The sequence below is a fragment of the Solea senegalensis genome, linkage group LG6 (genome assembly GCF_019176455.1).
Source record: "Solea senegalensis isolate Sse05_10M linkage group LG6, IFAPA_SoseM_1, whole genome shotgun sequence".
Classification (NCBI taxonomy): Eukaryota; Metazoa; Chordata; class Actinopteri; order Pleuronectiformes; family Soleidae; genus Solea; species Solea senegalensis.
This window is the reverse complement of record NC_058026.1, coordinates 18,065,443-18,309,235: the sequence shown is the minus strand read 5'-3', so window position 1 is coordinate 18,309,235 and position 243,793 is coordinate 18,065,443. Positions and strand designations below refer to the sequence as shown.

The window sequence follows — 243,793 nt, the reverse complement described above, 5'->3', positions numbered from 1 at the left end:
AGAAAGCTGACTGTCCAAATGTGGTTCTGCAGTGGAATATTTTACAGTTGTTGTTGCTTCAAGGTTTGGCGTGTTGAGCATTCAGTATCAACAAGGCCTTTTTTGAATACAGAACTGCTGCTCATTGGATATTTTCTCTTTTTGACAATTCTCTATTAAGACTGCAGATCAGTGGTTCTCAAACTTTTATACCAAACTGAAAATATTGAGCTGTCAAAGTAACACAATTATCAACAATACGTTAAAATACAGTGACGCAGTTAGGTCTCCCAAAGCCAGCTACAGACTTTTCATAGGAGGAAGGTTTATTATCCATATAAGATCATTTGCTCTCTCATCATCCTCCACCTCCTCCTTACATATACTTCACATGCTGGTAAAGTAGATTAAAACGGAGGAAGAGATAAGGTCTCTAATTAATATAACTGAATGTATTATTATTTAGTTTCATTTTCTATGCACTCTTGTGAAAATTCCCCAGCTTAACTCCAATCACAGTAGAACACTATTTCTGATGTGTGTATGCGTGTGTGCTCAGTTTGAACTTGAGCAGATCGTCTCGGCCATGTCTACGTACCTCAATGCATTGAGTTGATGGTTGCAATTGAACTGATGTGTTTTTCTTATCTGATATATTACTATTATTTGCTTCAATGTTCTATTTAGTTTTTGTGCCGTTAAGTCACTCATCTGAACATGTTTTGATAAGTGCTGTATGAATAATAAAGCAGTGTTCATTTGTACTCCACCTTTCTTTCCCGAGCACTTTACCTTATACATGACCTCTACACAGCCACAGAAAACCTGCACGGTAACAGTAAAGCCTCAACCTTGCATCCCTGATTTTATCGCTTATTATTTCAGCCACAGAGCAACTGAGGCTCACTCGACTACTCCATCCAGACTAATTCACTCTGAATAAGAGTGACAGCAAAATGCATCAAGTGTAAAATGGAAGCAAGCTGCTTGCAGACAGGAAAAGGCTGGTGGGCGGCGAGGTGGTCAAATACAGTGTTCAGCTGTATTAATGAGAGAACTCAGCCCAAGTCTCCATGGTGAGCAAGCAATTGACTCGGACTTGTCAGTGACCTGGAAAACTATTCAAGGCTTGGAAGGTGGGATCATAAATTTAAATATCAACTAACTGATGGCATTCGTTATAGCGATCAACAACAGGCATGAGTGACAGTGTTGTCATGGCCTAAAATAGGACCATAAATAAATCCAGCCACGGCATTGAAGCTTTTATTTATTATTCATAATTTTTCAGAGTAATCAATTAATCATTTTATCCGTAGAATGCCATTGAAGTGGGCTATTGTCCAGCTTTAAAGTGATGTTTCCTACCAGGTGTGTTAGGAACTCTCACAAAGCTTGGACCCAAATGCACAAGACCAGAAACAGGAGAAGGTTTTAAAGAGCATTATTGACTCAGCAAACAAAGGGTGTGCTGGAACAGCGCTGAAGAAAGGCTAAACGCTAAGCTAAGCTAGACCTAAAACTGAGAAACAAACAAACAAAGTTTGACTAGGACAACAAAAATATCTTTCTTTGTTCGTAACCTGAAGTGGAACGGACGCTGACAACATACGTAAGACGCTATATAGGGAGTGATGAAAACTTAGATAAAGTTGAGATCATTTCATCAACCACCAAACAACAAGTCAAATTTTTCCATGCAACCATTTAAATCCAACCATCAAAATGCACCATGGGCGGCTTTCAAAGTAGGCTCCCTCTTGGTATCATGGAAGTCAGTCAATGAAATCGACCGCATTCAACTGCTTTCATTATAACTCTGTACAGGAACAAGAGAAGAGATGATGTTTTTCTGTTCTTTTACAGTCTCCGAAAGCTTTGACTTTTGTCTGGTGACAAATTAGCCTCTGGGCGGCGACAGCCAATATTTTGGGACTTATTTCGAGACTAATTTTAGGTTAGACAGCAGATATCGAGGTCAATACCTCAGTTTTCATCAGCATACAAACAGCTAAATGAAGGCATATCTATTACCTCTTTTTTTTTCTCCATGTGGAACTATACGTACATTAACAACGCCTGCTCAACATGGTTGCTCAAACTCTTTTTCCCTCACCTTCAGATTGTTGTTGGAAAGTGATTCTAGATTGTAGAATTGTTTAATGGCAGCCCATGGCTAAGTGGAAAGGGAACTTAGCTTGGTTCGAGTCCCAATCAGGTCAGAGCTGGGGTACCCATGAGCAAGGTACCCAAACCCCATTGTTCCCTGGGCACTGGTTCTAGTAGAGGATGGGTTAAATGCAGAGAAGGAATTTCTATAATAAAAGTACAAATATATAAATAAATACACAAATTGTGCGCTGAATTATTCAAACAAAGCTGATTTTTCCTTTTCTGCTATTTATTCAGTAATACATTTTTCAGCCACTTGAGGGCAGAGAAGTAGAACACTAACAGGTGACATTTTAAGTTGATATGGAGAACAGCCAGCGTCTCTTTGAAGTAATATTAGTTTAAATTTGGACACATGCCTCTGGCTCCTAGTTAAAGTCCATTATTGTCAGTCTTTCAGCTGTTAGGTGGCCAGAAATTCGTCATTAACAGTTCATAAACGCTCCATTATGTTCTCTGGGCAGTTGTTAACTTTATCTGCTGTTTGGTGATTGGCAGGCAGTGCAGTGGAGCTAAACAATCATGTGAAACAAAGAGCTAATAAACCTTTACTGCATTAAGGGAAAAGTGCAGGAGATAATTCTCTCTCGGGATTCATCGCTGTTAATTACAGCCGGTTTAAATTGGTGTGTAATATTAAAGCAAATCATGTCCAAAACTGTGAAATTCAGACCCAAGGTGCATTTAACCAAAATGTCCTTTAACAATGAAATTTAATTTAAACACCCACACACACACACAGTTGCAGATGCTTTTTAAAGACTGCCCGTTAGTCCACCAAGTCTCATCCCTCTGACATCGGGCAGTAAAAGCCACTCTGCCATTAGAGAGATGACAAGCATGTCGTGCTGACTGGAGTGCCAGCCTGTCCGTCATTGCTAACAGATGCATTTGGCATTTCAGTCATGTACAAAAGGTGTGTTTGTTGCCAGAGTACCTCAAGTCAGACAGGCATCCAGACGGTGTAGCTGAATAACAATATTTCATCAGACAAAGTAAAGCGGATGGGAGAGGTAAACAAAGTAAGAGATGGAGTCATGTCTTTTTTTCAGGGTTTTTAACGGAAAAATGACATAAAGACATCGTCAGTCACACACACACACACTCACACAGGTGTGCGTGGCTGTTCTTCTCATGGCATTGCACTGACTTAACAGCCTAACATCCCTATCCGGATCATGCCTAACCCTTAACCTAACCACAGTTCAGATATTAGCCGTAAACTTAAACTAAAAACATAAAAACGAGAAAACACAAATAGTTTATCTTCTTGTAATTTATAACAAACTGAGATCAACGTTTTATACCAACGGTTGTACCTCATTAGGACCAGGGTTTTGGTCTCAATTGAGACTTCTTGTCCTGACAAGGTCAGACCCTTTACCTTAAAGCTGCAGTGCATATGATGATGTTCAATTCCGTTTGTCTTCCGCTTATCTAGCGCTAGCCCCTTCTGCCAGCTCCTCCGGGGGGGATCCAAAGGTGTTCCCAGGCCAGCCGAGAGATATAATCCCTCCAGCATGTCCTGGGTCACCTCTGATGTCTCCTCCCAGACCTTAATTTACATTAGTAATGCACAAAATAAATTCTGCCCACCGTATCTTCAACCCAATTGCATCCAAAAACCACACCTTAACCCTTAACCCTTAACCCTTCTGTTACCAATCCTGTCGTCGCCAGTCAAGTAACTACTAGACCGTTTGTGATATCGAGAAAATTGAAAAGCTATGGACTGGTGATCTGTCTAGGGTATGACCCCACCTTTCGCCCTTTTGTCAGCTGAGATTGGCACAGCAGCGCGCGTGACCCTCATGAGGAGGATAAAGCGGTAGAAGATGGATGGATGGATACCGGAAAGCAGAGAAATAGACCTTTGTGCCCATATACAGTACTTGTAATTACGGTAGCACTCAGGACTTCTGCGAAACAACCAATCACAGACAAGATTTACCAGCACGTCACAGCTTCTTAGTACTGTAATTCCTGAACGGTTGAATAACTGGCAGATATTGAAATTGAACATTATCGTGGAAAAAGGGGCAGAAGAACTCACTCATTGAACATCTCACAGATATGTAGAAGAACTAATAAAACTATACACTCTAACTTTGTCACATTCACTGAGAAATTAGTGTCAAAACACAGATGCATTTAGGATTGTGTCAAGAGGTGAATGTGGATTATTAACAGGTATAAAAGACTCCAGTGGTGCCCATTAGTCAACACGTGTGCCTGTGTTTGTGAGCGAGAGTTGTGCCCAGCTTGATGAAAAGGCTTTTAGGCTAATTACATGAAAAGAGTGTGTTGCCATCTTGATTAGTTTTAATCTTGCACTGGCATCACTCTCTCCCACGTACACACCAGTAATATATGCAGACTCACAGTGCACTGGTTTGACAGACTGCTGCTGCTGATGTTTTAAATTAGAATTATTTTAACAGAGTAACTTGTGTGTGCGTGTGTGTGTGTGCTGTCACATCTTCCACAACACTAAACTTAATGATTGAGTCAATAAAGAACATGATGTTCTGAGCGTGGCTTACACACACTCCCTTCTTGGTTCAGTGCTGATACTTCTGTTGCTGACGGTGCGTTTCATTCATCTTCTCACTTCCATCTCTGTTTTAATTGAAGGGTAAAAAAAAAGAGGAGGAAGAGGGGAGAATTTTAAATTTTAAAGAGTGTTTTCTCTTGTTTTCAAATGTTAGCTAACAGCGCCCTCTGTCCACAGACACAACGAACTGCAGGATCATGTTTTTTTTTTTTTTTTAATCTCTAAAGGAAAGATGATCTCAGTGTTGAAATTAGATTTTGTTTTCCCCCTCTTGGATGTGTCTCAGGGAATTTCTGTATCAGTGAATTCCAATTCCAGTAAATGTTATGGAAGATATTATTGACTTCTGACTATTGATTTTAAATAATAATCATATTTACTATATTTACATTTTAATAAATATGGTATATATGTATACATTTATATATATATATATATATATATATATATATATAGATATAGATAGATAGATAGATAGATAGATAGATGTATACATATATCTATATATAACAATATTTGTATTAATTTGCAATCGTTTTGTATAACACCAAATCACAACACACTATATCTCAAGGCACTTTATATAATATTCTTGGGTAAAAACTAGAGATGGCACCATACCAGTTCTTCTTGTCTGATACTGATCAGATACAGCCATTTTAGACCTTTTAAACTACAAAGCTATTTCAAGATATTTCAAGAACATAATTCTCCAGGGGTTTAACGAATATTCTTCTCCCATAAAGAAGAAATAAAAAGCCCACAACATGACTCAGCTCAAATGCTGTAGCTGATTTTTAATTACATGTTTACAGGCTGTGTACAGCTATAGTGCAGCATGTGATTTCTATAGATATTCTATATATCTATCTGATATCTGATCCTGTGATTTTGACCAACTACAGACTGATACTGAGCACTGGTACTTGTAAACAACATAGAATATTATAGAAAAACTATGAGCAGATGCTTGGCAACAGTGGGGAGAAAAATACCCTTCACTTTTCCACTTCACAGTTCCAGCACTACTCAGCACGGCTCAACACTACTGGTTTTAGTTTTTTTTTTGCTTTTCCATTAGTGATAGTACCTGCTGCTTTTTTTAGTACCTGCTCTGTTAAGGTGTTGTCAGAGTGCTATGTCCAACACAAGAATCAAAGTGAACAATCATGCCCTCTGGTGGTGAGCTCACTCTCACCCCCCTGCCGGCCTATCCTCTCTCTCTCTCTCTCTCTCTCCCTCTCTCCGTGTGCGTGTGTGTGAGAGAGAGAGTGAGTGAGTTACAGTGTATCCTAGGTCGTTGTCGTAAATCGCTGGATGAACTCGCAGAACTCACATTAACGAACTTTCCTTCATATTTTCTGGACAAAACTCAAACTTTTAAAACTTATATATGTATATGTATAGATATATATAAAAAGAGAACTCCCGGAAGATTCTCTGTTTTTGTTTTTTCATGTGTTCACGGTGATTGTTGTTGATGGCGCGGTCTAACTAAGATGGACACGGATTGTCTGCCGGCTGGAGACTAGAGAACTGCCTCAGCCTCTCAATCTAAATGTAGACTTTATTTTGTTGTTTGACTTTTTTTAATTTATTCTGTCATCTGTCCGCGCGGGGACGTGTTCTACTCATCAGGTGGATGTAGGAGGACCGGGTCATTTCCATCCCAGGAGGTCACACATCCGATGATGAACAGTTCCCCACTGAGGTTGCGGTGAACTTTTCCCACCAGTGGACTCGTCATGTCGGGAGTGGTCCGAACCCTGAGCCGCTGCCTGCTCCCGGCCGACGCCAGCCGGGACTCGGGCGGCAGCAAGGAGAGGAGCCGGGAGCGGGACGCGGCACAGGAGCGGGAGGCGCGACGCAGGAGCCGGGAGATAGACGCGATGCTCGCCCGGGAGAGGAGAGCCGTGCGCCGGCTGGTGAAGATCCTCCTGCTCGGGGCCGGAGAGAGCGGAAAGTCCACTTTCCTCAAACAGATGCGCATCATCAACGGACAAGAGTTTGATCGGAAAGCGTTGCTGGATTTCCGAGACACTATCTATGAGAATATACTGAAGGTAAGAACAAGGTTTCATGGAAAAAAAAACAGAGGCAAACTTTACAATTGTGTTCAGAGCAGGGCCGTTTGTAGAGAATCTGGGGCCCCAGTCAACAAGGTCCTGGGGGACCTACATCAAACTAGACCAGGGGTGTCAAACTCATTTTTGTTCAGGGGCCACATACAGCACAATTTGATCTCAAGGGGGCCGGACCAGTAAAAATAGTAAAATAATAGCATAATAACCTATGAAGAACAAGAACCCCTTTGTTTTTTTCTCCTTTGTTTTACATTTACTGAAGGATAATTTTAGAAAACATGAAATTTCTTGAGAAATATAAGTGCAATTTCAACAATATCATGCCTAAATTTACTATTTACACAGCACACTGGATCTATAAAGGCACAAACATTTAGTCACAGGTATCTGGAGCATTTGACATTACGTTTAGATTAGTGTGAAATTTTAACAAATTCTACCTGTGGGCCGATTGGACCCTCTGGCGGGCCGGTTCTGGCCCCTGGGCTGCATGTTTGACACCCCTGAACTAGACCAAATCATTGTAATACCTTTACATTCGAGTCAGTCAGCGCATTTACATGCATGTTAAAAGTCCGATTTTAGTCAGACTAAGACAATCGTTTTTTTAAGGTCATGTAAACATGTCAGTCCGACTAAAATCGAACTAGTCTTAATCAGAATAACATACCTTGATAATGCAGTTACACCGTAACCACATGAGCCATGCTCCATCTAATTTTGTATTATAATTAACATGTACAGCAGATATGAAACATTCAGAACCACTGCACGATCCATCTCATCGTCCATCTTGCTGTTCACGGTTTGTTTTTCTGTGACGTAAAGGTTAACAGGAAACTGATTCAATATGCACTGGCTTATAGAAAGATACAGCGCCACCTACAGAGGCAGAGTACATGAATCGATTTTCTCCTTTGTATGTACAGTATACTTGGACTCTGCCAGTTGTCTGATTGCCTGTCTTAGTCAGACTATGGCTTTAGCTCGATTAAACGGTCCATGTAAACACACTGAGTGAATTGCTGGTCATCCCACTACATAATTGTGATCAAATGAGCAGTGATGGTGTCACACACACTACATGATCTTTCACCAGTAGAAGATAAGTGTTAGGAACGGTGGATACACTGCTTAGACCCAAATGCACGAGACACAAGGAATGACTCAAGAGTCTTTATTTCCTCTTGAGATGGCAGGCAAAAACAAAATCACTTCTTCACAGAAGGAGAATAAACAAGACTTGACACTTGAGCTATGGCAAAACAAACTTGGAACCTGTGATGTGAACTCTCCGAGCATAAATAACACACTGGGAACACTATATAGGGGAGAGGGAATCAAGGGCAGGTGTGAGTGATTACTAAAGGATCACCAGGTGAAGTGCATGAGGGAATTAGGGAAGATGTGTCAAAACAACTGAAGAAACTACGCTACAGGAAGACATGACATTCACCAAAATATAAGGGGAAGTGAAAATGAAACCCACACCAAAAGTGACATGAACGTAACGTGACTTTAAACCTAAACTAACACAATAACTGAACTAAACAAGACAAAAACACTAACAGAGCTGACGCTTCGTGACAATAAGTCTTCTCATTTTCATCTGTATCATGTGCTTTTATTTCTTAGACTCCTTCCTTTCCCTCTTTTCTCTCCTGGTCTCTGATTGGTTGGAGTGGCTTGAGTTGTCTGCTAAATGAGGGCAGCATCAGTGTGTCTCCACTGACTGTGTCCCCAATCAATTTAATGCCCCCACTTGACCGGCCCCCGGACATTTAACAAATACAGAGCGAGAGTTTTCTGGTCAGACATGGTCACAACAGCAGAACAAAGTCCAAAATCCAGAAATCTGACTAGAGTGCAAGCAAGAGAAGTCTAGCATTTAAGGAAATATCTAGACCTTAGTCTGAATGCAGCTTAAGGTACCATTTTCAGGTGCCCCCCTCTGAGCTTTGCGGCCCCAGGCAACTGCTTATAGTTTATCTACCATATATTTATGTGTTGCTGCTGCCAACACATGTTTAAGTTTAATTTTCTTTTCAAATTAGGTTTTAGTTGTTAGAGCTTTCCCCTAAGACACAGGTTTGTTGACATAGTACATATTTTTATCCTGACATGCATGAATGTGTGTGTGTGTGTGTCCCTTTGTTTGCTGTCGTGGCTGTCCCTCCTTCACCAGCTAACAATACCAGACTATTCCTAAGGGATGATCACATCCGCCCTGAGTGCCACACAGCCCAGACAGCCATGATAAGAGCCTGCACTTGTGCACAGCCAAGGCTGCATGCACTGGTCTGCCCTGAATACCAGCATACAGTGGTGCTCCTGTTATGGGCCATTATCAGACCAGGATCCACCCCCACACATCCCATAATACACCCACACTGCAGAAAAACACAGTGTGAAAGAGCAGATGGAGAAAAATCAGATATTATTCGTACTAAGGTTAATGTACATGTTTGTAATACCTTTTCTCAGCTTGTCTTTGTTAAGAGTCCTGAAACTTAGATGAAATACAACAAAATAATACTAGTATAGGTATTTTCATTCCAATGAATCTCTGACGTCCTGTTTCACAGAGTGTATAATGTCAGAAAATTTAAAACTAGTCTTGCCTTTTCTGTACAATGCACAATATTTCTGTTTACATTTAAAATTTTAGAGGCAGAAGCACCAAACAACTACCTGTCACTAGTGTTTTTGGTCCAGACCTCAACCTGTCATATTTGGTATCTTTGTAAACATTGGTTTAAATAATTGTTCTGTATGTTTAGGTTCAGGTGAGTCTCAGAGTTCAGGCGAGTCACAGTAATTACTGCTTCATGCTCCAAAGTACAACAGTAAAACAAACACTGGTCCTTGCGTTGGCTTAAAAACGGCCACCTTGGGATTACTACGTTGCCAAGATGTCTTTAGATGTCACAGTCAGGTGTTATTTCACAGGTTCATCAAGACTGTAATAATGAGTGTTTTTGAGGGTCTGTTGTACAATAGTCTTTTAAGCAGAGAAGGCAACATTAATGCAGGATAATTACAAATACGTGATATACAATGTGTTATAATGGTTCTTGTTACGCAGATGACTTCTGATATAGAGCTCAAATCCTTTTCTTGCACACAAGACATTTTGATGCGGAACTGCAGTTTTTAAATGATAATGTAGTATCAGATTCACATTATGGAAATAACATGAAGAATCTTTTGCATAACGCTGCGATTGGCGTGAGGGAGAGTTTGGTTTCAAATGTGAAACAGTCCCTGTTTTGTGGTGTTTCAGGTTGTTATCAGGTAGATACGCCTACAGACAGACAGGCAGTCACGTCACAGAGAGGAAGTTCACAGAGAGTTCAGAGGCTGCTCCTTGTGAAATGACTCATTCCACATGCACTCTCTTCGTCCTCCTCGTCCTCACATATACTTCACACACTGGTATAGTGAAATTAGTCTAATGGCGTGTTTCCACCGGCTCAACTTGCCTCACCTTGGCACGGCACGGTTAAGCATTAAGCGTTTCCACTAGCATAGTACATGGTGGTTTTTTTAGTACCTGATCTGGCGAGGTTCCAAGCGAGCTTAGGCGATACTATGCGTGACGTCGCCAGACTGCCGGCCACTGATTGGTCACGGGAAGAGACGTCCAACACAAGAATCAAGCCGAACAATACCGAACTGTAGATCAGTTAAAAAGAGTAACAATCTTAAGAATATGGGTTAATTTCCAACAATTACCAGGGAAATGTCTAAAATCTCAATATTTAACAGTGGAGTCTGGTGTAGAGGCATCACAAACCCTGCCGCTGTATCAGTCCAGTCATGGAGGAAGAACTGAACAAATAGTTACACTGAAAACAGTTAAAAGTCACTCGTTTGTGTGTGTGTCTTGCATGTAGCAGTGATGACTCCGCTCACGTTGAGTAGTTACTATTTTTGTAGTGGAAAACCAACCTAAACCATGCCGTACCGCAGCGAGGTGAGCTGGGACTATAGTGGAAAAGGGCCATAAGATGGAGCGCCAGATAAGATGACTCTTATTACTATTATTTTAATTTATTATCATTTGTTGTTGTTTCTTTCATTTTCTACATACTCCGGTCAAACTTCCTCATCTTCACTTTGATCAAATACCCTGGTATATGCAGTAAAACAGTATTCCTGATTTTTCTTCCACCAGAGTACCACCAGAGGAAGCTTGCGTACCACAGCTTGAGAACCCTGGCTCTTAGCCATTCAAAATGAATGAGATAGTTGCAGAGGAACCCGCGATAAAATAATGGAAATGCTGGCATTTTGCGACATTGATACATTACACGACAGTCATGTAACGATTCATTATGACATCTGTGTCACTGAGTAATACAAAATCCAGCGAATTTAAAGCTGCAGTGCGTAACTTGTTCTGTGATGTTTGTTGATGTTATGATTGTGCTTCTGTTTGGGCCTCATGAACAGATATGATGCTTTCATCCGAAAGCCTTTGTTTGAAGCAATACTTTATATTAGTGCAGTGTTTTTTATTGTCTTCTGTCAGTGGTTACATGAATCACAGAAACACAGTGTGGACCTTGTAGACTTAATCAGCATTGTGTGAACAATGGTTTAAATTTCATGGACATTTGCTGTTACTCACTTCAGCTTTAAGCCTGCGATTAGTGCCAATACGTGTCACCAGCATATCAATTGAAATAAACATCTGAATACGCCGACAAAAATGTCCAACCCCTGTTCGAGAATGTGAAAGAGAGACTGTAATGGCACTGACCTGGTCAACTTGCTATGGCTTTGCCGTATTTGGTGTAGAAATGTAAACTCCAGACGCACACTCACTGAGCGGGGATGTGTTCTGGGCAGAGGAGAAAGCAGCACAAACACGCAGGCTTACAGGAAGAAAGGCAGACGAGAATGAAGTGGATTATGCAACAAATACACAGATGGGTAAATTGATGGTTTTCATGTTGGTTCATGGACTGACTGAATGATTACACAGAGCGTGGTCATGACTGGTTATGACACAAGACTCTCTGTGAGTGATTTCACCTCCAACACGCTGCTGCTAAATCAGCATCTGTGTGTGTGTGTGTGTGTGGGTGGGTGTGTGTGTAGCATCCGACTTAAAAACACACACCACGGAACAGAGTCACACAGGGGAATCCCAGACACCACACACACACACACGCTCATGTGCCACAAATTTACACAGTCGAAATTCTTGTGTTAGTCGTCTCACTTGCGTGCCTCAATGTCTGGCGAAAGCCAGTGGTTTATAGGGTTATATTTTCAGATTGTACACACCTCGGCATTGGCCTATTATTATTTATTAATCGACTAATTATTTTTAATTACACATTTCTTTGCATTTCCCAAGTTAGAAAAAATGTTTTTCTTCATCTAAAGGTTGTTGTTTTTTATTTGTTTGGTGTTTAATCTTTATTTTGTACAATAATGAAAATACTGTATATAGTTGCTCTGCAATGTAGATTGGAGAGACACAACATTATTGTTGTTTAATAACTGGTGACTGGTTAAGCATTTGTTTGTTTGTTTTCCTCATTTTTCATCAGATGGTGGAACAAAAAGTAATACACTGTAAGGATACAAATGCTCATTTTGGCTCATGGATGAACTGAGTAGAATCTGGTCATCAAAAACTCAAAGTTTACAGTTTGTGTATGATCTTGGGATGGGAAAATTATCAAATTGTGACATATTATGGATTCTGTATACAATTTTGGTAAGAGAATTGTGATATTTCTGCTAAGGTAATGAACAGAAACAGAACAGAAAGTAGCAGTTAAAGTAGAAGCTCCTTTTTGTCACTGGTTATTTCTAATCCAGGCCTTTTAAGAAGACATTTTTCTGTTTATTTTTGAAGCTTGTTTAAAGGCTCACATTTTTGCTCTGGTCTGTTTTCAGAGCCTCTATTTATTTTGGCTTAGCATTTCATTTTATTTTATTACAGCACCAGCTCAATGTACACTGATCCGCAAAAGCTAAGAAACACTTTATTTTCTCCTTGTTCTGATTGTATTTAGTTTGATAACATGTTATATACCACTGTCCCATTCACTTTAGATCAATGTGACTGTTATGGACATAGATTTTATTTTTTTATTGTTTCAAAGGAAAATAGCAATGATCCATACCGTTGAATCACAATAAATCAGAATCACAAATCTCAGTCAAAACAATAACAAAAGACCTAGTTTGTTGACATGAAGAAGCAGTGTGGAATCATGGGAATTGTTGTCTTGTTATCTCATTTTGTTCCTCTGTGAATGTGCGTGCTGTGGGGGGAGCCTCTGCAGCAAAACACAGTAGAATAAAAAATACACACAGTAAAATAAAACATACAGTAGTAGAAGTACTGAATGTTTACGTCCTCACTCTGAAGTTTCATGGGTGGTTTTGCCCCAGACGTTATAGCAGAGACGGTAAAGAGGATCACTTACTTTGAATAGATATTTCTATGGAGTTAAAGAGTGTTGTGGTTAATAAAATCTGATTTGAGACATATTGTATCATTTGTTACAGTCAATCTTGCATTTAAAAGAAATATAAAAGAAAAAGCAAGCACATGGAAGTAATAAGTAACAAATAAGACTAATAAAAAACAGAACATGTCTGGAGCTGTGGAGATGAAAAAGTGTCAATAAAAACAATGTTAAAAGAGAAACAGATCCAAATGACTAGATGTCAGAGTGTGTGTGTGTGTGTTTTGGTCACTTAGATTCTGGAGGAGACCTCCCACAAAGATCAGATTCAGAAAAGCACCTCACATGCATGTGTCTGTCTGACTGTGTGTGTGAGACATGTGCTTCCCTGGCAAAGCCGCACCATGTTTACTAGTGACTCCAGTCTCAGTGTTGATGTGTTTACTTTTTTATATCTGTGTCATGTGCAGTTGTCAAACCGCATCTTCACTGCATCCAGGCTCAGACATAATGTGTGACATGTGTGTGTCTGTGCAGGGCATGCGCGTGCTGGTGGACGCCCGCGACAAGCTGGGCATCAGCTGGCAGAGCTGTGAGAACGAGAAGCAGGGCATGCTGGTGATGTCGTGGGAGGGACGTGTGGGCGCCTCGGGCGTCGAGCCCGGCGAGTTTCAGCTGTACGTGATGGCACTGTGTGCGCTGTGGGCCGACGCCGGAATACAAGAGGCCTACGCGCGACGGGCTGAGTTCCAACTGGTGAGTACATTCAACAGGTGGATACCAGTCACATCTCTCATGGACCTGCACAGCTAAGCAACACGCTAGTTATTGCTAATAACAGAAAACAAAAAACATACTTACATTATGTTATGATATTTTATGAAAACCTTGAGGGAATTTCTTCAAATGTGGTGCAAGGGTTCACTTGGACTCAAAGATGAACGGCATAAACTTTGGTTTTTGTACATCTGATGTCAAGATTAGGGCTGCAACTAAGGATTATTTTCATAATCGCATAATCTGTTGATTATTCTCTCAATTAATCGTTCATAAAAAATGTCATAAATTGCTCAAACATGTTGATTGGTGTTCACCAAAACTGGAAATGATGTTTCTAAACGTCTTGTTTTGTCCACAAAGAATTCTGTTTTAATGATTTCTTTGTCATATGGAGCAAAGAAAACCAGATAATATTCACATTTTAAGAAGATGAAAAATCAGAACGCTTGTTTTAATTATTGAAAAAACACTCAAACCTATTAATCAATTATCAAAATAGTTGACAATTAATTGAGTAATTGATGAATAATCAATTACTAATAATCGATTGTTGCTGCCCCAGTTGTTCCCTCATGTTTTCATGAATGTGAAAGAGGAAGAGAGACAAAAGAGGAAGAGTCTGTGTCCCCAGCAGTTCAACTACTGTTACTATCAACAACAAGAATAATAATAATAATGATACCAATATAATTAAATGGTATTATTCTATTGTGTAATCAGCTTTAATGTCATAGTGACAAGCTTAAGCCCGGTTTAAGTGTCTAGTTGATCTTTAAGAAACCCCTTACAAAATGTCAGCACATGCGGCACAGTCGTTTTTCAATCGACTTCCTTCGGTCGGGTCATGACCGACAAGGTTGTGATAATAAGCCATTTCCACTAATCCTCCCATAAACGTCAGTTTGAAGAGTCATGTTTACTCATAGATTAGTCACCGGCTGACACGCTGCCTCGCATTTACTGCGTCACAGACGTCACAGATTATCCAAGTGAGTGATGTAGGACGAAGCAGAACAACTATATTTAAAAGTAAGGCGTCCTCGTTTTACTCTGCTTTTAGTTTAGTAACGCCATAAAATACACTAATAATAATTAATATACGGTTTTACCCTAAAAACTCAGGGTTCCAATGGGTCCTTGAATTCCTGAATAGACATGGGTCATTGAAAGTGCAGATGCAGAGCGTGCTGCAAATCAATAAGCTGTGTCAGCACATTCGGTCCTTGAATTTGTGGGAATTGGTCCTGGACAGTCCTTGAACCAAGGTGTGGGAACCCTGGAAGCTGTGTCTTTCCATTTCCATGAACCTTGACATGATTTTGCCACCCGTTTCATAAATATTTCCTCAGAATTGCAGTGACGTCAGCAGTAGAGAGCAGCAGTGAATTTGTGGCAGGCTGTGAACCTCAGATGAAGTGACAGGTTAATATGAGAAATGCTCTATATGTCAACTCAGTGAAGGAGCACTGCACCGAGTGAAGCCTCGGGAAGTATTTATTGTTCTTCACAGTAACTTACCTCTCTCCTTTTAGTGTTTGGCCACTTTCCAAAGGTCTAATTATTTTTCTCTTGACTGGAAAAGGATCTGGCGAAGTGGAGCCCAGCAGAGTTTCATCTGCCACGCAACACTGCACCACACGTCATTTGAAAGGGCTTCAGTGTAATTGCTTTTCTTTTAAGCCTAATATTTTGATGGTGCACTGATCAAACCGGTGATTTTCACACTTCACTTTCATTATTTCATTCTTTTATTATGGAATATACTCAGTATTACATGGCTTTGATAAAATGACATCACATTTTAAATCTCATAAAATGCATTTTTTATTAATTTACTTTGGAGCGCTGACTTTGTCACCTGCCACCCACACTGATCCATATTTGGCTCATGAACAATTGCATGAATTACCAAGAGAGCTTTGACTATTTGTCAAAGTTTTCAGTTTGCTGTTGGATATACCAACATCTGTGGCATGAAATGACACAATACCAGCCTGATTTGAGCCGACCTGAAGGTGTAGAGTATACTGGTGGGTTCAGAAACAACCAAAGGGAATGAGGATTAAGTTTAATGTCACCTTGTCCACTGGATAAAAATCCCACAAACACATAGACACACACACATTAACGTTTCGCTTTTGTCTTCAATGGAAATCAATACAGTATTAGATACCGGATACGGCTCCTGGTCCCTTTGGCAGTGATGTAAACACGGCATCCGGCTGAACGCGGTGACTTCACCATCTACTACTTTATTGTGGCCGTCTCTTTTACAGCGCGGTGTTATGATGCACAGTGTATAAGCAGCGGTCTAAAATGGCCCAGTTGCTGCTGTGATTGAAAGAGTGAAAGATGTGTGTAACCACCGTGACTCTGTCTGTATTCTCCACGCTGCTTTCTTCTGTTGTTGTGTGTGTGTCACATGCTGGTGGTTTACAGCACGTTTGAACACAACTCCCTGGAGGAAAAAAAACAGACAGACTCAAAACCCCTCTTCTGGTAATGGGAAAGGAGGTAATTGCCTTTTTCAGCCAGGTTTAACCCCCTTTTTTAAAAAAACAAAAAATAAAACACATACCCACTCATTTTTGTGTAAAAGAGGAATCACTATCATCAAGTCTCCAATTAACCCCAATCTGCATGATTTTAGACTGTGGGAGGAAGCTGGAGTATTCACAGAAAATCCAAGCACACATGGGTAAAATATGCAATTTCTACACAGAAAGGCCCAGATTGAACCAGGATTTGAACTAAGAGCCGTCTTGCTGTGAGGCACCAGTGCTTACCACTGCACCAGTATGTCACAAAGCTGCTAAATGAAAAATCATTTCTCTCTCTCAATTAAGAAAACACAGTTAAAAGATGAATAATAGTTATGATATAACGATTATTGATATATCTATCTGAACGGTTACAACGACACAAACAGAACTATCGCACATATCAAATGAATTAAACACAACATCCAACCAATAAAATACAGGATCAGGAACCAAAGCAGTTATGATGCAGGTACAGTTTCTAAAATGGTTTAGAAGCAGTCACATCCACCAAGGAAGTTTTGCTCCTAACTCTCCCACAGAGAGTTTTAAATGAGTCTGTTAGTTATTCCATTCTTGAGTATAAATCTGGCTCCTAAACCAGGTATCTGCTCACTCTGACGGCCAGTAATTACAGCATATAATTATACTATGACTGGTATGCTTTAAGATTCAATGAGTGACATAATGAGCCACGCAGAACATCTGGCAGCTCTTTAATTAAATTCATCTTGAATTAAATCATCTTTTTTCTGCCCTCCTGTCTGTGTGTCTGCAGTGAACCAAAGAAACGTAGACTGCTTGACATCGGCTACTTACTGTAATTTAAATGTATGAGCAGCAGAATGCTGGCGAACCATTTGCTACTACAAGTGTCCACAAATGTGCTGCGAGGGCCAGGCAGACTTTTAATGACTCTAAAATGCATGAGCAGAATGTCATGAATAATGACTTAACCACATTGTCAACATCGGGAATGCCTCACAGCGTCGGCATCACCAGCTGCTCTCGCTGCCACTGTGCGCACGATGCTTTGGCTCAGGCAGCGACTTTGTTTGTTGCAGTCTGCTCGGAGCTGTGCTTTTGAACTTTGACCTTGTTACACATTTATCGGTGACAAAACAATCTGGAGTCAGACAGAAGCCACTTCCGTCCACATCCCACTTAACATACTGTATCTGTAAGTGTGTGTGTGTGTGTGTGTGTGAGGCAGAGACATGTCAATGCTCAGCTTTGGGTCAGACTGCCTTGTCTTATCTGGAGCCACAGTGTGATAAAACTAGTATGTCACAGCAGCACAGACCTGCACACATCAGTCTGGCTCTAAAGGACACGTACGGCTTGTGTTGTTCTTTATTTGTTTCTCATATAATTAAAACCAAGCGAACTGAACAAGTTTGGCCTGCGTAAGCCTGATAATCCTCTTCATTGTTGTACAAAATCTATACAAAACATATCAGTGGGCCACAGAGTCAGCCCCACATACATCCTCCTGCAGCTGTAGCTATGACAACTTGTACAATAAAGAGAAGTGTTTGTCTGTGTGGAGTTTATTGAGTGTAGACATTATCAGTGCGATTGTTGATGTGTGAATCTTGACACATTTCTTTTCACCAACATCACAGTTGTTCAGAAAAGGTGACTTGGGTTAAAAGACAATTAAAAATCAATGGGAAAGGCGACTACTACCACCTAGTAGTCGCCTTTCCTATTGCCCGTGGTTGGTCTTCAGCTACTTCAATCGTTTTCCTCAATCGATCCGAATGTTGAAATTAAAAATTATTAAGTGCTGTCCCAAGCTGTAAAAGTTAAGGTTTGCTCCAAACATTTATGGATAATGGGCGTCTTGGTGTTGTGCAGGAAATGATGCAGGAATTTGCACTGCTGCCAAAAATAAAACAGACGAAGAAGAAAGGATATTGTTTTCCCACCATTGTCCGATACAAACCGGCGTGCATTGCAGAGTCATTTCACTGAGGAGTGAGTGCTGATTAAACACATTTAAACTGGATTTTTGATCAGTGAAAATGGGGAATAATGAAGCAACCTCCCGTCTTAAAACTGTAACTGGCAGGATCAAATGAAAATAGTTCATTCTTGAGTCAATCCTGAACTTTTTGGAGACAGTTACTTGATATAATGTAGGTGCTTGACATTTTTGTCGTGGGTTTCTCTATGAGAGCCTTTTTCTTTTATAGATTGCATTTCAGTTATTACCAATGTTGTAATAGTGACTGTTCCAGGTGTATGTGTGACTGCCCTCTCTCCACATTCCCACAGTAAAGAAAAATCTTCTGTTGTCTGCTATTAGCAACTCACAGTCCCATGTTTGTAAACAAGCAGCGATCATGAACTGAGATGTAGCTGCTGCTTAGTTTGCTGGCACGCTGCCCAGGAATTATAATTTCTCAGTTAATGAACATAATAGCTTTAACCTCACGGGTGAAGCTCTGTGTTTACTTTTGATTTGAGTTGTATCAAAGTTTGACTTTATTTAGAAAACCTAAGAATATGCACCCTTCTTGCAAAATAACAGTATTTCCAAACGTCCAGAAAGACGTTAAGCATGACCTGTTGTCCAGATCAGCACAATTATGAGAAATCGAGCTAAAATAATATGGTCATTTCCTTGTGGCTGAAAATAACACATGAAAAAAAACAACACACTGTGTTCTTGCTTTGTTCCTGTTTGCTGAAAACCACAGAGTCCGACTTTTATAGGAAATTAAGCCTGTTTAAAACTGAAGTGTACGCTTGTAACACGAGTGTCACGTACCGGTTCGAAAGAAAACTCGGCAAATGTTGACATAGGCCAGTACACTTTTAGTTTGGTTGTTTTCATGGGAGAAAATAGAGTTTCACCATCCGTATTCCTACAAAACAAGAAAAACAAAAATGTCCACTGTGGAGTAAATGTGCTGAGTTAGATTTTCTCCGCACTTCCCCTTTCCCTCTCTCCACTCTCGGAGAGGTTTTCCGGGGATACCACAGACAGCTTTTCCCAGGAACAGCTGGAGCCAGGCCACAGAGAGAGAGAATCTGGCAAGAGGAAGAAAGACAGCAAGAAAGAAAGGGAGTGGAAAGTTAGACGAGAGCAGGGGGATGGGGAAGAGTGAGAGTAAGAGACAGAGAGAAAAAAATGGAATGAAGATACTGACAGAGAAAAAAAGAAACCCAAACCAGAATGAGCACATGTGAGGATTTTGTTTACTGGCAGGTTTCCCTGTGTTCCCACCACACCCAGATAACACACAGTTTCATTTAGGATCCAAACAACTCAACCTCCTTTACAAAAACAAGGCTGTACATCGTGCTGTGATGGTAAACTGTGGCCGTTGTCTTCGGCTGCACACACTTCCTGCGTAAAGACGGTACATGTTTAGACTGCAGTGTACGGGAGGGGGTCAGGACTTGGAAGTTCAACAAAGGCTGCGGCACTGATTTTCTCATTTAAAAAAGCTTTTCAGCTCTGTATCAGAAGAGATCTGTGTCGGGGCCCAACAGTTCATTGACATTTTTATCAAATGACCATTTTAGATTAAATATTGTCCTGACCTATACACATTGTATTCTACAGCATCGTTGTTGTTCCTTACAGATGTGAGTAATTGTTTTAAATAAGGTATTCAAATGAAACGTAGATTAATTATGTGAAAATTACCATTCCCTCTCATATGGCGAATCACATCGCCATTTTTTTTATATATTTATATAGAATCTTTCAGCCCTGATCTGTATGTAAAACATACGTCACATGACCATTCGGGTGCACTGAGCATTTGTTTAGTCAGTTTTAGAAAGAACTGCTGACAAAAAAGACGTTGATGAGAGTGAAAGGGAGCTTTTCGTTCACAGCTTAGAGTCGTTGTTGCCAATAAGGAGGGAAGGTGCGGAATTCTCTGTTTCTGTTCCAGACTAAAACAACTGTTTTCAAGTGAAAACTGAGCTAGCAGCATTTTCAGACGTCTAAGATTTCGGGCTTTCAGGGTCTGGCTGTACTGTATGTCTTATTATTATTATTATTGTTGTTATTATTGTGTTTACACTATACTATGTTGAAGTAGTTTTGTGGTACTTTGTTTGTTTGATTGCGTAATTCTAGTTTATGATCAGATTCTTATTAAATATACAACTTTCATTTTTATTAACCACCGCTCGATCTTTGAGGGTCAGAGCTGGATTACCTGGAATACTGATTACGAGTTTTTGACACTTGTATTCTCACATACTGTCTACTGGACAATTACAGGCAAATATCTGGACTTCAGTGCATGTCTGAAAGCAGCTTTACAAAATTGATTAATTGTGCTCTGGAAATGCCTTTGCATTCAAGAGCTGTGTCAAAAAGCTGCTGTATCTAAATGTGACAAACTAGAGAAGGGAGAGAACAGCATCAATTAACTGATGTATTTAAAAAAAGACACATGACTATAAACTGTCCCATTATGTATGGAGTGTAGTTGTAGCTGTCTGTGTGTGAAGATGAAGTTAGAGTGTATGTGGTCGTGTTGTACGCAGTAAAAATGTCCAAACAAACCAAAGCTGCCGTTGACGAGCCTCATGCTTACTCTCAGTGAGTCCTACACAACCAGGTGCAACCACTTTCCACTAACGAGCCTCACTGACTGCCAGCTTCTGTGGGAAAACCTGTCAATAATATTACTAGTTTTTTACTAGTTACACTTTAAAGAAGTCACCTTTGACATTCTGAAATGACCCACCCATTGTACCACTAGTATCAACCAAGTAAAGCCTTTTATACTTAGTTAAACGATGAGTTATTGTACTTGATATTGTACCTCTTCTTATGACAGAACATGTTCAGGCCTAACCCCAACCTAACCTCAATTCAAATCTTAGCCCCAAACTTAAAGGCGACATCGAATGCTTGTATCACACATATATGTTAGTTATGGAGGTCTACTTACATATATTAACTTGTTTTCATGATTAAAAACCTCCTAATCGCTGCAAACGAGCCGATCAAAATATCTCCTCACTGACGCTCTCGTCAGCCGTGCTGTTTCAGACCAAAACCACACCCCCAGAACGTGGACTGTCCTGTGATTGGCCAGGTACCTGGAAGTGACGTAATAGATAGGCCAGCTCTCAGATACACAGCTCCCCCTCTGGCACGGTGGATGCTCTGCATCTCAGCAGCTACAACGAGAGTAGTTCTTCTTCTTCTGCGGTTGAATGTACACAACCGGATGTGCCCGGACTAGTGCTAGGACTAGGAGTGGTGAGGATTTCTGATGACGACATCAAATTAAGGAAGTGCCGATCCGCTTCACAGAGCCCAGGAAAACAATACAACACTATTTTCTCAGCAGTGGCTGAACTGTTTGTTCTGAAACTTTAGGGTTTCATAAACGAGGTAATGACGCAGATACACACACACAAACGCAGCGTTAATTGGAGCTTCCGGTCTATGTCGCCTTTAAGTAGTTCCTCGGAAAGAAGGTTGTGCATCATTTGGTCTCCATGAGTGTCGGTGTTTATACACGATAAGGTCCTACAATGGTAACAAATACAAGTACACACACATATTAGCACAGAATGTGAGCTTGTTCAGTTCTGTGCTGTAATAAAGCCCCTAATCTGCCCATACAAGCCATGAATGGAGACATTCCTCCTGTCTCATTCAGACACACACACACACACACACACACAATATAGCTTCCATTACATTACAAGGCACTAAAACTCATTGTTGGCCTAATAAAATGCATTTATTTTGAAATTTGTTTTGATACGTCCACTGCATGAATGATCCGGCTGTTTCGTTTGTGCTGATGGCAGATAGAATGTCTGTGAAATGATGTGTGTGTGAAATGATATACGTGTGTGTGTGTGTGTGTGTGTGTGTGTGTGTGTGTCCATCCAACTGTGGGAATTCCCCTCTCCCTGCTCTTCCCTCCTCCTGTTCACGTCCAGCTGAACCAATCAAAGTGTCTGCCTTTGTTTCCTATTGCAGGGACACTGTAGGTCAGTGACAGGGTCGTGAGGTCACGTTTCCTGGTTGTTAGTGTCAGGAACGACAGAGATTAATTTGACAGCCACATCAGAAGTTTTTCTTTTATTGATTCGCTTTGGTGAGTGTCACAGAAGTGAAAAATCTGCAGGCTAGAAAAAACTGACGAACAATGCTTTGTTGTAGTCGAGCCCCAAGTGAGTGTGTGTGTGTGTGTGCGTGTGTGTGTGTGTAACAGTGGTGCTAAAAGGACTTTGTAACTCGGTTCTGTCTGACTCACTAATCCCTCCCTCCCCCATGTTTCTCGCCACTGTTTTCACACACACAGCTGTTTCCTGTTGAATGAGTGCATGTGTCAGTACGTTTCCGTGCACAGGCAAGTCGAGTTACGGTTGTCGTGACCGTTTTCTGTTTTGTTCTTTATGGTCCTTACCGTCATTTTTTCTGCTGCTGTGACCAAAACAGGAACTTCTGTAGGAACTTCCTACATGAGAGTTGTTGAGAGTTGGGAACCTGAACACTGTATGCACCTAATTTTTCAGCTAAAAAACACGTGTTAAGTTATGTTAAGTTATGTATTGTGTATTTTTTTTTTCTTCTGTTCCATGCACCCATTGTTTTGCTGGAACAATTATCAGCCACTTTAAAACTGTGAGATCCATTACAGTGGCCATCAGCCTGCACTTAGACCACATTACTGCTCAACAACAACAACAATAGTGTAGAACTGACAAGACTGAAGGCAGACTTTGTGTTTCTCCGTAATGGATGACAGCTCAAGTTCCCAGAGCAGGATCACTTATTTTCCTACTGTATGTCAGTGAAATTAAGTCAACTGGTGCCTTTTAATGGCTTCTAATTAATATTTATAATAACGGTGATTCAATAGTCAGTGTCAGTGTGGATTGGGTGGAGAAGCTGCAGAGAATGATCACCTCTCCCTTCAGCTGCACAAGAGTTTTACAGCCACTGTCAGCTCATTGTTTGGCGTTTGTCTAATTTTAATTCACTCTGGCTCACTTTCTATAATGTTTCAGTCTGCTGTTTTCACTAAAAATGCTTTTAAAAACACACTGTGCACTACATGGTCATCAGCAGTGCCGATACTCCCCTTATACATATACACATGAGTGTTAAACACTGAACTATGACGTTGTTCAGTAAATAAAAGATACCAGAGCAAATCTTCCGAGAATAAAGTCGTAATCTTTCGAGAATAAAGTCATAATATTATGAGAATGAAGTCGTAATATTGTGACAATAAAGTTGTAATCTTCTCGTAAAATTACGACATTATTCTTGTGATATTACGACTTTATTCTCGTAATATTATGACTTTTTCAATATTACTTTATTCTTGTAATATTTTGACTTATTACGACTTCATTCTCATAATACCATGACTTTATTCTTGAAAGATTAAATATTTGTTTCCTCCTTGTTTGAATATGCATTGAATTAAATAGATTATCGTTCAACATCACATGAGGTGGTACCGGAATTCTTTGTGGATTTTTAACCATAAGTAACCCTGTTCAATAACATGGGCTATATGAACACACACAGATCCAGTTATGGTTAATTTATTTAAGCCATAACTCATATTCTAAACATACTTGATACTGAACACACTTGTGTATGAAAGCAGCAGTTGTGTATGTTACAAATAAGATGATGGCGTTGATATAATTATGTCTGGTAACGTTCAAGTTATGTATTTATCCAATCACCAACCAACAATATAACATCTTTGAAAATGAAATGATCCAGTTAAATGCTTTCAGTGTGTGTGTGTAATATGATGACTCAGTCGTATGGTTTTTTTTTCTCTTTCTCTCTGCAGAGTGAGTCAGTGAAATACTTCCTGGATAACTTGGATCGTATTGGACAACTGGTGAGTCACAGTAACTCAGTCCTCGCTGTTCTCGCTGCAGAAGAGTTTGATTGATGTGGAAGTTGTTGGAGCCAGTGATGCTGACATTAGGGAGTGTAATACTCATGATTCATGTTATTTATCATATTTATGTTCATGTTCATGCCACTGTTTGTTCTCTGCACCCATGTTACGTCGCCTTGTATTCATTTACATATTTTACATAAACACTTTGTTGCTGATTATTAACTTGCTTATTTTTAGATTTTATGTATTAGAAGCCCTCTTGCTTGTGTCCAGGACAAACCAGACCCCCCCGACCCGAACCCTTGTCCAGGGCACGCACACAAAAAAGAATAAAGTAAAAAGTTCATATGCAAAAATAAACAGCAGTTGTAGGTTTTTCTTCCTATTGTCACAGTGTGTATAGATAAAAACTGTCCTTTTATTTGGGTGATACTGACTTCTAATTATCCAGTAGAGTGTCTGATTGGGATGCACAAATATAATTACATTAACCTCACAAACTCAGAGCAGTCAAAGCTCTGCGGCCCCCCCATGTGATCTCTGGCGCCCCCCTAAGGGGGGCTTGGACCCCAGGTTGGTAACCATGGTCTTAGACATATGTTTACTTGAGTATGACACTTTCTCAATTTTGTTAATGACATTTTCAGTTCTTAAATGTCCCATACAAATATCCATACATAAAGTATATATACATATAGATTAATATAAGCAGGTAGATGTTGTTATCATATCCTAATGACAAAGAAATGTGATGGTTTTATGGGTTAGGGTTAGTATTTTTATTAGTATAACCAGTTATATATGGCCTGTACATGAAATCAGGAAAACAAACAATTATTTAACCCTCATAGAATTAAATAAAAGTTTAAAACACTCATACTGTAATATATAATATGTCTGTGAAAGGCTTAAATTAGTCGTTAAAAGGCCCAGCAGCGAAAGGCTTCGCTCAGCATTACTCAACCTCTGTCGGCCTAACACAAATGTCAATGTCCCATTTTCAGAACTATATCCCAAACAAACAGGACATATTGTTTGCGAGGAAGGCAACTAAAGGAATCGTCGAGCATGACTTTGTCATCAAGAAGATTCCTTTCAAGATGGTGGACGTCGGAGGGCAGAGGTCCCAGAGGCAGAAGTGGTTTCAGTGTTTCGACGGGATCACGTCAATTCTCTTCATGGTGTCGTCTTCTGAGTACGACCAGGTACCAGTTATAAGATATAGTGATTAAATTTCTATGCATTCAAGTATTTAGACATGACAAGACGTTTTTGTTATTTTATTTTGTTGAGAAGTGTACTCAGATTATAGCTCTTTAAATCCTTAGAAACACAGATTTATATTCACATACTTAACCCATCTCTGCTATAACTATTTTATTTTGAGATTGACCAATATGGATCTTTCTATGGTCGATGCTGACTTTTAGAAATCAGGGCAGCCAATGGCTGATAACTGATGCTGATTTTTATGGCAAGTATATTTCACCAATTTTCGATGTTTAAATGTTTCATCTACCTGATAAAATATAATGGTTAGATGATAACAAAATAACACAAAAATTGCTTATTTTTAGACACTAAAGACTTTCTCTCCCGTCTATATACGTTACGTTGGCAATTGCAATGCAATTTTATCCAGTATTTTCAATTAAAATTATGCATAAACTGAATATTAAATAGATCAAACAGATTATCAAACAAAAAATAAATAAATGGCAAATATTGGCCCGATTGGTCACTGGTTTCCATGACATTGCATTGACTTACATTCATTTCTTACTCTTGACTTACTCTGACCTTAACCATGATTATTACTGACCTAATCCTATAACCTCAGCCTAACTTTAAACTTGATTTTTGTCCCCATAAGGAAGACAAGCCCCCACAACATAAGGAGTACACACACACACATCCTCCTTTGATTATGTAACACTAAATTGGAGATTAGTTACACAGGTTAGTTACACAGACTGTGGTCATGATACTGTTGAATTTTAGAATTACGAAATGGACAAGAACCATCAGAGACAGAACATCAGGCATTTACACAAAGCTCTCTTTGTGGCAGCCTGAGGAAGCTCGATTGGAGCTCCTTTTTACATAAACAGTCATATGATGACGACCGAATCCTTTAATCTGTGTACAAACAAAACAAAGGTGCGCTTGTGTGTGATTCCAGGTCTTGATGGAGGACCGAAGGACAAACCGTTTGGTGGAAAGCATGAACATCTTCGAGACCATCGTCAACAACAAGCTCTTCCTCAATGTGTCCATCATCCTCTTCCTCAACAAAACAGACCTGCTGGTGGAAAAAATACGCACGGTTGACATCCGCAAATACTTCCCTGAGTTCAGGGGAGATCCTCGCCGACTAGAGGATGTACAGGTATGTTGTCATGGGGTCCTGTGTTACCCAGTTAGCAACATCTTGTGTTCCTCATTGTCCCACGTTTCTCACAATATACTATATGCTGCAAGTGTCTTATTTTCCTCATTTCTAAGTGTACTCTCTTGGGGTCCTATGTTCCCAAAAATGATGTATGTGGGCCATATGTTCCCCAAAATGTATGCTCCCAGGGTCCCATGTTATCCAGTTCCACATATGTGCTCTTTCAGGCTCCCATGTTCCCACAAAATGTGTATTCCCAATCTGACCCTTGGACCAAAGTTTATGGTCCAAGAGTTCTCTGTTTCCCAGATATATAGCACACTATGGGAACCTGAAAACGGTGTTTCCCACCTTTGTATTTGTAGCATTTCATATGGGTTTTGTGTTCCCCAACACTGCTGTTTGACTCAGCATAACTGGTCAACACTTTAAAGTACTTTTAATCTGATTGGGATTAGGTTTAGGAGGAGGGGTTTGGGTTCAGGGTCACTGTTCCAGTAACACTATTCACATTTAGGAAACATTTTAACCTCAAATGGATGCATTTTGAAAAGTAGGGAAATGCAGCACACATAGTATCACTGATCGCCGTTATTAGAAACCCTTTGATGTGAGGGGGAACATGGTGGATCAACAAGGCTTCAGCTTTCCTCAGACATGAACTCCAGAGAATTGTCTCGAGATTTGGGTCTGCACATTCTCTGCAGTTTGCTGTTCACGTATGACCAGCGTTCAGGGAGAGTGTCAGGGTGAGACGTGTTCACAACAGCAGCAGAATCTCTGGAGGATCCCTGCGAGGGGGCGGAGCCAGGCTGGAGCATGCAGGAAGGAGACTCCTTTGATTATCCCAAGTTTCTCTAGCACAAACTCACATTTGGACATACAGTATTCTGGATATTGGACTAGACAGCTGGCAGGAGAATGTCCAATATTAACAAAATACAAACATTAACTGTCTGGTCATATATAGACAATATCGTGCTGACAAAAAGGTACTAGACATTTGCATTTAAGCATTGTGAACAAGGTATGAAACGACCGCTGTGTGTTAACCTATTTTTAAATACCTTAAATAGTACTTAAATAGTTTTGAAATATTCTGAGAAACATTTACCATACATTTTAAAATGCCTCAAACTGTCTTGAGGAGTTTGTCACATAAACGTTTTTTTACTCATAAAAAGTATATTAGAAACCTTGTTACGTGTATGCATGTCCAGGAGACATCAAGTGTCTCTCACACATTTACATTTATGTAGTACTGTGACTGCAGAAGGCTGACCATAACTTCAGTGTCCTTGTTCTGCTTCTTCCAGGCATTCTTGGTGCAGTCGTTCAGTCGTAAAAGAAGAAACAGGGGGAAGCCGCTTTTCCACCACTTTACTACAGCAGTAGACACAGAAAATATCCGCTTTGTCTTCCACGCCGTCAAGGACACCATCCTGCAGGAAAACCTCAAAGATATCATGCTGCAGTGACCTTCAGGCGGCAGACGGACAGCAAACTGTGAAACTGGACATGAATTCAGACCTGAAGGTCTGCTTCTCGCCGACACGTTTTAACACTGCCCTGTGGAGCGGTCAGTTTGACCCGCAGTATGGATCTAACCGAACTTTAATCCTGTGGAAATATAAAAGTGACTGTGGAGCCTTTGGTCTACTGCGGCCCCTGTGGAAACCGAGACCCTGCGTGTGTGTAACCTGTGAACATGTGTGTTTGCTGGAAAGACGGCGGTCGCCGTCTCCTGTGTGTAGCACTCGGCTGTTCTTTCTTTGATATACATGCACTGAAAGTGCTTTTGTTTTCTCTCACATGTAAATGACTAATGACAACCATGTCACTAAACCCAGTCAGACTGACGTCAGTTGAAACGTGGGAAATGCTGCGCGAGCTACAAGTAGCGGGTGAAAAGACAAGAAAAAGGATGTTTAGAGCAAGTTCCTAATAGACATGTGACAGAGGGAAAGCAGCGAGCGTCTGTGCCCACACTGGTCACATGCTGCGTTATGTGATAAGGTTGCACAAGAGTTCCTGTCGACGACGATGATGATGATGGTGTCTCTCTTTTCTCTCCTGACAAACAGCTGCAGATAAGAAGTTGCTTCACTCTTTTCCCAGCTCTCTCCTCTACTTTAGAGATTGTCCATCTCCTCCCTCTGCAGCTGAAACAGTAGACGATTAAATTAAAGACTCCTCTTGGTTTTTAGAAACATGTAGTTCCTGATCTTCCCTGAGTTATGGTAGACTCGTCCCCAGGCATATTGTAAATATCCCCTTTACGAGGCGATTTTTGGATTCGGTTATGTGGCTTGTTCCCAGTATTTGTCTTGTTAACATGGAGGAAACAACAGGAAATTATAGTATTGACTTTAATGACATGTTTCTGATAATACACACAGGAAAAGTGATTTTTTTTAAGTCAACTTTAACCCTTGGCTTAGTGTAAATAGCTACGTCTAATAATTAGTTAAGTTATTGAAGTGAAATGAAACAAAAATGATCCCACATCAATCATAGGTGAGTTCGAAAGACGCCATCCTTAGCTGCATGAATCAGTATTCAGCGTGTAAAGATTGTGGGGCGTTTTAGAATCTTTTAGCTCTTTGTTTTGGTTTGACAGCCTGTAACTGTTTCCATCTTCTGCCAGCAGCTGACTTTTTGTCCTTTAAACAGAAGGAACTAAACCTGGTAAACTCTGTGGAGAGAAGGTGTAACACGATTTATGATTGGCTCTTTCCCCCGAAGATGCCCCATCCCATCCCATGCCACCAGCTTTCTAATCATCAAGGTATGAGGAAGGAAGTGCACTTATGTTTAAGAGAGTTTCAAAAAAAGAAAAGAGAGAAAAAAAGGAGTTAGTGGTTTAATGTAGGGACCCCTAGGCCTCAAAGTCTCTTTAAAGGTGCCGTATTTGAGCAGTAGTCAAAGAGCCTCATATTTCCCTCAGGATTTGGAGACCAAAACAGACCTTAAAGAGACTTAGTATTAGATTTATATTTGTCCTCTGTTCAGCAGGGACTGTTCAGGGCTTAAATAAGGTTTGTCATATCACTTTGTTACAAAACCCGTAGAGTGTCCAAAAATGTAGCTTTTAACTACAAGTTATTTAATAAGGTAACCAAAATAATCATTATTGAATGAAATAATCGCCACTTGCTGCATTATTAAGGCCCGAGTTAGGTGGTACTGTTGCTATGGTTACTTGCAGTTTGACACACCTTGTGCACTGATTATAGATTGGTGGTAAAACTGTTTCCAGGTTGCCCTCGTTACATGATTCTGCATTTTCAAAACAACGTTTCAACCACGACCTTCCTTTGAGTGTAATATGTGAAAATTCCGTGTGAAAAATTAGTGAAAATAAGTGAAAATTTTCATGATTTGGATTTTGGTACGCAGCCGTATGTGAAGCAGCTGAATATTAATATTATAATCCAGCCGGAATATTAAATCCAAATAGCCTGCAGGGGAATGAGGCTACTCATGAGCACTTCCACATGTCTTATTATTATTCTGTATTCAACTGTGTACTTCATTTTTGTGTGTGTGTTCATAATGACGTGTGCATTTTTATTTTTTACTTTCTGTACATATTATTCTGTAAGTATTTGCCTGACACTGTGTGTTAACCTTTACAATACAAGCACCACTTGGTCTAACAGGATCACTGTAAAACTGTAACGTTGCTGTAAGAGTTGTTGTTAACTAACTAACCTACCTTTTTCCACTCACACATGTTAGTTTTGTACGTGTCGTCATTGCACTGGATGTACCCGAGAGAAAAACGACCAGAAAGGAAAACGTCTGGGGCTTTTATAAAAAAGAAGAAAGAAAAGAAAATGGCAATGAAACAAATAAACAGAGTGAGGACTTTGAAAGTGGAGCAGGATGAAAAGAGGGAGGTCTTCTGCTGTTGTTTTTATGTTACCCACTGCCTTGGCTCTGTGCTCTGTGGTGAAATACACTGCCTTTTTTTGCTGACATGCTGTTTCTTTATTTTCTCAGAGTTGGCGTCTGTGTGTTTGATTGTGCGCAGAGAAAGAGGTCAAGACCGTGACAAAAAAAGAGAAAAGATTAGCAGAGAGAGAGAGAGAGGACGGAATAAAGAGAAAAATATTTTGATGTGGTGAAAATCAAAAGGAATTCAAACATGTCCTGGCGGCTAAACCAAGACTTGAGGCTCCTGATAAGTAATGTCATAGTGGTGTACAGCGTGGAGGCAAACTGTGGGCTTTAATAACACATATTGTAACATGAAGCTCATCAGCAGAGGCTTTCAGACCACTGGGCATATGAGTAAAGCTCAAGTCAGGCGATATCTCCGTTACCCAGCCGAGTCTGACCTTTGCTTTGGCTTTTAATCAGAGGAGCTCTGATACATAACAGACTGAGAGAGTCTCAGGAGAGAGGGAGGGAGGGAGCGAGCTCGGTAACACATCGACCAGAGGTTTAACATTGTTTCAAAAATCACTGCTTAACAGAGATTTATTTACACAGGCAGGAAGTGAGGAGAACTTCATTTAAGATCCAGATCCACATATACACACACTTGGGGCAGCCTGCAGGATCCCTGTAAGCATACAAGACAGAAATGATCCTGTGGATGGGAAAGCATGGGGGGAGGAACAGACAAAGGGAGGAAAAGGGAATACAAGAAAAAGTAAGAGGGGAGGGAGGGAACAGGAGGGGGTGTCATGTTTCCTCTGTTGGGCCCACTTCCTGTCCTGATCCCAAAATGGAGAGAGAACATCCCTTTGCCTGTTTTCAGCCCCTCCGCCCACACACACACACACACACACACACACACACACACACACACACACACACACACACACACACACACACACACACACAGAAACCCAAACCAGCCTCCTACAAAAAGAGATGAGAGGAAAAAGCAGAGCGACTAGAGTCTCCTGTGGTCTCTGAAACACAGGGAAGTCTTCATTTACAGACTAAATAGCATGTCGTCCAACTACATGCTACTGTTGTCATTATGAAACCGTGACTTATAATCGTTTCTGTCTCAAGTTAAATAAACTTGTTACTTATTTACCTGCAAGACCCTTTAACAGGAAACACTTTGTACTGTACAACAGTATTACAGTGGCTTCCTGTCAGCAACAGCTACACACACTGACGTTATCTATGTACATAAACATATGTATATGAGGCAAAAACATAAACTAAGTATAAAACTATATAACGGTTAAGCTTTAACTGGTTATGAAAGTCAAGGTATTGTTCTTCCAGTCTCTGAATCTTTTCTGCTATAAACACTGGCCTTGTCAGGACCAGGTTAGTCCTCATGGAGGTCAAAACCTGGTCCTAATGATGGACTCTGGTCAAAGTCAAGATCAAAATGTGAATTGTGATTATGTTAAGGTTAAGGTTAGACTTTAACTGGTTATGGTTAAGGCAAGGGTTAAGTCTGTCAAAATTAAAGGAAGTCGTGCAAACGTGTGTGTGTGTGTGTGTGAGAGAGAGTGAATTTGGTCTCATGACTCTGGTTTAGCTGATGTTTCCCTAAGGCTGTTTTGATTGGGCCTACAGCTGAACTCTGATATTTAATAATGAGCCAAGTACTCCCCCCACATACACACAGGTTTGTGCAGCTATCCTCCATAGGACACTGCGTTGACTTCCATTCATTTGCACAGCCTAAACTAAATTTCATCCATAACCTTAACCTTAACCAGTGAATGATTAATAAGGCTCCGCTTCATCAGGACCAGTTTTTGGACTACAGGTCCTAAAAAGGTCAGTATTTATGCCAAAAAATGTCCTAAAGAGGTCATAAACACAAGTACACACACACACACAGATCAGAGAGTGTGTCACACTTAAATATAAACAGGTTGTGGTTCATTAGTAGATGGTCTGGCTATGACACATCAGTGGACCACAGACTGCCATGTCATTAAAACCACTTCTGGTTTCATTCACGCTGACAGTGGGAATAATTCAGTGACGCCTGGCGTCTTATCTGCTCGGCAGGACGTCGTTTTCACGTGTGTTTGCAAACCAGCAGAGACAAACAGCTGACTACATACCAGATATGCATATACAGCCTTGTTTTTTTTAAAAAAAACAAACAAACCCTCAAGACCAAACTAATCATAGGAAGACAGTCTATCTATCACTTGTACATTTTCACTGTGGCCGCTGAAAGGCAGACGGCTCCCTCTGCTGGTGTAAGAGCAATGCAACGTTTTCATTTATGCTGAAGAACAGACTGAAGATTAAAAAGTGGGCGTCGTCCTCCACTTTGCCTGATGAGGATAAACTGGAAGTAAAATATATGTGTTGAATAGACACAAGGGGGCGACTCCACTTGTAAAGCACACCATTTGAATGGAAATCTAATTATACCGTCATTAAACATTTCATGGAGGAGTTACTGGTCAGATTTGGGGCATATATGAGTGGACACCAGTGTGACTGACAGCTGATATTAGGAGCCCAGTTAAAGGTACTCGTCAGTCATCGGTCACAAAAACCTTAACATAGCACTGGCCAAATCACCACCCAAGCCTTCAAATTCATAACAGGAGTTCAGATTCTTATTGGAGAAGTCCCAAAGCCACTTTTGGGCTCAAGTTGTATCTTTAAATTCTAAGTAGCTCAGGATTTGACGGTGTTTCAACCGCTTCAGCTTTTAAAATCAACGATGAAAGGACACATGACAATCAAATGATGAAGTCAATAGTAAATAATAGTATTAATAGTATTATTAAAATGTGTGCCAAACAAAACAAAGGTTAGTTGTAACCTAAAGACAGAGCTGAGATCAAAGCAAGGTGGCACCTACCCAATGACCCTGTCTGAATAACAAAAAGTCAACTATATGGATGCAAAGATACACAAGGTACTTGGCCTCTTACTTATTTTGTGTACATACAACCACAAACAAACACATTTTAATCACCCCAGTTACTTTTCCCCCACAGCAAACATTCAGAAACCACAGACATGTCAGAGCAGAGGCTCGCAGGTGTGCGCTATTTAAATGAAAGCCTGTGGTGCTGATTGGCCGACTCAGGAAACTGGGAACCAATGAAACACTGTGCAGGCACTGAACAGGTGTTTACACTCAGGTGATTATCACCTGCAACACAATTCACACCTGTTGATTCATTCACATGAAAAGCACTGGCACTGTAACAGGGAGGCACGCAGTGAGCTTCAGTTCAACGACCAGTCAAAAACTTTTGAAAGCACATCCTGATTCTTAGTAATGGGAGGTTGCACCAAAAAAGTCTCTTACAAGAAACTAGAGTCAGGTGAGGATTACTGAATTTACTTATGTCTACTTAACTGTATAAAAAAGCTGTGCCTTGTTTCTTTGTCCCATTTATTTTGCCTTGCTATTGATATTCCCCACACAGCATAGATTGGCTGCATTTACTTGTCTTGATATCCAGGTCCAATCTGTTTCATAAGTGATCTGAATTTCACACTGCACACCTGGGCAGACGACCCACAGCGTGGCTTTGGCTACTGAACAGGAAAGAGTAAAGGCATGAAATGGAAGTGAAATTGGTGTTATTTTGAAATCCTCGGCCCTAATGGCTTAAAAGGCATGGAATCTCAGCACGAGCCCACAGACTTCAGCCCTCGTCCTCCATTACACTGGCTAAAAGAGAGTCATGTGACTGTGGGAGGTGTTGTATTGTTTGGGACATACAACAGATGTATTTCCTCATCTGACTATTTCGGAATCGGCTGAGATATGAGTAGAGTATAATATCGTTCTTTTGGTAACCATAATTGTAATCTTGACTTAGCATCTTAAACCACAGGTTACATTTGATCTTTACAAACTCAACACCACACTTACGATTTATGTCATTCTTTGGCACACCCAAAGCATCAGTTTAATTCACTCATTCAAAAAAAGAAAAAAAGTACAAAAGATTTATTCTTCATCAAATATTCCACGGCAGAACTGTACACAAACCTTCATCCAGTCGTTCCGAGGAGGAGATTCCTTGACTCTCTCTGACTACTCAGTATCATGTCGTGAGGCATAGTTTCAGTAAAAGCTTAAATATTGACATTCAGGGGTGGTGATCCAGTGAAACATACTGCATTTCTGTCGAAAATGACACTATGACACACGTCTGTAGCTTAAAATGTAGCATACAGATTTGTAGTGCTGCCCCGACACAATAACGACAACAACATTTTCCCGTGTCTCTGCAGTGCCAGTGATATTCGACTATTATCTTTTAGCAGTGCAGTGCAGTAAAGGTGACATGAACGCAAACAAACGACATAACAATAAAAACCAACAGCAAGAGTAAATATTTCTTCTTAAATTAGGTTTTCAACGCTGTGGAAAGTTGTATTTAATCTATTATCAGATTGTATTGGTTGCAAAGGTAGAGTTTGACACTCGGCGTGCAAACAAATAGTGCACATTATTTATTTCAAATACACGTGAATCTTTATAAAATAAGTCCTAAGAAAACGGATAAGAAAATCTGTCCCCACAGATTTTCTTATAAACTTAAACTATCCACTAATGAAAAATAAAGACGATGAAGGAAAAATATGATATACAGGAGAGAGGGTTAGAACCCTGTCCTTGTCAGTGTCACAATTTACTGTACGCATTTTAGTGAAAGTGTTTAATTTCGATCCAGTGATTCACTTTGTGGCACTTTTTGGTCTTTTATATTAAATATTGCACTTGGCTTCATGAGTGAAAACAGCTGACTTTGTCTTAAAGTGGACTGAACAGTAAAAATCACATTCAACTGAATGAAGATATTTGGTTATTGCATCAAATGATTACATTTTATCATTATTATTATTATTGTTATTATATTCTGACTTTGGGGGTATACACATTCTATGTCGTTAAATTTACCTCCTGTGCTAGAAAATGCTGCATAAAATTAAAGTTGATCTATAAAACAATTCAAGGTTTATAAAAAACTATTTAACAAGTCCATATCTTCCCTCATAAAAACAGTATGGGCTTTACAAAAGCAATAACATGGCAATATTAGGGATTTCCATTGCTCACCAAAGAGTACACCTGAAGGATGTGTGCGTTAATGCATTTAGAGGGCGGAGTGCTGAGGGTTATTTGGAGCTCGGGGTCAGATAGTAGGGATGAAATAGTCTCTCGTGGGCACAGATGTGCAGAGCAGCGTGTGTGTGCATCAGTAACCGCGGAAACCGGGAGGTAAAGTAGCAGACGAAGCCGTCGGGCAGCTCGCCGAGAGTCTCCTGCACCTCCGGTGGCAACTCGTGGTAGTGATGTTTCTATAAAGCGGGGTGAAAACAAGAGTGCATGTGTTGCAGTGTGTCTGTTTATGTCAAATTAAATGATGGTTCAGACTTTTTATGATGCGTTTGCTTCAGGCAATAACACTTATTCAGTGCCGACTGCACTGAGAACCAGCTTGAGACACCAACGCCTGCTTGAGTTACAATATCTCCATAATATATAGTAATATAATATTAGACAGCCTATTTCTACAGGAAACGTTTGTAAAATCGCTCACTTTCCAAAGTCCATAGAGGAAGTCTGTGTTTTTATCTCACAGGGACACAGGGGCTGCTGATCTTCTGCTGCTTCATTCTGTAAATGTGTGTCACTAAAATCCAAACAACGCCGTTTGAATACTGAAGTCCCAAGACAACACATTTAGTAGCTTAACAACTCCTGTGTGTCGTGATGTAAAAATGACAGATTTTCTAGAGTGAGCAATTTACAAAACAGGCTGTCTAATCGCAATATAAACTGGCAAACATATTTTTAAGGTATCATACATTTATTAAGTATAGATGAGGCTAAAATCAGTTTTTCCCGGTGTTGCTACTGGCAGCCATGTTTTCACTGAAAGCAAGCGACTGTGTCTCCCACTGGTTTTCAAGTGTCAGGGGGTGCATGTGTTGCACTCATGTGTCAGAAATCTGCACAATTGCACAAAAAACATTATCCCTTTAAACTGAGAATGCACACGTCACCTGACCTTATTTCTCATGGCTCTCAGCAGATCTCGAACGGAGTTTCCTTTATACGTCCTGAAACGACGCAAGTCTGGAATGTACATAAGACCAAAAAAAAGATTACCAAGCATCAATGGCTTTTTTGAAAATCCTGAAAAACAGGAGGATTTAGTGTGGAATCATGAGCGTGAATACCTGTTTGTAGAGGCACAGTGATGTGCATCCTCCAGTTGGTTCGGACCACAGCTCTTCCTGCAGTCTCCAGTCTGACCACAACGGGACTGTCTGGTGGTTCCTTCTCTATGCGATCGCTCACGTCCTTTGCACAGACACATACACACAATCAAATGTTTCTGGAGTCTGAGAAGACTAGAAAAAGAAAAAGCTAATAAACAAAGTCCTTAGAAAAACGCACCTGGAAAAAGAGCAGCTGCTTCTCTGGACTCCAGAAGAAAGGATGTTTCAGCACACAGGCGGTGGAGGGGCGTGACTCGGCCTCAGCGCTGATCATTTGCTCAATCAGATCCCTGGCTATGAAGTCATCTGTTTTACCAGAGATGCAAATATTGCTTTCAGGTAAATCACTTTTAATTCATCCATTAATTAAGACGGAACACACGACACATTTAGACATTATTTTCATCATGGACCTTCATTGGACATCCAGAAATAATGCTTCCTGATGTTTTAATTCTTTAACTGTAAAGATACAACTGTAAAAATACAAGTGTATACTTGTTTAGGGCTGCAACTAACAAATATTTCCATAATTGATCAATCTGTTCATTTGTTTCTTGATTAACTGAATTCTTTTTTGTTTCTGTAAAATGTCAGATGTTGAAAAATGTTGATCAGTGTTTAACAAACCTGGAAATTATAACATCTTATTTATTTAAATGGAGTAAAGAAACCAAAAAATATTAACATTTAAGAAGCTGAAAAATCTGGAAGCTTGTTTTAATTATTAAAAGAAACACTCAAACCAATTAATTGCTGATCAAAATAGTTGGCGGTTAATTTAGTAATGGGTTAATAATTGATTTATTGAATAATCGTTGCAGTCCTACACTTAATACAATAAATCTTGCCCTCACCATGCATGTCCTCCATAAAAAATGGGAGCGAATATTCTCCTGACAGGATGTTGATCTGTCGTCGCAGTGCGTCACCAAACGGGTGTTGCCCCCTGCTGACCACGTAGTAAAAAACACAGCCGGCTGAGAACACATCCACTGCTGCTGTCTGAAGAAAGAACAAACAAAACGTGATGAGTAGGTCGAAATAAATAAACGAATAAATAAAATAAACTGTTGAGTTTAGCTGATATGATGAAGGAGTCACTGGAGAGGTCTAATGTGCTGATTTTGGTTTTCTTTATCGATGAAAATGAAAGAATGGTAGTTTTCCTTAAGCACAGAGAATCTTCACGCTCACATTCACACGGCGACTTACACAAAAAGTACTGAACCAATTAGCACCAAACTTGCCGTGGAGCGAGGCATTCTCAATCCCCTTCTTTTACATTTTTACCAAATTAAAATGCAAGGATGTTAATGTATTTTTATTTTCCTATCCACAACTACAAATAAAACATCAAATGTTTTATTTGTAGTGTAAAAAAAATAAAGATTCAGTATAAATCTCCTTACTTAGCCTTCATCCCACGCTCCCACCATGTTCCAGTAGTTTTTGTGAACAAACAAACAAACAAATGGCACCAAAAACACGACATCCTTGAGTTCAGAGGGTCACAGACTACCACTCTGCCCTGTTATATGCTTCTTACTGGTTTATTTCCAGGTGTTTCTCGTAGTACTTCAGGAGCTATCCACCCTTCAGTTCCTGGTATTCCTGAGCGCAACGAGAAGCTGCAGCGGCCGTCTGGGATCTTCTTACAGAGTCCAAAGTCGGAGATGAGAGCTCGGATCTGACCCAGCACACTTGGACCAGACAGGAGGATGTTTCTAGGTTTCAGGTCACGATGGACTAAAAGGAAAGAAGAGGGAGAGTTGTAGTGAATCATGAGTGTGTACTTGGATATATGTTATTTCCTGGATGTGTATCTCACACCTATGTTGAGTGAGTGGAGGTGTGAAAGGCCACACATGGTCTGTTCCAGTAGAGTTATAGGATTCAGCTCAGGAAAGCAAGAAGGATCCTCCACATACTGCAGAGAATACAGACACATAATGTGATAAAGTGCTGAAAACAGTAGAAAACAGTGCAACACTGATGGTACAAACACTGACCTGTTGCAGGGTGGCAGTGCACAGCTCGATCGCGATGTACGTGAAGAGGTGGTCTCGCTCTGTGCAGAAGTATCGGATGACGTTCGGGTGAGTGTCGGACTCTCGCAGGAGCTGCACTTCTCGCTCCGCCACCTCAAAACACTCGGGCAGGATCCGCTTCACCGCGACATGCCGCCCGTCAAATTTACCCCTGATGTCACAAATGGAAAACATTAGAAACACATGAAACACAGTATCATGTGCAGTTTGTGTGTCTCTGACATGACATGACAGTGGAAATAATCAACTATTTTAACAAGAAAATTAATGTTGCAGCAATTTAAATAGACACAGTTTTGCTTTTTGTCACTACTGACACACACACACACACATATATATATATGTATATATATATATATATATATATATATATATATATATATGGACAGAGAAAAGCATTGTATACACACACATATAAACATACAGAAGACAACCACCATAACACAAACAAACCAGTCACTCATTAAAACTCAATTACAGCAGCAACATCTATCAAGAGAATGCTTTTCTCTGTCCATTAAAAATGATTCAATTTCCCCCAGGGTGATCAGTTCAGACATTTCCAAGTCCTTTTGAAAGTCATTCCAGCTTTTATTTACAAGCTTTTTTTCCCCCCAAGCTCTGTTCTCAGTCTTGAAATTAACATCAGAAGAGTACTACATTAATTACACACTAATTACAAATCATGGAAAACTTATTTAAAATGTACTTAAGGCCTTCCTTTGTAAAGGTCCTTCCTTTGTAAAAGGCTACCATCTTGCACTGCTATGTTTTTACAGCAGCAGCCAGAACAGACAAACTCAGACTGTGCATTTCAGGTTCCGGTACAGGGTTCTGGTACAGGGTTCCTGACATGCTTGTGAAACAGAGGGTGGAAAGGAGGACTTCTCTGTTTGATACAAACAGCAGTCTCACCACTTACTCTTACAATTTGAACTTCATTTTGCAGTAAATTCACTATTATAGTTAACTGTATAAGGCCACTGCTATTAACCATGGAAGCAGCACTGTGACGCATTAAAAAAACACACATTATTATCTCATACCTGAAGACAAACGTTCCTGCTGTGCCGTGTCCAAGGACATCAGACGAAGCAAAGGAGATTTTTCCCACCTGCACCTCCTCGTTGTTTCCTTCTGCGAAGCACAGAGAAATGAATAATAATATCATCCGAAAAACAATGAGTTTACAAAAACACAAACTCAGATCAATTATCAATCGATTATTACATTAATCGTTTACTATTCTGCTCATTGATGAATCGGTTGAGTGTTTTTAAAACATTTTGCTTCCTAAATGTGCATATTTTCTGCTTTCTTTGGTCCACATAACAAAGAAATCATTTAAACTGAATCACTTTGGTTTGTATACAAAATAAGACTTTGAGAACCTGATCATGTATAGGTTTGGAAAGCTTTCAACATTTTCTGACATTTTCTGGACCAAACCAATGATTAATGATTGGATTATTTTCTCAGTTGCAGCCGTAAATGAAAACATTACCTGCTGTAGGTTTGAGCCCATTTCTGTCACCATCTGTGGGGCTGCTGCTGTGAGTATCAGTACCAGATGGAGGGTCAACAGATACAGGTCTAGAGTCTGAATATAGAAATGTGTACATGTATGAATGCATCTCCACTTTTCAAATAAAGCAATATTTGAATATCTGACCCAAATGTAATCACGCCGCTTACCACTGGAGTGGTTAGTGTCAGTGGAAAGGTTTGTGTCTGAAGAAGCCGAGATCAGTGTTTGAACGTTCGTCTGCATGTTTGTCTGCATGCGCTGGAGATGAGACTCAAAAGCCTCCTCCAGTTGCCTTTGAGCTTTCAGCTGCTGCGCTGCACGCTGGAAAAAATGACAAAGACTCATCTCAACTCTCTGTAAACAGGAAGGTGAACTAAAAGACAGGGGTTAAATGAAACATTTTTTCCACCCCAACTTCTGTGAATGTCAAAGAGCTTTGGTCCGTTCCAGGGAAATGTCTACACCGTTGTCTCGTGGCTTAATCGCATGTACCAAAACAAATGTGAAATCAAATAGCTAAACAACTACATTATGCCTGTGACAGGCATAATGTAGTTGTAACAAGGTGTAAAAGGAAATGAACTTTTCTTACATTTACATTTAAGATATGGTGACTAATATTGAAATCCCAGAAATGTCTGAGAACCTTAACAGGTTTTTAGACTTCATATATTCAACTATTTAAAGAAGTTAGAAGCCATAAATCAGCTGGGAAAATATGCTCATATTAAGGAATGAAACCATGTAAAATCATAATTTGTCATTAACCCCTCAATTTTCACATGGATATCATGGGTTTGATAGTGAGGAGCTGGGAGGAGGATTTGACTTTAGCTGGATGGCCCGTGAATGACATCAATCCTCTCATTTAACTCAGTTGTTGTCAGACTTCTTTGCAAATATTTCCAGAAATTTCCAAAATAAAACTATAGGATATCTGACTGTTTCTGACTTCGAAACGCAGGCTGTACATTTCACACAGACGGACATGAGAAAGACAAACTCACACCGGGGTACGTGAGTATGAAGGCCAACCATCCTCCCACCAGCAGCGTCAAAACAGCCAGAGTCAGACGATCCTGTGTCAAGTACACGGGCAGCACAGTGACCGGCCTTGAAGCCTGTCCTGTTGTTCGCCCGTCCACCCCTCCTCTGTTCGCATTACTGTCGCCATGGCTACCAGCAACTGTCCCAAACTGAAGAGCACAAGGACACAACAGGGGAGACATGATGAGGAAGTGTTCTAAATCGTGTTCGTCTGCTTCATTTCATGTAAAGCAGTTTGCGATCAATGCGGCTGTTAAAGGGACATTTAGTGTTTTATTACATCAATTCTTGGTTCTCTGGAACAGCGTTAAGCAGGCTATAACTGAGAGTAATAGCCTAATAAGAGAGAATAACTGCCCGATATCATTTCAGTAATTTACTGACTCTCTGGTGTGAAGCTGGGGTGTGACTCACATATCGTTGCTGGTTGTAGGAGCTAGGGGAGACAGTGGAGGCAGAAGAGCCGGGAGGACGAGGGGGAATGACTGCCTCACCAGAATGCTGCAGGGAGACTGGGAAATCCCTCAACATGGTGGTGTGTGCGACAGGCGGGATCTCATGATGGCCTGAAACGCAAAGACAGATATGATAAAGAGTAAAGAGCTGTGAGAGCGATGTTTTAGTCCTGAGGGAACTTTGCAGCAATTTCCTCTAAGAGTTATAGTTTTTAATAAGTTTCCTGGTTTAGAACATCTACTCTAAATATTCATACTTTTATATTTATGCAAACGATTGGCCTGATTTTGCTGAGTATTTCCTATACATTATTCAATGAAAACATTATCCATCACTACAAACTCAATTTGTGTAAACGCATCTACAATAACATGCACTAATCAGTCATAACATTAAAACCAGTGGTTTGTTCAATGTTGTGCAAAAGTGTTGTTGTTGTTGTCATGTCTGTCAAAATCTGTGATCATTTATATTTGACACTTGACGACCATCTCTCCCTCACTGCCAACATTGCTGCAACAGCTAGATCTTGCAGATACATGTTGCACAACATCCGAAGGATTCTGCCTCTTCTAACCCAGAAGGCGGCACAGGTTCTGGTCCAGGCTCTTGTCATCTCACGCTTGGATTACTGCAACTCCCTCCTGGCTGGTCTTCCTGCATGCGCCATACGACCTCTGCAACTCATCCAGAATGCAGCAGCTCGACTGGTCTTCAACTTACCAAAATTCTCCCACACTACACCCCTCCTCCGCTCCCTTCACTGGCTTCCTGTAGCTGCTCGCATCCGCTTCAAGACTCTAGTGCTTGCGTTCCATGCTACAAACGGATCCGGTCCAGCCTACATCCAGGACATGATCAAAACCTACACCCCAGCCCGCCCACTCCGCTCTGCATCGACAAACCGGCTCGCTGCCCCCTCACTGAGAGGATCGCAGAGGCACTCGCAGAACTCGAGACTGTTCACTGTCCTCGCTCCCAAATGGTGGAACGATCTCCCCATCGACATCCGGACAGCTGAAAGCCTCCACATCTTCCGACGCCGACTAAAAACACACTTATTCCGACTCTACCTCGACTAAGACGACAAACAACAAAAAAAAAAACTTGTACATCGCACTTATGACTAGCACTTCATAGTTTGTTCTACTTGAAGCTCTTACTTACTTCTAGCTCTTATTTGTACCCAAATGTTTAAATGCACTTTTGTAAGTCGCTTTGGATAAAAGCGTCTGCTAAATGACATGTAATGTAATGTAATGTAATATTTGGATTGAAATGATATGACTGAAAGTGTGTCTTATATAATAGCAAATAAACCTGGTGTAATAGACCTTTTTTAGAGTTCTACTCCAGGTTTAAGAGTCAGGGTTGTGCTATTGTTCAAGAGTTAGGATAAGTCACATTAATACTTCAAACTTTAACCCTTAGAAGCTGTTGTTTTCTGAAAAATTGCATACAGGTTTGCATATCATGGCTATTGTGTCTACCTACCTATCAGCAGCCAGTGGTTCTTCCGGCTGATGGTGCTCCCTGGTGGATAGCGCACATCAGTGGACGGAGTAATCTCACACTCCCCTCGCTCTCTGACCGTCACTCCAGACGTCACTGGACCTTCAATCCGAGCCAGGGTGAGACCCCGAGGCTGCCAGAACCAGAGGCACACCAATTTAATATCACCGCAACGGTCATCAGTCTTTTACTCTCCGTTATTTCAATATTATTGGTCTGATATGGCAATAGGGAACACCAATATCAATGTGGATGTTCAAGGAAAATGAGTGTGATTTCAGATGTATTTAATTTTCCAACTCACCACTAATGAGACTCCGTGGTGGACAAGGGAAGTGGAAGCGTAGAGATGAGAGTCCAATTTTCCAACATAGAGAGTGGGCCTTCAGGAGAGAGAAACATCCTTAGCTAAAGAACATTCAAGTCACTCAATGGTCTGTCATTGGTCAATCCTAAAATATTGTGCCTGGACAAACAACACCACTAAAATACTATGCACTACTATCCACTTTCCAGCCATCCCATGACGATTAAGTGTGACATTTCACTGTGTCATTTTTTCCACTCATGGTGGCGGATCAGTGCTACTAAGATTGGGCTCGCTGTGCTAAACTTAGCAACCTGAATCATGTGTAAAATCATAGTTGCAAGTAAACAGGTAACTCTCTCAACCCCACGAAACACTTACATAACACTCTATAACGTGCGGCAGCACAGCACGTTTGACTGCTAATTAAGCCAATATTAAGAAAAAGCTAACGTTTCTGCTGCTGCTACCTTCATTTAGCCTCCCAGCTGCACTAACAAAAGTATAAATAAGAGTTTTAATTAGAATCAGTAACCTATAACCAATATTTATACAAGTATCTGCATCAATAAAGTCTGAACTGTGGGCATGGTTTGTGCTTTCTGAAAGTTTTCTCATTACAGAAATACACACCAACATACAAAGCTTCTATTGTAGTGTATTGATGTGGCGAGAGTGTGTTTGTGAAAGTAAAATGTTTCCTCTTACACAAGTTGTGTTTGTGCTCTTGCCTGCTCCTTCACAAACTGATAGCTCCATTTCAAAGTGGAGTGTGTGTCCGTCTGATCGGTGGCAGAGGAAAAGGTGAGGAAGCGCAGCGTTTCCATGGCGAGGGACAGGTGGGGGGCGTGTCTTAGTGAGTCACCAGAATACAGGTAGACTCCCGCAACAGGCGAGCCGTAGTTCTGACTCCACAGGACGTCACCTATGAGGTCGAAAGTGTTACCAGGGAGATTATGTAAAAGCACACATTAAGGTAACAATGTATTCTTGGTTCTTCTTTTCTTCTTTCTTTCTTTTATTGCTGGGCTGACCGGGTTCTGGAGAGACTGAAATTTCGTTCTGACCTCATGTCTTAATGTGTGTTGGTATGACAATAAAGAAATCTTGAATCTTGAATCTCTTATTCACATAGAGGAAAGCACACACCACTGCCTACCTGTCTCTCTGTCCACGGTCACAACAAGACCGTCACCACTCGACACAAGATGGGCCATTTCTAGAGGGAAAACAGGTAGCGCAGGTCAGTGTCAGACGAGCTGGACAACATCATTTTCACTTATCATATGACGTTTTAGGTTTAGTGGTAAAGCTCTTGTTCTTCACACTGTCCATTCATTGATCCACTTATATGGTGAAACAAAATCAATTACATTTTGTACACTATATGTTGAATACATTCAGTGGTTTTCCATACTGGCAGAAACGACTTTGCTTTGGTCTCAATGAAAGCCTATACACAGCAGTACAGTAGTTTTAAGACTGGATGACTCAAAGCGTCCTGACTCTGAACAAAGAAATAAAATGTTTATTTTATTTGCCAATAAAGATGAGAGACTGTCAGATGCCACTCACCTAAAAAAAAGCCTTTTAAAACCTAGGTTTAACAGTCGATTAACAAAATCAGCATTTTATCATCTTGAAGAACATAACAAAAGTCAAGGACTTCAACACAACTAGAACAAGACTAAAGGTGATGACAGGACTTTCCAATGAGACCGTGAGGCACCTGCAACTTATTCAATATGTAAGACAAAAAAATCTGCCCACTCCACCATATTTTTAAAGTTTCTTCACTGGTTGCCAGTAATTCCAAGAATGTTATTGCCCATTTTCAAATCTTTAAGTGGACTGGATCACAGTTTATTGTGGATCTACTAATGCCTTCCACAAGCACTTTTCGATGCACTAAAGGCTCCTCTGTACTCAATAAAGTGCCAGGATTCTTCAGTGTGAAGCCACTTATCTGGTTTTTCTGCAGAAACAACTCAAATCCCATTACTTCTGAGCCCCTGAAAATGGACAATAATGTCTAAAAAGGCTTATAATGGCATTCTTTTGTTCATTTCCTCAAAATAAAGCTGAGAGTCTACACTTTAATCACACATTGATTGATGTTTCATATAAAATTCATTGTGGTGGTGTGCAGAGGCAAAAGGACGAAATGTGTGTCTTTGTCCAAATATATGTGGACCTACAGTAACTGCATTTCACAATAAAAGCATGCCACAGATAAAGGCATTAGATTACTTTTCGGCACATATATATATATATATATATATATATATATATATACATATATATATACATACACACGCATATATCATGTACACCCTCTTAACAAAACCTGAAATATTCCTTTAATCTAGATCTCTACCAGATAAAAAACTACTAGGTCTTAGAAATAGCAGTTAAATACAAAAAAAAAAAGACTGACATAATAAAAGTTAAGATGTGAATTTGATAGGTATAATAGGTGGACTTGGTGGATAGGTTTCCTCATTTCATGCAGTTTCTGATCACATTATTATCCTATAGGATTATATCAGACTGTGTGTATAGAGACGTACTGTAGTCTTGCTTTTCATCATAAGGTGGAGCAGAGTAATCATTGTAGGTAGCGTTCCATCGCAACTGGCGTGTCTTGGTGTCAAACATGGTAACAACATATTCTGGAAAGCAAACAGGCACAAAGTTACTAGATATTAGACTGGGAGCAATGAGGGCAAACGGCCCTGTGAACCTGTGTGTATCTGTCTAATCGTGTGACATACCTGTGCGTCCTATATAGAGCAGAGGAGTGTTGGGGCAGATGGATTCGGAGGAGGAGGTGGTCAAACTGGTTTGCTTCTCACCTGTCTCAGGATCCACAACAAACCACATGTCCTGCTTTTTACCTGCATTGCCACAGAAAGACAAGACGTTATGCACAGGCCACAGCAACGTACGTCAAATATTTAGACCCTGCTGCTCCGACAAGCATCACAGCAGAAAGACAGACAGTGCGTACTATGCTGTCCACATATTCTTACAAACATGCGCCCACCCCCACCACACACATACAAAAACACAATGGCTCACCTGTGTAGAGAACACCATCAGAGCTCCGGCAGGGAGCTGACTGAACCAGCTCCGGGATGGTAAAAGGCAATTTCTGTAGATACATCCACACAATGGAGTCAAATAGTACAAACAAACACACAAACTGACACACAATCACACGCCCTGTTCTGTTCCTCACCATTAGGCCTTCCTTGTGCTTTCCACCCAGTATATATAAACTGCCATCATTGGGGTCTGGGAGAAAACCTGGCCTACAAAAACAACATGCATATGAGTACAATGATCCATTTACACTGTATGTGTTCATTGGTAGACTGTTTTCAATTTACTATATAATTATATATTTTGGGGGGGGTTTATTAGACAGTTACTGACTGAAAGATAAGGAACAGCATGTAACAAAGGTTCCAGTCCAGACATGGTTTTGTGTGGTTTAAGTGAAGGCACGTTTACACATTCACTCCATTGCCGTTAAGAAAATAGTGGGAGTTAGTTCACCAAGGTCTGGGTATCAGTGATGTTACTTAATTGTGTAAAGGTCTGGGTCACAACAGAAGGATAAAAAGGTGAAACTTGATCATATGCCAAGCAAGTTGAAAAACGCATGGGACGAAAAAGCACGTTGTTGCTGCTTCCATCTATGGTTGTAGTAATATTTCCTCATCAGTCCACACATACCTCTATTGATTCAATGTTTATGTTAAAGTCACTCCAGCTTCTTAATTAATAGTAGCCTATGCCAAAGTGTGAGAACCTTTTTTCAGGGTGATTTTCAAGAGGTTTCCATTCAGGTTTTATTATGTTCAAACCCTATTTATCAGTATCTTGCATTCAGCTGACTGCGCTCTGTGTACTGCCTGTGCTGAGAAGCACCTGGGGCAGACAGGCACATGCTGGTATTTAACAAAGGACTGACCAAACAAAATGTATGCCAGCTTAAATGCACGGTATGTTTTCTTAAGAGTGTATTTGCTGCTGTATCTTGCAGTTGGACTTTTCCAACAGGAAACTGAAGTATGTGTCACTATGTATGTAAAACACTCACCTGTCTGTTTTACACTTGTCTAACAGCAAAGTGAAGCTGCAAACTTTCTTAAGATAGCACAGCAACATACTTTTCTTCAAAACAATTTGTATGTTGTATAAAATTAGTAGCTTTAATGAAATAAAATATTGAAAAATTATCAGTTTAAAGTAATGACAACAAATCTGATGACATTTGCTCTGGACCTGCTGTACTTTTCAATACCTACTGTATTGCCAAGAAGCCAAAAACAGACTATTGATATCTAGACCTAATGTATGTGTGTGCATGTGTAAAGCTACTCACTCTGTGAGGTAGACAGGCACTTGGATGATGGGGTCTGAAACAATTAAAAACACAGTTTTGTCAGAGGTATAAGAATGAAAGTAAATATTAGGAAAGAACTGTTGCATGTATGTGATTTGTCTGACCCTTCTCTTCAAACAATAAGATAAAAAACAATGTTCATGGTATTTTTCTTCTCCGCTATAGTAGTATATTAGTATTATATAGTATAGTGGTTTCATATTTTCAAAAGAGTTAGTTAGTAGTTATTGCCATTAATTTAATTTATTGTGTGTTTGCATGTAGCCCTAACAGCCAGGATGTTCCCTGTTGATCTAACCAATGAAACAATGTCACCATTTATTGTGTGCATGTGTGTTTTTGTACTTCTAATGACGACAAACATTTCACCTTACACTTGTTTATAATCATATAATCAAGTGTGAATGCATATGGGTGAAAAAAAAAACAACCCTTAAAATTGTGTCACTGAAGGTGGCACACATTGAAAAATGTGGGTGCATCAGTGCAACCAATGCAAAAATCAGTCTGGAGCCCTAATGTGTGTATGTGTGTCAAGGAACCTTCTCTCAGGGTCCACTTGATGTCTCCTGACTGTTTGGAGACAGCATGCAGACTGCCGTCCAGTGTCGAGATGAACAGGAGGGACTCTGGGAGGGTGACTGACCTGACCCCTCCAACCTGAAAGAAAGAGAGAGAGAGAGAGAGAGAGAGAGATGTATCCATGTATCCAAGATGAATGTGTGTAAGGGTGTGTGCAAGTGAGGAGGCGTGTCAGGTCTGTGAAGGGTTCATTTTCAGCTTTGCACTAATAATCACACTGTTCCTCGTTTACCAGGATGTCCTTTCTCCCCTTGCAAACAGTGAGACTGTGAGTGTTTCTGTGTGTGTGTTTACCGCTCCCATATTTACCCACCAAAGAATGGCAACTGGCACTGCAGAGAAGAAGAGCACTCTGTGGTACAAGCACACCAGGGCAAACACTGAGTCTAGACGTATGTGCACATCTATACACACCAATTTGTGTTTCTTTATGGGAATTTTCCATGTACTGTTTTAGTATGTTGTATGTTTTGGTTCATTTTATGACCCTTTGTAGTAAAAGTTTGTCTTTACACAACGTTCATTTGTATTCTCTGCACATGTGGTCATTTTGTGTGTTACCGTTTAGCATCACCTTCTCGTGTAGTGTGTCCCTTTGTTATCATTTTAGTGCGTCTGTAAGTCGCGCTGTGCCTTTTTGAGGTCACTGAGCATCACCGTGTGCTCATATGGTGCCTTTTACTGTGATTGAGACATTTCAAAACAACGAATATTAACTGTCACTTTTATACCGAGGCTGTGGCGCTCTCTCACACACCCACACACACAAGCACACCACAGAAACACACTCACTCACTCACTCACTCACACACTAACACTAAAAGTCATATCATGTCATGGCAACTTAACTCGATCCTGAAATAGACACAGAAGCGCAGCAGGAAGCCATTTGCGGTGTGAGTTCCGCGAAAGTAGCAAGACACTCAACAACAACAACAACAACAACCACATAAACAGTAATACGGTGAAGTCAAAGTTTACCTGAAAGAATTTCCCATCCCAGGACAGCAGGAGAAGAGTGAGCAGCAGGCGGCCCAGTGCCCCCATGACCCCCAAAACACTATGTTTCATGGCTGTGGACAAACACGACTAACTCTATTGAACTAAAGCTCTCTCCACTTCCAGCGCGGGCGTCCATCGGTCAGAAACGTAACACCGGCAGTCAAACGTCGCGCTGACAGCTACCAAACACGGTGGCATGTAAACTAGTAGTAGCGCTTTAAATCCATAATAACAGCAACGCGATTGCGAGTTGTTGCCACTGTCCTGTGTTTCCGTGTTGGGACGGAATCGGTGACGTCACCGCCGAACTGTCAAACAGCGAAGTGGGCGGGGGAGGATCTTCTTCCCCGTTCTCGCGTTCAGCGACAAGCGGCTCAGCCAATGAGCGCAGAGGCTCGGGCCAGAAGGGGAGGAGCGGTGGAAGCTGCTGGAACACGTGGAAGGAAACAGCAGGACAGTGGCTAAAGCAGCATGAGCGTCTCTTTGTGCAATAGAAAGTGGTGGAGAGCGTCATTATCTATTGTTCACTTTGTGTTTGAATCATGCACAGTTCCTATTTCAGTGGTGATACTTTCACATCTTTTTAAAAAAATACAATTTGAACTATGTTTACTTTAAATTACTGTAGTGTACACGCACTACACATTCACATTTCAGGGGTAGAATTGTGTTAGACTGGAGTAAAGCCAGTCTGAGCCGCATCAGTAATGTGTCCACTGTGTTATATTTGGGTGCTTTCTGGTAAGAACAGGTGTATACTACCAAAAAGTGAGTTTGTATAAGTGTACAATCACTTAATTAAAATTGTAGTACTGTGGACCTTTGATGTTATCACTAGTTATTGAGGACCTTTGATGTTATGCGATAGTACATAAATATGTATATGTTAAAAGGTATGAAGTGATCATGTAATCCCCAGTGCACAACGGGTGTTTGCTATTTTCCTGAATAAACAGAAAAGTAAGATTGTTCCTTACTTTGTGGAACCAAGTTACCACACAAATGTTATATACGTGCCTTGGTTTACGGAGGCCGCCATCCTCACCTGCCATGTTTTTACAGTTGCCCAAATGACAACAAAGGCAGCTAGAGTGAGCATTTCACTTTCACACAAAACGAAGAATTAGTTTGTACCATTGTAGTTGTAGTTATCATTAGGCCTGGGCAATATGGCAAAAAGATTATCATCATTACAATTCTCAAATTACAGAAGTTGATATTGATAAATATCATGCTAAAGGTACAGTAATTTAGGACCTCATGAGTCAAAAGAGACAGTTAAATATAAGGTAAAACTGTCAATTAAGTGTTGAATTGTATCTCAAACACATATCTATTTTAGTCAGAAACTAGAGGAAAGTAAAAACCAGTCACCAGTTTTAATATTGTGGCTAACAGCTGTATATTTTTTGTATAGTTTATAAAAGTAGAGTTTTTGACACAGACATGTAGTATGTGTTGCTTGCTTTTCATTCCCCATGATATCAACTCAGTATTTGACCTTTCACTCATAATTATTTTAACTTTGAAAGTTTTAAACTGCATGTGCACTTTAAAACCCCAATTGATTCCATGTGGCCCACCTTTTAATAACAAGTTATAATGAGTTATTTTTGTAAATATGCTTTTATTTAGAGATTTATTTGTTCACTCAATATCATTCCATTATCAAAACAAACTTTTATTTTGAAATCTGTGATATAATTCATGAAATAATTGTAAGCTCTTATCTCCCACCCCTACTAAACAGTTGCTTTTTCTCAAAAGGTTTGACTTTTTTTCACTTGACCAGCCCTGACTGACCAGACAAGATGCTCAGTGGCCCCCAGGTCATTTGAGTCCCCTGCTCTACATCACTATACATTTTAGTTTATGGCAAATTGTTGCAGTTTCGTTCTCGTGTTCCCTGCACACAGGAATTGATTTGTTTCACAGCACAACTCACAAAGGCATAAAGCCAGTAAAGACAGCTGCAAACATTTAGAGTATGAAGGAAGAACCGGTCACAGAAAAATTAAATTAGAAAAGGAAAATACATTATTTTGAAACACCATTTCTTTTATTGCAGCATACAGTATTTCCCATCAAAGATAACAGCTAACATTAGCCCAAGTCTTTTCCCAATTGCTTCCCAAAAGTTATAAAATACTATTCAAAGTGCCTTTACGTGGGGAAACAGACTGGGATAATGTACAGTAGCTTGTACGTGAGTGTGCTTTAGATATGAAACAAAGACAAATATAAAATACTGGCAGGCACTTCTGTCGCTTGATGTCGGTACAAAACAAATGAAACAAACAGCATCATAGACTTGTCTTTTAAGGCAGGTAAATGAGGTGTGGGCGCTACACACAGTGCAGTGCCCAGGCCTTTGGCTCTGTATGGGTTACTCATGAAGAATGCCCTCAGGTTTGGGATAACCAAACAGCTTAAAGTCCGCTTCATACAGCTTGTACAGTTGTTTCCTCATTGTTAGGGGAATCTGTGCAAACCAGTCTCTTTCCCAGCTGGCAGCAGTTTGGTTTCGAGCCCCTAAAGGGAAGTGGAGTAGGTGGTCCAACTTCAAGAGCTTCAGAAGTTTATCTGAATCATTTTCCAGGGTTTCTAGTTGTCCAATGAAGTCATACTTGATCTGGCATGGGTGGCACAACCGATACACCTAAAAGAAACAAACACTTTTTAAATATTTATTGATGTACTGATACATTTTTTAATCTTACAAAATCCAACTCTATCAAGACCCCATTCAGAACTGGTATTAATCTTTGCCCTAGTTGATCCAATCACATGTGAACAGTCCTAAGTACAGGTTTGAATGTTCTGAACCCATACTAAAAGTATGTGTCCTCATTTCCAATCAAAAATAAACACATTCAAAGGTGACATTCTCTGACCTGTGGTACTTTCACAGTATTGTTCCACGAATCATTCATCTATGCACACATTTGTACAGCCAGACTCATTAAAAACATTAATGAGTCTGGCGTTATTGTGTATTTAAATGAAGGGCCAGCAAAGCTAGATACAATCATATGTGGTTACAAGAAGCTTTTTAATACCATGTGTGAATAACAGCACTACACTCTGGCCGTAAGAAACCAGATTGTTGAAAATTGACGTCTATTGGGGAATAAGTGACAAATACCTGTCGCCAGTGTTCATTGAAGATATTCTCTTTCTCTGTCTCTGGATCCAGCAGGTATCTGATAAATTGCTCAAATGTCGGTTTAATTCCAGCAGCAAACGCCTCAGCTGCCTTTTCTGGCAAACTCCCAGAGACGTTACCATAACGACGCAGAATCACGGAGCCAAAGTACGTGTAGAAGTCCTTGTTGGGCCTTGAAACACACAAAAAAAGCAGACTTCAATTGTTCAATATTCACAGATTCTGGCTCTGCGCAGAAATTGTGAACACGCACAAACTTATTCTCAGCACCATGACACAGACCTTCCAAACTTGTTCCTGAAGGCAGAGATGAGACGCACAAAAGGATCTCGCACAAACAGAAACTTGGTGTAGTGCTGAAGCTTAAGTGCCATCAGGTGACGGGACAGCGAACCATAACGGCGCCAAAACCTAGTAAAGTGCACATGAACATATGTACAAAACATCATGAGGGACATGGTGTTGAATGTATTTCTTAGTTTGCATTCAAATTCAGGATGTACAAAGTTTCCTGTGGCACTGAAAACAACAATAACGTAAAAGTAATCCTAAAAATCTGTTCTTTAGAGGAAAATAACATATAACAATAACATGTTTAGACACTCATAAACACAGGCAGAGGGAGAGAAAGGTCTGTGTGTGCTGCTGCACCAGCTCCGCCTATCATTTCCAGTCTCTCCTTTCTTGTGTCACCTTGGTAAATAATTACTTGAGCTCCCGGATAACGTGTCAAACAGTGTAGGTGTAACTCTGTGTACAAGCGTTACTGTAGCACTAATGAAAAAGGATACCCACTTTTCATATGTTAAAAAGGACGCTTTGTCATTTCTGCATGCAAATAAAATTGTATAAATATAAAAAACACTTTATTCGACAGCATTTAGAGTTTCACAGAAAACTAAACACCCATTTAAATGAACCTGATAAAATGAAAAGAAGAATGCATAACAGTTTATTGGTAGTTGTTTTTCTACCACTGGGGAAACTTAAGGGACATTAAAGTGACTCACTTATACCTATTGATATATAAAATGGTAATACTGGATGGACAAGCATAGTTATTTTACATAGTAAATACTGTTGATCATTGTTAGAAAACCTAACAGTGCCTCCTGCTGGACAAAGTCAGTAATACAGAGCTACATAATTGTCTGTTCAGTGTTTAGGGTGTCTCTGTGACTGAGTGAAGCAGCAGTAATGTGAGGCCCTTTGTTGTGTCGTTGTGCATCGATGAGACAATGTAAGTACAGGTTGTTTTCACAAGTTATTGATATTTAATGCCCAAATCTTGTGTTTATCGTTTAAATCCATCACCCTTTAACCTTTGTGCTGTTAATTTAAATTGTGTAGCAGCTAATTAGCTCACCCACTTTTGACATTAACATGATGCAACCATATGGTTACTGTGTGTAGTTTGATGCATGTGATGATGTAAAGGTCCAGTGTGAAAAATCTAGGTCATTATTTGGCAGAAAATAGAATAATTATCCTTTATTGGGGCCATTTTAATTGTGAAATGTGTACTCTGCCACAATCATTTTTAATTGTTTGACAGATCTAATAATAATTATTATTTGTAAATGTAGACATGCATTTCCCATCGGTTTGCTCAACCATGACAGAGTTAAATGTTGCTTAATGTGCCAATTTGTATACTTTTAATTTGGAAACTTTGGAAGCAAAAAGTAATACCACATTTACAACATTATATCGTAATACGTCTTCCATTATTACATCCCAACAATACACCTGTTTACTTAACATGTACCATTCCTGTCCGTGTGTGTTTGTGTGTCTTACTTGGCGAAGGTGAGGTAAAGCGAGGAGTTGTGTACGATGTCTGGAGGCAGAGCCTCCGGGTCAGTGTAAGGTTTTCCTGAGTCAGGCGAAATCAGGGACTGAGACAAAACCACCATCACTCTCTTCCAGTTGGTGCACGCCACCTGAACGGAAAGCAGCGATGGACAGAGGAAGAAAGAAAGAAAGACAAAAGATACTACGTGAATATCACAATGTGTTTTGATTCAATTGTTTTAGCTGATTAATCGGCTCCGATAACACATTTACAATGACAATGGCAACAATGGCTCTGTCATGTGGACACGTGCATCGCTGCTTAGCGGCTCCACATGCATGCAGTCGCTATACTGGCAAGTATCACGCCTAGCACAAAGTATGGGTCAGTGGACATTTGCTCGTTTAAGGGAAAAAAATGTGTACATATGTGATTTACTCACATTTGTATGTAGTTCATACTTGAGATAAGCTGCCTGGCATAAGTATGTGGATCCAAACACAGACAGGACTCCAAATGTCTTCATGTATATATTACTTCATTAAAGCGTCAGGAATGGCTTTACTTGAAATGAAAATAAAAAAAAATAACCTTTTTTTTCCCCCAAAGCTACAGAGCGCCACTGCAGAGGAGCAGAAGAGTCACATGTGACTCTAGAGCCACAGGTTGCAGACCCCTGGTTTAAAACAACAAACAAAAACAAACTCCAGTACATGAGAGCTTGTGTGAGGAATGCAGGGTCTGAGTTGCACTTAAGCATAAATTGCATTACTTCTGCTTGGGTTCACAGCATGTTGAGTTTAGAGGAGGTACAAAATGTATTCAGTAAACCTCGTAAATATCAGTTTTGTGTATTGTTATGTCTGAATATTTTAAATGCACATTTTCTTTGAATGTTGTGACATTTTTTTTTTTACATTTGGGGATATTGGCCAATTTATCATCTTTTAATCTGCTTTGTAATGCTTTAAAACTATAGGTGTTCTACCCATTCTATCAGCCTTTACAACTGCAGTTCAGTTGCTCTCTCTTTTAAATCACTCACTCATGAGTTTCGTGGGACTCGTTAGTGCCAATCCCAGGCAAAAGGTCTCTTTTAAGTTTCAAATTTCAAAATATTAGATGGAAAAACAAGGAGATGTGATTTTGTTCTCCATGCACACCACCACACTACCAATTGTTACACAAATACAAGCATGCACAACAGCCATCTGTACCTTGGGAACATAACAGTAGATAATCTGGTGTGTGTCATCCACAATCAGGTGATCCAGTTCCCTGATGGAGATCTGCTCAAATGCCAGAGTCCTTCCAGGAAATTCCACGGCGTCCTTTCCTGAACAAACATCCATGATCCTCTGCTTCCTCGCCTCCTGTTCTCCATCGTCAACATAAATCCTTTCCTCCTCCTCATCCCCTCTTGTTTTCTCCACCTCCTTCTGCTCCTGCTGATCTTCTTTCTCCTGTGTTTCATCTCCAGCTGCTCCTCTCCTCTTCTCTGGGATGAGTTTTGTGCTAGAAGTTGTGGTTGGGATGGTGAGGGAAGAACTGGTCTTGGCTCCGGTGGTGGATGTAGAAAAGGACAGGCCTGTTGTCACCCGAGGGCAAGAACCAGACTGAGGGTAACATCGTTTGGGGTCCTGCAGCGGATACAAGTTGAAGCCCCCGACGTCGTCCCAGTAGACGATGATCAGCAGAATCATAAACAAAGAGCCCAAGATGAACGCCACTCGAAGCCCACGCCATATACCCATGGTCATAACAGATCTAGAACCGTGATTGGTGAAGAAAAGAGGAAGGGGACATCTCAACTCCATGGTGGCTCGTCAATCACGGAAGGAGACACTTCTCGTTTGTCGGTCGCAACTGAAAGAAACAGGAAATATTACAAAAATCCCTCTTTCTCTTTTTCTGCCTGAGTGAAGTAACAACATGAGTGAGAAGTTTTATGGTACAAAACCTAAAATATACAGAACCCTTGTGATCTTTGTGTACATTTACTCTAGTAAATGTATTGTTACAAACATAAAGAATATGATGAGCTTATAAATGTGATGAATCAATTGTACATTAAAGCATTCATGCCAGTAACTAAGATTGTTTAGGTCTTTAATTTCTCCTGGTAGAAAACACTCAGTAGGTTTTTCAAACAAGGCTGAGAGGTTGGAATGTAGTACCTCCAATTTATGCAAGTAAGAGAGGGGAAAAAAAAGCAGAGGAAACAATGTGGAATTCACATGACAAGTGGCCAGCGAGGCATCTGCACCACACAATTCCCACTGCCTCCTCCTGTGTGCACCTCCGGCATTGTTTGCAAGGAGAGCATGCAACGATTGTTTTCACAGACCATAACATGGGGCGGTTTCAAAATAAAATACCTCAACTGGAACAAAATCAAGTAAAAACAAGCCCAGATGAAACGGAATGGACTGGGACAAATGGAACAGGACACATGCATTTTCCTCCATTGCATCCTTTAAAGTGTTATGTTAGTCTCTTTGGCATTATATATGTGACAATAATAAAAAAAAGTTTCAGAAGAAGAAACAAGGTATTTCCCAACATTTTATAAAAGGTCCAAAATGGCCACAATTAGCATATTTCAAAAGAAGACAAAAAAAACCCCATTCCAGATTAAAAAAATATTTGAGGAGATTCTGAGGTTTGGGAAATTTCTAGATTTGTGACTTAAAAACATTATTCAAGTCTATAAGAACAACATTTGTCATAATTTGCCGATTATTAACAACAATAATTAAAAATGGGACATTATCAACCAATGATGTGGTTGATAATTATACTTTTTATTATGTGATAATATACAGTTAGTGGCAGTATATATACACACTGTGCTGGTTGTGTTTTTGACCAACACCAAGTTGCTTGAGGCCGTGGGAACCTCTGCCCCCACCCGGAGGCACTCAGCTGTCACAGAGATGTGAACAAATGTGTGTGTGTGTGTGTGGGGTGGGGGGTGGAAGCAGCTACAGTCCTGTGCCTGCTGCAAGGTTTAAACACTTTATTGCCCCATAAAAACATCAACAGCCTGGGCTAACAGCACAACACACGCACAGCTCATATTATTTTGACAGAGAAAATGATTGGTTTCTCTGTGGTGCTTTTTAAATCCAAACTCCACGTGGACTAGATGAGTCTATTCTGAGACACAGGCATTCATTAAAAGGGATAGTTCAGGTTTTTTGAAGTGGGGATATGTTTTCCTTCCTTGTCCAAAAAAAATGCCCCCCAAAAAGAAAAATGTAAACACTTTCAGTGGTTATGAGGCTGGCATGCAGGCAGCCCTTTGAAAATATAACCCAAACAGCTGATCTGCCACATGGTAACACATGCAGTATTCAGTGTGCAAATATGTTGAGGAAACTCTTTGGACATCTTCAAACAGCATGGTTGGGGGTTTGATCCCCTGATGTGTCCCTGTTACCTGAAATGACTGCAGGCAGCTGTGGAGGCAGTCGGTGTGTGAATCATGGGTTTCATAGATGTGTGATAGAAAATATAGATATATGTATATAGATTCATGTATGCATGGGTGTGAGTGAGTGAATGAATGGCAAAACTGCAGGGTTAAAGGGCTTCGATTGATCAACAAGGACCAGAAAAGTGCTAATTGAAAAATGTTCAAAACACAGCAAATGCAACTGATTTTTACAATGTTTTCACATCAGAACACCACACAAACCACACACTTTTATAGGCTGAACAATGAATCGAAATTTTATCGAAATCGCAATACTTGATATTTCTTTAAAGCCAAAATTTGTGTCAAACTATAATTTTACGTTAATTATTGTCTGGATCTATACACATCTTATTCTACAGACTGAAGAGAACATCTTTGTTTCTGACAGATCTGCAATTCCTGTCAAAAATCATCGCAATCACTGTGATAATATATGAAATTTATTCAAAATCATCTCCCTCTCATACAGGCAGCGTGTTGGACTGTACACGATACACTGACACAACAAGACTACCTCATACAACCATACTACAAAAAACAACAACACCCTGAACTATCCCTTTAACCCTCTCCTGTCTCAGCACGCGCTTGTAACCACACACACGCGCAAAAGGAAAAAGGAGGAGGAGGAGGAGGGTGAATTGTGGCTGTGATTCTGCAGTCAGTTTTTAGATTACGTCTTAAAGCAGAGGAAAAGCAGAGGAAAGGGGACTCACCACCTCCTCCTCCTCCTCCTCCTCCTTCTCCTCCCCGTCGTTGGCATGAATTTATTCAGTTCACAGGTTACAATGTGTCCATTCACCGGCTGCCTGCCCGCGCAGGACACTGTCCCATTCTCATGCGAACACTCACTGTCCTTTTACAGCCAACAATAGAGGACAAAACTGCTTCCTCTGCTTTCTTCTCTCCCTACAAACCTTCATCATCATCATCATCACCATCATCATCATCATGGAATAAAGCCTGGCTCTGTTCCCGTTACATTTCCACACGACACATACATAATCACAGATTCCATATACATCTGTGGGAGGGCATTAAATGTCCATTTATGTTCAGTCTTACCGGGCCGATGAGCTCCATGTCTCCGGTTTTGTCCTGCCTGAATGTCCCCGGTCTCTCGTGTGTCCGTCGGTCAGTCCGGTGATGATGAGCCGGCTGAGCACGACAGGACCACAGTGTCTCCAGTCTAGTCCACGCATTGTACTGGCGCTAAGTCTCGCGAGATTTTCGCCGGTCAAAACACTTTAGTCATTCGTTTGATTGTGGAGTGTCCGTGCCGCCTCGTGCCCATACACACACACACCCACGTGATTATAATGGCCAAATAAAATTGAATAAAAGTAAAACAATCGTAGTGAACTTATCCTTAATTTTAAAGCCTCATTCTCAAAATGATTAGCTGTAGTTTGTTAGGCATACATTTAATATGCCTCTTAAACAGTTTTCTACAAAATCAATAAATCTATAAAGAAATTATAGTGACATAAAATGAACATTTCTGGGCATTTTACACACTTTTATTAGGGAATTTATGTCATGGGCCGTATAAAAATGAGAAATGAGAAAACAATTATGTTTATATTTTTTATAGGAACTTTATCAGGAACTGCAGAGTGGTGGTTTTCACAAACTAAGCAATGAATGCATGAATGAGTAAATGAATGAATGAATGAATGAATGAATGAACATTTGGCAGATAACACATTTGCTAGATTGCTGTTAAAATCAGTTACCAAATATCTCCCATTGGCTGTTTCCTGACAAGAGATGAAATTCTTTCTTGCTGTCCATACAAATGCCGAGTTAAAAGTCAATTGAAAGTAATAAAAGAACACACAATAAGGGCAGTATAACTAGAAATACAATAGAAATAGACATCTGTTATATACAATGAATTATAAGTATCTAATATGTACATAATATAAAAAAAAACCACTGTTGAAATAAAGATCATTTATATACAATGTGACTGGATGCCATTTGCTGTAAACACTCATATTACAAAGTCCTAGTTAACAGACTCTTTGTGGAGTTACAGTTGTGGTGGGACTTCACAGCACATTGAACACCTCTGGCTATTCATTATGAATAATGAAATAGTCTTCATCACTGATTAGGATTTCCTTTGAAGATTCACATTGAAGTTTTAATAATCACATGATACAAACACATATAGGGAACTATAAACCTTTATTTATTTTCAATTTTATGTGTAAAAATTATACAAAACATAAAATTCAAATGATCAAATTCTGCTGTGAAACATGCAGCTGTCGGTTTGTTTTGCTGCGTCAGCGTTTCCCACTGTTCATATTTTCCAATCACACACGTTGCATTGCCACACGGTGGCGTCATTTCATCATCTAAACTGAAAAGCAGCTCCTCATATGCTTTTATGTCAACTGGGAATATCTAAATAACATAGAAATATATATTTTTTTTATTCCTCTTGTGTTTTGTATCCGACATTCATCTGTGCAGCTGAAGTAGACGTGGCTGTGGTCTGTCCACTGGGCAGAAATCAGAGAAACTTTGGAATCTTCAGTGATACATGGACCACCATTAATTTTATTCTCTAATAAAAAGGATATTTTGATGCTTCTTCACAGATGATCTCAGTCTCTGACGTGTTATACATATAACATTTCTCCTGTATGTGAGACATTCCACAAGACAAGAAGTCACATTAGAAATAGCTCTGGTTTAAAAAAGACACGAGTTCTGGTGTTTTTGAATTTTTAATTAGTCAGTCATCAACTGGGATTGGCACCAGCAATCCCCGTGCCTGTCATGTGGAGGATAAAGTGATAGGAGATGAATGGATGGATGAATAATTAGTCAGTCATGGGCCTGTGTATTAAATAGACTCAGCTAAAGTGTAGACTGAATCAAAGAGAGGACTTTCCATTTTGAAGCAGTAGTTCTGCTGGAGGATGTGGAGGTCGACTTGAGACAGTGCATTATCTCCCATGTTGCATCTGTGACTGATGACACTAACTGCCAGCATTTAGCCTCAATAACAACATTCTACTGCAAGAACACATGTACTAGTAGCTTTTTAATGAAATATGACAAGTCACCAAACACACTGTTGATGTTGTATCCAGCACAAACTGCTGCACAGCTGTATGCTGTCACATATATGCTGGGATCTGTTATATTTATATAATTAGCTGCTAATGCATTCACTATGGGTCATTGTTAGATGAGGGAGTCGCTTCAATACACATCTCTACAACAGCAGGTGGCAGTGTTGAGTTGCGTTGGATTTCAGGAGAAGGAGAAAAGAAACAGAAAGTTATGCTAAACTTTTCTTTGCAGAAATAAATGTGGTGCTGTAGAGATAAGTCAACTGAAGAGCTCTTCATTTCCAGTTTCCCTAAACTGATCACATAGACATTTAGGAAAGTTGTTAGTGATTTTACAAATGTTCTTGTTTTAATTGCCTGTGTTCAACATCTCTCATGTTCAAATTTATACTCAATATGAAAATGACTCGTAAAAGAAATTCTCTCAGTGTAAAATGAACTCACATTGATTTATCAAGTGACACATCACAACACAATATAAAGTCTGTTGGCCCGGGTTGTATTTGTTTGTGAGGGGGAATTGTACACATTTGTGAAGTGAACTGTGTTGTGATGATATTGCCCTGGAATTTTGTCGTATTTGCTTCACTGAATTAGTCACACACGGACAATTTTGTCACGTTACTTTATCTATAATTAATTTGAAAGGGAAAATCAAAACAGGAAATCCCAGTGTGTGAGATAGATAGAGCATGACGAGTTTGAATGCAAACTCTATAATGATTATAATTTCCTTTTCTCTTCTCCCTCTGAATGAAAATTATGAAACAATAAAAACTTTCTATTTACAGTTTCAACTGAACTGTGATTTAAGCACAGATGAAGAGGAGGAGGAGGAGGGTGCAGAGGTCGGAGCTGTGCTGCAGTATGATTGGCAGACTGACCTTGGTTCCCGCCCAATTTCTGTAAAATGCAGTGCTGCCCAATTGGGGCGTGTCACTATGGAAACATGACAGCATGTATGAGTGAGTGAGTGAGTGAGTGTGTGTATGTGTCTAAGAGAGAATGGAACTTTTAGTCAGCCTGTCAGCTCATGTATGGAGTTTGCTGTGAGGAGAAGAGAAGAAGAGGTGTTTCATGTAGTAGGAGACACACGTGGTATGTTACAAGTCACGTTTACTTATTGCATCTTTAGCACATGATTCAAGCTAATGCCAAAGTGTGTGTGAGTGAAATAGATGTGCTGAGGAATGGCTGTGAATTTCCTCATCTATCCCCTGAGCAGCTTTTGAAGAAGCTCTCTCAGCGAGTGTGTGTGTGTGTGTGTGTGGTTCACATATGTAAATGAACAGACAGTGGGTTTCCTCCTCTATGAGAGCAGGAGCAGGATGAACCTGAGGAGGAGGCTCTCCTTCAAGCGAGTCTGGAGCTTCAATACAGTGAGTACTACACACACACACACACACACACAAACAGAGAGAGAGAGAGAGATTTATTTAGTTACTAACTCAAATTACTTATTTATTCATTTATGTCCAGTGGTGTAGTGTGCTCAAGATACACACTCTCAAAACAGCATGGGTTGCCAGACCATCAGTGCAATTAACTACAAAAACAGAGCACAAATGTTGAATTTTATTATTTTTTATTTGTTTTGTAATGAAAATGACCCACATTTTATTTACAAAAACAAATAGTTTGAGTGCTAATTTTGCCCAAGAATGGTGTTGTGATTTATATTATTATATTGCACATTTTTTAGTGGTCATACTGAAATTCTGGCCCTGGGTATACAGTGTATATCAGACAGACTGCACCACTGTTGTTGTCCATAGAAACATACTTAAACACTGCTGGCATTCACTGACTCACTAGCCAAATTAGCCTCATATTTCCTTTGCAAATTTTGCAAAGGTTTGCAAATGATGGATGCAAAAAACATAAAAGGGACATCAAGAGTGAGACTGTCCATTCATTGGCAACAAGTGAGATGAACAGGCAGCAGTGGAATCTGTGAGTGGTTCAAGGAAGTCCACTGCAGCTGGGATGACCAGGCCTCTTCTACCGGAAACCTCCTGTGCAGGACCAATCAGCTGCCAGGATCCACCTAGACATGTCATTCAATCAAACATGCACACCTGCAGCCCATCTCACACTCACACACACACACACACACACACACACCTGGGGTCGTAACAGAACAAAAACAAACACATGGAAGTATACAGATAAGACAAATAGAGATGAATGAAGACAAGGAGCTGTGGATTGGGGGATCTCGGGGAAACAAATTGGCCAGAAATTAAAATGACCTGCTCGTCCTGTCTGTCTGTTGTTTCAAAGAATAAAGGGAGATAGTGGTCAAAGGCTGTGTAAGTGTGTGTGCGTGTGTGTGTGTGTGTGTGTGTGTGTGTGCAAAGGTAAAGTGAAACAGGAGGAAAGACTAATGTTATGACCAGGCCTAGGGGGGAAACCTGAATGCAACAACAGTGGGGAGACTCCCACTGATCCTCCTGTGCAGGACTAATCAGCTCTGCAGACACACACAAAGAAAAAAAAGGAAGGCACGAGTCGTCGTGACACTAGAGTTTGCGTTAGCTCCAGGCTGTTTCTCTTCCTCCCAATGCACAGAGCGCAGACCTCCACCAAGGCTTAAACACTTTGACAGTTTTACTTACCAGCACTTAAAATGTTTACATTTTGATCCTCATGATCCAAAAGTCTGGAAGACCTTCTGCATATGTATAGAATTATTTACCTGCTCATAGCTGTTACCATCATACATAAACATGGCAAAATTCATCCTGATTTGTTAAGATGTTGCTGAATTATACGCATCTGAACATATGGACTGAGTGTCTAATCCTGCATACACATGCCTATTTTCCTTCAAATCTGATGATTTGTGACAGAAATTCTCTACAGTTTTGTCCATTATAAGATAATAATAGGGATTTCTTGAAAATGTGCTACATTTTGTGACGTCCTCAGTGGGTAGATTCTTACAGAAAAAACACTCTTTTTTAAACCCTCGTGTGGTTCGTACATTTCATCTCAAACACTATGTGTAAAGCAATGGTAAGGTGAGCCGAAAGTCACTTTCTTATTGGCATTTACTTCATTGAACGCGCTGATGTGGCAGATGTGAGTGTGCACTGCAAACCTTTTCAATCAGATTGTTGTTTTACGTCTTATTCCCACTTCTGTCTGCATGACAGCTGTGAATTTAAAGGGTGTGAGCTAAGTGAGAGACATTTATCAGTCGCTCAGACTCTGAGCCTCCTCTCCTGTGTGGCTCTAGTGTCAGGGAGCAAAATATCATCTGCATTCCTTCTTTTCAGGATTTCTATGATTCCTTTTCCTAGAACTTCAGAGATGTACCAGAGGATATGTTTGTGGGGACAATGACATAGGTCCAAAAAGCGTCACTACTGCGTATTTTAAGTAGCCATTCAGAGTCATTAATAACAATAACAATAACAATAACCTAATCAGCTAATTCACCTCATCCTTTCCTCTTAGAGTTGAGCCACACTAAAGCTAAGCTGTTTTTAATGGTGTCCAATCTTGGCAGGGTGACTGTTCCTCTCAATGGCAGCTACTATTCACCACATTTTCAAAAGTAAACACACAGGTATGCACACACACACACACACACACTGAGGCAGCTTCAACCTCAGTTGAAAGTGTGTGTGTGTATGTGTGTGTCTCTCAGAGTGTGCAGTTGGGAAATCTGTGTGTCAGTTGAAGATGTCTTTCATACACATAAAAGATTGGCTTCTTACCAAAGGTGGCAGTTACAGCCCTGGTTGTTGTCGAATATGTGTGCGTGTACATTCATGTGTTATACCAAACAGTTTCTCCTACAGACATATACAGTATAATTCACTGTGTTAAATGTTACTGGCTGCTCTGCGTCTCATTCTACTCCATGTACACGCACACCTTTGCACTTCATTCACAGTGAGGACCCCATAACCATTAAAACTAAATGCCTAAACCTAACCATTACCCTATAATCCTAACCTAAACCCAATTCTAACACTAAAACCAGGTCTTAACCCCCCAAAAAACCCTCTAAATACAGTATGTGAGGACCAGTCAGAAAGTCCTCACCCCGTACGATTTAAACAACATTTGGTCCTCACAAAGCCACAAATACAAGAACACACACAGACTTGCAGGGATTGTTTTGGAAACTTGAGGTTGAGAAAACTGTCATTGCTCTAAGAATTGATATAATATGACGACAGTGAGAATGACTATCCCACATATCACGGCTAATAAAGCACTGGTTCACCAGCCCCTCCCTACAATACGCAAACCCAGCAGAAATGGCTTCAAGTTCAACACAAATTGTAGGTAGGATGTATGTCATTGAACATGTTTTGACCTGCAGACAAAAAAAAACAGGTTTTTAAACAGCATGTAATCCAGTAAGGCACTTTGTTGCTACTTGATCAACACTCTGAAACCAATTACTTTTTGTGCGTGTGAATCATATTTCCCTGTAATTCCAGAAAGTCTAATGAGCCGCAAATACCAGCAAGGATTTGAGTGGGTATGAAAAATAGACCTGGCCTTTTCATTTAGTCCGTCTGTGGTGATTGTGCATGTGATCCCACCCTCTTATCTCTAGGTTGAGTGTGTGTCGCAGTGATGTGTGCACTTCTCTGACCACCAAAATAATCATCCTGAAAGAATTTATTAATTCTTTGGCCGCTCCAAGATCTTTTTCGCGATACACCAGCATCATTAGACTGACTGTAATATAAAATTGACCACATTGCAAAAGGGGCTTCAGATAAGATAGGATCTACTGATAGGAACTAGAGTAGTTAATCAACCAACAGTTGTTTGTCATTTTTTGAGTAAAACTCATTTTGTCTCACAATGTTAGAAAACTATTCCTAATAATGACTTTCAATGCTTCATCTGAAAATGTATAAATGACAAAGTATGTGTTGACATGTTCATTCATAAGACAAAATCCTTAACTACAGCTTTGTGCAAATTCATTCGTGTCCACACTTCCTGAGGTTTTTTTTTTCTCTCTGATAAAATCTGTAACTTCTCCACAGATGTGAAAACCGTAATCATGACCGCCAATCTTGCGACCACTGTGTCACTTTTTCTGCTGATCGTATCAATGCATTTCGTGTATGATTGGATTTAAATTATCTTTGTGAGTAATCAACATCAGAGGACAGTGACCACAGACATTGCTGAGGCTGATATCGCGGTACATTTACCAGTAATGTTGAGGGGGCTTCAAAAGTGTTGAGTTTGAAAACCATGGAAGCTAAAAGAAGCATGCATGTTGCCGCTGACGAAGCAGGACTTTGTTGCAGGCTGATGTGTTTGATCGTATAATTCTGAGACTGTTTAATTTTCATGAGAATATGAGGTTGTGGACGGGGATTGGGGAAAAGTTTGGAAAACTCCAGTCATTATTTGTGGGCTGTGAGGAATGACTGGGATCTGCCAGGAGAGGAGGAGGAATTACAACTGAGTGACAGAAGGAAGCTTTCAGGAAGGAAGAAGTGATGGAAACAAGTGGACAAATGGGGAAACTGAGAATGAGGGGCCAAGCTACTCCACCACCAAGTATGCTTGGGCCTCACATTAGCGTCACATATACATGCCACAAACAAAAGACAAAACAGCAAGGGTTGCCACACTACCAACACAATAAACTTGTAAAATATTCAAAATGATGTGCACGTGATGACATTTATTATCACGCAGACACTGTTTATGTCCATAGAAACATACTCAGATACAGCTGCATTCACTGACTCATTAGTCAAATCACTAACAAACCCAAGACTGGCTGTTAAGCTGCCAAAGTGTCACGAGTGGAAACTCAGCACCGCCACAACAAACATTTAGCAGTAAGTTTGGAAAACCCCAGTGCACCACAAACAAAAGACACATTTCAAACAGATGTTGGCCATATGCTTTCATAGTGTAAGCTACTCCCATAATAATATAATACACACAGCATATTGTAACACACGTGAAATACACACACCAAAGACAGAATATGTAAAAAGTGGGTAGCCTGTTTCCACCGCTGAGGTTTCTACCTCTGTCTTTTCCTTGCGTTCCCCTGTGAAGGTTCACCCACAGTCCGCTGATTTAAAGTCACGTCACAGCTCTTCTCACACGCTTATGCCAGCCGCTACATCTCCTGTGACAATCTGAAATAGCTAATCCTGGTGTTTATGCCTGCTGTGCCATATGGCTCGGACACACAGGCTCAAGTGAGACAGTTGCCAAGATGCACATGAATCACAACAGAACACGTGTCGTACCAACGGAATTACATGCTGTGCATCAAAGCTGAGCCATAATATGACAGGATCTGTATAGGATCCAATACTTTACAGAATGACTGACGTGTAAATAACAAAGTTAGTGTCAGAAATCAGGTTATAGTGGGAAATGTGAGAGTGTAATTGTAAAATGTGGACATCTTTGGATAAAAGTTAGTTTAACCAAAGGGAGCTTGAACCCCTGACTTCTCTGTTGGAGGATTACTATTCCACATTTTCCCAAATGTTCTGTGTTTACTGATTTTCTTTGCAGCCAGTTCACAGATGATTCCACTCACACACACCAGACAAAGAATGTCGTAACCTCATTATGTCATGATTTGAAAATATGTCGTCGATAATTGGCCTCGTCTTGTGAGAAACACAGTCACCCTGTTTCTGTCTCCGTGTTGCCAAAGATCATGCCATGACAGGTGCCTCTTTGCCCTCATGTGTTGTTCTAGCTTGTCTGAATGTGTGTGGTGTGCAGATTATTAGCGAAGATCCTAATCCATGTCTCTCTGTGTGCTCTTTTCCAGTCCTCTGCAGTCTCCGATGGAGGTGAGTGGATGTACTTCACCACTGACCACTGTAAAATCACTCCCATTTGTTGTTGTCATGATGATCGACCCACACACACACACACACATAACTGTACATAGTGGTATAAGCAGCAGAAGTGGGCAGTAGTGATGGACATGGTAATCCTAAACTTCAGCAACATCAAGAAGAAGGAACAGGAGAAGCTTGAGAAATACAGAGGGCTGAACTGTGGGCAAACTGTGGGCAAAGTGTGGTCCCAGTGATGACAGGAGCACTAGGAGCTGTGACCCCCAAACTGGGAGAGTGGTTCCAACAGTTTCCAGGAAGAACATCTGAGATCTCTGCTTGAGAATAGTCAAAGGAACAGCTAAGATACAGCGCAGAAAACCTCAGGTCTCTGTTATAGAGGACCCGAGCTTGACGGAGACACAAGAAAAAATCTCCCCGAAGTGAGTGGGGAATTTATATACATTTATACTGTATATTTGCATATTATTTATTAATACAGCCAAGATTTACGCAAGTTTTTTTTTTACCTCTGGTGTGTGCTGACCTCTGACATGAAAACCGGAAATTATTAGCGTGAAACAGTCTCTTGGATAGGATTGGATAGATGGAGAGAGGTGAGGGATTGTTGGGCGTAAGGTTTCATTTTAAGAAGCGGAGCGGCAGAACAAAGGTTTTATGCTATATGACAACGACCGAGGTGTCACGGCACAATTTATTGACAATGATTGGAAGTTGCGATCCTTTGCATCGACTTTCAAAAAAACAGAGGGTGCAACTAATTGCTGAGACCTGAGCAGAGGAATTCCTCCACATCGCCAACGAGTGGCAAACTAATCACTCTCGGCACTGATAGTGTCTGTGATATGCTGGCAGCTGTTGTTGTTGTCATGTTTACACAACGTTCTTGTTGCATACAGGATGGCAGTCATCCATGCTGAGCCTTTATTTTAAGATGACCTGCTTGGCACTTGATAGACCCGAGTCTCTTTGAAATCACATAGTTCTATGTGTAGTTCTGTGTTTAAAAAGAAAGATACAATGCAATGAATGGTGTCTGATCACTCATTCATTTAGAAAGAAAAGCAAACTTTTAATTGCGATTCATCTAGATTAATGAATTTCAAAATGTGAGATGAATTAGTTAATTTAGTTAATCTACTGACAGCCCTAATTTATATATATATAGATATGTATACACACAATATCTTCCTCACCTCTATCTTCTGCCTGCTCTGCCGCTGTTGACAGGCTGCACTTTATAGTCTCAAATCTGTCAATGTGATAGCTGCACATGAGCATTTGTAAACATAGATTGGGACTGGCTTTTTGCTTTTACTAAATAAACTAAACCAAGCATGATTTCTCAACACCATGCACCTGGCACAAATTCCAGTGTGACCTGTCACTGTGTGACTGTTTTGAAATGCAGTGGACAGTAACTTGTCATAATAATGATACTACAACTCATGAATACAACGCCATTTTGCCACATGAAAACAGTGATGTTTTGATGGGATTTGTAACTCATCCACGGTGCTCGTGCTCCTCAAAATGTCAAGCACCACAAGATTGATCTTCTGTTCCACAGTCAGTGGCACCGAAGCTCCACTCATGTTCTAATAAACTACAGCAGAAGATGCACAGCCAGATGATGGGAAGATAAGATGAAAAGACAAGAATATGATATTTCTTCTTCATGCAGCTTCATGAAACTTAATGAAAATGAATATGTGACGAGAGGAAATAATTGGGATCCGAGGATTGTGAAATAATTACAACAGGCCTAATCGAGCTATTCACATTCAACTGGATGGTTTGCATCATTATGGTGTGTTGTTTTCTCATGTGAAGTACGCTGATGTGAATTTTGTCAGTGATAACAAAACACCTCACATTTAAGAGACTTGAAATGGTGCATTAACGCCTCAGTAATGAACAGGAAAGACACAGTTTACTGTGGATGGCTGATACAAGAAGGAGAGGAGGTGAGAAAAAGGACAAAAGGGGGGTGTAGGGTTCACGGCAGACACAGCTCTCATGTGTTTATGCCCGTAGTTAATGCCAGTGCATGTCTCCGGAGGAGAGCATGCACTGAAGTGGAAAACTGGCTTTCCTTCTACATTTACAGACACCTTATTCACACTGAAACAGAACTTTCCTTTTACAATCTTTTTCTTTTTAGTTCTCAAAAAGATTTAGGCATAGATTCAAGAAATGTCTCCGTCTGTAACCACTGTAATACACTTGCCAGGCCTGTATGTGGTGCTGTAACGCTGCCACTAAAATACACCAAAAACAGAGAAGAAGACGTGGAGCATGATCGTTGTTGTCTTGCGTATATTGGTTGTATACAGCCATGGTTCTCAAACTGTAATAGTAATAATAGTAATCATAATAAAAGTAATAATAAATATAATAAATACTGTTCGACTGCAATAATAAATACTAATTAGAGTCACTTTATCTCTCACTCCATCTTAATCTAATTTCACTATACCAGGTGTGAAGTATATGTGAGGAAGAGGAGGATGATGAGAGAGAAAATGATGTTATTGGGAATAAATCTGCCCTCCTGTGAGCTGACTTTGCTCGATCTATTTACACCACTGTATTTTAACGTTGGTGTTACTTCATGAGCTCAATATTTTCTCAGGTGGTACTTGGTATTAAAAGTTTGAGAACAACTCGCATACAGGAGAATGCGAGGGCGGGTGTTTGGGGAATTTTTTTTCACTTAGGGACTTGTTTTCCAAAAAAAGCTCCACAGGGCTCCCAAGAAAAACCTTTGTGGATTCTCCTAAACTTGTTCTCTCGGGGGGGTTTTGATTTTAGTTTGTAATACAGTAGCATCTATCTATCTATCTATCTATCTATCTATCTATCTATCTATCTATCTATCTATCTATTAATATGGCAAAAAGTCACAGTATTATTGTCGACCACAGTAATTAGACTGTGGTGTAAGGAAGATATTCTTTGCACGTGTCTGTCTATAATATGTGTGTGTGTGTTTGTATATTTGATTGTGGCTGTATGAGATCCACAGGCTCATTAGTCTCAGCTGTGGCCTTTAACAAGGGCCTCATCAATACTGCAGTGTGTGTGTGTGTGTGTGTGTGTGTGTGTGTGTGTGTGCATGGACACGTGTGCACTGTGGCGTTTTTAGTTCCCACCTCCCTCGACTCTGAATTATTCATTATCTTGATCCCTGTGTGTACCTGTATCACTTACCTGCCTGCAACTGTGTGCGTGTGTGTGTGTTTCTGTCTGTATGCGTGCACACTGAGACCTGACTCTCTGTGGTCTCTCAGGTTGTCAGACAGTTTGGTTCCCCCACCAGCAGCCTCCACCTCTCCCTCTCTCTATGTCCTTCATTCTACATCTTCTTCTTTTCCTCTTTCCCCCATTTCTCTCTCTTCCTCCTCGTAATGCTGTTAGCTGGGAGTGAGTGTGTGTTTGCCATGTCCTGGACCGTGTGCTCAGCCTAGTATGTGTCGAGGTGGTTAAAGGCTCTGATAGGCTGATTATGGATGGAGGGGCCTGGATTCCCCTCAGGACTCGATATCTGCCTCGCTGGCACCACACAGGCTCTTACCAGCTCTACCCAGGTGAGGAAGTGTTTTTAGTGAAGTTAGTAAAGGTGGGTTTTAGGCACAAATATTGACTGCAAATGTCTTTAATGTTGGATATCAATTATTACCAAGTTTAGGAGTACTCAAATGTTACACATCGTTTGCGTATTTAAATGTTTTTGTACCACCTGTAGTTTGGGACTAGATTAGCTGAACCTGTGTGTCTGTAGCCGTTTAACTATTAAAGGTAGGGTTGGAGATCCTGGAAAAACAGATTGAGCCGGCTCCATTTTGAATTCAATAGTCCAAGCCCCTTTCTTCAGACTATCATGTGAAGCTACGCCTCCAGAGCACAGGAACGCACAACAAGCACAGATTCACAAGCACTGCACAGCATCGGTAACTTTTGGTACTTTTCTGTGACTTTTTGCATTCATTAATTGTTTACAATCAGGGTGTGAAGAGGTTTTAAACAATACAGTTAAAAATGCTCCAGAATATAATCTCTCACCCTACCTTTAACTAACAGGTAAATCCCATTGAGATTAAAAACTTAAAAACGTCCTCTTTTTCAAGCGAGACCTGGCGAGACCTGTACAGGGAAATGTGCTTCTTTACTGAGCATATGAGACAGAATAAAAACAATGACAAATAAATAAACAAGGTATGATAAATATAATTACAAGTGGATTACTAAAAAGAAGTTCATGTGATGGAATCAGCCTCAAATACTTATAGTGGACTCTGGACTGAAGATGGAATAGGCCCCTTTTAAAAAGTTTTTTTGTATCTATTTACAGCAAGGAGCTTTTTGTACACACAAATACATCATTTTAAATGGAGAAGTGTGTCAAATATGCCCACAAACAACAGTTGTGCCACGCATTCAGTGTGGATGTACCACCAAAATGCACTTTTAGCTCTTCTTGTGATACTTGCAATGCTGTTTTGCATAATGCAAAACTCTGCAGGCCCTGGTAGGCACACATAGTGTTCTTTTTTGTGCGAGGATAATGCTTTAGTCTTTTTAAATTGAAACATTGTGCCTTGTTTGTTTTATGTTTTTGTTTGCATGAATAAAGAATGATAATTGGTGAGGTATTAAATACCTCATGTAAATACGGTATATACATCAATACTATGGTAGATGAAGAAAATGACTTGGGATAACTAACTTTACTTTTTTCTTTTGCCATTATAAATGATGCAATTATGTTATCTCTTTTTTGTTTACCTTTTCTGGAATAATATCAGTATGTAATGATGATAGAGGACCTTCGTAAATCAGTCTGAATAGAAACGACTTTTGCCTGTTATAGGGTAACAGTGTGTCCTTGTCCTCAGTTTGATTAGTTCATGTGTCCTTTTACACACATTTACTACATTATGACTTAAACAAAATCATGTCAGACTGGCACCTAAATGTCTAATGTGGTTAAGAAGTTGTTTAAAATGGTCAAATCTGTGATATTAAATGCCTTTGTTTAGATGAAGGTCTAACATCTCACACATTATTCTATTTATTTATTTATTTGTTTGTTTGTTTGTTATCATTCCGAAAATATGTGTCTTCCTTCTTCTTTTTTTGTTCAAGCTCAGGCAACAAAAACCCATATACAGCACATATGGACACAGCGTCTCTGGGTTGGATGCCACATGACATGTTTTTGAAATAGCTTTATATATATATTTTTTTTTTTTACCTCCACCCAGGTGTTTCACATGTGTGTATTTGTGTGTGTGTGTGTGTGAACAGAGCTGAACCGTGTGGAGCTGCAGGGCTGCAGCAGAGACAACAATCTGAACAGTAATGCCATCCTGCCCAGTGTCCAGAGCCACCGGCGACACACAGAGAGGAGAGTGGCCAGCTGGGCCGTCTGCTTCGAGAGACTGCTGCAGGATCCAGTGGGCGTCCGCTATTTCTCGGTACGATGGCCGCACATGACTGGTGTTAGAAAGCACATGCTTAGTTTGAATTTGATCTTGTTGCAGAGTCAAAAACTACACCACGTTTGCGTATGCGAAGTGTGTTTTATTCTGAAGCCACATTTGAACTGAGCCATATCATTTGTAGGGTCACGATAGGTTGAGCATTTGTCTTTGGACAAATATGTTTCTTTTAAGAATGGGACAATAACGGTCTCGGCAGATATTGGCTTTAAAATGGATTATCAGATATCACAAACACACCAAGATCTAGCAATATGACTAATGACAACAACAGTAGGCTAAATAGGCTGCTGCCTCCTTGACTTCTATGCTGGTGACCTCGACCACTATAATTTATGTTGTGTTTATTTTGCTTAATGAAGAAAATGTATATCTACATCTGCTGTGACATGAGTTTGAAAAATATGTTCATTTCACGACAAGAGAATGAATGGCCTCTGCAGTTGGACACAGGGAAAGACATATTTATGAAGTAAAGGTCTGGACCCAAATGCAGGACAGTGGTAAGTAAAAAGAGTTTATTCTTAAAGCACACAAAAATAGGAAAACAGGCACGAAGAGCCTCAAATGTGCGACACAAAGTGCAGGCGCGGGATCAACGAGGAACAGGACAGATCCACAGACTTGCAAACCACAAAAACAGAGGAGCAAAAAAACAACGTGTTGAAACGGCAACGGACGAAGACAAACTCACAAACAGACAAAGGAAGGGGGAGTGGTTAAATACACTGAGGAATCAGGGAGACACGAACAGCTGTGACAAACAAGACACAGGTGAAACAGGTTGGGGTAATCACAGAGGGGAAAAGTAAAGTGCACGCAGACAAGGGACGAAAAAGACTTCAAAATAAGAGGGGATTTTCACAATAAAATGACATGGACAAACAGAGCATGACAATATTTATATATTGCTTATGATATATATAACCAATATATACTAAGCACTCCTGATATGGTATAGGTCTGACACGTCCAATGCGTCCTCCATAACCACATTTGGAGGTGGTTTGAGGCCACATTCTTTAGCATTAACGCATTTTATGCAAAAGCAGTTTTTCTGTGGGGCATGGTGGAGAATACGATGTGAAGTGACATGGTGCATGTGAGTCACACAGAAAAAAAGCACATCATCAAGAAACATGCAAATCAGTGCAATCGTTCTTCAAGTTTCGGCAGCAGAAGTGACGAGCATCTATAATGCCATACATCACACACATTCATATCGCTCTACCGACTGCGGTAATGCCTTAAGCTGTAGAAACTTTGGGTTATATTTTGGGTCAGGCAGTGTCTTAATCCTTTGGTCGGTGGGTTTAAAAAATGTTTCTTGGTAAATTAGATAGACAATATATCTTAAGTTTAAATGATTACATCTGTCCCACATTGTCCCACTTTACCATGCTACTTGTCCCACATTTTGTCTGACTGGAGGTGGTCACACTACACTTCAGGTGTGCACACACACACACTCTCTAACACACTGACAGTGGACACATCTGTTCAGTCAGACTCTTTGAAACTCTGTGTACAGAAATGACACCAGTTTGTATTTGAATATCGCACAGATGATGCCAGATCTGATCACATGGTGCCACACAGGATGTCCATGAAGCATGTCTTTGCCAGATGTGAACAGCTATACTCAACACTGTCCACTCATTAGATCTCTCAGGACAGATGTTGATACCAAGTCTGGATGAGGCCTTAGTGTGTCGTATCCATGTTAAAAATGTAAAAAAAGAAGGAAAAGTTCAATGCACCGTTCATTCTCACTACAGGAGTTCCTGAAGAAAGAGTTCAGTGAGGAGAATATCCTGTTTTGGCAGGCCTGTGAGTTCTTCAGCCACGTCCCTGAGAATGACAAGAAACAGGTAACACACATGCAAGACATTGTTTGGTCACAGCATGCATATCTAATTACAGCCCTCTAGCAGTAATTAACTCAATCTGTGTCTCATATTAGTTTTCCCGCCGTGTCATCGCGTTTTATTTTAACTTAACCTCGACCTCTCCTCCACCCTCCAGCTCTCTCAGCGCGCCAGGGAGATCTACAACAGCTTCCTGTCCAGTAAATCTACAACCCCGGTCAACATCGACAGTCAGGCTCAGCTCGCTGACGACATCCTCAACGCTCCTCGACCTGACATGTTCAAGGAGCAGCAACTGCAGGTAGTAATTACAGCAAGTATGCTTACCAACTCCGAACTCAAGGTGACCACTAAGTGTTTTTAGAAAAGAGGACGTTTCTCCATTCAACAGATTGTACTAAGATGACTCAAAACTTTGACCTTCCTTATGAAACACTTCATGCACTGAAGAGGCAGTTTATTATTTTTATTACTCATTAATATGGATCAAAACATTGAAAATGGACTAGTATTACAGCACTGTGTGCTCAAATAAAACATAAGGTCTACCATTCATCTTAGCATCTTATCCTGTCTGGCATCATGGATGTGAATGGAGGAGAGAGGTGTAGTTACTGAAAGGCTATGATTGACTCTAACAGCTGAAAATGATGTCAAATCAATTTTATTTCCAAGAGGTGAACTCCAGACATGTGTAGAAATGGTTGACAGAAGCCTGAGCTTCTTCTGTTTCTTTTAATGAATTTGTGGAAAATTTGGGGGACATTTCTGTTTTTCCATTTGTATCATGTGGTATGAAGTGTAGATTGATGAGAGAAAAATATTGATATGATTTTACTTCATATCATACTTAACTACTTATTTACCTTCCTGTGCTCTCAATATCTGTAAGCAAATTGTTGCCATCAGTTTGTTCTCTTTCCATCTGTTTCTTCTTTTTAACGCTTCCATCTTCTTCATTCCTCTTTCTGGTCTTGCCCTTCATTTTGTGTGTGTCTGTCCATTTGCTGTTGCCATTTGTTGCTTCTTTTCCTGTCCTGTGTTCAATCCATTTCACTCTCTTGTGTTTGTCCTTTCTTCTCGTCTTTTCTGTGTTTAATCCCTTGATTACTTATTCCCCTCCTGTTCTGTAGATCTTTAACCTGATGAAGTTTGACAGCTACACCCGCTTCCTCAAGTCTTTCCTGTACCAGGAGTGTATGCTGACGGAGGTGGAGGGCAGGCCCCTGCCTGACCCTTACCACATCCCCAACAGCCCCACTTCCAAACACAGCATCATCAGCTCTGACCGCTCCAACCTCTCAACGCCCAAGAAGGTAATGCATACATGGTAAATTCTTTTTCATGGCAATTTTGATAAATTAGTTTTAACATCCATCATGTGCACCTGTCATTTTTGTGCGTGTTATAGGAGGACAAAAAGAGCAAATCTGGTCGATCTTTGAATGAGGACAGCAGAGACGACCCAGGGGACCAGAGGAAAGGCATGTTCCTCTCCTGGTCCCGCAACATGAGCTTCGGCAAAGGTCCCAAGAAGCGAGAGCTGGCTGACTTTAACTACAGTCAGTAGTCTTTGCCATCATATGAGTTCAGTTTGTAGAAACAAAAAACAAAAAAAGCTCCAATATGAAAACAACTCGAAAATACTTGACTGCGCAGATCACATGATTCATCGTCGCTAACGTTTAATCAATTACAGTTGATAACACTGGAAGTGATCCTGGAATTTTATTAATGTGAAACGATTTTATGGTTTTAATAATGGACCCTTTCAAATGTATGTTTGATGCAGAGGTTTGGAATGATTCCACAGTTGTCTCTGACTGGTTTAATGTCTTTCAGATTTCTCTGGCAGTAATGGTCGGCGTGAATCACAGGGTTCCTTGTCATCAGGAGCCAGTCTGGAGCTGGGGAGGAATGAGGTCAGCGTGGAAAGTGATATCACCACACAATCGGTTTAGACTGTAATGGCCAAACATTCCTGTCACATTTGACTTGAATGAAAGTAACTTTGAATTAAAAGAACAGAGTAAAGTGACAGTGTCTGGTTTCCTCTGCTCAGCTTCTCTTCTGTCTGTTTTAACACTGACTTTGTCTCTGTTTTCTTCATTCAGGGTGATGTTTCCAGAGATGCAATATCAGGGTCAACTGAGCGTGGAGGGGGCAGCGCCCCCTTGAGGCAGTGTAACATAAGCTTGCCGGACGGCTCATGTTGCTCTGTGCCGCTGAGGTCCGGGGTGTCCATCAGGGACTTGCTCCAGGGTCTTTGTGAGAAGCTCTGTATCAACTTGGCAGCTATAGACCTCTTCCTGGTTGGAGGGGAGAAGGTATTTCATGCCACATTAAACCACACTTATAGAACCAGTGTGTAAAATGTAGGTGGAATTATTTTCTTTAGACAGATTATTTTTAAACAATTATACTTAATTTTTTTTGGTAGGAGCTGGGTCAGCTCTACAGATTTCATCATTTTGGACCACCTTGTATTTACAGTAGCCCACAAGGGACAAACTAAACACCCTTCCCTTGCAACACACTTGGAAGGGAAGGGTGAGGTGAGGGACCTTTACCTGTAAATGTTGCTAAATGTTTCACACTGTACCTTTAAGCAGAAACCAAACAGAGAAATCATATCCAGCATCATTTTGCTCTTGTCATAAAAATCCATTTAAGTTGTCTTAAAACTGCACTAATCATTATTTTTATATGAGCAATGGATCAAATTACAACACGACTCTACGGGGAACTCTTTAGTTTTATTTAGTGTTTTAGTGCTTTTCAAATTATTGTTTTGGTTTAAAGCCTTGAATCTTTACTGACATCTTTACAATCAGTTGTTTGAAAACATACCATTTAGTTAAAATTAATATTCAGAACTATGGTCCATGTAACTCAAAATGAGCGTCCTTCCTTCTTAATAATTGATTTTAAATTTTGATGTTGTGCTCCTTATTCTAGCCGCTTGTTTTGGACCAAGACTGTATGACATTGTGCTCTCGGGACCTCCGACTAGAAAAACGCACACTCTTCAGGTACAGTAAAAGCAGTGAAATCTGTCTGTTGGCCCCTGAAGCTACTGCCACAAAAACCTAATTCTGTTATTTTCTTCTCCAGACTCGACTTAGTCCCTATTAACCGGTCTGTGGGCCTAAAAGCTAAACCCACAAAGCCAGTGACTGAAGTCCTTAGGCCTGTGGTTGCCAAATATGGCCTGCACTTCTCTGACTTGGTCGCACGCATTGTAAGTCATTAATCAATTTTGGCTGTGTACAGACAGTGAGGAATGTAGTTTTAAATTCTTGATTAGATTGTTGGCTGCTTTTTGCTAGTGAGTTATTGATTGCGGAAAGGTCTAATTGGTGAACATCTTTCCAACTTTGCCCAAGTCAGCTGGGCTCCGTCCAGCATGGACAGAAAAAGAGCTCAGACGATTGATGAGCAGTTGATAAGGAGATTCTGTTCTTGCTCAAAGTGTGTGTGTGTGTGTGTGTGTGTGTGGGATGCAGAGTGGAGAGGCAGAACCCTTAGATTTAGGTATTCCCATTTCCCACCTAGACGGACTGCGTGTGGTGTTGGATACAGCAGAACACACTGCTGGAATGGGTAAGTAACACACAAGTTTTTCTCCAAAACAAATGTTGCTCATTGAACAAAGTAGAACACTGTAATTGTGTTTGCACTGCAGTCCCTTATTATTCTCTCTCTCTGCTTTCTCTCTTTCATTCAGTTGACAAACATAAAGTAGGTCATTCGAAGAGTCTCGTCTCAGTCTCTACAAGTAGAAACCAACCATCAACAGTAAGATCTCCTCCAGTCTTCTATTTCCCATTTCTTTCTGGACTGTTCCATAACCCACAAAGTGTCTCCATGTCCTGGCTGATGCTACTAAGTGTCTTTCTTGCTGTCTTCAGTTCCCTGTATGCATGCGCCTCGTCACACTCGCAAAGGTTTCTAATGTTCCGTCACAATGGTCCGCCTGTGACCGAATGCATCATCAACTTTGCTATTTGGTTTGCTGGTTCTCTTTCTTCCATAACAAACCCACCCACCGTGATGCAGTTGGTGGCTCTCAGGGTCGTGTTGTTGTTTTTTTCATTTGTTAAATGACCATTTGGTCATGATCGATGTTGGAGGATTCCTTTAAACAGGCTGTGTCTCTCACTTTAGGGGGATAGTAGTGTGGCTTTTAATAGCGTGGAGTTAGTTCTCTCTTAGGTGATGTGTGATTATTAGATATGTTTCAGTGAATGTCAGAATGCTGATTAAGGCTATGAGCTCCACACGTTTGTCCGTGTATTAGATCTTGTGTCACCTGGCAACATTTCCGTGCTGCACACAGGAAGTGATTCAAGACAGATGGAGGCAACAGCAGCACTGTGCTAGTAAAGAAAGGCGGCTACAGTAAAAGTATGACAGTAAATAAATGAATTTCACTACTCAATAAACATAGGTAATCTACAGTTTGATAAAAGTAAAACACACCCTCACACAAGGCTGATAGTTGCCTGTCAGAGAGTTAGACAAATGAAGCCAACAAATGCTAGACCTTTTCTGTTCATGACCAAGACCACACAGAGCCAAAATAATCAACAAAAAACACTAAATGTCACGCGCTGCCGCTTTAATCATACATGTTTAAATCATCATTGTCATCAGAAGCATTAGTCTCCATGTGTTGCCATTGCTTGTGCCCATACTTGCATCCCCATGACTTATCAGGGCTCTAACACCCTGCTCTGTTCTCTTTGTGGTCCTCAGGGCGAGAAGAGGCGCTCAGGGAAAACAGGCTCAGCCCACATCCGTGGGCAAAACGGCAAGGCTGGGCACGGTTCTGACCTAAGAGGCTTGGTCTTACCCAACCACCCTATCGCTCTGCATAAGGCTCTGGATAAAAGAAAGCAGAAAAAGATTAACATCGATGAAGCTGAAGGTAAAGACTGATCAATCTTTTTTCTCTCCAGCAGCTGTTTTGCAGAAGCTGCTTTCAAATGCTTTATACATGTGGCACACTAGCTCACTCTGAATATATCCCTCTTTTACATGTTTACTGAAGGATGATGAATGATTTCGAAAAAAGTTCATGTTTGTGTTTGCAGAATTCTTCGACCTCATTTTCAAAGCTCAGAGCCACCGAGCAGATGACCAGAGAGGCCTGCTAAACAAAAGCGACCTGCAGCTTCCAGACTTTCTTCGCCTTTCGCCGACTGCTCCCTACAACCCTGAGCCCAGTTGCTTCAGCCCTAATTCCCGTAACCCCAACAACAGCAGCCTCCCGAGCAGCAGTCGCCGGGGGAATAAGACAATCAGCAAAGACAGGGGAGGAGGAGGGGGCGGCACCCACTTGCTCACTGCAAGTCATCAGTCCCAGAGCTTGGCCTCTGCACTGGGTACTGGAAGTGGAGGCAGAAGGAAATCCAGACCACTCCCTCCATTTTCTGGACCCATCTCCCACATTCACCCCCAAACTAGCAGGGGAGAATGCATCCAGGAAGAGGACACACTGTCAGATCTGACTCTTGTAGGAGAGGGGGACATCAACAGTCCCAACCTCAGCTACGTCACTCCCTCAGCCCTTCCCTGCAAACCCAGACCCCAACAGCAAGCACAGGACAGTCGGCCGAGTTCAGGTACCTTTCCTGTGTGAAACCTTTAAACTCTGTCTTCATCTGACTGCAAACGGGACTGGGGACCACCTGAAGTCAGTTTGAAGATCTTTGTTGGCCACTCTTGGTCTGTGGCTGAATGCATCCAGATTTCCTTTGTCCCTTCATTCACTTCACTGCTACAACCTTAAATTTACTCGAGTCACATAAATAGTTTAGTAGAAATGATGTAAATATACAGTAACTAAGGTAAAAGTGTTTATATCATTATATGAGTGTAAATAATGTAGTGATGTATACACTGCTTTAAGGCCACAATTGTGGTATGATGACACAGATCAGAGTGAGAGAGGAAAAATTGATGCATTAGGTTTGTAATTTCTCTGCGTGCTGTGTATCTGTGTGAACTCTTGAGTGCACTTGCTGTGGATTTTTCGTAAGCTGAAGAATAAGCTCAGGATGATGACCAGTGTCAAACCCCCTCCTCCATCTCCCTCCAACACTCCCGTGTCCAGAATCTAACAATGCACTTTAGCCAATTACAGATAACAAGATTTTGAACATTTTTACAGGTTCTTAAGATTGGATGAAATCTAATGAGGTGTAAAATGAAAATTTTAACTTCAATAGCGGTATGGGGGCTTCAGTGTTGCACGTACAAGAGGATCATGTGTTGTTTTCAACCAATTTAGATGTTTATGAGCACACTGCACGCTGACATAGTGCGTCAATAAATACAAGCATACACACAGCAGCACCATGAACACAACATTTGCTCAGCTGTTATTTATCGTCTCAAACGCACCACGTTCTGTGTTTGCCCACTATCTTTTCACTCGGGAAAACAATAACTAAAAATACGAGTGTGCACGCATACAGTGGAACAGAAAGTTCTGCAACAACTGTACATGTACAGCTTTACTTCATGTTTCCTTTTTCTTGTTAGCACTTTATCACACAGCAGCAAATTTTATTTTCACCCCTTCTCGCCTCAGTCCAGCAGTTAAACGATGTTTTTAGCAGTTGTTTTTCCCCTGCAGAGACAGCTTTTTTAAAGGTTTTATTCTGTACTGTACTCTGAGGCGAACATTAATTTATCCCACGTCCTTTTCATTTTTATTCTCAGTTAAAATGATCAACTATTATATGGTCTACGTTGTAGTCGTTTTTTGCAAAGCAAACTGCAAAGCAGCCGTTCCTGCTGTATCTTCAGTTGTGTCGCAGTAGAAATCAATTCTCTGCCTTCTCTGTCTTTTCTTAACCCATCAGAATGAACAGATTTTTTTTCTATTCTATTTCCTCTCATTTGTCCTTGGACATTTTGGAGAGAGAATACAGCCATGGGAAAAGCGTACGAAACACAATGACTTATGAAAAACCCTAAGGTCATTAACGACACTTTTCACTGGAATACTTGTGACCTACTTACATCACACTTGCTGAAAGAGGCAGTGAAGAAACCGTGGAGGACATTGTGATACGTGACAGATGTTATTGTTAAGTTATTGATTTGCTACTTTATCATCAATTGTTTGTGCCGCACTTAATGGAGCAAAGAATAAACATCCCTGCCAATACTGAACCACCTGTATTTCACATGCTGGATCTTTAAAGACTAAAACGTCTATGCATGATAATCAAGATGTTTTTTTATTACCCATTCACTCAGTGGGTTAGTGGTAGAACGGGTCATCTTTTAACTGAGGGTTTGATCCCTGCCCCACTAGCCTCTACATGCCATGACCCTGGGCAAAACACTTAACCATCCTGGCAGCTGTGCCAGCAGCATGTGAACGGGTATGATAGGTGTGCTGTGCTGTGAGTGAATGAGTGTGAATGGGTGAATGGCAAAACAGTATGGTGAAGACAAAGCATTATATAAATACAGATCATTCACTCATTAGACAGCTCTTTATTGTGTTACGTCATGACATAAAGGGACTCTGCATCAATCATAATACAATATTGTCATCATGTTTCAGACCAGTTTTCTTAAATGTTAACATGAACAACACAAATCCAAGGTGGAATGTGTGATAAATTCTTCAGCTCCCTTCTGTTTTAGCCTTTACCACTAAACACCATCTGTGCAACCTCTCTCAGATTTATCTTCTTTATCTTGATCTTGTGTCCTCTCTCTCTCTCTCTCGCTCTCTCGCTCTCCCTCTCTCTCTGTGTCTGTGTCTGTGTCTGTGTCTGTGTGTCTGCAAGTCGGGGCTTTGTTTTGAGGTACAAGGTCTTTTTTGGGGTAAAGCAGAAATGCACGGGTTCTCCTATGCTCGAATGCCTTATCAGGTAAGCTTTGTCGCTGTTTGGATGTCACCAAAACACACTGATATCCTCATTTCTACATAAATACAGACATGTATGAATGTGTGTGTGTGTGTGTGTGCGTGCGTGGGTGTTGGTCCTCACCTTGTCAGGACCAAAAGTACTGGTTAGTTTGGAGCTAAGATTTAAATTGTGGTTAGGTTAACTTTAGGGCTAGGCATTAACTGGTTATGGTTAAGGTTAGGGATAATGCTTTGGTTAGGCTTTCCAAATGAATGGAAGTCAATGAAACTCTGTTTCTGTCACACTTCACATTAGAATAATTCTGCAGTGTTGCTTGTGTTTGTTTCCTCTGGGATTGACATGTACCTGTACACACAAACACATACTGTACATGCACACACAGACATGGCTGTCTACAAACACTACACATTGTTTTATTTTGGGTGTTTTTTTTTAACAGTATCTGAACATTTAGCTCACAAAAGAAATGTTATAATATGTCGCTGACAGGATCTAAATGCATAAGATATTCTGAGATCTCTTCAAACATAGGTCATCTCTGGCTGTGACTGTTGTTTTCATGCTCCAGGATACAGTGTGTTTTCTCATGTTTCTCAACAGAAGCGGTTGTACACATACAGTTTTGGCTCTGTGTATTAGTTCACTGGCTCTTGTTAGGACCATTGCTCATTTCCACCTGTCAGCAGAATAATGAATTGCCTCACAGAGCAGCAGCTTGATCCCTGTCATCTCACATGGTTTCATCTGCTGGCGAGAAGAGAAAGTAACAAAGTGGCGAGACGTGCCAAGAGGAAAACAGTTTCCCCGACCAAAAATATTCCAATCATAAATCGCTATACTTTCAAAATGAGCTTTAAAGGTGTGATGTGGAAGCTTTGATGCATAGGCACCGCAGATAGCTGAGGTCATCAGTCGTGCTTAGCTGTATCGAATTATCAAAAATAATAACAACAATAGAGTTACTTGCAGATGCAACAATGGGTTTGAAGTCAGTCACGTGATTTAAAAAAATAGAGCCATTTGAAAAAATCCAGTTGTCACAGATAAAGTGATGACTCTTTTTCTCTGAGCCAGTAGATGGCAGCAGTTTGTATCAAGATGGGAACACAAGAATTACACTCAGAGAGAGAGCGAGAGAATTACCTACCACTCTTTCCCATGATGTCATAGCAAAGTGAGCCAAGCGCTATGGGAACATTTGTCACATTCACTCCAAATGCCTTTTATCTCTCTCTCACAGTGCATTGTGGGGACTTGATCTGTTTACATAGTCACATAGAGGGGACAAAATACAAATCCCCTTAATGTAAATCATTCCATTTTTAAAGTTTAGTTGGCCTACCTGTTACATAGCTTCTACCCTACTTGGCGCTCTAAAGTAAACAGCCCCTGCCAGTTTCACACGTTGGGTGTTCCTACTTTACTGTGGCTAGTTTACGGCAGGATAACGGTGGAGCTGCGTTTAGAGATACCCCAACCACGTTCAAAACATAGACTTTATGCACTTTGTTCTCTCTGTTTTTGTTGAGAAAAATTGAGAAATCCTGCACTTTTAACTTTTCATGGACTTTTCTTCAGTTAGACAGAAATCGCGATGTATCGGGATGTGATTGTTGTCACACCGGGACAAGGACTTGGACCCAATTGCACGACTCGGGAGACCAAGTGAAAAATAACCAACTTTTATTTTCAAAGTGCAACAAAAAAAAAAACACTCCTTAGAGGGAGAAACGACTAACAAAAAATGGCTAAAGCTAACAAACAAAATCACTCTTTCGACAGAAAAACTACTAGGAAAAAAAAGGCCTTGACAAAGTAGCAAACAAAAAGTCCAAAAACCTGACGAGACAGTGGCATGGAGCAAATACTGATAATTCCTGACAAGACAAAGGTGCAGAAGTTACTCTGGTTGACCAGACAACAGAACTGGCAACAGACAAAGGGAGGCGCAGACCATATACACACGGTAATGGAGAACAGGTGGAAACAATCAGGGCGGGGCAGACAATCAGACTGGCAGGAAAACACAAGGGGAAGAAGAATACAACTAAACACCACAAGCTTTCTTGTTCATGACAATTGTCTTGCAAAATGATGTGCTTTCCTCTGAAAGCTCCTTGCATGAGTATTGTTGCAGTGCTGGTGTGTTTCCATTTCTTTTATTGCATTTGCCTCTGCTCGTTGCTTAGGTTGTCTCTTCTTTCTCAGGTAAAGACAGAGAAAGATGGAGAGGGGAGGAAAGAGGACGAGGGGCGTTCAAAATGCACAGCCGAAGAACAACGTCTTCCAACCCACTCCCTCCCTCTATTTCCCCTCCTCTTCCTCCTCCTCCTCCTCCATCGCGACCTCCTCTACGCTCACGTCGAAAATCCAAGTCACCTGTGTCCCGCTTCACCCCAAAACGAGCTTTGGATTTAGATAACATCGGGGCCACCACTGACCTGGAAGACACCAGGCAAAACCGCAGAGGATCCCGGAACTCAGATCTGGACAGGAAGTGGGAGGGCGTGGCCTTGGAGCTGCGCAACCATGGCAGCAGGATGAGGTCGGCAGTGTACGAGACTTCAGACTTGCCCTCCATGGTCAAAGCCAAGAGACATTTGGAGCAGGGTGAGGGCAAACGGCAGACAGACCGGAATAAATTAAAAGCAACATTTGTTTGAGGAGGAATGATGAGATTGTCTCTGTGAATCTGAACACACCGAGGGTTTCTGCAGCAGCTGAAACACTGTCCTGGTTAAGAGCTGAGGCAAAGAGCTTGATGTCAACAACTGTGCAGCTGCTCCCAGATTCCATACTGAGGCCTTCTAACGGCACACTGGGATTAATCATCACATGCTATGTCCCAATTCCATACTGCAGACTCATTCTTGGTTTGTACTGTGCAGTGGAATGTTAACACAACTTCATTGTACTGTACTTATGTCCATATGTCACATGACTCAGTGTGTCGACACCAACATGATGGCAGGAAAGGCTCCTCAGAAATAAACATCTCAAATGTCAGTTTGAGGTCGTCAGAGTTCACTGCACACTTTATATTTGCTAATGTATCGCACAACCTGACAGACTCAATTTATCTGACCCTTCTAATGACCCTCGGGTGACTTTTTTTTATGTGTACAACAGCCGGAGTTGATATAATTCCCGACCTGCAGTATCCTGACATCCTAACGTTTATTAGAAGTCTTCCCTTATCCTGCTCCAGAGAACCCTTAGACATTGCAATAAAAGCATGTATAATAAATAAGGCTTTAAAGTCAGTTCGTGTTGGATTCTATACCTGATATGATCACTATACAGGCGGAATGTGTTGCCCGTGGATTCCCATCACTCCGTCTTCTATCTTTGGTGATCTGTAAAATGCTCTCACAATGAGCGCCTGGCACCATCTTCACTATTTATAAATACAGCCGCCAAACCCAACATATTCTCTGATATACTGTATATATACGCCGCCGGTTATATACGTGTGTGGATTTGAAGAACGCAGCTTCCTGCCAAAATGGCGACAGTGTTGGCCCCAGGAAAGTAAGACAACAGCTACCAGAACTCAGTAGAGTTACCAGAGTGAACTGGTTATAGACTATACTTATATATTTACTACAAATCAAAACAAATCCACAATCAGGTCCAATCAGTTTACACCAAACTCAGGTTTTTTTTGTGGGCAGCAAAATGTGCTAAAAATGAACAAACTTCATCTTCAAAATCATACCAAACTACTTAAGTTCAACACTATTTAGTTATCTAAATATATCTTAATATATTTATCTTATCTTATCTTATATTTCTTCAAATAATTAAATAGTGATGCAAGAAGGATTATAAATTATTTTGCTTCTTTTCCTGAGTTCTACTTCCAGTTATGCAATCTAGTAGAAATCCTTGATTTTTCGGGGATTTAAATGCACTTGGAGAAGAAGAGAAGTCTGTTTGTTACGATCTGCAATAGATGCAATAGAGACTTCTCAGTCATTGGAAGTTCACGCCTCAAAACCTATTTGATTGTCTAGCACTTGTGATGGAATAGTTGAACAAGAATTGATTGGCTGCTGCTCCCTCTGCCTCTCGGAAAGTAGAACATTTCTCAACCTCTGCTGCATACAAAGTGACATAGGAGACCCACAGTGCAGTTTGGCAATGCTCGATACTGCCCCATTCAAAGTGAATGAACAGTGTACGTGTGAGTCTGCGATGAATCCTGAGCCAAGGGACCCGACAAGAAGATTTACTGTATATTACACTGTAGCTATTTGCTGAGTCCACAGTGAATCAGTGCCTAGAACAAACTGCAGCGCTGCTGCATCTGCTCCAGGATTTGCTCCGTCTCTGGACATACGGCCAGGAGAATAATGTTAAGGTTATATAATAGAGTCGTTTTTTTGAATGGTGATCTTTCACAGTTTTTACTGCTTTTGTCTTTTAATTGGGAGTATATTTGAGACAGCCTTTACAGATTTAGCTGGATATGAAGCTGAGGCTCTACTGATTAGCATTAAAGCTATGTGAATCCCTGTCAAACACCCAGCTGAGCGCTCATAAGTTAAGTGAAGGGTATGTGGTTTTAATTGAATTGGCTCCGTTGCTGACAATAATGTGGGAGTTTGACGCCTGATGACAACTGCACTAACTTGACAGGGCCTCAGAGGAGGGAGACGGCTGTCTTTGCCCGCCTCGGTGGTCCGATTGTTGGGGAGAGAGTGAAGTCTGCCGCCATGACCTCAGCTGTAAAAGGATATTTTGAAAAGTGACCCCCCCTTTTACACACACACACACACACTGATTGAGATTTGCACAAAGCTATTCCTCTTAGGACTCTGCACTGGCTTCAATACATTTGGACAGCCTAACCAAAGACTTATAGCTTAATAAAATACCTTAATTAAAGCCAGAAATCAGATTCTGCTTTGTTAGGACAGGCCTTATTCCCCATGAGGACTACTGGTCCTGAAAAGGTCTGTGTTTACACTAGAGACCTGCAGTGGCACAAAGACCATTATTGATTATTGTTTTAACTAAAGTGTTATCCCTAAACTTAACCATAACCAGTTAATGCCTGATCCTAAATTTAATCTACACACAATTCACAGTTCCTCAGACATGAGGTTATGTGTCATTAGAACCAGGTTTTGGTCTCCATGAGGACTACTGGTCCTAACAAAGTCAGTGTTTATACCAGGAAAGTTCTTCAAGAAGGAACAGTTACAAGTAAGTACACACACTCACACACACACGCTCTCTCTCTTTCACTCTCCCTCTCTCTCGCTCTCTCTCTCACACACACGCGCGCACACACACTTGGTCGGAACCATGACAGAAGATGACGGATACAGTTGTCGCGGAGGGACAAGTCAAGTTCAGAGATGGAAAAAAGGTTAATTTCGTCAAACTTTGCGCTCATTTCAAACTTTAAAACGCGTGTCCGAGTTTCCACAGGAGCAGAGTCGGTCACTCATTGTGTCTCTACTTTTAACTTGTCCACAGTGGAAGAGTCGGTGGGTCGTGCTTCGGAAGCCCTCTCCGGTTGCAGGTATGAGGCAAACCCGCTCCTATTTATAATCACCTTTGATCATGTTTGTGTCCGAGCGTTATCAGTGATCGATTTCATTCACTTTCGTTCATGTTCACGTGCTTAAACTGATCACAACACCTTAGCTTTGTGCGCCACGGCAGCGCACGCACCACAGTGCCGGGCCACCGGACAGCGCGTGGACGGCGCGCACTACACAAGCTGGACACGAATTGTGTCCAAAATCACCTTTAAGAGTGGAGTTGCCCCTTCCGTCTCCTTCATTTCAGGAGCCTGGGTGTTAAGTCCCGAGGGTTTTTAGTGCCACTCTGATTGAAGGTTAATTATTCGAAAGCCTTCCAGCCACGAAGATAAACAGTGACATTTACATGATGTAAAGTGTTTGGCAGAATAAAAAAAGGCGCGTGTCATCAAATCTGAATAGTTTTTCACTTGAGACGCTGTGAGGACTGACTGCAGTATAATCATATGGATCATGATGTTGCTGCTGCTGTGTTCCTGGAAGAAACGGAAAAGACTCTGGGAATAATATGATACTCTAATCTACTGTGTGTGTGTGTGTGTACTTGACTTTGTTGCCTTATTAAGACCTTTTCTAGTATAAACACGGACTTTTACATGACCGAAGTCTAATTTTTAGGAGGCAACCCATTTAGATTTAAGATTAAGATGAAAATTGTGGTTTGCATAGGCTGTCCAAATAAATGGAATTCAATGTAGTTTCCTAACAAAAATAGCTGTGCAATAACTCGGTGTGTGTGTGTGTGTGTGTGTGTGACTTGACTTTCATTATCAGCTGTGCCAGTGGATCATTGTTTTCAGTATATTATGACAGCTGAGCCATAAAAACAGTCTAGCACACTGTGGGATTACAAAAGTGACACTCTTGTTATTTCACATTTCCCCATTAATCACAAAATAGACCTTTAAGCCTGTCAGTTTTTACAGCTCATTGCTCTGTGTGCGACTGTCCCCTGTCTGCCTCAGACTGTCTGTCTCTGCTGGTGTATAAGGAGAAGAAGGGGAAGGAGAAAGGCCGCAAGGAGAGGCTCAATGTAACACTGGAGGTAGGTTCACCAAAGGCCCACTGCTAATGATTGTACTGTAGGTGCATGGCAGGTTTATTTCATCCCGGTGGTGGTTGTTTCATCTCATTCAGACCTCAGGCTTTCTGTGGTCATGATGGCACAGTTGGGCCCCAAGAACAACCTATTGGTCCAAAGCTAAAAAGGGGAAGAACCTGCACACTTTCTCCATGACAGAATGCACTTTATTTTAGTTCACCACTTCAATCAAATGTGGATCGAAATTCCTTTACTACTTATATTGTACATTCCAACAGTGTTATATATAGTCATTTAAATGCTACCCACTTAGACTTTTAGACTATTGTTCCAGCTGTTGTATATACTGCACATTTAAGGCTTAGTTATGTATATAGACGGTTAAATCCTGGTGTACTACTTTTTAATTCTCTTGTTTTTTTACAAGTTTGGTTTAAGCTGTTGTATTATTGGTGTTCAGTTTTATCAAATTTCCTTTTAATTTGCATTTATTAACATTTGTTTTGTATATAATGCTTCTTATTCTTCTTTTATAGTGATGTTAGAGTTAGTTTTTTTCTACTCTTATTTTGACATTTCTATGGTATATGTAGGTATGTAGATTTATGGGTGGAAATATGCGTTCCATCCATGCTGGATTGAAATGTGTGGTATGATGTAAGTGTACATGCTTATTTTAACCTGTGCCAGACTGGCACCTTCAAAGAAAAGAGGTGATGAGCATATAATATTCTCACGTCAACAACAGAAGTCTACAGCAAAACATATTTTATTTTATGACTGGCTATTTACAGGTGACTACAGTGACACTGTGGTTGGAAACCCCTTTACTTGGCCCAATGAAACTAGTTTGCTTCAGTTTGGTTCGGTGTTGTCATTTATACAGGCAGCAGCAGAGATTGCTATTTAGATAATATTTAACATAATAATGATGACAATACTACTACCGCTAATGATAATAATAATAATAGCCTCACAACTCGATCTGGATCCTGCAGCCTGCACAATGAGGACAGAGAGAGGACAGAGAGGACAGGAAGGAAAGACACAAACTAGGAAGAGAAAGAACAAGGTTAATGACATTAAATCCCGGCTCTGCTATGTCTCCTTTGTCCTCTAGTTTCTTTTGTGGAAGACGTATCCTCACAACTGGGGTGTCAAATCCACCTGACCTTAATGGCTGACATGTTTTTTCTTGTAAAATTAATTTTGCTCTGCAGGGGATCTGTGGTGTGGAGCCAGCGTCAGGATACGATGGCGTGTCCTACACTCTCACCATCCTGTGCTCGGCACACACACTGGTGCTTGGCTTCAGCAGTCATGAGGCCCTGCTGGCCTGGGATGCCCGTGTCCGCTACAGCCTGGGAGAAGGTCAGTGCTTTGATGTTGCTTGAATTGAAGAGCTGAGTATTTGCTCGACGATGTGATGGGGAAATGATTCATGTGCTGGTTCACTAAGCTGTAGTTGGACATCACACATGAAAAATATGTTTTTGTTGTTGGCCCAGTAGAAGCTTCCACAACATCAGTCCCTTTACTGAGTCTGTTGATTTTTGTTGAAACATGAGCAGTTATAAATGTGAATAGGATACTGTATATGACTGAACTCTCACTATTACAGTATATACTTAACTGGAAGATGAGTCTGCAGAGCCAGATATGTTTATGTACGGTCTTCATTTTACATCCTCTGGAACAGTAAACATTATTATTATTATTAGTAGTATAATAATAACACTGACATGTGACATGCCTGGGACCCTGAAACTCATTTTATTTGAAAACATGCTATCCTTTTGTCCCACTTAAACAGATTTAGGCTACTTAACAAAAGGCTCACCATTTAAAATCTCAAATTTATGATATCTTAAGAATTGGTCTGCCACTTTATCTCACGGTTCAACAGCCTGTGCCAGCTAGAAATGTGTCAACCTTCTGGTCGACCACTGGTTCATTTGGTAAATTTGCTGCGTCAAAAACTAAATTCAAACACAGAAATCACATTTATATAGTTAACTATATATATATATATATATATATATATATATGTATAAATGACTGTGAGAGGGGGAGATAGACCATGTCACTGAATAACAACCATCTGCACAAACTGAGAAATGAAAAAATTGCTGCCAGTGGAGCTTAAAGATCTTATTCATCTGTCACCTCAGCCATCAGTCAACACTGTGCTTGTGTGTTCATGTGTTTGTGTGATTGGCTTATGTTCACATTCCACCTCATTTATTGTGGGTTTCATGTGCAATCTGATCAACGATACTTGAGGTCGTTATGACTAAGTATGTGGAAAATGCACACACTCTTCAAACTTTGTCATTGTTTCTCCATCAGTCCATCGGTTCAGTGTCAACGTAGAACCGGGTACCAAAGTGGAAAGTGGCCCCGCCTCCCTCCACCTGTGCAACAACGTGTTGATCCTCACCAGAGGCCTCCCTCCCGTCGTCGTTGGCCACTGGAAGTTGTCGGCGTTGCGTCGATATGGTGCTGTTCCAAATGGCTTCGTGTTCGAGGGAGGGACTCGCTGTGGATACTGTGAGTAACAGCCTGCCTGTTTGTTTTATGATGTAAGACCATACACACTTCTACCAGGATTTCATTGTAATGTCAGTACTTCAGAATTAAAGAGCTTTTATTGCTGTATTGTACTATTCACCATCATCATCAGCAACAGATTATGTTAGGCATGAACAGGCTGATAACCAATTTCTAAAAGTGGAATACAAAAATGCTGGATTCAGAATTTGTGAAATATGTTTTCTTTCCATGACCAGCTAGATTTTGGTTACTTGTTTCCTGAATTCATTATAGTAGGCTTATGTAAGTATACATACATATATAAGTATATCCCTATTAAGACATCAAACTAGAGAAACTATCGCTGTTTCAGGATCTTCAGTGGATGTGAAACTGTAGACCTTCACCTGCCCATTCTTTTTTAGCACTTTAAGGACTTGTGTGCACCATGTGGGCTGAAGTGGAAGGTCAAACCTAACCACAGACACAGCAGCTGAGATGTCCCTCTTACTGCTAGGTCATTTTAGTTGCTGTTCTAGTTGCTGCTTTTTCAGAGAAACACTGTATATTTATTAAGTTTCATTAAGAATGAATGAAAATAATGATCATTTAGTTCTTGCGTTAAGAGGGACCTAAATGCAAAACTACACAAAAACAGTAAAAGAGTCAAAATAATGGTGGAATCCAAACAACACAAAGCAGTTGGTCATGCAAGGCCAAGAAAGACTACTCATAAATATGCTGGTTGCCAAGGCAAAGACACACAAGGAACTGGCACAGGGGACTGCAGGTTTAAATACTAGAGGCAGACAAATGACACACACCTGGAAACAATGAGGGGATCATGGAAGGTGAGAGAAAAAAACAAAAACTACTCACTGAAATGGCTGACAGGAAGTAGACTAAGTTACAAAGGAAACTGAAAACATGTCTTTATCTAGAATTTTTGATGGAGCAGTGAACAACTCAGACATCTGCAACTTCTGAAATGTGACCAACACACTTAGTGATTCAACCACGGGTTTAATATTTAACATTGAGTTGTGTTTAAAACCTAATTGTGTAAAAATGTGAACGCCTGTGTTTAGCTGATTGCAGTGTGGAATTATGTCAAGTATAAAGTAGTAATAAATGGAAAAATACTCACATTAGTCAATAAGTATAATAAGTATCTGTCAATTAAAATGACAGACTAATATAATAATCTGCGATGGTGTTTGTACAGTAAGTTTATCCATGACTTTCAATGTCTGTACTGTACGCCATGCCCACCAAAGAATGCTCTCTCTCTCTCCTCATGGAGTCTAAAACCTGGTTTTAATGAGGCAGAACATAACTGCCACAAAATTTGAATTATGGTTTGATTAAGGTTAAAGTCAGGTATTAACTAGTTATGGTTAAGGTTAGGAACAATGCTTTGTTTTTTAAAGACGGCCAGATTTGATAATGTGAAGATCCCTGGGGGCCAATGGTCCCTTCAAACCTTATTTAACAGTAAAAGTAACAAACAAATGCACTGTTCTATAATGATTTTAATGTGACCGGGGCTGATTTTCCATCCCAGTCCGTCTCTGGCAATACATAATACATTATAAAACCAAAAATCTGACCAAGGGCTGTGAATGACCTGCGGGCTGGACTTTGGACATGCCTGGTTTAGGCAATCCGATTGAAGTCACTGCATTGTTTGAAGAAGAATAGCTGCACAAACCTCTGTGTGTGTGTGTGTGTGTGTGTGTGTGTGTGTGTGCGTGTGTGTGTGTGTGGTGTTATCGTGGTGTAGGCAGCTTTTGAATGTCCAGCTGATGTGGACATGAATGTTGAGAATGAGTGGTATGTCATGTTTTGGGTTGGGGAAGTGTGTGTGTGTGTGTGTGTGTGTGTGTGTGTGCTCTCTCTCACACTCTCACACTCTCTCGCTTGTGTGTGTATGTGGCAAGATAAGTGTTCAATGGGACACAGTTTTACATAATGGGGTAATGTAATAACTGAGTCCACTGAGACTTGGAATCTTGTAAAGATATAAATTAGAGATGTTCTAGTGTTAAGAGAAAAAAGTTTTTATCTGCACTTACCACTTACGGTGTGTGCGTGTGTGTGTGTGTGTGTGTGTGTGTGTGTCAGCAGCCTCATGGTCTCCAACAGGAATAACCATGAGGTCCGGCGGCAGCTCTGGTTTCAGTCTTCTTTAGAGCAACATCTATAAATACCAGCCTGCCCTTCACTCGTCACACAGCCAATCCCAGTCTTCTTCCTTGCCTCATTTACATATTACCCAGCAGCCTTTTGGGGTATCAAAGCGAGGCCCCTTTGGCGAGGCTGCAGAAGCTGCCCGAGTGTGACAGAAAGGGAGATGTGAGAGTCAAATCATCAAGTGACATTCCTTGCATGAGTGCAAGGTAAAGCTGCGTGTTAGTTTACACTTTAACATGTTTATTTGTATTTGTTAAATACGTGTGACACATGAGAGCACCAAACTTCATGTTTCACTCTGATGAATTTCCTTCTTGTGGCTCCAACAAACAGAATCTCTCTCTGCTTTCACTGAGATAACAGCAGCTTTCAAACATTTGTTCACTCTTACTTTTTCCCTGTCCCCCCACTGATTTTCTTTTCTCTCAATTTGAAGGACAACGCTAAATCTCATTTAGCAGAACTTAGTGCTACTGTGTGCTTTCAGATTGTTTTACGTCTGTGCTGAAATTCATTCAAACAAAGGATTTTTTCATGTTTGTCCAAATGTTTTCGTTTTCCACTTTCTTTAATGAATACAAGCTGCCTAATGTTCAGTGTAGGTGGTATGATTTCTGTCAAGAGTCTGGTTTGAAAGTATTATCGACCAACACGACCACATCCATCATCAGGCTGTTATACCAGCAAAACAGGACATTTAAATTATTTATTTTATACATGTTTTCTCTTACAGGGTGCATTCACACCAGCCCTTCTTAATCGAAGTTTGTTTGGGAGGTGTGAATGCACAACCGAACTCTGGTCCGCCGAAAAACGTAGGTCTCGGTTCGCTTCAAGTGAACCAAATGCAGGAAGCGGACTACAACCGGACCAGCTGAATGTTGCAACCCCCAATTGAACCAAGTCCCCATTTGTGCCTGAGTCTAGTGGACTATTAGGTGTGAAAATGACCTTAAACTGCATTACTTACTTGGAAAACAATGATTTTTTTTATATATGGACTATGTTGAACCCAGGTTTATTACCTCTTGTTGCACAGTGTGATCTTTATAGGTGGCATAAAGTTAAATATTAAATAACCAAACGTAATATTATTAGTTTCCTTTTACTGCAATGTGAAAATGCCTGGAAAGAGACATAATTGCAATAATTCAAGGCTGTCCCTGTTTTTTGTTGTCAATAAAACAACCCACAACTAGCGATTAGAGCTTCATTAATTGATTTGTTAAAGTCTAAATATAAAATGTCACACATGTTGCAGAGAAAACGTCATTGTTGGTTAGTTTTCGGGTGATTAATTTGATAAATTGTCTTCTCATTTAATCTTAAATCACTTTTTTACATGTCCTTTTACTCCGAAGAACATGGGATGTGTTATTTTCTTTTTTGGAACTAAATATTCGATAAACCATGCAAAAATATTTGACTCCATATATGAACCCACACACTGATGTTTTCAGAACAAAATCTCCGCTAAACATGCTGAAAACGTTGTAACAGATAGACAGGTCATGATCCCTCCTCCTCTGCTTAATTTAGCTTCATTCAGTCATTTACTGCTACATGAAAACATTTGACCTCATCACATATTTCCAGGAATGCACAGGTTTTAAGTCATTAAATCATTTCACAGGCTGTAGCTGCATTAAGTCGCAATATAATACCTTAGTTTTGTTACTACACAAATTATTACACGTGTGGCTGTAACACATCATTTTAAGTGTGACTTTCACAGTAAAATACAGTACAAATCTGCATTAATATCGACCCTTCGACTACTACTAGACTATTTCCAAGCGCTACCAGAACAGTGACGTCCCTGTCTATCTTCACTTACCTAACCCCCGCATGATCTCCTTCTGCACTTGGAACCACTTCCTATCTAGTGGATTCCTTTCCAAGACTTCTTCTATATAGTTCTGCTAAATGTGTACATGTGAATGTTAAAATACACAGTAAAAGTAATGCAGCTACTTTATAGTGAATGTAAAGTCGACTGTGGTGCTCTTTGCTGCAGCTTTACAACTCGTCTTCAGAAAATGAAGTTTCTCCCTGAAGATTTAAAAAAAAAAATGCACAGGCACAGTGACATAACAATCTGTTCTGTATGTGTAGTCACACACACACGTAGAGTACAGCCGTGTGTATCAGTGTGATATCAGATCAGCAGCTTCCATCTGACGTGATAATGATGCCGCTGTGTCATGTGATTGATGATATTTGCTCTGAGCCTTTGTCTTAGCTGGACGTAGAGTCTTATCAGGTCCACACATGTTGGACACTGTAGCACACACACACAAAGTAATAAATGATCCCGTGTAGAGTTTGGATGGCTGTCAGGACATGTGATATTTTGATAAAAGCAATTTTGAGCCGACATGCAGGGTCAGCAATCTTTCACTGTCCCACCACGTGCATAAACGCGGACACTCACTCACTTCATGTCGTGCTACCTCACTATGTTTTCATTTTAGTACACAACTACACGTTATGATGCCAGGCATGTTATTCATCCACAGTCTCAGTCTGTGCAAAATAAAAGGCAAATTCAGCAGCTTTCAAGTGACATTAAAGGTGTGAATGACTCTGAGGTTAAAGTGTCTCTGACCTTTAAGACTAAATGGTTGTCCACCTGCCTTTGATTCACTGCTTCTGCACATGACAGAAATAATAAGTGCAGCATGTTGGCGTTAAAGAGTCTCATAACGTAAGCAAAAAGGATGAAAGTTAAAGTGCACCATTGGTGAAAAAGAAATGAGGACGGACAAAGGCCAGGTTATTTATCCCAGTAGAGCCTAATGTTATATTTTTACAATGCTGGAAAATGTCTCTGTATTTTAGAGGTCATGGTCACGGCTTAGTTTATCTCCGTTAACGATTATACTTGACAACTGCTGGGCACAGTTTTCCATTAAGGCTTAAAAATGAAAATAAAAAGATGAAAAGCAAAGTGGAAATTCTCTTCTCAGCTCATGTTGTTGGCAAACAGTGGCTATTTTAGCATTTGTTAAGGATTTATACTTATTTATACTGTGTATCTGACCCATACCTTTACTTTCTGGGGTTACTTGAGAGATGGAGAACACAAGCACAGCTAAAAGAGAGTTGTACATACATGAATAAATTAAACACAGCCTTAAATGTCCTAATTGTTGTTCTGTATTTACTGGATGTGTAAAAACGCTGCACGTTGTGTGAAAAGGCGACAAATGTGTCTGTGCTGTGTTTAAAGCTTCATTCGTCTGCCTATAAATGAAGTGCAGATATATTTATACAGTTCTGCAGTAAATCCTCTTTTATACTTGTTCTTAAGCTGAGCTTGGAGGCAGAGGCTTGTTTTTCTCATTTACTTTTCAAAAATACACACACTACATTTCTTCAGATCCATTGTTGTGCTTTTAATAATGTTAGTTATTTATACAGTCTACACGTTTTGCACAATGAGTTATCCCAGGTCAAACTTGTCAACTGAAAATAATATGAAACACAAAATAGTTAATGTAGTGGTTAAGTTTCCATGACATTTAACTAACTAAATAATGTGACATCCCTTTCTAAAAGCAGAAAGCCCTGAAGACAAACTTCTATTAGTATATAAATAAAGTAAAATGGGAAGTTTCTTTAATGCAACAGTTCTAGTTTGACAAATAAATCTAATATTCACAGATGTTAGTGAAGACAAAATTCTATCTAAAAGATTATATAAAAAAAACCTGAAATATTGAATGAATAAATAAGCAAGGCTCTTTTATGTGCTAAAATAAAACGTGATTACTTTTCATCATGCACTGCTTTAATATTAAAAAAGAAATAAAATGATGAGTGTGAGTAAAGAGAAAAAAGTATGAGAATGACTGTGGTGTCTAAGAAATATATCCAGAATTTTCTGCTGTACTCTTGGATTTGCAGCAACCGTACTTTTACAAGAATGAAGGTGATCCCCTCCCCCCCCAACCAAAACTGCTGACTAAGGACTTACGTTGCAGATGTCTTCTCAGTGTCTCCATTAGGAGACGTTTTGATGTTTCATGGCTTTTTCTTGCTTGTCTTGCCTTTTCACAGACTCCCACACAGAGTGTGGGCTCAGTGGCAGAGAGGGTTGTGAATTGAAAGATGTTTTACGTAACCTTTAGAAGAAAAGGTTGTCGCGGACTCAAAAAACATCTTTGCCTTCGAAGCAGCCTTCACAACATCACTGAATATTGGTTGGCCTTACTTACTTTTTCTTTCACGTTTGATTTTAAAATTTACTACAGTATTTTTCCTTCCTCCGTCACCTGACGCACACCTCTTTCACTGAGCATTATCAACAGTTACTCTATTACTAGAGTGATACATTTTTGCCCTTTTTTTCCCACAATTTCTGAAAACTGTAGTGCTTAACTAAATATAATAAAGTATGTTAGATTCAAACCAGTGTTTACAAAATGCTGATTAACCTTATTAGCTCCATGCCTGTGGTGTCATTTGTTTTACATCAAGACAGATGGAGGCAACGTTGTAGTAAAGCAAGATGGCTACAAACAGGTTGGAGTAAGACTGGAAACACAAAGACGTGTTCACGAAAACTTTCCGAAGGGAATTCTGCAGCTCAAAACACCCGATCATTCAGCAGTTTGACGGGAATGCTCCCTGCTTCCTCTCACACTGTGCTGCTGCTGTATACAAATAAACTCTCCTTCAGTCAGGTCTGATAGTTTTGCTTGACAGATCCTGTATTCACATAAAAGACACAGCATTGGTTCTGTTCAACAACAACAAAATCTTAATCTCAATTTTCTTCTTCACCTTGTCATTAGTTATTAATCATCAATCCCTCTGTTCTCCAGGGGCTGGTGTTTTCATGTTGTCCTGTTCAGAGGGAGAGCACATCAGTTTCCTGTTTGACTGCATTGTCAGAGGTGTGGCCCCCAGCAGGACCCCACATGGCGTGCAACCTTCTCTGCCAGGTGAACACACTGTAAACACACATTGCAAACTCAAGCATTTACAAATTCAAGGCGCAACTAACAACTCACTGCATGATGAATTTAAAGAAATGGAGAGACAGAGTGTCTCAGTTTAAGTTCATGCACCCATCTCTATTGATAAACCCAGACAAGGCACAGTATCAACTTATTATCTCCCTCCTTGTTTATTATCTTGTCACTTATGTATGTACTCGAACATTTGCACTGTGTGCGTGTGAGTTGGTTCCTAATAATTGAATAAAGTCTGCTTTTCCTTTTAGTTCATTGGTCCGGCCCTTAACAATATTTAATATTGGGGAAAATAATTGCCCACCCCTGGTCTATATGATGAGTAACAACCATTTTTGAAAAATACATCCATTGTTGAAACCTGAAGTGATGAGTTTGTGTGTGAGCTGGTGACCTCTGTTAGAGAGGTTTACTAGCTGTTAAATGAGCATGTTTAGCATTCGTGTCAGGCGCCATGCTAACGGAAACGGCACCTGCTCAAATTCCCGAGAGTCACCGTGAGGGTTACGGGGTCACGCCTTTGTGCGTGACTCATGAGCTATTGCTAATTTCACAGGCATTTCTGAGAGCACAAACATGGAGGTTTAATGACTGTCAGACAGAGAAAAGTTAGACATGTGTCTCGGAATAGACACAGAGACAAACACAGAGGGATTGTTTTGTGTTAAAATCAAAATGGAACATGATTAAGGTGGAGGAAACCAAACCTTCATTATTTAGTTTTTACTACTGAAGAAACTAAATAATTATATTTGACTTAGGTTTTGATGATTCACTTCTCTCATTATGTATTCTGCTGCATTTTCAAGAAACTTATTTTTATTTTATTTTATAACTATAAAGTAAAACTTTAAATGAGGTGCTTAGAGTTTGGAGGTCAAGGGTCGAGTCCACTGTGAACTCAAAGGGTATTTTGGCCATAAAACTTAATGTGCCAGTGATGATGAAATAAAAGGTTTTTCTTGCCTCCTTGGTGTAGACAATTACTCTAGTATCTCCCATAAAAAACAACATTCTCCTGTAAAAAATAAATAAACAAGTGTGAGTGAGGGATGCAGTGATCATGTGAGCTATGAGGACTGATGTGTGTAATTTTAAAAGACTGGATTGGTCTGATATCAGTCAGGAAAACCGCCTTACCTAATCTGAATTATTAAAAATGTCACAGTTTCAAATCATGCAAAATTTAACAACATTCTCTGCTCCGAGACATTGAGTCAACTGGAGGAGCTGAACACACACACACACACACACACAGTGACGTTTACACTTTAGTCTGCAAATGTCAGTTTGTCAGTGTGTGCATTGTTGGAATCAAACCTCTGGAGCTGTCCTCTCCCTCAGTGCACTGCCACACACACTCATGCTGGTTTATACATTTTCGTGGGGACCAAAGTCTACGTACGCTGCTGTTCGTCAGTTCATTACCACACTTGTAGCAAGCCACTTGTTTTTTTCCGACATTTTTACCATTTTGGTCGCAGTTTAACAACAACTTTCTTTCTCCCTCTTTATCTCTATCAGTGGAACCCGCAGCCTCACAACTTGTGCCTTTCCACTATACAATTCTAGTAAGACTCGTTTTGTGTTTTTTTTTTTGTTTTTTTTGCGTTTCCATTAGGAATAGTACCTGGTACCTGGTTGCTTTTTTTAGTACCTGCTCTGTTGAGGTTCCACGCGGGCTGAGCCGAAACTAAAATGTGACAGAAGGGAGTTCTGTGACTGTATGTAACGACATAACGAACAGACTGTCGGCCACTGATTGGTCAGAGAGCGTTCACTGGAAGAGTCATGAGCATGATGTCGACACAGGAATCAAACCAATCAGTGACGAACTGTAGATCAGTTAAAAATCCTGAAAAGGTGTTTTCTCTAACATCTACCAAGGAAATTTCTAAAATCTCAATATTTATCAGAGGAGTCTGGTGTATGCAGCGACAGCACTGCTGAAAGCCAACCATTGTGAGCCAAATCACAACCCGCTCAGCCGTATTTCCGGCCATGCAGGAAGTTCTCAACTAATCTTTTTTAATTAATGGACTCTAATGATTCGCGTATTGTGCGTAAAACAACGTCACAGCAGTTTTGCGTTGCCCTGCTACGACGACCCCGCCACACACGTTGAGACAGTACTATAGTGACGGAAAACTTAGAGCCGAGTCGTGCTAGAACTGTAAAGTTTCTTCTGTACGAATGAATGATAAAGCACACTAGGGAGTTATATATCATTACAGCGTTTGAAGAGGAGTTATACTAACATGCCTCCAGTGCGTCAGAGCCATATTTTATATATGTTAAAAAACTAATCATGACAAAGGACCCTGAAAAGACACCGTTTTTAGTCTTTGACCCTGTATAATATGTAAAGGAGGACAACCATTTGCTTTATACACACTTTAAACGCCTGCCACATGTATTCTACTATCAGTTACTCTGGCCTACTGTAACCCCACAACATTCAGTGCTGGTAACAGCTATAAATAGCATAGACGAGCAATGTTAGCAAATGTTAGCTGACACCTCACATAGCATAGTGAAGAAACTTGGCGTCTGCTTGCTAGCATTAGCTGCGCTGTAATCCAGAGGCAGAAATCCAAGGGTTAGGTTGTTGACACCTGTAAACACAAACACCCTGGCTCACTTCAATGTGCACACACTGGCAAAAACTCATCCTCAAGGCAATGTTCGTTCCATCGACTCTCACCCACCTTTAAAGTTTGGTGCAAGACGTTAAGTGTGTAATTGACAGGATTTTACAGACGAGGTGCCTTTGGGAGATGATAAATTTACAAGGCCTCAGTCACACATGAGGTGACACAGACATCTTTAAGAGGTGGTTGACAATGCCATGTATAACCTCACTTTTACATTTACATTTATTACTAAGATAAAAAATAGCTGCCAGGCCCGGATTTGTGACATAAAGGGTTTTAAGGACTAAAAGGTTTTCTAGTGTAACAACTGGAGTCTCACACTCTGTTTTTTGATGAATAAAAGACGCCAGGGCAGGACAATGAACTATTTTGGAGGCAGTCTGCATTTCATTTCTGACAGAAAGTGCATAAAACAAACAAAAAACCACCACTCAGACACATGTGGAGCCCTTAAAACATGACAAGAAATCATCCTAAATATACACTATAGGCTAAGGACAAAAGTATTTAATTCAGGTGTAATAAATCCAACTTTGGGCTCGGCCCCTTATCTCTGAAGGACAATCTTAACGTGTCAGCATACCAAGACATTTTGGAAAATGTTATGTTTCCAACTTTGTGGCAGAGGTTTGAGGAAAACCCCGTTCTATTCCAACATGATGTGCACAAAGCAAGGATTATAAAGACATAGTTTGATGAGTTTGGTGTGGAAGAACTTGACTGGCTTGCACAGAGTCCTGACCTTAACCCCGTCAAGCACTTTGGGATGAACTGGAACAGAGATTGTGAGCCAGACCTTCTCAGTGCCTGACCTCATAAATGCTTCTGCAGAATGAATGGATACAAATTCCCATAGAAACACTTCGAAATCTTGAGGAAAGTTTTCCAATAAGTGTGGAGGTGCAAAAGAGGAACCAACTCCATATTAAAGTCCTGTATATGTATGAATATGAATATGTCTTTACAGTCCCTGTTGGTGAAATGGTTAGGCGTCCAAATACTTTTAGCCACTGTGATGATAAAGCATGTGAAAAGACGACGATAGGCACAGGCCAATAAGGTAGAGAGCTTTAGTGTTAGATTTAATATAAAATACAATAATTTAGCTAATATTTTAATAGTAAAGAATTAAGTAAAGTAAATCACAACATTTAACCTGCTGTCTGTAAGACCCTGATACTCATATGACACTGTGTGTGTTTACTGCAGATCTCAGTGCAGACCCAGCTTCAGCAGAGGAACGACTCAACCAGGAGGCATCAGCGCTGGAGAAAAGACTCAGCATGTTGTCTCAGTGCAGCCTTGCGAGCAGCACAGGTACATTATTTATACACTCCACCTCAGGGTTTATATACACGCATAATCAATGTAACACGAGCGCTCTGTAATGAATGGGTGGCAGCCATAGCATGACTCATTGTTTGGCCCTTAGATGTTGATGTACAGTATATGATTTAAGTTATGAATATCTTAATCATCATTGCTCTGTAGATGCTCGGGCCCGCTGGCATTATTATTACAAAGCACAACATAAATTTCCATTGCTACGTGGATGACACGCTGCTTTATTTATCTCTGTAGGTGGAGGAAACAAATCAGGGCCATAAACTTCACAAATGCCTCCGAGAATTTAAGACCTGCATAAACTGTAACTTCTTCTAACTTACCATATCGTCACTTTAAATTACATTGGCCTCCATTTAGACTGTAAGAAACCTTGGAGCATTTGTTGACACCTACTGATTTTCAAGTTTAGTTTTGCACACACAAATAGCATAAAGTACATGGAAAGATTTATATTGAAACATGCTCGGAAAGGTCAAGGAAAAAAGAGATTAAACTAACACAAAAACTTCAAAAACAAAACAAAACTAAAATCATCTTAATTACATCTAATTACAAGTAGCTCTTAAACATTTCCAAGAACGACTCTTGACTGTGTGGACTTTGGATTTCCGCAACTGTAAGACACGATATTTGTGTGAAAATTGGATTTGTATTATAAAAAGAAAGATGAAAGAATTAGGGAGTTACATACATTACTAAATGATAAAGGTATCTTTCTATGATTTAATTATGTGTTATGATTTGGCATTTTACAAATAAATTGTATTTGATTTAATTTGACTTTTCAATTAATCAGTGGGTTTTGGCCATTATTATGTGAGAATATAAGCCATATGTGTGTGTTGCACAGTGAATGTGTCACACCACTTTCTTTAAAGCTAAAAGCTCATTTTTGTCCTTGCTGCAAAAAAATGACTGCAGTTGACCTGAACTTTCGCAAATGAGAACACTTAATTGAAAATTGATTTATAGCATCGTAAAAATTTGTACCTCGAGCCAAATAAAAGACATGATTTATTTCTCACTGATTACGTGACGTGTGTAAAGCAGTGTAACCTTCTTGTTGGTGTAAAAAGATGAATGTATCTCAGTTGACCTTCTCTTCTTCTTCTTCTTCTTTAGGCTCAACTTACAGCTGCACCACATCTGCTGCCGGGGACGACCGCAGCAGCATCTCCAGCTCCTCCTCCAGCCAATCTGACACAAGCTATGGAAAAAGACTTCCATTTTGGGCCGAACCATTAGCTAGACTGCACCTGTCCAGCGAGACAGTGTCCAGCTCCTCCACACTGAAGGCTTTGAACACTTCAGATGATCGACTTTACGGTGCCATGATGGCAGGAGGTGGGACTCGTCCGTCCTCGGCTCAGCTCCAGTCTCGTGGTCTCCATGACAGCGGGCGGCAGAGCTCATTAGACTCTGGGATTGGCATAGCGACGGGCAGTCAGTCATCTTACTCAGGAAGCTGCTCCTCATGTACAGGGAGCCTGGATGCAGCCAGTCAGGGAGGAGGGGAGGAGTTTGACTCTGCAACAACCTGCCCACCTGCTCCTCGTCCTACTTCACCTCCATCCTCACCACTTCCTCCTCCTGCATCTCCTTTTCAGTCCACACTCACCCCAGAACCCAGTTACGCTAACCCCTGCACCTCGTCTCGCTGTAATGGCTCCAGATCGAGCTCACGTGCATCTGTTAGGCACAGTGAGGATTACCAGATCCCAAACCTGCTCAGAGCGCGCTATGATACGCCCAGGAGTCTCCTCCAGACCCTGTCCCTGAGAGAAAACTCAGCCCAGGGAGCCACACCTGAGCCGAGGAAGGACAGCAGGAGCTGTGGAGATGGAGGTGGTGGTCAGGGTTTGAGCAGCAGCAGCAGCAGCAAGGCAGGACTGAGGGCTCAGCCTCAGGCCGTGTCGCAGCAACCACAGTCCAGAGCCAGCGAGAGAGCGCCCTCTGTGGACAGCGAAGGAAGGTCTACACCCAGATCCCTGTCAGCACGTGGAGGCCTGGTTTGTGAGGAAGCACAGGTATTTAAACCATTCAACCAGTCACCACGCAGCATGCAGCACACTAGAGGAAGCATCACTGGATATATAAGGTTTTCTTTTTAGCCTTCTGTGAAACTAAAAAGACATTTTTTCCACATCTGCAAGTTCAAACATATTTTGAACTCAAGAAAATACCTGAAGTAACAGAGTAACAGAGTCAGAATGTCACCGGGTGACACAAGATCTAGACGTGACTACACTGAGAAACACACAGAGAGTCGAGTGAACTGAATAGACTTATTCAGCATTTTACAACGTCATTTGACCATGGCATCAGTATGAATCAGTATAAAATATACATTAAAAAATGAAATCTCTGCGTTATTATCTATCAATAGAAATGAAGCTCCAGTTACTGTATAGAGGGCTGCTCTGCTAACTGAACAGTTTCTTAAATGTGTATGTTTCCGGATTATTTTGCTTCACGTAACAAAGAAATCATTAAAATGTAATAATTAATAATAACAAGACATTTGAGTACATCATCGGGGGAAACAGAGATGAATGTTTTTTCAGCATTCTCTGACATTTTATGGACCAATTCATCTTGAAAATCATCGACAGATGAATTGATTATCTCAGTAATTGTGAGTTGCAGTGTTTGTCGAATCTGTGTGTCACGTTTACAGAATCCTTGTGTGGAGATGAGGCTCCTCTTTGCCAACACAGCATGTTCCCTCAGGCTCTTCCATATGGTGCAGTTTAGTCTCAGGCTGACGTGACCTTGAACGTCTTTGGTTTAAAAACCACAGGGCGCAGAAACGTGAAACACTTGCTCTGGTCCACGTCCAAAGGGAGAGGTGTAGGTTTCCTTCACAGATCTGTTCGGAGCCATTGTTGTTTTCCTTTGATACTTGAGTCTGAAACCACAAAGGCTCCAAAAAGTCACTTCAACACATTGTGTGTAATTAATTTCCTGATGGGTTGTGAAAATCTATTTGCTCCTTGTAGCGAGCAGAGTATTATGAGAGCAAGAGGGGAAGCGGCACATCTTGTGATATCTGGCAGCATGTGTGCGCGTGTGTGTGTGTGTGTGTGTGTGAGATGTGAAGCTGGTGTGAAGGGGGAAAGAACAAAAGTGAGGGAGGAAATTAATGAGTTTAGTTAAGTTTACTTTGTTTAATTATTTGTATCAGGGACAAAAGACATTACTCTCAGCAAGAGAAAAGATGCTTTGTACAGGAATTATCTATTAGATCATTTCCATCTGTAATCCCAGAGTAGATGAGCAGACAATCTACCCAGCATACACACACACACACACACACGCACAAACTAGTTTTTATATCTTCATGAGGAGACATCATAGATATAAAAACTGAAAAGGCCTTCAGAGTTGTGGGGTCCAGACAAACTGTCCTCAAAAAGTATGTTTGTATGTTTTTTGGACCTCACAAAGATATACATACAAGTATACATGCACATTTTCATATTACTATCCATTTTAGCTATCCAGTTAATGCCCAATCTTAACCTTAACCTAACCACAATTCAAGTATCAGTCCTTAAAGTGTTATTGCACAGTCAAAACACACAGTGATGTTGAATAAGTGCCAGATAATGAAAGTTACAGTTATTCACTCACTGAACATTTTTTGACTATTCTACAGCCATAAAATCAAACTAAATCCAGACGGCCTGGTTATAATTATGCTCATAAGAGTGTTAACTCAATCTTCTCTAGTTGTAGAGTTTAAAATTACTGTACATGCTTAGCAGAAATTAGGTTTTGGTCTCAACCAAATTGACAAATTAGGCCTGACAGCTCTTATTCCTTTAATATATCCGGAGAGTTAGGATGTGAGTATGGAAAATCTGTGCAGGTTCTATATTTCATTCTTTGTTGGCCTAAAAGAGGTGTCTCCTCCACCGCTTCAGAGCAGCATTGTGGATTATTTTAGGTACTAAAGTCTATCTGCAATGACACAGTGATCCATTTTACATCACAACTGATGGAGGGAAGGCAGAAGAACAACATCTAAGCCTGTAAAGTGAGACAGAAGTGAAGTTTATGTTCTCTGCAACATGACTGAGCTCTTAAGAAACCATAACAAATGTTGAAAGAAAATGGTTGGAATATAGGAGCTTCAACATTGTCCTTTTTATTATTGTGATTTTATCACAATAATAATAACTTTCCGGCTCCATTATGAAGTGAACATCATGGTTTTGTTGGCCAGGAACCGACGAGACAAACAACAAAAGAAAGAAGTTACAAAAGAATGTTTTTGTTACCCAGGTAACATTATGACCGTTTTCACAGACTCCTGAAGTTCCAGCCTGATGTATGATTATCTACTGTGGGCTGGAGAAAATGGTAAATTGGGACAGTTGCCCTTTTGTCTCCCGTCTGCCACCTGTAAAAAGTGACAGCTCCATCCTCTCAGCTCTATATCATAATCTTGTCTCAGTTCCTCTCCACGGAAACCTCAGCATTGCATTCAGACTCTCGTCTTTTTCTCCTTTTAGCCACTAACGGCATTGAGTGCTGCAGTGGAGAAACCTTGTTGATAACCTCTCCTGTGTCTCTACCCAGAGCAATCATGATTCAGACAACTACATCACACCCGAGCAGTGGCGCTCGGTGAGGAATCGATGCTTGACACAGGTGAGATTTATCTGGATTCATCTGCCTGTTTTATTTGAGACAAAATAATAAATATAATAGCTATTGTGTTTTTCAAAGCACAGATGTTTTGCCTCCCTAAAAGTGCTAACTGTAATTTTTAACAAACTTCTACAGATAAAAAAAATGATGAATCCCTTTCAGTAATTTTAATACCATTTATTTTCTAGGTCGCCTGCTCACCATCATCAGGAATATCACAAGGTCGGTTTGTGGATTCAACACTGTGCTCGTCATCATAGTACAATAAAACCCCGTACTTTCCAAAAACATTTATACATTTCCCCATCATAGGACTAATAAAGGATTATGTTATCTTATAAAATATGATGAATTATTACAGATTAAACTGTCACACAGTATCAAAGATGGGTGAAATGATCCGTGCTGTGCTCATGTGTGAGTATGAGTAATAACGATCAAGTATCAGCAAACACTGACAGCATAGTAAGTCATTTATTTTTCTCATGCAAAAAAACAATTAGCTGATAAAGGACCAGAGGATTTACTGGTACGTAACATATATAAAACAAGAGCACTCAGAGGGCGTACAACTCCGCCAAGATTTAACTCTTTTATCGCCGACGTTTTACAGACCAGCACATTCATTTTTTTACATTTTTATCCACTGGATCTAGATGACTTTATGGATCTGTGTAGAACTTTAGCTGCTTATAGCTATTACCATCTTACATAACCATCCTGATCCATTAAGATGTCGCTAAGATACGTGCGTCTAAACTTCTAAAAAGCAGGAACAGGTTGAACCCAAAAATGCACAACAAAACCTCAAGGTTTAATAATATAATCAACGACAGAAGTGTCTGAAAATTGTCGTTAGTGGTCAGACAGGGGTCTAAAGATGTTACAAAAATCTCACAGAGGAAAGAAACGCTGGAACTCTACACTCAACGGACAAAGACAAACTGCCAAAGAACTCGAATGAAGGGCGGGTATATATACACACGATGTGAGGGAAGACAATTAGACACAGGTGGAACACATCGGGGCAGGTGCAGGTAATCAAAGGGGCGGGAAACAGGAGGGCAGGAAGTGAAAGACACCTGAAACATTATGAAAACATGTGAATTTCAAAATAAAACAGCGAGCTAGTATAAGAAAAGGGACATGACCTTAACTATGGGCACTCACATGTCAAATTTAAATTGACACCAAATTCATAATCTGGATCAGATCTGGAATAATAAATGTGAATGTAGAGCAGGGTTCTAAAACTCATGGCCTGCGGGCCACATGTGGCCCACCACTTAACATGAAGTTATAATGGAGTTATTTAAATATGTTGTTTTTAGTTATAGATTACTTTTGCATCAGCAATACATTGTCATTGTGAGCGATACATCATTGCATATCAACACATACACTTTTATTTTGAAAAATTCTGTCTAATATCTATCGTTGTGATGTCATGATGGAATTTCATGACATAATTGTAAGCTCATATCGCCCTAATGTAGAGAGTCTTTATTTAAATCTGCTGAGTTTTGACAGAGATGTTTTTTTCAGTTTTGCTCATTAGAAGAGATAGAGATTTCCTAAAATGATCCGTCAAAAAACTGTAGACGGGAAGCTGCTAAAAGGAGGATGGACAGATGAACCCACACCGATGAAAACATAACCTCCTTGGCAGAGATAATAAGGTTGTTAAAAAATAAGCACAGGCAGAGCTGTGGTTGCTGGTATTTTTTGTATTATTACTTATATCAAGTATCACTAATACACAATGTATTCCATTTTTAAGTGATGCAGTCCACACTGTTTCACTCGTCTAAATGAATTCTTTAACAAACCGTGTCTGTCAAATCCTGATGTGCTCAAAATAACTTTGTTGTTGTCAGATCCTCCTCTGTATGTGAGAGAGGAACATGATGACAGTGTGGAGGCTGGTCTGAAGAAGTCATTGTCCTCTCTGCCTCCGTCTGGTCCTCCACCTCCACCCATCACTCTGACCATGTACAGGCCAACACCAGCCTGTGGTAAGAGGTTTATGCTATTTCTGAGTAGTTAATGATCATGAATAATACTTTTCAGGTTGTTTTGTTTTTCTACTTGTATAGTTTATCATCTTTTTACTATTTGTTTTTATCCGTATAAGTGTTGTTTTTGAACTCATCTGTATTATTGCTTAGCTTAGGGATGCCTGCCTTTCTGCATTGTTTCTGCAAAGCAGTGGATGGACCACAGAGTTATGTACACACCGACTATGAACGTACATTAACAAGTTCCAATTTGAACTTCAGCAGGTTGTTTTGGCCACGTCTACATACTGTACCTAAATGCATTGAGTCGCTGCCATTTCATTGGCTGATTAGACATTTGCTTTAACAAGCAGTTTAGCCTGTTAACTAGCCGGTGAGTGTAAATTGATGGATGATTTTATTGGCCCAGGATGAACTGTGCTGCTCTCCTTTTGGGTTTTTTCCTTCAGGTACGTTCCAATTTCCTCCTGAAGCTGCTCCGTCTGGGTCCCTGGACGCTGGTCTCCATAGTGACAGTGCTATTAATTATGTCAACATCCCTATTAGGACACTGCTGGCTACAACTAACAGGGAGCTACTGCAGGAGGCACACCATGCTGTCACAGGTAACACTCTGCTGACTCTGCAGTAAAAACACTTCAGGTCTCTCCTTTCTCTCTTTGCTCTGTGATAATGGACAATAACATCAGCTTTTACATCCCAGCTGTCTTGCGCCACTAATGGAAAACTATATTATAGATAATATCTACAAACATTTATAGGTTTTCCTGATATTATCCTGCAACAGCTGTTTATTTCCCTGCTTGAGTCCATTTACCAGTTTACAGAATGTATCAAAGGATTGTTGCTTGCAGCAACTAGACACAACCATTAGAGACAGATGTGAATTAGGAGAGGAAATTTATTCATGGAGAACTGACATGAATTTACTTTGACTGATGAGGCATAATCAGACGTTTTTGAATGGTGAAAGGAAGCAGTTTATGTGAGTGACATGGCATAAATATGCATTAAGATCTTTCTGGCATGAATAGACATAATAAAAATAACATCCTGTCATAAAATGATTTTATAGCCTCTTAAGAAAATCAAAGATGAGTGCTTCATAGAAATATCAGCAACATTTATAATAGACAGCGGGTGTTTCACGCACAAACTTCAGAAAGACGAAAAACAAGTTTTGTTTTCATCCCCCATCCAGAACAGGGCTCCATCAGGAACGGCCAACACAACTTTGCTGCCATGGAAACGGCTCAGAGAGTGGGGGCGGAGCAAGCCCATGACAGGGAGGACAGACTGAGTCAACTGGAGGACAGGCAGCAAGGTCACCAAACTAAATGCAGTGTCCAGCTTGATGACACTTTAACAAAATAGTCTTCATTACTGATTCTTTGAATAAGCTCTCAGGCTTAAAATGCAGTTCAAACACACACACACACACACACACACACACACACACACACACACACACACACACACACACACACACACACACACACACACACACACACACACACACACACACACACACACACACACACACACACACACACACACACACACACACACACACACACACACACACACACACACACACACACACACACACACACACACACACACACACACACACACACACACACACACACACACACACACACACACACACACACACAGTCATGCCAGTGAACAGAAATTCCTGCAAACAATCCATTCCATATAAAGAAGAAAACAGGACATGTCAGGGTGGTCTTTTATGCAGCTGCCATCGTGGATGTGTTTCATGAATATTTATTTATATATTGTCATTTCTGATATACGTAGACTTTTATACTAGACGTTTCTTTTTTGCTGGCTGCATGGCACTGAATGTACGTAGATGCTGAGGCAACTTTTTGTCTACGTGACTCTGTTAAGATTCTCTCAGGATCACTGAACACCACAAACTAATGTTTACCACTGATGACACATAGGGCTGTGTTCAATACATTGATTTTCTGAATCATGTGCTGTGTTTCCATCACGAAACGAGTGAAGGACATCAAACTGAATTGGGAATCAGGATCACATGGATTCAGGAAACCAGTGGCAAAACCCAGCTCTGCAAATGTGAGACACACACAAACAGCTGCTTTTGGAGATTCTTTGACATTATCTTCTTCATTCAGCTTGGTTGAGGCTGTATTTGTTGTTTCCTCTCTTACTCTTACTTGCCACCAGCTACCAAAGTTGAAATTCACACCATCTATCACAGGTTTGGATCACATAATGAGATCAAGACCTCATTTCACCAACACCTTCCAATCACCTGCTAAGAGTCCCAGCGAGCTCGGCAATCATTCCACATATGGGCTTAAAAGCATTCGATTGAAATACGAAGCTTAGACTTATAGTATTTCGGGTGCAAATTACATTAATCCAGGCCCATGTGGCCTAAGCAGGACATGAGTGAGTAAATCAGCCAGCCAGTAAGATTATTCATCACAGTAATCAATGTCTCTGCTTCTGGTCTGTGAGAGGGCAACAACTGATGAATGAAGGTGCACGGTGTGTGTTCCAATTTCTCACCTCTCTCTTGATATCATTAGGACAAATTGTTCAATATTTGAAGGTAATTTATATTTATGGTGGCTGTTCTCCACCAGAGCAGGAGGAAACAACATAAGGATGAGTTTTTTTTTAAACCAGGAACTGTCTGCTGTTAATGTCACTAAAAAATGTATGTGTAAATAGTGACTGCTTTTATTTAAGCCAAGAAAATATGAATGATGATAAACTATATTTTTTAAACTAATATTGTTGGTATGTTGTTTGCATCTGTATCTCACTGAATATTAAAGATTGCCGTTATATTTTGTCGGTTCTGTGCTTCTTTTTCTACAAAGCATTCTTCTTTTATTTTACATTAGATAGGAAAATAACAGTTGAATTGCAGTATTACATCAGATGCTACCCAGGATCTGAACCATCTTGGCTCCATCGTCTGGTTAAGTCTGACTCAACTGCTGCTTTCCATCCAAAAAAAAAAACATTCATAAAACAACATCTGTCGCCACACAAAACCGGACTTGTTTTTAAACTTATTTATTTTATCAGTGTCTCGAGTGAAAATATGACAAGAACAATAAGCCCAGATGATTTATAAGAAATTTCTCATATGCACAATATGTACAAACACGTTCATTAATTCAGTGATTTGTAAAAATCAGCAACTACTAACACTATAGAAAAGTAGAAAATCTTCATCTTCTTGTGGTGTAGATTAAAGAGGGAGATCGTTTACAGTTACTTCACTGATGTACGACAGTGACCAGGAGCTGAGCTGCTCAGAGCTCATTGTGCTCGAGTCCCTCACGAAAAATCTTATTGGACAAATCCTGCAAGTGTTTCTTCATCTGAAATTAACAAAGAACCAACAGTCAGCTTCAAGATTCTCTCCTTAATTATTAAATTCCTGTAGCTCTGATGTTGACTTTATGTTGTGTATTAGATATTTGGAGCAAATATGATCGACCTTGGCAGACCTTTTTTTATATGCGTGCACATTTTTGGCACTTTTTCTGCCTGATGGAGCCAGAAAAAGTTCAGGAACTACTGCTAATGACTATGTCAAGACATACATACATAATTTATAACAGCTTAAACATTTTTTCTTTTTGTGAGGTTGGATTACAAAATACAAAATCTAAATATCCTAGCCTACAACAGGAACTATATAAAACAAGTTGTAAACTTTGTTCTTTCTCAGCACTAAAAACATTATTCTGATCCAATTTTCCGTGACATTTTGCAGGATTTTATGAAGTAAAAAATAACACAACTTAAATATTCCTCCTTACCTTGTAGCCCATCTCCCGGGTCTTCTCAGCGAGGGAGTTGTACTTGTCTTTGTTTCTCTTAATGTGCTCTTTATCTCCTATCGCCTCCACATGCTGCAGCTTCTGGTGGGACAGCTCCAGCTGCTCCTGGTAATGACTGTGCTTCTCTACCTTGGTCTCAAAGTGATGCAGCTCTTCCTAAATGACCAAGGAAAAGAGGTCAGTGAACACGCCTCGGTGCAAGTTCAGACCACCATCTATAACATGCACAGCTGCACAGGGGATCTGATATGCATCTTAAGTAGCAACTAGAGAGGAAATGTCACACAGAAAAATTGTCGCTGAATATTTCCCTGTGATACAGCTGATCTTGGAGCCAAGTGTCTTTAAAAAGTTGAAATATAAATTCAGTTCTTCACTGCATTAATCTACCCATGGGACAAAAAGGTGACTACAGTACAGGCAGAGATAGGAGAGTGGAATATTTTCAGGGCATTTAAAATGAATAATGCATAAAGGGGGTCATAATCAAGATCTCCTCCATCTACTTTTTGGATTACCAACCACAAGTAGTCCTTAGCTACCATTTTTCTGTTACCAAAACTTGCTGAAAAAGTTTCTAAGGTTCTATTCCAGGACATGCAGTCTGATGAAGTACTCTCTGAAAAACAGGATTGTTTAAAAAACACCAGCTAAACAAAATATAAAGGGAACCTTAAGAGAGTCCAGCTCGTCTTCAGTGAGGTTGGCTCTCTTGGCAGCCTCCCATAGTTCAATCACACGAGGCTCCCGGAACTCTACAGAGGAGGAACAGAGAGAAAAACGAGATAAACAATCCGTGGAGACAGCTCCCAGCCTCATCAATAGTTGCCCTCTCAAGAGGGAGGTGGCTTCAAAAGGCGTCACAGCAGTGACACAGATGTTTTATAAGATAAAACCAGTGCAACAAATTAACCTGGTTGTTCAATCATTTGGTCTTCACAGTCAATACGAAGCAGAAGCAGAGTGAACATCTGAGCTACAGCTGCTACCACTCCTTCAATTTGCACTAATAAAAGAACCAGGCAAAGAAAACAGAAAGAGGGTGATTTAATTTGTGCTTGGGTGAAAAACAACCTGGAGGAGGAGTGAGCAGGATGTAAAGCAGTCAGTATGAATCAGCAGATGTTACGCTGCCTTTGTCTGAACTCTACGACAGACTGAAACCTCTTACACCTCTAAGCCCCTGCAGTGCACGCGATCAAAAGCAGCACAGAGAAAAGAGACTGAAATTATATTTAAATTGAATTTAGGGGAGCGTAATGAATGATTTGATAGCACAAGGACAAGTTGCTTTACATCAGAGGGTGGATGCAGCACAAGTGGGCTGATTTAAATAGCTATCTATCACACAACTATTTCCCATTTAGAGACATTCAGTGTAAAAGTAGAACCACAAAACAACGCTCAACAACTGTGACATAGCACAGTTACTATGTGTTCAAGTCAGGGCTGAAAAAATCTAAATCATTCTGTCAAATCTTAATGTCTATTTCTGTTTTATTGAAATTTGGACGAGTTGTCCTTGTTGATGTGTGTGATTGGTGGTTATTCAGTACATTTTTACTTCCTGGTGTGATATATTCTGCCAGCTGGAGGACTATGTCCACTATGACCACTTTTTGATGACTGAGAAGCAGAAAGAGAGAAAGTGTGTCTATTGTGTCCCTCACCACTGTCTTCAGTGAAGCCCTCGTGGCTGAGTTTACGGAGGCGCTCGAAGCCCTGGTTGAGGTCTCTCATCTTGTGCTTCAGGTCTGTGTGCTTCTGGTGCAGCATGTGCTCTTTGGCTTCACCCTCCAGGGGAGCGATCACGTTCTTATGGATTTCTGTTGAAACAATCCGGTGGAAGCAAATACAGGGATGAGAGGAGGTGACAGGACAGTGGGATCACATAGGAGAAGAAGAAGGAGCAATAACAGCTCGAAAAAAAAGCTATTTCACGGCACTCTTTTTTGAACGTCCGATCAATCAAGCCAATTGTTGACATTTTCACCTGATACATTTAAGTTCACGCATTGTTGTCATCAGAGATTTGATTAGGTCAACTCAGCTCACTATAACTCAGTTTTAACTAAGTTTTTTCATCTAAAAGTTTGACAACTTTCAGTTTTTTAATGTATTTAATATTTAGTTTATGCATTATTTTATTTAGAATATGTACATGCACTGTAGTGGATATAGACTTTATGTCAAAAAACATGTTTGCATAAAAATAATCAAGTCAAATCAAAGCACTCACAGACTTTAAAGTTAAAAAAAGCCTTAAATGTTTCAGGGCTTATGGTATTTTAAAAGTATTAAAAACAACAAAGCCTTTTAACTTGCCTTGAATTTCTCTGGATCATGAGTTGATTTTCTGGAGATAATAGCACCTGAGGTTTAATGGACTTCAGCAGTGCTCCTGCCATCTCTCTATTCTAAATGTTTAAGTTGTGCAATTAGTTATTATTAAGTTATTATTAAACTTTATCAGATGAACAAATCAGTCAAACATATCAGCCTCCCTCAAAAAAACTGGCAAAATATCAGCCATCTGATTTCAAAATCGACATCTGCCATAAAAATAATGGTCAACCACTCGTCATAAGCCTCCTGCGTGTCTAAGCCTTGAAGGTAAAACACAAACAAAGGCCACTGGACAGCACAACATGGACTGTTGGAATCAAAAGAACACAAAAACAAAATAAAGTGAAGTGTGGAATGTGTACACACAGGTAGTAGATGCACGCACACACACACACACACACACACTCTCACACACTCACTCACACACTCACTCACAAACACACACACACACTCACTCCCCTCAAGGCCATGAGTGATTGGCTAAATGTTTAAATGCATCAGGCAGAAAAATACACTTGGCTTGTTTGGCAGAAACATTGGCACTGTGGAGCATTAACGAAAAAGCTCTGGCACGGAATGTCTGCAAGGTGTCAATCATATCCAGAATAGGACGTGCCCGTCTCCCCATGTGTCTCTCTCACACACAGTGAGACCTGCCAGCTTGACTTGAAACTCACTACCTTGACACAATGTGACAAGCAGTGATGGAGCACAGAGGGGTTTGGGGGTGTGATACATAGCAATTACATACCAGAAGACACAACAAAACACAATAAGTATTTCACACTTAGCCCTCGGCAATATCTGCAAAAATGGAAAGCTCCGGCACAGAACCACAACTGCCCCTGTGGACTTCTGAGTAATTACCAAAACAGTGCACTCTATGACCTAGTTTTCTCTCCTGGGAGACAGAGAGAGAAGCAGTAATGTCTTCTGATGTTGTCTCTATAGTACTCTGATCATTTTCCTGTTATATATCAGTCTTTTAATGTAGCATTACTTAAAATGCAGGCAGGTAATCAGGCAGCCGCACAGGGAGCGCTTAATAGCTATTGGTGGAGCATACATTTACTTTCAGTATCACACAATCACATTTGCAGAACCCATTTCTGAAACTTTGGGCTTTACTTTGTGTTTTCAGCCTGTGGGTCACTGTTTGTGTGCCGTGGGAATGTCACCACACACAAAAGAGAACAATGCTATACTGAGAGAGTCCCACATAGAGTTGTCTTAATAAGGAACGTGTGAACTCATTTGACAGACATTTGTTTTTATTTGTATTTAAATGTGATGTGTTAATCATTGACAGCAAAGGGGGGCAATTTATTCAGGCAGCTCACCCTCAGTCCTGCTGATGGTATCCATGAGGATATTGTACTCATGCAGCTTGTCTTTGTGGTGCTGGAACTCCCTCTTAAGGCTCAGCAGCTCCTCGCTGGAGAATTTCCCTGAGCCTTGAGCCTGCGGCAGACAAAGTCATCAGAGACAGACAAAGTTAAAGGTAGCAGAGTTTAAAACAGCTTGTCTTTTTTTACACAAGACAAACAGAACACACACATATATATATATATATAGAATAATATTTTTAAGGCATCTAAAATACAGCGCATACAAAAACATACACTCAGTCAGTAACTTAGTCATACTAATACTCATTTTCTTATGATTTAGAACTCAGTCATCTCGTCACATTGTACTTTATGTCCATGTCTCTCAGGAAATACAATCAAGTAATGCAAAAGAAATGTATTTTTTTTAATAACAGATAGTAAAATAACAAATGCAAGAGCAAATATAGTGTAGTATAAAGCATGTATATGTGTAGTATAGTACAGTATGTAGTAAGTTTCTGTGATAAAGCGTTAGAATGTTGTGCACTTCTGGATGGAGAGACAAAATGAAAACATACCACATCCTCCCTTAGCTGTTACTCAACTTGTGTTTTGCAACTCAAGGCTTGCATTGCATCATTTGGAAGACTATGAAGTGGATAAAACTTTTCTTTTCCTGGCTTGTTATATATAGTCAAAGCACAGGCCTTTGAAAATGAAGATGAGTTTTTATGCTTTATGCTTTGAAACAAAAAAATTGCGTGATACTTTGAGTTATATTCAAAGATTACTGGAGCAAAACACTCAGAGATGAAACCTCAAAGCTTTTCACCCTGCAAATCATTTGGTGTATTTATGTAACCGTTGTGGTAAGATTTTCCTTCACCAATTGCAACTTGCAACAAAATAGGAATAAACATCTCATAATGAAACTGTGGAAAAAAAGGGATGAAATCAAGACATCCTCAAACATGGCAGAAATAATTGTACTTTCTCCTGCCTTTGTAAACTGTTTCAAACACACACCTTGTTCCAGAGCTTGTCCAGCCTGGGATCATCAAACACGTCTCCCTCTTTGGTCTCATGGTCCTTCAGTGAGTTACTTTCCATTGGTCGAGTGTCCCTTTTCCCATCCATTCCATACTTGGCCAAGATCACTGGAAAACACAACAGATTTTCATGTTTTACTTGAATGAAAATACTTGTACTATTACTACAGTGTTAATAATGATGCTGACACGAGTCTGTGAGTAGCTGAATCCGGCATGAGAGGAAGCTGTATGATACCCAAGAGAACCTACAGCGACTACAACGAACACTGTACATTCATCATTTAAAACATGAAACTCTAAAAGAGTTTACATCAAAAAATACCCAGAGGCACACAGCTTTGACAGGGGCTCATTATTTCCACAGTCTCCAGCGAATTAGCTGCTGAGAATGAGCAAGGCAGGCCAGCAAATAAGGTTTAGAGTTGGGAAGCTGGTGAGAGCTTATTAAAACATACTATCCTCAAATGACTTCATCATTTTCATTATTATTATTATTATTATCAACACAAATAGCATTGTGTGAATTTTTGTAGATTTAAATGTCCATTGTGTAAGTAATTTTTTTATGTATTAAGCCATTAAATGACCATGATGGGTCATCAGAGAATGAGAAAACATATTACATTGAAATACTTGCTTCACTACTTGCTTCATTAAAAAATGTAGAAGGCTGAAAGTGGAGAGGAATTTGACGGGAGATGAGGTTGTGGATAATTTTCTCTTGGAAGGGTAAGCAAGTGATAATAATGCAGTGTTTACTCGGTATCTGGCAACCCATGACAGCCTTGAGTCTGGGGTGACCGGTAACTCTGCCCATTTTTTTGTATTTGAATTCCAGTGCACAATTTGAATTTTGGCCAATGGTTTTACATATAGTATTTTCCATTTAGCCCCTTTAATGAGGTGAGTGGGTGAGAAACTGACAATTCCAATACACATGTCCACATGTAGGTAATAGGTTAATATATAAATGCAGCCAGTATATTACGAGTGTGAACACAACACAAAGTTGGACTTTGTTCTGAAGAAGCTCCACACTCATCATTATTCTGCTCCAGTAAACTGTTATTGCAGCAGCTGATTCAGCATCATCTCAACACTGTAGTAGCCCATCAGTGTCACTTATTAACTACTGGTCCTTCATTAGAGGAGCGCCCATGTGCAGGCGTCTTGTTAAAAATCCTCATAAACCGGGTGCAAGAACATGACAAGAGTCTCTGTGGTTCTGCTGGGCTTGTATTCTTTATATTCTATTTCATTTCAGCAAAGGCTCATGACCCTTTTATTCGCAGACTGTGCAAAAGTACAAAGAAAAGTTTACATTCCCAGATCAACCAATTTATAGCTAATAAGGTGTCTGTATTCATCTCTTGGCATCTTACAGAAAAGAGAGACACAAAGAGAAACCAAATTTGAGCCAATTTGACAGAGTGCACTTCTGAGGGGAGATGGTGAGTTGAGGTCTTGCATTGAGATTTATATCTAGCCTATGAAGAAGAAGAAAGAAACTCTGCTGTTCTTATTAGAGTTGGAAGGTCATTGCTCCACCAAGATTCAGTCCATTTTAGGTGGACAGACAAAGGAACAAAAAGCCACTGGCTGCTGGCACCAGAATGCTAAATAGCCCAGTGTACAGTTGGCTTGGTGTCTGCCAATAAGTGCTGAGGGAAAGATCTCTTCATACACTCATAGACCTGCTCTAGGGTTTAATCATGATTTGATTAAGCACCGTCTCATTGTGCCTGCCATGACCCTTTATTATCAGAGGAAACTGCAAGGACACTAACCATGTCAAAATGATCAAGGCCTGTGATGAATAATTAAAGGTACAATAAGTGCAGGCACTTCAATTTCTTCAATACAATATCCACAGGATTCACACTTTCATTTCCCGAACCTAAAGGGTCAGGTAATGTGCCAAGAATGCTTTCTACAGGACAATGAGGTCCATAATGAAATGCATATTTCTTGTTTTGTGAAATATTTATTCCTTCCATGTTTAACTTCTAGCAAAATCAATTACAATTAATGAAATCCGCAAGTATTGGTAAACAGCTTTATTTACTATTTCAAAAAGACATCCATCAGCAGCAGTCCAACCTTGACAGGGTTGGCATTGGAGGATAGAACATTTATTATTCTACCTTCCAAATGCAAGAGTTTATCACATAAGCCCCCATGTAAAAAAATAATGTATTCATTAGTGCTAGTGGAATTAATTACTTGTCAAAATCATAAAAAATTCAGCACAGAGGGAGACTTGTGATTAAATGCTGAGGAAATCGTGAATTTAGGTTAAAGCGAGGATACAATTCAGCCGTTTCTTGAGGGCAATCATGAATAGACTGACTTACCATTAAAGTTACGTCTGAGCTGGGCCTCTTTCTCTCCATTTTCATCCAGCCCCTCCATCTTTATCTTCTTCCACTGCAGTTCATCTTTTTCGTGGATCTTTAGATCGCTGTGAAGCTCAGCCTGCCGCACTGGGGACAACTTCATCTATCAGAACCACAGCGAGAATAAACATTAGTAAGACAGAAGGAGGAAAACATATAAGCACAGAGACTGAGTAGTGGATAATGAGGAAAAACAAACACAATTAATGACAGAGCAAAAACACTGAGTGACAACTACAAATTATCTTGGGAAGTAAGTAATTATACTGTAGGGTATTTGATAAATGGAATTGTAAAAGCTTAGCTCTTTGAGAGGCCTTTAATGTTGATAAGTTATAAAGTTATCAACATTATTGAAAACTTCATTCTAATCCCTTTGATACCTTGATGACAGACCTCACTGGTCTGAAAATAGGGCAGGTCACTATGAAGGGTGAGTCAGCTCTGAGTTTAAAAGCTCTTAAAAAGTAAAGGCTAGCATGGTGACTCATTACTAATTTTGTTTCTACTACTGTGACCTTTGCGTACCAGAAAGAATTTTGATCTTCTTCACGTGGCAAGATTGCACGTCAAAATGCTAAACACAGACTCTGGCTGGTTTGTCCTTTTGGGCTACTGTAGAAACTTGATGGTGCAAAAAGTCAGACTCCATAAACCCAAGGCCTGTGTGTAAAGTACATATAAAAAGCTTGTTCCTAACATTTTTGAACCAGTACACAATTAAAGTGCATAGTACACATAGTACATTCAATGTCAAGTATGTCAATAAACCCTGCTAAATGTTATACACTGGATAATGTTTCTTAATGCACTTTTATTTATAAAATGTGTTCCTTTAATTTTAAACAACTCATTTAATAGTATATTCCCTTGTCCTTTTAGCAAACACAAGAGACACCCTGATGTTTCACTTTACTAGATTCCTAAGCAAAACTTAATTTCAGTAATAGCACTTTTGAAGTAAAAGTGATAAAAGTAAGAGAAGTAATAAGGTGAGCTTGGTCAGTTACTGCAGTAGTGCAATATAGAATAAACATGCTGAACTAAAGACACAATGCACAAATGTATTTCTTTATTCATGTATTTAATTGCAATGATGTAATCTTTGCATTTTCTTGAACATGGTCATAACGTTATTGTTATCGTAAACAACATTTATAATCACCATAAGTTATTTTTATCTTTTTCTATTTTTTTCCAATACATTTCCAGTGTTCTGTTGTGCTTTTCTACATCTACTATTACCACTGCAACTGTGTGTATATGTATATATATATATATATATATATATATATATATATATATATATATATATATATATATATATATATACACACTATATATATATATATACTATATATATATATATATATATATATATATATATATATAGTATTTGTATACGGTGCACTCTTGGTGCATTCACCTTTTTAAAATCTGTGTAAATAACATTGGTATATGTTTATATTTCGTTGTTACTGGTTCGCTTCACTAACCATAACCTAGCCGCAGCTCCTCGTGCTAGCTACATGCTAGCTACAGCTGAGGGTGTCTTTCACCACACAGACTTAGTGACTTATTTGTTGTTGTTTTTTTGTTAAACACGTACCCGTTTAGCTTTCTCCCACACTTGGTTCAGCTTTCCTATCCTGAACTCCACCGTCGCTCCATCACTACCGCTCGGCTTCGGCTCGTTCACGTCCCGAGAGTATTTCCCCGCCATTACACAAACACTGAGACACAAAGCGACAAATAAACACTGCAGCTGCATTTTCAAAACAACTCTACACCACCACCAACAACAACAAGACAGACGAGGAAAGCAGCAGATATGCACGAATAATAGCAGGGAAACACAGTGACTGTGTGTTGTTGTGGCTAACTGGAGTGCCACACAAGTCATGTGCTCAAAAGAGGAGGCACCTTACGAGAGACTTGCATTATGGGATATGTAGTTTTCCACCACCGCTTTTTCAATACTAATAAACCGTGAAAAGACCTTCTTCGAACTACAATCGTTGTAACGGAGCGCTGCGTCGTTTCCTGGCAACGACAGCCGCAAAGTCCCAGAGCAAATAGAAATGCTCCACGCGAGTAAGTGCCGGGATGCTGCGCATGTTTCCACGTTTGTTGGTAATAATGATGCTGATGCTGATGCTGTGTCGGTTTACAGTAATAGTTGAGTCAATGTGACAGTTAGTGTTAATAATAACACAGGGGAAGACTGAATAGTGCCCATTACACACAGCAGCCATGTTGGTGTGTTTTATAAGGACAAGCTCAGGTGTTATTTATCACATAAATAATGTATCTGCTCATTGATACTATTATAAATCATTCATTTATTTATTGTGTATGACTTTATCACCCACATGAGGGTTATGTGGATCTATCTATCTATCTATCTATCTATCTATCTATCTATCTATCTATCTATCTATTTATCTATCTATCTATCTATCTATCTATGTTCTCAGACTTCTGGATCCTATTTAAGATAATACTTATGGTCGACACACACACACACACACTTAAAAATATGAATTCATGCTAGCCAAGTTTATTGAATTAAATAGGAGACAGATTGATGGCTTTTTTTATTATTGATCTTGGAAAAACAATGTTTATACAGCATTTGATAGTCCACAATAACTGAACTAAATCCACTTAAACTATATGAAACTGAGAGGAAAGAGAGAGGAAAGGAAGAGAGATGGACAGTCAGACAGAACAACATTATACTGTACTCCTCTGCCTTGATAATGTCGTTTTAGGACTTTATTGTCAATTAATCTCATTCTGCTGAAAGTGCAAGTTATATTGAATTGAACTGAGAGCGAAAGAAAGACAATGAATGACGGAGACAAAAACACATTACATAACAGTTATACAAGTGCAGTGGCTGTGTATCTGTCATCTGTCATGTAACAGCAGTCTCTTAAAAGCAGAAGTTACTTTATTTATATATAGTAGACTATATAAATTGTTTAGTATAATAGAGCAGTGATTAAGTGATGTACTTTAATAATTACTGCATTCATTATTACAATCCACTATACTTTTCTAATAATTTTCAGAACATACAGAATAATTTTTCTGTGTGTTATTTCTTTATGCCCTGCAGCACATGTTATGTTAAATTCAGTTGACAAGAATGTCAACTGATACAATCTACCACTGTTGGACTTACATTTAATGAACATGTCTGTCTGAAAGTGCAGCAACCACTGAGGGCCAATGCCAAACAGTTAAAGAGAATGTTCTCAATGTCAAATCACAACTGTTTCATTCTTCTGACAAACCTCCATAATTTATCTCTGCATTTATTAACCAAAATTCATCATCATTATTATTATAATGAATGGGCCAATTGGATTATGTATGAACTTGACCCTTTTCCTGTATTTGACTTGTATGGTTTCATTTTGTATAGTCAATATTCATGTAAATAAATTAAGGTGACATTCTGCACAATATGCACAATACTGTACATCATTAGTCCCTGTCATCAGATTGCAAATACATTTGAATTCAAACCACAGCGAGTGCATGTTCACACACTTATATGATATAAAGCTGCTTTATCAGATCTGGGTTTTGTGTTTCTATGATATTGGACACTAATGTACATGTTTTGTTGGAGTCTTATTATAGATACCCTTGCATTGCCCTGGATAAACATCAGTGGGCTTAATAGGGCACCGAGGGATCAAATGGTAGATGTGTGTAGGGCATTGTTTTGGTAATGGTTGGGTGTGTGAGCTTGCACATTATCTCTGTCTGTCACAGAGTCTCTGATGTGGGAAGTCAGGAAAGAGAGAGATTAGGCCAGAGGAAGTCTACTGCACCTAAAACAGCCCACAGCACCATGACTGTTACATAAACCACGTTTGATGACAGCATCATTTTGCCTCCCCTTGGCTTCCATTAGGTGGACAGAGAGTAATTGGATGCAGTGAGGTATGAGAGCCGCGAGACTCTGAAGAAATACAGAGTGAAACAAAGAAAGACTGTGTAAAAGAAAGAAAACAAAAAAGAGCAAGAAACAGGAACGGAGAAAACGTGCAGCTTGTATTGTCTTGTGGGTGTTAGGGAGAGTCTTAATGAAATAAAGCATATATTCGATCACTGACCATAAACAAACACAGTCATTATGACCAAGTGATGGCAATAAACAGGCATTGATTATCTCATTACTGCTAATTTAACTACATGGAACAACAGGAGCAGACATCACATTAACCTGGAGTCCTGCTCTGCTTGAATTGTCTCTTCACTAATGGAACTTTCAGTATTTGAAAATGCACCAATAATAGCTACAGGGTCATTTCAGTAGAAGTGGGAATAGAATCAACAGGTCATACACTCTGCAGTAGCTCAGTGAGCAAAAATGTCTTTCAAGGGTTTAAGGACATCTAATGACCGCACACAACACATTTGTTAAAAAGGTAAAATAAAAGATTTATTTTCATCTGACATTTATTTGTAACTATTAGTTGTTATTATTGCCACTCTGTGTTGTTATCTGAATCTAACACAAGCACTTAGTGTTCTTTTTGCAGAGTTCACTGAGCATTCTTTGAAATTCTGCTCAGTGACAATTATTGGAGTTAAATGGTTTTTGTAAGTATTACTTAACATACCTATAATATTCAGCCAGCGTTCACACTTAACATCCCATAACTTCCATTACCTGATGTTCTCAGTACCAACCTATCCTACAGTATGTATATAGACAATAAAACAAATAAACATTGTATGAAATTGGCTGGGGCTGGTCTCTCAACTGCCACACCCTGACCAAATGTGCCAGATATCTTGGTACTGATGTACTGGTGATGATTTCTCCTCGAAGTAGGACACATGGTCTTGGACTGACTGTCCCTCTGCACAGCTCAACAAGGGCCAGAGTCCTCATGGGTGACAGCTACTGCTGGTAGGGACCATAATATATTGTACCAGGGATCCTGTACATGTTATAACACTTCTGGTCAACAATATTTGTTCACCCTTTACATCTATTTCCAGATATTATCATCGTTTGCTTCTCTCATTGTGGCAAAAGATGGATTATTAGTGGATTATATAAGTAAGTGCATATGTAGCTCATTCTGCTTCAAGATTTGATGTGTTGTTCATTCAGAGATGTTCTTCTTCATACCTTGGTTGTAATGAGTGGTTATTTGAGTTACTGTTGAAGACATTTTCACCCAGAGAACTGCTGCTCGCTGAATATTCTCTGTAAACTCGAGATGGTTGTGTGTGAGAAACCCAGCAGACCAGCTTCTGAAACACTCACCAAACAACAAGCGTTGTAACAAACATGCAGCGTCACTCAAACACCTTTCTTCTTCATGTACACTGAGTGAACAAAAAAGTTAACTTTCCCCCATTTTAAGCAGCGAAAATCACTTTCTCGCATTTTTTAGTCAGTCAGCAACAGAGACCTTCAACTTTCGACATCTTTGATGTAAGATCCAGCGCGGAATGCCACTGTGAAATCAATTTTTTAAAAACCATTTACTTATTTATTTTTTGCTAAAAGGCACACAGCAACATTTTCAAAAGCTAAAACTTGAAAGTTCTGCCAGTTACGTCCATCATAACCTGCTATTTGCAAATAATTCAGGCATACATTTTACTACAACACCTCAGTATTGTGCTGTTACATACAACATCTGTGCTATTATGAACTGGACAATTAATCATAACAGTTGATTATGAGTGGAAAGTGTATCATTTGTGTCTCTAATAAACTGCTCAAACAGAATCTTAAAACTCTAGAAGCAATTCTGCTCTTTAAAATCAGTGACCCTGACTTTTTTTAACATTTCTATTTTAAAACTTACTGGCATGTAAAAGATACACATTCTCATATGAAATGGATATGGCTGAAGTGCCCCCAACAGTGTGTGCAATATCATGTGCACCAGTGCAAGTAATATGTCCTTCTGCTGAAGAGTCCTCTACAGTGAAGCAGTTGGTTCCTTCACAATCAACACATGTAGCTCCACTTTTACTGTAGCTATGTTTACTGTGGCTGCAGTTCTTATATTACTTACTCTTGCCTCCACATTTACACATATGAGACCATTTGTGTGATTTTGCACGGTCAGATGTTTTGTGAGGAAATGCATAGCCTTGATTTGTTTAAAAAAGTATTTGACATGATATTGGTGTCATTTAGGTATTTGGCAAAACCACAGGTTTGGTCTTTTACAACCACAACAAGTAAATTATCCCAAAATAATTGGTCGTCTCGTAAGGTTATATTTGATGTAAGTGAGGGGAATTGGATTTGAATGGCCAACTACCACAAGGTCACGGTGGCCTTATGTTTTACTCTGCTATTTAAATGTCAAAGTCTGGCCTGATTCCAGTCATGTGACATACTCTTGATTAACCTCAGCATACAGTCGGACAAGGTCTTGAACTGGCAACCTTCTTGCTGTGAGGTTGCCAGAGCTAACCATTACTGCACCATGTGGTGATCACACATGGGCCCGCTTTACAACTGGCATCAGAATGTGTTTTGTGTGATCGGATAGTGATCGGACAGTGCATTCACACCTGGTATTAACATGCGTCTCTGGTGTCCACATCAAGATCCACAGTGCTCGGAGCCACCAAGTATCTCCGCTCGAGAAGTTGTTGTGGGTGGAGCCACAGACGATGGCTTACATGTGGTCGGGCACTATCCGATCACAGAAAACGCATTTTAATGTCATGTGTAAAGGGGGCCATGATGTCACTTTTGGAAATGATGTTTTCATTTAAAAGAAAAAAGACCTCACCCTCTTTAGTGTAGCCCATGCAAACTGTAGCCTGGGATGAAATGGAATGATATGACCAGAGATGTCTGTCATTAAGGAACAATAAGACATTTATGTGCCTTTGTGTAATCTTAGGACATCCTTCAGTGAGCTACTGTGTTGTCTGGATAAATGCAAATGAGATAGATTTCCACCTTTTCAACCAACAGGGTGAATTCACAAACGCACTGGTATTTAACGACATTAGCATTCATCCATGTGCGTTTCTGTCTGGCTGATGAAAAGAGGTCCAGTGTTATTTCTCCTTGTTAAGCTGTGGTTTGGTCTGCTGCACATCCTGAGGGAAATATCTATTTTGTCTCAGCGCTGAAATACTCCACTATCCATCAGGTACTAGTGTTTTTTGTTGTTGTTGTTTTCCTCTCTTTTGGAAAACTGAAAACAAATAGGTGCGTACCAGATGAGTGTGAGAATAGAAACTATAAAGTAAATAGATAACTAAGAGAGTAGTGAATAATTAGTGGACCAAGGCAGATTCACATTTTCGTCTCCCATTCTGTCTCTAGGACTGTGACAATGCTCTGGACATCCTGAAATCAATAATACAACTTAATATCTGTTCATTTTCATAGAAAGGAGTAACAAAGGCAAGGTTACAAAGGCTTACAAAGATCAACTTTGTTACCAGTCTCATATATTTGGTCCCACTAGAAATCTTGTGAGTAATCCAAATATTTGCATATACATATGGGAAATACCTTCTGAATGAAACACATCCCATTCTGCAGGTGTGCGTGTGTGTGTGAGGTAGAGCGAGAGAGAAAGTGGTGGTGGATTCAATATTCATTAAATGTTCTCAGTCTGCTGACCTTTTCCCTCCTCCCTCACTAAGTCCATGCTTCATTTGATTCAATAAGAGACTTTAATTTTCAAAGCAAACCTTCACTTACAGATTTATTCCCTGGAGACACTGCTTTGTGTACAAAGAGAAGAGGGGAGCGAAGAGGGATGATGTAGATCAGCTGGGAGGAGATAGATGACACAAGACTTGGGGGAGAAAAAAAAGACAAAAGGCGTGGTTAAATAAGCTGTTATTTGATTTTGAGAGTGGGAGAATAATAAATACCTATAATTAGCACTTTAGCAGGTTTTTTCCACTAAAGAGACATGTAGATCCTAAAATGGAGGGTTGTAATTTGTGACTGTCAACTATTGACAAGTTTCTTCCAATTGAGGCAGGATTTTGAGTGAGTGAGGGTTAGGGTTAGGGTGGGTTATGCGTTCAGCATTAGCCAGGTTTCACTCTCCCGCCTGCAGTTGGTCTTGAATGCTGCTGCTCGCCTGTTGACTGGAGCTCACAGATACAAGGACATTACACCCATTCTGGCCTCACTTCACTGGCTCCTGCTGCATTACCGGATCAATTTCAAAATCCTTTTGTTTGCTTTTAAATGTCTACATGGCCTTGCTCCACGCTATCTCTCCGACTTGCTCCAGGGCTATGCTCCATCACGTTCACTCAGATCTGCTGATCAGCTGCTTCCGACTGCACCCAAAGACAGACTGAAGCTCAAAGGGGACCGGTCAAAACTCTGGAATGAGTTGCCTTAATATTGGACACTTCCTGTTTTTAAAGCTCGTCTTAAGATGCACTTCTTGTCCTAGGCCTGTGACGCAGTGTGAGCTGTTGGTGTTGCACAGAACTGTTGTTTGTGAATGTGAGATGTTGTATTTTATGGATTGGATTGATGAAGAAATGGTCAAATCCTTATCAATGCCAGACACTGTAATTATGTACCCCAATAATCATCAATATAGGACACAAATGGTCTATAATTTAAATGAATTAAATTATTCCTTCTCGTCATAATTAATTTGTTTGATGAATAGTAATGTGACATATATTATATTGTGTTAATTAATATAAACAGAATGTCCAATTTGATCACATGTAAATTAAACATTACATTTAAACAGTAAAACATGCACAATAACACATTTCTTAAAGGTGCAAGTTTTAGGATACAAAAACCGAATGCATCTCAATTTAGAGCGAAACTCCTAAATGTCACACACTGGAGCTTTAAATGAGCTATTGTATTAAAACTGTTGTCTGTACTGCTGTATTTTCAGGCTGAAAATCAACCAAATCAAAACAATAACAATACACCTTTCCTCTAAAAGAGCATCACTGTCTCCAGAAATCTATTTCTCAAAGGCCAGCTGATACCTAAGGCTGGCTCCAGTAAACAGTAAAAATCAGGTTTCCCTTGTTACCTCACATAACCTGTTGCTTGTGTTGAAGTGAAACCAGCATGGACAACCAGGGTTTGCTTCTGTTCAGCGTGTTCCTGCATGGTGCAGCCACACTGTCGTAGGTAATATACTGGCATACAATCAAACAGACTAGCTGTAATCTATAAGGTAACTCATGCTACCACCAGTCTTTCAAGATGCAATCTTTAAAATTGACATGACGTTGATTTATGATGCATACATACAAAGTATATCAGCTCCACACTTTTCTCTGTGTGTGTTTCTCAGTATAGAAATGATTTGTTTTTGTGAAAACTCAGCATGAATTAGGTGGAAGAAGCACACAGCACTGGTAATACGAGACAACTTCATACAATTGTATTATGACTGAAAACATCAAGAAGCAACGGAAAGTTTTTTGCTAAAAATAAACCTGCACATTCTGTAGTTCTTAACTATTGTATTTCAATCCCAATCACGATTTTGACTTTTGGCTGAAATGCAAATGTATGCTCCGCCAACAGAACGCAAATCAAATCAAATGATTTTATTAATTTAACAACTTCCTCCATGTGCCAAACACAACACAACTGCTGCGGTTCACTGCACCACACAGCTCTGTTTACGTTTAGGCACTTAGTTGTGATGGTTCAGGTTAGGATAAGAGGCTAGGGAATATATTATGTCTATGATGTGTACTACTAGGTAATAACTAGTGTTTCGTTGACCAATATTTTTTGCCTTCCGAATTCTAACCACTTCACCCAGGTTAATACATGGAGATGAAACGCTGTGCCCTCAGATCAGATATAAGACAAACAAAAAGGACACTATACTTTAAAAACACACAACAGACAGCAGTTCTAGACACTGTAATGTGTTATTATTGTATGTGCTTTAAAGGTAAGACTTTAAAAACAAACAGTGAAGCATATGTCTCAGTGAGTGTGGGTGTAAAATTGCTCAGTGAGCAATTCTACTTCAGTGTGAAATATAGAGACAGAGATTTGAATAACCCCCTGGAATTTTAATGGCTGCTTTTGTAAGATAAATGAACACCCTTTGTGGGAAACAAACGCATGCATCAGAGCTGCAGTATTTGATTCAGTGTTGTGACATGATCCCAGCATGGCACCATCTACACTTACGTACATACATTTTTCTGCCAGCAAATCTTCAGGTATCATAATAAACCATAGATCTCTTGTGTAGAAGCATTCGATTCTGTTTACTCATGCCATGCATATGAATGAAGGAGGATCTACCATTCACCTGCCCTTGGGATTCAAATGGAGGAGAATATATAATGAAAAGTCTGGGAGCCGCCAGGTGCCAGATAAACCGAGAACTGAGATGTTGCTGCTTTGAGTTGTTTCTCCGTGTAGTCTGTCAATGAGAGCTAAAGAAGGCGGGATATAAGCAGCGTTCTTTACTGCTAGTACTGCCAATTCAACGCAGTAATTAGGTGGAAAAAGTATAGTATTATGAACAATTTTAGATGGATAGATGAGATAGAAGTGGCAGATTATTCACTTTTCTTTCTCTACATCAGGTGTTTCATTTTAAAAGACGAATGTCAAGTTATTGTAACGTAAAGGGATCATATTGAAAAATGTAAAACGACATTGATTTGATGTGATCATGTTCCTGATTTATGCTTGCTGCTTTAATGGAGAACAGCTCACAATATTCAGTTAATTTATTTATTTCTCATAGATCCAGATCGAGTGAACATCATCTACTGACAGTCGTGGAAGAAATGATTGCTTAGATGCTAAGGTGTAGAGAAAACTTCATTTGTATTGAATATGTTCCAGTGGGTATACGAGAGGGTCTCGTAAATGTTTGTGGCTGTTAAAGAGCGAGTAAATCGCAGTAGTCCTAAAAAGGAGACTACTACAACAGTGTTTCAAAGAGACAGAGACAGAGAAAGACAAACAACAACAGTAAAGGGAAATGAAAGACAAAATGTGAAGTCATGAGTAACCTTGCTGCAGACAAGTACGCCTGTCATGTGGCAGACAAGTGGTTTACTCCAGGGAGTTGAATTAATGTCGACCAACCAGCACACTGATAGACGATCATACATTTTTGTCCATGACTCCGTGAGCTGTGAATCATATCGAGTGCAATTATTGACACGTCTACCAGCACTTTCACATACCTGAGTGATTAGATAGAGTTACAAATATTACCCTGTCTAAGGAACGGCCCCTTTTTTGGCTTTGATTTGACAAAAATGCACATTTTACAGAAATTCAGGCTTATGCTTGTCTTTTATTTGAATTGCAGTCACCTTTAAAAAAAATATCACACAAGAGAACTTAGTGCACACACACTGATAGATATCAATTTTCTGTTTGGCCTAAACTGGATTCAAATCATGACCTTCTTGCAGGCAGGCAACAATGTCAACCATCATGCCGAACCATAACAAAATAAAAATGTACATGTGGACAATCTTGTTTATTATAATTTTCAAGCATCCATCTTCTACCACTTTATCCTCCACATGAGGGTCGCGGTGAGAGCCATGCCAATCTCAGTTGATATAGGGCGAAAGGCGGAGTCACATCCTGGACAGATCGCCAGTCCATCACAGAGACACATACATAGACAAACAACCACTCTAACACTCACGGTCAATTTAGAGTGTCCAATTGACCTAATCCCAATGCATGATTTTGAACAATGGGAGGGAACCGGAGATCCGCCATGCACACATGGGGAAAATATGCAAACTCCATGCAGAAAGGCCCTTGTTCCAACTGGGTCTCAAACTTGGGTCTTCTTGCTCCAAAGGCAAGAGTGCCAACTCATTTTCAAGCATTTTCACCGAAATACAGCGTAGTTAGGACTGGGTCATAACCATACAAGCCCACAGTTCAATTCGTACGTAGGATCAGTGTCAGTCTAATGTTGCATGCATTTCAGGACAGGCAGCTTCTCACAAGGAAATTATAGGACATTACCATAGTCTTAAATGTCTTAAATAGGTGAATCCTCTGTTTTTAGCATCTATACTATAGTTTTGTGAATGCATCCATACAATGTAATGAAGATGACACACATTCGACACAGAGTGTACTGTATATTTGCCATATTTTCAAATCTAACGTGTGTGAACATTCTCTTTTCAAGAAACACTAAGTGTGTTTTTATGCTGCATTGGAGGAAGAGTTTTATAGACTTGGCTTAGAGTTAAAGCAAACTTATAGGAAAGCTTTCGGCTTAATATCGAGGTAGACACTGATGCACTACCTCATTATCTTTATGTCCATTACTGATTGTCATCTTCATCATTCAGATCTAAGGCAACAGGGAAGAAGTTGACACCTCTTATATAACACAAAACCATTTATGAATTACCAAGTGCATTTCATCCTTGGCTCATATGCAAGGTGACAGTGTAATAAACAGAGAGAGGCAGAAGGAAAAGTGGTTGACAGAATAAAATAGATAGGGCATGCACTCACCCACACTGATGTGAGACAGCATGTGAGTTATAAGGGTATTTTATATTAAAATTAAATGATTTTTTATTTTTTTTTTGCCTTGGGTTGGGCACCTTAAATTCAGTCTTTGCTGTTTTGCTCATATACATCTGACAAACTGCCAGAGAAAAGAGGAAAGGTCAAAACAGCTTCATCTCCAGTGCTTTACTTTTATATGTTTTACTTTTGAAAACATATATAGGCATATATTTTTCATTTATCATTAAGCATTTACAGTGGTATGCATTTGATGATTGTATCATCGCCCTAGTGTTGATGCTGAATAAATGAGCGTGACACACAGACTGTTAAATAACCACTGCACCTAATAATGAGTCTACCTGATTCAGATTCTCTCTCAGTGATCAAAGGAAAGCAGATTAAAGTTACCTGGTCATGGCATCTGACAAAATGAGACCTCATTAACATCTTAACAAGCTTAAATAATAGAACAGAATCAAATGGCAGCTCACTTTGCAAAACAATCATGTCCAATTACTACACACACAGTAACTCCAGTGAGAATTCACTCAGGGCTGGAACATGATTCAATGGTTTAATGGTCACAGGAGGAAATAATTGGAAATAATTGATAAATATGGTAATTAGGGACTCCTCACGATACAATAGGCTCAGAGTTTTACCCTCTGGCAATCGCGAAAAAACATGTTTTCTATCTACATCTTTCAATCATACACAACTGGTTGCTAATATTACATCTTACGACTGAGATGTGATAGTGTGATACTGTGGCATTTTCATCATCATCTTTCAAAACGGTGGTGCCGAGGTGCATATAGGCCAGTGTGTGTATATAATGCCCTTTGATTTGTTTATGGGTTTGTTTATTTAATACTCATAAAGTAGGTTTGTTTTTGGAAATGAAGCCCAGACAAAATCAATCAATCAGCTTGCAGATGATGTGTTGAGACTTTGGAGGCGTACACATCGGCTCCATACTGTGAGCCAAGCTATGGACCTATCAGAGATGAAAAAATGTTAAATTATTTCACCAGAATAGCTCAAATGATTAATTACAGCTTGAATAATACTGTCAAACTCATCGTGTACATTTTATGAATAAAAAGTGCTGAAATCAATCAAGCAGAACCCATTGATAATGCTTTCTTTGTCAGAGTATGACAATGCACCTCCACAGCTGGCAGATTCACAGCTACTCAAGTGGAGACGAGACACTGGCGACTGTCTTTGATTCTTCTGTGGTTTGTTGATGCTGCCAATTAATCCTTAAGAAGCCCTTGATCGTGAGTTCAAAGATGTGAAAAGGCTCAGTCTTTTATCAATAATGGGATGTTTACAGCATATACAGTATGTTATAAATTGCGGCTCAGCAGTTCATATTTTCTACAACGTCCTTATGTGCATATTCCTCATTTTACTGCGGCAAATTACAGGATTAGGGACCTGCAAATATAAAACAAGTAGATGCACTGTCACAGTCAGTGCTTTACAGTATAATGGTAAACATGCCATGATTTACATATTTATTGCCTCTTGCTTCATATATTGTTGTGCATAATCTAATTATAGAGCTGAGATTTGTGGATTATGACTGTGTGGATTTTAAAATGTGACTCTGGCCTTTGTGGTTTGTGCAGCTTTTATATTTGTGTGTGTGCATTAGCAGCACGATGCCATGTACTCCTACTGGCCATCTGTACCTGCTGTTTACGTTCCCAGGTCCATTCAGGTAGAACATAGCAACCAGATCTGTGCTTGCCAGCTCAACACGTTAGCCGGCTGAGCTGTGCACAGAAACACACACAAAAACATGTTTTGGCGAGCATTTAACTTTGATTTCATCAAGCTGTTTTTCAGATGAACTTTAATCAGTTTCAGTATCCTTAGCCAGGACACAATTCTCATTATTTTCCCCCACTGTTCCCCACTGTTTCTGCTGTTTCTGCTGGTATTTTTGTGATGCAGGTAAATATATTAGTGGTCTGAATCTTTCAAAATGTCATGGTTTGAATTGATTTAGATTCCTTGGGTTAGGATTGGATTAAAATTGGATTAGTGATTCAAAACGAGCCGCTAATTTGAGGGTCTACTCTGCTGCTATGTGCTGAGAAAAATGGTGTCATCATGAAATCAGTGTAAAGTGCAAGATTGGGTAGTTTTTATGCTGAGAAAAAGGCTATGTATAAAAAAGCACATTCAAGATACAGTGGTAATGAAAGCACTTTTTACCACTTCAGAATTAGTGGTGCAGTGTGCACTGGTCAACCGGTTCCACTGCCTTTAACTCAGGGTGATGGTGTGTCACATGCACCTGTGCAAAACTTTCACTGCTTGAATATTGTATAGTTCATGTCAAGCTCCTTCTTCCCTGTGAGAGCAGATAATTAACACTATAATTAACATTCTTGACTATAATCTCAACATTAAACCTGATTTAGACATGTTTTGTGTAAAGATTTCAGTTAAAAAAAAAAAAAAAATTACAATAAATATTCAACATCATACACTTAAACATGTGTTTGTGTGCAATGAGCACAGTCTGCTCTGTCTTCCACTCTCCTTGGTCATGAACTGAACTAAACTTCTGCTGAGTACACAGGAAGTGTATGGTGCAGTGTGTGTGTGTGCATGTGAGAGTATACATTAAAATGTGGCACTGAGATCATGGAGCGTGAAAACGGAAATAACTGCAAAATTAGATGAGAATTTTTGAGACGGATGGAAGCATGTGGGGGAACTTCGAAATGGATTCAGGATGAAAAAAAAAAGCAAATATGAGAAGAAAGAAATGTGGCATGGAGACATTTGCCAGCGCTGCAGCTCTCCTCCTCTAACCAAATTTCCCGTCAGTTATCGCCCTTCTCATTCAATTCCCTTGGCTGTAGAAGATGCTAAATTAATTTAATGCCTTTCATTCTCAGCTCATTTACAGCATTCAACCCTGCCTTGTTTTGTCAGCTCAACAAAAAGCTCATTGTGCATGCATGTGTGTGAGTGAGTGTGTTCCCCGTGAGACACCCTGCATTGATGTCACACTCTTTTAACAGCCTTTTGTCCTTTGTCATTTCTTGTAATGCCTGCAATATCCTTTGAGGGTACTCTATTTAGTCATATGAATCTGGAAATTAATTTGCAAGTGCAGCATATCAAATGGCCGCACTGTGGATTGGAAATTACAAACTCTAATCCTCACTATTCCCTGATCAAATGTCGCAATCATATGCATCAATGACTTACAATGAACGGCTCTTTTACAAAGTGGAATCACGAAGCCAAAAAACTGGATTTTAAATAAAGACTTTCCAAGAGGAGGAAATACAAACTATATTCAATTGGCTATAGATTCATGTTGAAATGGTGTTTGGGCAATTAAACTGTCAAATAATATCATAATTCCTTAATTAACCTTCCACACACCCACCTACCTACCCAACCAAGCATCACACAAGCATAGTCCCTGGGCACTGGGTTGAATTCACAGAGGAAAGTATCAAAAAATTAAATAAAAATAAGCCCTTCCATATTTTTCTCATTGTAAAACTTTTTTTAATCTCTTTTCCCCATGTACAAGCTTTATAAATTGAGAAAATACAAAAAAGCTCTTTTAAAATCCCCCCATGCTATAAAATAGTCATGATTAAACGCAGGATGACTCTGGCTGTTTCTCAAGTGCCACTCTTGCTTTGAATGTGCCAGCAAGAGAGAGAAAGAAGGAGGAGGAGGAGGAGGAGGAAGCTGAGAGGGAAATTGAAGAGGGAGCGCTTTGGTTGAGTGAAAATGTCAATGCATATGACTGTGCTCAAAAATAGATAGAGGAACTACTGAGATGGAGGAACTTTTCCATAAAGCGCGACTCACTGAATCAGCCTGATACACACACTGTAGGGAATGTGGCCTTTTACAGTAGATTATTATGCATCAGGGATTACAGTATCTCTATGCTGAGTTTAAAATATTGTAGTTTCTTTTCCTGTATAGTGTTAAAAGTCCAGTGGGTTTTCTTTGGCAGGAATTGAAATTGAAATATATTTTGGTTTTCTTAACCTTGGATAAGCCCTCTATATACATCAAGGGCCTTTCTTGTGGGTTGAGATTAAGGTGAAGATGGACAGAGCTGCAGGTGAGCTGCACCACGCGATAGTAATGTGCATTACACACACCTATATAATCCAAACACAATCCAAATATCTGAAACGCACTATAGAGGGTAAGACTTTTAGGACCATTTGTCCCTGATTTGATGACCAGCCATTTACAGTTTATGGACATTTTTTACCATATAGTTATTGAATAATGCTGAAGGAAAAGATTGGCAAGTGCCTCACCCTAATTTTAACCTAAACCCAACTCTAAATCTAACCCTAGAAAAAAGTCTTAACCCTGAAAAACCTTTGTTGTGGGGCACAGAAAAAAATGTCCTCCCAAAGATATATGTTTGTAAAAAACCTAAAAAAGATAGAAATATAAGTACACACACAGTACACCATCAATTTGTGCTTCATCCTCAGGATACATACACCATTTGTCTTCTTCATCACCTACAGATATAATCATGGACGGAGCAATCTTGTGTTACTGTGCATGGACATGGAAAGTGTGAGTGTGTTCCTATATTTGCTACCCTTTTGGCATAAACACTGACCTTGTCAGGACCAGAGCCTCATTTCTAAGAAACTGGTTACATTTAGGGCTAAGATTTAAATGATGGTTAGGTTGAGATGAGGTTGGCGATGTAGATGAGGGTTTGGCATTAACTGTTTAATGTCAAGGTTAAGAAAAAGGTTTTGTTTAGGCTGTCCAACTGAAAGGAAGTCAGTGCAATGTCCTCAGAAGAACAGCTTTGCAAATCTGAGTTGTAAATTGTGTGTTTCTGCCTAAGTGATGTATTATAGCTGTCTCAGGTCTGGCCAGAGGACATACAGTATTGTGCACTGCAATGCTTGTGCTTTTAGTAAGCTGATGGAAGGTGTTTCTTGTCTTGGTTAGATTCAGCGCTGTAGCTCTTCCAACAGTCAAGCAATTATCACTAGGTGGCATTTCCATCATGGTCGGTGGGTGTGTAATCATGCTGATTATTTGTTTGTTCTAAGAACAATCCTTAAAGAGAAATGTCATAGAATAGAAAGAAAGAAAGTCACTAATAACAGCAGAAAGCCTCGCGCTGGTGCCATGAAAAAAACTTTTTCATCATGAATCTTTGAAAAGCTGATTTTCTTTTCAGTTTCCTTACAAAGCTGGGAAGATTCAAGGTCAATCATTTGCAAATTCTAATTCTTAAGTATTTTCTCCTGTGACTTTTAAGCAATTGAATTAAAGCATGGCTATGCAACTTCACAGGATGAATTACTCAGGTTTGGCATCTGATGAACTCCTTTTAACATGGTTATTGTTATTTGATGAGAGCAGGGTTTTCAATATGAAACAAGCACACAAACCAAACGCAGAAGAGATGCACAGTGGTGGGGAGGAGGAGGAGGAGATTTAAAGAGCTGACAAGAGATAACTCATGACACTTTCATGAGACTGCGAGGAGCTGGAGGTCCATGTCCTTGAAGTGCTTTTAACCATTTCTCCCTGGAGGTCTGTGTCTGTGTGCTGTAGGTTGGAACGCTGGAATGCTAAATCAAGGACATTGGACATTTGAAAACACAACACACATATAATATATATTAACATTCTGGTCAATTATGGGAGAAAATGACCAATCACAGCGTAGATCATTGAGAGAGAGGACACTCTTAGTGGCTGGTCGACAATGCATATGTGTGTGTTCAATGTCCTTTGTGGGAAGGTTGCTATTCCAGGACTGAAAAGAGAAAGAGTCTGAAAACATATTGATCGCGTATATGACTGGAGCATTTCAGAAATGGAAAGGTTGACTCTAATTATATGAACTGAGTGTGTCTGGCAACGCTTATTTGGTAGGAGAAGAGAAATTCAAGGTTGTTTTGATGAAAGGGGCTCTGTATTACATCCAGCACTAGCAGCACACTGTGCAGTGCAGGTGTCATTACTATTTCCCAACCAACACAGTTGTCATTTTCACGCCCAGTGCCCACGTTGTGTAGACAGCAAATGCTCTTGTTCCCATCAGTGAGCCTGTGGGTTTGTTGGTCTTAAAATGAGGTGCATTGTTGGTGTATTGCTTATATGGTATATCTTGAAGAAACAGAATGCCAATAGAGCTTATTTAAACCATGCATTAGATGCATCTACATCGGCGGGCTTGTTCTTCACACAGGGATGCACTTCACAATCCGCATGCTCTCCTTCCTCATCAGTTCAATGCAGGTTGAATGTCTATTCCTCATCTTGTGCAGCCTAATGGAGTTGTTGATGTTGACAGTGGACAGCGGAGGCAGAGGGTCCACCTGCCAAGGAGCTCATACCTATCCCTCAGTGAAGTGTTCTTGCAGCAACCATAGATTGTCTGCTTGCATCCCTTCAACAATCTTTCACTTGTGAAATTTCCTAAATTCACCTTTCGATTGAACACACCTACAAATCATTCAGGCACTAAAAACAACCCCTTGCACCTCCCTTTATGCCTGGACAGTCTTGTGCTGTGTAACGAGCAAAACTTTAACACAGCTCAACTCTTTTGGAAACTGGGACGATTTATAGTAAAAGGTTTTTATCCATTTATAAATAAAGTTTATTATAGTGACTGCCAACTCGTAATAATACTAATCCTGACTTAATGTGTGATTGAATGAGTAGGTGAGAGACAGAGAGAGACAGAGGGAGGCAGTGTGGGAGGGAGAAAACACAAGGCAAATTGTTACGGCTGATGGAATTCAAAGAGGCGAAAAGGACCAGTAGGCAGACAAACAAAAGATAAAATAGACTAAGCTTTCCAAAGCCCTAAATCATAAAATACAACTTATTGACTCAGTGACTGACAGCTCCATTTAATATGACTAATGCTCATTGTGCTCACATCTTTTTAAACACATACCTGCCTTATCTTTAGCACTTCTCCAGAAAAAAAGAACAATGAAAACATAACCAACTGAGAAATAATGTGCTCTCGTACTAGGCGAATTGCAATTTACACATCACAGACTTTTACAGCTCATCTTGTATTTTATTTTATAATTATGCTGCTGTGACCTGATGGACAAACAGGGAGGATGTGCATAACATTGACTCACCAAGCAGCAGGTCCACAGTTTGATGCACTCTCTCTTCTTCATTTCCTGTCAGTCATTTGGGACAGCTTTTAAATAATGCCCCAATGAGCACAGTCATTTAAAACTAAAGCGCAAATGCCCACTTCATTCAAATCCTTGTCAAATGAGTTCACATAATGCTGATTAAGCCTATAAGGCACCACATATATATTTCTGTGTGTGACTAAAAACACAAAGAAGGGTTCACAGAAAGTTAAAGATGTTAATTCTACTACTGATGAATATAAATGCCTCCTCAGTCAGGTCTGATAATCACAGTATTGCTTGGCAGAACAGATGAAGGACATACATAGTAATAATGTTATATCGACTCAAAGACCAAACGAAGGCAGAATAACAACCACAAGAATCCATAAAAATGTTCATGGTGCAGCATTAAAAAAGTTTAATAATGCTTTTTTGCATACAAATGTCTTATAAAGAGCAAAAGTGGACATTCTGAGAATTCCTTCAAATTGAACATCTCTGTGCTCTGATACAAGCCATAGGAATGTCTCTTGACTCCAATGACGAGCAGTTTGCTGCATCCTTCGTCACCATGGTTACACTAAAAGAGTTTATCTTAACGGAACACTCATGGTTTAGTTGTGTTTGGGTACAGAAACTATAATCTGCAACATTACTGTATGGTTGTTGCCATGGTTAAAGTGATTGATCCTATATTTTTGTACAGCTGACTTTGTCACGCTTTGCTGTTCCACCTGATTTCTTCACTGTTTCTTTCACGCATGCAAACACATGGCACATGCACACAGATATCACTCCAGTTGTCTGTGGTAATGTGTTAGTGTGTTTTGTAATTGTTTACACCGCTGCTTGATTTTGTCAGAGAGACAAGAGAAAAGCTGCCACATCTGCCACCTTGTTGCTTTGGCAGTTAGCGGTGCCGTTCCCTCATGCTGTTACGCTGTTGTTGTGATGAGGGGAGCTCTCTCGCACAGTCATGACCTACCGACCTGAGACTCTAACAAAACTTTTGGTTTGTGTTTGGAGCCTGTTAAATATTGACGTTCCGTCACACATCAGTAATGATAATAACCCAGTTCTTCAAGTATGTTTGTGTTTATACAGATTGTCATTAAAAAATCATTAGGACGGCAATAGACTGGGACATTTTTGTGTGCTGATAGGATGGGAGGATGCAGTGACTTGAGACTCAGAGGTTTCCCAGTTTGACCCCTGCTGCCAGCAACACACAGAACAGTCTTTAAAAAAAATAAAAGAAATATGTGTTTGTGTGAAGAGAGGGTGGAATTTAAAAGCTGCTTAACGTGTCATCTTGAATCACATTCCTCAGAATGCACCCTCTGCATTACTGAATAAGAAGAAGCTAATAGGATTTTGTACTGTGGTGTACAACAAATTACAATCATTAATATTTCTTATTAACAAGCTTTAATCCGTTGTTTATGAATAATGTAGACTGAGAGACTTTAATGATTGATACAATTTAAACATGAGGCTGATCAGATGCTAATGAATGTGTTGATTGCCATGTGTGCACAGCCATACAGTATAATGCGTATTGTGTGAGTTATGTTTCCTTCAGACCATAAGTCATACACTCATACATACATACATACAAACATACAGATGCATTTCTGAACATTTTATCATTAATTATTTATAGAAAAAAATCACAGGCATAGATCATATGCACATTGTTTATTTTCTCTGTGAGAGCAAAATAATGAAATTAGAGGTTAAGATGGAGGTAGAATATGGGCATCTATGACATCTATGACTGAGTGTAGTAGAGGAATTTGCCTGGGAGATATTTTTGTATCATAATCAGCGCCTTTGACAAAACCCAAATTCAAACATTTTCAAGCGTCAACATTTTGCAGAAAACGCTGACACTCACTGAAAACTGAGTCAACTCTGTGGTTAGAAACAAAGTTGTCAGGCTGCCCTCTGGAGAGCGACCACATTTGGCCTTTCCAAGGGCTTTAATCTTTAAAACATGGCTTCCTCCTAAAACCCCTGCTTTCTCCTTTAATGTGCAGAGTTAGCTTCAGCTCATCTGCAGTCATGCCTCCCAGGAGTAGTAGATCATCCAGCTCAGCTCTACCCTAAGGAGCTGGCTCACCTAACAACCTCCCTCTCTCAGCTTTACACAGAGACTGTTTTAACTCCATCTTCCTTGCATGAAGTGGCTCAAAGAGAGACAACGAGGGAGGGAAAGAGAGGCATCTGACAATGTACAGTAAGTACAAATTTGGTCTAAGATTCGTAGCCTTGATCAACTGTGTGGGTAATGCTGCAAAATAAAAAAAGGCTTCATGAAATTCAAGATAGTAAGGAAAGAAAAGAAAAGAAAAGAAAAGAAAAGAAAAGAAAAGAAAGAAGCAGTCTTTAAAAAAATGAATTCAGTGCCATATGAGTTAAGAAGGTCTGACTAAAACATGAAGTTGCTAGTTTTTGGCACCATCTGGCAAACGTGCAGCTGTGCTTGGCTGAGTTGTGGTGGAAATGTGAAATCAATGTGGCTCCAGATGGCTTTAGGGAAAACTGGAAGACAAGCTTGACAACAACAATAACAGGGGTCTTTGTAACAATAATGAACAGCTGTAGCATGTCATGTTCAAAGACAATGGTGGTTAGGTTTGTGCAGTAACAGCAGGTACACAGTTGTGTGTGTGTGTGTGTGTGACAGTCTCCCTTCTGTTGTTAACTTTGTTAATGACTCCAAACAGTGAGGTTGCATATAATACCATATATATATATATATTTATAAATATACATGTATATTTGGAGAGAACACCATAAAGTTTTGTTTTTTTAATTAACAATTCCATTTTTTACATTTAACAAAGTATAATCCATCCTAACTAAGTTAAGTTCTGAATAATCTTATGTAACCTTCTTTTGTTGCAGCCTCATGATGGTTGTGCAGCACTGTGTGTGTAAATGTTTTATATTTTTATCATATTTCACAGTATATTTTACATAAGCTTGGCACACGAGACAATAATGTGCAATGACACAAGTGAGCAATATGCTTTGTTGACATTTATACTGGAGCAGCAGAGTTTATATTTCGCAGTCTTGCAGATAATCATTATGATGCTCTCACAGCATTTTACCAACTGCAGGGCAGTCACTTTGCTACGTTTCTGTAACATTTAGAAAATGAGCTGTAAATGGTTACAATGGCAAACACTGTTTGAATATAGTATGTGATTTCTTAGGGGTGTTTTTTCCCAGACAAGTGCAGATCGGGGAGAAAACAGCAAATGTGACCATGATTACATTCTGATCACTGTCATCATTACCATACCGCAGAGTTTCTCCTCTTCCCACAATATATTATTTTAGAAAATAGTGGAGAACATGCGAGGGAAATACAACTGTGGAGACTGAAACCAGTCTTCTGTTGGGGATTTTTTAAGTGTGTATAAAATGTGGCTGAAGTTAGCACTTCAAACTGTAATGATATTAAAACCTTCATTGAACTTAATCTGCAGTTTAACCGTTCACTCATGAGCACCTACACTAATGCCTTTGTTTTGGTAGCTATAGCTGAGAGATCTGTCTCCACAAATGTGTCTTCTCTCAATGCAAAAACACACAGACGTGACGATTCGTGACCAGCAAGCCGCGTCACAAACCCTACCGCTGTATTTCAGTCCAGTGACTGTGTCAGTCAGTCATTAAGGAAGTACAGAACAAATCTTTTTAATTAACTAATTCTAATGATTCAGTACAATGAAAACAACTGCTTTACAAGTCACTAACTTTGTGGAAACACAACCAATACGTATAGAGTTGAGCCGTGCAGAGGCGAGCTGTGGGACCATGTAATGGAGAAACAGCATTTACAGTGACCCTTGTCACAGATAGGTAACTTTTAAATATAAACAGCTGGATTTAAACCATTGACAAATGACATCACACAATGCTGATCAGCTCTACATGAGTCTCTCTGTGTGGCACGGCGACATTGGCACGCCACACACGGGAAGAGATTTGTTTTATGTCGAGACAGATTAAGGCAACGGCAACATTGGGCTAGTTAAGTGATGGCTGCAAACTGGTTGGAGTATGACTGAAAACACAATGAAGCTCCAAGGAAAAGTTTCAAACGTGAATTATACTCCTCAAAAAGCCTGGTTGTTCAGCAGTTTGACAGGATAAACACTTCATGCCTTTATTCTTTAAACAGAGCAGTCAGGGTGATACATGGGAAGATTTGTGCCTTCATCTGATACATTTCCTTCCACTGACTACTTTTCCACGAAATACCATCAATCTCCCAAAAACAACGAAAGTGATTTAACTTCACCTCTTGACACAGTGTGCTTACTTTCTTAAATCAATACTCTCATTGTTACAAATGCTGACTGTGTCACCTCAGGTGAAGTGTTACTTTCCTTTCCTGTGCCCTGGTATAATAAAACAAGGCAGCTATAGGAAATGTCTCCTTTTATGTCAAGCTCATCTTCAAATTTGGGTATAGATTGGTTCAAAATTAATTTCTACAAATGCACCCTCTGCTTCCAATCCATCACGTGTGTCATTCACTTTCAGTATTATCTCCAAGGCCCTTAAATCAGAGAAGTAACCTACTGTACAATTAAGACTAGGACTGGGAATCACAGGGTACCTATATACCAATATTAACATGATACCATACAACGATTATGTGATAATCAATATATTGCAAGACAATCATATAGCGATACATCATGTCTAAAAGTACAAGATTTCTCTATTTATTCACACCCAGCGAGTGAAAGTGGCAGAGACTGTTTACTTTCAAGTGCCTTCATGTATGAATTTTAATACAATTTTAATTGTGTGATTTATGCCCCCACCTTGTTAAAGCCCCCCAAAAGAGATTAATTACAAACATTAATCATGTACTGAACGTTTTGTGTTTTGTTCTGATTTTTTTTTGGGTTTTTTTGGTTTAAATTACATACATTTCCTTGGTCAGTTTGTCCAGAAAATGTTGGAGAACAAATAAATAGTCACCAGCTCCTCACATCTCTACAACATCCATCCAAACATTCGACCTCCCCTCAGCAAAGCTTTACAGCAATAATGACATATTTCTGCTCTGTTGCTGACAGTCATCTGGGCGCAAAAGGCATTTCAGGCATTAGAGATGTAATTTTCTTGGTGAGGCAGTTATCAATAATTGCAAAGAACAATTCACAGTTGGAGCATTCTGCTGCTGCTGGGATCTGCATCAGCTATTCTGGTAGATTCAAAGTGTCAAAACTGCGGTAGAAAGTATCTGGTTTGTTGAAGTGTGAAAGGTAAGTCTGTGAACCTCAAGCTGCACATCAACAACAGTAAATGGCAGGTTTAAGTGAAAAAGTAAAAGTTGGAAAGCTTATAGGCAATCTGTCGTTCTTACATAATGGCAGAAGTGTGTGTTGTCAGACATGGAGTGAAAATAATGGTAAAAGGTAGATAAACTGCTGCATCATTTGAAAGCGTTTCAATGTTTACTGACATTGAGGATATTGTTTACAGTGTGAATTCAGAGTGGAAAAGAAAAACTTGTTGACCTTCCACTTTCTGACTCTATATAAGTGATGAATGCAGTTTGCCAAAAACTTCTGCACCTGGGGTATTTTGTACTTTTAGATTCACCAAGCAGATTTTATGAGTAATTGTTAACAAACAATCAAAGCTGGGCACATGTTGTGACCGCTGAATATTATCCGAAGAAAAGCCTTTGACAGTGACAATGATGAAGTGTACACACTGAGAAAAATATGTTTGTAATCCATTTAAGGCTTTCACTAGTTTGTCAGCCCAGGAACCAAAAAACAGTAAATCTTTTCAGAAGCTGCGCTGCTGTTTTCTGTCTCTACAAGTCAGAACAAGCTCTTTTGTTTTGTTGACAGTTGAGGCTGGGTGGTTGACAGAACAACTTATTTCAAGTTGTTGTACAATACTTTCTCCCTGTAACACGATTCATCTTTGAGAGATGCCAGTCGAAGTTATGTTGGGTGGGAGCTACAGTGTTTGTGGTGATGGACAGTGAGGTGAGCTCTGCAATCCCAATGCTCTCTGATCAATTGATAAATCTGGCACTTCAAGAATGACCGGGGAGTTTAGGGCACATTTTGTTGTGGCAGTGAAACCAAAAAGTCTCCTAACATTCAGCAGACATGGAGTGAAAATAATGGTAAAAGGTAGATAAATTGTTGCAACTGCTGCATCATTTGAAAGCGTTTCAATGTTTACTGTTTGCGGGTGAATAACAATACAACGTGGTTGTGAGGACCCCAAAGACATACTTTCTCTTTCCTTGTCTGGTGGACTCTGCTGCTGCAACAGCATGAAAAAGAGAGAGGAGAGGAGAGAACAACACCCAACATCAATGCTAAGTGTGATCAGAGGGCAGCAATGCTTCAGCTGGAAAAGATCAGTGAAGCAAGGTTCAGCTGTTTTCTCTGTTCATGTATTGAGTTCAGCTACTGCCCTTCTCTTACTATGCAGAGACAATTCCCACTGGTGAATGATTCCTGGGTGTGTGATGGTTAAGTTAGTTTCCTCACAGCAAGAAGGTCACTGATGTGCCAAAAACATACAATTGTGCCTGGTTACCTGTAGATGGGTCAACAGAGGGCCTTTCTGTGTAGAGGTTGTATGTTCTCCTTGTGTGTGTGTGTGTGTGTGTGTGTGTTTGTGTGGGGAGGGGGTTTTTCTGGGTCCCTTCATCCCACAGTCCAAAGACATGCAGACTGGGGATTCTAGGTTTACTGAAGATATGAAAGTGACAATACCCTATGACAGCTGGGATTACCTCGAGCTCCCCCTGCGACCTTTACCGGGACAACATGATAGTTTCCTTCTCCACAGAGGTCCACTAGGTCCACTGTCGTGCAACACTTTCCACTCCAGGTGGTGGTCAACACTTCTTTTTAGTCACAAGAGACAATGAAGAAGAGGGGAACCATGGCTACTTTTATGTGGAGGTCCACCAGACGTGGACAAAGACGTACACGAGAGGACAAGCTCTGGTTAGAAATAGGGGTCTATTGGAATGGACTGTGAGAACATGAATGGGGAATCTCTTAACATAGCTTTACTTGCAATTGTTCTACTGAAATCTCTCTCTTCTTCTGCCGAAGTTTCCCTCATTCATTTGAGCAGCAACGCCGTGAGGAGACATGAAGTAGCGACAGCTAGCAAGGGAAACTGTCAGGGACTGTTTACTTTAGAGTGCCTTCATTTATTAATTCAAATATAGATATTTGTCCTGGTGGGCCCCATGGTTGGTGTTGTGGTTATCACTACTACTTGCCTTTTAAGCAAGAAGACCCGGGTTTGCGACCCAGTCTGAACAAAGGTCTTTCTGCATGGACTTTGCATGTTCTCCCCGTGTGTGCATGGGTTTTTTCGGGTAGTCCAGTTTCCTCCCACATTACAAAAACACTGGACACTCTAAATTGTGGCGTGGAGTGGATGGTTGTCTGTCTATATGTGGCACTGTGATGCACTGACAACCTGTCCAGGGTGTACCCCACCTTTTGCCCTATGTCAGCTGAGATTGGCACGGCAACCCTCGCACCCCTTATATGGAGGATAAAGTGGTAGAAGATGGATGGATGGATGGATGGACATTTGCCCTGGCATATTGATTATCATATTGCAAGAGGAAGATAAAGTATCCATGCATGGGGTACTTGACTCACATGGATCACAGAGGCCTGGCCCTAAGTGTGAGCCAAGTTCTATGAAAACTGAATCAAACAGTGGAATATACATTTTCTGACTTCTTGGTTGAAGCTGAGGCTCATTTTAGTTACAGAATCACAGTGCTTGTTCAGCAGCAACATTCTATATTCAGTATTCAATATTCTACAATTTCATAATACTTATTTACAATACATTATTATTTACAGCCTTATTCTTAAAAAAACAAACATTATTATTTGATGCACATACTGCAATGATTCATTGGCATTTGTGTCTGTCTTCCTATCACAGTGCTACAGTTCCAAATAAAGTGGCAGGCAGCTTGATTGACAGTGGCAGTAATGGGTGAATATCTTCTCTGTAGATTGGAAATGGAAGCGATACTGGAGTGAAAGTGAGATTATAAAGTCTCGCAGGCTGACCAGTCCCTGCAGGAGTTCATTATAACACTCTCTGCCTTCATGATATCCATCTAGCCTTTTGTGGTCAACCAATTTGTAGCAGTGGTTTCCTACATAACCAGTTGGTGATCTTCTGAGAGTTATATTTGAACAATAGATTTAGACTCCTTTTAGTCCAGGTGATGGGGAAAACAAGGTTTGATGAATATGTGATGACATTTTTGTACAAAAGCCAAAAATTCCTCTGTTAAAAATGTATTCGTTCTCCTACAGTTCCTATATCACTGTTTTTTCACAAAGTTTTCCAGCAGAAGAAAATACGACTTTTAAAGGTTTGCCCCTTAAAGACAAATCAGACAGAGGGACAGGGAAGGAAAATTGGCACTAACCCTTTCACCAACTCTGCTGATGGATGTAATGACCACACAGTTGTAGCTGCAATGTTATGGATGCAGTATGACCCAGCCTGGCAATAACAGGGAAATGAAAATTCAGGTGAGCTCACTGACAAAATCATCAAGGTTGCTGACTGTGCTGCACAAAACCCAAACTGACTCCAGACAATGTAAATGCTGTGGTATTATCTAAACAGAGTATTTCTTTCCAGTTACCTATAATATTTGAAAGGATGATAACCAGGTAGACATTGGCTGTATAATTTCTCCCATTTTCTAATAGTTGAGGGAAAGAAAAATCTCAAAAGTGGTCTGGTATCATTTCAACCACCAGGTCTTTCATTTATAATCATAATCATATGAATATCTGTCTAACTTATAGATTGATATAATTCTTGTCAAATTTCAGCAGTCACTCATATTGTCCTGAATATTTTAGCCTCCGTGTCTTGTTTATTCCTGCCCCACTCTTCACCTGTCATCTCTGACCAGTGTGAGCTCAGGGAGGTGTGCTTACTGTGGAAAAAAATCCGCTGCGTTGGCAAATGACAGGTTCAAAGAGATGCCTCAGAATCCCCCTCTAAGCTCATTTACACGCACACAAGCACAGCAGCAACACCAGTATCAGACACACTCAAAGACAAAAACAAACACACAGTGGGAAACTTATAAATGACAGGTAATCCCTCTCGATGCAGGGGACAGACTCTCTTTTGTTTCATTTATTATTTATCATGTGGGAATTTGGGAGAGCTAATCAAAAAGGGGCACATGGTTGAAAATAACTCTTTTTGCAGCAGGTTCTACAGTCTCAGCACAATCTTAAATCACAGAGATGCTTTTTCTGTTGTGTTACTGTCCCCCTGCTTCAGAAAAGCATGGCTTCAACTACAGTGGTATCACCAAATCCAAGGGTTTCACTTAATTTTTGTGTATATGTGTGGTCAGTGAGTAGTGAAAGCCGTTAGTGAGTTGGAACTGACATCACCAGTATACAACCTACTACAACAATCAATTAACTGTATAGATTTGATGCATTCAGCAGAGAAACCCATTCTCTGACTATGAACTCGAACAGAGGAACACATGTTTGAATTAGCTTCATTGATACTGCAGTTGTCAGTAATAGCGGCAGCTTCCCAGACACATTGTTTGAGAAACACTGATGTGAAAAGTATCTTTCCCTGAATCTCTCAAGAATCAATAAGCTCTGATATGCAGGGACATTGTGTAGCCATTTACACATTCACACACCTTCGATCAATACACACATTACTCAAATATGGGCTTGTGTCACACTGAGCAATTATTGACTGCTCTGACCCCACAGAAGAAAAACTGATTTTATTCACACACAATTGTATTCACCAGATAAAATGTCAATATCGGCGCAGGGAATATTAGAGAAATTAAAATTGGTGGGCACTGAGTCCTTCCACAGAAAAAAGAAAATAGAACAATAATAATAAAAAAAAACCACAAACGGAGGTCAGTCAGTCAGTCATCGCTTTATCCTCCACCAGAGGGTCGCGGGGGGTGCTGTGCCAATCTCAGCTACATCGGGCGATAGGCGGGGTACACCCTGGACAGTTTGCCAGTCCATCGCAAGGCCACACAGCTAGAGACAAACAACCATTCACTCTCACACTCACTCCTACGGTCAATTTCGAGTGTCCAATTTACCTAATCCCTACATTGCATGTTTTTGGACTGTGGGAGGAAGCCGGAGAACCCGGAGAGAACCCACGGGGAGAACATGCAAACTCCATGCAGAAAGGCCCTTGTTCCAACCGGGGCTCGAACCCGGGTCTTCTCACTGCAAGGCGAGAGTGCTAACCACTACACCACCGTGTGGCCCACAAACGGAGGTATCTGATTAAATTTATTAAATGATAAATATTATACTTTTAAAACGTGGTTATTCGTGTAGTTATGACAACACTCATCTACACTCATCTACTTACTTCTACATTGTGCTGCTACTAAAGCTGAATGTCACCTAAAATTAAAATTAACCTCCAGTTGATTCACAATGCTGCAGCACGAGTCTCTAGTTCACGAGGAACTAGAAAGAGAGACTATATATCCAGTGTTAGTTTCCCTACATACAGTTTAGAATTCAATTTAAAATCATCCTCCTCATATACAAAGCACTTAATGATCCTTCTCTCTCTCTCTGTCCTCATCTTGCAGGCTGCAGGATCCAGATCCAGTTTCGATGCTATTATTATTATCACTAGCAGCAGTAATATTATGCACTAATTAAAGTTGAGATCAGTATAATTTTAATCAACAGTCTCTGCTGCTGCCTGTATAAGTGACATAATTATAATTGTAGTACTATAAACATGTCATAACTAATTCAGAAATGTCTCTGGTCTCTTTCTTCTGTCTCTACCTCAGATCCCTTTTTCACTGTCTCTCCCCCACCTCTCCTCTGTCCCCAATTTTTCCTCTCACTCCAACCGGTCGTCTTTGAGTCTGGTTCTGTCAGAGATTTCTACCTGTTAAAATCTCTCGCCTAGTGCTTTCTCAGTGTGAGCTGTTGGGTTACTCTGCTCTCTATATTGTAAAGGTTTCTGCTTTACTATGCACAGTGCCTTGAGATAATGTATGCTGTGATTTGGCTCTACACAAATAAAATTGAATTGAACTTGAATGTCCTCAAAGCACATTATTCATAGACCACACACACAATTACACTTGACCCTTGGTCAAGATGACCTGCCGAAGAACAAATTGAGCATCAGAATGGTGGAAAATCGTAATTGAAGGAACTTTGAAGGAAGCATGGTTGTTGATTTTTCAGAAACTGTTGATCTGCAGGGGATCTGTAATGTAATTGGAAATGCTCTGCTGAGACCAGAGGACAAAGGGAAATGGCCTGCTATTAAATGTCAGAAAGGCAACATTAACTTAAAACAGGAATTGAAATAACCCCTTGTTACAACCGAGGCATGCAGAAGATCATCTCTGAACATACAACACTGCAGATGGGCTACAGCAGAAGAAGACCACACCTAGTGTCACACTTGTCACTTTAGTGGTTGTCCTGTGTACCTAATAAAGTGGCTGGAACATAGCAGCATTATAACTGCTACTGACATATAGGCAAATATGAGACTGTGTCTGCATTAGTGTCTAATAAACATCTAATAAAAGCTCAGGGTACTGTATATCTGTTCAGATCCCCTGAAGTCCATCATCATCACAAGACTACAAGTGTATATCCTGTAACCACACCCACACACACACTAATATAGCTACAGAGACAAAGACAATAATTAAATCTACACATTTTAATAAAGGACAATATTGAATCACTTTGAACCTCACCTAAAATAACCTACCTTTAACACGATCACCCTGCCTGACTCATAGGGCTCGGAGCACTTTAATGAGATCTTGATGTGAATGTATCAACTGTTATAACAAAGTTTTGTTTAGCTCACGACCTCAAGACAAATGCACAGCTCTCCTCCAACATTAACTAGGAGGAAATCACAAGGCACGCCGATGGCTAAAAACCAGATTGAGAGAAGACTACTTAGTCAGTCTGGTAGTGAGCCTGAAACATATAAAGTATGCTCTATGACATTATACATAATGCATAAGAGGAATATGCATTATAAGAAAAAGATATTAACGTGTAATGAAGTAACTAACAGTGTTAAATAAATGGGGTGCAAGCCCCTCCTCCATGAATAGGCAAGACACCAGTGGCTTCCTGCATTGCTACTCTAGCCGACCTGTTTCTACTCACTGCCACAAAGTTTAGTGAGAAATTGAAATTAAATTCTTCACAGTTTCCAGTGGTGATATCATATCCCTCCATTCACTCTCACATGTGCAGTCATGACTCAGATGTAAGTGCTGTTAAATCGCAACACCAATTTCCTCCTTCCCTTCTCTGCTTCTCCCTTCTCTCCCGTCTCCTGTGTTGAAATGGAACAGTAATAAAGATGGTCTTGATTTAAAACCCTCTTGTCTTCTCACAAGGGAACTGAATGGGTGGAGGTTTTTACTGTAGGTGCATAAAGTGTGCTTTTCCTCTTTCCAAACCCTGAGTGAACAGAAACAGTATTTGTATGCTGCCTCCCTCATCTGGAAATGAGCTATGTGAAGCAGTACTATCAGATCTGACTAAGGGAGCATATGTGCATATACACCGGCAGCACAGAGGTGGTTGGGAGCAGGAAGTGTTTCAAATAGCTCATACTCTCACGCTACTGCAATGTTGCTGTAGCTTTTGTCTATCTTGACATAAACAAATCACTACCCTGTTTGCAGGGTAGGAATGTTGCCGAGTAACAGGACACTGAGAAACACAGAGGGAGTTGTGTGGAGCTGATTGGCTTAATCTGCATTTTCTGAATTTATTTCACAATGTGCTGAATGTAATATTTGTTTAAATTTAGAGGATATGCACAACAGATTTAATTCAGACTTCCTCATGTCGCAATGCTAAAGACGAATTGTATTTACACCTGAAAATGTGGCTGTACAAATTTGGCAGTTTCCTCCTTCAACAAGAACTACAGTGGTCAGCTTCGATGATACTGGATAAAACAGATTACAGACTAGACAATTCCCCTTCTTTGTATTTCATTAGTCTGACCAAAATGTCAGAGCTTCTTTCCTACCCTTCTGCTGCTGCTGCTGCTGTAAATCCCATGCTGCTTGGAGTTTGGTCTGAAATTCTCCTCTAATTTGATGATTTTCCCCAAACTCAAACTGTTCCACCCACAATATGTTTGTGCAGGACTGGATAAATAAAATACAATACTACCGCTAACAGCAAAAACATACAGCTTCCATGAAGCTGCAGTGCAAAATCAATGTTTTAGCTGTAATCTCAGTTGTCAAACTAACGTTGAAGATGTTTAGTCTGTCTTATCCTCTCTCTCTGCTCCGTTGACCTCTGAGGGATCTTTAATTTACTTGAGGTGAAAGACAACTTATGTAATGCCTGGTTTACTCCCGAGTCGTTTTCATAATTTTTCTTTCTTCTGAAAACAAAATGGTACAGTTCAGCTTCTGCTACAGTAGCAAATTTAATTTTGTCTGATGATAGAAAACAAGATTTCAAATACAAGTGATGAGAGACAGCTGCTGGCCAGATCTGAGAGTTATCTCCATCATAATTGTTATTATTGACAAACACCGATACTATTCCCTGTTTGTTTATTTTGAGTATTCATCTGCACTCTCAGAATATCTGCTCTGAATTATTTATAGAATAGACAGAGAACCAAGTCAGTAATTGCTTGTTTGTTTGGAAGTTGTGCAGAAGTTTCTTTGTTTATCCGCGGGAAAATGTCAAACCCCATTAGAATTCATTATGATGAAGGTTAGCGATCACAGTTCAGTTTACTGCAGCTTACACAAATTGGTCTGCTTGTTTGCCTTGCACCAAATAAAGAACTAATTTAATGACAAAACAACCTTTTCACCCAACACCTCTTTCCAGAGACTGAGTGGGAAAGAGAAATCATCCACAGAAACATCATTCGTCTGAAAATGTACAACATGTAATAACACATTTTACAGTCAATTCTATAGTCACAAAGCTGTTGTGTTTGGAGACCAGTGATTATGTCATTAAATGCAGCTTAATTGAAGAAAAAATGCCAGTAAACAAATGAGCCCCTTCTTAAGCATGTCAGTCTGAAACTTCGCTTGCACAGAATTTTTTTGCAGACTTTTCTTCTTCAGCAACTTTTGTTCTTGGTGACATCTTATGACACCTTTCTCACACAAACAACACTCACCGGCAGGTCAGAGGTCAGAGTAGGGAAAGAAGGGGAGATAGAGCCAAGCTACTATGAATCATGAGCAGCCGTCATGAATCAGCAGAGTGGAAATTAAAAAAACAAAACAAAACAGACACAAGAAAGAGGCAATAGAATGAACCGAGAAAGGTACAAATTCATGTACAGTATGGTAAGATTGTATCATGTAGTACTATGTCCCAGAAAAATTTACCTATAGTAAAGAAAACGTGTTATTGTATAAATCTGATATTGCAAACAACATTTAATATTAGATGTGTTATACAGCCTGATTATAATGTACTGTCCCCTGTCTTATTATTTCCCCTGACTTCTTTCGAGATACATATTATTTCGGGTAATAAGATATGACACGACATGATACGGAACCAGAAGGAGAAACTGTGATTGACACAGCACCCCAATGGGGAGCACCGAAAAAGTAATTCAAGATAAATAAAATAAATAGGATAAATCAGATAAAAAAACAAAAAAACATCATACAATACCAATATACAATCTGCAATGCAAACAGTATAAAGATGACAATGTGTGCAGTTTTTAAAATGTAGTGCAGAATGTGCAAACATGGTCTTTTGAGACGTTTGAGTGTTTAAAGCCCATGGCTACATGAGTCGATTCTGTAGGGACCAAAATAAATGACTCAAAATGTAAAAAAAAGCTAAGTAAGTAAACCAAAAATGTGATGTTGGAGTTTGAAAAACAACAGTGCTGCAGGGAGCAACTCTGTCTCCTACAATTTATGTTTATATACAACTAAACTGCAAAGGCACACGTGTTGTGTGAAATTGTAATTGCTGGCAGGATTATGATCATAGGCAGCGCATTTTCTGAATTAATGAGGCGATGCATTTTTTATAGGCACGCAGAGACGCCAGGAGTAGGTGACCGAGTTTGATGTCATGCTTTGGAATGACACGACTTTCACATCAGGGAGTGATGTTTCTGCTCTGTGGTTATAAGCCAAACGACAATATACTTAAGATAAGAATAGGAAAATATCATGGATTTGAATGATCAGTGCATTTGTGCATTTGTAAAATGTTCTCTCCTTTAAACTGAACCACAATCAAGCCAAATTAACGCAATAAGCTTTGTGATCTTTGAGTACAGTTCACTAATTTTGCTGTTAGAAAAAAAAGAGACAACGATAATCTACAGATTGCAAGGATATGGATTTATTATTATCCTCATGAGAACAAATTAGCATTCTCATATATGGAGACTCCATCTTATCATATAATTAAGTGGCTAATTGATTTCACTTTTACACCCTTAAAGAACTGTCGTCATTTATACTTGGACTAGGCAGAGTCAGAGAATGACAGACAGCTTCAAATGACTCTCTGTGTTATAGTTTGTGCAAAACTTATTTTCACCGAGCTGAAAGTAGGAGGAAAATGGAGAGAATGTATGAATAGTGACAGAGGAAGGGTCACATGTAAGCAGTGGCTGAAAGAAAATGATGACAAGAGAGGTACAATTATGATGGAGGAGAGTAGAGAGGATCAGAGGAGAAGGGAGGACGGAGGAGGACAGAGAGAAAAGGGAGGGAATATCGCTGTGGCTGAATGCTTTACAAAGCACTTTGGCTCTTTGCAGAATGAAAAATAATGGAGAGATTATCACACTCTTCTTCTCAGTGTCTGTCTGGATTTGGAGGACTGGATTTAGAAGCATTATGGCTGCAATGAGCCCCAAAGCACCGCCCACTCCTATTTGGCAGCCGTGTTAATCAGTGCTATTGTTCACACTGAATGTCACGCCAAAGTGTCAGCTCACGATCTGCCTGATCGATTCAGTGTGTGGCTTATTGGTATTAATGGTCAGATTCTGATAAATGATTAAATGTTTATTCTGTGTCTTGCCCTGTCTTCTGTTTACCACAATCACCTCCCTTTTTCCACTTGTAAGTCATGAACGATATAACTTTTAACGTCTAGGCTACTTTTTTGTATATTATATATATATTCAGTTTATATTGAAAGTAAACCGGGAAGGTAGAACTGGAGCAGTTGCAGAGTTTTTGTAATTTCTTTTCATCAGGTTTCTCCATGTTAGTACCTTTGACTCAAAATGATTACGTTATAAATCCTAGAACTCTCAATTTCAACTGATTACTTGAGTCCAGCGTATATTCATTTTAAGCCCAGTGTCTCATACTCCAGTAGAACCACAATTTTCTTTTGCAGACAAAGGGATTTTCTGTTCTACTCCAGTGGCTTCAATTTCTGTAATAGCACAGTGTTGTGTGTGGAAGACTTTGGGTGTCAATAAAAAATTAAAGATAAATAAAGATTTCTTTTCATTCTTTTCAACTCTTGTGAAGGCATATTGTTTTTTTTTTTTCTAATAAAGCTGTCATAGAAAGCAGATCCTCCCAGCAGATTTTAAAGAAAAGACTATCTGGCTGAATCTAATCCACAGCGTTTTAAATTAAACCACTGACTCTCATTATTGTATATGCGGGCTTCTTATATTGTCTTACACTTATCTGGGATTCAAAAACATGTCTGATCTAAATAAAAAAGATCAGATCAATGGAAGATAGGTGAGTGGAAAAAAAATGAATTTAATAGATGTGTGCAATTAACCAATTAACATGCAGTCCTGTTAACTGCACATGTCAAACAAATAATTCAACAATTAAACGGTCATGCTCTGCGGATGTATAAAAATGCAGAACAGGACCAGTACTTTCTGATTATGTATTATGCAACAGGAAGAGGAACATATTAGGGTTTTAAAAAAGGGTTCATTGTTGGGTCACCTATGACAGAAGCTTCAATCACTGAGACTGCTGAACTATATTGGCCAGTGTTTCCATAGGAACAGGGACAAGACTGACATATGCATCCACATCTGTGGAAAAAAAGCATGACGCAATGACACCTCTGCTTTAGTGGAGAAGGAAATGTATAAACGCTAAATACAAATGGATTATTTGGTAGCTAATCTATGATTAATTAGACTAGTGCAGTGTCTGTTTAATATGTGCCTGCATTATGTGTGTGCTTGAAAGGTCACTGTTACTTTTACACAACAAAACCTCAGATATTAAACACAGAGAGGCACTCACAGGCCACCAATACACACATACACTATGGACAAAAGCATTTGTCCATATAGGTGTTGTTTCACTGAGGCTTGGCAACATCTCAGTGCAGTCATCTAGACATGGTCAAGACAACCTGAGCATCAGAATGGGGGAATATTGTGATTTAATTGAGTTGAATGTGGCATTGTTGCAGTTGCCAGACAGGCTCGTCTGAGTATTTCAGAACCTGTGAATCTACTGGGATTTATTATGCACAACCATCTGTGTTCACAGGAAATGGTTGCAGACTGAACTTCGGAATACACAACATGTGAAACCTTGAAACAGATTAGCTACAGCAGCAGAAAACCACACCAGGTGCCACCAAAAAGTGGGCAGCGAGTGTTCATGGCATTAGCACCGGATATAGGTGATGTGACAGTTTGATACTTTTACTTTTGTCGACCTCTTCATGTTCACACACGTGTGCATGTATACACTTAGGTACATGTGTGTGGCAGTCATATCAACTTATTAATAGTCCACAGCTGAAGGAGTGGGTGCTGGATTGATTTGATCGGCAGTGAGGACAGTGGAAAGCACTAATGAGGCAGAGAACATCGTCAATCCCCTGCTTGAGCCTCAATTATGTGGCACTGTATTTAAAGCAGTGTATCTTCATTATATTACATTTTGTTTCCTACAACTGCACCATTATGCACATCACTTAAGTATGATTGTATATAAAGACAGCTCTAGTTCCATATTCCGGATTTGTTTCACTCCGTTTGCATTCCCCGGTTCCATCACGTGAGCAAATGTAACCACAGTTTGCTGACAGTAAGGATGTCTTATATCGGTAACACACATGGGACATCTTATAATGTCACTGTGGCAACAGCAGTGTTGCAAATAAATACAATAAAGAAATCCTGGAGGGACGGCTGTTTCCACCATTTCAAGTTTCACTGATTCTTATTTCTATGGTTACCAGAAATGGTGATAAAGCAACCAGCTATTATGCTAATTGAGCATGATTGAATGTGTCTCTTAAGCTAGCAGTCATGGGGTATAGGTGTAATAAAACTGTTCTTATGCAGTCCTGTACATCATAAAACTATTTCTTCCTAGGGTACAACAGAACACAATATAACAAATTCTAATAAAAACAATCGTGAATGATTCCCTGCTCCAGTCAGGCTTTATCCTCACCATTAACAAGATGATACAAAAAAGACAGTCCTTCATCAACATTATTGCCGACACTCACTTTCAAGTACACATTTCTGAAATAAATGAAACAATTTTATATAACCAGAGTATCTTTATAAAACATCCAATGTTATTGAACATAACCCATGCCACTCTTCCACTGCTTTGTGTTCAAGCACTTTTAAGCCTGCAGGGGTCATTTCCACAGGTTTAATTGAGATTTACTTTGGGAATCATTGCTGGTCAGTTATATAATGTGAAACTTTCCTTTTCAGTGTCTGTGCAGCTGGATGTGTGCAGTAGGGCTGAAGGATTTGATTGTAAAAACTTTGCCTCAAACCCAGTTTTCTGACAACCCGGTGAACATTTTGCTCTAAAAAACCTAATCTTTTAATTTCATCATTCCTTTGATACATTCAGTGCTTGCAGGAGCAGAGGCAGCCTCACAACAAGAGAGAACCTCCACCATGTTTTACTGGAGGTTTTTCCTTTCCTTAAGGACTTCATTCCACTGCCTAACAAACTGATGCACTGCACTCCCAAAGACCTTTGATTTGTTCTGTCCATAGAATATTATAACATCCTAAACATTGAAGGCTAGCATATTGTATTTACTTTCTTCTTTCAGTCTTATATGGAAATCTTGCAATGTGGAGGAATGATGTTTCTGAAGACTAAACCACTCAGACATGGCTATGGTTATGATTGTAGCGGACAACATCTAAAACTTTCTCTATCTGTCTCCAAAGATGTCAGGGTTGTTGTTTTTTTAACATCTATTTGACTTCCTATTTATACTACAAAAAGTAAAAAGAGAATTTCACATTTTAACAGAAATATGTATAGTGAATTTGGATAGTCGTCTTCTAACCTTAGACTGGGCTCTGTGCCAAATCATTCCTCCTCAGAGGACCGTGAATGTATGTTATACTTTTATAGCAATTTGTCTAAAATTGTTGACATGTTTCACTCTATATTCATGGTTTCAAAGTAAAAGCACCTTCCACAACAATTTGTCTAATTGCTCTCAGTGAAAGTGTTGGGTTAGACCAAGGGAATCAGATGATCCTCCTAGAGCCACACCAGTAACATGCATAAAACAGTTGCACGGCTTAAATTTGCAAAAGCTATTACTTCCCCTGCCTGTGGGAGACATTATCAATGTGTCTAGACTGCTGCTGCTATTACTTTCCTTTTCCTTTAGGAGGAGCAGGATGGCGCATTGTGTCATAATAATAACAAAACAGGTCCTGCTGTGTGGAACCTGTAGGCAGCCAAATATGAATATATGTGTTTTATGATTTAGAGCTTGTGATTTAAACAATTTCTGAGGAATTCCGTGCAAATAAAATCAAAATATTTCTGGCTTAGCCTTTTAAATAAGCACACAAAGCTACACCCTGCTGTGTGGATGTATTGTGCAGCACCTCAGTGCATGCTTGTGTGGCTTATGGTGTTCATGAGCACGCTGTGTTTTCCACTCAAAGGCTTCTGTGTGTAATTAAAATGGTTTAACACAATTTCCCTGAGCACAGCACACTGCAAAAAAAGTGCTTAACATACATGTACAAGCCAAGCACTGGGCTAATCCCAAAATATTATGGACACACTGGCAACAGTAGTAACACCACTGTTATATTCACCTGTATTAAAGGTACAATGTGTAATGTCACAGATATTGAATATAGTACCCATACTGTATGTATGTTTGTATATGTGTATAATCACTTTGTGGGCGTGCAAAGGCCTCCGTAGTTTCCTGACAGACTTAGGGAAAGGGTCACGAATTCTTACACACTGGACGTTTAAATTAAAGTTCCTTCAACATTTATGACAACATTAATGTCTAATATATGATTGTAAGACTGGGTTTCACTGGGAGTGAAATCAGGACGGTGATACTTTGTATCATGCACTTTGTTCTTTAAATATCTCATGACATGTAACATACATGAATTAAGTTAATCTAAACTCAGGCAAGCACGTTGTCTTCATATATTTTGGTTTATTAAGTTTAAATGAACTTATTTGGGTGTTACACCAACACACAAGTAAATGTCTAAGTGTAACCTGACAAATGTAGGTGTTACAAATTGATTTTTATGTTCCTTGTTTTCAGTGTGACAGACTAATTTGTACAAGTGTGTTTACCATGCCCCAGTGTGTGGGTGACAAACAAGGCTGTAAAAACAAAAGGTGAGTCAAAGACAGACAAACAATGACCAGAGGCTCTCTGTGTCCCTACCTCTCATTCAGTTTGTTCGTGGAAACAGGTCTATTACATTATATCTCTCTTCCTCTCTCAGACACTAGTACACACACACACACACACACACTAAATGAAGCAGGTAATATACTTTGTGGCTTTCTTATTTCCCCTCAACACACAGAATACCATTAATTCAGTGTGTGTGGATGTCAGCATGTTGTGAGTATGTGTGACGTGTGTGCAAGTACCTGACTTTTCCGTGAGCACCTTGTTGTCACGATATTATGTCGATGCTTTACACAAGTTTGTGCATGTAAGGTCGTGAAATTCATTAGCTGTGATTGAACTCATATCCTATGTTTTCACAATGCACTACATTCACCCTGTGCTCAGTTTGTCTCCTTGGGTTTGCATGCAGTTCTTCATATTTGCCCCAAATTATCTGCTTCCACTAACTGGCAAAGATGACAGCGATCTCTTTTTAAAACTATGGGTTACATCACTGACAGACAACTACAGACAAAAGGGCTTTCCATCACAAATGTCATCTCTCTGTTAAAATAAATGAGTTGTCAGTCTGCCTTGTGCTGATAACAGACAAGAAGTACAAGTGTTCTCACCTTTTTGTCAATAGTATTATCCATACTGAAAACAAGGGGATGTTCTTTGAGTTGTCTGGGTTTAAGTAAAAGTCTATTTTCTGCACAAAGATTTTATCTAAAAGTACATTCAGATTCACACATACTCAATACAATATCATATTGAACCCTTTGCTGTTTTCCATATTTATGTGTCCTTATTTTACTATATCACTATTCTGTTAAATTATCATCACTGTTATTCTCTTTGGATCCTTTCACTTTGTGTAGGGTTTGTTCTGGCAACCACTGCCAGTCACTCTGTCTCTTTATTGGGTTAGAGCTATCACAGAAGACCAGGTGGCCAACAGGCTACAGCCAGTTCACTTCTGGGAAGGACACACAAACACACACAACGTCTGGTTTCCATGTCTTCAGAGGACATTACATTAATTTCCTGGAGACTTACTCTTACCTCAAGCATAACTACTGACTTAACCATAACCATAACTTTAACCTAACCTAACCCTAACCTCATCCTAACCATACAACATATCTTAAAATGGATTGGGAATGGTTATGGTAACTTGCATTTTGTCCCCATAAGGAAGACAAGCCCCCATATTGTAAACATATTTTGGTCCCGACAACATAGCTTCCTTAGCCTCTAAACATCTCAACCAAGTGCCTGACCTCAACTGTTCTGACCTCCTTCCTAAACATTACCTAACCACAATTCACAACCTTACTTAGTTTCCATTAACCCTACCTCTGCATTGACTTTCATTCATTTGGACAGCTTAACCAAAGCCTCATTCCTAATCTTAACCACATCAGGTCAATGCCTAACCCAAGCTTTAAGCTGACCTTAAATCAAATTAACGTTAACCAGTTACTCAAAAAGTAGGTTCTGTCTTATTAGGACCAGGTTTTGGTCGCCATGAGGACTACTGGTCCTGACAATGTCACTGTTTATATCAGAAAAGGATGCAAAGAGGTAACAATAATGAGAAAACGCATGCACACACACACAGAGCCAGATGTGCTCATACATATGCATGCTGAGACCTACACAAAGGATACAAACTGGTTGTATACATTCATGCACACATACCTGTCACATCTTGCAGCCGTCACCTTCTGTGCACCTCAGTTTCTGTGACAAAGAGTTGGATTAAAATGATGACATACCAGCGTTAAAGTGAGCTGAAAGATGATACCTCTGTGAAAGGATTCCCCTTTAGCTGAAGAAACTAGAGGGTTGCCAAGGCTATAATTCTTCCCATACAAGCCGAAAAACTTTCTGCAACTGCCTCACTTCTCTATTGTTAGATATATTCTCTCCATCTGTCCCCATGTTCAAATATCTCACCTCACTCATGTCATATGCCTTTTCTATTGTTTGTGGTCCCTGTGAGCCACTCTCTACAACTTTAAGCACTGCAACAGTGTTGGTTTATTTCATCACTCGTGGTCCATGTCCAGATACTTTCGAAACCCATGAGATCCCTGAAATGTGGTACTGTAAGGTACACACACACACACACACACACACACACACACACACACAGATTTTCTGAACTTTACAGAAAATCCATGTGCGTTGTATAGAGGACTTGAACAAAAACACAGACTTTCATCTACAGTATAACGACTGAATAGATTATTTATATCTATATCTAATGAAAGAAATCAAGGTCTACCTATCACTGTTTCTCTGTCACACAGAAAAATACAGTAAAGCACCCAAAACCTTGCTTTTGCAATGTATTTACATATTGTGTATGAGAGAACTGAGCAAAGTACATGATTGATCAAAAAGTCTAAACTAAATAATTGCAGAATTGTTATGATATATTTATGTCTACACCTTCTTTTAACTTTTGCTCCCTCGCTCTCCTCTTCAGGGAGGTAATAGACGATCTGCATTAAGTAGCTAATTACTCCATATAGTATCTGAGCATGCAGGGAAAGAATATTTTCAGCTCACAATTTGCCCTCAGTGGAAAACCCCAGAGGAAAGAATTGAACAACTGGTGAGGTGAATTGTAGGTAAAGGAAGAGGAATATGGGAATAGACATGTAGTACATATTAGAAGGAATGAAGTATAAAAAGGTGGCACTTGATTTCAACTTTCCTGTGTGGATATAGTGAGTGGAACAGTGGTAAGGAGGCTAGCAATGGTGCCTCACAGAAAAAAAGGTTTAAATTGTAGTTTTCCCTGTTTTCTCATCGTACTGCAACTTCCTTCCTTCCTCAGTCTAAAAACATGCAGATAGTGCTCAAATTAATTGGAGACTGTAGTTCGCCCTGTGGTTGATCACCCCAATGGCCCTCAAAGAATGAGTAGTAAAGCTAACAGATGGATGTACAAGAACATTACACAGCATCAATTAGGTTTCTGGCAATTTGTTTTTCTTCATCGTATAACCTCAAGGTGAGACAATTTGTGTCCAGGTTGCCAACTCAATCCTGTACGGTGCTCCTCTTGAGCCAAAAGTATTTTCAAGTTCTCTAAAATATTTTCGTCACTTTTTACACACTATGATGATGAATTGTCAGACTGGCACCAGTTAGCAAACTCCAACCAATCAAAGAATCCCTTTGCTGTCAAGCCACCATTTCCACATTCGACGACTAAGCCGCCTATGCCTGGCCAGTTTCCTATCAACGCATCCGGCGGATTCTCCCAGGAGACTGACAGTACCTGCGTAACATGAATCATCTGGTGGGTTGCAGAGTGACAATGCATCAATGTTTGCAATATGCTGAAGGCATTTCAGGTGTAGCTATAGATCTGACATCATGTCAGTGCCGTACAGATGCTTCTAAAGATGTGCTCCAAGTCTGCATGTTGACAACATTTCACAGTTTAAGAAGCTGACATCTGGAATGTGATGTGGACGTCAGCAAACCATTTGGCCTGGCGTATGAGCCCTCCATCTTCTGCTAATAAACACTACATACTTTTTGTTTCATCCCCATGGGAGTCATACTCTTTTCTTTCTTTGGAGGCAATAAATGTATATCGTATAAAGCCTCCTACAAACTGAGATGCTACAATGTACGTCAGGACTGTCCATGGTCAAGACACAAATGTAAAACACCATCAGCAAACACTGCATCACTGTGCATCCCTCTACACCTCTATAATGCCAGACAAGAAATAAACAATGAAGCGAAGCACAAAACGTCTCTGGCTCTCTTTGTTTTGGTTTTGGTGTTGACTTGCTGCATTTCTATTGGTTCTTTAGCAGACATGGGTCGTAGCAGCAGTCACACTGTGAGATGTTCATCCTAAACTGTCAGAATTTTGTTCCAGGCTATCTTTGGTTGCAAGACAGTGACAAAAGTTGTACTGTTCTGACTTACAGTCCAACCTAAGACCAGTGTTTTAGAAGCACGACCAAAGATATTGCCACGTTTAGTCATCTCTGTCTTTCGTGAGACAGCCCAAAATCGCAGTGTGAAGTCGACTTAAGTTAAGTGTGGAGAGATGACAGGACATGATGGAGACAGATGATCAAGGTCCCCCAGCTATTTGAACTGGAGATCTTTCATTGCATTTTAAGCTAAACCTAAAATAGCTTTTTGTCATTTCTTTTTATAGTCAGAAATAATGTCATCAGGTAAAAACTATTAATAGCGTTATAGCTATAATTATTCTGTAGAAGACAGAAGGTCTTTGTCAAAATAACACACAAATGTTCCTTTTCGTCTGAGCTACCTGGCAGGGTGAGTCAATGTAGTGTAAAGGTCAGTACAGATATAAAGATAATTTGAAATCTAGTTGTTTAAGCCATGTCTGAGTCAGGAGATGCAGTTTTCCTGACAAACACTGAGAAGATACTTTACAAATGCAACAATGCTCAACTCTGCTAATCATGCTCTCCTTGGAAATAGCCTCTACACGGTCTGCCACTTGTTATAGCGGAGCTGAAATTACACAGAAATTAGCTGTCACTCTCCTTGTCTCATTCAAGCATAGGGAAATTAAAAAGTATGCAGTAATTTAAAGTGCTGTCAGCATGCAGGACAAAGAGAGAAGAACTCAGTGTGAGTTATATAATGTTTTTATTGTCTAAATGTCTTTATTTTCCATTTATTTAAGTATTAGATATTTTTAACCACCAAATGGAGATACACAATAGACAATGTGTCTGTTATATCGGTAATAAACTAAATTAATTCACCGTAGATGTGTAGGTATGGAGATGACTAGGAGAGAGAGTAGTGGACTTTTTAACCAGGTTGTTAAACACAATCTTGTGTTAAACAATCATTTAAAATTGCACCATTTTGTACAGCTGGAGTGATGGATGATGAAGGTGGGAATACATCAGGGATCAGCTCTGAGCCCCTTCTTGTTTGCAGTGGTGACAGACAGGTTGACAGATGAGGTCAGGCAGGAGTCTCCATGGACTATGTTGTTTGCAGATGATATTGTGATCTGTATTGAGAGTAGGGGACAGGTGGAAGAGGGCCTGGAGAGGTGGAGGTCTGCACTAGCAAGGAGAGGAATGAAGGTTAGCAGGAGCAAGACAGAAGGACAGAAAGGATAGCCTGGGGTATTTGCCTGAGCTGAAGATGCTGAAATGTTTGTTGGGAGTGACCATTTTGGACAGGATTAGAAATTAGCATATTTGAGGGACAGGTTAAGATGGTTTGGTCACATGCAGAGGAAAGATTGTGATTATATTGGAAAAAGAATGTTTAAGATGGAGTTGCCTGGCAGGAGATCAAGAGGAATACCACTGAGAAGGTGCATGGATGTTGTGAAGGAGGACATGAGGACAGTTAGTGTAACAGAAGATGACACAAGGGAGAGGACAAGATGAGGCAGATGATCTGCTGTTGCCACCCTTAAAGGGAGAATCTGACAGCAGAAGAAGAAGAGCCTAGATGTTGTTACTGTCCAACTTAAATGACCAGACTGAGTGACATCTAATGGAAGACTACTCTGCTCACACCTCACTTTTGAAAGCACGACAGACAACGACAGCACCATTTACCAGAAGGGATGTAAACACTCTTTCACAGCTTTCTTCACTTTCCCACTCTCTCTGCCAATTCCTCTTTCTTCTACAGTGGTTTAGCCATCAGACTTATGAGGGCAAAGCTATTCATCAGTGTTTGCGTAGTAAGATCCTGCATTAAAATGCAAAATTCATGTATGTGTTTGGACTGCGGTAGAATTATGTCAGCTCAAGATGTCTGGTTGCATAAAGCAAGCCCTTTACCTTAAGTGCATCTAAGTACAAGGCTGACTTTAACATTTTAAAGCTGTTATACTCTTATACAAACAAATAAATGTGTAGTATATTACATTTCTACCAATAAACCCTCCTTAATGTTACACACTAGACATTTAATAAGAGCAGAAATTCAAGATCTTTTCCCAAGTGTGGCATTTAATTAGAAAGTTGGGTAAAGACTTGTACTGAAACGGCAGTTTCTCAAGTGACTGGCCTTGCCATACTCTCCTCTTTTATCCATCCTCCTCTCTGCTATCCCTCTCTCCACCCTCCCAGAACACATGGGGCATAGAAAGCCTTTGACCATAGTGAGTCACTGTCAGACTATAGCACGACACACACAGGTCAAACAGCAGTAGCAGAAGAGAGAGCACGGCTCCTCTGTCTTTCTTGGTCAGCACTGCTGCTGCCAGTCTGATTTAAAGGACTGGTCAGAGCTCACATTTAATATGTGGACTAACTCGCCTTTGCACAGTGGCCTACGGACAAAAGACCGAGGTTGGCAGTGCAGTATGACCAAGACGAAGTGGACGGGGAAACCTCAGCCAGTTAACCTCAGTTGTATTTCCAGTGTGTGTGTTTTTTTGTTGTTGTTGTTCAACAGCGTTTCAAGAACATTTTGACATTTTGACATTACTCTTGGTGCAAGCCTGGGAAAAAACAGGAATGGCCCAAACACAAGTACCATATATTTATTGTTATCTGTCTGAGGTGGTATATAGTTTTCTTTGTAGTATAGTCTCCATGTATAGGACGCTCCTACTTAAAAACGATGGTTGAGATGAAGAAGGAAAGAAGCAAAGAGATAAAGAAAGAAACGTGTGCTTTGACAAAGGCCAAAAGAAAAGAAAAGCAGAAAAATGTGAAGACGGACTTTGTAAGCAGAGGGATAAAGTGGAGTAAGTGGATTTCACAGAACAGAGCTGATAAAGCCCAGTAAGAGAGTGTCAACATCTTGTCTATTTCATGGACATAGAATACAGATATCTCATGGAAAACACTCTGCAGACAGCAGATTTTAAAGCAGCTGATATACTTTCCACTAGTGTATAGTTTTTAATTTATAAATATAGTTATACTGATATTAGTTACAGTTTATTTCCCTTTAATCACATGGCCATTCATAATTAAGTGGGATGACAAGTAAGTGTACTGTACCTGTAAGTCTGTTACATGAAAAACATTGAACTATAATAACAAAGTTGAATTAACCTTTTGGAGGAAGAAAAAGGCCATGAAACCATTTTACTGTATGTAATATAACTTTCACCCCTGTCAAAGAGTGTGGCTGCTTATCTTTGCATATTCTCCCATATTCTTCCTCTTAAGTTATGACAAATAAATGATATTATACTGCGGGCCATTCTTTTAATCATATCTCTCTGTTGGTGGTGTTTGGAAAAGTGCTCTCCTGTAGGCTCTCAGTGGTGCCACTTCAGTGCAGCAGTAATGAGAGGAAAGTAGAGAAAGAATAGTGACTGCATGTAGAAAAATAAAGAGAGTATTGCATGATCTACTGTTTTTTATAATAAATGAAAATAGAGCCAAGGACAAGGCTTTCATGACTATTTGCTGTAAGGACCAACTTAAAAGGTACAGTGTGTGAAACTTAGCAACGTTTATTGGTGATGCTGCAGCTGAATATATCCCCAACTCTACCCACACCTTCCAAATGTGTTGGAAAAATGATGTAGCTATTATGTAACTCCAAAATAAGTTTTGTTGTGTTTTGTCCATTGTGGGGTATTGTATAAAACATCCATACATCTTCTACTGCTTTATAAAATGTTCCTGCTCCACTGGACAACAATCACAATCACTGGGGGCCATACAGTTGGTGTAGTGGTTAGCACTAGAAGACTCAGGTTCTTCTTTCTGCATGGAGTTTGCATGTTCTCCCTGTGTGCTTGGGTTTTCGCCGGGTTCTCCAGCTTCCTCCCACAGTCCAAAAAACATGCAATATGGGGATTAGGTCAGCTGGACACTCCAAATTGACCATAGGTCTGAGGGTGAATGGTTGAATTGTCACATTGTCTGCATATGTGGCCCTGCGATGGACTGGCGAACTGTCAACTGTACCCCTGAGAACCCCCCATGACCTTCCTGTTGAGAATAAAGTGGTACAAAATGGATGGATGGATGGATGCATATGTTGTGATATGCAGCAACAACCTACTTCATATGTCAGAAAATACAGATGGTTATAACAGCTGCTGATGAAATGTTGCACCGTTCCATCATCCTGTGAATTAAAAGACCACCCAAAAAACATTATTCCTTTTACTCTCATGAAGACATAACATTACTGGTAGTCCTAATTCAGTGTCTTCATGTGTATTTTACTCTACTATTCAATTAACCACTTTAGAAAGGTCTGGGTGTAGAGACATCAAATATTAACAATTAAACTATGACACCAGAACAAATACAAGGCCATGTCTGTATCACCCAAACAGTTGAAAATGCTAATTGAGGAGACATCGTGTGGGTCCATCTGGGGTCATTACAAGCTCATACCATGACTCTGTCTCCACCTCTGCACTGTGTTCTCATCTAACTTAAACATACTGTGAACTCCAGCATGGAAATCTATTATTCATTTACATATTTAAACATTTACTTATTTATCAAGTTAACCACATTGTCACTGGTAATGTCTCACTTGTTGCTTTTAAACAAAATTAAGTACGCAGATCAGACGACAGAACTACTTGTCATCTCTAATTGCACCTATAATTCTTATAAGGTGGTTTTATTTTACTGTGCAACATAAAATAAAACAATTCAACGAAACTACTACTAATTTGATAAACTGTAGTAAATACAAATGGCAAAATAACGGAAACACCTTTTAGCGTGTGGTGCTTTATTATTCACTCTCTCAGTGAGTGAGTGATGCCTTGTTCGTGTGCAGCCGGCTGCTGTAATTTTCCTCCGTTATAGCCAAGCCCAAACATGCGAAGAACACATACAGTACCACTGATTCTTCTTCCCACACGTCGTACTATTTATAATTGCAGAATGAGCTGCTGACTTCTATAAGGACAGGCTATTTTCATTCATGAGAACAACAAATATGAACAACGACATTCTGCTGAAGTTACCAGCGCCCAGGGCGAAATATATTCTGAAGGGTCACTGCAAGTTCAAAAAGTAATCAGGTCAGAGCACAGATGTTTTTCTTATATAGTATTGTGTTTTTGGAGGGTAGACTGCAATCTTAACCTCTGACCTTTTCATTTATAATGGATATATCATACAGTTTTAGTCATACATATTCTTACAGGTTCCCTTTGCTGGTGTATTTGTGGAAACTGTAGTGGGAGGCTGCATTCATTGAATCTCATTATGAGCAACTCACTGGTTGTGAAAAGAAGTCCATTTGTATGCATGTCCACGAAACAATGAGCCTGTTTCTCACTTGTAACATCAGTCAACATTTTCATGAGGGGTTTATGGTCAAAATTGCTAATTATTTCAACTCAGCATGATGTTCTTTTTGGAAATTATAGTCCTCTTGATGGAAATAAAAGTAAAGCATGCACACTGTGTGATTTACAGTTAGTATTGTCCAATATGGGCATGACTGCTGGTATAGCTGGAGGTGCAGTGGATAAGCTCTCACAAAAACAAATGGAAAATACTAATCCTGGGGCTTAAAAACAGGATCTCAATAAATTACTGGGTAAGTGAAATTCCAGAACATGCACATCGGAGCAGGTTCCTCATGCCCACGATGCGATCATTCTTCCATAAGATATTCCTTCATTATGATGAGGGAATGCAAAGCATAAACTGTAAAGTAGATCAGTTTCATCTATTACCAGGCAAGAACATTTCAAATGTTGCACATTTCTGTGAAGATTGAATTATTTATATCAAATAATCCTGCATATCTACAGGATGCAATATACAACAACATGATGTAAGAAAGCAGCCACATTCTGACAGTGGCATACCGTTTCCCATTAAAACAGTACTGTACTGTTGTGAACAGAACAGTGAATCTTTTGTAATATTTATGGGTGGTTTGCTGTTTCCTCACAATATATTATGTAGCGTTGCATTCTGGAGTTACAGTAAGAATCAACAGCAGCAAGACACAGAGTATGCTAATCGCTAGTGCATTTATATAAAAACTAAAGCCAGACTTAGGTTAGGACATTATTATGCACAAAGCAAGGATTATAAAGACATAGTTTGATGAGTTTGGTGTGGAAGAACTTTACTGGCCCACACAGAGTCCTGACCCTAAGTCAGCTGAGATTGGCACAGTGCCCCTGTGGAGGATAGAAGATAGATGGAAGGATGGATGGATGGATGTTTACTGCTTTAACTTGTTGTTAGAAAGCTGTTTCTGTTCAAGTTTGTAAACTGCACCTCAGTCCACAGGAGCTGCTGGTTCACTGCTGCCTTGCCTGGTAAGAGTATGCCACACACCTGAACAGTTTTTCAAACTCTGAAGTCACAGCATAACACATTTTAACTGAACAATAAGCACTGAGGTCGACTGATATGTATATGAATAACACTCAAAATGTAAGTGTTATTCAGTAATTAATGTGTGATTATACATTTTGAATAAGAATTATGTAGACAGGTGCCAATTATTAACAGCAGATGCCCAAAAACAATCTGTCAGATTAATTGGGCCATTTATTGGTCTAAAAAGCATGTACAACCTTAAACTTGGTATAGCCTGACCTGTCAGCTTGTGATTAGGTCAGTGATAATTAGACTCTGGGAACTGATCAGCCATCAATATCCAAGCTTGACTATTCATTTGGTAATTCATATTCCTTCCTCAGACACCCAATTAATGTGTAAATTACTTCACTTTTTATTACCCATGTGAATCATTGCATATTTTAGCTAAGTATGCCTCAATGTAATCAGCTTTGTTCATTTTTTGGAAAATGCTTTGAAAACATGTGACAGGGAATAGTGGACAGGTGGCTTCGTACCAAATTAGACTCGATGTTGTAACATTAACCACCTGTTAACCCTGTAAACCTCCACATGTTGGTGAAGTGTGTCTTGATCTATTAAGAGGAGAACACCTTTCTTAATTTTATAGCCCGTTATCTATCTTTTCATCATTGTGCAGTCATTGTTACTTCCCAAATGTTTCTCAGAAGACATCATTAGGTGAGGAAAAGAAAAGTCCTTGGATTAAATTCACTGGAGCTGTGCAATCAGTTATATCTCTGGTCATGCCATGGGCTCCTGCAGTGTACTGCAATTACACATAAGCCTCTCTAGGAACAAATCTTGGAATATATAGCAGGCTACATGAGAAAATGATATTGTGTGAGTTGCTCAATGAAGCAAACAAGGTCATATGTGTATTTATTATTATACTTTTCTCATGAGAGGAAGGGGAAGCTGTAAGAAAGCAGGTACATATGTGCTCTGTTCCTGAATACACACACACACACACACACACACACATAATAAACAGTATATGCCCCCACACTGCGATGGATGAAATCATTTTCCTCTAGTGGCCAAATACAGCTGAAGTAAACAGATGAGTGTAATCAGTAGTTAAAGGTCATGCTAATTGTATACACAGCTTTCCTCAGCACACCCACTCTCAAACATGTACTTAAAGAGGCTTTCTCTCACTTCATTTGCAGTTGTTTAATACTGTTAGCACATAAAACAGCAAATCTAATATTATTTTTGTTGCGTGTGTACTTTGACCAGCACGTAAAAGATGTAATTTGGCGTCTGATCACTCCCTTCATTGCTTCCTGTAGTCCATTCTGTATACTGGATAGATTAGATATTCATGGGCATCGTAGTGACTTCACTGAAATTTTTTATCTTCCTCATCATTGGCAGGATGACATTATGTTCTGACTTCACTGAGTTAACTGCCATTAAAGTGCCATCATTTAGTGCACATAAAAGCCTACAAAGGTGTTTTTTTGTTTTTGTTTTTACCAAAAGGTTAAATTATAATCGCTCTAATAAATATATATTGATGACTTCTGATGCTTACCCTTTCACACAAATACAATATAGATATAAGACAGTCTTATAAATTAAATTATACCTCAGAAATCAGAATCAATACTCTGAGCTGAATCTGGCAATACTAGATGAGCTTGTTTGAGGTTAATGTTATTTAATCATACAGTTCACTTACAGTTAGACATTAAAATTGTGTTGGGTACCTTCGGATGTTGTAACTACTTACAATAAGGATATTTCATTAAAATCAGTTCTTAAATACTTTATTCATAATAAAACAAATTATTGGTGTCCTTGATGAAAACTTCATACCCACAACAATAGAACAATAAAGCAGACTTTACGGTTAAAAAAACACATGTTCACTCAATATGTGTCAGGCCCACTCATAAACGGTCACACACTGGACTTAATATGTACTTTGGTTCTGCATTCATGCAGCAAAGCCCGCAGGTTAGTTAATGTGACCCGCCTCAATCACCATAACACATACCAAACACACGCTTTCAGTTAAATGGTCTATTATTTAAACGGTGACACCACCCATCCATCTCTTTCTGCCTGTCATTTACATCTGCCACGTCATTCCAGCACCACTGTCTATTTTTCAGCCTCAGCACAAACTCAGCATCCACCTGCAGACGCCAGTAGGGGTTTTAAGGTATTTGCTCATCACATTTCCTCATAACTCAAGTAATGAAATCCGTGGGGAGTGATGAGACTGGAGCATAGATGCCAAACTCAAATGTTATCCTGCTGCAATAATCAATTTAAATGTGACCTGTCTGGCTGAAATCAACGTTGGCTACGAGCTCTGGTATTCTGTAAAAAGAAAAGGTGGCAGATTTGCTTGCATCTCTTCAATGACATTAATGTTTTTTCTCTCATTATTCATGGAGTCCCTGTGAATCTTACGCTCAAACACAAAAATATTGTTCCACTAAATTGTTAATTTAAATCCAGTTCGGAGTGACAAGAAGGGAGTAAACAAAGACTGTGAGAGACAGAAAAAAAATCTATTTTAATGCACTACAAGCATATGAATTGTTCTTATCATCTTAACATCTTAAATGATGCAGAAAATATACTTTTTACAGCTTATTCCCTCCAACCAGGAAGCATTTTTTAAAACCTTTGATCAATTTGTCAAACCAAGATCTCTTGTTGTCATCAAAAACAGAATACAAATGGGTCAAATGCGCCCGAGGACCAACTCCAGATTGACCGTCCGTCCCTTGCATAACCCTTGCTTTGATGTTGATGATAGAAGGTAACTTGACCACCTGGAGAAAACCCACACATACACAAGAAAACATGCAAACTCTGCACAGAAAGGACCTGGAGCAGACTGGAGTTCAAACTCAGGACCTTCTTGCTGTGAAGCCATAGCCACCATGCCATGGAAATGATTGAAAACATCACATAAAAACAAAAACGAGGACAATATCTATGAACTGACCCAGTGGAACTACCAAATTCTCATTTGATGATTCAGATCGTCATCCTGCCTGTTTTCAACCATGTTAGCATCGCTGGAGAATGTCTTTTACTGACTGCAGGATTTGCAAATCTAGTTTCTGCAAAGCATCCTTGGTCTGTCTCTGTACGTTAACATGTAGGCATGTGGTTGCATGCTCGTGGGTGTGTGCTTGGCTACATGTTGGTCTTTGTGTTTCAGCAGCTTCATATAGGCGGAGGTGCAAAACCCCGCTGCTCTGTGGGGCTGTTTCCATGTTGTTTTTCTCATCAGGAAATGCAATTTTGCCATTGCCCAGGGCTGTGGGGCTAATGTATTTACAATTGTCTTTTCTTCAACATCCACCCACATCTCTCTATCTCTCCATCTCATTCTGTCCTGGTTCATTCATGTCTCCGAGGCTTTCCTTCTCCTCTCTACATGATTAAAGTAGAAACACTCCAGCAGCCACAGACATCTATATATTTTACTCTAACACCATCGTGTCTTCCCTGGCTTTCACCTCTCTTATCTCTCAAAGTTGCATTTTTCTTCCCATAACAGGTGGGACAACCTTTCAAGAAATGTTATTCTCGTATGTGCAAATCCTGCTAATATTTGAGATCGTCCATATTGCTCATTATTAATACGCTTGATAGATGTTTTATTCACTCCGAAAGTGCTCAGCAGAGAAGAGGAGATTAAATGACATTAAATGAAAGCTTCATTCATCTCTGGTTTTTGGAGTGATGAGGCAGTTGAGAGATGGTGATAGTTGAGAGGTGGCTGTTATAACTCCAAGCTCTGCCGAGTCTTGCTCTCAAACACACAGATGACTCAGTGAAGCACTTAGAAGATACAAAAACATAGTGTTCCTCTAAAATGTTCATTTAAATTCAGGTTGCTGCTGTAGCACTATATTTTCAGAATGAATCTGAGGCACGACAAGGTAGTAAAGAAAACAGAAAGAAAAGGGTAAGAAATCAAAGCCCCTTATGCACCGAAAGCATATGAATTCTTGCAATTTCTCAACAGTGATGTTAACGAAACAAGATCAAAATACTTTTCAGAGCTCATCACCTCCAACCAAGAGCTTTTCAAATACCTTTGATCAATTAGTCAAAACTGTTATTAGTTATTCTTACATGTACAAAACCTGTCCCCGCTGTGCCCGTCAATCACAATCACTCAACCACCACGGCGCCTAATGCAGGCAAACACTGAGGCTCTCACAGCATGTGCTCATGCACACCCACCCTTGTCCACTGTTCATCCCCATCAGACACACACACACACATGTTCACATCCAAATCACAGGGTTAACCATGCCTTAACAGAAACATTGGATCAGGATGAGGTGCTGCCTCGATCCGTCTGCATTCTGATTTGCTAATTTATGGCCTGAGCTCACCTGAGTAGCTCACACATCCACACACACAGAGATGTACACCTCATTGGTGTGCAACCTGACCACACCTGTTCCTCTGATCCTACAGCATGGTCTACTGGAGCAAGGGATAAGCCAGGAGGGGACAAGACTTAATGCATGAAGAGGAGCATGGCAGAGAGGAGTGAGGTAGGCATATATTTATTCCTTCCTTGTCCATCAGGTATTATCAGTAAGCATAGACCACCAGAGCATGTGATGGGAGGAAGCCAATGGATAGAAACTGCAGCATAACTGGAGGGACCGACTAAAAGGAAGAGAGAGGTTGAAAATGAAAGCTGATCCCCACACACAGGAAGAAAGACACTGACAAGTGAATTAGCTCCTGTGCTGGGATGTCAAGGAAGGCTGTGTGCTGCACAGAAACGGCAGGATCATGTAGTTCTTAGCTGAAATTAAATGGTGGGAAATAGACTTTAAAGCAGAGACGTATAGAGCAAAAAAATGGCAAATCGATATAAACAGCAAAACTGTAGGTAGAAATGCATAATGAGAATAAGAATACTACAATAATATCTGGCCACAAAAACATTTGTCACACATCAGTGTCACATGTAGGTTGACAGCAGGTAGCGTTGACCACCACGAAGAGTGAACATAAAGGCACATGAAAAATGAAAAATATTAGGCCTGGTCTGTTTTTCAGATTTCAAAAACTATGATCTATGTTGTATTTTGATAATTACTTTTGGTATTGATAATAACTTATTCAACTGTTTACATTACTAGTTTATTATTTATTAATACATTAGTAAACACTCTGAATTATGAATAAATGAAGGCGTTCATTTCACTACATAGTTTATGAAGTAAGTAGAAAAAGATTTGTTCTCTATTCTAAATTTCAGGACACACTGTCAGTAGTGCAACAAACTTTACTTTCATTATAAAATCCTTTAAGAACAGCTCAGTGCAGTGAAGTTGTGAGGACACATTTTGACTGGTCCTTACAACATCAAAGGGCTTTTGTAGAGTTAAAGCTTGAGTCTGTAATTTGTTTCTTTTTTTATTATTTGTTAAAATCCTCTTCACTTCCCAATAGCCAATAAAGTTAGTGTGAGGGGCTTATGTGGGGAGTGGTGGCTTATGTTGAGTTTTAAAAATAAAGAATGGCATACTGTGTGTGGGTGTGTGATCTTGTATGTGTATCTTCGTGAGGACAAAGACAGAATAGGGAGTGAGAACATTTTGGGAAAGCAAAGACATTTTGTCTGGTCTTCACAACTTTACAGGGCTTTAACTGGGACATTAACTGCTGGGGATAACATTTTACTTAGGTTGTCTAAATGAATGGAACTTAGTGCCAGTCCTTAAAAGGATAGCTATGCAAATCTATGTGTGTGTGTGTTTACTGAGATGCAAGGTGCTGTCCTTGGTGCTGAACTAGAGGCACTGTAGTGCCTGCCAGGACTGCATGCACTACACTGCCATGCCATGTAAGTGGGAGGAGATCAATAGATGGACCAAATCCACACCATAAAGGGTTATTTCAGGTTTTTGTGTGGTTGTATGAGTTATTGACACAATATCAACACTGACTTTGCCAAGCACACCATCTGTGGACCCACCTGGGAGCCAGACACTCACTCTTACTGAAAACATGGCGGCGTTTGGGGAGATGAGGAAAAACACATTTTGTCTGCTTAACTAAAAGACTCATCTATTACAATTTACACCTGCATGGCCGGACAGCTTCCAAACCCCTTAGAGGAAATGAATGATTTTACATCACAGCACACAAACATTTGTCATCCAGCTGAACTTGTCTTTTCAAGACTGCATGTGTGAAGTTGCAAATGAAAATGAAAATTAGCTGTCAATAGCACAAAAGGGTGGAAAGATAGCGTTTGTACAAGAAAAAGACATTTTATTATTTTCTGTTGTGAACCCACCTCCTAATCGTAGCTGGATCAACTGTTCAGCTTGTTTGAGAGGAAACATACTGTAAGTGTTTCTCTGCAGAAGCACTGCATGTGTTACAAGAGCCTATTACAGCAGTGAAGAAATGAAAAAGATCCTTGAGATGGGATGTTAAGTAGAGATGCCTGGTTCTGAAAGAGCATTTTCAATCAGAGCAGAAGCTGGAGGCCTGATCAACACATGTGGATGTGATCGTGCTACCTGACAACCTCAGGTCACATAACAGACGATTAGTGCAGTGAGGTTGGTGCTGTGGCTGGTCAGCCGCAGAGGCCCTTGCCCCAAAGAGTAAAGGCGGTGAAGCAATGCATACATTATTCTCTACATCACAAGCACGACTCTTTTGTGGGTTTCTTTGTGCCCTCAAATGCTGAAATCTCAAACAGCTCAAGTACAAAGTGAGAAGATTGAGTCAGGCATGATGAATAAACATCAAATTATCCAGTTCTCTTAATGCATGCGTGATAACACTGTATCTCATCGCATTTAGTAACCGTAGTGTTGATATGATTCATAAACAGTTTAATGTGTCAACAGATATGATTAACACCAATTTGGCTAAATTAATTATCATTATTGTTCCAGCAAAAATAATTACACTAATCAGTTAACTGAGAAACAAAATGTATGATGGAAAGGGGGAGAAAGGAGAAAAATACTAAGGAAAACAGAACGTCAGAAAGAAAAACAAAAAGAGAAGATATTCAAGAAAATACTCAAAGTAAAACAGCTAAAATGCAGAATCTAAAAATTCCAGAAACATAAAAACTGTGGTTGATCATGTGGCTGCAGATAGTCACATAAATGTGTGTTATAGGGAACAATTAAACGTTTCTGTCACAATTCATAATTGAATGATCAACATCATTTGCTATAACTGCAAATATTTTGCAGATTCGTTATGACATTGCGTTTTCTGCAATGTCATAACAGTTACGACATTTCATTTTCAGCAATAGCGCTTTAGCACCAGTGACTGTTAAACGGAAGATAAATCTCGAGTGCAATGATGCACCACATAATTGCAGTGGGAACAGTTTGGTTGACAAAGAGCCTTATAACCTGCAAGAGAGGTCGAACTTACTGCAAAAAAAGAAAAGTGGTGGTCAAAAAACTCTACAGAATAACAACCCTGGAATAGCCCCGTCCATCCCAGCACATAGGTATAAACACAGCTCATAAAATTAACAGAAGGCAGTCAAATCAAACGAAAGCTAAATTTCATTCTGTAACTAAAAGGAATTTCACTTACAAAATGTGCAGTAAATCTGGAAAAGGCATCAACATTTGTCTTTTCTAGTCAGTTAGCCTACAGTGTTACGGCCGCAGCACAGTTAGCAGTGCTGACAGAGTCAGACAGAGTTGTACTTCACTGGTAACAAAGGCAGCTAGATAAACATCACGATTCTCTGGCGTCCCTTCAAAGATATTTCAGGAGGGAGGTTTATTGGCAGACTCTCGGAAGATGCACTGCAGAGGATAACTGCAGTCTCTCAGTCTAAAGAGGGATTAATAAAAGAGCAATGGTGGAACTCTGAACCAGCGCGGGAACAGAAAGAAGCCCATTCAGCTAATCAATACCTCCCGAGTGTCACTTTGATAATCCTTTCCATTCCACACAATGATTTGCATTGCCTCACAAGCGTTAGGGAGTAATACCCATGAGAACCTCCAAACACACAAACACGCACACAGATTCCAAAAAGGATATTCAAAAATGCTAAATCTTGATAGCGGAGTAGCACATTTATTGTGGTTTTACTCTGTCCCCTCTTCACCCACAAGGTTCGATAGCATCCACTCTTCCACTGTTCATGTGGAACAACGATGCAGTTCTCTCCCAGTGAGAAACCATCCATCTGGTTTCACACCACTGAAGGATGTGTGGGTACAACACTGCAACGGAGGTGTTAATGTTCCATGTCACTCTGAGAGCCTCTCCATGACAGCCAGGAATGAGAGCCACGGACTGATAGTACTTCATGTACAATGACAAAGTTATCGGTGCAGCCAGCTGAAACAGATAAGATTCCAGATAGCCTCTTAGGAGAGTCAATGTAGGGCTTATTAATTACGATAAAAGGGAAAGTAATCCACATGAACATACTCTTACCTGACAGCTTTTAATGTCATGACACCTTATTTGTTTATACTTGGGGCTTTCCATGGCCAATATGCACAGATGTCAGTGTCACCAAATCATTAGCCCATTTCAATTGATCGAACAGAGAGATGTCTAAATTATGTTGCAATAGACTGCTGGTTCCCCCCATAGACTATGTATACAAATTGGATGCATCCTTATAGGTTGAAAATTGAAGCCTAGAATATAGGCCACCAGGGGGCGACTCTGTCTATAGGAAAATTAGCCTACTTCACCACTTCATTTGTAACATCAGTAAATATTTTCTTTAGGAGTTTCTGTTGCTAGATTCAGGTCTTCTTAAAGAGAAGAAGAAGTCCGTTTTGTAAATCATATTCCCATTTAGAAGAAAAGCGATGATAAAGCACAATATGTGGGTGGGACATTTGCTGTCCCAAAGAGCTTTGACTTGTTTTCTGTAGCAATGTTTTGAAACATCTATTATCTGTTAGTGACTGTGTTGACCTAACCCTTTAACACCGAGTGTATCGTAGTCGACACATTTGCACAGTTTCTGAAAGGTAAGAAGTTGCATGTCAAAACCAAAAAATTACGGTAATTTCACTGTTGCAAGAAGCCCACAAGTCAGCTGAAGAAAGAGCTGGAAAAAACACATGTACATAATTTCCATCTCTCTCTCTCTCTCGGTTCTCATTATGATTGTTTTTTCCTGAACCTGCATGTGAAGGCCCAACTGGATACAAGCTCAGATAAGCTCCCCAGGGTTTGCTGGAACTCTTGAGTACATCACTGACTGAGAGTGAAGTAGTGAAGTAGTGAGGGCAGAAGACAGTGGAGAAAACAAAGCGTCAAGATACATGTATCCCTCACAAAATCACCTCTGGTATGTACTGTAAAACACATTACAGAACAACCACACAGAGCATTGCTAAAGGGTCTTCAGGTTAAACTGACGACCACCTCTATCCTCAGTGAGATTTGCAGCTTGAATAATGTATAATGTCCAAAGAAGGCAGATGGAAATGTCTGAGCTCTTGATACATGGTACAATGCAAAATTGCATAAAGTACATATTACAATATACTGCAGCATGCATTTTATAAAAATGAAAGATACACACGGAATAATTCGAATAATAAAGTTGATGTCGACAGAGGAGAGAAAAGAAAATGAGCATGTAGCTCACATTAATGACCATGCAAAGACTTGTTTACAAATTCTCAGGTTATAAACAATGAACAAAATATGTGCTAATATACTGTATGTGGTGAACTGATCTGATTTCACTGCTGTGAACGGAGTGAGTGCAGATGATGGACAGCCATATAAATATTAATGCATGAATACTGTATGCGATTTTATGCACATATGCATGGTGCAGTGGGTGGATGGAAGGGTTGCTTTGCGCTCATATTCTCTCATATTCTTTCTTTTGTTAATCTAAATAGCTACTGCTTATGCACTATTATCTTTTATACCGTATTTATTTGATGCATACATGTGTTTCATGGATTACCAATAAAAAAAAACATTCAACTGCACGCTAAATGGTTTTATCTCCCCCAGTTTCCGGCTGTTTATCTGTTGCCATTAGCAACTGAGTGAGAGATGAACTGAAAATGCCATAATGCATTCAGAACTAGAAACAATGTCTATGCAACCCACCTGCTGCGTAAATAATTCTACCATGGCCTCTGTCATCACAGACAGAGCAAAGAAAAGACTGACTGACACAAACACGCAAACACAATAGCAGAAAATTAGCGCTCAAAAATGAAGCCTCAGTGTTGGGTCTAATGAGTAGGAGATTATGGGTAATTTTAAAATGAAAATAATAAAAAAAAAAAAAAAAAGAATCTCACAAATCTGGTTAGAGGGAAAAGCAAAATCAGAAAACATATCAGGACCAAAGCATTTACTCTCATTGCGATTGAGTAAGAAACTAGTCCCATCTGTCTCACATTTTACAAAAACATGACATTTTAATTGTAGTTTAAATATGTTTTCACTCGTTTACAGCGAGTGAATGGTCATGTGACATATTTCCTGTTCCTTTGGGGTGCAAAAATCTGTACCATAGACTCTCGTGATAAGTGGTGCATGCGCAGTAGACCCCCGCAATACAAACGATAGGAAAACACTTGGGTGCAAAATTTAGCGTCCAACGACCGTCCACAGTCGAGCGGACTGGTCCTGTTAAGCGGATATAAGCATGTTAGTCCAGTAACTACCGGGACATGCTCTTGTGCACAGCTGCAGATCTTGCCACTCAGTGTGGACGCTCAGCTTCTCCACAGCAGGTGAAGCTTTTCTTTATAGAGCAAACTGGATTGAAACAACAGCAAGAGGCAACACTCTCTCTCTCTCTCTCTCTCTCTCTCTCTCTCTCTCGGTCTCACTCTCTTTATTTCTGTGTGTGTGTCTCTCTCTCTCCACAATTATCATTTCTGATTATTATTCATGTCGTGCCTTTTTTCTTTTCATTAAAATATGCCCAAAACATTTTTTATCACAAGCCGCCGCTGCTAAGACATTGATCTGCAGTTGTCTTCACAAATGACTGCTTTTGTGTTCATTGTCTCCCACCTTGTTCAGACTGTGGCTGTATATTGCAAACGTTTTTAAATTCATATCAGTTAGTATGTAGAAGCCAAAACAGCAACCAGTATTTTTCAGTGTCATTTCCAGTGTGATTCCAATCACAATCTCACTGTTGTTAAAATGTTTAGAAAGTCCTGATGTTATGTTATGGATGTTTTGTTTCGTGAGCTCTGAAATGAAATAAGCTAATTGACAATCCGATCACACAGAGTGTATGCAGTCAAAGGCCTAGGAGGGAGACAAAGTCTTTGTAGTGTGTATTTCAACTGTCCTTAAACAAAAAAAAGAATAAGTTTGAGCAGAGCTGGTTCAAACCAGTTCTGATAGCAGACAGAGACAGTGTTGCCAGCGACAATGCAAGCACAACAGACTCTCCCTCATGCATACTATTTATAAAAACAGAGGCACCATGTTCAATACCCACAATCCACGCTGAACTCATCACAACAGTTGAGTATAATAAGGATGATTTAAATACATATGCTATATATAAATAACTTCATACATATAACTGTTGATTAAAGTTGCAATACTTTAATTAATATATACAGACATATGTGTGTGTGTGTGTGTGTGTGTGAGTAGGTAAAACTCAAACTTATTGAGACTTGAATTTACTAAAAAGCTGTTTGAAAGTCCGACAGACAAACCATTTTCACATTCCCCACATCATGGTTCAAGCTAAAAACTAAACTGGCCTTGCATACAAAATGTTGTCCCCCCATTTCACAGCAATTTTCATTCTGCGTGTTCTGCACACAGAGTGACTGTTTTCCTCGGCACAATTACAAACTCCCCCCCCCAAATATGATTAGACTTTGTCCTCTGGGAAGGATGAAAAGTCTACAGCACTGTCACAACCATGATGTTTTCAATTACTCCATTTACAAACCGGAATTACAATGTGTTTTGAGCGACTGGAGTGCAATCAGAGAGAGGCAGAGCATTTACATTATTGTGATATGATTGAAAAAACTCTGGAGGTACAGTGAGATGTATTATGATCACACTGAAATAAGTGTGAATGCAAATACACTGCATTTTTAATCTGTGAAACGTGTGAAGAGCAGAAGCTCATCAGTTAGCCAGGAAAACCGGGGAGCTGTGTTTGCATTCAAGTCCTAACGTTATTCAAGACAAGATCAATGGAAAATGAAGTAAACACAGTAACACAGCTTCACGGGTGGCATCTTCTATTCTACCATTTTTGTTTTGTTTTGGTGACGTGAGTTGGACAGATCACATCTCCTCGTGGACACACATTAACACCCGGTGGAAATGTAATCAGATTGTGACACAATCTAGAGACAAGCCATGCTTTGTTTGATGCTGAACAGTATCTACTCTGTTGTTAAAGTGCAATGATAGGACATGGTTTCATAATAAATACAACGTGACAGCAGTACTACATGCAAGCAGTTGTCATAGTTAAGAAATGGGCAGCTGTCCTTTTGAGTCGCTTTAGACCCGTGTGCCAGACAAAACAGCACGATGACGACACAAATGGAGAAATGACAGGCATTTCCTGAAATCACATGAACACACACACACACACACACACACACACACACAGATGTGTGGGGCTGCATTAAGTGCTCTGGTAACAGGAGGTGTGGGTGAGAAGACAACGATCAGTCTGGGAATCTGGGACTTAGCATTCCAAATACAACACCAGCAGCATAACAATGACCTCTATCCAGACAAAGGTGTGTGTCTGTACTTGTATTTATTACTTCTTAACTGGCATAACCACTGACCTTGCTAGTCCTCATGAAGACACAAGCCCCGGTCCTAATGAGGCAGAAACTCATTTCTGAGGAGCCGGTTAAGTTTTGGGCTAAGATATAGGGTAAGGTTAGTGTTGGGCATTAACTGGTCTTGGTTAAAGCAAGGATAACGCGTCATTACGACTATCTAAATGAATGAAAAGTCACGCAATGCCCTAAGAAGAATAGCTGCGCAAACCTGTGTGTGTGAGTGTCTGTGTGGGAGAGGGTAATCATTGTGTGACTGTGAAAGAATCAGAGAACCAGAGAGAGAGAAGGGTGTAATGGAGGTGAAAGGGAAAAAAGAGTGATAGAGTGAATATTGAATACAATGAAATCCACAGAGGAGGGAGCTCAATGAACTCACCAGGTTCATAAGAGCACTGATGGACTATTCTTATGCCATTAAGAATCTGTGAAGCAATAACCCAACAAAAAATTCCCACATCTAAAATATAGGCCTGTGAGTTTGTGCCTTCACCCCCATGTGTGTATATACTCTATGTGTTTCCTTTCCAAAGCTGTCATCTTCACTCCCAGAGTGCGTTTAAAAGCCTGCACCTTTCACAATCACATAATTTGAAAAAGAGACTTACTCTACAGCTCTTGTTTGTCATTTAAGACAAGTACTGTGGCTCCACTGGCTCAAATAAAACAGAATCAGGTTTATGACAAAAAACCAGAACACAATTATCTTTTTACAACTCTTTGTGACCTCCATGGAGCCGCTTTTACAAGTAGAGCCCTGTGTTATGGTGCGTGCACTGAGGACACATGTGCATGTGAGCAAGAGCGATGAAGGTACACGGGATATGAGGGTCAAGAGGCAAACACCCAGCCCGGGTCCCAACTGAGTAATTTGACTAAAATAGTTGAAGAAAAGACAATTAACATAGTTTCTGACCTCAAGGTTTCACAACATACAGCTTTCTTGCGTAGCTGTTATGCTTCAGTCGTAATATGCATCACTCTGTGTCACCACAGAAATCAAGACACTGCAATATTGAGGACCACAGAGAGAGTTGTGATAGGCTTAACACGCATTATCTTCAAAACCTATACAGGGCAGCTTTAATATAAATCTGCTCAAGTGGATGAAATAATAATAATAATAATACATCACATTTATATAGCGCTTTTCGAGACACTCAAAGACGCTGAAATGGATGTAAAACCCAGGAGCATTAGCTGCATGCCCTGTTTTATTGAAATTACAAAGAATATTACATAACTAGGCAAGAACTGACTAACTAATTTAGTGCAGTAGAGCATCTTCAAACTGTGTACTGAGGTGTTTAGGTGATTCAACATGTCACATCTGGCTTGTGCTAAAACAGAACTGAGCACAAAGCTCATTAAAAAGCTTCATTCAAATTACACACACGGTCTGATTTCCATGACTTGAGAGGACATTGCATTGACTTATATTCATTTACTGAAGACTACCATGACTGGCCTACTAACCTCATCCTAACCATAAAATAATCTGATCATTTACATCATGGGGATTTGCTTTTTCTCCTCATAAGGAAGACAAGCGCCCATGATGTGACTGTGTAAACAGATTTAGGTCCCCACATGAATAATACCCAGAACACACTCACACATGCATGCATGCATGGCGTCATATAAGAACAAATACCACATACTTTACAATAACCTTTACATTCATAGTCAAATAAACACCACCATGCAACGAACATTACCTTCTATTTATGGCTTTTAATTAGGACTGTAAAGCTACATGGATTGTGGAAGAGAGAGTCTGCGGTTGTTTTCTCTTGGACAGAATATATATATATATATCTGTCTGTCTGAGTGTGCAGTTGTCTGTGTGTATCTGTGTGGCACAATTATCACAAGACTATGTGTGTGTGTGTGTGTGCGGTTGGATTTGCGCTCTGGTATCAGGATAAGAAAAATGAGCGTGCCCTCTGCATTTGTGTGCAAGTTGATGGGTTTGCGCTTGTGATTGAGTATGGATGTATTGTATTTTCATTTCATTATGTGCAACTGTAACTGAATTAGCCACAGCGAGCTCATCCGCAGAATCGGCATTGGCAGGCTGTGACCGCTGTGGGGAAAATGGCTGTAGGAAAGAGTTTTTGTGTATCCATTATTCCTCCTTTGTGGAAGGATCGCCTCAAGGTTACAAGAATTTTTCTTTTTTTAACGGTTTGGTTTGACAAGGAAGTTTAACATTCAGTGAGCATGTTTGGTTGACGTTTGCCTACAAAATGCTCCCCAATCTGGACAGATTAAATGTATGTATTTATAAGTTGTGCAGAAAATAGCACAGTAGAAAAAATAGCAGCCTCATTTACTTTTATTTCATTTACTCATTTCATTTTCATTTACTATTCTGTTAATCCTCCTAAGGGTCGCAGGGGGAGCCAGGGCCAGTCCTGGCTGAAATTAAGTGAGAGGTGAAATTTACCCTGGAGAGGTTACCACTCCATCACAGGGTGGACAAATCAATTCACCATAATCCTTCCTAGAAATGTGCTGCAATTCTGTTTCTTCTCCTTTACGGCGTAGTTCTAGAATAAGAAAACCTGTGGAAAAAATGCTTAAATATCTGAAAGCAAGAGCAGCTCAGCTGGAAGTAAATATGTTTGGCGTCTGAACTGTGCACAGTGATTTTGGCAAAGCCAAGTGTTCATAGTGGTCAAAACAAAATCCCTCTGGTTCCATGGCTGCTCATCTCAGCTTTTCTCCACCAGCTAATCACCAACACTGCCCTGTGTTTGGTTCTAGGCAGTTGATTCATCATCCACCCATCATCTTCCACTTAATCCTCTATCGGAGGGTCGCGGTGGGTGCTGTGCCAATCTCAGCTGACATAGGGTGATAGGCGGGGTACACCCTGGACAGTACGCCAGTCCATTGCAACCATTCACTCTCACACTTTCGAGTGACCAATTTACTTAATCCCCATATTGCATGTTTTTGGACTGTGGGAGGAAGCTGGAGAACCCGGAGAGAACCCACGCACACACGGGGAGAACATGCAAACTCCATGCAGAAAGGCCCTTGTTGTGTGTGTGGGCTTCCTCCCACAGTCCAAAAACATGCAATATGAGGATTTGATATTGTGAGAGTTAATAGTTGTTGGACTGTGGACTGGTGAACTGTCCAGAATGGGACCCCGCCTATCGGCCTATATCACCTGAGCACCCCCCGGGACCCTCATGTGGAGGATAAAGCAGTAGAAGATTGCTGTTTTTTTTGTTGCCATGGTGATTAACCAAAAGAGTGTTTATTGGGAGAATAGGGTGAGGCCCAAATCATAGCCTCCAGGGGACTTTTCATTCAGGAGAAACTGTTAACGTTCTCTGAGTCAGCAAGAATCTGTTTCATTTACAGTGTCAGCGCTTTACATGAACTATACCTGCAGGTGACTTCCCCTCTGAGACACTACAGAACTTCCATTAGAACATTTATGCTTTCTGTTTCTTTATGGCATTGAAAACTTCACAGTAAGGAGAACTGCGAGTAGTATACCATCACCAGACATCTTCGCTGAAATTTGCCTCCCTTTTATGTGAAAAATCCTATTAAAGATTTAATTTAGTGACAAAAATACCAGAATGTGCTCTGCTTTTCACTGAGGTAGAAATTGTTCATCACACATTTTGCCCTTGTGGTGCACAAAAGTCAGTGCCATTCAATCTGATAAAACATTACCTGAGTCACACTCACAGGTCTAAACATTACCTGCAGAGGAAAAGGTGAAATTCTCTGATGAATAAAACAAATCAGCAGAAGAGCAAAGAGAGTAGAATTCTAAGAGGATGTGAGGTGGGGGTATAACAGAGACGCAGATAATTTGTTTTCGTAACCATTACAACATTTAAAATTTAATAATTACATCATACAGTTGTATTTACAATGGGTAACTTCACAGAATGAGCTGTGCATGAATTATTTCTTAGTGGATTGATACAACGTGAACAGCAACAACAAACTGAGGGCAGGACTGAGCTGAGGGACGTCTCACAATCCAAGTAAAATGCTATCACGCGCCCTTTTATTATAGTGTCAAAAAGGAAATGATTGGGTTTTTGATGCACAAAGGAATGTCAACCTGCTTGTCCACAGATATTACAGAGGAGTCAGGTAGCAAAAATGTACGTCCAAGAAAAGGAAAAGCATAACAGAGGGAGAGAGAAATAAAGGGAGAATGGATCTTGCCAACACGTTATGGCGTGCTGTGCCATGATCACCAGGAAAACACCAGATGCTTGATGCTGTGGCGTTTTTTAAATAAACCTGTATCTTGTCTTGAAACATGTCCACTGTTAACTGCCTGGACTCGTACATGTGTCTACGCTATGGTGTGCAACAGGTGTGAAATTTTGATCTCTTTACATCAACTCAGTTTCAGTCAAAACAATCTAGTTTGACTAAATCTCCCCAGTCCAGTCATCACACTGAGCTCATTGTAACTGAATCAGACAAGCCAAACAGCGGAGACACAAATAAATATGCTCAAACACAACAAAGTCCAAACAAGTGATATCCCTGCACATAATTCAACTACTAAACTACTTTTTTTGGGCAGGAACTTGACAATCCGTGGTCATTTATCTGTACAATGTAAATCTGAAGTCAAACATATGCACAGTAGGCACGATAAGACATGAGGCTGAGATGAAAACACACGCTGTCACCTCAAATGTATTAAAATCAGTTCCTGGCCATGGCACAGGCTTAAAAAGGCTCAGAAGCAGACAGCCGGTGGATACAGAGGGATACATTTTCCAAACTTAAAGAAGATTCAGATGCTTTGATTTCCACTTGAATCAAGCATGTTGCCTCTGAGACAGGGATAAAGGCAAGGTTAGCACACAACACAGTGGAGAAGACACACTAATATGTACTACACACTCACAAATACACACCAAAACACAAAAGATCCATAACCCTTGCAGCATGAAATATGTCTTGGCTGCATAGATTAAAAAAGAAAGTTGTATGGATCCACAAAAGTAGACAGACAGACACAAACAGTTTGATCATGCAATACAGTGCATGACAGATAAAAGAGAACCAGCAAGGACAGTGTGACAGGAAGTCAGAATCATTTTTGCCAGTACAAAACAAACATATTTTCTATTTTATTCAGTTCACATTCTCATTCTGTGGTCCAGCTCTTTAGGACTTCATCATCTTCATAGAGTCCAAGACCTGGTCCTAAGGACACATTTCTGAGCAACAGGTTAAGTTCAGGGCAAGTTTTGATTTGTGTTTAGTTTTATAGGGACAATACTTTGTTCATGCTGCCAAAATGAATGTCCATGCAGTGTCCTAAGAATAGCTGCATGAAACGGTTCATAATGAACAATTAATGAGCAGAAAAATAATAGAAAAAAACTAGAATAATAATGCTCCACCCCTCGTTTTGTTTTGAGGGTTAAAACGGAACACAAATGGAAGTTACATTTGCATCAGTGCAATGAAACGTTCAAATTCTTAACAGTCTTGTTCAGTGCATTTATTGTGTTGCACTAACTTGTGTGCTTTAAAGGTGAAGGCACTAAAAACAGCTCGAGACAGAGCTTTAACTGAGAGTTGCCTTCTTATGTTCACATCCTTGATCCAATTCCTGTGTGAAGTAGTTTTGCCAGATAGATTACTAAAAGGTGAAAGGGGACTGGGATTCAGAAAGCACTTAGCACTTAGTCTGGTGCCTTTATTTGAACAGGGCAACTGCCGACTTTGACTTCAACTTTAACATTATCCGGAAAGGAAATTTGATTTGTCGTGGGCATCAAGACCTCTTAAAACATTGAAAGAAGGCAACAAAGGTGAAAGGTGAAAGCGTTTTCATCACTCCCTCAGATCAATAAAAAACTGATTTCAACTTGGCCGAGTCTCTCACCCAACCACCAATTATATCACAGGGATGCAAATTTGCTTCCACCTTGCAATGCTGACATCAACATTTAACAAATCCCTCACACCAGCAGCAGTGCTGAGAGTAATACTGGCCAGTGAGTTGTGTAACAGAGCGATAAGAAAAATGGACAGTAGGAGGTAATGTATTTTAAGTGCCCCTACTGTGGAAATCAAAGTGCCATCTGTTTCCATTTCCCATAAACAAAGTGAGAGTATGTCGATGTCTTGGGTGGACATGAATCTCCGTGGTTGAATCATTAACACAGAAGGCCAAAAGGTACAATATGATTATATCACATTTTAAGAGAGAGATTGTTGCAACTCCCAAGTTGAACTTCAGCATTATGATGTGTAAAACCGAATTAGAGACATTAAATTCAGATTAATTTTGTGACTACAGCTCGACTATGTTTTCTTTACAAATTCAACACAAGGGAGTTCTTTGAATTTATGCTTTGATTTCACGCCTCTGACTTTATCTTCTTTACCATGGCAACAAAGCTCATGGTCAGGTAATACTTACAACCGACATTACAATGAAATGTCAGACATTCTTGTTTCAATAGATCGACCCTGGACTTATTTCACCTCCCAGTACATTTAAATTGAGAAAGTCATCCTACTTTATTATTGTACACACTGTATTTTTATGCAGCTCTTTAAATACAACATATAATAATACATATGTTATATGTATGCATATATTGTCCGTATTAATTAAGATTATGATACTTGACACAAACTGTTATACAGACACCATTTCTGATTATTTTTGCTCTATTTCTATTTGCAACCGCAACAAACCCAGTGTCTCTCTGTGAATCAGTTAATCATTTGTAATTCAAATAAACTTTTGACCAATAAATAAACTAACCAGACTGTTAATTCATGCAGAAGTGACATGGTCTGCACTGACCAAATAAAGCCTGCGCAGTTTCATACAATCATTAAAACGCACATCTTCGCTATAGATTACTGAGATACTAAAATGATACAATGTGTCTAAATGATTGATGATATTGATACTGATACTGATACCAATCTTGCAACAATATGGCTCCACCTTGTCACTATTGAACCATTAGGTAACTTCTGAACATTTGATTTTACCTAATAACAAAGTAAAAGCCCGTTTTAATGAAGGAAATAATTTGAGCCAAGCAGAACAAAGAAAAGAAATACAAGTGTTAAGAATATAACCCCCTTGAGACCAACTCCCTGGGTACAATGGTATCCTGTGATTAATAATAAGTTACCAGAAGCAGATTAAAATTCCCACAGCGTGAGTAAAACCATTCAATGCTACTTAACTTGCAAGGTACAGTTTCTACTACCACGTGAGATCTGTTGGATGGATCAAGGCATTTTCGATGTAGTTGTCTGTCTTCCAGCATGGCTTTATGTCTGCTCAAACATTTCTGTCTCTCTCCTTCACTTTGCCCTTGCCGGGCTGTTACAGGGTACACCTTTATCCACTGAGCTCTTTGGTATCCGAGGCATCAGTACTGAGATTACAGGAGAAGCTAGACATCTTGAATTGAAGAAATTGTGGTTACGGATGGATAAGAAATGGGGATATAGATGGAAGAGGTTGGGAAATATAAGAGGCTTAGGTGTTTTCATCTGCGGATGATGCATTCCAGTGGGGTTCTACGTTTGATTGAAATTACAAGGGCTCCCATGAGGTTGTTTACCTGCCCAGCTGACAGGTTTGGCACCAATGTGCTCTATTCTGGTTAGAAGATGGTTCCTGAAATTGATTTATAGATAAAAGTCTTGAAGTTGATTCGTTTTATGTTCACAGTAGGCAGTTTTTCACAGCCTACAGTTGAGGAGGACTGACTCATAGAATTATGTACCATGAGTCAGACATTTCCAGATTTATTAGACTCACATGAAGGTGTTGATCTCCATCGCCGAACCAAAATAAATGACGACATCTTATAGAGCGATCCATCACTTTCTACTCACTCGTCTCTGTCTTGCATCCAAAGCCCAAATCAATTTGTCTGTCCTCCCTCAGTCAATCCGTGACCTCTCTCACAGTGACACTTCACAGATGGCCATTTTTCACTGACTGCAAGTCAATCTGGTGTGCAGATCATGACGCAACACCCAGCTGACGTGTCGTTTTTTGTCCGAGTAGCATGTTTTTAACACCTTCCTGCTGTGACTACTGCTTAAATTTCCAGCAGATCTTGCCACACTTTGGCCCAGCTGTCACTCAAATGGACAATAAAGGCTTTACGAGGCTAGATACTGCACATCCACTCATCTAGAGTAAGATGTGGCTTATAATTGGACAGTCAACCTTTCTCAACAGTTGTCTCTCAGACATAACAGTTTGTTGCTCTATGGCCCATATGCATATGAGAAGGAAATGCACTATTGTCGTTCTCCAGTGTCACTTCTGTGAAAGCCACATGATTTGTGTTTACAGTCACATTAGTTAATTAAAGCCAGAGAGCCATACTTCTCTTTGAAAAAGAGTGAATGGCACAGATGACGGCGGTAAAGCCCTTGTCTTGGACTGACGCATGAATCTGAATTGGTGTGGTCTTTCTCCCTCTGCCCATACACTTGTGAATGATGAGACCCTTAAGTTGCAGACAATGTCATTGTAGAATATTGATGTCATACTTTAATGTTTTAATCAAAATACAACAACTCTTCTTGATAATTACTACAGTCAACACTGGGCCAAGATTTATTCGCTCGTTAACAATGAATTTCAACACAGATCTTTGTGTTTGTGTATTTATTTCAATTAATAAAAGATACAATATGTAACATCAAAATACAATAAAATTATTATCATTAAAATAATAAAAAAAATTACTACATTAGTAAAAATGTTTCCAACTTAAAAGTAAAAGACCATTTTGTTCATTTTGGTCAACTTTTAATGATGTCATTTGATTTGCAGAGCTGCAGCTAAGTTTCCTAGGGTTTGCTTTTGAAAAGAGTAATAAATAATACTCTTTTAAATGTGATTAATCCTGCTATGGAGATTAGTGCTTATACTTTGAAATGGGTACAATGTTGTGTACAGGACACGTGCAAAAAAGAAAAGCAAAAAGGAAAGCAAACAAAAAGAGCGAGAGGAAGAGAGACAAAGTTCAAGATCCCCCACTGCTCGACAACGTCATCACACCAGGTCTTTAGTTATTGTTTTGATAGACCCCTGGTAGCAGATATTACATATTGTTCATGTAAGTCATTTTTAGTTTATTCATGAGCATAAAATCAAAGCATTAACTTTCAGAACAAGCCTTTCCTACACCAATTGCATGAGGCGCTTAAATAAATATTTTTTTCTTTCTTTACCGTATTTGCTGCCTCATTTACCTCTCCCCAGGCAGGATGTATGACACCAGCAAACACATCTGCAGTGCTTTCATAGCCAGTCTGTGCATGTAAAACGTTTGGACTGTAGCTTCATCAAATGAACAACTGCTCCAATATCAAAATGCCAAATACTGAGAGACAGAGCCTCTATAGTCTTTACAGCCTCAGCCTACATCTGTTTCACTCGACATTTAACATCCATTAACTTTGTTATTAATGTAACGCTGAATATCTGCCACATTTCTAAAAGAGCGCTGCAGGTTGACAATAAAAGTTATTCTCAAAAAGCCTCTTTACGTTCAGCAGCCTTGTGAAGATTGATTAAAAAATGTGATTGAGCAAAACCTGCTGTGGACTGAGTACTATAGAGCAACAACAATCAATCAAAATATTGATGTGGCTAATGCTTGTACTTTCTTGTTAAAAAAAAAAAATATCCTGTTAAACCAGACAAGCCAAGAAATGTCATCAAATGGCAGGTTTAAAATGCATCGAACACTACACCAGGCTGGCTGCTTCCATGCATATGCAGACAGACAGACATAAACACAAGAGGCAAAAATACAAAAACAACTAAAGATCACATTCCTATGGATGGATTTGATCTGGTTATTTCAGTGGGGAAACATACAGTAGTGAAAGTAGGAGGTGTCCACAGTAAATCAACAATATATTTAGAAAGTTAACCATTCCATTCATCCGTTGTCACCACTTTCCCTACAAGGTAATCTGACACACAAAGAGAAAGTACCAGATAAGAAGTTGGCCCCGTTCTGTGAGGGGATGCGAGCAGAAACTCCCTTGAGCTGGATGCTACATCACTGAACTCTTTGTTCTCGGCTTTGTATAGTTGCCTGCCCAGGTAACACTGCCATTTATCACTGTCAATAGCTGGGACTATGTCTCCCCATATGTACAAGACCTATATGGAAACAAGTGCACATTACGGAGCGTAGACAATTACATTTTGTTGTAGTTTATTATTGCTAGCAGTTTCTGATTTCTTCAGGGAATGTGCCTTTATCTGCCTTAATTAACTAAGTGCTCTTATGTACAACTGTTAAAGGTAGTGGATAAAAGTTCATAAGTGGGAGGTATTGGATTCTGTGGCTCCTGTTCAAGTTATTACAAGGAGATGATTAGGTGAAAGGACAGGGGTGGTCACTGTAATTGCTTTTCAATGGGCAACCAAAGGCTAATGTTATTTTGCCATCAGGTGTTATTACATTTTTTGACTCTTAACTGGGTCGTATTATAGGCTCATATTGCTTCTCCCTCCCCCTTTAATAGAAAAGCTCTGCTCACCTCCTCTGTTTCCAGATCCACAAATGTTGCAGTGTGGCCATTGAATAAAAGTGCAGAGAACTGCAAACCAGCATCCATTCTGTTACAATGACCAGAGGGAGAGGACCCTGTAACAACTAGTGACTGTGCCAAATAACAATGAATGAAACAGCACAAAATGTAAGACAATTTAGTATGTCACTAGTTTGATTTATATATATATATACATATACATATATATCTATATATATATATATATATATATATAGATATATATATAGATATATGGATATAGATATAGATAAATCAACATGTTTTTTCCTTTTCAGCCAATACTGGGAGCTGGAAGAGTCAACTTATCCCCTTAAAGCAGAGAATGATGAAAGAAGAAAAGAGCTAGCAGTGTAATAGTGGAGATCGCTCACTGGTAGCCCTATTACACGGACAGATCTGTAGCCCCGGGACAAGACTTAATGACCATAATAAGGCTTGTCTGTCTGTTCAAAATCTACTTAGAGTGAGTGCATCCATGCTGACCTACAGCATCACTCTAGCCTTATAGTTCAATTTAGACAAGCAGCATGAGAGGCAGCAGGTGTTTTGAGGTTTGTTGTGGGAACAGTTAAAAGAGAGTCGAGCCTCTCACTGTGTTTCCCATGAATGCAGCTGGACCACATCCCTCCTGAGTCCTCCTCATTCTGCCTATTGCCCTGATGAGGATTAATTTGGACTTGAGCACTTGAGGATTTCTTGCGGCTGTGGCTGCTCTTTAATTCAGTATGGCTGAACACTCTGTGATTAATGGTAGGTACTTAGCTAGGAGACACAGTCAATAAACACACTGGTCCAGGAACTTAATACCAGCAAAAGGAGAAAGAGGTTTTCTCCAGGTGGCAGCACCACCCAGATCAGACAGGACTAACACGTAACAAGGAAGACAGCAATGGTACAACAAAAAACTTTACACACACGCTTCATTAAATTGAATTTGCTGACTTGGGTGTCCTGAATTTAATTTGAACTTTGGCAGTGCACAGCTGCATTCGCCTTTAAAAACCCTAACAGAAAAAAAACAAAGTGAGAGAATGGCACAGACGTAGCTCTGATCATTTGCGTGGATGCACATGTCTGAGTGGACTTGAAGTAATTGCTAAACTCACATGAAAAAAATATTTGTATATTTTTTTTTTGCCTTTAATCCAAAGGAGAAACTATTCTGAACTGGAATAGGGAGCAAATACTTTTTTTACACAAGGTTTGATTTTTTTTAAATTACATTTACTGACTTGGATTTTCTGGATTTAATTTGAACAGCCTTGGCAGTGCACAGCTGCATTCTCCTTTCAAAAAGACAAAGAGGGAAAAAAGAGAGGGAGAGAAAGGCACATATAGGTTTGGTGGGGAAAGAAAAAGAAAGAACCAGTTAGAGGGAGCTCTTATTATTTGTGTGGCAAGTGAGGATGTATGTCCTCATCAATAACACTTTATTCTGTTAAGGGTCATGGGCTGTGGGCTGAGCTGGAGCCAATCCAAGATGGCATAAAGTGAGGGGTGTGGTACACTCACGATAGGTTGCTCGTCCATCACTGGGCCAATATTTAGAGACACCATTAACCATTAGCACCTATGGTAAATTTAGAATCTCCAGTTTCCTTCATTCCCAATCGGCATGTCTTTATTCTGCCTCTGTTTGGTCTTCGTGAACAGAAACAATGTAACAGGCTCTGCCAAGCAATACTATCAAACCTGACTGAGGGAGTGTGTATACAGCAGCAATGCAGGAGTGGGTGGGGAAAAGAAGCGTGTGTGCTTTCAGTCATACTCAAGCCTCTTTGCAGTTGACTTACTTCACTAGAAGGAAAAGTGAAGGATCATTTCGCTGTTGCCTCCATTTATCTTGGCATAAAACAAATCACTTCATGCGCACAGTGCTAGAATATCACCGCATGTAACAAGATCTAAACACAGCTTTATGGAGAAATATAGAGTCGTGCGGAGCCGATTGGCTTTTAAAGCCAAGTATGAACTCGCCTGACAATGGTTTGTCTTCAAAGAACATTATTCCATATCAAAAAGTTATACACTGTCCCGGGTGTACCCCGCCTATTGCCCTATGTCAGCAGAGATTGCCACAGCTCTATATTTGTCTTTTCCAAGGCAAATAAGTGCCCATTAACTTGAGATGCATATTGAATGTGTAAGTAAACGCTGACAAAAATGCTCCAGAAAATCTGATTAGCTACATTTCCAGAAACGTTTTAACAGAAAAAAAAAAGCTAAATTCAGAATAAGTTATGTGACCAAATTCTGAATATTCTTATGTTCTGAGAGGAGTATGTAAGTTGTGGTGTCATAGTAGATTCATCTCTCGATAAAACCCATAGGAGATGAAACCATGCGTTAATATTAATACTGATGGATCACACAAGCCCTGAAGCCTAATCTGTACAGCTTGCTTCCCATGCAGTGATGATTTAGTGTCTGTGATATCTCCAAACCAGAAAAGTGCTGCTCAGCTCCATCACAACAAGACAACTGCACCCTGTAATCCTGTAATCTTCTTATCAGCACAATTAGCACAACACAAACACACAAGCCAATGATGGCACGAGAGAGCGGGGAAATCAAGTTTCCACTACAAGGTCACGCTTATTGACTCTCTCCGCGTTCCTCCCTCGGGGCAGAAGTTAATCAAAACTGGAAAATCTATTCACCTGATGTTGTGTGCAGATATAATATTGCCTATAGATAATCACGCTGCTCGTGTGTTTTTTCTGCGCTTGTCCAGACTGTTGCAACACTGACCTCCAGCGTGTGTGCGCGCCCTGAAGGACAGAGCTGCGCGATGCGTGCGCTCCGCTGCTGCTGCTGCTGCTACATGCGCTGCCAGTCTGTGCGTGTTTGATGGCAATGTGACCTCCATCAAGCAGCTCCCGCTCACTCTGTCGCGCGCTCTGCCTGCTGAAACAGACCTTCAAAAGTCTCACGAGCAAAGATGCGCTCATCATCTGTCTGATTGAGCCCGTCAGTCAGTTACAGCTCCATAACGCAGAGAGAAATCAAGCGCACTCCTCCCTCCACCAGGAGCAGCTTAGACTGAACCTAATTAATTATTCACGAATAAAGTTCCACTCATGAAGATTTTTGGTTTATTTCACCAACCACATCTCGGCTCCTTCACTAACAGCTTCCATCTCCTTCACTGAGCGGGGAGGGTACATGCTCGTATTTTTTTTTCTTTTCTTTTTCTGATGGAAAAAAAGGAAAAAAAGGACACGTGGTTGTTACAAACCTCTCTCAGGACACAACGGGGAGGCGGAGGTGGAGAGATGCGGGCGCAGTCGGGATGGGAGAGGAGGAGATGAGGAGAGTCCGCTCTCTAACCATGGAAATAATGCTGCTGCTGCTGCGCATCCTGCACATTTTTGAAACCAGGACTTAAAAAGAAAAACCGGACTTGCCACCACCTTTCTGTTTTCTCTCAGACTCTCCTTCTCATTTTTTCCCTAAGGAAAGACTTGCATGCAGGATGTGGACTATAGCAGGTGAGGAAAGAAGAAAAACACCATTTGATTTTGATTTCTGTCATTGAAGTCCTGAAGGGATATCTCTGCATTTTATTTTTGCACATTTAGTTTTGTTTTTTTTTTTTTTTTTTTTGTTCTTCACAGACGAGGAAAAAAACACTCAAAATGGATTTCTTAAACAGCTCCAACCTGGAAGATGGGATAGAGGCAGAAAATATCTCCTCTAATGCCACTTCACAGAACCAGTACTCACAGCTCGCTATCTGGGGTCTGGCTGGACTTATCAGCTTTCTGATTTTGTTTACAATTGTCGGGAATGTCTTGGTTGTCATTGCTGTTTTAACGAGCAGAGCTCTGAAACCACCCCAGAACCTTTTTCTTGTCTCCCTGGCCAGTGCGGACATACTGGTGGCCACCCTTGTCATGCCATTTTCTCTGGCAAATGAACTCATGGGCTATTGGTTTTTTGGCAAAGTCTGGTGTGACATCTACCTGGCTCTGGACGTTTTATTCTGCACCTCTTCTATTGTTCATCTGTGTGCCATCAGTTTGGACAGATACTGGTCGGTGACACAGGCTGTAGAGTATAACTTGAAGAGAACACCGAAAAGAGTTAAAGGGATGATTGTGGTGGTGTGGTTGATCTCAGCTGTCATCTCCTTCCCACCACTTATATCAATGGACAGGAGCAACAATGAGGCCAGTCCCCAGTGTATCCTGAATGATGAGACCTGGTACATCCTGTACTCCAGCATCGGCTCTTTCTTCGCACCCTGTGTTATCATGATTCTTGTATATATCCGGATCTACCAGGTGGCAAAGACCAGGACAAGAACAATGTCAGAGAAGAAGAGGGATGTGGACTCACCTCTGGAGAATGGGATGGACCGAGCTGAGGCGGGTGGGTCATTAACGTCTAAAAGGGGCGGGAGCAGGAAAGACCAGGAAAGTGAAAATGGGCACTGCCAGGAGCAGTCAGCTCAGTCACCACGACCGAACGCAAACCAACATACAGACCACGATGACGACTATGACGATAGCAGCTCCTCTGATGAGAAACCTAAAAAGAATTCTACTTCATCCAGGCAACATCACGGCGACAGGAAAGACAGGAAGTCTAGTCGGAAGAGCAGCTTAGCCTCCAAACACTCCAGCAGGAAGTCCCGTGCCAGTGCCAAGTCCATAGAGCTCTTCTCGTCCCGCCGCAAACGCCGGAGCACCGTCAACCGTAAGAAAGTCTCAGCTGCTAGAGAGAAACGCTTCACTTTTGTCCTTGCCGTCGTCATGGGCGTATTTGTTGTGTGCTGGTTCCCCTTCTTCTTCTCCTACAGCCTGTATGGCATCTGCCGGGAGCCGTGCCAGATTCCAGAGACCCTGTTCAAGTTCTTTTTCTGGATTGGCTACTGTAACAGCTCCTTAAACCCAGTCATCTACACCATTTTTAACCAGGACTTCCGTAGAGCCTTCCAGAAGATCCTTTGCAAGTCATGGAAACGATCTTTCTGAGGGGGGGGGTCATCCTGCACAGCTGGATTTTTAATAGACATTTTCCCTGCAGTCTTGTTGTGAGCTGTATAACAAAGAGTATTTCCACACCTTTGCCTTCAGGGATTACACTTAAAATGAAGAGATTCTTAAGAGAACACAGAATCCAACTAAGGTAGAATAAAGATGTTGAAGTACAACGGTTGAAGCACTAAGGATATTCACAGAGAAGGCTTTCATTAAATGCCATTCTCAGGCTGCATTTGGACTCTGACGGTGGCTTTGGTTCATTCCCCCTCCTCAGTGGCTTCTTCTCCCTTCATTTAATATGATAAACTGACAGTTAAATGTGCTGCATGCACACCACAATGGCTGCACTGGAGGCGAAAGGTTTACAGAGACACTTGATTTATAATGTGACCTCATTCACTGACTATAATGCGAAGGCCTTGACAATCTCCACACGACCGTTGTTTGTGATGCGAGATGGTGGGATGACTCCTTTCTCTCTCTCTCTCTCAGTTTTTTCTGTTCTTTCTATAATGTCACACTCCCAATATGTGGACCAATGGGACGAAGGGGCTCCTTGCTTACTGTTTAGTAGCAAAACTGTTTCACTAAAAATAAGACTCATGTTCGAATACTACACAGATATATTTCAGCTTCATTGTTGCTTGTGGCTCCCGTTATCTAAACTGGGACATGTAAGGGAAACTTTCCATCATGTTGTGGGTTTTTTTTTTGAGGACTTGTTACTGTATGGATGAATGTATAGATATGGCGGCCTGTACAGTAGGATGGAGTCTTAATTTGGTCTGCAAGGCATGTGTTTGCATCCTCCTCCCTCCTCTGAGACAAGAGATGGAATACAGAAGTACTGCTGAGACAGCTGGTCACCCACTGAGGCTTAAAGTGTGTGTGTGTGTGTACTTGTTAGTATATTTATGTGAGGACCAACAAAATGTACAAACCATAGGGAGCAAGGCCATTCTGGGAGAGTGAGGATATTTTGGCTGGTCCTCTGAATTTTTAAGGGCTTTTTCAGGGTTACGGCTTAGTTGTCGGTTTATGGGTAGAATTGTATTTATTGGTGATGGTCAAGGGAAGAGTTCTGGGCTAAGAAAAGCGTTGAGGGTTCTCACCAAGTATGCAGTAAAAGAATGTGTGTAAAAAAAAAAAAAAAGGGACAAATTGAAAAATGTTTAGTGATAAAATGGGTTGTAAAATGAGACAAGAGTTTGCCACATCTTATCCCAAATGCCAGTTAGGGATTATATGTGTGTGTGTATGTATATGCCTACTTTCTCAAAAGGGCTTGACTCTCCCTGGTCGAGTGTCGTTGCATTCGCTTCAGTTATTTTCTCTGCTACATGTCTTTTCTCTCCCTTAACCTCTTGGCCACAGTTAAAACCAAACACATTATAACTGTTTTATTGTCTGCTGCTCGCACACACATGCACACACACCAACTGTGATATTATCCAGTAGGACATCAAAATGACTTATACAGTCAATATTTTCATCTTTACATTTATAGCCGCACGGGCTAAAGCTTTTTTCTTGTGTAAATAACTGAGAACAGTACAGTATTATTGTGTGGCAGCGCTTGACCACACATGTGTCTATATGGTAAAATTGTATTGTTTGTATAAATATGAACAATGCCCTGAAGGATTTTCATGTTACGCCAACCTCTGTCCTTTTCTAAAAGAACAAGTGTTTACTTCTCTGCTATGAGCACATTGGAAAAGATCAAATAAAGACATTACTGCTGTGCAACTGTTTTTATTTATACATCAACATCTTTGGGTGGATTTTCAGCACCAGAAATAAAGATTTAGGACTAAGGTATAAGGATTTAGGAAATATTTATGATCCGTAATCCCTCAAGACACAATGTATAGATCAGGAAATAGTAAAGCCTGTAAAAACAACAAGCCCAGCAGGGATCCTGCTGCAAGAGAATCTCAAAGCTACTTGTATTCTTTGAGATCATTCTGCACTTGGTGGGGGGCGTGTGACACGATCATGAACTGCATGATGATTCTGTAAAAACCCTTAATGGGAATTAATTGAAAAACATACACTATCAGCTGAAATGCCTGAGCACATGTTTCAGTGTCGGCATGCAAGCAAATAAGTCAATATAAAGTCTATACTGCAGGAGAGAGGCAGACAATCCAAGGTTTCCTTTTCTTGACTGGACAGTTATTTGAATTAGTTATATTAGATGCAGTTATAAATCATTTCAGATGAAGAGAAAGCAGCAAGAAAGTCTTTACAATATGATCAAAATTAGGCAGCAAATGTGGCCTTAAACACTTACAAGACATCTTCTATTCTTCCCAGATAATGGCTTGCTTTAAATGAACACTGTTATCTTCCGTTCAAAGACGTGAATGGCTCTCACACTGTGTGGCGACCTTGAAACTTATTATAGGTGTAAACAACTTCTTTTCTCGTCATGCTTCATTTAATGTATCCTCCAGGAGATAGATTTGTCTGGGCAGCTCTGGTCAATCCATGAGGAGAGGTCAGCTGTGTCTTTTGAAGTGCTTTTATCCATCCTGTGTATTCGTACATCAGATGCCTTTCAACCCACTGAAAGGTCATATCCGGGTGAGAGTTTACCAGGAAGGCTGGACAATTTGTGATAATGCAGACATAGTGTAACCTCCACCTCCACCACCACCTGCACTCTCTCCCTGTCTCATGGTTATTTATGTATCTCTTGAAGCTGAGTAGTGTTGCCTTCATGACCAGGCAGAATGGATTCTACCTCATCAGAGTGTTTATGGCTCGTTGTGTCAGCGGGTCATGTTCTCATTCTGCTGGTGGGTTTGCTATTAGCACATCTGCAGCAAAACCCATAAAACTGTTGTAAGCAGTTGTCCAAGACCAGGCTTCCATTTCAGTTCTAGAGAAATGCCCCACTTTTAATTCAACCAAAAACATGCAGAAACTGTGTTCAAATCAACTATTACCTAACTATATCCAAAGGTTGCTTAAAATAAAGGTAAAAACAGTATGACCTAAGAACGGACTAACTCTAATAACACACTAACAACAAAAACTGGTGATTGTACCTGGTGCTTTTTTTGGTACCTGCTCTGGCGAGGTTCCAAGCGAACTGAGCCGAAACCAAAATGTGATGTCAACAGACCGCCGGCCACTTATTGGTCAGGGAGTGTCGTCCAAGACAAGAATCAAACCCGCCATTTTTAAAAACCGGCAACAGCATTCAAGTGTGTTTGGTCTCGCCGCCTGCAGCCTTCTCTGGCTCTCATGTCTTATTTTGTGCATGACAAAAAAGCCACAGACTGAGCATAAGACTTGTTGCAAAAGAAAAGTGCTTCATAAATCAAATAAATCACACCATCACCTGCTTACAATTACTTTGCTCTGTTTTAGTTTAGTTACATCTCCTGGTTTTGGTGTGATGTAGCAAATACTTCCCGTCTCCTTCAATTATTGATCACTCTTGCCTTTATTTGTACTTGTCATTCATTCATTAATAAGTCACAGTTTCAATGCTCCCGAGCTTATGAGGCTAGACAGAGGCAAATGGATGTTTTCTTCATCCGCAGCTTCATTATTTATTGATTTAATCAGTATTTTTTTTGTTTTACCTAACTCATCCTCTCGCTCACATAACTAGTTGAGTTTGAATATTTTAATGCTTACATCAGGCCTTGTATGAAACATGACAAATGTGAAAATATGATTATGGACTGAGCTTCAACTTCATCTTTCCATAAATCTTTAAAGTTCGTAAATATGCTGTCTCCTTTCCCGTAGGCGCCAATGATGTCTTCAACTCAGCCTGACCTTCCAAATCCCTCGTCTCCTCCGCCTCCCTCATATATGTCATGACTAATTTCTCGGTGGGCGGAGAGTAGCAATATAAGACAGGGCTTTTCAGTGCAGCATGCTGTGGTAAATACTTACACTGAGTTCTAAAGCCAAACCCCCAGAAGGGGATAAAGATAATGCTCAGGTTTTGAATTTATGGGGAATTTGAGAAAATGCCCTTTTTCGGTTGTATCTGAACTTCAGCAATTTTTCGCTCCTCACCACTGTGTCTAACCCGATTCATTATTGTGAAGTCATACAGCCGTTAAACTCAATCTTCCTCCTTTCTTTTTTGTGGACATTTCCATGTCTTCTCACTGTGAGGATTTCTGCATCCAATTCTCGATGAACACGCAATGAAAAGATAATTTTGTTTTTGCAAAGGAGGCACACACAAGCAAATAAATGCCCATGTACTTAAAAAGACAAAGAAAATAAATTTGGTTTCAGCTACACAGAGGTTTATGGTTTCTTTTTTTACTTCTTTTTGACATTGAGTTGCAGCTAAATAAAACATACAAAAATATAAAATTCAAGTGAATTTTGAAAAACTGCAGAAATTAGATTTTGACAACCCAAACACACCTCAAATGCCCAACACACACACACACACACACACACGTTTGTGAAGCATTCGACCCTCACAATGTGAGACCAAGCCAAAATGTCCTCACCTTCCCAAAATCTTCTCGCTCCATATGGTTTATACAGTTTTTGGTCCTCACAAAGCTACAAATACAAGAACATCGGAAACCATTTATGGGAAAACACAAAAGTGATGCATCTGCTGTACATTAAATCAATTTGAATTGTACATTTGTAGATGTAGAAGTCCATTGCAATATATTTACTGCAAATTCATGTTTATAGCCTCAGAAATTACTTATGTCCCTAGTGACTGTCTTTTGTTGCTCATATATGTATCACTTTAATAATCCCTAATGTTTTTTTTAATCTTTAATATGCTATGTTGATACCAAAGCTGTGACTCTGAGATAAAACTTAACACACACACACCGTTTACAAGGAATTAAGGATTTCAGAGGTGAACGAGAAAGATGAGAGTGAACGAAAACAATGACAGAAATCTGGATAAAACATTCTCTAATGGATTTCTGCAAATGTCATGTTCCTACCTTTAAGCAGAGAGTGTGCCTAACACCATGTAATTTGTCATGTTGTCTATCAGTGTTGCTGTGCTACAATTCTAGAGGTGGTTGCTGGCAGGCAAATACAAATTAGAAACTGGATGTGAATACAAGAGTATTTGATTAATAAATAAGAAAGTCCAGGAAGGATTATGTTCCAGCAGAGAGGAGACAAGTCAGTGGGTAGATGTGGCGCACAGGAGACTCAGTTACAGGAGAAAATCAATTTGTTAAACAATCATAGTGTCCTTTTATTTCTTCAGGGTTCACCATATACTTCTTATTTCCTCCCAGCGAGGATGGAAGAGCAGAGGACTCCATCTCTCGCACACCATCTGCCATCGCCTCACACTCTTCACGCCGCCTCAACCCGTCTTTCGCCCCCTTTCACTCTCTTCCCCTATCAATCTATCTCTTCTCCTCAGTCTGACAGCAGCCATCCATTCTGTGAAGCAGCAGCCTCTGCTTCACTAGAGGAAGAGTGGTGCGCACACACACACACACACACACACACACACGCACACACACACACACACACACACGCACGCTGGCTGCTGTAAATATGCCTCTTGTGACATTATAGTGCATGGGCAGTTGATTCAGAGATACCGTCTAATAAAGCCACTCTTAATAAAATTTGATAGCTGAATAAGCACTTGTTGGTTCAATTAATGTTTTAATTGAAGGGAAGAGAGATGTCATGTTGTCGGTTCCATTTTAACTGTGGACTCGTTGGTGATAGTTTTCACAGGAGAATAGCACTTTCTGCTCTCTAACAGCGCTGCCAGATGGTCAGCTCTGGTTGTTTTCTCCTTATTTGAGCATTAACACGTTGATCCTCAGTTGCAAACCTGCATTAAAGCCAACACATTTTTTCCACAAACACTTAAACAGACATGCTTTTTTTATTTTTCTAGACATGTAGAAACTTTTCGAATATTATATAACCACTTCCTGGAGTGAGCAGTGCTTAAAACAAAAGAAATGTAGAGAAAAAAGTAAGAAGACTCAAAATACCAGTAGTACATGAAATTATGAAAGTATGAAATAGTATAAAAGCTGATGAAGGAAGAAACAATTATTTATTTATGGCTACAAATGCTCTGCTCTCATTTCGGTTTGAATTTAAGTATCGAGGTCCAAAAGGTTGTGCAGCTGTGTCGGGAAAACGCCGCTTTAACTGGGTGATAGCAAACATCAGCGTGCTGACATGCACACAGTGACAGTGGTCACATATTGATGTTTAGCAGCATATTGTTTTTACCATGTTGATTAAGCAAGCAGCAACTTCCTATGTAGTGCAAAACAATATAAGTACTGACAGACTCAAATACTTAATTAGCATCAAACAGGCCATAAACATATTGAGTGGAAAATTACCCTAATGGTGAAATGTGCAAGGTTACTACCATGGACTGATTCCATGGCAACCCATCTAAATTCTATTCGCACATCACTTTCATGAAGCATTCATCACCTGATATCCACAAGTCTGTGCAGGCTCCTGAGGTTTATTTCCTTAAACTAATGTATGAAGATTTAAATGGCAAAGTCTGAAGACTTCATGTTCAGTGCATAGTGGTTTAACCACTTGCAGTTCTTTTGGCTGAAATAAGAAAATGAGGGGGATGGTGGTTAGGTTTAGGCTAAATTACATACAAGTTACAAGTTAAATTCATTTAACTTAATCCTGGTTGGAACAAGGGCCTTTCTGCATGGAGTTTGCATATTCTCCCCGTGTGTGTGCGTGGGTTCTCTCCGGGTTCTCCGGCTTCCTCCCACAGTCCAAAAACATGCAATGTGGGGATTAGGTAAATTGGACACTCTAAATTGATCATAGGAGTGAGTGTGAGAGTGAATGGTTGTTTGTCTCTATCTGTGTGTGGCCCTGCGATGGACTGGCGAACTGTCCAGGGTGTACCCTGCCTATCGCCCAATGTAGCTGAGATTGGCACAGCACCCCCCGCGACCCTCTGGTGGAGGATAAAGCGGTAGACGATGAATGACTGACTGACTCTCTGTGAAAACACAGCATTGCAAACTCTTCATAAAACACACCAACATGTCCCCCGTAACTTAGAGTAGAACACACAATAATTCTTCCAATGTTTGGACTCAAACTGGTTTCAAAATGTGTGGTTGACATTTCAATCTCGCCAACTATAAAATCAATATCTTCCAGATAAAAATTCTGATATATTTTTTTACCAAATACAACATTCTCCATTGTTTGCAGAAAAGTAAAATTGAATTTTCTTTGCTGGGAAGCTGCTGAGAAAAAAAAGTGTAATCTGGACCAAATGTCAACTACGGATAGGCATGAAGATTTAATTTCTATTATATGTTTATTATGAGACACGCAAAACTAAAAATATTTGTGGTGCTTCCAGTATTATAAGGTGGTAGCACCACCAAGAATTTAGTTAGTGGACTGTAAGTTTGCATAAATGATGAAATTTATCAACAAAGTCAGTGCCTCTCTGCAGAACACAGAACATTTCATTCCAATGACTCAGATACATTAGTATCACCTAAAAACCAAAAAGCCATGCTGTTGGAGTGGATAAAAATACATTCATGTGGTCATGCATATGTCTCCCAAGGACAAATGTCTCTTGAACAAAAAGCTCTTTATATATGCCACAGTATCAATCTTTGTCCAGACGTTTTATCCTGAGCAGATTACAGTATTTTTCATGGAAGTATTGCATTTAGAAATGTCTTCCATCGTGCCGTGGAGTCCGATTTATCCACCTCCATCTATAGCAGCCATACAGCCTCAGGTCAGGAGTTCATTCTCCACTCCTCTTTTCTATTCTACCCTATCCATTCATGTCATTCCCCTATACAGCATCATTCCTCCCTGTCTGTAGAAAAGAGCCGAAAAAAAAAAATATGAGACATGTTTGATGGGCTGTGGTCTGTCTCCACTGTCAGACAATACCAAATGAGATGTGATGAATACAGAGTACTTCCTAAATTTACCCCTTATTGCATATGCAAATTGTTTGGTCTACAGGAATAACACGATGAGCAGTGCGCCTTTGCACTGACATCATTTCTACACGGTTACACTCAGATTTCACAGGGTATCAAACTTTTGAATGCCATGCATTCGTCCATCTTCTACCGCTTTGCTGTGAAAATCTCAGCTGACATAGGGTGAAAGGCGGGGTACACCCTGGACAAAATCGCCAGTCCATCACAGGGTCACATAGAGACAAACAACCATCTTCTCTCACACCTACAGTCAATTTACCTATCCCATATTGCATGTTTTTGGACTGTGGTTGGATACTGGAAAAACTCCATGCAGAAAGGTCCTTGTTCTGACCGAGTTGCAAACCCTGGTCTTCTTGCTGCAAAGGCAAGAGTGCTCACCACTACACCAACTGTGTGGCCCCACTTCTGAATGCTATTGTTGCAAATCACTTGCCTGTTTTGCTTCATTGGATTTACTGAAGCAATAGATTTGTTGAAACACAGTCTTACACATCTTAACACAGTGAACACAGTTTGAATATTAAAATTTCAGGCAATGTGAACATTAAGGTGACTAAATTCTTAAATAGAGTTTTCACTTTTGTCATCTCCAGGTGTTTCAGATTTTACAGCTGCCCCCATCCACATTAAAACACCAAAATCGATAGTTCTTCTCCCGCTAGACAGGTGTGAGGATAGATTAGGTAGCTATGCACAGGAAAGGTGACAAGGACACAGCACACTATATCTGTTTCTGCTCAGAGTTGATAGGTAGCAAGGAATTGCTCCACCACTGACACCCAGGACAGGTCGCCCAAAAAATATTACTTCCAAACAGCAGCACACACTTTTTTTGGATAAAATTGATGATTATGTTAAGATGCAGCTGGGGCAGACCGCTATGGTAAAAAAGAAGTTTCTTATCAGACAACATTAGTAATGTTCGCAAACAAATGTCAGAACAGTTAAAGTTTTGCTTGTCAGTGAATGTTGAAGAAACCAGATAATTGTGGTTTTAAAATCACTCATGGACAGAAATCTTTAACAAATACTTTTGTGTGAATATTTAAAGCAATTATTTTATTGCATAAGCATTATATTGACTGACAGTGAACAAATAAAGTGATACATATGATTACTGTACTCTAGATACTCTAGATACAATGCATATTTTGAATAATATTCAATATTAATATTCATATGAATCTTTACAATATGTGTATGCAATAGTGAATGGATATTTTACCAGAAACAAAGGTTCCTATTCTGTCTGTGTTTATACCACAGAGAGGTTGCCAGTATATCATATGGAATAAAACATCTTGACAAACACAGACTTTTAAATTATCTTGAAGTCACAAATCAACCAACACGCAGGACTGAGAGATATACAGAGAGCAATGTTTTACACATAATATTGCAATTTACAATGATAAACAATGGTAACCACATGCTCTGTGGGTCCATGTGATTCTTTTTAGACATGTATGTTTTCTCCAATAGTGCAAAAATCTGTAATTATAATGTTTTTTGTTTTTCTAGTCTTGATAGCCACTTATAGCTGCTTTATAGTACAGTTCTATCATTCACACCCACAGAGTATATATGATGCATCTTTCATACACATTCACACGCTGCCTACACAGCCATCAGGAGCAATGTGGAGTTAAGTGACTATTGTCCAAGGACACACTGGCATAAAGACTAGTAGAGCCAGGAATTTAAACCACAACCTTCAAGTCAAAAAACAACTTGCTCTACCACTGAGCAACCATTGTCCCACAGAAGGTGAACTAAATTCTCAAAAGGTGACCAAAAGTAGAAGGTTTACACACAGATAGCAATCAAATAATCTTAATTTAATATAATTTAATAACACCATTAATGCATGATAACGTAAACATGTGATGGTTCCTCCTCTCCAGTGCATGACGGGAATGATTTCTGTCCCCCATGACAGTGCCCTGCTAAGATGGATGGCCTAAGCGTATTCCTCTGGCATGCACAATCATACATTTAAAACTCCACATGATATATGAAAAGCAGATGCCATGAAATATGCAATAATGAAGGCAATAATGATTATGCAGAAAGTAGAATGAATACCAATCGCTTCATTCCAGTTGCCCTTTGCACTTAAATGAATCATGCAAAGGCAAATCCATTGAAGGGAGCGGGGAGTCAACGAAGCAGGTGTGACAAAGTTGGAGACGGGACGGAATCATTATAACGTTAGCATGAAATGTCACATTATTCCAGCCTGGAGCTTCTTCTGTTGAGGGAGAGGACTCACGATGTGAGCACAATTTTCTGCGTCATGATTTTGCTATTAGCATTTGCCTGGCACCAATGAGCTTGTCAGAGAAGACTGTCATGTGGAGAGAATCCTGAGCAAGTTCAGGGTCCGCGATCACAATGATCAGTGCATTCAAGAACACAGAGAACACACTTTTATTTACTGGAATTGAAGCTCCAGTGTGAGTTAAACTTTATTGTTCAGTTTATGATTTTGTCATCATGATGTAGATCTTTCTTTTTTGTTTACCACCAGTTTCTTTTACTCTGTCCATGTTGCCTAAATTCCCCAAATTCCCCAAATTCATGTTAAGGGCTTTGCTGAAGAACTAACTGCGGTTAGTAATAACAGTTGTTGGACAGGACAGAATTTGAAAATGAATTTGTGCCAAATTTAAACGATTTACTGCTAACAGACTTCACACACAAATTCAAGGACTTTTCAAGGACTTACCAAGACCAATTCATTTAAATTCAAGGACTGATGTGCTGATAAAGCTTAAGATGGGAGGGCGACTTGTAAGATGATGTCCACCTTTATTGATTTGTAGCACATTCTGCATCTGCCCAAGTCCTTGGGATCTTGGTCAAAGTCGGTCTTTGTAATTTTCTTTGATAAACCAGAGACCTTGGAATTTTCATTTCCCAGGCATCACATCATTTGCTCTCTTGCTACAGATACTCGCTCATTGTGTTCTGTATGGAGCCTCACGTCAACAGTGACCACAACACCACCACTACTTACGTTAACGTTTGTTCTGCGCAGGCCTAGTCTACGTACATCAAGCAATGCAGGTCGTGTGAATCAGTAGGTGGTGTCGTAACAAGAGCACATAGGTGGCAGGAGACATTAATCTTGCACAAAATTCACAAACTTTCAAGGATTTCGGACTACAGTTGTTGCAGGAGGTGGCAACACGAGCAATTCAACACCTTAACAGAAAACATGTGTACCAAGAATGTATGCAGCTACTTGTTCACACTCAACTGCATTGCTTCCTCTCTCACTCAACCACTCATTCATGCTCATGTATTTAAAAATACTGCTGTATACCATGAAACGTTTTTAAAAATATAGTGATTTAAAGGTGACATAGAATGCTTGTATCACACATGTTAGTTATGGAGGTCTACTTACATATATTAACTTGTTTTCATGATTAAAAACCTCCTAATCGCTGCAAACGAGCTGATCAAAATATCTCCTCACTGACGCTCTCGTCAGCCGCGCTGTTTCAGACCAAAACCACACCCCCAGAACGTGGACTGTGTTGTGATTGGCTAGCCAACGAGAGCTTTCCTACTGTCCTGTGACTGGCCAGGTACCTGGAAGTGACGTAATAGATAGGCCAGCTCTCAGATACACAGCTCCTCCTCTGGCACGGTGGATGCTCTGCATCTCAGCAGCTACAATGAGAGTAATTCTTCTTCTTCTTCTGCGGTTGAATGTACGTAACCGGATGTGCCCGAACTAGTGCCGCACCAGGAGGCGCTACGGTGGTGAGAGGAGTGGTGAGGATTTCTGATGACGACGACATTACAACACTATTTTCTCAGCACTGGCTGAACTGTTGTTCTGAAACTTTAGGGTTTCATAAACGAGGTAATGACGCAGATACACACACAAACGCAGCATTAATTGGAGCTTCCGGTCTATGTGGGCTTTAAATCTTTGGTCAGCCCAGCACTACTTGGGAGCGTTAATTCCAGAGATGGCTTTTTTTAGTTTTATATTGCAAACATAAGTTATGCTCAGTTCATTAAGACATACAATACCACACCTGTGTTCAATCAGTAACCAACTGAGCTCTCTCCCACCTTTCTATCCAACTGTGTGTACAACTGCCATCTGGAAGGAGGCTTCATCTCATGAAAGTCTAACAGACTGAGCTTCTTTCCCCTCCCCAGGAGAGCACACTTTTTCCCTAGTCATACACAAAAATGAGAACAACAGTCAAAAAAAACACATACAGCTGCTGATTGGTCATAGAAACAAAACAAAAACTTTACACAGGAACTTCCACACTGCTGGCACAGCAGTTGAGGGGAATATGGGGTTTATTATTAGCACACTTAGACGCGCAAACCTCTTATAATTCTATATTCTATGTGTCCCAAAGCTGCCTTTTGGGACACATAGAATATAGAAAAGGTCCTGATTTGCACTGTACACAACCATGAACTCAGCACCATGCAGTTTATGATTAGAATACCATCAATTTTATAGTAGGTGGTAATTTAAGGTGAATATTTGTGGGGAAAATAACCTGCACTTTCTCAAAATGGTAAACTTTTAAAGTTGGTTCAGATTAACCATACAATTTAACTCAAGAAAAATCAGTTACTACAGAAATTAAGGGATTACAATTTGGATCTGAAGTGGATCTGTTTAGATCTCTTACATGACTGGATAATTATGTGGTAAACGCTGTGTGTGGTTAGTAATTTCGAGTTACTAACCACACAGACTTTGAGGACATAAAGGCCCTGGAATACTTCCGTGCACAGCCCGTGCGGACCAACATTCCCTGTGGTCAGGTCTGATAGTTTTGCTTGACAGAGGCTAATCTCAAATGAAGAACTCGGCATACAAATAATGTTAGGTCTTTTCTGTTCACAAACACCAAACAGAGGCAGAATAATAACAACAACAATCACCAAAGGTCACACACTACAGCTTTAAATTAACTTATACAAATTGCTGATGAAACCAGGGCAGAAACTAAAGCTTTATTACAATATCCTGCCAAATATACTCTATAAAACCATATAGCTCTGGACTCAACGGCTACGATAAGCCAATGTGCTGCTCCTATAGAGGCACAACTATTTAAGCAATTAGGACTGAGCTTAGATGTAAATGTGTTGTTTTTTTTAAGCTTGGCTGCTGCTTCCTCAGCGTTCAGAAAGTGAAGATACTGACACATTAAATGTGAATGAAGGCAGAGCTATGCGACTGAACAGAGGGAGACAGACATGAGGAAAATGGCAGCCACAAAAAAAAACCAGAGTGAGCTGCACAGCCTGCTGCACTGGCAAAATCATTACAGCACAGCCACATCTATCTCTCTCCTCCTCTTCGTCATTCTTTGTCTCTCTCAGTTTGTTTAGTGGTGGTTGCATATTGAACCACTGGTCCAAATCTGTGCAACATCCAAATGGAAAAAGTACAGTTTCTCCCACTCTCCACTCTGCCACTGACTGAAGTTATTAACAACATAATTACTGTGTGTAACTACTTCACAGTGATGTTCTCTATGAAACAAACTTCACAAACTAACTTTAAGGCATTTACAAAGAGCAAAATAATAATTTTGATAGCAATTCATACACCTATTCCCTTTTCCTAATCTCTTTTCATTAGCAATTCTTTGCAACGTATTGCGTCTGTGCTTTATGGGCCTGTGAGTGTTCATATTATAGCCGTGAGTCATTAAGTGAAGCAATTTGCACTTATTAGCCTGTTAATCTCCCTAATTAATTTGACTCTCAGGTAATCTGTAGTGTTGTGTGTATTGTAGTGTGTGAGTGCCTGCAAACACAGAGTGAGAGTTGAGGGAAGTTTTTGTGTGCAAGTACAGATATGTGTGTGTTCTCACTGTGAGTAAAGCCTTGAGATGATTACAATAAAACAATGCCCGGCGGAAAGTGTAGACTGAAAGAAAGAAAAAAGAAAAAATCAACTATTATTGATTGTAATATCTTCTCGTCAAGCTTGCTTCAAGGACAGCAGTGTTGATTGATTGGCCAGACAGTCAACCACTCTGGTTCAGATGTAAAACATTTCAACAGATGAATTACAACTGCTCCTCTTTGGCAAAGCCTCTAATATCAGATAGTCATCATGATGATCCTCTTTTAATCAGTCAGTCTCAAGTGGAACTGCCAGCGAGTCTCGAACACGCATCTCTCCCTTGAAAGGTAAAATCCTCAGGTTTTACATAGAGTTAGTTACTAAAAGGCTGAATATCTTCTGAATTCTTTGGGGAATAGTTTTGGTTAGACCAAAACATGACATTTGACATCATCATTTTGAGGTTTGGGAGACGACGATCAACATTTTATGGACCTGATTAATTGAGACAATATCGACAGATTCATCGATTACAAACATAATTGTTAGTTGAGAGTATTTATTGTGATATATTGATTCACGGATTGCCACTTGAGGTGAATTGTCTATTTTTCGAGAGGGGGTTCAACATAAATCATACAAACACAATGACAAAACATACAGTAAGTGACAAAATGACATGACTACATCTCTACATATATATATACATATACAAATAATTTCCTTACCATCCACACATCTTCTTCACAAGGGGACAGCACCCACACCAAGCAGTTAGAATAAATGTTGAAGTGAGAAAAATAGCAAAATATCTCGATGCTGCTTTTAATGATTCCTATTCTCGCTATATCAGTACTTGGAAGTACTCAGACCCTGATTGGTCACTAACTACCATGGTGAAATGATACAAAGTGGACAAGTTGGTGCAAATGGCAGAAGAATTTCATCATGTCATCTTTAAGCCAAGCGAGCAAAGCAGCTGGCAGGTATCATAGCAGAAATCACTACATCATTTGATCCAGTCATATGTGATTTGAGACAACACTACCCTGCTGAAAGTAAAATGGCACTACACCAGTATCATTGTGTACACATGTGTACTGCATGTACTGGAAGTCTGCTCAATTAAGTAACCTACAGGATATTGCACAATATGCTAATTCACTGATGTTAGCATTCAGCTAACACCAACACTGAGCCTGCATTTGTCCAATTCTGTCAACATTCCACATACAGTATGGACTTCTTTGATTTTCTTTTAATTCATTTTTTTTTTTTTTAAGAACCCATTGAGCCATTCATTACACTGGTGAGAGAGGTCAAAGGTCAGCTGTGAAATAACAACTCTAATGGAGTTGATGGAGCCAAAATTGGACCAGGATTGATTTCCTATCGTTTACAGGTTGCCTCTCAGATGAGTTCTGTTTTATTGGCTGCACTGAGTGTGTGTGTGTGTGTGTGTGTGTGTGTGTGTGTGTGTGTGTGTGTGTGTATTTGTAATCTCTTAAGGACCTTTAACTGCTTATGGTTAAGGTTAATGCTTTGTTTAGACTGCCTGAATGAATGGAAGTCAATGCGGTGTCCTGAGAAGAATAGCTGTCCGTGCGTACGTGTGTGTACTGCATGCGTTGAGGATCCACGGGTGCAGTTTCTTAGATGTATAAATAATTAACAAATACTGGGACTGCTAAATAGACAAGCCATTGCCAGGCTACTTGCTATATTGCTGGCTCTTGTGTCGTTTGTGATTACAGATTATTTTGTGTGTGTGTGTTGCGTCAAGATTAAAAGAACAGTAATGAGGTTTCATATACCAAGAGATGAAAAGAGGAAGTGACTGAGACAGAGCGGAATAAGTGGAGGTGGCACGTCTCATAAACATGATTAATTGCTGTTTTGCAACTGTTGATGAACTCATTGAGTCCATGGTAAACCAGCAGGGGTGGGAACATAGGCACCGATTTATATTTTTGCCCATGGGTGCCCAAATTATATAAATACCATCATGTAAAGATCATATAGTTCTGACTATATATAGGGGTGGCATGCTCACTGCTTCTGAATATCTGATTTTAAAAGAATTTCTTTGTTTCCTAATTCATGCTACATATACATATATACATATATATGTATATATATAGCCTATTTTGATGGACTCGGAACACCGAGAGGGCGCTGTTCTATTCCAACGGGTCAGAGGGAGAGAGAGGGTCCTGGGTCGGGAAGGAGCCGCTGCCCGTCTCTCTCTCTCCTCACTTCACGTCGTTTATGCCAATAGAGGGAAAATTGAATTTGGGCCAAAAGTTTTATTTACAAGATTAAACTGAGTGACACGGTCTCTGTCTATCGATCGTGCTGCACCTGTACACACACAGACAAACAGAGCTGTCCACGGTGCTGTGACACTGAACCGGCTATACAAGCACTGATGCGCATATCATGCCCACACAACGATGGGACTTACACACCATACACACTTATTAATTTACAGCACAAACTCGCATAGTCATCGTTAGGTGCAGTTCATTTTAAAGATGCAGTTTTATTTATTTATTTATTCAGTTTTTTGTTGTTTTTTTTTTATTTTTTGAAGTGGGAATATTTCATCATTCACAGGCGCAAGCAAGGACTTCCATAGAGTAATATTTGAAAAGGTAAGTCAACATCAGTATATGCTATCAGATCAGCGGAGTACAGGCATGGTATGGTTTCTATGCAGTTTAGGGCATGTCTCCATCGTGAGGAAAACACTTCCACACTTGATTTGGCTCCAGTGTCACACCACCTTACATGGCTTATGGTTTTCTCTAAAGATATTCATCATATGTGTATTTGAGCAAAATTGTTTAGGACAGAAGAAAAGATTAGATGCTGTGAAGTCCATGTCAGACATGACTAATCATTCATTTTTGGCCAATTATTACTATTGTATGTAAGTTTACACATTTTTGTTCATACAACATAAAGAACCTTTCCTCTATTTCCCCACCTGCTATCAATATTGTAAATTAACGTAAATAGTTAATCATATAAACTTACCTGTTTGAATACTCCATAAAATACAAGTGAATTATAAATCATGAACAGCTGGACTCTCCTAAAGTTTTGTTAATGGAGTATTACCTTTTATTCTATTTTTTTGTTTACTTGGGAATATGTATGTGCAGAGGGGAAAAATTGTTTTTTATTCAAAATAAATACCATATATCAATCCCCGTAGGAGTTAAAATGCACATTTAACTCATCATCTACCAAAAAAAAACAAGATTGGCATCTGCAATGTAGAAAAACCCACACAGGTCAACCTCTAAATTGTTGGTGTGGAGCTGGCATGCACAGAATAGTAAACTGGGGCTTGTGGTACAACATGAGTCTTCCATGCTTCACCTCCTCCCTCTCTTTACCCAAGATAATCCCAGGAGCGTAGGACAATACATGTGTTCCACATGATCACGTCTTGTACAGCCTCTTGATGGACGCGATAAAAAAAAAGAAAAAACAGTGTCTGCAGAGTCACAGGTGGTCTTTCATTGGGCAGGGTCTGAGAGGTTTCCATCCTGTGGCTAGAGAAGTCTTTGCTACCCTTAAGGAAAAAGACAAGGGATAATGGAATAGTAATGGAACCTGACTGTTGGTCTGAAGAAGTTAGTGGTCCATCCATCTCATGTGCAGCCCACACAGAGTGATGGATGTTCAGAGACAGATCACACATGGGAGTAAAGCTGTGTGACATTACAGGAGCATTTTCTGTACGGGACATCTTTAAGGTACTGCCACAAGATTGAATCTTCTCACTGACTTGATAAAAACTACCTGCATCACACGGCAGCAGCAAGTCCACAAGGACATACAATTGAGCTGAATATGGAATGGACACACAAACATGGTGTGTCCATTTGAAGATGATTCAGTGTTTCCTCAGTTGAGCAACAAATCAATTTATCAAGAAAATAACTCACCAATGAATCAATTTTGAAAATAGTTTCTCACTATTTCATAGTAAAGAAATTGGTATGGTGAAAGCAAAAAGCATGAAAACATTGTTTCATTGTTCACAGCACATGAAAGACCAACATGAATCAGAATCAGTTTTATTCATCACAGATACAAGTATCGTGACATGAAATGAAATGACTTTTCAAATAAAGGAGAAGAGATAAAACGCTAGCAATTTACTGCTGCTATTTCTTTAACTTGAATAAATTATTAAACTTGAGGCTCAGAGTGATTTGCCTGCTACATCAATCACCTCTGAGGATGACCTACCAGCACCATTTTAAACTTCAGCTATGAGATACAGAAGCTGTTTTTCATATAATAAATATAGGCTGCCAAGACATACACATTTTCATGTTGTGTATTTTTTTTGTTTTATCTAATGAATTCAAGAAGAAGAAGATTTAAAAGTGTTCACAGTTTAACCACCGACCAGCCAGTCCAAAAACAACAACAATAGTCTAAGCCAGCAAGCACTGTGAAATGAAGAAATGAATGACTCATCTGAGATCATGGTGAGCTTTTTGTGCAGAGGAATTGAAGTCCCTCAGGATTTTAGGGTGTGTTAAGTAAGGGCAGTGATAAACAACCAGAGCTGCTTTTGTCCGTTTTCTCTGTGTGTACCAAAGAATTGATGATGCCACATGCTCTTGTTTCTGCTTGTTTTAGTGCTACATTATGGGTTGAGACACTGTAGGCTATGAATCGATAGGTCAACAGGGGAGAGTGCCTTTATACGCACTTGGGGAAAGATGCTGCCTTGGACAAAGACAACAGATCAGGCTGAGAAGAAGGAAATTACAATATAAATGACACCACATGACAAAATGACAATACATAAAACATGAGCTGGAAACAATACCGTATGACATTGAAAGGCACATAATGTATTATGCATATCACAGTTTATCACAAGGTGGAAACACAAACCACTAGTCATGTTTACATTGACAGCTATAGGTCATACGGAGTACAAAATAATTTATGTATCAACCCTTACTCTCAATGTTCTTTCTCTTATCAGTATCACATTCACTCCCTTAGTGACTCTGTCTGGCTCTGCTTTTGTTTGTTCTCCTGCATCCCTGCAAGGTCACTTCCCCCAGTTACACTTGTCTAGCTCTACAAGTTTGAAAGGGATCAATAGCACTCCTGGCACAAAAGTTAGATGTCTCAAGGCTTGTTAGCAGTGAGCCACCAGAGTGGCATCATCTGGTCTTAGAACAATGCACTCTTTCCACTGAGTTTTTTCTTTGGACATTCATCCCAAAATTGAGATGGCCTCAATTCAAATTACAATAAATGACACAGCTGCAAATTGACTCCTGGCTCTTAAATGAAGCACTTCCTGTTCCAGAAACCCTTCATAGTCACTTCATATGGATTTTGTAAAGCATATAAAACACAGTGTGTTTGTAAAAGAATCAAGTTAATTCCCCTCTTACTTTAAAGAACGATTACATTTTTATAGATCCGATTGAAGCGTAATTAAATTATATAAATAGGTCCATACTTCTCATCAGGGAGTGGCCACTGAACTGATGGCAGCAGCGACATTTCTGCTTGGAGTATCCTGACAAAAATAAAGTCATTAGTTCCATTAGGTCCATATCACTATATGCTTCACTGCACTCTGCTTTAGTTCCCATGCAGCCCAACTAAAGCATTGATCATGTAGCTTAATCTCTAGTTTCACATCTCAACCTACCACAAGACAAGTTAATGAATTTGCTGTTATTAAAATTGCATTCATTCATGAATTGGCAACAAATTAAAGCATGCAAAGACTCAGCCACGTGCCTAGCGAGCCAACCGAATTATGCACACTTAAAAGAGGACAAAACAAATTTCAATTAACTAATAGGAACAGGAAAGTATGTGTGTTGCATATGTAAGCAGTAGATGTTACAAATATCATACTGCGAATATGAAAAGGACACAGAGTGCAAATTCATTCCGTGTGTGTGCATGTTTACATGATTTTGCAAAGATGCCACTGTGTGCACATGTGACCATCAAAGAGGTGCAGGAAATGAGAAAGCATTGATTAAAAAGCTCTAGAGCAAATCCCTGTCATCAACACTAATTATAAAGCTATTAACCTGTTTTGGATAGAAGGCTTTAACAGATGCTGGCAGAAACACACTCACATAAATGCTCTATGCACATCATGTTTGAGATACAAATGACACAACTGAATACACAGGTGTTGTATAAGAACAAATATAAATGCACATTTTGTTCATACATTGTAGGACTGAATATTCCCCTGTGTGGAGGGAATTTGCAGCGGTTGAATAGCAATAGAGCAGGATGTAGGTTATCTGTTTTGGGTTGAGACATGGCAGTGCAGCATGAAAAAGTACCAAGCACTGTAGATGTAGATAGAAACATACAAAAAACAAAACATAGCTCTGAATAAATTCTGCCAATAAATTCACTTAGATAAATCTCAGACCATGATCCATGGAAGAGGAAAATCCTTAGGGACATATACATACAATATGATCGGAGCTGAGCTGTAATATCATGTAAAACTGAATGAGAACGTCAACATCAGCAACATTCTTTGTGGAGTCGGAATGTTTTTGCGGCACATCTGATCCCCACAGAGTCTCAAGAGCCGCTGATAACATTAAAGCTGCTGTAGATTATCCCTTTTCAATGAGAATGGATTTACTCTGGTTTGAGTATATACAGTACGTTTACACATTTACTATGAGAAAAAACGTAGCAATAATGCCAAATATGGTTTATCTTCAAGACGACTGAAATTTAGTTTTTTTTTCATGAAAGCAGCAGGCATGTCAAATTCATGATAAGCAGAGAACATGCACATTTGATAAACTGGGCACATGCATTAAATGTGAATATGTAATAAATCATTGTACGGTTCAAATGTCCTGACCTGAGTGTTCACACTGTACATGTAAAAATAGTCCCTTGGCCCGTGCCGAATATTGACAATTGTCAAGATACTTTTGAAATCACACACACATGCACACACAGTGCAGCCAGTAAAACCAATGTGCTCTATGAGAGGCCTGTGTAAAACAATGGAACATCAATTGTGGTCCAATCGTGGCTCTGTTACGTCAACATCCACAACAATTTCCTCCAAACTTGCATTCATAGGTAAGAGGATGAGGAAGCATGAAAGAAACATGCCTGCTGTTTACCATAGCTGAGCTGGACTAACCTGGCCTCAGGAGTATGATGTCACCACGGTGCTCTGTTTGCAGCACAGGTGCAATGAGAAAAAAGGTACTGACATTTAGTTGGTGCACGCTGCTTCAACTGAACGTCGACCTGATACTGACTGACATGTCAGAAATTCATCTGAACCTTGAACTGAGCCACCCCTGTACACTGTAAGACTAAATCAGATTCAGAATGAGAAATATTTTATTAACCCCTGGGGAAAAAGTGGGTTATGTTGCAGCTAGTCCTTCAAAGAATAGAAAAATAAAAGAGATTCACATAAATCTAGTATAAAATGAGTATAAAAGAGAGGGATAAGAATTATATACAACAGAAATATAATATAGCTTTAGGAAGATCTGCTTATACACTAAGAAAACAACTGATAATGTCATTTTTTTGGAAATGCTAAGTTTTAGTTTTTTGTATTATGAAGTATTTGCCAGGTGCAAGATTCAAAAGGTGATTAAAAAGTATTAGGTGTCAAATATAATCTTTTGTTAACTATAATAAACTTTGGCATCAGTAATTCACATGTCACAACATGTTCAACTGTCTACATGGAAAGTTGATCTCCATAGACTTGGTCTTATGTTGAATGGTCTTTGGGAAATTCTGTGGCTGAGACACTGGGATGAAGACCACTGACATCCAAGGACTCCCAGAGCATGCTGGGGCATAAAGGGTCGCATAGACATCACAGTAAAAGAGACACATACCACCTCAGAGACCTGTCTCTTCCTGATGCCACAACACCTTTATGCTTGTTTGGAGGATTGCAACACCTCCTGTCCACATTCCAAAGAGCTCAGCAATGTCATGTCTGAATGCTCATCGTCATTAACCCATGAGCATGAAGTCAATTTAATGGTTGGTCAAGGCAAACATAAAAAAGAATAAGATAGTTTCATTATATGCCTGATTTTGTACGCATAGAGACACAGCAGGCCCACTGCATCTCAGAATTCTGCACTGAGCAATGAGATTGTGCACAGAATCAATGCAAAGATGTGTTTACATGCAAAAAAAGACAAATAATTTGTGTCTTTTGCTCATTTACTTGAGTTGTGATATTTGCACCCGGTTACAAAGGTAACACAAGCTAACACAAATGATCCAGCAAGGACAATGGCATCATAAAGCTTATAGTTAGAGCTGGCTCAGGGAAACCTGGGCCATCTCTTAGTTATGCTGCTATAGACCAAGAGTGATTTTCCTGTGGTGCACTCGCACTCACTCTCTCACACTCAGGGTATGAATATGACTTTTTTTATGTCATTAAACTTGTTCTTTCTCTCCCTAGTTTGTGTATTTCCTTCCTTCCTCTCTCTGTATCCTCATCTTGTAGGTTGCAGGATCCAGATAGATATATAGATAGCTATACAATTACATTGTATAGCTATAAACATGTCATGTGAGGTAGAGACAGAAGAGAGAGACCAGGAGCAGATACACAACAACTGTATCAAGTTACAAGTTTATACATTCATTGATGACATGTTTATAGCTATACAATGTAATCTTCTGTCTCTACCTCATCTCCCTCTTGTCCTTTTTCTCCCCCATTTCTGTCCCCCACCTCTCATCTGTCCCCCATTTTCCTTTCACCCCAACCGGTCGAGGCAGATGGCTGCACATCTCTGAGCCTGGTTCTGTCAGAGATTTCTTCCTGTTAAGAGGGAGTTTTTTCTCTCTCCTTGATGTTGTCTATGTACAGTGCCTTGAGATAAAGTATGTTATGATTTGGCACTATACAAATAAAATTGAATTGAATTGAAATGAAAATCAGTCAATAGACTTCAGTCAACAACTAACTCTTAACAGGGCTAATGCTCTGAGGGAGAAAAACAAGCTTGTATCAGGCTACATCTGAAGGAGATGCTGCTCAACTGTGGAGTTTCTTACTTTCTGTAAAAATATCAATACAGTGATCAAAGAAGATAAACTGCAGTGCGACAAAGTTCATTCGACTGTTCAGAGACAAGTGAAAAGAAAATGTTCACCTAATGAGCTACTTTTCTCAAATGGTATTTAGTGCACAAGTTATATGGTATGGGATGCCATCTCTACTTGGCCGTTGAACAAACTATGTAACAAATCACAGAACCTCTGAAGATGCATTTTATAATATGTAGAGTACAGTTGGACTTGATATTAAATGCTTGTTTACTTATCTGACATTTGCTGTATGGTGCACAACAAACTTCTGATGGACTAACAAGCATATTTTTCCGTCTCACTTTACAAAGTAGGCAACTGGATACTGGACTTTTATACTCCACAAAATCGCTCTTCTCAAGGGACCATACAAGCTGCTCATCTACGACTGTTCAGCCAAGTGTGTGAATATAGACAGAGACTCAAAAAAGAGGAAGCCTTGTGTGGAATAAACAACCGCCCCAGCATTGCAAAGAAAACAAAGGAGATGACAATTAACTTTATGAAGAATGGCATCACTCCCACTTCCACTCCACATCAAAGGAAAAGCTGTTTCAAATATGTGGGGGAATAGACCGCCCGGAGCGGTAATACAACCAGTATACTGATGAAGGACCAACAATGTCTCAACAATACTCATCTCGCCTCAAAACGGCACCTCAATCTTCACTTCCCTCACCAGGTGTGTGGTGGAAAGGAATCCTTACTTCCTGCATCACTGTCTGGTACGGTGACTGCTCTGCTGCAGACAGGCTGGCACAAGTGGGTGGTAAAGTCAGCACAGAGGATCATTGGCAGCAGTCTGCCAACCAACCTAAGTGACAATTACAACAGCAGGTGGTGGAAATAGCATCCTGCATCACAAGGGACCCTGCCCTCCTCCCTCCCTTCAGACGGGAGGCCACGACCAGAACCAACTGGCTTGAGTTTTTTTTCCTGGAAGCTGTGACACAGATGAATTCTGCATCCCCGAGAACAGGCCCCAACTTGCTCTGCAAAGCTGAAAATTGCTCCCGGGTGATCACATTTACATTACACATTAAACGCCACCATTTGACCCATTATTGACGTAAAAATATTGATTTTCATTGTGTAGCGGTAATTGCTCGAAAATTACTTGGGCATCTGTGTTCATCTCCAATTTTTATGTGCAACTCCCAAGACAGTTTAGATGGAGTTCAATGAATAGGCTCTTGGTAAAGTAACAAACACACCAAAGTCTTTTTATTTACATGCTAGTCATGTTGTGCAGTGATAGCAGTCCAGTGAATGATTTAAAAAGACATGGGGAATATCCCAGGAAATAAATAATCATCAACAAACATTTTAGACTCTCATCAGTGAATGAAACAATTGCAAATCATTCTTGTCTATTGCTCTGGTGAGTCATTTTACCCTTCACTTTTCTAATCAGTATAATGATAGAAATAAATGTATCAGGAAAATCACTGAATCTCAGTTAAAGCCTTATTCACAGTCGTTCTGTTACAGTATAATCGCCTTTGTATCGACACGTGTTTTCTGTAGGTTCCAGTAAAACAAAATGTAAAGCGGCAACAGTTGCCTTTTACCAATATAAATGGCTGATTCTGCAGGATCTTATTTCCACAAAGGATAATGATACTGATGCATAATGTATAAGGTCATTAAGAAAAGCCAAGGGAGCTGAAGAAACGACACATCAGTATTTAGAATCATGGCAAACATGGATGCATAAGGAAAAGGAACTGAGCCTGGTGGAAATACACAGCACCACACAGCAGGCAACAGTCATCCCCTTGTCAACACTGAGGTGTGTGTGCATGTGCGTACAAAGTTGCCCTTTAAGCTTGTTGTCAACACATTGTCCAGCCTTGTCACTGGTGCTGCAGGCAGACATGCAATATCAAGACCATCAGATTTGATTAGAACTTGTAAAAAGTGTCTTAGGATAGTTTCAAACGTGCAGTGAGGACACATTTTCAAGGAAATGAAATTGGGCTGTACGTGTGGACACATTTTTAACAGATATTTCTACAGAAATGTCATACTACAAATGTCATTTTCCTGCCAGCTCCCTAATCAAATTATCTTTATATATGAAAAATCCATGTGAAAATACAACAGAAAAAATTGTCCTGTCTACTGTAGGCCTAAAAATGTTACTGCTGCTCTAAATGAGTTCAACCCACTAAATCTCCTGCTCCCTGTCACATATGGGAAAAGCAAACTCCAGAAAATATCAGGACCCACTTCTTTATGACAGACCCAGAATCTGTCTACTGAAAAGAAAAAAAGCTTTAGAAAACACACCATAGAAGGAACTTTACAGTGCAGACAAACTGAATGCTGGGGCAAACCTACAGTCAAAGGTGCATTAAAAAACATAGGGGAGTAATTCTCCCAAGCTCTCAGTGGGGACACTCATTGATCAGTCAGCACTGGTGTATAACCACAGTGTACAGCCATGCAAAACAAGCAAATGTGTAGCAGTAACACTAGAGATGTCTGAAGAAGAAGTCCAGAAAAGGCACAGTCCCATAAGCACAGGTAGCGATGGGCACATGGACAACATGCATCCATAAGTATCGCTCACACATCAGGTGTCACAGTGATCGTAGCAGCAAAGTGATGTCAAACGCAAGCCTAATCAGACCACACTACTCTAGGGAACGCAGATACTGTAGCAGCTGTCTTCAGAAGCCTAACAATCATTTAGCCTCGTGTGTGAGAGCTGAAAACACAAAACAAAAGAGGCCATGAGCTTATCTCCCTCAAGAGTTTCCCAGGTTACAGAAAATGTGATTGTAGTCAAGGGCTCTTGGGATCAATGCATTCTTGAAACCGAGCATTTTGTGTGTTAGGGTTTTGTGCGCGCACACATGTGTGTAGGTGCTGTTACCCTCACAAATCATGTCACACACCCCTTTAGGAGAAAAAGGACCATCAGAGTCTGACATTCTTTTCACCACATCACTCTCACTTTCCCTTTAGTCTGCATACTACTAAGTATTAGGGTTGGGTCAAAATATCTATTTGGTGACATATCTTCGTCCTTCCTCGAGCAATACGATAATCAGTTCACCAGAGAAAATAATTATATTTTAATTAACAAATTGAGATGCTCTAAGGTAAACAGTATCTGCCAGTTTCACTTGCATTGCTAACTCATGTCTCCTCATGGTGGTGCTGTGCAAATGAATGAAGGAAACTTGGGTGGAAGTTACCTGTTCGAAGAGAGGGTGTTTATAGCAGGATAATAGTGGAGAAAGCCACACTAAGAGATGCCCCATCCACGTTCAATACATAGACTTTATGCACTTTGTTCTAGTAATAGTAACAGATATTGTGATGCATGGCTATATGATTGTCTGGCAATACATTGAAGATCACAGAATCGTTGTATTGTGATGTTATTGGAATCGTGGGCCATGTGTCATATATTGTATCATAAGGTACCGTGTGATTCTAACCACTAATAAATATAATTTAATTTATCCTGCCCCTCTCTCTCTCTCTTTCTATCTATCTTTAATGTGATCATTCATTAAGGATTCCCAGACACTTGCAGGAAAAATGGAAGTGCATATGCCCACTCACTCTCTCTCTCTCTTTCACACACAGACACACACACACACACTCACAACCAAACAGATTAGTAAGTCAGGAGAGAAGACATGCTATATCATCACCTGCTGCTGTTGTTGCTGAATGGACAACTGATCAAATTTACCGCTGATTAATTTCAAACTGACCACACTCCCCATAGACTTACTGACTCATTCACTCACCCAGCAGCCTAAAGTAGGGAAGCACAGAGTAGTGTGCTGATCTACAACTGCCTTTGAGCTCCCTGCTGGGCTATTTAAGGTTGCTAGGAGAGCGTATCATCAGCTTATTAGGAGAGATGTCGTTCTTAGCCAGGGGCAGTTCTACAGGGGTCCAACAGGGGACAGGGGACAGGGGACTTTGTTTGAAGGGCCTGAGTTTACAAACAAAGTGATGGCAGGTACCAGAACTGTATGGAATGGCTTTACTGATATGGAAAAAAAAATGTATGAATTGTGTGTCTTTTCATTTCGATCCATGTTAAAAACTTATAGCTGCCACACCCAAAATCTACATCTGTTGCATATGTAGCAAACACATCACATCTTCTTCCTGTTTCAAAGTAAAAGCACTCAACCATTTCAGGTCTTTGAATCCATTCGTTTTCTTTCGGCACATGTGCAGCTTCATACAGATGGGTCCTGGCATTTAGTTGAGTGCATGTAGAGGAGTATCTAGGGTATACTGTAAAAGTATATTTTTTGATCATTTTCAAACAGCAGCACTTTTACAGCGGACACACTCATGGGAACAACAGAGCTGTGCGAGATGCAGCAAATCAGCCAACACAGCCGTCAGGCACTGCTCACAACCTGCTGTGGAGGAAACGAAACTGAAACATTTGGAAACCATGCCACAGGCACCCACCAGTGCAAGAAAACGAAACCCAAAGAGGTAAGAACTAAACAATGGTGCAACAACAACAACAACAACAACAACAACAGCAAGCATCAGAGCAAACACTGTGGCAACAGAAGGTCAATGCTACAAATGCATTGAGGGCTAAGTGACTTATGAAACACAGGTTCTACTGAAAACTGGTGGGAAACACATTAACAGAGATGTCAATCATCAACAGGGATTTTGTTTCCATTATGGTATGGTACGGAAATGGAATGGTAGAAGACAAAAACACAATGGAGGACATCCAGCAGCTACTTTTTTCCCTGCTTGGTTTAAGGCTGTTTGTTTAAACAAGATGTCATGCTTTGTATGAGAAGAGACTGCAGGCGTTGAAGAAACACTGGTTGCAAAGGGAGTTACCCAATCAGCTGACTGTATGTATCGCATCAAACCGAACAGGCTCTACTCAGTGGAAACACGGCTACATACATCAAGAGACACAAAGACAAGAAGTGGCAGATAATGACAGTTTGCATCTGGCTGGATCTTCTGGGTCATGACTTGGTTACGAGTGTTGAATGTTAAGTGTTGCGTACACGTGCCTGGTAAACCTCAGCAGGCACAGGAAGGTGGTGAGGTCACCTGTAAAAAAACTGACCCATGTGCTCATATACTGTCTCTCTCTTCTACTGGTCTCTTCATTTTGATTTGTTCACTTCTGCACATATGCCACAGCAATATCTCCACAGCATGACACTCAACATCTGCTACCCACAACCAGGGGATTTTGTAATTTAATGTATTTGTAAGATTTGCCCAGGAAACAACAAAATTAAGTTACGATGAACTTTCATGCAGTCTTGTTTTGACTCAGCTGGACCGCCGACAAAAAATAACAAAAATCCCTCTTGAAATCTTGTCCTGTAGATACCAGAATCATCTGTCAAGGCATATTTAGCTCAAACAGGATGAGATCCAAGATGTGTTCAGGCTCACAGTTGTGCTGATATTTTGTCAGCATGTTCTGACACATGAGATTCCTTCATTGTTGTTGTTGTTGTGTGAGTGGCAAAATTAGATTTGGAGCGTGAGCATGGGGGAAAGGAAACAACAGCACATCAGCAGAAGTACTGTATATAAAAATAATTCAACACATTTAGATTTAGTGTGCAATAGACAAGGTCAGGGTCACAAGGTAGTTCATAACAGTACACTTACTGGCTGCACTCAGTATCATTACACTTCCATTAATCTATAGCAACCAACGTGAAAATAAATGATTTAGTTCACATAACTTATGAGAGCGGTGACATTCAGTGTAGGACTAACTGGAGTTAAACAGAGTTGAAGGGGACGGAGTAAAACATGACACTGCACTGGGTGGGTGGGTGCGACTATATCAGCATTTATCTGCTCTTCTGACGTTCATGCACAGGTGGAAACAAAGATACAATGCTTTCTGTTAAATTAATGTTTCGCCCTCAAGCTATGACGCTCACAATGTGTGACATTAAATGCTCTATATAAAGGCACACTGTGATGAGTTGTGTTCCCAGAGATGGACCTTAGTATTTATTTAGAAATATATATCTATCTATATCTATATTGCACCAGGTACTTCACTGTAAATATATTTGATGCATTTGACGTTACTTTTATTTGCAAAAGCTCACAAATCAACCTTAGTGTTCATTCAGATACAGATCTGTGCTGCATAGGTGCACCATGGTAAATTGCCATGGGAATAATACACAACTCCTTATATGGACATCCTGGGGGTGTGTGTTTATAGGTCACATATTCAGGGTTTTATTTCATCTTCTTATGTGTTGTTGTGTCAAAGTTTTGATTCATTTATATCACATTTTTAGTAGTGATATAAAGTTGCAACAATTGTGCAGAAATTGACCGTTTTTCTTTTGTTTTTGTGAAATTTGAACTGTGAAGTACTCAATTTCCAAAGTTCACAAATCCAATTTAAACATTTAATGTACTGTTTGCTCAGGTCTGTTTATATAGTTGGTGAAAATGACTCTCTATATTGCACATTCTTATACCCTCTGTATATACCCTACGTTTAAACATAGTAATGGAAACAACAGCCAACATCGTCTGTGATCTAAGGGTTAAGGTCTTGCTTATTCTGAATTTACAACCACTCCTGAAAAGAATCATCATGTACAGCAGTGTGGAAAATGTTTAAGGTCACTGTTAATAGAAGCCATTCTTCTGCTTTAAAGGCATACATAAAACCAAAACCAAATTTTAGTCATTTTTCAAGCACATGACAGTAACTGGTACAAACAGGAACACGCACATTCTAGTGGGTTTAAAAGGTCAGCTATCTTTTTTGCTTGATGAAAACACAATTTCACAAGATATCTTAATTTTCTCAAAAATAAATAAATATGTAGAGAAAGGTCACATGAATCCAGACCACAATGCACGATGCGGTTAGTTTGATTAAATGATGATTTCCATAATACATGCATGAAAGAGGTGTTTTCATTATGTGAATATCATTGTGTATATCTAAGAAGAAAATGTGTACATATTATATTCCATCATCCAGTCCAGTACATTTAATCACAGTGATCACAGCCGTATCTGGCGTTTGGTGCCAACAAGGCCATGATCATTACTGCTAGAACAATTTCGTGTAATCTGACAGCAAATGACAAGTGAACAAAATGGGCACCCCGAGACACAACAATGAGTACAATTATAAATACATGAAATCTGATGTTTCTATAGATCCGCCATCTCTGCAGAACTGCAATTAATGTCCATGGGTCTTTTTACAGGTTCTACCAGCGTCTGCTGTGAAAAAAAATAGAAGACATTGTGTGAGCTTGTTCAGACTAATGAAGGGCTCCACTTGTTAGAGGGAGGACTGACACCCACCTACAGGCAGCTAAGACGAGGCTGAGTAGTGACAGCTCAGACTGAACAAGCTTGGACCTTAAACCACCAACAGACTCACCCATGTACGTGTGTGTATGTGTACGTGTGTATACACAGACTTTGTTAGGGCCCATTACCAAGCCTTTCATATACAGAGGAGGAGACTGGCAGGTATTGATCGAGCCCAACATGTCCATGGAGATATACAGAGAAACAGAGAGGAAGGAAGAGAGAGACAGTGTACATAACTCACTTCGACACTTTCTCTCTCCTCTCCCCTTTACCCTTTACCTTCTACCACCACCATTTACACACACACACAAAGGTTTGCACAGCTATTCCTCTTAGGACACTGCATTTACTTCAATCCATCTGGACAAATTAAACAAAGCATTATCCCTAACTTTAACGCTTAACCCTAACCTACCCACAATTAAAATCTTAGTTAAAGATTCTAAAGGTAAGCACCTTCTTGATTCTGCCTCATTAGGACCAGTTTTTGGTCCCCATGAGGACTACTGGTCCTGAACAGGTCTGTGTTTATGCCAGAAAAGGTCCTAAAGAGGTAACAAATACAAGTCAAGTACACACGCACACTTCAAAACATCATTATGTTAGTCTAAAATGGTGACTGATGAAGGTCTTTTGTATTCAATTTTAATACTGTAATGCTGTAATTTGATATTTTTTTAAACAAATTGTGTACATATCACTTTTTAAACAGTGATTTATGTTTTCAATTTAGATAATGGAAGCCCTAATTCACCCTGATGGGAAGATTATTCATCTGTAGTTTTCTAATTGTATCTCAGCTGCAAGAGTTCTGTTAAAAACCAAAAGATCAGACCTCATCACTCCAGTTCTTAAGCATCTATGCTGGCTGCCACATGACAGACTCTCTTAATGAGCTGACCCACAATATAGAACATATATGATAATGTGATATAACCCTGCAATAGACTGCTAATATCAATGGGGGGGTTTGTCTGCTAGTGATGTGCCTGATGTAAAATTTAAAGCCTGAACAAGGAGAGGCAACAGTAACCTTGAATGGAATAGAACATAATGAGATATTATTTATTGTACCACAATGGCATTCATATGCACAGCTTGAGTCCAAGCCAAATTTCCCTATGGGACAATAAAGTATATTGAATTGAATTGAACTGAAGCCTGTTCAGTGCATTTTAAAAACATGCTATAAAAACATGTTTAAGTGTTTCCTTTATAATCATTCAGGAGCAGTGCACCGCCACTGCTAAAAACTCTTTTCTTCTAGAAAGTCTTTGTTTTATATGTTGTATTTCATGTCTTTGTACAGCACCTGGAATATCCCTTCACGTATGAAAAGTGCTTTGTAAATAAAAGTGTTTGTCTTGACTCTTGAGAAGGAGACAGCAAAAGAAAAGGAGTAGGTACTGCGGGAATCCAGTGCCTTGGTCAGCGGTAATGCCAGGCATGCTGTTTTATGTACGATGTCTTGAGATACAGTCACATTAGCCCTTGTAGCCGCCTCATACTCAGGCTACAAAGAAGGTGAGTGGCTCAGCAACCAGGCAGTGGGTGAGAGTGTTTTCTCCTGTTTCCAAACAAGCATCACTGTGTTCATGTCATATCTGCACAAAGGTTGAGTACCTGCTTCTCTCTGTGCAGGCCTGGAGACTGCATCACAACAAAGATGGTCCCAGAGATCAGAGTCTGCTTGTTAATAACCACCGAACAATGAATAGTTTTCAAATCAATTCAAATGTGAACAATACAGCTAGTATATTGCAAATGAATCTCTCTTTTTCAAATCTTACAGACATTAAAATAATGCAAGACAGACACACAATTCATACTTTCTTAACCTGGTATTGTCAATATTTTATTTTATAATTGGTTATCACAACATTAATTTACTAATTTATTTATAATCCATTAATCAAATAATCATTACAGCCCTAATTTTTATATCATCTCCAGTAGTCATGTTCATTTTGTCACAGTAATGTTTGAACTGAAGATAGATTTTAAAACTTACACTGCAAATGAAATCACCATGTATGTCAACACCCTTACAATTAATATTTTACCTATATCATTCAGGCCTAAAATTGCAGTTGTTGAATAATGTATTCCTCTTTGCAGTAAAATTATTCCCAACACTAGATTTTGTCAAGTGTATCTCACCAGAAGATTCTATGTTCTATGACTGGGCCTTGAAGGCAGCAGTATGTTTCACTCTCTTTTTTAAATTCTATTAAAGTACTTTTCATCAGTACAAAAGCAATCCTTTGAGCGCTTTTAAAGGAAAAACCGTTATCTTCTCATTTTATTCAGATTTGTAAGGGAAGACCACAAAAACACACCGCTTTATACTGCACCTGCAGACAGATCAGAGGAGCAGTGTGGGGAGACAGTTTAAGATGTGTGGGCCGACACCTTGTAAAACCCAGTGTGATTCAAGCGTACTGAGCCCTCAACCTCATGCTGACAGTGGATGGAAACCTCACAACAACCCTGTTTGAACCTTTACATCACTTTCTTGCTGCACTTCCCTCCATTGGGGCCGTGTAAAAGTTAAATTTGTTTTTGCTTAATGCAAACCCATTTAAGTGCCTCCGTGTGACATATTGTGAAATGTGAATAGTGGCATTTTTTTAAAAAAACTATCCTGCATTATCTTTACTTTTATTACTGTGGCAGTTGTTTAATGTCAAACCAAAGTGGATGGTTTTACAAGAACTCTCAAAAAACTTTTAAACCAAACAATGGCTTTAAAACTTACCAGTGGACCCCATGACAATGACAACTTATGGTTTGAATCAGATGAAAATAATGATCTCAGGTGCATATAAGAAATCAGGCAAAACAGGACTGCAACAAGCTTAGAAAGCTCTGTACTTGTTCCTCTTACAACCCTGAATCCCTCTGATAGCTCTTCCTTTTCATTCACACCCACCAATGTGTCTATTGTCTCCATCTTTTCCCATGTTTCATCATCTCCTGTGCCTTTACACTTTCATTTTCTTCTCGGTTTACAGTCCCCATATTGTGCCTGTGCCACTTTTCATTCTGGTTCTTCCATCACTTTTTTCTTTCTTTCTGCTGCTGCTATTTCTGTCGCTCTTTGCACTCTTCTTATTCTCACCCCTGTGTCCCTGACTTTTCTTTCCCGCCTCCTCATGATGACAAGATTAAATTCTGCAGCAGGCTCGGTTATAGGAGATGATGGTCAAACTTGCCCTTCAATCTCTTACCTCCATTTGGCAATTGTAACAACACCATGGTAACGGTAAATGTTATAGTCTTAGTGTCTTGCTGTTCTCCTGGTGATGGCTGAAATTTTAGATTTTTATTGGCCATTGAGGGATAAGATGGCAGATCCAGCTGAGTTGTATCAAAGGTTTGTTTTCGTGACAGACCTTTGGAATTTAAAATAACCTGAGATCTTCTGTAAATGTTTATGTCACGGTCCACTTGAGATCCCACTCAACAGTGCTTGCTGTCACAAGCATCTGTCAGCTTCTTTCTGCTGCAAAAGTTCATTAATTTCCCCATCTGTTGCTTTTAATGTTTCACAGGGGGAATCACAGGACACATCATCAGCGTTTGGAGATCATACATTAGATAAATTATGAGTCAATTAGAGTTTGTGGAGGTAGATAATGTCAAACTCACAGTTTGCTCTTTGGCACGCTGGAAAGAACATAATCGTTACTGCTTATTTACACAAGAATATACAGTACTTATCACCCATACACCAAGCTATATATAATGTGCTCGTAAAAAAAAAATGCTGTATCAGCACACATCAATATGGGGTGGTTAATTGAGCAAGACAACAGCCCACACATGTCCACCTGACAGTCATTTCTCACACTCCTTCTGCCCTGAAACCACATGTGGCATTTTATCATGTAAGATCTAAACACAACATAAGCTTATAAAATAAAGTCCCACAAGCATCTCTGCAGGCGTGGATGATAATGTGCTATAATATGTCGATTAAAGCCGCAATTTCCCAATCACCATCTCACATGTTCCTTTGTTGCTCGTTCAGCCAAAACATCACCTCCTGCAGCAAATGGAAACAGCAAGGCCATAAACAAGGATATGGCTAAGTCCGTGTGTGATGTAACTATGGCAACAGGCACCAACCAATATGCTATCATCAACAACAACAACATCAAATGGGGGTTTATTAAGGCTATGCATTTTTTTTTTTTATTAGCAGAGGATTTGGGGAGAAGTATTTCCAGTCACTCCATCTCTGTGTCTGCAGGAAAACAGGATATTATCAATCATTGAAAGACAGTGGTGTGTTCACAGTGTGTGTGCGTGTGTGTTTCACACAGAGACAGCAGATGGAAGATAGTGGTGCAAAAGTGTGACACTGAAGCTGCAGGTTAGTGGCAAGGGGAGAGGAGCTTCTGACAGTAACACAGATATAAATATTGACCTGTGTCTCTTCCATTTATTGTTACCTGCTACTGTACATGCAGCACAGCAGAGTGGCAGCCCTGGGCGTTATGACTGTCATGCTGTCTCTTAGTCAGTCATTGGATTACACCGTCATTACACAGCATATATTATGGTAATACTGTAACTGAAGGGTAAATTAGTCACTTGTGTTTCCCTCAGACTTGTAATGAATTTAATTATGAGATACGGTGACTGTACAAGTTTTACACACACACACACACACACACACACAAACACGCATTTATGTCTAGCTAGCTCAGTGAGGACACCCACGGACTTCATTCAGAGGCGTACATTCTCTAGCCCCTGACCCTAGCCTTGACCTTTACAATTAAATGCCTAACCTTTAACGTAACCCTGACATTAAACCAATGCTAACCCGCGTCTTAACCCATAAACAGCCCTTTTGTGGTGTAACAGAATGTGAAGACTAGTCTAAATTTCATTACCTTTCCAAACTGTCAAGTACACACACACACACACATGCACGCACGCGCACGTGTTTGTGCAATGAAAACTTTAGGATCTTGGTGTCAAAAATGACAAGAAGCACATCTTGGCTCAGTAGGGAGCAACACAATGTCTCACAGATAGAAGTGTCACGAAATGCAGGATCCAGTCATGTTGAAAGCTGTTACAAAGTTGTTCTACACAATGCTATGTTGTGTATGTAGTTAATAATTTTGTATCAATCAGAGGAGATGCCATTGTGAAGGCTATGGGTTGATGAAAACATTTCCAAAATATGTGTGCGTGTGTGTTCTCACCTCACGTCTCGGTCAGTCCACAATTTTGTGTGCTAAATTGAAACGAGAATGTCAGTGAGAATGAATACCCTTCAGAGTTGTGCTGGAGGGACATGAGCCTGCTCTCTTCATTTATCAGCCCAGCCCTACATGGTGACAGTAAAGCCCTTGCAACCTAATTAATTGTGATTGCTGTCGGTTGTTTAATCTCCGAGGCTTCACAAAACAACAGTTGTGTTGCGACAGAGATTTGCAGGGAGCCATGGGTAAAAGCCGAGACACAGCTCTGCAGGACAGGCATAGTGCTCCTCTGCGGAAATGCTGTGTTCATGCTCATCCTTGAAGAAACAAGGCTGAAACATTTGTTACATGCTGTATCTGTTAGTATGCTCTCTGTGAGGTTTGACGTTATATGCATCTGGGGGGCATTTCTGTTGTTCCTACTTCTTGCAGACCAAACTGTGAGTGACCTAAATTTAGAGATATGTCTCCTCTCACCTGCAGGTATGTCTCAGCTCTCTGGGGGCCATGACAGGATTAACTCCCATAGGGACATTCAGCTTACAGGGTGAACTCCAGTGTCAAAAGACCACAGGACAGAGTGGTCTGTTTAAGCCTTTAAAATGGAAGTCTGGTTGTTTTTCTTTCTACTTTTTTCTCTACCCCTGTGCTTTTTCCTCACTGTCTTAAAAACCCACTGCTGTCAATCTAAAATCTCTTTTTTAACAGGAAGAAATCGCTGACAGAACCACACTCAAAGATGTGCAGCCATCTGCCTCAACCGGTTGGGGTGAAAGGAAAAATGGGGGACAGAAAGGGGGGAGAGACAGGACAAGAGCCTAACCCTAAACCATTCCCTAGGATTGGGCAGCACCACAGCATATGAAGAAAGAAAGAGAAAACAATCTGGCAGTCATCGTCAGTTCAAGGGAAACTACAAATATTAAATTTCTTTATAGCTTTATTTTTTTAGAGCCTAGTTCTAGTCGCTCAGGTGAATTTCCTTCCTCAGTAATTGCTACAAGCTTCAGTGATTCTGAAAAACGAGCTACTGAGAAACATGAGGGTCCAAGCAATGATACAGGTTTTCAATAAGCTTTAGCAGCACTTTGGCCAAATTATAAAAAGCCTTTTTTCAATCCAAAGTTTTGCAGACATCTTAACATCTCCATAACAACATCACATTGTTTCTAAATTTGGGAAACAATGTACACTAAAAACTATAATTGCTGCCCAGTGGTTTGACACCTCTGCTGACCAATACAGTATCAGTCTATATGCTTGTTTGGATTGTGACCAAGAACATGTTTTCTGAGGCCTCTGTGAGCTTGTACTTTTCAAAACAATTTTTTCAAGACAATTCAAAACTGAATAGATAATCTGAGTCAATGTGAACATGTGCGCCAAATTGGTGATGTCACAATGACCTTGCTCGCTTCGTCAACCCAAATCTAATCAGGTCATCTATTAGTTAAGATGAACATTAAATTTGAATATTATTCAAGAAATGATTCAAGGTGAGGGTGATCTTGAGATATTGTGTTCCCAAGTATAAGACAGAGAAATGACCCCCAGACATCATCCAACCAGCCACTGATTATCACCAGACACGGCAGCAAAAAAACTGCTTTACATCCTCTTACAACCCATGCTGTGTATCACCAACTTATATAAAGACAGAATAAGATTAATGATAAACGTAACCTCTGCATACCCCCTCCCATCTATAAGACATATACTTTAATTTTAGACCGTCATGTGCATAAGTTAAACTACAATATATTAACAATGTAAACAGTGTGTATGTATGTATTGTTAGTTACTAAGCTTCTGAGATGCTGGTGGTCACTCAGCTGAACACCAATCCATATTTGTGCACCTTCTTTGCAAGTGGCCTACTGCAACACACTACAGCCCACCTCCAACCCAACAACTCCTTTCCTGCTGTATCTGACCTAATCAATAACATGTGTTACCACAGATGGCTGCTCTGTTCTCTGCTTGAGTCTTAAGCTGCTGCTCTTACAGCATATCTTTCCATGTACAGTAGGTTAATGCCAGGGCAGGGATGAGTGTGTGTGTGTCTCCCCCGTAGACTGTACAGTACAGCTTACTAGTTTGAAAAGTGAAGCCAAGGAAGTAGGAAGAAAGTAACCCACAGGGGGCGACTGGTTCCAAAAGTAACTCAATTTGATTGGAAGTCAATGGGGAAAAAAGCCGACAGTTTTCACTTGATTTATAATGTGACTAAACATTTTTCAACAGGTGTTAATGGTCTCATTTGCTAGCTTCAGGTCTTCATCAATAGAACATGATGTCAACTTTGTAAAGGATTTTGCCATTTAGAGGAAAAGAGATAATAAAGCACAACAGATATGATGAAACACCCTATTTTCTAATAGGTGCTGGGTTGCAGTTTATGTTTGTCATGCTCCAGTTTGAAAGAATTGACTGGCCGAGTGTGTCAATGGTTTCCCCAAACCTAGGCTGTACACATACACTAATATTTGTTAAATATATGTTAAGTATTGAATTCAGGTGTTTCAGTCAGGTGATAGGGCTCGGCCTCTTATCTCCAATGAAGGACAATCTTAATGCTTCAGCATATCAAGACATATTGGACAATGCTATGCTTTCAACTTTGTGGCAACAGTTTGAGAAAGAGCCTTTTCTATTCCAACATGACTTTGCTCCAGTGCACAAAGCAAGGACTACAAAGACATGATTTGGTGAGTTTGGCCCTGACCTGAACCCCATCGAGCACCTTTGGGATGAACTGGAACAGAGATTGTGAGCTAGGCCTTCTCATCCAACATAGCCTAACCTCATAAATGCTTCTAAAGAAAGACAAAGATCCCAGAACAGAGCCATACTAACAAATATTACACAACCTCTTATTCCGTCCTCCGCCTAAACACAAATGTGATGACGTTATTTTTCCACATTTCACTGTTAGTCACGCGAGATTGATCACTCGTTGCACTGCCCTGCTGTGATGCTTCTCCTGCTGCTTCACTCGGGTGCAGCCAACAGCTTACCTAACAGGTGGGTCCACAGATTTGTTCCTTATTTTGCCATCTATGGTGAAGAACCCAAAATACTTCCACACGCTGCTTTTCAGAGGCTTTGGTGTTGTGAGTGACTGTCTGCTGGGAGGATAGTGAAGTTTCCTTGTGTCAGACTTTATGTTAAGAAGATGAACCTGGTTCTGAGATCAATATAACGTTTTATTTTTCTGATAGATTCAAAGTGAATCCAAGGCCAAACTGCAGCCTTCTACTGAAATAACTCACTTCAAACGGTGTGATGTACTTCAAGATTGTAATTTAATTTGAGGTTTAATTTTAAGGTTTAAGTTTTAACTTTCCTCCCTAAGTTAGAATAGATATCCCTATTTTGGATAAAAGCTGACAACCCTATTAACTTATTGAAATTAAAAGGTATTTTTACTAAAGTGGTCCTGACATATAAATGTATTTATGTAACACAGAAACCAGACCTCACACTACACTCCAATGACTGTCACGTATCATAAAATAAGACACTGCTAAATGTAGGGGGCTCTTAATTAATCAGTCTGGACAGGGAAAATGGAAGTCAGTGTCAGCAGTGTTTGGAATGAGCAACATGGTGAAATTGCTCTAACATAAGATGTTGGCAGAGTGCCATGTGAACTCTTGCCACTTCTGGTGAGAGGATCTCTATTGAATAAATTAGACAGTCTCAGCATTACCTGTACCCATGAGGAGGTCTGCTGGTGTTAGGGAAGTCAAGGAAAATACAATATTGCTTTTTAAAAGGTATATTTTAACTATTATTTAATTTCTCATGATGATCTGACCACACTTTTATTGACAGTATTTTTCAACTTTGCAAAGAAAAGTGCATCACTTAAAAAACAGCCAAAACAGATAAGACACTAAATGTAGACCATGAAGTAAAATGTAGACATTAAAGTGTAGAGGTGTAAAGGTGTAGTAAAAAATGTGATCTTACATGACTATGGTTCATGAAGATTGAGAGATGTTAAGTATTTAGTAACATAGGAGAATAAGCCTGCCTGTCTAGTTCAAGTGCATGGGTAAAAACCCAAATGTGGCTCTGCAGACAACGGTGACCGGAAATTGATTTGGGTAGTCAGTGAAGGTTAATGTTAATGTGACATGTGCCCTTTTAGACTCCCTGAGAACAAGACACAATGCCACATTCTGGTGAACTGCATGATTTAAAGCTCCAGTGTGTAATTTCTGTTGCCAAAACACTGCTAGTCTCAGTCTCTGCTAGTCCCAGACTTACTCCTTGTTGTTATCTGGGAAGTAGAAATATTGACATTACAAGAAATCACCCATATGCAGAGTGGCAACCAGGTGTGGTTAATCACCACGACCATCATTCAATAGATTTACACGTTTATGTTAATGTAAATCTTTAGCAAAAACATTGCTCAATATGTATTTACCACACTGAATAAACATTATGTTTCCAAGTTATGGGGCTATAATTATATACAAAATCAAATATCTTGTTTGGCACTTTATTCTGCCGAGCATATAGAGGAGGCAATCTGTAAATAATGTATGTAAATAAACAAACAGTCAAATATTTCAGATTCTCTTCATGCTCCACGTTTTGTTGTGAGGTCTTGTTTAGCACCTTTGAACATGACATGACATGTTATCACCACTTTATAGAAAACAGCTATTTAACAGTAAACAATTATTTGTTAATTATCAATTACAAGACCCTTTTCGTGAAAACAGTGGCTCAAGATTCATTGTTTTGTGTGAGTGTGTGTGTGTGTGTGTGTTTCATTGTATTGGTTACCTCTTTAAGACATTTTCTGAGACAGACACTGTCAGGACAAGTCGTCCACATGGAGACAAAAACCTGGGCCAAATAAAATAGAACCTCATTTCTGACAAAATGGTTAAGTTTTGGGCTAATATTTCAATTGTGCTTACGTAAAGGTTATGGATAAGGCTTTGTTTGGGCTGTTCAAATGAATATCATTGCAGTGTCCTAAGAATAATAGCTGCACAAACCTATGTGTGTGTGTGGTTGCGTATGTGTGACAGATTGCATTCAAAAGTGAGCTGCTAGACTCAAACCACTCTGCTAGAAGCTCAATCTTTGGCAGGACTCTGAAATAACTTATATACCAAAAAGGAAACTTACTCTGATGTGCAATAAGTAACTGTTAGTAGTAGCAGCTCCAAATATGGAAATCAGAAAATCTATTAAAAGGACAAATCACTGAGAAGCTAGAAAAAATAAATGTATTGTGATTCAACTGGAATCGATACCACCAGAGATACCATCCACAAACTACATAATTAAACTTATTAAACAAGTGTAATATCTGTTGTTTTAGGAGAATTTCTGGAAAAAAATGTTTTTTGTGAATGTGCATGTAAGCATGGGCTAACATAGAATGGTATTTTACAAGATGCTGATGGCCATTAGTACAGTTTCTCTATGACTGCATCAGAGCAGAGGTCAGGGTTTAAATTACATCACAGTGGTGTCATTAACCATGAAACTCCTCTCTTAGAGACAGTGTTATGACTCGTCCTATTAACCTCTGCAAGAGCAAAACTAATGATGAGATGCTCTATGGCATTTGGGAGTTTCATTCAATTAACCAGCCTGACATCAACGCGTTACCCTCTTACATCTTCATAGTAATGAAGTAAAACTTTAACCACGTCTTGGTTTTCTTCCTCTTCATGTTGTAGCAGCTGCATCATGCCAAATGAAACATTTCACTTTAGCTTCTTTGAGCTCACCGAAATACGCTCACTTCGTGTTCTTCATGTTGTCATGTGTAGTTTTCAATTGAGCTTCATGTTCAAGTACTGGGGCTAAGTGGTGGCAAATTTGGACATTGTCCTCTGGAGATACACTTGAATTTCAGAACATTTTCCTGTCACACCACATTGTTAAAATCTAATTCCAGTATGATTCATTACAGATCAGATTTGACACTTCACGTCGTTTACTATAATCCTTAGTGTCTTGCATCTTGAACATGACAGACTTCTCAAATGGCACACGTATGCACCAATACGTTTTTGTATGCGTCATCATCATCAACAACAACAACAAACAAGTTATATTTGTGAGAACACATTTAACATCAGATACTCTAGGATGTGCCTTTATTGATACCCGACAGGAGAAATTCTGAAAAGGAAGCGTGAAAATAGGCTCTCGAGGATGACACTCTCTTTCATTGTTTGATTTTGTCACACTGCTGGTCGAGGACAAAGCTCAGTGCATGCAGATAGGCAATGAGCCACGTGGATTCTGATATGATGTTCTCAATCATGTCGCAGGGCACTGGAAAAATCTGACTCACATCAACTGAAAAAATGTGATTCACTTTAGCCTGGTACTCTGAACGTAGCCTTCGGTTGACCTTTTTGCCGTTTATCCAATAGGTCTGCAATAGTCTGCAAAACAAATGCAGAAATTATAACTTGTTTTCCTGATAATAAAAGAAAAAGAATAGGTTTTGTGAATGCTCCACTGACTCCACCATTAGTTATCTAATTCCAGGTTGCAGCAACTGTAAAGCTTTCCAAAGTCCTACCAGTGAATTACATGGCTTCCTACAAGTCAACTGATCTACACAACGGTGTCCAACAACCATGGAACAACTGATGAATCAGAACCTACACCTATACCTATTATATACATATAAAAAGTCGTTCACAAAGTCATATCATTTGACTTAATGACATACTTTTTGTCGCTAATCATGGACTATAAACTATGTGAAGAATGTTAGTATGCTAAAACAATAAAGACCACATATGCACAATGTTAGTATTTTGCTCAAAGGGCGTTGTCTCTTTGAATGTGGACAACTGCAGTACTTCAACATTTTAATATTGTTCTAGCAAATCCCAAAGCTGGAAAGTCATTCAAGTGAAACCTGTCTTTGGTTCTCATCCAGTCTCTCGCTCCCCTCCCTCTCTACAAATAGTAAAAGTCATCTACAGTGTACACGACCTTACACTCCACATTTACAACTCTCTCATGTGTATCGCACTCAAACTAGACTTTAAATAAGAACCACAAAAAAGGAAGATAAAATCAAGAGCTAAACATAAATCAATCTCTCAAGTATCGAAGGGAACACAGTTCAACAAAGTTCCTCCACATCTGAGCCTTGTAATTGAATATCGACTGAAGTCTCTCATCTTACAAATGTCTCTCCCTGGACATGAATTGTTCATCTCCACACTTCTTACTCTGTGGTACAAGTGAGGAGGGAGGTTAGGAGGAGGAGGAAAGGGAGCAGGATGGCTGAGTGCCTGTGGGTGTTTATGTATGCAGCACACATCCACACTGTGTATAGTTCTATCCATCTGCCCGTGAATCTATGACCACCTCTATTACTTCAGTGGTTAAACTTCTAAGTCCAGCAGAGAGACTTTGACAAATAGCCTGTCTGCTGACTAAGTCTGCTGCAGCGGCTATAATGCTATACAGTTTGACATTTGGCCCATTTCTAAATCATGGTAATATGACTGAAATATTTCAGGCCTTAAGTCATTCACAGCCCTGAGGGAACAGAAATGTTCAAGCTTTTGAAAGGTTGGGAAGAAAAAGAAACAAATTAAATTTAGAACTTTTTTTTAGTGGCAGGAAACGATAGGCACTCACACACATAAACGGGCTTGTTTTTCACTA

General features: G+C 39.8%; 7 protein-coding genes and 1 long non-coding RNA gene across 10 annotated transcripts; 5 read left to right on the top strand and 3 right to left on the bottom strand.

Annotated features, from left to right (window-relative positions):
* The first annotated feature begins 5,975 nt into the window (after positions 1 to 5,975).
* On the top strand, positions 5,976 to 30,790 carry gna12a (guanine nucleotide binding protein (G protein) alpha 12a). The gene is made up of 6 exons (XM_044029031.1): positions 5,976 to 6,768; positions 13,761 to 13,979; positions 24,361 to 24,411; positions 25,422 to 25,622; positions 26,600 to 26,806; positions 28,126 to 30,790. Exons 1-6 carry the CDS (start codon positions 6,451 to 6,453, stop codon positions 28,285 to 28,287), a joined length of 1,158 nt encoding a protein of 385 aa, XP_043884966.1. The 5' UTR covers positions 5,976 to 6,450; the 3' UTR covers positions 28,288 to 30,790.
* Positions 30,791 to 34,651: 3,861 nt separating this feature from the next.
* Positions 34,652 to 50,211, bottom strand: ern2 (endoplasmic reticulum to nucleus signaling 2). The gene is made up of 24 exons (XM_044028972.1): positions 49,891 to 50,211; positions 48,870 to 48,987; positions 48,307 to 48,340; positions 47,155 to 47,227; positions 46,995 to 47,067; positions 46,688 to 46,810; positions 46,484 to 46,585; positions 45,073 to 45,132; positions 44,622 to 44,838; positions 43,911 to 43,989; positions 43,589 to 43,739; positions 42,053 to 42,204; positions 41,599 to 41,787; positions 40,759 to 40,912; positions 40,568 to 40,663; positions 40,110 to 40,200; positions 39,025 to 39,214; positions 38,846 to 38,942; positions 38,562 to 38,761; positions 37,870 to 38,017; positions 37,191 to 37,318; positions 36,971 to 37,094; positions 36,799 to 36,866; positions 34,652 to 36,085 (listed from the first exon to the last, which is right to left on the bottom strand). The coding sequence occupies exons 1-24, from the start codon at positions 49,978 to 49,980 to the stop codon at positions 35,903 to 35,905; spliced, it is 2,940 nt and encodes a 979-aa protein (XP_043884907.1). The 5' UTR covers positions 49,981 to 50,211; the 3' UTR covers positions 34,652 to 35,902.
* A 1,737-nt stretch (positions 50,212 to 51,948) lies between these two features.
* LOC122770447 (carbohydrate sulfotransferase 12-like) lies at positions 51,949 to 59,540 on the bottom strand. The gene is made up of 6 exons (XM_044027309.1): positions 59,419 to 59,540; positions 56,090 to 56,738; positions 54,878 to 55,020; positions 53,360 to 53,488; positions 53,057 to 53,249; positions 51,949 to 52,570 (listed from the first exon to the last, which is right to left on the bottom strand). The coding sequence occupies exons 2-6, from the start codon at positions 56,687 to 56,689 to the stop codon at positions 52,298 to 52,300; spliced, it is 1,338 nt and encodes a 445-aa protein (XP_043883244.1). The 5' UTR covers positions 56,690 to 56,738; positions 59,419 to 59,540; the 3' UTR covers positions 51,949 to 52,297.
* Positions 59,541 to 62,393: 2,853 nt separating this feature from the next.
* On the top strand, positions 62,394 to 82,829 carry LOC122771677 (regulator of G-protein signaling 12-like). Of its 3 annotated transcripts, none has more exons than XM_044029382.1 (16): positions 62,394 to 62,543; positions 62,767 to 62,824; positions 68,242 to 68,263; positions 73,583 to 73,752; positions 75,555 to 75,647; positions 75,802 to 75,945; positions 76,778 to 76,960; positions 77,056 to 77,206; positions 77,487 to 77,566; positions 77,759 to 77,971; positions 78,603 to 78,676; positions 78,759 to 78,885; positions 79,151 to 79,247; positions 79,372 to 79,442; positions 80,403 to 80,574; positions 80,741 to 82,829. In XM_044029382.1, exons 1-16 carry the CDS (start codon positions 62,479 to 62,481, stop codon positions 81,286 to 81,288), a joined length of 2,268 nt encoding a protein of 755 aa, XP_043885317.1. In that variant the 5' UTR covers positions 62,394 to 62,478; the 3' UTR covers positions 81,289 to 82,829. The 3 variants fall into 3 exon arrangements, with proteins under 3 accessions (XP_043885317.1, XP_043885320.1, XP_043885318.1); XM_044029385.1 differs by having other exon boundaries at positions 62,478 to 62,543; positions 62,738 to 62,824; XM_044029383.1 differs by lacking the exons at positions 62,394 to 62,543; positions 62,767 to 62,824; positions 68,242 to 68,263 and adding an exon at positions 71,668 to 71,862.
* A 6,027-nt stretch (positions 82,830 to 88,856) lies between these two features.
* LOC122770484 (protein Dok-7-like) lies at positions 88,857 to 111,954 on the top strand. The gene is made up of 13 exons (XM_044027364.1): positions 88,857 to 88,919; positions 89,030 to 89,075; positions 90,063 to 90,142; positions 91,360 to 91,510; positions 92,489 to 92,689; positions 99,694 to 99,813; positions 103,707 to 103,814; positions 104,967 to 105,871; positions 108,429 to 108,500; positions 108,689 to 108,722; positions 110,378 to 110,515; positions 110,968 to 111,123; positions 111,720 to 111,954. The coding sequence occupies exons 1-13, from the start codon at positions 88,866 to 88,868 to the stop codon at positions 111,890 to 111,892; spliced, it is 2,238 nt and encodes a 745-aa protein (XP_043883299.1). The 5' UTR covers positions 88,857 to 88,865; the 3' UTR covers positions 111,893 to 111,954.
* Positions 111,955 to 113,586: 1,632 nt separating this feature from the next.
* lrpap1 (low density lipoprotein receptor-related protein associated protein 1) lies at positions 113,587 to 123,421 on the bottom strand. Its single transcript, XM_044029280.1, has 8 exons — positions 123,113 to 123,421; positions 121,462 to 121,606; positions 119,082 to 119,212; positions 118,065 to 118,185; positions 116,049 to 116,204; positions 115,051 to 115,133; positions 114,358 to 114,534; positions 113,587 to 113,913 (listed from the first exon to the last, which is right to left on the bottom strand). Exons 1-8 carry the CDS (start codon positions 123,404 to 123,406, stop codon positions 113,845 to 113,847), a joined length of 1,176 nt encoding a protein of 391 aa, XP_043885215.1. The 5' UTR covers positions 123,407 to 123,421; the 3' UTR covers positions 113,587 to 113,844.
* A 19,883-nt stretch (positions 123,422 to 143,304) lies between these two features.
* On the top strand, positions 143,305 to 157,902 carry LOC122771717. Its single transcript, XR_006360641.1, has 2 exons — positions 143,305 to 143,407; positions 157,095 to 157,902. It is a non-coding gene; the product is annotated as an uncharacterized LOC122771717 (long non-coding RNA).
* A 40,923-nt stretch (positions 157,903 to 198,825) lies between these two features.
* adra2c (adrenoceptor alpha 2C) lies at positions 198,826 to 201,298 on the top strand. Its single transcript, XM_044027514.1, has 2 exons — positions 198,826 to 199,094; positions 199,221 to 201,298. Exon 2 carries the CDS (start codon positions 199,242 to 199,244, stop codon positions 200,580 to 200,582), a length of 1,341 nt encoding a protein of 446 aa, XP_043883449.1. The 5' UTR covers positions 198,826 to 199,094; positions 199,221 to 199,241; the 3' UTR covers positions 200,583 to 201,298.
* Positions 201,299 to 243,793: the final 42,495 nt, after the last annotated feature.

Coding starts and splice junctions, on each gene's coding strand:
- LOC122771677 (XM_044029382.1), top strand. CDS start 62,479: ATGTATGGAGTTTGCTGTGAGGAGAAGAGAAGAAGAGGTGTTTCATGT. Junction 73,753..75,554: donor TGGGCGTCCGCTATTTCTCG/GTACGATGGCCG, acceptor TTCTCACTACAG/GAGTTCCTGAAGAAAGAGTT. Junction 77,972..78,602: donor TCCTGGTTGGAGGGGAGAAG/GTATTTCATGCC, acceptor TCCTTATTCTAG/CCGCTTGTTTTGGACCAAGA.
- adra2c (XM_044027514.1), top strand. CDS start 199,242: ATGGATTTCTTAAACAGCTCCAACCTGGAAGATGGGATAGAGGCAGAA.
- ern2 (XM_044028972.1), bottom strand. CDS start 49,980: ATGAAACATAGTGTTTTGGGGGTCATGGGGGCACTGGGCCGCCTGCTG. Junction 44,839..45,072: donor GACCGTGGACAGAGAGACAG/GTAGGCAGTGGT, acceptor TCGACCTCATAG/GTGACGTCCTGTGGAGTCAG. Junction 40,664..40,758: donor TGACACTAACCACTCCAGTG/GTAAGCGGCGTG, acceptor TTCTATATTCAG/ACTCTAGACCTGTATCTGTT.
- lrpap1 (XM_044029280.1), bottom strand. CDS start 123,406: ATGACTTGTGTGGCACTCCAGTTAGCCACAACAACACACAGTCACTGT. Junction 119,213..121,461: donor GCTCAGACGTAACTTTAATG/GTAAGTCAGTCT, acceptor TGTGTTTTCCAG/TGATCTTGGCCAAGTATGGA. Junction 113,914..114,357: donor CCCGGGAGATGGGCTACAAG/GTAAGGAGGAAT, acceptor TGTTAATTTCAG/ATGAAGAAACACTTGCAGGA.
- LOC122770447 (XM_044027309.1), bottom strand. CDS start 56,689: ATGGAGTTGAGATGTCCCCTTCCTCTTTTCTTCACCAATCACGGTTCT. Junction 55,021..56,089: donor TCTACTGTTATGTTCCCAAG/GTACAGATGGCT, acceptor CTTTCCGTTCAG/GTGGCGTGCACCAACTGGAA. Junction 53,250..53,359: donor TTCAGGAACAAGTTTGGAAG/GTCTGTGTCATG, acceptor GTGTGTTTCAAG/GCCCAACAAGGACTTCTACA.
- LOC122770484 (XM_044027364.1), top strand. CDS start 88,866: ATGACGGATACAGTTGTCGCGGAGGGACAAGTCAAGTTCAGAGATGGA. Junction 91,511..92,488: donor CCGCTACAGCCTGGGAGAAG/GTCAGTGCTTTG, acceptor TTTCTCCATCAG/TCCATCGGTTCAGTGTCAAC. Junction 99,814..103,706: donor CGTGCAACCTTCTCTGCCAG/GTGAACACACTG, acceptor TGTTTACTGCAG/ATCTCAGTGCAGACCCAGCT.
- gna12a (XM_044029031.1), top strand. CDS start 6,451: ATGTCGGGAGTGGTCCGAACCCTGAGCCGCTGCCTGCTCCCGGCCGAC. Junction 13,980..24,360: donor GACGGGCTGAGTTCCAACTG/GTGAGTACATTC, acceptor TTCTCTCTGCAG/AGTGAGTCAGTGAAATACTT. Junction 25,623..26,599: donor CGTCTTCTGAGTACGACCAG/GTACCAGTTATA, acceptor GTGTGATTCCAG/GTCTTGATGGAGGACCGAAG.